Genomic DNA, 251,129 nt, shown 5'->3' with positions numbered 1-251,129 from the left:
TTTCCAGAAATAGAAGAAAAATACACAATCGCTCATAAGACTACTTAATATTAAAAAAAAATAATTCTCAACTAATGTATCACTTCACTACATGTTCTGAAGTCTCTGCAGACATCAGCTGACAGTTGCACTTTTCTTCTGACTTAATGAGACAGTGAAAGCTGTAATCATAGAATGGTTTGGGTTGGAAAGGACCTTAAGATCATTTAGTTCCAATCCCCCTGCCATGGTCAGGGACGCCTCACACTTACAACTCAAGTAACTATATCTACACAGTTACACAGCAAGAGATATGGTCACCACAACTAAAAGCAACTTTCCTGGCCCAGGCAACCTTTACTTGCTCTGAAATCACCATATTTCAGTTGCTCTATAGTACCACCTATACTGGAATGAAAGTTCTGCACCAGCAAAGAGTAGCCTGGCTCTTAAACTTGGAAAAAGTCTTTCCTCCTCCCACATTCAAAACCCAAACCCTGAAACACATGGAACATTCAGTATTTGCTGATAAATGAAACATCAGCTCTTTGCCCACAGCAGCCCGTGGTTTAGGTAAAAAGCAGCTGGGAAAAGAGCAGTCACCCAAGGCCCTTCCTTCCCTAGAAATACAAGAATTCATAGAGGCACAAGAGAAGATTTAATTTCATGAATCACTGAAGACCATCAACATTCATGCTGTTATCTCATTATACATCAATGTATTCAACAGGGTAAACATCCAGATTATTATAACTTCACAAATACTGATCTATTCCATCCTCTCAGAATCACTGTACCAACTGTTCGCACCCTCACTCCATACAGATGCTTATCTTGATTTTGCTTGAAAAACACCCACTAGTAATTACAGTGAAGGGATTAAGGAATTAGAGTACAAGTTCTATTACAGTCATCCAGACATCTCTCCTCAGATCTTTACTCAGTTTAATGAGCACCCCAGATAGCAATACCCACACATTAAAAAACCAAAACAAAACAACAACCACCAAAACACAAAAGCTAAGCAGACTTTAAAAAGGGCAGGCTCCATATGTCTGCAGTTATGGACTAGGTAGAGGATAGTTTGACTCAAGCTGTCCCAGACTATGAGAACATCTTCCTATGTGCCACAATATTGCAAAGTGGTAGGCTAAACACCCTTATAGATAACAGCTCCATCTCTCTACAAGGCGATGTGTAGCTTTGGAAAGCTCTAACATCATGTATTCACCCCTTTAGTGCTCATAAGGCCGTGTTCTTCTGACAGTTAAGCTATAGTCTAGAGGCAGAAGCCCAGCTGCATATACCAAAGTTTCACTGAAAGGGGAGCAGAGAAGCGATCCCGCTTGTGACACGTAGAGCATTTACTCACAACCTAGCTGATTTTGTTACCTTCTCCAGAAGAAAGTAGACTATCGTTCAGAGCACCTTGGAGGGTGTATCTAGCATCCTTAATCTGCTTTTGTTTTCAGCAAAAAGCATTTTAGATCCCTTCTGGACACTGATAGCAGATCAGACAGCTTTTATAAAAAACATGAGCAGCTTTATTGATATATGCTTTTCCTTTTCATCTTACAAATAGAGTCTCATATTAATTTTAAATCTTGTTAACATTATAAAACATTTAAAAGGTACTATAATAAAACCCCAAACTTTCAAATGCACAAAGTAAGACATAGGGATTAGACAGTAAGTGCTTTCTGTTTCCATCAAACTCTGTATTGCCAGCCTTCATCACACACCATAGCTCAATGTTTCAACAGTCTATAATAGGGCAACCACGGATCTACCGCTTGGGGTTGACCCAGTGGTACCTATCAACATACAGTCCTGTGAAAGCAGTTGTTGATCTGTAGAACTTGTGACCCCTGTGCTGGATATAGTTTGAGCCATCAGTCATATAGGTCTTCCTATGAAGATACTGGGACCAGGGCTGTATGGGTGTCCTGTAGTAGTCACTGAACTAAACAGCAAGAAATGAGATAATGTTAACATGTGTTTGCAAAAGGGCAAGGGGGGTTTAGTCTGGTCATCAAGTGTCAAGTCTATTGCATTTCTTCATGAGGGAACCTAGAGGACAGATGCTAGCTCTTACTTGAAAACTACATACCATTACTGTATGCTTACCTGGTAAACGCTGTTAGGATTGCTGACAGTAGGGATAGCTTTCGGCTCCCTGTTGAAGCTCTCCTCATCTGAAGAAATGCTGGAATCATAGTCTAGTGCTGCTCTCTCAACAGCACAGCTGATCTGCTGAGGAAGTTCTGGGTTCTCCTCTCCCTCAAAGTGTGCAATTGTGAAGGGCTGATTCTTCTCTCCATATCTGAAAGTGGTGTATTGGTATAACACAGCTGCACTAGCAGTAGGGACATCTATTGCCAGTCAGCTGACATCAGTAAGTACATATACCCTCAGAGGCAGACTGCACTAACAACCTTGGAGTTGATGAAGTGCTGTACAGGACACCTGGCATGCATTAGCCACAGCTTTTAACTCACCTGCAACACACCTCAAAAGGATCAACCCATACTGTCATCTCTTTTGGCAAACCAAGCTTATTGAAGTCCACATTACTCTGCACACAAGCTTGCTCCAGCAGTGGATCTCTTGTCTGATGCTTGTTTATTCTTATACACCTTGTAAGAACAAAATGCAGGGGGGCGTAAGGTTTGACCACAACTTGGCAAGTTCTGCACAACACAGTCAGGCTGCTGATACAAGTTCTCACTCATAGCACCAACCAGCAATTCAGTGCAATAAACTGATTGATACATCCAATGTTTAGTTTGTTTTGAATACTTAATGCAGCGACTCACTTCATGGGTAATTTCCTGGAGGATTAAAAGCAGTTGCAGTAACTCCACAAGTCAGTTTTAGACAACATGGATTTCTCATTTGAGAAGTCAAGAAGTCTGAGGACTACTTAAAACATTTTGTGTATGTTGTATTGAGATTTCTACCTCAGCTCTCTAGTCATACCTACACAGGCACACACTGAAGTGACTTTCAAATAACTGCATCTTACCAGTTTGATTCATTTCCTCAAGCTTAAGGGATAGCTAAGTGGTTCTCTTTCATTTTCATGGCACTGATTCCAATTTAAGGGCTCCAGCCACTGAAAGGGTACTCACTACATCTTGAACATCATGCAGAGACTTCATTCCCCCTCCCCTTCTACTAAGGGTCCTCTTACCTGAAAGCTTGCCCTCTGGATGGATTGTCCAAGTACCAGTGATTCTTATACTTTTCAAAGAGTACTGCTGTCAGCTTAGCTGCAAATTTCTCCATTTTATGCTTGCTCAGCTTATCTTCCTTTTTCACTAGCCTTGTGATGAAAAAGACTGTGGCAGCAATTTCATCTTTCATTTTAAATTTAAGCATACAAGGTGCTTCAGGTGTTGGATAGTCATCAGCAGAGATGAGACACTAAAAAGATTTAATAACATTAAGGTGCTATCAGTTTCCAGAGATATATATGGCATAACCTGCATAAGCCATGCCAGACAAAGACTAGGAAGCCCAATTGCCAAACAACTGACAAATTTAGCTTGGTTAATAAAACCAATTTAGGGTCTTACTAGAAAGTACTTACGCTAAAAATATTCACAGAGTACTAAAAAAAGAGTTTAAAAGATGCACTCATTATATATCATAACAACCAGCAGTTCTTACAGCTATATAGCTCTTTTGAAAACAATAAAGAACACAAACCTTACCTATGTCAGACCAGAGTTACTGAAAACCTGAAATACTTTATAAACAGCTTCAAAGAGCTATCAATAAAATACATCTAACACTACAAGAATCTATAGCACTTATACCAGAGCAAAAAGACCAATACCCAAACACTGCCCACTCACTTCTCCTCTACTATAGCTCATTTATGGTTTATATAGAATAGGAAATCATGTGGCTTTGGGGAATGTAACTATCTTCAGGTGTGCACCATTAGGTTAACTAGCATGCTGCTTTCAAAGCTATTTCCAGTTTACATGGTTGTATTCAAATAAGAGCTCCTTCTTTTAGGGTTTATTTAATTGATTTAGCACTGTTTTCTGTTGTGTCCATCAGCCTATTCCATAAGTATCTGTGAATATTTACGTGAAATGTTTACCATGCAAAAAATAGTACAAGGCTTGTTAATTACTTATTAAAATTGCATTTGACTAATTCTAGCAGATTTAACTCAACACAGTTCCCTTAGAAAGCCCTCAGATTTGGTATTCTTTATCTTAAAAATTGCACGACACTGTAATTATCATAACATTAATCTTTCTTGTTCCACAAGAACAGATTGTAACTCCTCTAGGGCTGATGCCGTCTTACTTGCCAAAGCTTAGGAAGTTGTTGTTTAGTCTGATTTCTTTGCTTTCACGTAATTTTTTCACAGTACCATATTCTAATCTAATAAAAGATATGACTTCTTCCTATAAACCTTGTTTTTCTTTTATTCTTGAAATATCAAGGCTAAAATAACATTTCCACTGCAAATCAGCATGAGGTATCAAGGGGAGTCCACGACTTGATCATAGTTTCTATGCGGGATCTGACCCTGACACAGTTCAGTCTCAGGAATTATTCAGTTACTGTCTTTTCCTCAATAAATGCCAAGCTGGTTTGGATCTACGGGATCGGTTCAAGGGACTTTGAACTGTCTCCTGCCTTCTTACTTTCTCCAACGTGTCCAGGCCTGCCCTGAGAATTCTCTGACAAAAGAGTGAAGTGACTTGGTTCCACAAAGGCCAGGCAAGGAGATGTCTGAATCCCTACAACACCTCCTTTTGTTGGGTTAACTTGTTCCCATAGTTAACACATAAACAGCAAATCAGCAGTAAACAAACTCTTCACCTGAGAAACCAGATCACAGCATTGCAATCAGTCAGGCAATAAGGTGCTAGTTCTTGAATGCTGGGAGGCAAAAACCAGGACAAACTGCACACATTTATACCAACAAACACAGGAAAATGTAAGCAAAGTTCTTAGCAATTGATCCAGTTGGCTCTAATTACTGGAGTTGTCATTGATACAGAAGTAAGGTTCTGAGAACTTTTTAACTTCATATTTTTACTATCACGCAGGAGTTCAAAAGTGTTTCTGTTAATGGCACTGAAGCCATAATAGCAGAGAGTATATTTCTGGCTTCCCATTTCAATGATGAGAAAAACTGTCTCTTTTAATCAGGTAGATTCATCAAACTCACGTCTTTCATAATGCTGTCAGTTGTCACTGACTTGAAGAAAATGTAGCCCTGGGTACTCTGGATAATAATCGGCTAAGAATCAAAATGCCAAAAGCAAACTTTGAACAGTCCATCCCAATGTGAGACCTGTTAAGTAACTGGTAACAAATTATGCTCCTATCCCAGCAGATTTTCAAAATGAAAAATAAACCCCAAAGCACTAAAAACCACTGCATTTACGGTATCTGAACATTCATGGGACTGATCTGGAGCTTACTGAAATCAATGGAAATCTATCCAAAGACTTCAGTGGGATTCAGATCAGGCCCCTAACTCCACACAAGCATTCTTAGCCAGATTAAATTATGGGTCTCCTGGGTCACCAGGCAAGCCTAGGCATGAACTGCAAAGGGAGAGAATCAGAGACAGTTTCTCTAGTAACTGCAGGCCAAACCAAGAGCAAACACTGTTTCCCTAAACACTACTGGCAAGGTCACTCCTGCAGAGGTTTTTGCAGTTTTCTTGCTTTAAAGGATTGAGTACATGGAACTAACAAAGTGCACCTTGCTAGTAGCAATCTTCCTTCTACAAGCCATTTGATTCTTGTGGATGATGGATAACAGGCAATATCTCCAGGTAAGCAGCTGAAGCTCTTAACTACTGCTATGTTATTTCCCTACGGCAAAGCAACCTAGATGAAAATCCTCTTAGAGAAAAGCACTTTGCATTTGTTTTGTCATGATACATACTGTCCTGATCAGATTTAATAGTATCACATAAGTGCAATGTACAAACAATAGTAGTGCTGCATGAACACATCACCAATTCAGTTTACCATGCCATTAAGATGGATGGAGAAGAAACCTCATACCTGTGTATTAAAAACTTGTACCTTTATTTAAATCATGCAGTCTCTGTGCAAAGAATTATTTTGGATTGAAGCAAGACAGAAAGTGATTCCAAGCAAAGCCACAAACTAAAATGTTAACATCTTGGCTGCTCTACAGTTTTTTTTCCCTTTCAGCTTTTATAAATAGACACTTTCTGGGCCTGATGTGAAGGCTTCAGAATAGGCATTTCAGAAATGAAGCATGTTATGACTAAGGTTTTCATCTTTACTTGATTACTTAGGTACTCAGTGGGTGTCCCATAAAAACCTAAGTAACAGGTACTTACAAATATTTTTTCTGGCTAAAGGTTTTACCATGGGTCCTGTATTTTATTATGCAAAGTACATATGACAGTATGACCATGCTAATTACACTGATCAGGAGGAGCCTCCTGCCCAAGGAAAACACTCACTTGGGTAGAAGCGAAATAAGGTCTGTGAGAACGCCCATATTGTGCAGGTAAGGCAGCAAACCGCAGTAGTGTGAAAACAGAGTCATGCAGGGCAGAAGGGATGTAACTGCTAAGGTGGCATATTCCACAACTATAGAAGATGCTCAGGCTCCTACTCCATCTGTAGCAGTTAACTTCAGGACCTGCTTTTATCCTCATTCTATAAACTGTTATCTTCCTTTGCAGAAGAGAAAAACTGGCTTATGGGGCTATGTAGCAATGTTTGGCACCTAATACTTTCAATTCATGTTACAATATGAATACAATATTGAATATGAGCAGGAACTGGGGAAAGCTTACATGTGCTTGAAGAAAATCTTAAGTGCTTGGGAAAAGCTTACATGTGCTTGAAGAAAATCTTAAGTGCTTGAGAACCTCATGTTGCTAGAGTTTAAGATCATCAGTCTTCAGCAATTTAAGCAATAAAGTAAACTTAAAAACTGCTGCTGGTAGCTGCTGATCTAGCATATTCTAAAATTAGGTAGCAAAGGAAAGACTGCAAAGCTACCTGAGCTAATTTTATGCAGTCTAAGAGCTATTGCAGTAGCCTTGTAAAGTTTTTTGCTAATGTAATCAAGGGTTGATTACTTTTGCCAGTTCATTCTTCCTCACTATTTGCATGACATGATTTTCAGAAATGACAAGGTATTTGAACCATGAAAAGACTAGTCTCCTGGTATGAATAAAACCAGGCTAATGCCTGAGTACCCATATGTCAGCCTGGCCAGCCAGTGTGATACTAAAGCCTGGATCACCTTCGGCATCTGTGACACAACTGCAGCCATTAGCCCACAGGAGCAGGGTGGAAACTCTGCCTGTGCTTCCTATTGACTCTGCCCATAGATAATTCTTTTGCAACAAAGCTTCCTATGGCAAGAGCCATCCGGACGTTTCAAAGCAACAGTCCAGCCTCCATGCACAAGCCCCAGCTGAGTGACCATGACGACAGAGTGTACACAAAGGTTACAGGCATGGGGCTGACCTGCAGCCTGGACTTGGGGACACTCCAACCCAGGAGTCCCAGGGGAAGAGATGGGGCACACAGAGGCCACCTAGGGAACCATCTGCAGAGGCATGTCTACCAGGGAAAGACTGCTGGATGATAAGTGAATAGGTTGCTGTGCTAGCCATGGAAAAGGGAAGGAAATGAAGAGTGAAGAAGCTGCCATTTTCCCCTTTTCATTAAATCTTTTTAAACATTTCATTATAAATGCAGTCTTTCTCAGGAGTATTCCAAGGTAAGCTTCTTGAGAGTAAGTCCTGAATCCTTTTTATGCATTTTAACAATAAGGTATTTATGGATGAAAGCTAGCAAAACTTTAATTTGCAGACAAACTCATCCTTGTAATCTCACAGACTCTGACACATTTCTAATTAAGGAACAGCCTGATAAATCTATACAAAGTGGGTTTATCTCATTATTAAATGCATACATATGTATTAGACACAAGGCATATTTGATTATAACTACTTATACACAGTCAGTTTTGTTCTGCAGAACGAATTTGCTAGTTTCTTTAGCTACCACAAATTACTGTAAAAGGTTTGAGCAGCCTGACATCTGACTACCAGCACTATCTGTCTGCCTATATTTTTCTGGGAAATAAGTAAAACGGTACCATTCTTCCTGCTGCTGTAGTTACATGCACTTTCTTTTGAAATGGAAATTGCACATAACCTGTGCAGTAGAACATTAACTCAAATGCCCCAACTGGAGAACAAGGATAAGTAGGATCACTGTGACATAAGCACTAACAGCTGACGTGCTGCAAACCAGTCAGAATGTTATTCATGTTGGACATTTTCTCCTGGCTGAAATTTGCAGCTGTATTTCTACTTACATCTCTGAACGCAGCTACTTATTCTACATTCACGCAGCAAGGACTCCATGCCAAAGCTTTACTCATTTCCCATTTCCATTGTGGTGTGTTATAATAATTTGTATTTTAATATTTCATTTCTTTGTCTTTGTACTCCTAACATTATCTTTGTGATACAGCCACTGCAGTTTTTAATTATTAAGACCAATTAATTTGTGCTAAAAAGACTTTGGATTTACTAGAAAAACACTAAGGATGGTATGGCCAATACCCTCCATTATTGTCAATTGCTTGTTACTATAAGAGCATTTGAGGGGATAGAGTATGTTAATGTAATTACTGGAAGTGCTTTCTTTTTCTTCTAGGTTTGAATGCCACGACCCCATGCTAAGAGTAGTGCTTGGTTTGTAGGCAGTGTAGTTAGCTGATTGTATCCATTACAATCACTAACTTCACTGCCATCAAAACAAGGCACAGGATTCCCTGCTACAACCTCAGTAAAGAAAACTGCATTACAAAACTTCCTTACAACGTCTTTATTCCTACTGCAAAATCATTAATAATGTGTATCCATTTACAGCTTTATTTCCAGAATTTCAGCTGTCCGAAGTGGATGGTATTTGTTGGCAATATCAAATGAAATCTTAGATCTCTTGAAGTTGGTGTTACAATCTTTAGGCACTTTCCTGCATCAAGAATGCTGTCTGTTGTGTTTAAATTGTTTAGCCACATGAAGACATTTTTTATGCACCAAGATTGAACTAAGAAGTTTTTTGGTTGCACCCTTCAGTTTATCTTTCAGGTATTAGGAAAATCATTTTCCCTTAGCTTTCATGTCTTTTAACAAGCTACGACGTGAAGGGAGCAATGATTTTCAATATTAAACTCACTGCATTCTATAAATGTTTTTTCCCCTGGCCACTTTGCTTACCGCTCAAGAATTTTAATAATGGAGAAAATACTTAACAGTGCTAGAACCTGCTCTAAGAGGGTTTGGGCAAAACCCCGGACTTTATCAAAGAAAGAGTTGAAAAGGAACTGTCCCTTCTATCAGCCTAGTTACTAGGCAGTGTAGTTAGCTGATTGCCAAAAGTAACAATCACTAGCCACACAGCCAGGTAAAAAGGTTTGGAAGATACCTCAGTGGAAAGCAGACACACAGGAATGTTGACGAGAGAAGGCAGACGGACTGCCCTCTTTGCAGAAGCATCTAATAGACAGTGAAACAAGTGAAATGTACTAGATTGCCTGTCGCACATGCAAGAGACATCAGAGCATTTGTCAAGCCAATTTAACTGCACCTTACTGTGTGACACACTTCATTCACAACTGGTTTGTGCTCAGGACACTAAGAAACATGAGAAAAAAAATGAACGGTTTCTTTCTTCTCCCATTCTGATTGTGCTCGTCTCAGCCTTACACTGCTCGAGTCCTGCCTAGGCCCTCAGCACTTGAGACATGAGGGGGCTGTGCCCAGAAAGGGACCATACCCAGTGGGGATACCCCACCAGGTGAGGGACCCTGCCTGAAGCCTTGCATCGTTTCTGTGGCTGCACGCCTCTCCCCAGGGTCCTGCAACATGCCAGGGCCTCACGCTCCTCACAGGGCCCCTCTCGAGAGCCTTCTCACACCTCTCCTTGCATCCCCACACCTTTTTCCTGAGCCCTGCACCCTCTGCAGACCCCCATACACCTCTTCAGGGACTTATTCCCTCCCTGCACCACCACTTCCCACCTTCCCAGGCACCCTAGTATGATTTTACTTTCCAGAGAGAAATGCTGCTCTCCAGGGGCCACAAGTTTCTACAAGTAAGTATGAAGCACTGCATGCCCACAGCTCGCAAAACCTTTGTTGCCTAGCTTTCTGGGAGGAATGAATTTTCAGGAATGAATAATGCCTCATACCAATAAGCTCTGGGTGGCAGAAGAGCCACAGCCCTTACTGTGCGCAAGTGAGATATTTCAGCCTCCTACCTTGGGATCCAGACACTGGGATCACTAACTTTCTAAACAGCCCCGAAGTATACCATGGTTCAGATGCTCTCTGTGAAGGACAGTGGTAGTAGGAGCATTTGCTTGTTCACCTCTCATTTGTCTTATTCAGAGTGAGAAAAATAGTGAGAAAGGTTTTCAGAACCTCAATGCATGAGGAAAGCTAAAGTAAAACAAAAATATCTCCAGCAGGTAAGAACTGCTGATCTTGACTCTTTTTCCATAAATGTTTCCATTCACTGTGTGTCATCTGGTGGAATACTGGAACTTTGAAATGAAATGATAATCAGCAATGTCACCTGGACCTGGTCTCCCGTGTGGTTTGAATGATGAAGCTCATTTTTGGATGGTTAGCTTAAACTTATTCCCAATCAGGGCATGCTGGCTTGGGGCAGGGCTGAAAGCAGTAAACTGAGTACTTAATTTCTTCATAGTAAGCACATGTCTGCTCTGATTTAGTATCTAAAAGCAGCCAACTGAGAGTGCCCAAATTCAAAAGTGGATAATTGTTTGGGGGAAAAAAAACCCACCAGTGCTGCATACACTTCGACACACAAAACCTGGCACAGAGATACTGAAGCACAGCTCAAAGCATAAGTTTCTTTATTAGTTGTTTTAGTTATTAATAGATCTTCTCCATTAGCCTGTGCCCAGCAGCAGCTAGTGCCAAGAGTTGATTGAGTGAGAGATGCGGGAAATTTGGGAGTGGGTGATTATTAAATCAGCTTCCATAGAAATGCTTCTGCCTTCCCCTGTCCTCAGGAACAGGTTTAGATGTTATTTTTAGAGAGGTATAATTCAAGAACTGCTAGACCAAGCCATTTCAGATTTTGAAGAAACTACTTAGCTGCAGACTAAACTGTAGATTTTAGCAGACAACATCAAAACTGAGTTTATAGATGATGCTGTCATTCCAAAGGAAGGCATAACTGAGTATTGGAGTGCCTTCTGGGCTGCACAGAGCTTTCTGATTTAGTGGAGTTTTACAAAAGCTAACAGCAATCTGACATTTATCTGCCCCTCAGCACTTTAGTTAACAGTTCCTGTAGTCTGTAATTGATGGACAGGATCAATAAGGTTTAGCATGCTATAAGGCATATATATGAATGTTTATGCAGTGACTCAAGCATTAAATTAGTCATGAAAAGAAGTAAAATAAGTGACATGGTATTGAGATTACTGAGGTTCATCTCCTGCAAAATGTCAGGATGGGACCAAATATATAGAGCTTGGAGTGTCTCCTACTATTTTACCAAGAAAAATAATATGCAGACAACAGTTGTGCTTGCTGTTGAGACAATAACATAAACTTCTACTAAAGCCCCTACTGATCTAACTGGTAAATTAGTGTTCCATGTATATATCGTGAACAAAATTACTACAAGTAATGGAAACTAAGAAAACTAGTATTAAATATTGTAATAGCATTGACTCTATAATTATTTTTTCCTCATTTTAGTAAAAAGTTCCACATTTTCACTGAAAAGCCTCTAGCCTGTATTTGGGAAGCAGGCCAGACAAAAGCAATTTGCAAGAAGTACAGAAAGGTGCTGAGGTCTGCAAATCTCTCCTGCAAGTCAGCAACCCTCCTTTTCCAATTAATAATTCCAAAATGCATCTCATCCATTACCATCCATTAGCCTTCTTTCTGAGTTCTGACTGAAGCTAGCAACAGTCCCCCGAATCTTCCATTTTCTTAAGTTCAGTAACAATAGATGATAGCAAGGTTTTGCAGCTTTGGGCATCTGGCAGCCATAAAGATGACTGATTAATTTCAACGAGTAAATTACTTTATACAGCTACAGGTCATGCTATAAGCCTCACATCAGTCTAAGAGAATTAAAATTAATGCACTGAATGAAATAAGAATAATGTTCAAATTATGATCAGTCATAGGAGTCATTCGAGAGTCGTTCAGGAGTTATAAGAGTTCAAATCCAGATTTCAGACTTGATTCAGGCAGTCTGTTCCTGCAGCATGGGAGAGCAAAACCTGGAAGCTCTGTGCGTAGATCTGGGAAGTGAATATTGTCTCCACAGTGGTATAGGGATAGGCTTTTTTAGAATGAAAGCTTATCTGCATTAACACTGTTATTTCACAAACTGACAGGGAATTCATTTATTAGAAATGCCCATTTTAATCAGTTAGCTCATTTTATATGAGATAGCAATGAGGCACATGGCAACAAAGCTGTTGTCTTCTGGATGTTCATTTCACTGGACTATTCTGTGATTCATTGATTCCCACAAGCTTTCCAGTATAGTTTGTCAACATTATAAAGGCTTCAAATCTGAGCTAATTGACATGCAGAAAAGGTTGCTTTATTCAACAAATTCCCTAAGCTAAGAGGATCCTGTAGCCTGTTCTGAAAGTCTCAGGCCAAACATCAGGAAGCAATAAACATAAAAGCTTAAGCAAGGAAGTTTAAGCGAGATAAATACAGCTATTGGACAATATCCAATCCGAAAACCACACAAAGACAATGATATTATAAATTCATTAAAGTGTTTGAAAGTATAACTGACTGTTTCTTGATGCTAACATTTTATTTTGTACGGGTATATCCCTAATTTAGTCAGCTACCACATGCTGGCCTTAATTTCCTTCTCCAAGCCAACAGAACAGAAAAGTCATAGAGAAAAGATCGTGTGTCTTGCAAATTATCTCAAGAGCATGACTTGGTACATCAACATTTTCACAGAAAATGTGGAGATGCTTGTGGGAGTAGGAGACAGGAACTGAAGTTGACCTCACTGGTGGAGGCAGGTAGGGAACCGGGCAAATATGAGGAAGTGTAGAAATCTTGCAATCTACAGGAACTTGGGACTGAGAAGTTCAGCAGAAGCAGTGACTATATTGCTGTCTGAATGACAGTAAGGACTGTGGCAGCACTTTGCTGAAGCACCTGTATTTTATAGAGAGATATATAATGCATGGATCTCAGTTACTTGAATTAAGCCTGTTTTAATACAACTATGTGTTTCTCAGTTTAATGTGCCAAATGAATCTTCATAGCCTGCCCACTGTTAATTGCTTTGATTATTTGTTTTTTCATTGTTGTGTCTATTTTTCTTCCACTGAAACACTAAAACTCAGTTTGTAACAAAGTTGTTAAACTGGATGTTGGTTTCACTTGCTCTGCTCCCTAAAAAGTCATCATAAACTAAATCTCAGCAATAAAAGGAAGAACTGCATTTAGGGATTTTTATTAGTAGTAGTGAACTTACTGATTTATAATGGTTTTACTTGGGCTGGCCGGATTCAAGAATAAGAGGTCTGTATTATATTAGGGCACTTCTTTCCTTCAGTTGCAATTTACAAGACATAAAGCAGAGATAGATGAGTTTTTACCCCATATAAGGTTAAGCATCTGTCCTTCTGAAGAACTACATATCCTAATTGATACAATTTCATTACTTAATAGTAAAGACTAGAGCAGAAATTCAAAAGCTGATAAGTGCAGTGGTTTGAGAAGTAACTTGGAAAACAAGATTTCAAACAATACTTTCAGAAATGATGTACTCAGACAAAAAAGCCTCCTTTTTCTTCCTACCCTTCTAAGCTTTTAAGTTGGTTCATATTAACTACTTCCTCTTCTCAGTTTATTAAAGTGCTGAACCAAGTATATCTGCTTTGTCCAACTCTATACATTAAAGCTAGGCCTGAAACAAAATATGAGTCTCCTTTTTTCTGACACAATTGTGAGTTCTATACTCAGGAGCCATATTAGCACATTAAAAAAAAAAAACAACAAACTCTTTAGTATTGCTAGTGTTTTTTATAACCTTCCTCTTTTCCTCTTCTTGGCTCAAAATCACTCTGAATTCTGCTCTTTGCTGACATCTTACACTAACGTACTGTGAGACAAAGAGGGGGCTCAGTTTGGTGCATTTTCAGTGTGCAGGAAATGAAGATGCTTGTTTCATTTATGTTTTTTTTCAGTTGTCAGCATAAAAGGAAAGGGCAATAAAGTGCAAGAGTGTCAATTAAGGATTTGGGATGCAAGGAATTCTAGAACAGGAAAGACATGCTTATATATTTCTACAGGAAGACGGCCTTGTATTTTCTTCACGTTTGTGCCAGGTATAGTCTATTCATATAATTTGCATCAGGAAAGCACATTTTCTATTCTGGTGCTCTGTCACACATGTGCACCCCTCTATCTCAATTAAAGTACCAGGTTTTCCTGGCTAACATTGGCATAAATATTTCTCAACAAAGTTGGCTTTTGAACTAATGATGTTAAAATATTTGGGAGGCAAAATGTGTACCTGGCCAGATTTGTATCCCATGGACAGCTGTGGTCCTGGGATGTTTGATTTGCAGGATCTGAAATCTTCTGAACTTACTGGACAGCTTTCAAACGCATTTCATAAGCACTAAATTTACCAGAATCATAAATGGACAGCAACAGCTTTGGCCATGTTGAGAAATGTCTTTGCAGAAGTAGAAACCATGTGAAAGGGAAGAGCCTGTGCCTCATAATATTAAGATTGCACAACAAAGACACTAACTTTTATAGTCCAGTGTTATACATGGTGTCTGAATGCTTGCAGTTGATCTCTTTTAAAAATAGATCAACAAAGACTTCTGTCAGCCACTGCCATTTTCATGTTGAAGGTAGCCAAATCTTTCGTAATCACTTTGCTGCTGTCACATGACGGTGCATTCCTCAGTTGTGCTTTTGGTATGGGAGAGGCTGCAAAACGCAAGTGGCAGAATGTTTACTTGCCAGTAATTCGAGAAAGCATCTTGACAGCGCTGCTGCTGTTAGACATACCGAAATGCTTTCCAGTGGATTTAGAATACAAATTATTTTCTGTCCTTTTAATTATTTTGGTTACTTTGGTCTATAAAACGGGGGGAAAAACTTTCACAAATAAATGTAATTCACAAACAGGATTTCCTTTGTCAAAAGTTCTCAAAAGAGTGAATGTACTAGTGGAGCTTCAGGATAATGAAGATTGGCTTGATAAAGTCTTGACTTCCGTCCTACAACTCAGGCTAGCCAGGTCAGATGCTTGGTTCTTGCATCCTTCCCTGTATTTGAAGCATTTCCAATTATATGACCTAACAGTTTGGAAATAGACACATATGTCACTTACATGGACATACCTCATTTCAAATTGTTTTGTTTTCAAAAATACAGGAAATTAAATATAAAATTGTCACATCAAAATATTAGTCCTCATTCAAGTTCATGAAACCAGTTTTAATTGCTCATGGCTGTTAAGTTGCTTCAGCACCTTGTTATTAACTATACTCAAACTCTGTTCACCAAGGACTTAGGGAATGTAAAAGTTCAGTTCTAAAATACCGCTGATGTCTGCATTTCACAGACATGCCACATGCTGCAAAGCCATAGCCTTAGTTCAGCTCCAGCACCTACCTCAGATTACTTTCTCCAGCTGGACTCCCAACAGCTGGTAGAGGTTTTAAGGCTTTCATCAAATCACTAACCTCCTCTTAAAATATCAACCCTAGCTACTATCTGTCTGAGAAAAACCCTACCCCCTAAAGCTCCTGTATTCACTCACTTTGGTGCTCTACCCCTTTCTGCAACCTGTAAAAAGCTCTTAGAGACTGAGCCATTAAAGTCTTAACTGGAGAGCTACCGGTCCCAGAAACAGGTACACAGCACCTCCCTAGCCACCGGGAATGAGGCTCAGCATTTATTTGTGTTTGGAAGTTCCCCTGTTCTGTCTGAAGGTCTGAAGCAGTTTCTTAAAGACAGCTGCCCATCTGCGTGGGGAGGGTCTGCAGGTTTGAGGGTCTGCAGGTTTGCTCTCTCTGACTCACACGTGGTGGAGAGTGGAGGTGTATCCTGCACTCACGCCCTATCATTTATGCGGTGGGAGAGAGAAATTATAAAGCTGGAGCGGGGGAAAACACGCAGAAGTAATGGGCTGTCTGAAGCGCGACTGGGAAAGGGGCAGTTTAAAGAGGTGCTGGCTTAGCATGTGCCCAGCAGCTGGACAGCCGGATGCCGCCGGAGGCGAGATGCGCCGCGAGGGAGGCGGGTCCCGTTGCTGGACTTTGGCCCGGAGCCCGGTGTGGGAGGGATGAGGCGGCGGCCTCTTCTCCGCCCTCCATCCCCTCTCTCCCGGCCGCCGGGCCGCGGGCCACTCGCATGGGGTGTCGCGGTGCAGCGCAGCGAGCCGGGCGTCCAGCGCTCGCCGACGGAGCCGGGGACGATGCTGGCGGCCGCGGCCCTGTGCGCCGCCGCGTTGGGCTGGGCTGCGGGAGCGCGGCTGCTCAGCGGTATGTACGGGGGGGCGGGCGGGCCCTCCGCTTGCCCGGCTCCGCTGAGTGGGGACGGCGCCGAGGGTCCGGGGAAGCGCTGGGTACCGGGCACGGGGCTGGCGGCCCGGCCGAGACTCGTCCCCTGGCCCGAGGTGGGCAAGGCAGCTCCGCTGGGTGGGGGGGATCGGCTGGCTGGTACCGCCGTGGCGACATAGGCGACGCTACCGAGAGCAGTGATTTTTTTCTCTCCTAACTCCCAGCGGCAGCTAGCCCTGCCCAAGAGAGATCTCCACATCCTCCGCTCTGGGTGGGAGCAGCCCTTCGTTCCTGGCTGTAAAAGGGGTACGCCGGTAGTCCAGTTTCATTTTCCTCTTCTGATAAGAAACCCTTCTCTGCTGTATTTTTGCCTCAGCCCTAGGAATTTCCAGTGACGCCCTGGCTAACGGAACTACTTTTGTCAGTGGTAACTACCAGCCTGGCTGAGTTTCCAGACAACACCAGATTGTCTTACTCTTCCTCTACAAAGTGTTCCTTGAGTCTCGTCTCCTGATTTTGTGCAAAGGAATGTTGCCTATTTAGATGCCTTTCATGGGAATAGATGACATACGGCAGCTCAAATTTCAACCAGCAGTACTTTTTGGATGTAGTACCCAAACTAGTTAAGTCTAGTCTGGTTTTAGGGTACAGAACAGCCAGTCTGGGGGAAGTTTCTGCCTGACATGATATTCAGCAGAAAGCCTGAACACTGTCACCCATGAGATGTTTATGTTAATCTAATATAAGGCAAATAGCTTTATTATATCTATAAATCCATTTTTAATTCTGCGAAGCTCTTGTCTGCAGTAGGACTTTTGTGGGAGTGATTTAGAGGACTCTGCTGCCAGCTGTGGGGTTCAGGATGTATTTCTATTCATGAAATTTATACTTCTCAGTATAATTGACTTATCCGTAGTCTTGAATTATCAAGGCTCAGCAGGCTTTGAGGCAGATCCCATCTAGGCAATGAGGAGACAGCGGGAAAACATGAGGAACCCTTTCAGCATTGGTTAGAGCTACACATCCATTTGACTTCTTACATAAATTATACTTGGGAACCTAACTAGCAGTGAAGTCTAGATAGTAATAAAGTACAATAGATTTTCCCCTAGTTGAAAGCAGTGGCAAGTTTGTCTGAGAAGACAGATTTTCTGCCAGTTAATGCAGAAAAAATATGTTTGTGTATCGGAAAAGAAACCAAGTGCAGTTTGTGACACTGTTTCTAGACAGTTGCTGCTGTTAACAACAATGTGATGTCTCAGTAACTTTCTTATGTCTCTCACAATAGCAGTGGACATATCCCTCAGAAGAGGTAAGCTCTTTTTTCTTTTTCAACAAGCCTGCGTAAGTGTTACGTTACGGAGGGAAACACAGGTTATGCCTAAAGATGTATTTTTAAATACTGCTTTTGCGGTACAGCCAGTTTTATGTGTAAAATGGCAGCAGATTCTGTGCTTCTTAGGACTGAACTGCTCGAAAATTCCAGTGAAAAGGTGTTTAAAGTCTCACTTTTAGAATGGCTGTAGAAGAATAAAGAAAAGGCAGCATATGGAGGGGTTCTTAATGACCTGTCCTCGCATCCCATTTGTTCAGAGTATGTTGCAAATGTTGCTAAATGTTTCTCTGCTATAAAAACATTTAGGTTAGCAGATTGTGCCTGCCCGGTGCTTGAATAGAAATATTTACTAAGTAAAACAAAACTGTTTGTTTGCACAGTCTAAATATTGGGACTCTTCTGCTGAGAAACATACAAGTGCATAATTTTAGATTATGTATCTTTTCACTTTGATCTTTCCTTTCTTTGTAATCAAAATAAGCCCCGCTGCTTCATGCATGAGAAAGTCCTTGGCTTACGACAGTCTGAAAGCAGACATTGTTTACTTCCTGGGCAGTCAGTAACATGACAGTGCAGAGCAATGCTGACAACTGTACTGTGTGAACACATCGTAATACACTGAGTGTACGCTCCATGAAAGTAGCACATAAACCCCAGAAGATAAATTATCTCTGCTTCTGTAAGGGGATCTCTAATTCTAGCCAATTTAAGTCCTTAAAAATAATATTAATTAAAAAAAGCCTTCTTGAACCCTTGTATAATATCTAAACTGTTATACAGTGTGAAACTCAACCAAATGGAAGTATTAGCATTCAGGTTTGCTACTAACAGCCGCAGTTTCTGTAACAGGTCTTTCCATTTCTGCAGGACAGACAATTTGTCGTCGTGGAACAGAGCCACCGTGCTACAAAATAGTTTATTTTCATGATGCTTCACGCAGGATCAGCTACGAAGAAGCACAGCATGCCTGCAGAACTGATGGTGGACATCTAGTCAGTATTGAAACAGAAGCAGAGCAAAGACTGATCGAAAGATTCATTGACAGTCTCTTAGCTTCTGATGGAGACTTTTGGATAGGGCTTAGGAGGAAAAAGGAGGTAGACAACAGTACAGACTGCCAGAACCTCTACTTCTGGTCAGATGGCAGCTCATCCAACTTCCGGTAGGTACCTACGGGCAATTCTGGGAAGCAAACTGGCTAGGGACTGTCAACTGCCTTTAGCAGTCAGAAAGGATTCTTTCAAGAGTCAACCACTGTTGTTCTAGCTGTCCTCTGTGTTCCTTCTGCAGTCACTGACAAGTGGTAGTATCTCTGGAGAGCAATTAATCCCACCCAGATGTAAGGGGTAGACAAATTACCCTTTGTAGACCCTGCTTTCTCTTTGCTGCATATGAAGCACCTAGAATGTCTAGCTTGGGGCTAGACTGGTAGTTTCTGATTGCTAAAAGGAGGTGGATGAACAAGTGATCTGGTCTTAAAAATCTCTGATTAGGCATGAAGAAAATGTATTTTGACCTGAAGGTCCCTCTGCTTCAGATTCCCTGAAGTTTTGTCCCTGGTGTCCTAAGCAATGGGCCTGTCTCTTTTTCCTTGCTGAGGGAATAGCGTTTTTTCCTGCTAGACAGTTAAGATTGGAGAGCTTCAGTATTTATTGTAGACATGAGTCTTACAGCATTTGCTGTAGTTAAACTATAAATGCAATAACCTTTAAAACCAATACAAGTTTACTGGAGTTGTTTTCACTACTTTCACATTTCTGTTCAGCATAGAACCAAAACGTGTTTAGCCTCAAAAGTTCTGCTTGATTTGACATGTGTGGAGTTTATTTCCATATTGAATACCTTGGTGTATCTGGAATTACTTCTGTTGTCTTGATCAGCTTTCATGAAGTGCTCAGCACTCCTACTTTTACACAGTGGAAGTGGGGGGTGAGGGTGGGGTGGGGTGTGCTGAGCTGTCATCCTCTTAGATTCTGCCCTTTGTGGTGCCCTGTATGCTGTATTTCTATGTGAGCTTCTGCAGTATCATGGAAAGTGATGTCAAGTCTTACTTGACATGTTTGCTGTATTTTCTTAGGAACTGGTATGTAGATGAGCCATCCTGTGGGAGTGAAATCTGTGTTGTGATGTACTACCAGCCATCTGCCCCACCAGGTGTTGGAGGTCCTTACATGTTTCAATGGAACGATGACAGATGCAACATGAAAAATAACTTCATTTGCAAATATTCCCTTGGTAATGAGTCATTCTGTAGCTTTAAAAACCCAACCTGCTCACAGTCCCCAAGAGGAAGTATGAGAAAATTGCTATAACTGATAGGGAAACCCTTTCTTAGATTTACTGGAAATATCTGGTGAGAGACAGATGTCTTTAGGTTCATGCAAGTCACGGGGAAAACAATCTCTGTAGCTACTTGCTTTGTGACTTCATGAATTCTCGGGGGATTTTTATAAAGCATTTGATACCTCAAACGTGGCCTGAGGGGCAGAGAATGCTGAAGAAGGGTGCTCATGCTATTAGACTATATTCAGTACACCTGGTCTCCCTAGTCAAGCTTATGACGAAACTGCATATATTTTTCTCTTTTAGAGAAGACAACGAGAGCTCCAATAGAGAATTCCCAGAAAGGTAAGTTACAGATATTTGAGCCTTTTTTTAATGACATGATAACTTTCAGTAAAAAATACCCTGTGACATTCATTGTTAAGAACAATCACACACTGAAAACTGCTACGCTAGAAGTATCCCTGCCGTTTCCTTGTGCTGTTCTATAACCCGTTCTGCAGGAACACGGTGTTGCTGTTTGTTGATGCAGTATCTGGGACCACTGGTCATGCTTGCAGAAATTTAAGCAGAATAGTACCAATATACCTTGCACGTCTTTGCAGCTGACAGTCTCTTCAATCTCCTCTCACCCTCACTTTTTGATTCTTAAACTCTTTCAAATAACATCTGAAATATTGCTTCTTTCCAGGTGTTGCAACAGAACCCTTAAACCCACTATTCCCAAAAGAGCACCATAGAAAAGATGCTAATGTAACACTTGTGAAAGCCCAAGGTATGTTGTGTTTATTGGCTTCCATAATCTTGAAGATTTGAGCTTATTTTACTTTAACCTGCTTAAGTAGATGATTGGACTCCTAGACTTGCTGCCTTTGAGAAGTACATACTGTTAGATTATTAGCAAAACTAGAAGCCCATTGAGCTGTGATGATGCTGCCTCTTGCAGCAGTTAAGTTTTCCATGAAGTTCTGGGCACGTCAAATGCAACTGGAAGTGAATAAAAGCTGGAATCTTATTTTCACCCCTAGAACCTGTTCAGAGTCTTGCCTACATCCTTATTCCCAGCATTCCTGTACTGCTGCTCCTCATAGTTGTTATAGGCATCTTCTGGTTTTGGCTTGTTGTGAAGAGGTAAGTGACATTTTTTGTGTAACTAGTGAATATATGATACCTTGTTCTGGAAATCATTTTATAGCTAGCATTAGAATTCTGCAAGATGCTCTGGAGAGGACTGTTTTCAGTCAAATATATGTTTAAACTGTGTCATATTTCAGCCAAATAAATGTTTAAAAGGTGTTAGCTCCAGGCTAAGTTACTTGTGAAGTAAAAATTCAAGTAAATCACATTAGGCCATTTTACTATTTTCACAGACCTATAGTAGTTAGGGAATAGTGTAAAACAAGATGATGATTTTGAATTGTTAGCACTGAAGTTTTCTTATTAAAGAAAATACTTGAAATATCAGATCCCCTTAAAAAGTGAAAAACATATTGGAAATAAAAGGACATACATTTGGAGCAAGTAACGTTTCCCAGTTCCCTCTCCTTGCTTTCCTTGTGTGTACAGTACCTCTGATGGTGATGCTGGCTGTAGTTTTGGGAGTGTCAGTGTAGAGTTTTGCTGCCTCAGCATCTCAGCTGGCACCAGAATGCAAGGGCTACCTCAGCAGGTCCTGCCATAGAACACACCTGGAAGCAAGCAATAACAAATGTCATCCAGAGTCCAGGCTCTAAGTGTCAGCTTTCCCCAAGGGCCATCATTACATTACTGAGAGGTGTGGTACTGTTTTGTATTTGCCTCTGTAAAAAATCATATGACTTGTCCCCTTTTCTCCATCCCTAAGGAGACAGGAGCAAATTGATGCAAGCCCAAAGGAGGAAGATGCATGGCTGTCTAACCACAGCAGAAACAGTCCAAATATGGATATTTACAAAGTCATCAAGAAGCAATCAGAAGCAGATCTGGCTGGAACCAGGCCTGACACTAAGAATTCTTCCTTTCGTAAACAGGAAGATAAGGTGCTTGACAGTTTCCCCAGTGATTACAGTGGTGCAGCAACAAATACATCGAGTGGCTTTGTGACATTGACCAGTACTGAAAGTGGCTTTGTGACCAATGATATCTATGAGATGTGTGGACATCATGTGGGGAGGAGCAAGGAATCGGCCTGGGTGGAGAACGAGATTTATGGATATTAAGGAAATGGAACAAAACAAATCCTGGGATATGGATGACAAAGTGAATGTTGATACAAGCTAACCTGCCTTCCCTATGCACTTGTTTTAATAATAGTATACGTGATGTTTATCCTGGTTTTGCATTGTCCCTATATTCTTCTCTTTTTCTGAAAGAATATGGGTTTTTAAAGATCCAGACTGAAAAGAATGTATATATTTTGCTCTGCATCAAGTCTCCTGTCCCCTGGGAATGGCTTGTTATTTCTCTTTATTCTTTTTTTGTACTCCAAAGATATGCCTTTGAAACTAAAGTGCAATCAAAAATCTGTATTTATTTAACTGACCTTCAAAGGTGTTAAAAGTCACTAGTGACTGGATATATATAGATATATATAAACCTATGGTTTCTCATAGGTACTGATTGCAGCACTGTGGCCTCTGGAGTCTTTTTTTTTTCAGTACAGAGCCAGTTTGAGTTTGTGAATGGAGTCCAGCTGTTAATAAAGAAGTCATGAATGTGGGGTTGCATTCAGAGCTGTACAGCTTTTTGCTAGCGATCTTGGCATGTTTGTAGCTGCATATGTGTAGAAAACACTGCAAAGTCAGACCATTAAGACTTGTTTGTCCTGCCTGATCTGGCATCTCAACTGCTTCATCCATTGATTTATAGATTCTCAAGGCAAATATGTTCAGCTTTGAGTAAACCAGCACTGTACTTGCTCTGTTTTCAATTATTCCACCAATGGAGTTGTTCTTTAAAAATGGAGTTTTGTTTGTATCCCATTGAACTAATAAGTGGGATTGCAACATAAAAAACCAAGTATGTTGAATGTTTGGAAGCTGGATATTTGCACTGAAGGAAAGCAAGCATTTTGGGCATTATCATGTATCTGGGGCCATTTGGTTTCAGCTCCGTACTCTGTCTCAGTCTCTTCTTAACTATGAGTGCCTCAGTCCCATGTGAAAAACAGAGAAAACAGCAATTCACAGGCTTACAGGGAAGCCTAAAATCTAATAATTGACTTTGAAGTGTTTTGGGGACTACAATAATGAGGCCTTGTAATAGATAAAATTGATGTTATTAACCAGCAGATCTGTGCAGCAATTTTGAAGCATGTCTAGAAGCTGTATAAAAATTTATTTGATTAAAATATACGGTTTGGTTAAGCAGCTCTGGCACCTAACCCTGTATGTAGCAAGTAATGTTTTTTACTTATTCAGTTAGATCACATTTGATCTTTTCACAAGCTAAATAAAAATAGTAGATGCTTGTTTATCTCTGCCCGCATTTAAAAGCTTCAGTTTTGACACTCTCTATTGGTTAGAGCTAAAACAAAGGTGCAGGTTGAGGCAATCTTGAGACCGTAAAATGCTTACTGAAGCCATAACTCCTCAGTATGCAGTTTTCAAATGACGGTTACATCTTTGTTGTCTGGCTTTACACTAGCGATTTGCTAAGCTCTGGGTTTTGGATCCATCTGGGTTTTGGGTTTTGGAGTTGTTTTTTCCTTTGATGAGAGACAAGGTAATGGAGGGAGAATGACCAAACGAATAAAGCATGTCAAACAGGAACACAAATATTACTCACCTATTGCTCTGCAGGTGAGTATTTCTGGCTCCAGGACAGCAACATTCTGCTGCCAAACAAGTCTATGAAGCACCTGAAACACATTCAGCTCTTGACAGGGTTCCATAAAAGTTTGATCTTCTCCATTGCACAGGAATAAATAAATAGGGAAATGAAGCAAAACCAATTTGCATAAGCCACTGGGAAACAAAGTTGTGGCAAAGGCTTTGGCAGAAGGTGTTTAATGTGTGACTGAAACAACAACAGAAAGGAGTGCATGACATGGCCATGATTTGTCCTGCCAATGCAAATATGCAGGAAGTCCTTTCTGGATCTGTGTGTTGTTGCTGTCTGCTATAAACCTGGAAATATTTTGGTTAGTTGCCACAGCTGCGTCTCTCATTTCCCAAACGCTACAGGTGAAGTTGATGTGCACAATGGCTGTCATGGGTACCTGTGGTGTCACAGAATGTCTGCCGATCTCACACTGTTCCTCCACAAGACTCAGTGGTGCAAGATGAAGCCCCTAAAAAAGTAGTCCCCTAAAAAGGAAATGAGATAAAAGTCTTCTGTTTTGAAAATGACACCACGTTTGCAACCATTTCTCCTGCAGAGCAAAAGCCTGGTTTAGGGGAATAGTCATTGCTGGATGCTTGCAGTGTCCGGGGTTTTGAATGCAGCAATTAGTGTTTTTATCAAGCAATTGTGTTTCTATCCAGTTTGAGTCTTGTACACTTGACCTCTTCCCTTTTTTTTTTTTTTTTTTCTTGTTTTGGCAGACACTAAGCATCTTTTAGGCATTGAAAAATAGGAAATGAGATGAAAATGCTTGAGCCAGATGTTGGGGATTAGGTATGTAAGCATGTAAAGCTATATTTTGGCAACTAAGTGTGGAACTGCTGGCTTATTGAACTCAGGCAGAGTTAGCTGCTTGTGCTCAGCTGGAACTTATTAGAAGGCAAGATAATTTTGTCATTTCTTTGCTATCTCCATTTAGTTGAGCACCACAGCCGTAGTATTCTGTGCAGGAACATTGACCACAAGAGGGCATGTTTGCTCCACAGTTTGTGTCACTCAATCGAGTCTTGGAAAGGGCCTGAAGAGCTCCTCTGTACGTACCACTGTGAGAAGCGCTTGGATCGCTTTCCTTGAAGCACAGCAAAAGCCATCAATGGCCGTTAAAGGCTGCTAGACAAAGAATGGTTTTGTGACTGCAGTTCTGCTAGCAGAGTTATTAAGAACTGTTTTTGTAACCTGAACTTTCAGGCCAAAAATGGCAGTGTGGTGACTAGCAGAATAAAGTTTCTACAGAAGTTTTCTATTGCAAACACAAAATCTGACTTAATAATTGATTTTACTCCAGTCTGGTGAGACTTTACAAGATAAAATTGGGCAGAAAGCAAGTAAATGTTTTATTACTATTTTTTTTCTACTTATAATAAAGTGACTGTGAATAAGGCAACATTTTTGAAGAGTGTTGCAAAAATTACTTTGAACACACCAAGTTTGCCTCATACTAGAATTCTTGACTGGTCAGTGCTTCAGGTTTCTGAAGAAAATGAAGCATCCTACAAGGTGAAACAGGGTGAAATCTCCTAAGTAGCAGTTTGGGATGACACCATTTTCTATTCAAGTAGGATTATGGTAAGCTTGCTCATGCACCTATCAATCATTTAAAAGGGTGGATGTCTGACTAACTCAAGTCATCAGTTAGTCATTGCTAGAGCTTCTTAAGGGGATAAATAGAACAGTAACAGCACAGTTATTATCCATAGCAGTCTAAGTCAGCAGCGTCATCTCAAAATGTCATTCCTTAGAGGAATCTCATGAACTGCAAGTGCAGTGAAGGACAAGCATTAACTTTTCACGGATGTCTTCAGTTCCCATTGCAGAACAGTCATTGCTGTTTTGACACGTAACAAATTTAACCAACTTTCCACATGTATGAGGCAGCTTTATCTGCAAGATGTGGATACAAAGGGAAAGCAAGAGGCAGAAGGTTGTTTCTTGCATTCTTCCACTCACTTTTTGCGGCCACACTGTTTTCTGCTATGTTTGCATGCACAGCACTCTGTGTTCATGAAAGGCCTGTGACTACTGCTGAAAGTGCAGTTGATTCAGACACGTGTGCTCTTGTATCATCAGCTTTTAGACATGCTTCGTTTAGTCAGTGGAACTGAGCAAAGCCCCCAGGCACGATTCCTGGTATCCACATGTCAAAACGTACCAGTTTTCCAGTGTGAGATGGGTCAGGGGAGAGGGAGCGATGAGAGAGGGACAGGCGTAAACCAGGAGGGGAAAGATTGCTGCAGAATTGAAATGAGCATGGCATTTTGAAGACAAAAGCAAGCTAATGTGTAAGTACTGCAAACATAAAGCAGACTAGGTGGATGTAGTACTGGAAAGGAAATTTAACATAAAACACCTTAACCTTTTTCACTCTTACATTGTCAGCTCTGAAAGGCATCTAACCATGTTATGTCAAAGGACCTAAAAAAGCTTCCAAATCTGTCTTTCCAGGTGTGTAGGAAATGAACAGATTATTTCAGTTGGAAGGGACCCACAACAATCATCTGGTCCAGCTGCCTGACCATATTAGTGTAAAAGTTAAAGCATGCTCTTAAGGGCATTGTCCAAATACCTGTTAAACACTGACAGGTGTGGGGCCTTGATCACCTCTCTAAGAAGACTGTTCCAGGGTTTGAGCACCTTCTCTGTTAAGAAATTCTTCCTAACATCCAGCCTCAACCTCCCCTGATGAGGGATTCCCACACAGTCTATCAGTGGATCCCAGGGAAAAGAGATTAGCACTTCCTTCTCCACATTCTCTCCTCAGGAAGCTGTAAGGTCACCCCTCAGCCTCCTTCTCTCCAAGCTAGACAAGTCCAGTGTCCTCAGCTGCTCCTCACAGGATGTGTCTTCCAGCCCTTTCACCAGCTCTGTTGCCGCCTCTGGATGCATTCCAATACCTTCACATTCTTCTTAAGTTGTGGGTCCTAGAACTGCACATAGTGCTCAACATGAGTACTGCATAACAATAACCAGGATTTCGGCAGGCTGATGTACTAACAAAAGGCATCGTTCTGATCTGGAATAGCCTGGCCCATTGAAAACGCTGCTCACTGGTAGAGAGAGGGCGTTTCCCTCAGGATAATATATACTCAAGGGTCCCTGACCCAGGTGCAGTAGCCCAAGGCTCTTACTGTACCCTGGGGCTAGGGAGACCCTGATTGAGGGCTCCATTGAGAGTCACCTGGGTCTGGCTCGTTCCTCCTCCTCCTGCTAACGATGCGCTCAAGGCGCCTCCACCCCTCTACAAAAAGCCTCGCTGGGGGCGCAGCGGAGAGCAGGAGGAGAGCTGGGACGAGGCTCAAATCGCACCGCACCGGGGTCGGGAGCTCCGGCGGGGGTGCCGGGGCCGCCGGGAAGGGGAGCGCATCCCAGCCCGGTGCGGTCCAGCCCCGCCGCGGTGGCCGCGGTTGCCATGGCGAGGCTCCTCCCGCGCTGACGCGCGCTGTGACGTGCGGTTGGTGGAGGAGGGCTCCGGGGCGCCGCAGACAGACTCGAGCTGCTGCCGCCGCTGCCCGCGCCGGAGCCGCCGCCGCCGCCCCCCGCGCCCAGCATGGTAATGGCCGAGCCCCGGCGGCCCCCCCCGCTGCTGCCCCGCGGGCTCGGGCCCGTCCGCGTCGGCTTCTACGACATCGAGGGCACGCTGGGCAAAGGCAACTTCGCGGTGGTCAAGCTGGCGCGGCACCGCATCACGCGCAGCGAGGTGAGCCCAAACCAGACGCGGCTGCGGGGGCCGCGGTCGCCTCCTGCCCCGGCCGGGCCCCTCCCGGGCTTCGCCGTGCCCGGCGCTGGGCGGCAGAGCGCGGGTGCCCGCCGGGGCTCCCGGGGTTTGGAACGAGGGGCGGCGGCCGTAGGGCTGCGGGGTGCTGGGGGAGCCGGGCGCGGAGCGGTGTGGTTCCGCGGCCGTGCTCTGGGATGGGGAGCGGGGGGCGGGCAGTTGGCCTCGGGGGTCTGCTCGGGAGCTAGGGATTTAGGGTGGGGGTGGCTCGGCGGAGCGCGCAGCGGCGTCTTTACAGGCTGCTTGCTCCTTTTGTCCCTTTCGGCACTGGAGCCTCCTTCTGTAAGGAGGGGGGGTATCTCTTACTTGAGGTGTTCGGCTGCGGGCAGGAGCCTTAGCCGCCGTTTATTGTTTGTTTTCTTGCTTTCATCTTCCTGGCAAGGGCAATGATAATGCTGCCTGGTCTAGCTCTAGGGGGATGCCCCAAGTGGCTCAGGCCACAGGCGGTGTGTTGCTGTCACAGTAAGGATGCTCGGGTTGGGAGGGTGCAGGGGTCAGGCGGCTGCTGGCTTAGTTCGTGAGTATAACCATCAGACAGTGATAACTTTCTGTTAACAAGGAAGGTTCAAACCTTGTGTTGTACTCACTTTCATGTCCTGAATGTTAGACGGTTTCCTGACCTGGCCAGTACTTGCAGATGAGCAGTCTTACGCCTCGGTAATCTGTTTTAGCAAAGGAATGTCTCTGTATGCGCATCCCCTGATTTCTTAAAGTCGTTCTTCATTCTTCAGTTCATAATCCTGCCAGTTAACCAAATTCAACCATTTTTAGTCTCTTTGTTTAACCACCACCCCTCTCCCCCCTGTGCCTGTGTTACCTGGTGATTACTAGTCAGTGGATTCTTAACATCTTATGCTTTGCCTAAAACAAATTACTGTAAGTCTGTATAGATAAAATGTAGTTATGGTCACTTTTAAAAACTGGTATCTGATGAGGGTAAGGGCTTTGAAAGATCAGCTTCCTCTTATATTTTCTTTTTAGGTGGTTTTAGTCACAACACCTAGTGTTAAGCTTTTCATAAGGCTGTAATGGTTGCTTTCATTGTTTACTGAAGAAGAGTTTATTGTGCTGCTCTGTACCAGGCAAAAGTAAATAAAATACATCTGAAGTGCAAGGTAGAAAACTGAAAAAAGACTGCAATTATTCAGCTTCTGTGGTCTTGTGTGGTAACATCATTCCTTGCAGGAATGAAAAATGCCTTTAGTTTGGGCTTCAGTTATGGAAAACAAACCTGCAATGCTAACATTGTTCTGGCCATGCAGTGATAGGTGAGGCTTGCATCCCCCAAGTACTAAAATAGATTTATCTTATTGTCTTATTTCTCAACTTTTAGAATAAACTATTATTGCTAACTCCTTCCTTGCTATTACTGAATAGCCAAGCAAAGCCCTTGCAACACTAGTGATCTGTACCCAAGTTTGATGCCATATGCCAAACTAATAAATGCTTCACTTGAAGTTAGTAAGTTGTTGTCTACTTTTTAGTTCTCGTTTCTGTGGCAGACTTTGTGACGGGGATGAAAACTTTAATTTTTGTCATTTTAGAAAGTGTATTTCTTTAGTATTGTTCAAAATAACAAAGGCTACAGAAAACAGAGCATAGCAGCTCCCAACTCTGGTATGATTTTTCCATCAGTGTCCTAAGAAATTGCTGAATTCTGGTGCATTCTAATACAGTCTTGAAATTTTTTAACCAGCTTTCTTATTCTGAGAAACTCTGTGCCCAGTTTGAACCCTTTTGATCTTCTGCATGATTTTTGCAGCAAATTTGCCTGTATTGAAGGCTGATATCAAAGTCCTTCATTTTTCAGTACAGCTACACTGATTTCTGCAGTAAGAGATCCAAGAACATTTATCTGGAACTTAATTGCTGAGTTAGTTGCTGAAAGTTCTTAGGTGGCCTCTGAGGAAGGGGAAACCTATTATGATTACTCCTAGTAATGTCAGGGGAAATTAATTCTAGCCAAATGCTACTTTGAATTAGCGCTTCAAGTTTGGACCACTTCATTTCATTTACTGTTAGTTCAGTGTACATCTAACGTGGAAATCCTGCTTATTGATGTTTGTCTCTCAGGCTTGTTCTAAACTGTTGCTTAAATTTCTTGAGTTGCTAATTTCTCACATTCATTTGTGCCTTTACAAAACTTGCAGCTAAAGAATATTCAGCTTACTAGCTTCTTGGAAGGCTGTACTTGTGTCCCATTACATCTGTACTGCAGACAGATCTGCGCTGTGTTGCTGTTGAGACTTGCTCAGAAAGCTCTTTTACAAAGGACTTTCCTTGTCTGAGTTTCTCGTGAATCTCTGTATTTAAACCCTTTACATTCAGTACCTGTCTGTTGTTGGGCTTTTTTTAGCATCAGTACGTTTGCTCGTGTAACTGACTAGCCAGTAACTCTCAAGAAAGATGGGCTCTTCTTGCCTGGAAAGGTCAGCACTTGGGGATTATGTAAGGAATCCATCCTTTTTAAGGAAAACTCACATTATCAGAGTATAGAGTTTTAACTTGAACTGCAAATAGTAAGCATAGTTCCATAAAATGTTAGCAAAGTGTCGGTGGAAATAAAAAGAAACTAGGCATGAAGCAGAAGATATACATAAGACAGGGTAGTAGATGGTTATGCAAACTCAGAAATAATAACTAGAATCCTGTATTACCGCAATACTAAAATTGCGTGACTTAATAGTCAAACAAAAAGAAGAAAAATGGGGGGTTGATTCCTATTTGTAGTAATAGAGGTAGTGCATGGCACTAATGACAGTCCATAAAGAGTGCCCCAGAAGGGGCTGCATGGTTGAATGTGGTCTTTGCTTTGCTGCTTGTTTGTGTTTGTTGCCATTCAGATTCACGTGCTTTCCTGCCCTGCCTATTTATCCTGTTGCCGAGAAATCCTGTGATCTCAGGGCAACTTTTGTTAATGAGGCATGCACAAATAAGCAAAATTTTTCCTCAGAAGGAGTCTAAAAGAGAGCAGAAGTATTTGCAAGCATAAAGTTCAAGAAGATGGATATTTTCATCCGCTGAAATACGATGACATGAAGCAGTGAACAGTAATGAAAAGCTCTTGCCATAGATGAAGGTACTACTTGGAAAGAAGCAATGCAATTTAAGGATGAAGAAAAGCCTTTGTGAATAGGCTGTGAGAGAGTCATGTTCCCCACCTCCCAAAACTCTAACTAATATCCCCTAAGGATTAGTCATCTACAGAAGAATACTAGCCATTGCTCCTCAGATGAAAATGAAACCTTTCTGACTAGTATGGCCTTATGGTTCACAGTTAGGCTTTTAAACTGCATGGTATGTTACACGTGGTTTGCACTTCTCTTTGAAAATTACCAGCTCCTGATACAAGATGTGACACTAGTTTAGATGTGAATGTGTGCTTAGGTCTGTGTAAAAATGAAAGATACAAGCAGAGACAGCTGCTCCCTTTGCTATGTAGCATGAAGTTTGGGTTAGTGGAGTAATTCAGCAGGAAAATGACATTACTGCAGAAAAAAACCCAAACATATATATATATATATATTGAGGGTGCTGATTTAACTGTTTCCAGCTCTCTGGATCTCTTGGCAAGGGGGAGAGGAGGAACATATATCTGGAGGCAGAGGGTGTGAGCTCACAGGTAGAGCATAACCCTAAAGGAGGTTAATGCCTTTATAAATCTGTGATAGCCAAGCACTTTGCTGTTGCAATTTGGAGTAGCTCCAGATTGCAGGAAGTTGTGTTGATTAATTTTAATGCAGTTTATCTACTATTAGGATGCATTGGGTTAACAAGGCAAATATGAATTTCTGTAACCTGCATGAAACCTTAAAGCTTGCACTGGCATGGACAAACCTCTCTTTTATGTCGACTTGTTAGGCCAGCTCTCTAGGCTGTTAGTAAAAGAGGGAAGGAAATGCATGCTCTTCCTAATATTTTTACATTAAAAGCAGTCATGAAAGTTCCAGTGATAGTTTGGAATACAAATTTAAGCACCAAAAACTAGTGATAGGGGAAGGAACAGGATCCCCTCTTTTATTTGAAGTATGTGCTAATACTATATATTGATGTTTGGTTGGGATTTTCCAGTTTGTTGTCTTTTATTATCCTTAGGAGAAGTGATAACTATTAAAAAGGCCAAAACTAGGGTCAGAAAACTTGTGTAATTGTCCTCAATTTGGTACGTGCCAGATTAGAGTTAGTTTGCATGTGCTGTGGCAATGCTTGACCATGCTAGAGAAATGAGAATTCATTTGTGTGTGCAGGCTGTCTCTCTGCACTGTCTTCAAAAGATCAAAGTGATGTTCCACCATCTGTGCAAGATGCTAGTAGTTGTTAGCGAGCTCTATATTCAAGGACAAAACACTTTTCAGACAGGAAACTCTTTCCCATCTTGAAGCAGTTTCTCCACCTCTAAGAATTACTTCCCTTTTTCCTGTCATCATGACACAGCTGAGATCATGGACAAAAGTGAGCCGTTGCTGTTGAATGCACTGTTCCTTCACATCATTATGAAGAAGTTGCTGGATTTTAAGTATTTCCAAGTGGGTTTTCTCTGTATCTTCTGTGGCCCTGGCAAGATGCATGAATGATGAAGATTCAGAATAAACTGAGATATCTAATCTGCATTTGACTGTGGAAGCAGTGGGAGCCAGCTGCTACTATGCTGTTTCTCCTACAGAAGCCTGCCACAGTATGCATGTATATAATATGCACATTAAGAGTTGTACAAGGACTGCAAATAGGAAATTCTTTTCCTTCAAGTAGGCACACGCTTTTACTCTGTTCAAAACCAACTGCTTAATAGTACCAAATAATTCCACATTGTGAGACAAAATATGGTTTGATGTAATATGGGTTTTTTAAATTGAAAACCTATTAAAAATAGAAATATAGCTTGTTCTTCATTAATTTATCTCTTCCTCTTGTATCTCAAATAAGATAATTAGTGGAGAGCTGTGCGTAGAATTATATCAGATATCTGAGAGGTTGTGAACTGATGTGGTTATACCGCACACTTTGACTATATTAGTGATAGCTGTTAACTGAATGATCCAACTAAAGAAGTCTTGTTTGTCTTTTTTTCTTGAACAGAGTACAGATGTAGCAGACCAAAAGGCATCTCAACGTGATGACAGAGGTAGCAAGTAGCCTGCTGAGACAGTGGCTCCTTTTGTAGTGTTCCAAACCAATTTGTTTTCCAATGTTTGCAAAGTCACATGTAACATCATTTTTCTAGCTCCATAGTTGCCTGTAGGAATTCAGTATTAATTGACTTAATAAAGAGCACTTTATCTCTGTCATTCGTGTCTGGTGGTATCTTCATAAAAACATTTTTATGTAAGTATCCAAGTCCTTGATACACTGTTGTACCTCGGTGTCCAGCGTCTAAGCAGAACAGGTCTTTTCAGACTCAAAAGCTGTAACTGCATAATACTTCCGTCAGTGGTACATGTTAGTGTTACCACTTTGTGAGTCTTTGTATAGACAATAAAGTATGTTACTGTGTGCTCCTGTGGAGCGTTAACCTTCTGTGGCTTGTACTAAATCTGTGATCGCTTTTCCCTTGTGGTATGGGGAGGTAAGGAAATGTTTCATGACTACTGAAAGAGGACTTTTCTGGAGTTATTCTGCTCCAAGAAACATGTGACTTGAAGACTTGTTTTCTTGCTCCTACATTTTCAGGAGAAGGATTTGGCTTCAGTCTTGCAACAGTCTTTGGGAATTGTATTTCTAAATACAAGAGAGATAGGGAAATTCTGGAAAGGGAAGAAAGTAGGACATATTGGAACACGAAGCACTGTTCTTGGCCAGAAAGTGGAGTGAAGGTTATAGGAGGATTTGTAGCCATGATTTCCAAATTTATGAGCCTTTTATATTTTTTTTTAAATGCTTCTTTTCTCTATGCGGTTTCACTGGTTGTTGCTTCTTAGGCAATAAAATCTGGTCAAAAATCTTAACCTTGTAAAGATGAAAAATGCCTTTTACATCCTTTTATGTAGAATTACTTTTTAGTAACTGAAATTATTATATAGCTGCATAGTCTTATTAACCTTGGAAAACGTAAAACTACACTAGGCACTGATTATTAAATTGAAGGGAAAATGGAAGTAGTTAATCTTTAAAACTGAAGAAGGACAAATGAAATACGTAGGTTTTCCTGGGGAACTGGATAATTTTGTTAGGTGGGAAAACAAAGTTAGAAGACTTTTTCTGTTGGAACTCTATGGATGTTAAAAGCTAGGAACTGCAGCATGCAGAACTATGTCTATCTCTGGAGGAAGCTGGCAGCACAGACACTTGTAGGTAGGCTTGGAAGTGGTCACAGGCTGCACCTTTGAACTTTCAGTAAAAGGAATACTCAAAGTTTAGGAGCAAACTGTGGAAGTGCCAAACTGTACTGGAAAAAAAACACCAAGAGTCAATGTACTTGTAAAGGTGGATTTTTCACTAGGAAAAAGTAGCTGTGCAGTTGCAGAATCCTCCCCTTCCCCAGTAGGAGGAGGTGAGAAGTACAGAAGAAGGAAGTATAAATATTAGTGCTAATCAATCTGATGGTAGTGTGATGGACAGATGAACAGAGGTTCAGAGCAAGCTGCTGTGGTGTGGGGTTTTTTTCCCCCAGATCGTCCACACCTCCCTTATTTAATCCTTTGCTGCAGTTTCACTTATTTTTCCTCTTCTAGGCTAGACTTAACCTCTTTTGTTTGAAATCATGCATAGCTTTGCTTTTACTAGTTTTTCTGTAATGCACACATTTCCTATATGAAAGATTAGTAAACAGGAGAAAGTTACTGTATCTTTTTTTTGCTTGGATTTGGAGAGCTTCCTAAAACACCTTACTATGGGGAAGAAATGCACGCAGCTGTAAGGTGAAATTCAATGAACCAGAGCCAGGGAAGGAGGCAGCTTTAAAAGTTGAAAGTGAGGCAGGTTTTAGGTAATGCTTATGCAATGTGTGGATTATGTGAAGTAAGAAAGAGGCGAAGAAAAAAGCTACTGGAAATACCTCAAGTTCCTGAGAAGCTGATGCTGTCTGTGTCAATTGCTGTTTTAATTAGGTTGCCATTAAACATGAAATAAAAAAAAAAAAAACAACAAAAAAACCACTCCAGCCTGATTTTTTTTTTTTTTTTGCACTACTCTGCATTGATGAAGGAGGCATTTAGGCTTTCCTGAACACCTGATCTGTCCAAGATTGGAGATACCTTGGTGCTTGACTGCAAGCTGTATTGCTGTTTTGTGATGGGAATGCAAGATTGCTACAGATTAATCTTCTCATTGATTTGTAAATAAGAGATGGTGAGCTCCATTCTTAATTCTGGAGGTCACCCTAATAATGGGGGTAAACTGGATTAGATGGGGAGAATGAAGGAGAAACCAGCTTGTGGGTCTGTTGATTCCAGAGAGACAGTATAAAATAGAGGAAGGGGAGAAATGTGACACATGGGTTGTTTTTAGTAAATGTTTTCCTGCTGTACAAGAATTTTGTCTGGCTTTAGTGCTTTGTTTTGATTACTTTGACGTTTTGTAACTTTCCTAGCGAAGTGATTTCTTCTTAGGCTACCAAATAGTGCCTGCAAAACCAGCATAAACAGTAACCAGAAGTCATTTCATTAGGTGTGATTTTAAATAAGGCCAGGGAGGATTAAAGGTATGGGTTTTGTGTGGTGTTTTTTCTTAAGCTGCACGAATGATTGTTTGCATCCTCTGCTGCCACATGGCATATAATCAGACCAAATAAGGAAGCAGCTTGCTGTTCTGCCTTTATAAGTGAGCGAAAGGGGACCTGCTGAGAGAATGAGCAATTGCTGGAGGGAGTAGTCAAAGGGAGTGCAGATCTGGCAAGACCAAGTGGGAAGTCCAGTCCTGTGCATATTACTGTTCTTTTTCCTGCCCTTTTTCCTTGCATATGTGAAGCCAGGCCTTTATTATCAAGTTTTATACATATGCCAAGTGTAAGATAGCAAATTAATATTGTAACTGGAAAGAATGGGAATAGGATGGGGGGGGGGGGGGGGAACAAATAGGAGCAGAAACATGTTTCATTTGCATGGTTTAGCGAATATCTTCATAGTCAAGTTAGAAACTTACAAAGGGAGACCTGTAATCTTTTAGGACCCTGCCATCCTAAGCTTCACTGTTCCCAAACACTTCTCAGTGCAGTGTAATTTGAAAGAGGGCAGAGCAGATGCGTTATGAAGAGAGCTGTAAATAAAAGCAAAAGACAACGGGGAAAGCATCTTCTGAAAAGATCAGGTATCAGGATCCCCTGAATTGCTGTATGTTACCTAGGATATTGAATGGTGCAGAGAGCTGGGGAGGACAGGAAGGCTGTGTGGAGTGGCAGAATGCCATTTTAGGTACCACTTCTTCCAAGGTACCCACTGTTACATTTTGAAGGATTAAGGCTATGGAGTTAACTCGTGATTAAGGGTGAAAATGTTACAGGATGCAAGTCTTTTTTTCTTGTTTTCTGCCTAATGGGTGTAATATCATTATTCTTATCAATGTGTACTGGCCTTTGATAAATCCAGCCTTAGTGAGTTCTACATTAACGGGACATTAGTTAAAAAAAAACAACAAGCAATATCCTATCTTTTGAAAAAAGTTTCAAAAAACTGTTTGCTTGCTTTGGAAAATAGCCCTGTTCTGCTTCAGCTCTGTAAGAGTGCATCCTGCATCTTAGAAATCAGAATGACTTTTCACTGATTACAAAGCTATACTAGTTTATTCACTCAGCCTTGTCTTATTTTTCTGGTGGTTGGGGAAGACAGTGACTTTTGAAAGGGTTATCAAGCAAAAGGGTACTGAAATGAAGTCAATAAATAGTTAATTCTGAATTCAGGTGGGTCCATAATCAGCCTTACTGCAGATAATGAGATTCACCTCCTGTGGATTTTTGTCTCCTGCATAGCAGCTGTCTCCCATAGTTCAATAGTTTGTGAAATGCAGTTATAATTGGAAGTGTTTGTGTGACTTATATATTGTTTGCTCCTGCTTCAGCATTAATAATGTGATATTCAGGATGAATAAACACCATTTATATATTGAATACTCCTTAGTGTTGTTACCTTTGCATGGTTTTTATGCATCTATATTTTGCACATTGAAATTTTTAGTTTCCAAAGCACGTGTAATTACTTGTAATTCATTTTGCAGGTATTGGCTAAAAACAAGGTCAGTAGGATCAAGATGTGTTTTCTAAACTAATCGAGATCTGTTTACAAGGTTTGACTGACAAACATCTGTACAGTTTTTTTCCCTGAACAGATGAGCTGCAGATGTCCTTCTGTAGTAGCATATTAATTAGTTAAAATGTTGAAACTGCACAGATCTATCATTCTTTGTGTTGAGCCAACAGGATCATTTTAAATATCATTTAGCATTTTGGGATTCAAATTGGTTACCTTGACTCCAGAAATGGATACCATTAAGCTTTTTAAGATGATCTTTGTCTTTACAACACTGCTTCATGAAGGGTCCTTGATTGTTCCCACCTGCTACCGGTAAGAGCATTCTGCACCCGGGCTCATTGGAGTACTGGCCTTCATCACCGGTCCTGTGTCTTCCATTTTATGTAAAACCCTCTTTCTGACATGCTGATGTAGGTGATAGTCCTGAAGCCACTTTAATGGGACTACTGACATGTTTAATGTGGTGCTGCTATAGTTTTAAGTGGGCGATGTGTATTTTTGAGCTAGAAGAAACCTCTGAGTTATCTGGGGTTGCATTATTCCCTTTGTAATGAGGGCAAACTAATGAGGAATACACTGGGGAGTCTTAATCTGACTTTTGTGATTTGTCTGCAGGTGGCAATAAAAATCATTGACAAATCTCAGCTGGATGCTGTGAATCTGGAGAAGATCTACCGAGAAGTGCAGATAATGAAAATGCTTGATCACCCACACATAATAAAGCTTTACCAGGTATGGTTAGTGGTGTCTCTTTTTTTCCTACTCCCCTCTCTCATTTGCTCCTGTATGAAAAGCTTGCTCTAGGCCAATGACTTTTGGCAAATCACCAGCCCATGACAAACTCTAGCTTTTCTGGAATTGATTTGCATTGGGGTAGCATTTAAATTCTTTGAAAGTACATCAGTTTTGGTCTTGTTCATTCTGTGGTACCAATTAGGCTGGCCATGTTAGATACTCCAATGTACCTGCAATCTGCTTAAAATACACAGAAGGTTGTTAATTTTACGTTAGTGAGAGAGCTGAGTTAGAAATACCTGGTGATGAAACTTTGCTGTCAGTTAGTAGATAAGGTACTGTGTAAACTAGAGCAGGATAGGGATATTCAGCCTTATGTGTCTACATTGAGTACTAGCTGGGAGGATCTGTATGGATATAGTGGTTTTCTCGAGCCATGTCTTGGCTCAGAATGCAGATTAAGGAGTACTTTCAGCCTTTTTTTCCTCATCCAAAGATAAGACACGAGGACACGTAAATTGAGATTCTGCAGACGTACTTGTGACGTAAATGCACGCACTAAGCAACAGCTTCCCAAACACTGTATCTTGAAGCGTGTTTACTGGGATGCAGATAACTAGTTCAACCTGGGATTTATTTTTGTGGAATCTTGCATTTCACTTCTGTTGTGGATGTGGACAATTGGATACTTCATCCTAAAGTGAATTATGTATGTGGTGGAATTGAATGCATCCCTTTTACATAAAGGATTGATAATTACAATATAACAATGTGTATTTACATAAGAGAAAAACCTTCACTTGTGATAAAGCAGACAATGAAAACTTTTGAATGTTTGTGACTTTTTTTAGTGTGCATAGTTTGTATAGTAGAATATAGGTTAGTTCTATATTGTTTCATTTTCTGTTCCTGTTAGCATATGGTAGAATGTTTGAGGCTGCTGGCATTTGTGCTTCAGTTAACCCTTGCTATTAAAGCTGATGTCTATAAAGACAATGTGAGCAGACGGATTTACCTGGACCTATAGTGTTGGAATTCTTCTGTTGAATAAAGGTGAAGATCCTGGTTTAGACTTGTTTAGCTTCCATCTTTTGGGAAAGAGACTGTTGCTTCCTCTTAAAAATGTCAATTTATTGAGTAGAGGTGGACCCTGGGGAGTTAAATCTGTAACTAGCTTCAGTAGTATCTGCCACAGTTCCTTCTGAACGAATGATAAATCACAGAAGTGGTAGAGTCTAGAGAGGGTAATTGTATGTAATGCTTACCCCTTTACTATCCCTTTTACTAAGGGATTGGCTTGTTAGAAATGCATTTGGTAGAGAGGTGAGTTTATTTTTACAAAACCCTTCAATCTAATTGTCTTAGTAGTTTGCTTGTATAATGTGCCTATTGCTGTACTGTGTCCACACTACAAGTTTCTGAATTGTCTCATGTCAAGGACTTACTGAGGATTGTCAAAGTCAGGTAATGAAGCTACTGATCTTGGCTTGATTAAGAATGATTCCATAAATATATATATGTGTGTAATCAATATATAATACAATGTTGCAGCTTCCTGTCTCCAGATGTTAATTTAAAACAGTCTTTCCAAAATGTTTTGCCTTCTTGATACAGACACTTCAGTCATTGCATGCTCAGCTGTTGTAGAATTAAACAAGGGTGCAGGAGGGACTGCAGAACTGCCATCTTGTTCTGTCAGCTGGCTTTTCAGTGATTTGCTAATTCTGCTTCTATCATAACAATGTTTGGGGTGTTTTGTTTTGTTTTTTTTTTAGCATTCCTCTAAAAAGAAGAAATTTTTGAGCCATGTTCGAGTACTTTAAAGCTTATGCATAAATAAAATACAAAAATCGAGTTCAAGGTCTTGTCCACAGGCAGTTCAGATTGAATGATTTCACTGTGATTCTTGAAATAGGCCCAAAGTGTGTTGGGTGTTGAAATTGTAGTAATATACTGAAGGGAAGTCCTAAAGGACTTACTGTTTGGAAGCAGAGGATTTTTTCACTTTGGGTGTATATCTTGATGATTCTATTTGTGCAATGCATTCCTGACTAGCTGCTTAAGCAATTGAGGAGTAGATCATTAGGAAGAAAGCTGCAAGGTAACTGACTTGGCTGGCTTTCCACAGCTGATATCATGAAGGATGGAATTTTGAATTGTTGGGTGATATCCTTCTCTTCAAGGCCATGAACACTAAGTTGGCTAATTCCTTACAGGAAAGGCTTTAAACTGAGGATATGATGATTTTGTTACTCACTTGTGGATAAGAATCCTATCCACCTCCTCTGTGTGCTGGCTTTATGCAGTATATAAAGCTTATCCTTGTTCTTAGCATACAAATGCTCCCCTTGAAATTGTTGAGGTAACTTGAAACATCCAAGTGAAAGATAGTGATAACTGTATGTGCAAGGCAAAGACTTTCATGTCCTTTACCAGAAGAAAACAATGAAAATATGTACCCATTTGGGTGCTTGCTTGCTTTTTGCTCTTCCCACAAATCCTCTCATGTGATTTCTCTGTCAACAGGTGATGGAGACCAAAAGCATGTTGTACCTTGTGACAGAATTTGCCAAAAATGGAGAAATTTTCGGTAAGCAAGAGAGTATTTTCATGTTCAACATTTTAATGTTAACTTCTGAAGTTTGTCAGTTATATTTGTCTTGCCCAAACATCCCTCTTACTGTAGTATGTCACTTTCCTTTATTTGTCAAGAATAAAGTCAGTGTTCCTTATTTCAGGACTAATAACTTCAGAAAAACTGCTACAATGTACACTAGTTAATTGTTAACTGATGTTCCTTCAGCAGAAGACAAAGGCTTGTTAAATAGAACAGTGCAGGGTAAACTCTCAGCTGTCAGAATTGCCAGGTTTTCAGCATTGAGTTAGATGAAAAACTATTACCAAAACATTTAGCCTGATAATGAACATTACCCAAACAATATTCACTTTAACAGGAGAATCTGTTTCTTGTGCAGTTGTGTACAAATTTATCAGATGTGATGTTTTAATGTTTTCAGGAAATACGTGCTGGGCAGGAGAGGATGTCAGGTTACATGTATAATAAACATTTTAGGTTGTCTGTATGGACTTGCATGGTCAAATCCATATTAATTCTTGTTCTTTTTCTCATAATTATCACTCAAGTAGAACTTCAGTGTTAAATTTGTGTGAAATTCAGTATTTCTTTTTAATTTTCTTTAGTTTTCTTTCTTTTCCTTTTTAGTATTTCTTTTCTTTATGCTTGATACCCAGGAACTTAAGACTTCTCACATGCATTTGAGTTCCAATAATAAAATTGGAGTTGCTGAGAAAGTTTCTCTGAAACAGTTAGGCCAAATGAACTTAGAGGGCAATGGAGTAGAGTTCAGCATGTAAAGGGCCCTGGTAATTGGAGCACAGAAGAGGTGGAGTCTGGCTGATCTTTATTTTTTACACTGGGGGGTGGGGGAATGGATTTCATGGAAACAGAACTCAAATGTTCAAAGTTCCTTCTTGTCTCAGTATTTGGTTTTGGTGGGGTTTTTTCCCCCTTTTAAGTCCTTATCATTGGACTGTTTGTGTCATAAGCAGGATACCATGTCCATGGCAACTTTGATGTAACTGTAAAAGTAGAGAAAAGTAGGGTAGTATCTTAAAGTAGAAAGATGACTACTCAAACTGTATGAGCTCTTCATCCTTCCTGTCTTGATTGTGCTTGTGGTGTACTGAATTTGCCATATCAAGTCTAACAATGTGTGGAATAAAGTCTCCCTTTTATGCCATTAGTTTTCAAACCACACAAGTAGTGGGATGCTTTTCTGGAGTCCTGTACCCAAGTGTCATGGACAGGATTATTTTTAACCCCTGTACTAACAGTCTTTATAGCTTCAGTGAAATTTTCTGTATTCACCAGCAAATCTGAATTTGCCTTTTGCCAGTTAAAGTCATTGCAGTCAATGGTGTGTTTAGCCTAGAGGCTTCAAATGCTGCTACAGTTTAGATTTGTTTTTTGAAAAGGTCTTCAGACTTAATAAAAACCTTTGAATTAAGAAGGTTTCAGTTGTGCTTAATGCTCTACAGATCTATGACATTTTTAACTAGCTGTTTCTGCTCTGTTTTTAAAAGTTCACAGCCACTGTCTTGTAACCTCCTTCAGCATCCCTCACCTGAAGTCTCTAAACCAGCTGAGAAGCAGATTATCTGTTAGCTGAACTAACTACAGTGAACCTGTTCTGAATAGCTAGTTCTCATCGGTGACTGTATGTATTACCAGAATCCAGGCTGCAGAGGGGAAAGAAAGTGAAGAATAAACTTCAAGTATATCCAGAAATGCTTCCACATGAGAGATATTCAAACATTTCTTTGATTTCTTAAAGTATTAGTATTTAATTATGTCTATACCTGTAAGAGCCTAGTCATACCTAGTAGTTTGTCCTGGGTAATTTCATACATGCTTTGAGCAGAGATGCAGAAAACTGAACTGGAATGGGCTTGAGCTGCTATCTGCCGTGTCCCAGCTTTGTCACAGCATCAGCTGCATCATTCTTGGAAATCTCCCTAGAGAGAGATTCAGTAACCTTCCTAGACAAAGCTATTTAGGATCTGAGTTCTTTTAATTATAAAGATTCTTTCTGATGTTAAATGTAGATTTCCCTAGCTGAAATTCTAACCAATTATTACTGCTTCTGTTAATAGGCATCCTTAAGACTAGAAATACAGTGTGTCCCCTAATAAGGGAATATTTGTTTGTTACTAAGCTTGAACCAGATGAGTTATGTCTTGAGTGCCTAACACTGAACGCAGATCTCAGGAGAGTTGAGGTCAAAAGGGATTTTATAGGGAATGTCTAATCCAGCCCTGCAGCTCAGAGCAGAGTCAACCAGAGCAGGTTGCTCAGGACCATGGATGGAGGCTACCATTTCTAGCCAACCTGTTCCAGCATTTGGCCACCTGCACAGAAACAGACTTTTTCATGGGTTTAAATTAAAGTTCCTGTTTCAGTTGGATACCTTTGCTGAGAAAAGTGGCTCAGTTGTCTTCCTCCTGTCAAGTATTTATGCACGCAATAAGATTCCCTTCTACACCTTGTCTTCCTACAGCTGTTTTAGACTCCCCTTGTATGACAATCTCTCCAATCCCTTAATCATTGTCCTGGGTTGTGCTTAAACCACAACAATCATCTTCATTATCTTTCATTGTGCTTGTTTTGGTATGTACTCTTTAAAAAAAGCCTTAACATACCAAACTTAAGATGTGTACCACTGTCTACCTAAATGAAGAACCATACTTAGCGTTGACCACTGGGTTTGCCAGACAATGTCTCAGAGTCATGTGTTCTGAAGTAAATACATCTTAAGCTTTTGATTGTCCAGTAAATTAATGTCCTTTGGACTACTGAGGAGGCTGAACAGGAAGCTGCCTTTTGACAAAAGTCCTGTCGCTTTCTGCTGTGGATGAAGCTGAGTCTAAGATAGTGTCTGGTTTCTATTTAATTATAGAAAAATGGCAGAAAAACCTACCATAGAAACACATAGCCAGAAGGTATGACATGAGCTTAAGATTTGTCAAAAGGTATCTTTATGAAAGCACAGGTAGCTTTGCTGCCTTTAAGTCTTTGCAAGGTATGAGGGTGTCTTTGCAAGGTACAGGGTGCTTTGCTCTAGGTACCTGCAGTAAAAACTAAAGAATTGTGGCTCTTGGCTTCACAAGTATATATACGCATATTCAAACAGTGTCCAGATTCCAGCTGTGTGGCAGAATGTCTCTGGCAAACTTCAGCTGGCTTAAAGTGGTTTCTGTCACCCAGAGGCTGCCATGATGCCTGTATCCCAGCCTTTCCTATTTGCAAGCTAGTTCATGTGCAAACAGTATCCTTGCACATAGTGTCACGTATTTAGATCGATTGTGGTATGCTCTAGTTCTCCAGGAGAGAAAGAGGTGTATTTCAGACTAAATGACCTATTCTGTGAAGACTACTAGATTTGGTGCAATACTTAAGGCCAAAGTGGTTTGGAGTCTTTAAATAAGTCCTGACAGACTGGATCCATAAAAGCAAATGATGAGTTTGGATTCATTAACTTGTTTGCTGCATTGCTAACAAACTACAGACTAACAGCTTAAAGAGCTGGCTTGCATGCATTGTAATTTAGTTTGTGCCTTTGATATCTGACTTCACCTTGCTATCATATGATTTATCAGTCACTTTGTGACTGAATGATATTTTGCTTGCAAATATTATGATCTCTCCTTACTGCCACGCTTTTGTTTATTCTTATGCTTTGCCAAGTTAAATCATCTGAAGTGTATTAAGACTTAGGTGAGTTAGAAGCTCTGAGGAGAGTTTTCAGATCTGCAGGATCCAGAGATCAGGTCTAATGTGCTTTGCTTAAAAATGTTTTTTAAGGGATGCTGAAATGAGTGTACTGCAACTGAGGTCCCTAGTCTGCCACTTCATATCGTTCAGGAGCCGCCACCTCTGTGCTTGCAAGGCAGTAGCAGCAGCACATGAAATCCTTTCAATCCTGCCACAAGTAAAACAAAGTTGTTTCCTTGGTAATGGAGTATAGAACTTTTTCCTAAATTACCCTTCCATTAAAAGCCTGTTTTACTGAACATGCTAGGAAGATGGTATGTTAATGATTGCATTTACTTATTTAAACTGCATGAGTGAAAAAATAATGCAGAATTCACTTTGATAATCAATATGACACTGTCTGGAGCACGTAATGGTAATGTAGTCTACTGACCCAAGTGGCAGCACAGAACTCAGGATGTATAATAATGCAAGGTCAGTAAAGTGGTTGGTTTTATATGATACAACAGAAAATACTTTCTTTTCCATGTTTTCCTGAATAACTACAGAAATCCTCAGGGTGTGCTGGTGGATCTGTGCCCCCTCCTCCTGAACAATGTATTTTTCTGTCTTTATCTGTAGTAACAATGAAGCAGAAGTGCACAATCAGCAAAGTTGTACTGGAAGCATATTTTCAGATTTGGAGTGTGTTTAAAGTACAGTTTAAAGCACAGGCCTTCTGTGCTTATTGTAAAGAAAGCAGAAAAGCTTAAATGAAAATATTGCAAAGCATCTATAAAGCCCGTAAATGATGTTTTATTAGCAGAACCCCTGCACCCTAACAAAGCCAGGATCACTGAGGTTAAATAACCAGTATAGAAGATAGGATTAATCATTTTACTTATGAAATTTTCAAGGATCCTTATAAACAGAAGGAGGCTCAAAACCTCCATAACATCATGTTCCCTTTTCACCTTGTGGAAGCAGCTGGTTTAACCTCTTAACTGAACTCAGAAATGTTGGTGTCAGCTGATCTGTAAATGGTGATTCCTGTTCGTGGGACCTTCTCTTTTATTGATAATTAGGCGGGGCTGGCAGCAGCTTTAGCAGTTTAGTTTTTGCTCACTGTTTATTGTTTAACTTTAGCGCTAGTTGTGATGCAGCAAGTGGTTGGAGAGTGCTATGTGTATATATGCTCAGCCCTTGCTTGTGGTTACTGGGTACAGCATCTATATTGTTGCATCTTGGCCATTAACTTCATTCCTTGCAGGACGTTGAAGACAATTCTGAAACCATCTTAACAGTTCATTCTTTGATTTCATGCCTTGTAAGAGAAAGAACAGAATTGGCTATAGAAGCTCTTTCTGTCAAGACTCTCACAGCTGCTGTTTTGCTTGGTTTTGTTCCTGAGGATAAATGAAGTCTTCAGTTTCAGAGCTATCGCTTGTTTCAGGGCTAACATTAGTTTTTACAACATAACTAAATATGAAAACAAAATGTTCTTTCTGCTTGTGATGCAGTGAAGACAAGAGAGAGGTCAGGATGGATACCTTATAGATACTTGATTTATTTCCAGAGAAAAAATAATTTTAGCCACCACACAGCCTCTGTTGAGGCTTTAGAGGGAGAAGTGTGGTGTGAAGCTTACATGAACTGACAGTGGCTAAAGCTTAAAGAACCTCATGATGGTAAAGCCGGTTATTCCAAGCATTCCCCGTTCCACAGGAGTACCATATATAACATAAATTTCGTATAACATTACTTACATGAAAATATTTATCGGAATAGTTGGGTAACTATAAAAGAAGGAACCGAGAATAGAGTTTCATTACACAGCAGATTTTGTTATCTCTTTTTCTACTCTTTTAGAGGGGAGGGTGAGAGAATAATGGCTTGGAAACTGGGACGGGCTGAGATAGTTTGTGAGTTTCCTGGTGCTGATTACTTTAAGAGAAATGATTTAATTTCAGGGTTGTTGCCTACTGTCTTTGCCATTTAAACCTGCTTTATTGTCACAGATTACCTCGCCAGCCATGGCCGTCTAAGCGAGTCTGAGGCCAGGCGCAAATTCTGGCAGATCCTCTCAGCGGTGGAGTATTGCCATGGCCGCAAGATTGTTCACCGTGACCTGAAGGCTGAAAATCTTCTGCTTGACAACAACATGAACATCAAAATAGCAGGTACTTAGAATGTAGATGATGTTGAATAACATCTTATTTTTATGAAGGCCGTGCCAGTAATATCTGGATAGCCCAAGATATCCTGCTGTGCTTCAGGTACAGAAAATTGGAGTGATTAACACATGCAATATTTTTGCATTATGGGTATCACAGTATATGTAGCTAAAATAATTCCTAGATTAGCTCTATTATACTTTCAGGAAAAAGGAAATAATTTTTAGAGTGATAGTCATTTATTGTGGGTGTCATAACATGTCTATAATGCTGCCAGATGTTCAGGTTAAAACAGAGTTAATCAAATAACTTCTTTCGACATTAGCAAAACTCAAAATGGAAGCTTATTGATTTTATTCTTTTTGCATGCATGATTTCATTTTAATTATAAATTTAGACACAGCAGATGTTGCTAGCAATGGAAATCATTTTGGTGTTGTCAACTCATTACAATTCCATGACTCTTTCCATACTGACTTTAGCCTAGCGACACTTGGAATGCGAAAGCTAGATAACAGCTCAATTTGGAGGACTGTTGAACTTCAGTCATCAGTAATATGGGAGCAGGAAAGGAAGGCTAACTACTATTAGAAGTTAGTTTGTATGGGAGTAAGCTTGCTAGTTCTGAGAAAGAAGTGTGAATATATAGCCAGTCAGGCTGAGAAGTCCCAACCCAAACTGTCCTATGATTTCTGAGTTGCAGATCGCTGCTGGATTATTTTACCCTTGAACTTTCTCTCTGGTATCTCTGAAAAGGATGAACTGAAAATGTATCTCAACCTCTACTGCTTTTTCTGTGAGGATAAAATTGCAGAAAAGCATTAAATGTGCCAGCAGCTCTCCAAAAGATTCATTCTTTTTTGTCTATGGATTATGTAGACAGTGTCCTTAAAGATTTTAAAGGAAAAGTTAACACCTGTTTAACTGTTTAACATCTCTGTCACAAAGATTCACCCCTTTCTCTGCAATACTACAGCAAACACTGGGAAGACTAGGCAATTAATTCTGGGGATTAACTTCACCCTCAGGAAAAATCTTTTAAATCCTTTCAAATCATCTTACCAGAATGTGAAATCTACAAAGTCTTTTACAATAAGCACTCACCTTTCAGATGAAAAGTACTGTATATGTTTGTTGCTTTTGTATTGACCTTTGATCTTGTATGTACATTTAACACATTCATCCTTGTTCCTTTACCACCACATTTCCACCTCTAGCATCTTTTTCACATGGTTTAATAGTTTACAGAAAGGTTAAGTAATGCATAAATTAAAGCAGAGGAGAAGGAAAATACAGCTTGGTGATTACCAGAATCATGATTTTCATAATGTTAGGCTACTGTGTGTTGTCAAATCTAAATGTAAGTTAGGCATTTTGGAGGGAGAAGGAAGAGTGTGGAAAACCGTCTCTAAAGCTAGAGAGGGAAGCCTACTAATCTGTTCTTTGGCACGTTCTCTGTATTTCATGGCTCTTTAGCATCTCAGAGTGGGAATTTTATAGCAGCTTCATAAAAGCTGTAAAAATTGTTATTTAATGCTTTATATAAATTAATAGCAGAGCCTTTGCAGTAGCCTCTTTCATTTCATTTGATATTAAACTGTTTATGGTTATCTTTTAATTTTCTCTATACTCTGCTGTAGGCTTTTGTATTAATGTTAAATTGTAAAAATACTAAAAGCTATCATCAGATGAAAAGGGTTTTGCAACTGTTGTAGTGAGAAGATGCAGTTCTGGTATAAGTTCTTATTTAGGGCACTTTGATACCTGAAGAAAGCTAAAGAAACAATTCGGGATGGAGATGATGTCTGGACTTTAAAACAAAGTGACCCAAGTATAATAACTAATAACAAAGACATTGAATTGGCGGTGATGTCTCAGAATTTTTGAGAACTAATAGGGCATTTAGGTACTTTGTTGAGATTTAATATAGCTGGTTCATCAGCACTGCCATTCATAGTGTATATTTACTTTTCTCATTTCTGATAAACTTGCATTTATTTCTAGCACCTACTGACAGTCATAGCACCTGCAATTTATGACTGACATACAACTGTATTTACCAGGACAATGGCTTCAGTAAATACCGTGTCTAAGGGCTGCAAGTCACATGGACCCCCTTACTATGAGTAACTGAACTAAAGGGAACTTTTGTGCTACTTTTCACCTATGTATTCTTTCCCCACCTTCTGATCTGCCACTCTTCACACTAGTTTCACCACCACATTCTATCCCTTCTAATTTCTCTTCCTCCACATCGGTGTTCTGCACCGTAGCTTGTCACGTTCAGCCTGGCTAGATTTCAGAACTCCTCAGGTCTCAACTGCACTGGAGCAGGGCCGTATTCAGAAGTTCCTTTCATGGATGTCTTTAGCACTGCAGGGATGCAGGTTCCCTGCCTCCCTGAACACTGCAGTGCAAGCATGACACAAGCTCACAAAAACACTACTTCAAAGGCATCTCAGGAGACTCATTAACTAAAGAAAGGTTAAAGACATGGACTATTCCATTGCAGGGAATTTCAATGCACAGGTTCTCCAGCGACAAAAAGCATTGATAACTGTTAGTCACTAGATTCCATCAGCTGCTGCAGTCTCTTTCCTTCTCTTAGGTTTTTTGTGCTCTACCTCTGTATTACAGAAAGTTAATTACAGGTGGACTACATGTAAATGATCACATTAACTGGCAGTGATTTATATGGTCTGATTCTTTTGTGTATGTTTGTCAAGCTGTCTCAGGTTGATACAATTCTTGTGCCCAGCTTTGGTGATAAAGTAGCTGGAGGACAGTTGTGACTGCTAGAAACTTCTGTAGTGATTTGTGCTGGGTCATTTGTTTTATTTGTCTATGTAAAGGAGACAGATGATGAATTCCACAGAACAGTTTATCTGTGATTTTGGAGTTACCTGGTGCTGTGTAGGTCCCTGAGAACAGTCTCTTCCAGTGGTTCATATTCCTCATGGTTCATTTATCAATCTGTGGAAGAACAAAGGGGAGCCAGGATCACAACTCTGAGAGCTAGAATTACACTCTAATTTGAATTAATGAAGCAATTGAAAACAACACAGTAACTGATGAATTCTTTTGATAGAAAGCTCTGGAGCGTCAGTGTTTGCATTGGGCTGCAGCACTATGCACAGGGCTGTCCTTTGCTGATCACTCCAAGCAGCTATAAAGTTCATATAGATATGCCTGGCCATTCCAGGCTCTTCCTAACGTCCAGTGGACCTCTTGATTCATTCTAATGCTTCTAAGGTTTTTCTTGAAGCTTTTACTGTTTAAAACATTTTTTTAAGTCAAATACAGAATAAAAAGTCTTCCTAAACCTGTCAGCTGATGAGACTACCACCTTTTATGCTTAAACAAGAGGAGGCTGGACTGAAATAGTTTTGTGTTAATACTGTCTTATAAGGAAGAGAATTAGACAGAATTCAAAGGATCTTTCTTTTCACTCTTAGTAAGAGGACAAGAAAGAGAAGATGCATAAAGATGTTGAGGTGAGAGCTTTGATAGACTTACTTTCTAGAAGATACCAGGTAGTTTAGAGCAAAAGCCTCTAACTTAAATTTTAGCATGTATAACATAAAAGAAGGTATTAATCAAATAAAGTGTCCACTGAGAAGGCTGCACATAAGGAATGCCCTACCAGACAGTCTCCATCAGGTTTGACATCAGATTTGGTTTTAGCACAAGCAAGGTAAACCTTCTTTGTTCTTCTCAAAGTTATTCCCTGTAGATAGCTGGAATTGTTCCTGTATCCTTTTGGGGGTTTTTTTAGAAGGGATCATATGGACTGGATTTCAGTTATCGGTCACTATTGTTCTATGCTGTCATCAAATAAAACTCGCTCGTTGTCTGCACAGTGAAGCTTCTGTGCACTTGGGAAAATTAAATCCAGCTTTGAACTGCGGATGGGACAGTGAGCTTCCCTATGCTTCCAGCCCCACAAAACTCCCAGATTAAAATGACTTTATAGATGTCTGCAGAAATCATGCCATCTTGACGGTAAAGCTACTGTGTTTGAACCAGATCAGGTAGGAGAGACTGTTATTTTGAAGTAGGTTGTAGTGCTGGTTTGTCTTGCTGGTGGACAGTAAAATATGCATTGACGTCAGAACTGGCTGATCAGCATTCAGTTCATGAAGTGGGTCAGGTTTGTTTCTAACACACTCGTACCTTTCCTTTATCAGTAACCTCTCTCCTGATAATGTCCTTTGCTCACTTTACTATTATAACAAAAGATCCCTAAGGCTCTATGAAGCCAGGCAGATTGAATTCTGTTGGTAATTTTAGAAGAATGGATTAATTACAGCTCTGAAGCTAGTATCCCTTCTAAAGGATTTTTAGAGGTACAAATTGGAGACTACCTCACATTGCTAGATGTACAGCAAAAGTTGTAGTAGCTCTGGCAGGGAGCTTCCATTTCTCAAATTGCAAACGGGTCTGAAATCTTAGTCTCTTTCCATTTTTAACGGGAAAGCAGATTCCATTTAAATGATGTATGTTCAAAAAATTATACCTTCTAAAATTAAGATTATTCTAAAGGGGGTAATGAGATTGAGAAAGAAAATACCACAAATGTTGAGAGCCAATATTTGCAGATTGCACAAACACAGAGTTTATTCAACTGAACACAATGCTGCAAATGGTCGTATTTTTTTAATGTGCAGATTCAGGCAAATGTTAAGATGATCACTGCATTATATAATCTCAGTCTTCTGGTAATGAGTCCAATTTTGGGCCTTTCAGAATTCTGTGGCTGGAGTATGGTTTTTTGAGGGCTGGCACATTTTTCCCTTAAACATCAGTAATGGTCTTAAAATCTGTTTCTCCGGAATGAGAAATCTTAACAGTGTTCTTAGGTTGAAAACAATTACCTTTGATCTAGAGTGATTACGGTAGATCACCAATTGCAAAGTAGAAACAAGGTGAAAGGGGGGAGAGAATGGGAGACTGGTGATTGTTTTGTGCTTAACTGAATCCTGGCCATTCTAACACCCCAAAAAGTGGGACAACTAAATTGACAGTGCGATAATTAAAGATTGAGGAAGCCCAATGGACCAAGCATCCTGTATCCTACCTAAATCCTGAACTTTTTCTTTGAAATGGTTTTTGTGGGTGTTACGAATTCTTGAGTTCTTAAAAAGTGATTTAATGTGCTTTGAAGGTTAAATTGTGGAAAACGTAATGGAAACAATAAAAGGTAACCGTAATAATTTATGTACCCTAACAAATAATGCTGATCTCCCAACACAGATAATTATTCCAACAATAGAATATACTTTGTTTTCTGAAGGTGAGAGCAGGTTGCTGAAATGTGCAACACTGTTTTTAAGTCCTATGTGACATGAAAAAGTCCAGTATCAATTAGGAGGTATCTGGCTCTTCCTGTGCTTTGTATCGTCAATGCATGCTATTTTTTTCCGCAGAAGTTCATAACTGAAAGATCCTGGTGTTCCTTACCCATATAAAAGGGAAAAAAATTAATGTTGTAGAATTGCAGATTAAAGGCAGAATAAAGGAATTGTTTTCCAAGTTTATAAGATACATACTCCTAGACAAGGCACACAGACTCATGAGGAATTCTGTACTGATCCACCTAGCAATGACAGGAAGAGTATACCATTTTCTGCAGTCTATCCCCTTCGTGCTTGTCCCTACCCCAAAACCCGAGCAGCTGATATTGTTGTATTAGTGCTTATGCAGAGTGCATCCTTGGCTGCTGCTTCTAGTATCAATGTAGAGGCCTTTCATTTGTGGATTTGCCTAATAAAACTTGATCATCTATGGTGTCACAAGACCATCAGATGCAAGCCAATTGCTGTTCCAGTCAAGCATTGTCTCAACAGTGTAAGTTCTGTAATTCTGTTGCTCAGATAGGGAACAGCCTTGCAGGGATGATGCCATTCAGTTCCAAAATGTCTTTGCTCTTGAGCTACTTTTGGTAACCATAATTAAAACTACTATGTGTTAGGAAATAAAGCCTGTAAAGATAATACTAAAAAATACACAAACAAAAAAAAAAAACCACAAATCCTAATTGTGGCATAAACCTGAACTTTCTACTACATTCATCAGTCATACTTCAAGACTGTTCTGTCTTGAAGTTCTGTTCAGATTTGTTCACATTTCTTTGTGAAGTGGTTTCCATGTGTTCATGCTCACCAAATCGCTAACTTTAGTCTGGATAGTTTCACTTTCTTAGGAATTGACATCTTGTGAACTTCCAAGCAGGTCATGCTTTCTATAGCTGTGCTTACAAATATATGCACATGGACTTGTGAATCTGAAACAAAGATTTATGTGGGTGGCACTTGAGTAGAAGCTGCTGTTCACAGATATTGATATTTATCTGCAGTACTAAGAGGATGTTGAAAATCTGACAAATTTAAACTAAACGAGAGATCAGATTTAATGATACCTACACAGATGGCAAAATGCTTCTGAGAGAAGTTGCTTCATGTCTCCTGAAGTATTGTCAGGGTTGCCAACCCAATTACATGTGAAGAAAAACCTCAAAGAGAACAAAAAATCCCTCACAACAAGTCCAGCTGTGATAGGAAAAAGGCAGGTGACATACAGTGATTGGGGGAGTTTTTGGTAGAAGATTTTGTTGTTTCCCCCCTCTGTTACTACAGCTGAAGGAGGATGGAAATGAAAGGATGGCACGAATGTGTTTTCTATGTTGACTTAAAATCTGAGCTGACCTTGGCCGTTTGCACCTCCAGAGTATGGTGACATGCCAGGATGCCATTGCGTAACTGTTCATGCAACTGTTGGGTATTGTGTGCTTGGAGAGCATGACACTGTTATGGTTGTCAGGTTTCTGACCTTCACATAGTCTTTCTGGCATTGGCGCCTTCTTACGCATAGGCAAATGGGGTTCCTCTTTATGAATGAACTCAAAAGTTCATTGCTCCGAGATGAGTTATCTGATTTTCTGACTTTGAGCTAACACGGAGACCTTGGGCTTATGTTGGACATTTAACTTGTTGAGCGTGCCATGTGTACCAGGTATCAGTGTTGCACTATATTAACGTGCTTCTGAGGTATTCAGTGCTTGATGGTACTAAATCAACGGCCTGATTACTGTTTATCAACACTATTGACTTTCACGATTCCTTGAGTCACACCAGCCTGCAGTACTACTCTTCAGGAGCCTGGTTAGCTACAAGGGCAAAATCATGATTATCTTAAGAAGAAACTCTCTCCTTGACAACTTCTTCATTGCTTTAGTATTACCAGCAGTTGTCACAGAGAATATACAGGGTGGCCTTCACTGCAAGTGGAATAGAGGTCTAAGCAGTACAAGGTGGTAATGCTGGGAGCAACAGGGAGAAATGCTGGTTTCATAGAATTCCATGAGAAAACATCAGACTTCAGCAGAGCGATTGTTTTGATTTATGGTATGAACAGGTGAATCCAAACACTGCTCCAAAGGCTTTATTCAAAGGCTGATGAATAAGAGCCTTGTGTATAAATACTGAGGACTGTCATGGAAGGAGTGTATTCAGAATGGGTATCCTGCAGTGGATGCCTGCAGGAAGAGTAAAGAATGCTGAAGAAAATGATGTATGAACCAAGCAAAGGGAGCAAGAATGATGACAGGATGTATGAGGCACTGGAGGATATGGGCACCAGGGAGTGGTAACAGCCACCTGAAACTCTCTGCATGTTGAAAATAGCTGGTTTCAGTTCAGTCATTAAGCCAGCTTCCTCAACATTAATGTTGTTTGCTGTATTGTTCTGTGGGAGGTGGAAAGGGCAACCTGGGGGAGCAGCAACAAGGGAAGTTAAAAAAAAGACTATCTGACTTTATGTCTCTATGCAACAGTGGCTGTCATTTTGCTTTTCACTATTGGATTATTGCAAATGGTGACTAATACCAAAGTCCTATGGGACCCATGTCTGGTCCCACATTAAGCCATAAAAAGAAACATTTAAAAGAACTGCTTAGTTGTGGGATGGTAAATTTCAGTTGTATATTGAAAGGGCTGAGACTATTCCAGTAGCAGAGTTTCCTTCCTAGCAAAAGGCTTTGTTTTCCATTCTTGTTGCTTTTGGCAGAGTTCCTTTCTCCCATCTCCAACATTGATGCTTTTGTTGTCAGAATTTGTTGTGTATTCAAGGCTAGAGAGCACCTAACAAAAACTCTGGATATCTCCAATTGAGTACTGAATCTCAGATATCTCTTGGCAAGTAAATAAGCTCATATGTATGCATGATTGTCAATTTGAGTTTTAGTGATAGCGGTTTATAAACTTGGATTTAGCAAACTGGTAGAAGTTTCCTCAAAACTCCTCCTCCAGGTTGTGCAGTTCTGCAGGGTGTTTTATGAATTACACAGCTGTTATGAAAATAGCAGTATGGGACATTCAGCATCCCAATAAATATTTCCAGGGGGAGTACAGGTAAAAGGAATTGTGATGGAGCCTTTCATGAATGAAAGTGGGCTTTAAGGCCTAGTGCATGTCATTATTCCTTGTCATGTAGCAGGAGTTTGGAATGACTTTCCCTTTAATTTCTCAACAGATTTTGGCTTTGGAAATTTCTATAAGAGTGGTGAGCCTCTGACGACATGGTGTGGAAGCCCGCCGTATGCAGCCCCAGAAGTCTTTGAAGGACAGCAATACGAGGGACCCCAGCTGGATATCTGGGTATCATTATTCTTTTTTTTAACCAAATTCACATAAACTTTTAGGAAACTGGAACAAAGGAATCATTCCTGATATTTCTTAAGCTGCAGACGAGCAGTTCCCTTCAGCTTTATTTCTTGGGTGTCATAAAATGCCTCTTAACATAGAATGGAAATGAAGTTACCTTTCCAGGTGTCTATTAAATGTACACTGTAGGTATATGTTAGACCACTAGATGAAAAGCTGTAACTCCTCCAAAAGGTCTCCTGACTTAATGCATGAACTTCACTTTTTTCAGTGCTCTTAGTATCTTCTGTGCTAAGTGGGAATTGAATTTGTAAGCTTGTAAGTTCTTCATGAGGTTAAAAGGATTCTGAGTCACTGAAACACAGGAGAGAGAACAACTGCTTTGCTCTTTGAGCTGGAAACAAGCATATTTGTGTCACAAACATTTCTGCTGAGGCAACTGCATGGTTTTGAATCAGTGTGTCTCCATGCATACTGCTCTAATGGAAGAGGACAGAGAGCACAACCCACATTCTTATGAAATGGAAAGGGACTGAAATGAACTGAAGAAATTGAAGAAATGCTGTGCACCTTTCATGCATTCTCAGAGACCTGCTTTCATTCCTAATCTGGTTTTGTTTGGGATTGATTTTTTTTTTTTTTTTTTTTGTTCGGGTGGACGGCGGGGAGGTTGTTGATTTTAGTATTCTGGTACTTGCAATGATAGGTTCATATCTGAAAGCAACCAGAGACGGTTCAATTTGGCAGTCCCTGCTCTGCCATCAGGTTTGCAGTGATAATATTGCACGCAGCATTACAACGCAGGCACTGAGATTTTGACCAGAGCCTGTTACACAAACATGGAAAGTCACCTTTCAGCTGCTAATCAGATTTAAATTAATCTAATTGTATTAACAGTATAAATAAGAACCGTGCTTTTAGGTACATATGATGGTGTGTAGGCATGAATCATATGCACACACATATATATGCAGCTAGATTTAAAAAATGCTACGGTCTTTCTGAACCTTTAGTAACTGGTAAATAAGCATACAGCAGACCTCAGCTACGCTGTTTCAAGTAGCACAGGCACTGTTTGAATCACAAGTGAATCTCTGATGTTCTTTTAAATATATAACATTCTCAACTGTTAACAGAATCTGCCTGCCCATGAAGGGAAGCACATGTGTGTTTAGCATAAAAATAATAGTCTACTTATCTTCTGAGATGACTTAAGGATTCTTTATCTCTTTACAACATGCAATCACAGAGTAAGTCTGCTGAAGGTACGAAGCTTGCAGGAAGAATGCAACAATCCACAGCGCAGTTTTTGGCAGGTTAAGGAAGGAAGAAAAATGACTTTTTAATTTTTTTTTTTATTTTAAAACTTCTCTGTATTTACGAAGTTTTAAGTTACCACTTTCTTTTTTCCCCTTGAGAAATCCAGTGCTGTGGCTACCTTATGCCACCTGATTGGCACGAGGGTCTGGTGCGGTTGTTTCATCTAGTGTACTGTATTTTTCTGGCATATACTTTAAGCCTATTTCCACTTGCAGTGCCAATTAACTTGCATACTTTCAAAAGTTAGTCTGGCAGTTGCAGGAGAGCTCTTGCCCAGATTGTCTCCTTTGGCTCATATTAAATAATCCCTCATGCTCAGCCCTGCACACTGCAGTGCAGAATTACTGTGCTCTCCTGAAGCTGACTGTTCAGTTACCTGTGGGGCTTGCCCAGGCTTTTGCAAGCTGGTAAATGTAAAAGGTTACAGTTTCTTATTTCAAGAAGCTCCTGTCTGAGGTTTGGTTTTGTTTGAGCAACACTGAGGTTAATAAAAAGTACCTCTCATTCTCACCTGAAGTTGGGACTCACTTTTCAGGTATCATTCAGTCATCTGAGTGGAGCTTCCTGCTAGCAGCCTGAGTCTCTAACCCATTACACTTCAGCTTACCTGCTTATCAGCACAAGGTACTGCAAGACCAGCCATTTGGGTTAGCTGGGGGTTCTTAATATTTAGGGAACCTTTGGAAATCCAACTCCTTTTTGTAGACTACAGTTGGATTTTTTTCTGTGACAGGATTTGGCTAGCCAACCTCAAACTTAACTTGTAGCTTGAAAAATGAAAGTCATATTCTCTTTCTTACAGAGCATGGGTGTAGTTCTTTATGTTTTGGTCTGTGGAGCGTTACCTTTTGATGGACCAACACTCCCCATACTGAGGCAGCGAGTTCTTGAAGGAAGGTTCAGGATCCCTTACTTTATGTCAGAAGGTAACAATGCTCTTGGTGTGGTAAATCTTGAGTAAATTCTAGAATAATCTCTGTTGCAATACAGCAAAAGATGGTGCATCTGCACACTAGATTATGGTATGGCAGACTGTTCCTGTTCAAAAGAAACACAAATAAGCCTAGGTGAGCCTTTGCAGTTAGCCTGCTAGCAGGCAAATCAACACATATTTCCCTGCTCAAGGTTTGGAGATTGCAGTGTGGCTGTACCCATGGGCAGAGAGAGTTTAAATGGAAGCTGGAGGAAATCTCATCCTACTGTGAACAGAAATACAGGGATGTGGGGGAAAGGCAGATCTGTGTGTAGCCATTAGCTTTTGTCCTACAATGCCATAGACTTTTCAACGTGGAAAGACAATATGCTGAGAGCAGGATTGCTGTAAAACCTCAGTTGTGTATTGGGTGTTTCCTGCTTTTTGACAGTGTCTGCTAAACAAAAGCAAAACGTGCACAACCAGTTCATATGCCAGGATCTCACTGTCATGTATCTGGCACTTTATATTTGACAGATCTCTCCCTCATTTAGTTGCCCTATCTATGGAGTTTCACTTTCTCTCATGCCTGTTCAGATAAGAACAAGTGGGGGCATTTTTCACCACTTTGATGGTGTCCTTCAGCTTCCCTGTATTAAAGGGTCTCTAAACTAAATTACTTCAAAACAGTCTCCCTGAATCAGATCCTCTTTTGATATGCTACTTCTGTGCTTTTCTTCAAAGTGAATTAAAAATATGTTTCTTCAGCCCTGTTGTTAAGGGTTCTGTAGTATAAAACATTACGGTCTTCCCTATTTTCTTTCTGGTGGCATGTACTCCTGCATACCACCTTGGAAAACAGCCACTGCTGTGTAGCTATAGTGCATTTGGTTGCTTTTAGCAATGCCGTTATGGAATCAAGGCAACCCTTCAGCATCCTAGGCACATTTGTGGCCAGTGCTGAACTGTATTGTGTTTCTGTGACTTTGCTGACATGGGTATGCAAGCTAGATCCAGGTATCTTTGTACGAGTTGCAGTCATTGCTGTGCCTGCAGTGTAGATCAGCTGTTTCACAGGCTGTCTGCCGTTCCCCTTGCTGATCACATGGTGATGCAGGGAGTGGGGAAGGGTGTGAAAACAGGAGAGAGAAACAGGAATAAATAGCCAGAAATCTCTCTGTAAACTACTTGTTATAACTACCTGAATGGACTGACTTGTAACTACTGTACTGTAGCAGTATCACTGTCAGCTAGAAATGCATGGCAGATTGATAAGCTCCCTTAAAGGAACTTACATTGACCTCCTATCACATACAAACTGCATGTTCATCTGTCGTGCCCTCATCTTCCAAAAAAACAACTGAGATCTGAAGAAAAATGTATGGTTTTAGTGCTGCCCAGCATGTGGTAGCAGAAAGCAGCAATGGTTTGGTGTGTTTAGAATTATTCTGGCGCCTAAAGCTACTGATTGTACTTTGGTCCTAGAATTAAAACAGATAAGCCTGAAGATCCACCAGCTATTATTCGCAGCCACAGGGACATTATTTTTACGTTTGCTTTTGTAACCACTAGGGTGGAATTAAATAAGTTCAGACACTAACCCTAGTTTTGCCAATCCCTTGTTTTATAAGCCTGGACAAGCTAGGTCAGACTGCTGGAGAAGGATGCTAAGTAGTCCCCACCACGCTTCACAGAGATTATTTGAAGCTTTATTGGTTTATGGTAGCTCTGTACTAAGAACAGCACAAGCAGCTTCAAAGAGGCATAAAATATTACCATTACTGTCACGTGGGAGCTGTGTAGGAGGAATGGCACTGTTAGCCATATCATGCATTTAAAGAAGTTGGGGTTTTGTCCTTCTTAATGTGACTTTTAACCTTGTTTTGAGAGGCTGTTTTAAGGAAATGTGTTTAGCAGAGAAGTCAGGCAGAAGTAAGGCAGTTTTCTCTTGTCATGCTGTTCTGGGAGCACGTTGGTAATTTTCTTTTTTTCCTAACAGAGTGTGAACATCTGATTAGAAGAATGTTGGTCCTAGACCCATCCAAACGGTTAACTATTGCTCAGATTAAGGAGCATAAGTGGATGCTTATAGAAGTTCCTGCACAAAGACCTATTCTTTATCCACCAGGAGAGGAGAACGAGCCTTCCGTTGGAGAGTATAATGAACAGGTCTTACGGCTAATGCACAGCCTTGGAATAGACCAACAGAAAACTGTTGAGGTAAAGTAGACTCAAACAGATACTTGTCCCTAGGTGGAAGGTTTCCTGGTTTGTTTTTGTCACTAGAATTTAGTACTTGAGTTGCTTGCAACATTCTTTGTTTCAACAGTTGGTGGTAAGGGGGGGACGACAAAACGCCAAAACCGGAGCTATATTTTACTTGGTGAGACTCTAGTAAGGGCAAACATTTTAAACATGCTGTGCTGCTGCCCTTCTGTCCTACTGCTGCCTGTGCCAGCAAGCTAATCAGAAAGAGGAGAGACATCCCTCCAGAAAGCTTCCTAAAAAATAATCCCTAGCAGAGAGGAGGCTTCTGTGTTATGCAAACATTGTGCAGTGGGCCCACAGACAACTTCACCTGTGTACCTTACGCTGGCCTGCCACTAAATGATGGTTGATGCTTTTCTTTGACATGGCACTCTGGTTTGAAACAACTTTCTCAGTTGAGAAGATTTGCTCACCCCACTGCCTCTTAAATAGCCTCTATTCCTCACACACCCCCCTGCAATTCTGTCTTCTGCCTGGTCTCATAGAATATAAATGATAATACATATTTGGCTGTACTCACACTTTTGTGCTTCTCTTTTTCAGTCTCTGCAGAACAAGAGTTATAACCACTTTGCTGCTATTTATTACTTGTTAGTGGAAAGACTCAAATCCCATCGGAGTAGCTTCCCTGTGGAACAGAGAGTTGATGCTCGTCAGCGTCGGCCAAGCACAATTGCTGAACAGACAGTAGCCAAGGTAAGGTCTCATTACTAGCAGAGATGGGTTTAAGGCTGTGCAAGACACCCTTCTTTTTCAAAAGGGTGTTTCTACATAGATTCACTTGGAATCCATTGCTGTTTTCTGGTTTCTATAGTATGCAGACTCACAGTATGGTTTTGTAAAGACTTTTTTGGATCTACCTCCTGTCAGAGCTGTTTGATGACAAATCATCATCAGTTGTTTGGCATGCCTCCTACAGCTGCTGCTGCAGCCTCCTCCCCACCCTGGGGTGGGGCAGGGAGCAGAAAGGAGGTCTGAGAGAACTGGTGAACTTTTAAATGAGAAATGGAACTTAACTGTATTTTTAAGTCCAGAATCAAACTATGGGTTTAGCTTTTTGGGTATCCACTTGGTTTAACCTTAATTCCCAGGTTCACTACTTGTGCTTGTGCTTCTAATTGGAACACTTCCATTTCTGAGAATTTTGAGCCTATTGCTGGGCAGTCATGGGTTAAAATGTTAGAGAAATACCATTTCTGGAGACTGTACAACACTTAGAGTATCGTCAGTGTGATTGACAAACAAGCTGTTGAATTTATGGAGAGCTGTGCTAGCATGGGGGCTAAAAGCATGCAGGCTCTACTTCGTGTTATAAACATAGTCGCTCTAAAGGGACCCATTGAAAATACAATTACTTTCTCCCCTGCTGTTCTCTAGATACACTGACTCCCATGAAATGAAGTGTGGCAAAGAATAAGAGGCATCCAAAAGAAAATATTACAAACAACCTATCGGGTTAAGATGCCAATTCACTGTAATATCTTAAGTACCTGATTAAAATATCATTATCATGAGAGTCTTAATGGCTCAAGTCTCAGATCTGTTCCTAAATGATGTACTTTCTCTTAAAGTTTGCACCACTTTTTCTCCTGTGACCCAGCAACAGTCCAATTTCATGGGAGGCTTCACAGCATGGCTGCAAAACCTCTATGTGCATAGAGCCAAGGCGATGACTCATGTATTTTAAGACTTAAGGATGTTACATTTATTTTATCCAGAGCAATTCTGGGTGCTCCTTACAGCTGGTACCAGCCCTTGTATTGCAGAAGACTGTCTATTTAGTATCCTCGCTGATTACACTGCCGGATTGAGCACAGGCTCCAGAGCTATTCAGTCTACTTTTCCCCTTCAGAAAGAAAGGTCATATACAGTTTATCATGTCTTACTCCAATAATTCTCAGATTATTTTTTTTCACATGTTCTTTTGTTTCATTAAGATACACAGAAAAATACAGCTTTTGATTTCTATTAATACATAGCTGGAAACATGAAAGACTTGGCCTAAGATGACTCAGATTTATTGTGGTCTCTAGTAAATAGTCTTTCAAGTTCACAGCCTGCTAGGTACTCTATTGCTGCTGTATAGAACAAGTGCCCAGATCACTGCCAGGAGAAATCACAACCATGCTGCTCCTTTTCACTTGAGATGGCAAGACACTATTTGGTTTTGGGTTCTGGTGAAATGAAAGCCAAATCGCTTCAGCTGTGAAAACACAGGTCCAGGAATAAAATGGCTGACAAAGATAAAAACCAGCTATTTTCTTAGATAGTAGTTCTAAGGATAGATTATTAATCATAAGGTTCATTAAAAGCAGGTGGAGACACATAAACAAGGAGGAAGAAAAACAACCTCCTAGAAGGTAGTTTCTTACTGTACTAAATTCCTGTATTTTATAGCCATATTACCACATTTTCCTTAGGACTGCAAGCAATCTTGCAGTTATCCTAACAAGATAATTTGCTTTCACACATGGTGGCACCACAGGCTCCTGTATAAGGCTACTTATTTCCTTTTGGACAGACAAGTTGCATGCATGCTGCACTTCAGGAAATTAAGGTTAAAAAACAGTGAAAGCCACTGTTTTCCTAACTGTGCAATGCTTGCCTTCCCTGAGGCACATCTCTCCCTTCAACAGTGCTCCCTCTTTTCAAGTATCTTCTTTCAGATCCAGTCTGCTCCATTCTTTCTCATACTTTTTCCTACAGGCATGTTAGAATAGTCACCGAAACTAGGTAATATTAACAGATTGTGTACTGAGTATAAGAAGCATTTCTAGTATTTCAGAAGTTGGAGGGCACCAGAGGATCCCTAACACTGTCTTTACTACTCATAACTGCTCAGCTTCAATAAGTAGCTCGCTTAATGACGTTTGGGGTTTGGCATTTGTGTGTTTTGCAGGGGGTGGTGCTTTTTCTAAAGTCTAAAGACTAAGAAGGTAATTCCTCAAGAACATGGAAATAAGCCTTATACTTCTCCTTCTTTGGAAACGGTCTACTTACTGTATATTTTTAATTTGTGACCTTGTATGCTGTTTTCTACCTAAAATCGTTCTGGTTTTGGATTTCTTAAAATCGTTTCCAGGCACAAGCTGTGGTACCCTCTGTTAACTTGCATTCACAAAACGCAAGGTTGTTGCAGTCTCCAGGCCTTCCCTCAGCTTCAGGAGCAGAAGCCTTTTCATTCCCTCCATCCAGCTGCCAGGGAGACACAGCGTTTATGGAGGAAGAAAGAGTTGAGACACCAAAGGTACAGCTTAAAATCACCCTAGTGTTTTGTCAGAAATCATTGAGACTAAAAAAGATTGTTGCCCTTTAAATTACTGCCCAGTAAAAGCACAGGTAGTAGTAGTAGCTGTAGCTTTTCAGTAACTGATGGAAGATCAGTTCCTTCTGACAGAGTTCAGAGTTCATCATCCTAGAACAAAGCACTGCAGAGTCAGGGCCAGAGCATTTGCTAATCCAAGCTAATGGCGCTTAATTGACCTTAGTATACCTCGAGTATCTTGACGGTTGTGGGCAGCTGAACTGGAGAACCCTGCTGCTTCTCTCCCTTTTCAGTAGCCTTTTCCTCAAAGACCCAATGTTCTCAATCTGCTCAAGGCACTTTCAAGCACTGGCTGTCCACAAAACTCTTGCTGGTTAATTCCTGGGTAAACTCTCAGGGTAGACAGCAAGTCACATACAAAGACCTTTCATATCTGCATACTTGACCGTACTAAACACATTTCTTGTACTAGCTGGACAGAACAGACTGTGCTGGTTTGCCTAAATTAAAATACTCTCTTAGTGTCAGAGTCCTAAGTATTCCAGATTCCTTTCCTATTTCTCTTTTGCATATAACTTTCAACAGCTGTGACTTTTTCTGATCATTAACCTGCCTATTGTATTCTTTGCTTACATTGCAATGTTACCACACTGTCATTTGCAAAAGAAGAATCAACCTAGTGGTTGGGTTTTATTTCTTCTCATGGATTTTTAAGAGCCCTGAAGATTCCTCATATACAGCTTCTAATACAAATGGTTCACTGCTGGTTATCTATACTAAATTATCCAAAAGTTCAGACAGATGAGAACAGGAAGGCATAATGGAACCTTAAGTGGAAGCTTCCATTGCTAATTAAAGCAGTTAAAATACCATGCACTTAAAATTCCATATCTCTGCCAATTCCATAATAAGCCAGCCAAAAGTGATACAGTTTTATTAATTTTTATGCTGAATAGTAAATAGCCAGCAGGACCTTCTGACTGTCAAACTATTAAAACTGCAGCATCTCAAATAGGCTGTAGGAGTTCTCAGCTAGGCCGTTTCTGTAACTAGAAGCGCCTGTAAAACCTTCACTGGAGACCACGTAAAATAGCAGCTCCATCTAATGGGTTTTGTTTCCTGTAATCAGACTGGAAGACTTTGTGTAGGCTTTCCACACCTCCACAGTTAACAGACTTAACTGAACTCTAATAGGATATGACGGCTTCACAGCCCTACAATGTAGGTTACAGCTCAAGTCTCTGAAGCGAGCTGTAGTCTGATCCATTTTGCCATTCAACTCTGAATACTCTGCAGGGTAGCTAAGACTAAGTGTAATACATGGGAGTTAGTAGTTAAGAGCTTTTGTGAGGAAGGGGAAATAGCTTAAAATAACTACGTTTGTGAACTACATTACTATTCGCATTAAACTTTTGGTATTTTCTCCCATATGACATGACATTATAACTCTTAATTTCAGCATATTATGGTTTGCTTGGTGCCAGCTAGGGGCTTGATTTCACACTTGCCACTTTGAAGCTTTTACTGCTCACTCACTGGTTAGTTACCAACACTAGGAGCATGGCTCTGGTTCTCATCGCTGTTTTAAGTAACTCCTTGTGTGGTCTCTTGGAGCTACAAAGCAAAAAGCCATTCAAAGACATTTGGAAATTAACATTTGAGACTTTATTTTACATCCCCTTTTACTTTTATAGATGCAGTTTGGCCAGAGTAATCAACAAATGGTTGCTACTGTAAGGTGTCAAAGTGACTCAGGAATATTCGGTGTCTTAAGTACTACAGAACAAAGGCTTCCAAGCTCTGATCCGTATGCCATGGTAAACTGCAGAGAGCCAACTGCTCACATGGTATTGCTTCTCTCTTGCCTTTCCAGCAGTTCACTAAAAATCCTTTCTGGTGCTTTTGCTGCTGGATCAGTAGAAGGCATCTGAATAGGAAAGTCACAAGTGGAAAGTAATGTGTACAAGAAATTAAGCTTAAAGATACAATCCATTAAATTAAAATAGAGGCAGGAGATCCAGAATTTTCCTGTGCAAACATCATCATTTTACTGATGCTCAAAAATTTTTATAGCTATTTTTTAATACTGCTTTAAATATTTTCCTAGAGTACTACCAGTAGCTGTAACAGTGTCAGGTTTTATGCTAAATGTGTTGTTTTGTCTGTATTTTACCCAACCTGATCCTACCAAAACCTTAGGAGTGACTTGTCCAATGAGAAACTAATTAGAGCTTCTAAGGTATTCCAGAAGACAATACCCACCCCAAAATGGCACCACATGCAGGCCACAGTCCTCAAAACCTCAAAACATATAGTTGTATATGGCAAATAAGTAATTAAAGTACAGAAACGGTCAGGACAAACTGAAGTATTTGGAGAATAAAAAGAGAATTAAAGTCCTAGAAGTATTTTAGGTTGGAGAGGTACCTCCTAAAGGACCTGTAATTCAACCTTCTGCTAAAAGCACATCTAACTTCAAAGCTAGGTGAGGTTGCTTAGTGCTGTATAAGTTTGACTGAATCCAAGGAGGGGGATTCCACATCCTTTCCAGGCAACTTCTGTTTGCAGAGGAGCGCCATGAACCAAATGGACTTTTGCTGGAAAGGGTGCATTTATTGTATTATTGTGAAACAAATCTTTGCAGCTCTGCAAGGATACTGCAGAATTAAATACACTACTATTTTTTCTTAGTGCTTATCTAAGCATGATAAAGGAGCGCATTAGGTATAGTAAGGGGAAACAGCAATATTGTGCACTCCATAAATATTACATGTTTGTGACTAAGCTGGCAAAGGTTTTTAATAACTCTTTAAGAAAGCCCCAAACAAACAAAACCACACAAACACCACAAAGAGAACATAATACTGTGGAAATGAAAGTGCTTACATTTAGGGAGTTGAGTACTAAGATGTCAGTGGTGAGCCTACCTGGAGGGAATTGCCTGTCACATTGAATTCTTAACAAGTCTTACTCAACTCAGTAGCTTATAGGGAGGTTTACACATTTTAAATACCCAGGCTGCCTTCAGTCTATATGACAGGCAGAGATTTCTAGCACTTGGAGGTAATGTTCTGTGTGTGTCATTGAAAATTGTACATCTTTTCCCTGTACCATTTAGGTAAATGGCTGCCTACTGGATCCTGTACCTCCCGTGACGATTAGGAAAGGATGCCAATCGTTACCTACCAGCATGATGGAAACTTCTATTGATGAAGGAATAGAGACAGAAGGCGAGTCGGAAGATGACCCTGCACAGTCATTTGCAGCCCTACAAGCAGCTCGCTGTGGGAAGCGACGTCACACTCTGGCAGAAGTTACCAACCAGCTGGTGATGATGCCAGGCACAGGTACAGAAGTTAGCACGGACATCTCAAACCTCATTTCCTGCTCCCAGCACTCAATCTAATAAGCCCAGGATGAAAGCCAGTAGGTTTTAAGAGTGACAAGCACAGATCAAAGCTTTTTGGTTTTGTTACTTAGTATTTGCTATAAAGGCCAAAGGGGGGGGGGGGAACCCACAAAAAAACACCCCAAAACCTGCTGTACAGACAGTATAAAACCAAAGCAGCAAATATACAGCTTGCTACAGTCACGTACAACCCCAATGGCAACTAGTAAAGTCTGGCAAATTGATTTAGTTTGTTGTTTTTTTTCACATAACTAAATGCCCCAAATCATTCATCCCCTAAAAGTGTGCTGGAAGAGGAGGACATGGGGGAAACCAAAACCTCTGAATTCTCGGGTATTCCAAAGTCAGCAACAAGACCAAGCCTTTCAGCTCAGGCTACAGTCTTACAAGAATTATCAGGGAGAGGCAGGCAAACACAAAAAAATGACCAAACCCAAAACTGGATGCTCTCCAAGCAAGCCAGTGATCATCATCTGCATGGCGTCTTACTGCTGCAGTAATGCAAAAACCAGTAGCAAATCCCCATTCTGGTACTGCAAATGTTAAATGACAATTGCCTTATGAACCTTGATTATCTGTTTTATTTCCTCTAAGACAGTCACTGTTGGCAGGAATAACTGGAGCCTGTAGCACTTCCTCTGCTTTGCTAAATTATTGCTGGACTTTCACTTTTATTCTGGCTTTTGGTTTTTGTCATAGGGAAAGTCTACTCACTGGATGAAAACTCCTCTCTGGGCAGTATTGATTCAGAGTATGACATGGGATCCGTTCAGAGAGATACTAAATTCCTGGAAGACACCCCTTCCTTGAAAGAAATGGTACTAACTAACCAACAAGCCCCCGGAATGACGAGACCTTTCTTGGGTCTGAGACCTGCCAATCCAGCCATGCAGGCACTTGCCTCTCAAAAGCGAGAGGCCCACAACCGCTCTCCTGTCAGTTTCCGAGAGGGGCGCAGAGCTTCAGACACATCCCTCACACAAGGTAATTATAACCATTGTCATGACACGTTATATCTAGACATGGTAGTACATGTACTCCATACACAAGAAGCACCAAGCCACCTTGTAACTTGGCTGTTACTCAGCTTATCTCACATTTGTTGTACTAACCAGGTCCGAATTAACTGATTTTCTGAGAAGGGTTTTTGCTCAACTGTTCCCCAGGAATTGTAGCATTTAGACAACACCTCCAGAATCTGGCACGAACCAAAGGAATCCTGGAATTAAACAAAGTCCAGTTGCTGTATGAACAGATGGGATCAGAAGAAGAACCTTCTCTCACATCAACTGCCACCCAGTTGCAGGATCTCATTAATAGTCCTTCACAGGTACAGAAATCAAGCTCCATCTTTCAGATGCTAATGCATTGTCCTTATGGCAACTGTGAAACCTCTGCCAGGGGAAATCCTTAAAGAAAGGATTGAGGGAGAAAAGCTTTTTCTGGGGATGAAACTTGTTCCTCTTCTCTCTGCAGGAGGAAGGATCTCAGCAGCAGCAGGAAGCTGCATCTGCTTTCCCTAATGGTGCACATCCCCCATTATTACGACAGAGCTTAGAAGCACAGTACTTACAACACAGGCTCCAGGTACCATACCTCCCCTCCACTGAATGAAACCCTCTGCTGTTACTAGACAGCAAACTAGCCTTTTAGATTTGCTACTCAAGAAAATCCATCAAAGGCTAAATTAGTGGAGAACAGCTGAATTTCCAATTACACTGAATTTCTGCCAGACATTAACCCTCATTATGCAAAAAGTATGTTACTGCTGTTTTCTTACTCAGTCTCTTAACTGTATAGTGTTATTAAAGCAATTTCAAGTTAACTGCTAGCGAATACCTATTATCAGTGTTGCACCTCATAAAGGTTATGCATCGGCATCTGAGGAGCCACTTCTGACCCCCTGGGGGGCTCTTACTCTCTGCCTCCCCCCCCTTTTCTTTTTAGACCAATTTTCATACGGCTTTAGTTTTAAAAGAAACTTCTTTTCCCCAGATTTCAGCTTCTCTTTCACTTGGGAAGAAATCCATCATTAAATTTTTATCATACCATCTATCAAGCAAAGAGATTCTTTGTCTAAGAGTTAGAAGCCAATAAACAGTAGGGCCTGTGGTTTTAGATAGTAGCTCTACTGACAGCTTCTGAAAAATGGAGCTTGGGCAGTTACACTGTCTTAAGGATTCTTTCACTTGCTTTCTGGACTAATGCATTAAAATCAAATGCAATTTACGACAGCATTGCTTTTCTTGCAGAAACCTACTCTACTGTCAAAAGCTCAGAATACTTGCCAGCTATACTGCAAAGAATTGCCCCGGAGTCTGGAACAGCAGTTACAAGAGCACAGGTAAGAGGCTTTCAGACTATGCAGATATGTTATTTATTCTAACTCTCAAGAGAAATAAGAGAACTGGAAAAATCTTTGTCCAATTATAAATTCCTTTCAGAAAGGAAAGCTTCACTTTAAAATGTGTAAGGACGCAGCCCCCCTTTTAAAAGAGGGGCAACAGTCCTGCCACATGCTTACAAATTTCTGTGCTAGGAGCTCTTTATGAGCTAACGCTGCTACGATGCAGGTAAACAGCAAATACCTGCCTACTTCAGTTAGTGCTAATGGGTGTATAGAAGCATAGGCAGAAGCTACCCTACTACTAACATGGTCATACTTAATTGCACCCTCATCCTCCAAACCACCCACTGTTTATAACCTACATATTGCAGTATATCTTGTAAGTCAGAACATGGATCATGTATTTCTGCCTGCTGGGAAGCCCTGCAGTCACCGAGGTATTTCCTGTCTCATACCCATGATGCAGTAATTTTACAGTGCAGGAAACCAGCTTTTTCTTGTTGTATAACATCAGTTTAGAAAAGAAACTCCTCTGAAAAACATGTATGGATTATAGCCAAGATTTTAATTGCCAGTTCACTAGGTGATTAAAAAACTTATCAAAAGGAGGTCTAAAAACTCACCCTGTGTGTATTTGCTGAAAGGTTCTGGCCTGCTGTAAAATTTAATAAACAAGATTGTCCAGAAATTGTCCAATTCTGCACTTCACTCCCTGCTACACTGTTTGAGTGACTAGCCTGCAGGACTCATGCTAGTGGCTTAACACTTCAAAAGGCAAAAATAATTGCTGTTTATGTCCTTGATTCAGGCTGCATCAGAAGCGACTCTTTCTCCAGAAGCAGTCCCAGCTGCAGGCCTATTTTAACCAGATGCAAATAGCTGAGAGCTCATACCCAAGGTCAAGTCAACTGCCACTTTCATGCCAGGAGGAGCAGCAGCAGCAGTCAACCCAGTTCAGCTTGCAGCAGCCTCTGAGCCCCGTGATGGAGCCCTCCTCGGAACAAATGCAATATGACCCTTTCCTCAGTCAATACCAGAAAGTACAGCTGGATCCACTGCCATCATCCCCAATCACCAGCTCATCACGGTTGTCGTCACCAGTTCAGGTGCAGCAGCCACCACAGTCCTTACCCTATTCATATCAGACTTGTGAATTGCCTGTTGTCACCTCTTCTGAGCCAGACTACCCAGACCAGTGCCAGTATTCCATGGACCCAGCACAACAGAGCAGTGTAGCATTGCCCGACAGCCAGAGCAGCTCTGCATCTCATGAGTCCCAGTCAAACTATGATGCATTAGCCCTATCGGAATTGCCTGGACTCTTTGATTGTGAAATGATGGAGACTGTAGATCCCCAGCACAGTGGCTATGTCCTGGTGAATTAATACCATGGGGTAACTAACATGAGTGGAAGACAGGACAAATGGAGAAGCATGTGAATTTTTTGGGTTTTTTTTTTTTTTTGGTTTTACCCCAAAATTCATGGTAATTTTCCAACCCTTGAATTAACAGGGGAACTAAAAATCCACCTGACTGGAAAACAAAAGCAGGAGGTGGCAAGAAGTGTTTGGCCACTGGCCCCTCTGGCTGATGGCAGGGGCTAGAGAACAGATAGTGCAGTTTCATCCCCCAAAGAACTAGTTTGCATAGGAGGAGGTAAAAAAGGTGAATTTTAGAGCCCCTTATGATTCTATGACATTCACTTGGAGAAATGAGAATGAGTGCACATTGTACTTCTTGGCAATAAAAAGCAATAGTTTTCATTGAAATTCAGGGTAGATTTGGGTCTGCACTGATGGCAACTGTAGTATTCTTGAAACAGTAGCGTGAGGTGGAATTAAAGGAGAGTTGCACTTCGGCATCCAACTGATGGTTAAGCTACTGATCTGGAACTACTCGATGGTAAGTCTCCAAGATCACCAGGCATCTCAGGCAGCCTCCACTTCCTCCTGCTAGCAAGTAAACAGTATTTTCCAAGCCTGCCAAGGAACTCTTAATTGCCCACTAAGGGAAGCTTCTGGATCTCTGCTAAGTGACATGTTGACTTTGTCAAAAGATACCTGGAACTGACACAGGGCACCACAGTGGTTTGTAGAGACCTCTGGGTAGGGAACAGAATACTGAAGTATAAAGGATTAGCTTAACAGGGAGATAGAAGGTAAGAAGTACCCTGACAAAAATCAAGAGCTCCAGCCAATGACATTTAAAACAAAAACAAAAATATCCACCTGGGTGGCTTTTGAAATCAACCCATTTTGCAGGCAGGCCTTTGTGGAAGGCTCTGTCTTGGAGAAGTTCTGATCACTGGAAAGGATCCATCTGTCCTTCGGTTGCATTTTAAAAGCAAGCAAACAAACTGTATTTTGAATTAGCGGTATGTGTTACTGGTGGTTTATTGAGCTTTGTATATTTGGACAATTATTTAGGGGTTTAGAATTTAAGGATAAAAACAATGAGCTTAAAAAAACAACCCTGTGAAGTGATAGTGCTGTGCCTTTTTCAGTTCTTTATCAGCCTATATGCTTTTTTCTGAAGAAAGTAGACAATGCCCCATTTATATCCTTGCTTTAGCCAAAGTCCCTTCAGAGCACACATTCCACCATGTGGAATGTGTTTAACTTTCTTAGTGTTTTGATTGCTCATGTATATATAACATTGAAAGTATTGCAGCAATATTTAGCATCACGAACTGTTGATGTATCAACCATTTCAAGAAATACTCGACAAGCAGTTGTGTCTTCAGAACTTTCAGTCCTGAAATGTAAGTCACAGGAGGAGCATAGATTAGGAATCTGCAGAAAGTTTAGATCTCTAATTTGAGTTTTATCTGTAGCCTTTAATTATTGTGGGACATTACAGGACTATAGACAAACAAGGCTGACAGCTGGACAGTTCAGCCCTTTTCTAAGCAAACATTAAGCACAACTGCAGATTCATTAAAGCACAAAGAATGGCAGAGAAACTGTGCTGATCGTGTAGGAAACATCCCTGTTTGCTGGAAAGTTTGGTGAGCTAAGATCTTTGATACTACAAATGAGAGCGTAGCAAGGTGGATAATCAGCCAGCATTTACAGCAATAAGACTGCATTTAAAAGTGGAACAGTAGGATTTAGTCACTGCATTGTAGGCTGTGTGAAGGAAGGGTTTAACAACTGACAGAAGCACCGGGCTTCATACATACTACAATTAGAGAGGCAATTCCTGTTGCTAGGTAGCCTGCTCTGGTATCGGTCCAGTTGTGCAGCTGGACTCAATCTGTAAGTGCTCAGCTTCTACCTCTGATATCACAGTGATTCTCAAGGCATCAGCAAAAGAGAATTTAAAGAACAGGGTTATACACTACTTCTGCAATGCAAGATAAAGAGGGCAAGAAAGCTTTACTTTAAATAGCCAAGATAAAAAAGGTTTTTGTTGTGTGGTTTCCCTTCAAAAGGAAACTTCTCTGACACAGCTATCCCACAGAAATCCCTATGACACCTTAAGTGACTAACAAAGGGAAGGGAAACAGCTTGACAAATACTGCAGCATAACAGACCAGGCATTTCACTACTGCAAAAAGAGGCAACAAAGAGTCCTGTCCTTTCATTCCTCCTTCCCTACCCACAGCATAATAAACACTTTCTGGAATTTTAATATCAGACCAACCACTCAAGGAGCTATATGGAGAGAACTGCTAACAGGACACACAACACCTATGGAGTCAGGCCCAGTTCTGCTCCAGGAGCCGGATTACTGCCATAACTGTAACCTCTTCCTTCCCCATCCAACTCCAGGACACTGAACATTTCAGTACTCAAATATAAAAATAATACTATTAGTGAGTTCTGTGATTCATTTATCAGGATGTGCCAATTAGTCTAAGCTCATTTGAGCTTTGCAGTGCTGGTAAGGGGAAAGCTACAGTATTTCTTTAATACAGTTTAGCCTGACTCTTCCCCTCAACCAAAAGCATATTTAACATTTCATGTAATTTCCTTCAAGCCAATTAGACTAAAAGGCTTCTAATAGAGCAGCGTATCCATTGGGCACCACTTTGTACTACTCTGAAGTGGCTTTTTTGTTCAAATCTGTTACATCTAACATTAGAGAACTGTGTACACTACTGTTAAAGTAATTACTAGCTTTATTATCTTGTATTACAGACTCCTTTGAAGAGACTTTGGTGTGATGTATATGGGGTAAAAATTTCATATGGAGAAAAGTGCAATATGTGTGTGTGTGGTACGTTCTTTAATGTATTTTTTTAAGGAGTTAGAGGGTTTAGTCTCGGCTTTGGGAAAAATGCACTAGTTTTGTGAGCTCCAGTTTGGCAAGTTCATCTGTAGTATTTACATGCAACTGAGATCCTGGACTCTGTAAAGCAGTTACAGTGTATTAATACAAAATAAAGAATATGTGCATTTCATTTTTAAATATGTAGTGAGCTAAAGCAGCCCCTACCCCTCCTCTGTTCTTAGCAGCCTCTATGTAGTATATTGAGGCTATTTTGTCTCTGGGGCACCAAGGTACAAATGGCAAAAAAAGAAAATTAATGTCCACTGCAAAGACTGGATTTTCTAGACTGAAGTTTGCTTCCTCCCATTTTGACGTACTTGGGGTAGTTGATACCACTCATTTCTGAAGGCACATGTGAATGGATAAAGCATTCTAATAGCTTCAACAACACTAACAAAAATCATAACTGCCTGCTATGCCAGGGAATGACAAAACACTTCAGGAGCTCGTCTCCAGCACAGGCAAGGTCATCTGTCAGTCTTGAAGACAGACCAAAGAATCATGGGTCACTGCAGTCTTCTGTAGAGACTGGAAAACTTTGTGCCACAAGATTTTTAAAGCATTTTCCACCTTCGTTAATAGCTGATTCCTTCAAAATTACTTCAGATTAAAAAAAAAATCTGGCAAAACTGGAAAAATTTTTTTTTCTGTAGAATCAGAAATGATTAGCCTTGGTTTCTGCTCTCCCCCTTCTCTGCTCAGATAGCAAGTTTGAACTGAACCCTCCTGAGATGCAAAGCCCCACTCCCAAGAATAGAATAAGATACAGATATTGATGAATTGCATCCTGATAAGTGCTTACAACCTTTTACCCTGATGTGGGATGTAATAGGCTTATTTTGCCTTTGCTCTTAGAAGAGAGGCTTCTTTCCTCTAGGACTGTAAGCAACACAGCAGTGAAAAACTCATCTTGCTGTGTTGCTTGAAGCACTACAGCACTCCTGTCCTATTGAGGGTGAATGTCAGAATCGTTTAGACCTAAAAGATCATCAACTCTACCTGATAGCCTAGCACTGCCAAGTCCACCACTCAACCATGTCCCTAAGTGGACCATGTCTGCTCTGGTAATTTAGGTAGAAAGCTTGCATTCAGAGAGAGAACAGGCAATTCCAGAAGAGGCTCTGTGGAGAAGCAAAATGCCATGCTGTTCACAGGGGGAGCATCATGAGAGACCAGAAGGCTGCTAACACAGGGAAACAGTTAAAGTTCTTTCATAGGGTTGCAACAATAGTTACATGGCACAAAAACTCATGATGCAAGCGTGTATGTGAAAAACCTCTCGATAGCTCTTTCCTCAGTATCACTAGCACCATTCCTGTGGCCCTCAGCCAGGTTGAGTAAAAATGAGCATAGTACCCAGGAGATTCACCTATACTGAAACTGCAATAGCATTTGTGTAGCAACCTCAGCTACGACTTGGACATGAGCAGCTGCAGCCCAGCAGTTTGTGTGACACACTGGGACACAAAACACTTTGCAACAGAGTTAGCAGCTTGGTTTGTAACAGTACTGACCGACTGACTGATCATCTTCCACTTTTCTATGAATCAGAAGTACCAAGAAGCCTTTGGACTATGCACCCGGACAGGACACCGGTAACACTGTGCCTTAACTCTACACCAAGCTTGACACGTTCAACAGATCCCTTACGGCTGCTTTCCCACATACCCTGCTCCTCTGCTGACTCCTAAAACTCCCATGTTGGGCAATGATCCAAGCGAGGGGTGAAGCGCAGTGTGTGCCTGCGTGCCCCGCTTCAGCAGAGACGTCAGCCAGAGATCACAGCATGACTCAAGCTGCACAGAGGCAGGGACTGTTAGTCACTCCTTCCCCAACAGCACCACAAACAGGCTACATAGGGACAGGAAAAAAAGAACTTTCCCATATAGACATAGCCGTTCACTGCTAGCGGTCAGCAGAACCAGAGAAGGTCACACATTGAGGGGTTGCCTCAACTAACCTTAAAAGCTGCCCGGAAGAGACCCCCCCCTCCCCATCCCCCAGTCCCAAAATGCAAAGGCTAAATCCTCCTTATTCCAGTAGAGACAGGATAAAGCCCTCCCCCTCACTGAGATAAATTCTGACTTACAGACTAGGTCAGAGCCTTTAAATCCCTTGCAGAGTTGCAGAACACAGCATTTCCCTGCTGGGCCTCAGGCCAGCAGAGCTTTCCTTTTCACTGTTATCTGGCTGACTGTGCTCATTTAAGTCCCTGGCAGATGGGTCAGCAGCAAAGCTGTCACAGGAACACAATACACATGAGGTAGCATCCAACCATCACCACAGTTTATGCATGGGGTGAAAGCAGACTGCATACACATCTCTTCTGCTGATTAGGCTTTTACAATCTGAGCGCAGCTTTAAAACTGCGTCTGCATTTGGTGCATAGCATCTGTACGAGTCTGTTCACCTTGCACCAGAGTCAAGGAAGACATAAGAAAGAAACTGGAGCAGGACAATCAGCAGGGAGGTAAAAAACATGTAGGGAGGAAGGAAGGGGAAAAAAAAAGAGAACAATGAGATTCAATTTGAAAGCTTCACCAATCAAGGGAAACACTCTCTCTCAGTGGGGATTGATATGCCTTTTAATGGCAACTGCAAAGCAAGGAATGTTTCTGCTTCCACTGCTTTAAGGTGGTGATTGCAAAGCACCTGGACTATTGCTTACACCTCAAGATACAGAGAATAACACAGCGACACTAAGGTTTCAGAGTCTAAAGAAATATACTCTGTGTGGACCAAACATTATATTCACCAGGTGTGGACAGGTTATTCTGATTCTCAGTGGCTGAAAATTAGTAGAACAAATAGTAATTATAACAGAGCATGGACATCCAGACAGACTAAGAGATTTTAGGTTAATCTGAGTGCAAAATCCAAATATAGAGTGGAAACTGAAACCAGGAAAGACATGTGTAGCTCACAATATGTTCTAATTTAAAAGGCTCCTAATGAAAAGTCACACTTACAGTTTCAGCAACAGAGAAAACCATTTAGTGCCAATAACTTACTATCCACAAGCTGACACCAAAGAGGAAAACTGCGTATTATATTAGAAAATCACCCAATACTACAAAGGATGAGCAGTTAATCCTAGGGCCTCACAGAGTAAGTGGTGGGGGCCAGAAGGGGGTAAATATTAAGAAACTGAACCTTTTCAGCTCCTAAAGGGGTCAAAAGGCATATCCAAAACCCGACCATCACCACCAATCTAAGAACAACCAGAGACACAAGCAGGATATCCTAGGGCACCATCCCTCTCCTCAGCATCATGGTAAGGAGTCCCAAACAGACCACATGGATATATACACATCACAGCAACGTGCTCATCAACATGTGGGTACAAGGGTGTAAGCAACTCAAGCCGGGTTTGTTTTAAAATACACTATTCTTCCCCTCCTATAAGAACCCACACTGTGGTTTGCTATATTGCCACATTATTAACCACAACCGTTTCTAAACAAAGTGTGGGATCTTCCCTCTCCCACCAGCCAGACTGCAGGAGTATGAAATAGGAACCTTCGTTAACCTCCCACCCAGCCTTACAAAGCTACAGACATACAAGGGGCAGTTCAGTACATGGCTCAGAGTGACTTCTTTCAAAAACTGCCTGCAAACCCAGGCAGACAGCTCTGCTCTGCTCCTGTTACACTCAGCTCACATCAAAGCAGCTTTTTCTAACCCAAACTGCTGAAGCCATACTTTTTAATCAAAGCTGAGACTGAAGCACCCAATAGCAGCACCAAACGATAATACCAGGATGGCCAAAACACTCTGACCAAGCACAACCTACTGCTAAAACGAAAATGAAATTATGATGAGACACATCTATTTCTCTTTGCCCCTCTACAAGCAGTGATATCAGTAAAAGGCTACTCAGGGAAAGGAGACTTGTACATCTGATCTTTGCACTTCATTTCAAAAGTCCTATCTGTCCATTTTTCTAGGGCTCTCCAGCAAGGATTATATACAATATTCCTAGTGGGACGGCTCCATTTCCCATAGAGCTGTCACTCACTGCTAGGAAAGAGTTTAAATATGGTGGTTTCAGAAGAGACCTCTTTGCTCAAAAAGGTACTTAAATGTGGTAATTTTCTGCAAGGAAAATGCTATAATATGGTTTTACATAAGTCCCTGCTGAACTGACTTATCAGCAAATAAAGGCTACAGTGTTTTAATAAGAATCCATGCGGTGTTGGTTTGCGGAATAGAAGCAAAATGGGTTGCACACGGAAAGCTAATAGGACATTTTCTTAGCTGAGAATTATATGCTGAGTTCTGGAAAGGTTAGGCACATTTAGGGAGTTCATAAGCTCTCTGCAGCTCGTCTCCTGCAGGCTGCTATAGTGAGAGAAGTCAAGAGCATGCAGCTGCTGACGTCAATAGGGTAAATAATACCATGTACTGAAGTCACCTGGGTATGCATTACCCTTTTCCACAGAGCCTGCTGAGCACACTGTGCTGCAAAGAGGTCTGGGAAGCCCAGGTATCGGCTTGCATGGAAAATGTTACATCAGATGGAGTAAGTATTCTCCAGGACCACCACCCCCAGCAAGAAATAAATACATTTTGCTTCTCAGGGGTATCTGTTTCTTTGAAAGCACAGTATTACAGCACCATTGCTAAGTTAATGTACCAGGAGACAGGTACAGTAATACATGGATGCCAAAAAGCAAAACCTCTCAGAAAGGCAACCTTTCCCTGTTCCAGGACAGCCTGTTCTGTTTACAATTAACAGCTCTACATCTTAGTCACTTGGAGAGGCCACTTCACTGCTGGTCTCAGGAATCAGATGCTTAAACACCTACAAAGCCATTAGAGCTCCTTCTTACAGCTCTGCAAGACCTGGGGTCCTTTCCTTCCACAAGCCAGTATACAGAGTCTGATCTGCATGAGGGATTCACAACTAAAGGGAACTGCACAGCAGTGTTGACCAGCAAATACTGTCAGAATGTCAAAGCACAGCACCCAGGAAATGGTAGGTACAGGAACAGCAGTGCTTAGGCAAGTAACTCTGTAAGTACCTATAAAGGCAGAATCCTGCACCTCCATCACTCCCCCAAAAACCCCCAAACACTGGCAAAGCTGGAAAATTGAGTGCTCAAACCCCAGCCACTAGGCCACACTGTTTCTCCAGCAAGCTGGGTCTGCTGCCTTCAGAGCAGGCAGAAGGGGAGCTAAACCCAGTGGTCGTGCCTGTCAGAGTTCAGGCATGCACTCCCACCCCAGGTTCCCAGCCTTGCAGACTGTAAGCTCTGAGGCTGCCTGGGGTGAAGAGGGGCACAACTGGAACCACTCCTGCAGAAAACCCAGCTATAACCTCCTTCCCTGGATATACTTGCTATGAGCAAAAGCAGGAGGACATTATTAATGCAGCAAATTAGCAGTTGAGTCTTGTTAGCGCTGCTCACGTCACTGCAGCTGCATTAAAGGCTGTTAGAGGGACATAAATTATTCACACTAATCAGAGCCCTGACAGCAAGATGTGGGGGCACAGCCAGGGCACTAGCTGCAGCCTCCTGCTTGCAGTACCTTGTCATGACTGGAGGCCAGCTGGTCTCCTTTCTTGACAAGACTTTCCTCGGAGCTGTTGCCATGTCAACACATCTGTCTAGGCCATCCTACTTGTCAAAAGTTTAAGGTAATTTAGCACAGAAAGCCAAGGAAGGTTCTGAAGTGCTTTAACCCTTTTTGTGCTCTGAGAAAGCTATTCCCCAGGAAGATGGCTGGAGTGGTGGCAAGACAGAGATTATTTGCAGAGCTGCTGATGGAAATAGAAATAACAGAAATAGCCAAATTTCACTGGCCAAGAGATAAAAAAAAACAAACACCCCCCCAAACCAACCAACAAACACAAAAAACACAAAACACACCAACAAAATCACCATCAGAAAAGCTCACACAACCTCCTTCAAAGGAACCACAAAGATAGTCTAGCTCCCTGAGCAAGCATTTCTTGAGCACCAACAAGCCCTGATAACTCCTTTCAGACCTGCTCAGATGACATGATCTGATCAAGATAAATCCACACATAAACACAGCAAGAGCAAGAAAACAAGGGTTCATAAGCAGCTCATACGTGTATTACCCCTGACTCAGAACTAGAGGCTGAGTGAGAAGTACAAAGTGCAAGAAATACCCATGCATTTTTGCTTTATTTTAAACATGTTGCCTAGAGCCCTGGCACAACCGACCCAGATTTTTGTCATTCCCTGGGGTATTCCTCCCAGAATATGAGTCTTTACAAGGGCTGATTTTTATATCAACAGTTCCTAGAAGCCACAATGGCTTTTTTTTTTTCCCTTCTCCGAAACAATTAATTGTAAACTGCCTAAAAATAAAGCCTGGAAAACCTCAAGAGGGGAAAGCAACGTCAGCTGCTGGCAGCTTTATTACAGCCCTCTTTGTACAGTGTGCCCTCCATTGCTCCTAGCTGGGTCGCAGGGGGATGGGGAAAACATACGTTTCAGGCCAAGAGACCTCCTATAGTCACTGAGCAGCTCAGAGATGTTCAGTTATAAAGCAACTAAGAAAACAGCTGCACATTTCACCTAGTAACAAAGATTATCTGTACTTAGCAGTTAGTTTTCCACCCTCACCTCTGAGATCAAGTCAACTACATAAACAAAGGCATCCTACTTAACAGAGAGCAGTGGCTATTGGTATATAGGCATAGGTTTTTCAGGAACCATCTCCTAGGAAAGACTAGAAGCCACGCAGGGCAGGGATTCTACAGTCTGTACAGGACCTAACACAGACATGCTACACGCAGGATACAGAAACTCAGCATCAGGTTGTGGTTATAGGGAGCCACTGGTGCTGTGGAACCACTATCCTTTTTGCCAAGCATAGCCACATCTCACACAGCACGTGCTCTGTACAGACTGAGAACAAACTGCTCCCTGCAGCCAGAGGTGCGGCTCTCACTGTCCTGCCACAGTACCAGCCTTCAATCCTATCAGGCAATGACTTGCTTCTATCACCAAAACACCCTTCTTTTTGGAGCTCTCAGACACCCTTCAGCTGCCCTCCCCAGCCCCTTTCCAGCCAGCCAGTGAGCTTCCCCCTCGCAGTACACCTCCACCCCACAATCAAATCCCCTTTACTCCTCCAGTCTTACCTCCATGCCGCCAGCTATCAGCAAGCCCATGCAGCAATCACTACACACTCTACCTACATCCCACTCCACCAGGGAGATGGTTCTGGAATGCTCACAGGTAATGGCAATCAGAGCTTGTTAGCAGCAGCCAGGCAGGCACAAATGCTCCAGCTGCACAGAATTAAGGTTGACGACTGTGCTGTCCATCTGCCTGGTGCCACACTTTGCAGGCTGTGCATGGTCTGGTGCTTGCATGCCTGCTCCAATCTACACATCCTAGCGGTGTTCTTGGTGCAAAAGCCACTGGGGTGAGGCTGATGTGATCCAAGCATCAATTTTAGCAAACAGAAAGGAGAGCTCCAGGAAGACAATGCAACACATAAAAAGCTCTTTTTTACTACCAAACACCTTGGTCTGTGGAAAACATCCTCAGTGTGATGTTGGCACCTAGGGTTTGATTCATAAAACAGAAAAAAAGTCAGTATGTTGCTCTTACAGGCACTGTCCCTCTGCAATGGCCTTCCCATAACCCACAAACACCCCACCGGTTTGCACAATCGTGCAGAACACACTCCTCTAGCTCTCTAGAAACATAGCATTTTTTTTCTGGACTGAAGGCAGCATGTGAGGGGTTATGGGGTGTATCTAAACAGAAAGAAAAATGGCCAAAAAATTTCCTAAGAGGAAAGGCAGCTGACAGCCACTAGCATCTGACCTCCTGAAGCAATAGGTAGTTTAAGCACTCAGGGTATTTGGAGCAAGGATCAGCTGCTGCATTCTGTTTTCAGCCCTTCTCCCTGTTTTTGAAGCAGGTCTCAGTCATAAGGCAGGCTAAGCTAAAAAGTTTGCTGGGGGGGATCTGTTCTGTCACAGGGGATTTTGGAGACAGTCCAGTCTTTATTGTGTCTTTACTGTGGCTCAGTAAACCAACGGCAAGAACAAGAGAACTGAAGCAAAATGAGCACAGGGGTGTTTGCAGCTTCCACTGTGTAAGGTAGCTGTCTCAGACACAGGCAGAGTCACATAGGAGGGGTTCGGGTAAATATTTCCCTTCTTGCACACCATAGGTTGTGGGACGCAAGAGCAGTTTTCTGAGGTGCCTTTCATACAAAACCAAAGAACTTCCATGAAGAATGTGAAATCCCACCAAAATCAAAGCATTTTCAGGCCTTGCGGCCACTCTCCTTTGGAAGAACCTCAGACATGGTTTCTCCCTGCCCTCGCTATTGGTCTCCTTCCTTCTCTATTGCTGCCTTCTCTGCTTAGGTAAAGCTGCTTGCATAGGGGGCTTGTCTTTCAAAGCAGGTAGAAATCCTGGAAGACCCATGATAAAATCCATAGATAAAGTTATTTTTACGTTTAATTGCAAAATCCATCCTACCCATCACGTGAAATGAGCAATATAACAGGGTGGGAAGATCTTGAGCTCTTCCCTCCATCTAGAGGTAAGAGAACAAGCAACTTAGCACTCACCACATTAAAGATTTTCTGCACTTACTAACCAGATTATTAACTGATGTCCTCTACCCATCACTTCACCCTTACTGTCTTGCTCCACTTTGGAACACAACATTTCAGACCAGTCTGCCATTACACACAGCACCTACTTTCAAGAGTATGTCCTAGACGCTATGAGCAAAGAGACTCTAAGACAACCTTTTGTGTCCACGCTGCCCTGTTATGAGGTCATCCTGCCTTTCTGTTTGGGAAGACAATGTACTCACAGAAAGAAACCATCATGAAAGCCAGGCACTTCTCAGCACGCTAACTAGGCTCCAGCCACTGAGATCATACATTGAGACCAATAGTGGTCTGGACAGCATTTTATTCCCTAGACACTGCTGCAATTAAACAGAGGAGCTGTCCCCTCCCCAAGAATATCAGTCAAGTTCTACAGAATTATAGAGAAACTTCATCATCTATAATTAAATATTAATAAATATTATAATAGAGTGTTTAATTATAGCATCTATACATACTTAAATCCACTATTATTTATATCTGCTCATAATTGCTCATTAATCACACAGCAAGTCAACCTAGCATCACCTGAAAAATTCCTTAAGCTTTGTAAATTACCATCGGTCAAAAGAATGTAACTATCCAAAAGTTTGCCTTCAAGAAAAACATGCCATGGCATTTCTTCAGTTATTACCTAACACTATACACCCACAAGAGCTGAAGAAGCCATTTCCATCCAACCAAGCTAATCTGCACCATGTTGCCAGGGAAGCTGGAGGGAAGCAGGCATTGGAGACTTCATTTTCTAGCTTGTGAAACTGTTCCCAGCGCCGTGGTGTACAAGCTCTCTGGAATAAAGCAGTCAAAGCAACACAAGTTGTGCAAGAGGAGAACTGTGTACTCCACAGCTGCACAAACAAGGCCTATTCCACTTTGCCCGACAGCTGCTGCAAATGGTCCTCATCATGTTCTTAGAATTCAGCCTAATTGGGGCTTTCATACTCTGATAGGTTTAGGGCAACATATTCCCAGTTGTGCTATTGAAAGACAACAACAACCTGTCTTTGGGGCTGGATGAGTTTTAATCCCCTTCCCTGCAAAGGTATAAACAGTACCTGAAAAGGTTCCATGATTTTCCACACAGTTTTTAGGTACCAGCAAGTCAATACCATTTTGACAAATTATTTCTGCTTTCACAGTTCTGAGGCAGGCCCAGCACAGAGCAGTTACCCCACACAGACACAGAACTAAGGCAGAGTTGTGCTAAGCTCACTCTCTGAGGCCAGAGACTGCAGCTGTATGAAGGACAAGGAGCTTTACTGGTTAGCACAACACTGGACAGGTTTTTTGACCAGGGAGGCAGAAACATCTCTGCTCAAGCTTTCATACTCTATCACAAGGAAGAATGCCATCGCTACAGTACATCCAGACAGATGGTAGGTGATGGTGTGGGCTTACACTCACAAGCAGTACCACAGAAGGAAAGCTGTATTTTCAACTCGAGACCTGAGTAAGCTTAGTGCCTTTAATCACAAGCTAGGGGCTTGTATCTAGCCATCAACACAAACATAATGCACACGAGTGAGATACGCTTTCCAGAACTGTCCAGACCAGGCTCTTCCACTCTCACAAAAACTCTTTCCAGTCTTTTCTACCTGGACTTTTAAACAAAGATAAACCAGATAATTACCCCAGTGGTTTTAAATCTCAAGAGAGACAAGCACTTGGAAGCAGACTCACTCAGCGAGGAGTTGCAAAGTATGAGGGACCAGTGGGGGGTATTTTCTTTTGGCTTCAGTTCCAAGGGCATAAAGATAGATTTCACTTGGCTAAGCTGCAGAATACAATTAAGGACCATGCTGCCTTCCCCTACTAGTGGAGAGGGAAAGTTTCTTCCTGGAGCCAAATAATTTAGACAAACTAAATAATTTGCACAGTGAAGATCTTCAAGCTTCTTGTTAGTGAAACCAGAAAGGCAGCAGCAACTACTCTGAAAGGCAGGGCAGCAAATGTAATTCCTCTCTCAAAAAAAATGCTTGGTAATTATAGGAAATTGCAGTAATAAGGAAATTAAGTGTCACAATAACTGAAAATAAAAAAGAGCAGGCTGCTAGACCAAGGACTTGCAGTGAAAAAGCTCCAACTAATGCTACACACAAGCTATACTGAAGTGGTACACACACACAAAAATCCATTAAGACAAGGCTTGGCCAAGATGTCTATCAGGACTCCCCAAAAAGCTATTGCTAAGGAGCATCCTTGTTACCTTTACACAGCAAGTAATGCAAGTGTGGACTGTCATCACCAGAGCCCAACTTAGCATGGTTTACAGTACACACGCAAATGGCTTGATGGCATAGAAAAACGCAGCTAGAAATGACTCCTCCAGTTCATGCACTGAGCTGGCTATTACAGAACTACCCTAACCACTCTGTCTCAGCAAACTACAGGTGTAAAACTTTGCTAACTTGATAAAAGTTTCCTATGTGGGAGCTGGCTTACATCCCAGCTTCAGAAACACAGTATCAGAGTGGAAATCCCTCTGCACTGATCTACTCAGACAGGTTCAAAGGAGTTTTTCTTAATTTAGGGCATCTCGCTTCCCTCTCCACACTAGGAAGAATCATGGTTATCTGGAAGTCCAAATACTCCTTCCATTTCTGTAAGGGAACTTTAACACACAAGCAGCTTTAATAAATGTCATTTAAAAACATGTGTACCCTGGGGTTTTGAAGAGTATCCTGTCAAGATCAGGCCAGTGTGGGAGAATCATGGATTTGTGCACAGAGCTTTAGGCTGACATTTACTGTTGTACATCGTTTTGATGCCATGTATCCTTACATGTAACAAATACAAAATCATGTCAAGACTATGATCAAAACCATGCTAAACTCTATGGGGGAAGGGGAGATGGAAGAGGTGTGCCAGCTTCATTTCTATCAGTCTAAGGTGGAACTAATTTTGAACTCAGCAAAAAGGCCTAAGGGACAGGCTACCCACACTCCAGCATCACTGTACTGAAGGTCTGATGAGACAGGGCTTTTCTGATGCCTCTGACATTCTCACCAGGGTAAATAGTATCCCACTTTTTATTATGTGTTCTGTCGTGGTTTCAGGGAGCTGCTGAGGAACACTAGGGTTGCAGCCCAGGCACACAGTGATGGAGGACAAAAAGGCAGACAGCAAACTGCGGAGGTGGGAATTGCCAAAACCAGACCTGGAATGCCTTTGTGCTGGTAACACAGAACATAAATAAACTCCACTGAAGTCAACAGGAGTTTTCTCATGAACTTCAGTGGAAGCAAGATTTCACCTTGGGATTGAACAAATGATCCTGTGGCTTTCTCTTCCCAAACTCCAGCCTTTCTTGAAGCAGATGGGCTGAAACATACTCCACACTCAGAACAGAAAATGAAAACATGACCTGGCAATCACTGGAAGGCTCCCACAACCTTGTCTTTTATGAACGCCCACATGTCATTGCTACACAAACAAGAGCTGCCAGTGTGGGAGACTTTGGGGCAATATTCCAGCAAGACAGGAGAAACAAATACCAAAACAAGAGAGCAACAGCATTTTAACAGCTTGCTTGGAAGAATAAATATTGACTGGTTAACTGGAAAAAGCCAGCTCATTCTCCTTTTAGTGAGGGCAGTTCTGGCACAGAAGAGAAGCCCTCCCAAGTTAGCAAGCACACTGGGCTTACAAAAAACTTCAAGGAAGCTTCTTAGCAAATATTTCTGGAAGGTGGTACTAAACAACTGGTCTGCACAATGGCTCTGTTCATGTACAAAGAAATCCCAGAGCCTGCCTGCAGCCTCTAGAGAGTAACCTAAAAACGTACAAGGAATTCACATACCACCACTAAGGGTAAACAGGCCTGGGGAGTGTGCACACCTCCTTGTCCCAGTGGAGGAGGATGGCCATGGGGTTAGAACAGACTGCCAGAAACTCCAGTGCTCCAGAAGAGGAAACTAAACCCAGCTCCTGCTGGGGAGATACTGGACACTGGTCTGCCCTCTTTTGTCAGAGTCCTTTCTACAGGTTGAACAACTCAGCTTTTGCCTGCACCAGCTTTCCTTAGCAGAATTTGCTCTCCAAACACCATCAGCATTTCAGTCAGCTGATCGAGAACTCACCAGAGCTATTTAGGGCATGAAGACCAAGCACAAAAGCACATCAACAATTTTCATCACCCCACTGTTAGATAAAAGTCCACAGGAATGCATCTGTGAACTCATGAGTAAAAAGCACTAAAATTCATGGACTGTCTCATGCACAGTCCTTTATCAGTGCAATCTGAGTGCCCTGTGTGGTGACTGCCCGACAGCCAAAGTTAAAAGAAGGCTTTTGGGGGTTGTAACACAGCTCTAATCATCTGACTCTCACAGACATCACAGCCATTCTCATAATGAAAGCTCAGATACACACACTGCTATTCTTGTAAATCATTAATGCAGCAGGCATGCTGGACCATAACTGACATTTAAGAGGTAGTTCCATTAACCCTGAGTCTGTTGGCAAGCACCTGTAATCTTTTCTTTCCCTGTGTTTAGGAGAAAATACCTCCCTGCCTGAATACCATGGAATATATGCTGTGGCCAAAATTCCATAGAGTTTTTATGATGTAAGAAAAAATAAAAGAACTCCTACAGTTAGCAGTTCTGCCTTGTTCTCCACATTGTCACAAAAAGTAGAAATCATACCACCCATTTCTTCTCGGCCTATGTTACTATTATTCCCTCTCATCTGTCTGTGGTCAAAAAGTGAATGAGGATTACATCTATTCCTTCACAGCAACTCTCATCCCCAGGCCTGCTATTGCTGGGAAAGACAAGTACAGCCTTGGATTCTGCACCAGCTCCACATGAGGATGACTATTTATTTTGGACAGACAGTAATATATTTGTTACAAATTCTATAAGGTAGAGGAAATAACTGAAATAATTTCCTAATTGAAAGGAAGCAGTTAATTGTCAGTTTTCCTTACAGACATGGATTATCTGTCAATAGGTGTCAACTCTACAGAAAATGAGATCCAAAAATAATCCCAATTAGGCAGGAAAGTCTTCTGGGTTGCTTTTTGAAAGGGAGGGGCCTTGCTCTGCCAGAAGGCCCTGGTTCAGCTTCTCAGTTCTTGTGCACAGTAGCAAAGGGTGCATCCCTGAGCAAGGGAGAATGGAAACTCTCGGCATGGTGGGGTGGCATCAAGTTTCCTCGCTCCCTACCTGTTCAGCACCTCCATCTTCCCACCCTGCCTGGTGTACTATCAATATTGCATAGCTTTAAATGCCTGCAGAAATCTGGAAAGCACACAGAGGACTCTCCCACAGCCAGGCAGCAGCCCAACTTGCACAGGAATTCAACATGAACAGGAATTCAACATGCACACACACATACAGTCAAAACTTTCCTACTGACAGCAGGATTTCAGGCAGGGCATACCGCTCTCACTAAGATAGGCAACCAGGAAGCTGAGACATCCGCAGCCCTCTTGTCTCACGCATGCCAGGAGCAGACGTGGTTCAGGCTGCCCCACACAACAGGCAGCACAGTGCTTACTTACCTTGACCAAGGCCAGAGATGCATTCCTGTGATAGACTAGGAGACTTGCATACCTGTCTGTACTCATGCCAAGCAACTGAAAGAGACAGAGCAGCAGCACACAGAGGTGGGAGAGTCAGGGCAATCTGCTGGGTAGAGCCAGCATGGGGAGAAGACTGCTATTTCATAAGGATGGGAAAGCTAACAAACTTGAATGAGACAGCAGTCCTGTTAGGTCAGACATATTCACATGTTACAAGATAGCCAGTGCAGTCCAGAGGCATGCTGCAAAGCTTTTTAAAATCAGCATTTCCACTGATTTCTGGAGGTCTTTAAATCTGTCCCTCCTCAAACAGGGCAGAGAAATGAAACGTTGTCATCCCTGTTTCAAGAAGCTTTGGGGCTTTCTCACAGGGGAGCGTTGGAGCTGAGTAGGGAACTAGACCCTGCACTTCTGCTTTAACCACCAAAGCAACTGGTTTGCGTTATCTACATGGCAAGTGCTCTCCCAGTTGCTTATTGTTTTCCTGTCCCGCTCCAAAATAGTTCACGTTTGCTACCCTGCTGATATTGAAGTGAATGTCTTATTAGCACAGCTAGAACTTGGGAGGCTGGAAGAGCTCAGGTGGAAAGAAGCAACAACAGCACGGGCAGGCAAATCCTGGAGATGCAGAGATTCTGTTTTCTTGCCAGCTTCCCTAGTGAAGAGCCAGAGAGAAAATAATGGATATTTATAAGCAAACCTGTCTCTAAGGCAGCAGTTTCCAAAGTCTAATAATAGGGTTTGGACTTTTTTATTGTGTGATTCAGACAGCACTGCATAAAGCTGCTGAAAAGCTCCTGCTTGTCCCCAGAGCATATTCCTGAGAAGTCGTGAGTTAAAGGAGGATCCAAGTCCAGCTGCAGTGGGCTCAAGCCAGCAGGGTACCAGCAGGTTCTGTCTCTTCAGAGATGCAGCGAGAGCCAGCAGAGATGCTGGAGCAGAAGTATAAAAGCCTCTTCCCATGAAAAGCCAAGCACCCACTCCTTGTCTAAAGAACAAGCTAAGAAGCCAAGTAGCCTAGTAACAGCAGTTCTTCCTTTGGCCCATGGGATTCTCACACCTGCACCAGCACTAAGCAGAGTCCAGGAATCCACAGCGCAACGCACTGTGAAATGCAGGCAAGGACTGCACCTGCCTCAAGTATTTTGCAGCAGTAGAAAGAATGTCAGGGATGAGGAAAGCTACCTGTCCCTAAAATAAGGTGACAAGCCCAGTCGGTGTATCGCTGCTACTATGCCTTGACCACTGAGCTGGTCTCAAACCAGACCTAGTAGCAGGGACACTGCTTATAAATTCACCACAAAACCCACATCCAGTGGCCCTGTTTTTGTTTCCTGCTGACTCAGATACAACATGTTGAAATTGCAGCTTCCCCAGCCAAGTAGGAGGGGAAGATTAAAAATGGGAAAGGTCAAAACAGCCTCCCCTTTGTATGAGGAAGAAAACAGGGCTGGGCTCTGCAGCACAGGGCAGCACCTGGACAGCATGTTCTGAGGCAGAATAATTGCGGGGATCAGCTCTCCACCCTGCTGTTCACTAGCTAGCCAGTCTTTCCAACCAGGCCACTTCAAGACAAGACAGAAGAAACTTCTGAGAGGACATCTCTTTGCCTTCTCCAGGTAGGAGTATTTACAACAGTGTCATGTGGATTATTAGAAACTAGAGAAGGCCAGAGCAGCCTTCTCTGTTGTAGGTGGAACACAGAGAAGCTTGCCTTTTTCTAGAAACAGCTGTTTGAAGCATGATGTTTTGTCAATCATATTTAAACACGTACCCAGTCATTCACCTCCCAAGCACGATTCATGGAGTTACAAGTGAGTGACAGTATTGCACAGGACCCAACTTCCTCGTTCTCTAGTCTAGTCTCTAGTGAGGCATCCAATCATATGCACTTGTTTGGAGGCAACAAGGGAAACTCCACCCCTGCATCCAGCCTCAGGCCCTGCCTCTTCACTGATCCTACAACAAAACTCTGTCCTGTCCTGGTTGCAGTTCTACAGTCTTGTACAGCAGTTCCCCTCTGGATGAAGAACAGGTAGGAAGGCAGCAGAAGACTGCATTGATCAGGAATCCTGCTAGGGTGATGCTCTCTCACCTTGTACGTCCAGCCTGACCTTTTTTTGCTGCTTAGCAGACACAGTTGGAGTTTGCAAAGCAGACAGATGGGGCCTCGTTAGTACCTCTCCAGGCAAGCAGCTAGAGACGTGCAGTTATTCACGGGGACATGCGCTGAATCTCAGCAAGGCTGGGATGATGCTCAGGTTCTGACAGTTGCTGGAGGAGAAAGAAATTCACAGCTCTTTCCTCCAGCAGTGCCTGGAGAGCTAGGCACTCAAACCACAGAGTTTTGTTACCAGGGCTTCTCTCCACTGCTACTTTAAGCCCTCTTACAGCAACAAAATAAACATATAACCCTCTAACTTGATACCTTTTGTTGGATGAAAGGTGAAGTCAAATGCTAAGACAGTCCCTGCCTCTGAGCTTAGTACGCGTACTTACCAGTAAAGCCACAACTAAGAACTGTCTAAGCATTAGGCTCCCTAGAAACAAGGCAGGGGATTAGGGGAGAAGAACAGCAGGTCTATTTGACCATATCTGACCACTGACCATCACTGTCCCAGGTACCAAACCCCAAGTCCAGTCCATTCACTATCACTCAGAGGATACACAGTCTGCTTTGGAAATCATGTTCCCCCACCATGCTTTACAGGAATCTCCTTTACATTGGCAATGCAACATGGAAGCGCTTCCCCATTCCTATGGAGAGAAGAGCTGCCAAACAGCAGCTGCGCTCTGACATGACAGACCAGCTGTCAATATGCCATGTACCTATCCTAGAACAACCAGCTCCTGTGAAGATCTGCCAGTCACACCTGATAGCTGGCCTGGGGCATCCTCAGCTAAGTCAGTCTGATGCCTTCCCCGTCTACACGCAGGCTTCAACATTTCATTAACTGTTACTCATGTCCAAGGTATCTGCCCCACATGCCTCAACTCCTTTGCCCCTACTTCTTCACACACATTCTCAGCTCCTGGCTTCTAAGAGTTTGTTATTTCAAGTAATTTTCTTAGAGAAAAAAAAAGACAAAAAACTTCAAACAGGAAAAAACCTTGAGTCAAGAAAAGCATAAGTATCATCCCTGTGGAGATGCAGTGTCCTTTTTATTCTCCTTTCAAAACAAGAGCAAATTTACATTGAACATCCTTGGAAACATGGTTGAGTCCAGGAGCGCCCTCTTCTGATGTTCCCCTGAGCCCAGACAAACCCGTAGGTGACGATGACTAGCTTACACATACACCTGCCTTTGGAGCAGGTTACAGTTCAACCCCAGAACAGGCAGAGAAAGCAGGAGCAAAACTGAAAGGGACCTTAAATCCTTCTGCAGCAGACAAGCAGAAAAAAATAGTTCTGTGGAAATCGTGACTTCCCTCAGCCTATTTCTGACAGTGTCAATCTGTTTCATTGCTGGTGCTCCTTGTTACAAAGGCTGGATGAGCTCAGACAAGATGAAATTTACTGGGTCCCGGTATTTCATAGCAGCACTTGTCCAACTTGCAGTGCTCTCTGCCTCAGTTTACAGAAATACTGCCAGCAAAGAGGAAGCCAGAAATACTGTAACCACTGTACATTCTCTGCTTCAGACACCTGATCAAGGCAGTCACGACCACGAGGTTGTGCCCATCTATTGATCTATCAAGAAACCAGCTTCTGTCAGTGTATCAGGTCGGACACTAGCATCACTGTAGAAAGCCATCTAGATACCTTCTTTTCCAGAACCAGCCCGAATAATACAAAGAGCCCTTTCTCCAAAGTCAGAAAGGAGACAAAGGTGGATTGCCTACACAGTCCTGATGTGCTACCAAACAGGTTTGGTCACAACACCCCTCTCTGCCTGAGGCAATTCTAGGCAGGGAATCCAGCTGAGACAGATCAGCAATTTGTGGTTTGACCCTTTACCCACAAGCTCACAAACCACAAGACTTGATTTATTTTCTAACAAAGATCATAAACTAGCTGTCCCAAACCTGCCTTCTCACCATGAGATCATACATTAGCTTCAATTAGGGTCAAAGCAAAAATAGAAGAAAAATAATAAAACAAGAAAGAAGCCCCTCCCTTGATCTTGCTAACAAAAGCAGAAAAGCAAACTACAAAATACCTTTTAAAATGTTTTGGTTTGGATACAGCTCCACCTTTTGGCACAAACTTCTTTGCATCCACATCCACATTCAAAAAGCAAGATCCTTTATTCAGCTAAATTTGAGTTGGGTAGGCAGTTCTTAGTCTCCTCCTCAGCTTCCAATGAAAATGCTCCTTGGACTTGTACTGCTCACTCCATCAAATGTGGTTATTTCCTAGCAATCTCCTTGCTACTGCTCTTTTTATTTGCTTAATCTTAGCACTGCACAGAGTGCAATAGTCCTGACCTGTGAATTATGAAAACATGATGGAGCATTTAATATTTCAGAAGTCTCACCTATGGCTCAATTGTTATGATAGAAACAAAAAATTAGCAGCAATTCCCAGTTGTCTCAGATGGGATTGATAGATTACCTATATGCTACATCCTGGCTGCCTGGTAGCACTACCCCTGACAATTATGCTTTAGCAGGGACTAAAGGAAGAGAGGCCCTGGCTCTTTCACCTGCTGCCAGGAAAGCTGGTTCTGTGCCAAAGACTCACTAGATGAGAAAGAACTCGTAGGCAGACTTCACGTGTGACCTTAAATGAGTTGCTGGGTCAAGTTCTTTGCAGAACTGAGACTTCCCCATGAAATCAGCATTAAAACATGACCTACTCCTGTCATCAAACAACAGCAACAACCTTCTCTTTCTCTGCCTCATCTCTTTAGCTTGCAGATTCTCCAGGACTGACTCCACCTGTCTGCATGGTAAGCAGCAAAACAGAGTCCCTGGCTTGATTTGAAAGTCTGGAATGCAAAGCTCTCCAGCTGTCCACTACCTGGAGCTGCACCTATGTTTACTACCATTAGCTGCACTCCTCTGGAAAACACTGATAACTCCTAATTATTGTCAAGTTACCAGTCTCCCACCACCACCACCCCAACCTGGAGAGGAAGGTGGAGCTGCCAGTAATTTGAAATGGTTGTTTACTGCACTGTCTTTTCACATTAAACATGAGGTTACGGGCTATGACAACATGGAACAGTCCACAAACAGCACCAGTGAGAGGTGCATTTGTTTCTTTATTTGATTTAAGGTCAGGATTAGCAAAGGGAGAGGCAACAAGCAGGGCAAGAGTTTTGGTTTTGATTTACAGGCACCATAAAGCCCTGTTCCACATATGTAAACTTTTATGAGGGGTAGAGACAGCTGGAGGTATGTGGGGGAATAGTATGAAGACAGACACTGCACCACTGATCTGCAATGTGACTCTGAGCTTCCAGACCAACTCAGCCAACACACCAGTTTCTTGGACGAAAACCTTGAAGCTCCACCTTTGACTCTTATGAAGGGTGATATTTTGTTTCATTTGATATATTCAACCCATGCCTTGCTCCTCATCCAGTTCCTCCTGCTTTGTCCCAGTAGTAGCCTGTTAGATCACTGCCTCATCGGTAGAGCCTGTCCTTCACATCCTGCTCAGCTGTTAACCTGCAGACAACCCAAGAAACCTCCCTAGCACTGCATTCTGCACCTGGACCAACACATGTATCTTCAGAGGCACATGCTCTACTGTTTGTATCCTAACAGCTTCCAAACATACAGATCTGCTTCTTGATCCATCTGCTCTGTCACTGCACACACACACCAATCTAATCACAGTGGAGCACTGAGGTTGTGCAGCATTTTGGGAAAAGGAACTTCCTCTCTGCTCCATCTCATGCCATCTCTTCCCCACAGAAATCCAAGGATGTGAGTGAAAACAACTCCATCTAGCTTCTGATACTGCATGTTTTAAAAATGGAGATATAATAAATACAGCATTGCTCTGAAGCATATTGTACTAATTTAACACACACTGTCTATTCTGGGAAACAGAACTGCAAAGAAAAGGTTTAATCCTTACTCTCCTCTCTGGATGTTTCCAGAAATTTTAAGATGCTGTAGTCTAGAATTCAGAGGATATTACAGGTATTGTTACAAAATCATTACAAATAGCAAACAAACCCTTGCTTTCACACATAAAACCCTCACCCTGGATTCCATTAAAGCAGATAACTGATTCAACTCCTAAGTTTGAGGGGTTTTATCCCAAAAGCACATCCTTGAAAGTGTCTCCTGGACAGAGCAACTTCAGGCTCTTTCTGTGGTGTGTGCTACTTCATTCCTTGAGGTTCAGTGCATGGCAGTTAATTGTCTCTCAGGTGTTTTCCTCTTCCCCTTGCTTTTGTTTTTTTAAGAAAAAAAATCCTAAATGTTGTTACCTGAAAATAATTCCACAGGAGAAGGTGACCGCTACTTAAGCAGATGAGGACAGTGGATGTGGGGCAGTGGGAGAGAGAGGCTGAGCTGGATTTTCCCAGTGCCCGATTGCAACCTAGAGTAGAACCTCACACTGTCATTCCTTTTTCTTTTCCATCTTTCTCTTCTCTGGTGTAATATATAATAACACAGGGAGCAGCAGGGATAATACGTTCGTAGGTGGCTGCTGGATTTTCAAATGGTTTCTTACCAATATGTTCCGTGTAGGCAGAGCTGAGACCTGACACCGAGAACTGAAAGCAGATGATGCACCCTTTTTACAGCTGGAAGCTTGCAGAGTGAAATCACTTCATGGGAAATCTTTGTTCATGAATCTTATAAGCACAGTCTTTCAAAAAGGGGACTGAAGATGGCTTAGGCAGTTGTCCAAGAGTGTCAGCAGATGCCCTTGATTTTGATGCCCAGGTGTGTTGCTAGCTTCCCATTTTTTTCCTGGTTTGCTTCAACCTCCGGGCTTTCAGGATAGTATAGTTTGCATACCATGTGTACTGTTCTGAGAGGAGAGGGACGTAGAATGCACGCAGCAGCTTTGAGGACCTGAAACCAGAGAGGAAAAAACAAATCATCCTTAGAGTGCTCATTTGCTTGTATGGTCAAAATGGTACAAATGAGGCTTTGCAAAAGATTTGGGCTGGTGAGTCAGTGACATGACGAATGCTAATGGTTCAGGCATACAAAGCCCAGTTCCATTTTCTCCTTGTCAATGGGACCGAAGCTGGTTAGTTCCAGCACCACCAGTTTAAGAGCAGCAGCCTGCCCAGTTTTTCAGCATGCTGACTCTCCATTCCAGTAGGGTCAGCAGGGAGAGAGAGCAGGAAGGTGGTGTAATTACTGAAATAAACTTAGATCCCAGATATCACCATCCAAAAAGCAGGCAATACAGCCCTTTGGTATCACACAGAGAGACAGGCCTCCTGTTCCTCAGGGCACACTATGAAGGTGAAAATAGCAAGGCTGCATTTAGCTCCTGGCATCTCCTCTTTTCTAGCCAATCTTTCTGGCTGCCTATTCCTCCACACGTCTGGAGGGCAGACAGCAGCTTTGATGGGCACTGGCATTTTGAAGTTTTGCTCTTGTGTTGAAGGTATTGAATTAAAGAGGGATGGACTGCTCTAAAGCCTACAAGGGAGTTGGCCGCAGGCTGCCAGCATTCACTCCATGCCCTGCTGGTGCTGGGAGCTGGCATTTCACAGCACTTTGCAACAACTGAACCACTGGAGTACTCAAGCATGGAGGGTTTAATGGCTCCATCAAATTAGTACTTTTTGTTTGGCTGCTAATTGCTGGAGCTGTGCTAGCTGAGTACATTTTAAATGCACGTATTCTCTACTGAGCAAACTAATAGTACAATCCAGGTTTAAATGTGAAGCAGACAAAATGTCCTTCAGCAGCAACACTGAACCTTGCTAGAGGCTTCAAAAATTGAGCAATTTATTGAAAACAGGGCTGGAGCGGAGTCTTGCTTACTCTGCATTGAGGTTTCTCTCTTCAAAATCAACTTGTTGGTAAACTATCCACCCTTCACAGACATAACTCTAACTCCATCCACATAAAGCTTGGAAAAGCAGCAGCAGCACTCAAATTTCATTTGCAGCATGCTAAGTGGTCAGGGATGGTACGGTGAGCACATACTTGCTAGTCACTGCAATTCACATGGCTTTGCTGGTAACACAGCCAACGTTCTGGACACCCAATTCAAGTCGCTTTTTCAGAAGAAAGCTGAAATGTGTTTTGTTTGCTTATTATAGGACAGCACTGGATATCTTTCAAAAATGCAGCCTAAAAAAAACAATGGCAGGAACTGCCACTGTGAACTGCATCTCCCTGGAGGCTTCTAGGGCTCTTAGACAGCCTTACTGTAATTAATCTCCTGCAACTTGGAGTAAAAGTCCAGGAAAAGACTGGTGATGCCTACTTGCATCGGCATAGCACCACTCAGCAGCAGGGTCCTGTTACGCAAGATGCCATACAAGCACAAAGCAAGGCATTTTTGTCAAATGAAATCTTCCCTCTTTAAACCAAGTGACAGACTAAACAGTATTCTTCCCACACTGGCGAGGAGAAACTGAGGCAGAAAGTATTATCTACCCTCAGCTGAACAAGTCTGAATTCCTAAAATTTACAAGTCCTCCTAACTGTGAGATTGCCTCCTTTCAAGATCCAGCATCTTGTAAGCCTGCCTTTTGCCAAACACTGGGCTTGTGCTTTAGGATATGAAAATGCTGATTGCTTCACTTGCAAGAACAAAAAGCTCAGTGATAATACTTAGGCTCTTTACAAATTGTAAAGCACCCAGCAAAGTTTCTAAATAAAAGAATCACTGGAAATGGCTGCTCTTTGTGAATTCCTGAGGTGCTGGAATCAGAACGTGTTCAAAGCAGAATCTCTTAGTAGCAAATAACTATGCAGAAGATGGTAATTTTGGTGTATTCTGAACAAGGAACAGTTTTTGCAGCTGTCATTTCCTTGTGCCTGGAAATTGGAGGTCAGCCCTCCTGCCAGTCACTAGAAGCAAAGGCATCCCTTTGAAAACAAATGCTTGATTTGCCTCCTCCATCTCTTGTGGCTAATGATCATCATGTCACTACTGAACTTATTCTGGCATCTCCTCCTCTGAGGCTGACAACCCGCCATTGCTACCATGGCTGTTATCTGTGACTGGTGTGGTTTCATTTCAATTCCCTTTAGCAAAGCAGAAGAAAAGAGAAACAAGAAAAAGCAACTGTGTTCCAGCTGCTTGGGATGCTGTTTACAAGAAGGAAAATGAAAAACAAGGTAGAGTACCAGCTTGCTGCTACATCCTAAGAAAGGTACAGAAACTAGCCAAAATCCCCAGAGCTCAGGATGTGTGTTTGGGTTAAAATGAAGTAATCTGTTCAAATAATCGTGTGTGGTTCAGCTCAGGGACAGAGACGAAGGCAGCACCTTCAGCTCATGCCTGAGGTCCCAAGTATACAGTCTGTAGCACTGAAAATGCTTTCAGTTGCTCAGTGAAGACACAGAGCTGACAGCCTCAGACAACAGCAGCCACTTCACATCCTCCCCTTGACCTGGATGCATCTACATACTGGCTGCTTGCCCAGGCCAGCACTGTACAGCACACTGGGCACCCAGTAATGGTGGGTCTAATTGCTGGATGAAATGAAACTAAGCACCTGTATTTACCCTCAGTGCTGGTATCCCTCACAGTTCTGCAGAAACACCACTATCCTGTCTGTAGTGCCTCTTCTTTACACTTTTTGTGAGAAGCACTCCTTATACCGTTTACTTCTTTAGCATTCTGAAAGACAGGCCCAATGCAGCTCACATGGTTGTGCTCCTGTGGTCTTTATGGCATATGTTGAGAATGTGCAGGATTCAGCTTTTGCTCTTTAGAACAAAAGGATATTCCAGGAGCTGATAGTAGCAAAACTATCCTCCCATATAAGCCAGCTCAGTGTAACTACCCCAAGGTTGCAGACGGCCTGAAACAACAGCTCTGAGCAACAAAAGCTCTAAACATGCTCTTAACTTTGCTGGTAACTCAGCCCTTACTAGCAGCAGTTTAAATGTCAGTGTTCACTGCTTCACAGTTTACATCAGCAGTAAAATGGGAGAACACTGTTTGTAAAAAGGAGAGGCAGGAATGACTGATGGGAAAAAATACTGAGGGTGGAAAATGATGAGAAACATAGAGCAAAAAGATAGGTGCTCTTCCCACCACTGGATGTCATACATAATGCCAAGGTACTCATGACAAATAACAATCCAGTGAATTAGTACATAAAGGCCACACCTGATCTACAATCCTGTACTCCTCCCCCCTCCCTCCTGTACGTGCTCCTGGAACAAAGAGCTGTAAAATTCATTTAGCCAGAAGAGACCCCAAAAGTGAAATGATGTATTACTCAAACTGTGAAGGAGTTCTTGGTTTCCACCAGGTGTTAGTCAGGCTGCTGGTGCCATAGAAAAATGACTCTTCACTAACGAGACTTACAAAAGTGAAAAGAGAACAGTTTACATTGGTTCCAATTACCCAGACTAAGGATACAAGATGAAAAGAGGCAACATAAAAAAGAAGCATCTGAAAAATAATAATATTCATGTGCTCAGAGAATAACATCTCAGAAAAAAAATATGAAACCCTGAATACGGCATGGTAAACAGGTAGCACCAACATCTGCTCCAGAGCTGTAAGGTCAGCCTTTGCATTTGTTCACCAGCAACTTTATCGCTGAAAAGAGATTCAGACTGGACACAAGCACAAGGCTGCTCTCTCTGCTGCTGGTAACTATAGAGTAGCAAAGCCCTGGATGCCTCCTTTCAGCAGCAGCCATATCAGAACCATAGCTGCTGATGCACCTACAGCTCACAAAGTCATGATTGAGCTTTATATTCAGACATGGAACCTTAACCTCCTGTCACCTTGCTTTGTCAGGCTCAGCAATCTCAAACAACAGATGGCACATGGAAGGGGTTGGGATGGCGGATGACAGTGAATATATATAATGTTCTATTTGCATTTGATTCTAAATTTGTCCCCCAGAGACTGTGAGGGTGCGTAGCCTTAATCAGCATAGAGCTCCAAAGCAGCATGTTGGTACCAAGATCAAGGCCACAATCACTCCAAGCTGGGTAGCCAAGAGCATCGTGCCATGCTACTGGAACAGAGATGCAGCAAGGCTCCTTCAGCAGTGGGTGTTAGGCTGGAGCTAATCAACAGGCGAACTCTGCCCAGCTCTTGCTGTGCTCCAGACACAGAAGGTATCCCACATTCCAGGGGAGGTCTGAATTCTTTCCCAGCTTTTTTGTTTCTAGCGGAGTGACTGCTGCAGCACCCAGAGAAGCTCCCAGTTAGGATAGAGGTGCTCATTCACCAGTAGGCTGAGAAGAGCTAGAACCACAGTGCCATTTAGTACTGAGGGTATTTCTGTCAGTTACCTATCGGACTTCAGGAGAAAGCAACTCAAAGTCCTGTTCTACTAATGTCAGTGTAGGCTCTTCTGGAATGGAAGCAAGGACTGCTAAGTGAGTATGCCAGACTGACATGGAATGGAAGCAGTTAGTTAGATAAATACAGTGGTGGGAGATTTTTCCAAACTGCATCTTGTAGCCTGAACTTCTTACCCCAGAAACAACAGAAATCAGAAAGAAGCATGAGAAGAACGAATAGAATGGAATGGCAAAAAGAAGAGGCAGGAGGATGCTGAACGTCTGACACATGGGCAGGACCTAGTACCTTTAACTATAGGCATACACAGGAAACTCATGCTCAAAGCTCTCTGAAACCTCATTAATGTCTGTATTTCCTCTATGCGTTAAACTTTGTACCAACAATATACCTAAGAAGTAATTTAGCCACTCATAAAACAAAAGTAGGGAAAACATGTCATGTAACATGGAATAAAGCACCATTAAAGGGAATGAAACAAAGCCTTTTATCAAACAAGGGTAATGATATGTTAGAACAACGTGACCGAATCATTAATTTTGCACTAAGAATATTTTTTTTCTATGGAAAACCCAAGCGTTTGGAGTAAGCAGACGGCTCAGCCTAAAGAGCTGGAAAATATGTACCCCTCAGTGGGGAGCTGTAATATATTTCCCCTTTTCTGTGCCAGATTCGGAGTGCTCAGCCAATATAGAATTAAATGGACCTTGGCAAAGCAGCTTCCTGAGGAGCATAATTAGCTGGTGGCTTGGAGTGCTCTCTAATTCAATTAGCAGCACCATTTATCAGAGCCAGCTGAGATTTACATTTGCACTTGCTGACGTCAATGTGAGACTAGCAGTGAGTCCCAGAAGCCTCCAGTTCAGCAGGAGTGAATTGAACTGCTGGGGTCATTTATTTTCAAAGAACAAGAGCTGGAGTTCAGGGTTGGGGGGGGGGAGGTGTGTGATGGGAATTTTTCCCCCAAATGCTCCTTTCTCTGCAGCCACTGAGCTACAGACCTGAAAACTACACTGGCAGCTCCCCTCACAGCAAGGTTCTGAAGTGACACTTGTGTTCCACCTTGCCTTTTGTTAAAAAGGCTGCATTTTCATAGTGTTTTGTACTTCATTTCATAAATAGCAGGGGACATTTCACAATTGTGTGGAAGCAGGTGCCAGATTTGAGATGTCATTCTGCTGAGCTGGGGAGAGGGGTGGTACATGCTCAGAAATGCAAACCCTCTGTATAGATGTTGCAGCAAAATGCCAATACTCAGATGCAAAACAACGGATAGGTATTTACCTGCCACCGCTGTTACAGAGTTGAAGCTCCCCACTCTTTCATTCATTGCCAACAAACTCCTGGAGATTAGTGGGAAGCTAATAAACTTTTAGTTCAAGTGGGAAACTGCAACATAGGGAAGGTTTAAGAGACCTGGACAGACACGAGGGAGCACCAAGTTTCAGCTGAACACCTGTATCACTCATCCACCCTACCTCTTCTCCAAAGGCCAAACTACAGAAAGAAATATAAAATACATGACCAAGTCAGACAGGCCATGGTTTCTGGCTTACTGTTCTTCTTCAGGGGAAAGAGAATCTGTCAGACAAGCAGGGTGACAAGATGAGGAGACACTGCTGGTTCTCTCAGCACCAGTGGTACCCGCCCCAGGTATGCACATGACCTTCTAGTCTTTCACTAGCACTGTGCCCTCAAGCTGCCCCACCTGCCGACTGCTGAAGGGACAGAGCCCAGCGCTCCAAATTGCAGGAGCTCTGAAGGTACTAACAGCAGGAATGGAAATCAGACCTGCTGCTATGGCAACCTGGCCTCCTCCACTGGTGAAGGCACCACACCTCCCCTCTCCTCCAGCTGTGAGCCGTTGGTAAGGAACATCATGTAGAATTTCCATGCAGAACAAGAGCAGGAGCAGAGGAGGCTGACAGGCGACACCAGCAGGGCTAAGGGTCTTACTGCCTGATCGCCTCCTGGGACACGTTCTGCAAACCCTCTTTTATTCCAAGTCTCCCACTAGCGCAACAGCATCTTTTGTTAAGGAGGACACAGCAGCTAGAAAGATCCTCTTTCCTCCCCATCACCTTTAGATGATCTGTTCTAAGGTCTTGCCAATTGCATAGCCAGTAAGTATGTTCTGCTTTCCCCACCGTCAGTATTCTCCTTTTACATCTCATCATTACAGAGTCAGAATGCTCTGAAGTTTCAGGATCTCCCTGCAACTCCCTGCTGCTCCATAGTGAGATGCTACCTTTATAACAAGCCAAGCTATTACTTCCAGTGGTAACAGTCACATGCACTCTCCCTTCACAAGCCAGACATGAAGGACCACACACAGAAATCAACATCCCTGTACTGAGTGGGTTAGCAGATTTTAGCTGTGGGCTTGCAGAGACAGTTAGCCAACAAGAAGCATACAGCTTAGGAATCTAGCTGGAGTTGAGATCTAAATGCAGCACACAGTATCATATACCAAATCAAAATGATTGCACAGGTTTGCAGTGCCAAGCTTAGGAATAAGTTACCAGCCTCAGTCTAGCAGGAAGTACTTTGACAGCATTTCCCCTAGAAGTACAGAGCTGCACCACCACATCTACCTATGTATTCAGCTAAATTCATAAGCAGCAAGACAGATGCGTGGCAGGATGCAGGGGTTTAGCTGTAAGTAGGGAAATTCCTTAGGGCTATCAATTTCCCAATAAGAAGGGGAAAAGAAGAAAGAAAAATGTCATGAGTGACTTGCAGAAACAGCATTAAAGCAGTGAAGAGAGTGACAAAGACTCAGCTCATTACTGAGCTGTGTGTTTAACTCCAGCTTAACTCCTTGCACTGAATCCAGCCAGCATTACAGCCCCATGGTTAAGCCAAGGTAGCTTAAAGGGTCACTTGGACATGACTCAGTACCTCTGATTGACTTCAAAGGACTTTAGATGCGGTCCAAACAATCAAAGCTTGGCTGTTTAGCAGAGGATAAACCAGCTTTAAAAACACATGAATGTGTCTTAAAAGCAGAAAGGCACATGCAGGAGTACATGCTTTGCACAAAGAGTCCTTTGTAAAACTCTTAACACAGATGCTTCTTTTGCCTCATTAACAAGACTCATTGGCCATCTCATTTTCCTTCCCTAAAGTCCTGCCCAAATGTAACAGCAGGTCTCTTGGAAAACATAGTTCATAAAAGAACTTGCCAAAAAAAACTTGTTTGTGTCAGCAAGCTGGGAACATAAGAGCACTCCTGGGAGCTGCTCTAACCTTATCACTCTTTCTCACTGTTCAACTGCTTTTACCAGCCCCCCTCTCTGGAGGGTCCTATTACTAGGAAGTAATAAGGTCTCACATAGAAAATAGGAGGGCACTGAACTCTCCGTTAGTTTTTTTTTTTTTACAGAGATTTTTTTTTTTTACAGAACTGTCCTGTTGTGACAGACACGTGACCAGAGCTTGAAATGACTTTATATGAAATAACCATCTCCTTACAGCTGAGAGTTTCTGTATTTTCAGGAATGTATTAACAGCATTACCACTCTGACAACCCTGATTCCACCCATTATTAGCCTGAAAAAGAGCAATTGCAATCTCTGCTTCTCACAGAAGTTCCTGTTCAAACACACAAGCAAGTTGTTCAGTGAGCAGCAGAACTAACAAAAAACATATTCTAACACAAGTCTCTCCCATGGATTCTCTGAAGCCTAATAAAGGTGTGATCCTGCTGACTTGACGAGACTGCCTCCTCTCTCTGCCTGCCACCTTTCATAAAGCTTTAAGACCTCATGCTCTTTGAGACTGACTTACACCTGCCTTGAATTTAGCTGGAACAAGTCAGCAGATTCAAAAGTCTGTTGGAGGAAACTACACCTCATCTCCTTAGAAAGCAAAACTAAAAACATTACTTCAGCAAGAATTGCACATGGAGGGTTCTTTTCAAAAATAATCCTTCTCAACACCCTTCCCAGCTTGCTTCACCCTTCAAAGCAACCTAAATCATCAATTTTGCAAGCAGAAGTTTGACAAAGGTTCCACTGTAGCCAGCAAGCCGCCTTTACTGGAAACTAGATTACAAGCTAGCATTTGCCAATGTATCTTTCCCCCCTATACACAACTACTTTTGCAAGTAGATAACCAAACAGAATTAGTTCAGAGACTTTCCAGTCTTTCTCCCTCCCTCTCAAATCTGTAAAGCATACCTGGAAGCATCTAGGAATGGCTTGTAGGCAACGGTTACCCAGTCTTCTTTGTTGGCAGAGTACCTTGGCTCCCTTGGGGTTTCAGCTGCTGTATCCAAGTCCACGAGATAGTGGCATTTGGAAATGTCAATCTGCAGAAAGACAGACATTTGTCTGTTTTATTCCCTGTAGCCTTCTGGTTGTATATGCTCATTCATACAGGCTGTTACTTATCAATGAGAAGGGGTTAAATTTCTAGCAATGGGTGAAATGCTTCATGCGGGACACATGGTAAAATATTCTGAACATTTTCAAGTAAAAACTTCCTGAGGGAACACAGACTACCGCTACTGGTGTGGTTAAGGAGGAGAGTTCTAGGGTCCCTCTCTGAGGAAGTACCACTTCAAGGAAGCAGCGTCACACGAATTATGCATGTGACTGCCCAGCTAAATGAGCTGTGGGCAATGTCCTCAGAAGATTCACATTATGCAACCTTCTCTTTCCTGCTGGGGAGAGTGCTCTTGGATACGATCAGGATGTACTATTCATTTATACAAATACCCTGTATACTTTCTGGCTAACAGCCCCCACCTCACAGGTACCCCCATAGTTGCTGAGGAATAACTGCCAAGACAATACAAACTTTCAGCTGCAAAGACAACTTGAGCTCCTACCAGGACAAACTTGATTAATATCCATTAGAGGCAAGTTTCATACAAGGTAGTCCAGCAAGAGGCTACATTGTGTAGAAACCTCTGCACTGAGTGCAAGACATCTAGAGGAGAGAACAAGTTGCAAATAAGGGCTGAAGTCCTCCTGTTGAAGATCTAGTTGTCTTTAAGTGATCTATGTCACATTTTCAGAAGTGAACTAATCCGAAGCCTAATACATATTTAAAGTGCACCGAGGTAGCTATATTATTACAATGCAGCAGACAGCAGCAAGGCTTTTGCTGGCATAATGATATTCAGCCACTGGAGCAAAGCAAGTTCTATCAGGTGGATACCAGATGGCTCTGTGGCATCAAAACTGAGTGGTAAATGAGATCACACCATGGGAAACTCAGCTGAGGAGAATGTTGAATCCACTTGCACTGTATGAGAGAACATTCCAGGCTCTGAGAGAGGTTCTGGCTCATTAGCAAAAAGACTCCCAAACCATTAATGAAGTTTTCCTCTAAGTGATGTAGAATCATTCAGGGAAAGACAAGTTACTGCCTCAAGCTCTAAGGCTGATCTCTCTTCTGTCGCTCTAAATGCTCCCTAAAGGGTTGGTACTTCCAATGCATAGGGATTTTCCGCCAGGTGAAAGAAAGATTTCCCTTCTACCACTGCCAGTAGAGCAGAGTGCATTCTTTCAAGTTACGCTGAAGCTAAGGATAATATTCATCCTAGTCAGAGAGCAAACAGAGCACGTATGTATTTATTTGGGCATTTACACAAGACTTTAGTGGTGTACAGACCTTGAAATGTTTCTTTGTAGAAACAAGTCAGCTTTAGTGAGCAGAACTGTAAGGAATTACATCCTGTCCTCTTCTGTTCTCCTTTCCTTTTCCTCCTCTCATTCTTCCTTTATTCAATGTAACTGCTAGGCTAAGTGGTGGAGAACTGAATTTGATCACATCCTGAATAACAGGAGTGGGCACAGTATAGCACAGAGATGAAGCTAAGGGCACAGCCTGCTGCTGTAGCCAAATGTGTCTCGGTGTCTGGATGGATGCTACCCTGGCCAGTCTGAGTACAGCTGGAGCTTGTCTGGTTTACCACAGCTAAAGTTCAACTGTTTTGAGCAAAACCGGAGACTTTTTACTGATCAAACACATATTTCAAAAAATAGGACCAAGCTTCAGGTGGTTTCTACCATTCAAAACAGTGCTAAAGGCAATTGGAAAAGAAGTGAAAATAGTGGCTCAACAAACAACTCTGAAGGGAGGAGTTTTTAACAGTTTCAGCTTTTAGGCCTTACGTACTATTTCTGCTTGGATACATCCTTGTAAGAAACAATGCTCCTTATCTCTTTCTTAGCAGTTTCAGAGACAAATGCATCTCCCAAATAGGACAAGTACAAGTAAAGTGCTGTTCAACATGATTAAAGAAGGAAGAATTGCAAAACAAGAAGATCAAATCACTCTTTTCCCCAGTGTCTCATGGCAACAGAAACACCAAGATTTACTCTTCAATTTTCAAGCAGAGCAGTAATAAAGACTTACACCTGAAACTGAGAGATCAGTCCTGTTTCTGTAGCCATTAATTGGTTTTAAGCTCTGTGGCTCAAATAATCCTTTTAAATTATTTGTTTTCTCCCCTTTAAATGACCAATAGACTCATGCTGTTTAGATTTATTTGCTATGATGGTCCTTTCCAGTGCTTGGTAACTTTTTATTTTTTAAAGCAATCTGGGTGTGTTTGCACTTACAAGCTCTCTAAGCTTGAAAAAAAGATCTTGTCCTCTTGGTGTCATTAGCAGGCCAGAAGAAAGAGTTTTAGGAGTCGATTTAAAATTCACATTTGGTAGCTAACTTCTAATGTCCTAGGCCCTTTTGCTTGCATAAGAAATAATAAAATTGTAGGGTGACATTAAGACACAACCATGAAACAAAAGTGTGTTTTGCTCCATTAGTCACAGGCTGTGCACCAGCCAGCTGTCTGTGCTAAAAATATGCCACAGTTAAAGATTTGGTAAATTAAATACACTGCAGCAGACAGCTTCTCTCAGGTGGGAACACGCCTCCTTCCCATTTCCAGTAACTACATAATGAGGCTCAAAATAAGAGTGTTTTAACCCAGAAGACTGATCCCTGCTTTTACCCACAAGATTTGCTCCTGTGTGACAGTACAGCATCCACTTTTATGAGCAGATCGCAAAGTGCTCGTACAATGTCTTAACAGACCAAAGACAGGAGCCACATAATGAAGTATATGTTTACCATCTTCAGCCAGATCATTCATGTAAACCAGAGACCTGGTCCATTACATGTGGGTGCTTCCTATATACTGACAGACGTATCAAAGGTACCCTCCAAGGTGCTAAGAGAATGAAGAAAATATGATGCATTTCTTGGCAGTTCCTCTCATTCAACCCTCTAGGCAAAAAAAGAAAGGATGACTAAATACTTACTGAACTGAAAAGAATATTTAGTGCACTGCTAAGATTTAACCTGCTCAATAATTTTAAAGAAGACAGCTGACAATAACTTTAACATTCGTATGTGTGCACTGGTTTTAGGTTACACAATACAAGCTAGCAAAGTAACAAATTCATAGCACCAGTGTATATTTACAGATTCCCACTGAAATCACTGATGGAATTGTTTCAGTAAAGTTCCAAATTAAGTCCTCCTTCTCAGTTGCAATTATGGTGTAAACATTTATATTTAAAAAGAAAGGAAAATACAAAGGAAAAATTAAATCCCTGCTTAGTGACAAACACTTTGAGGGATTTCAAATTACTCATTCAGTTCACTTTGCTGTGATCACAGTAACACATTATACTAAACCCAAAATTGCAATAAGTAAGAATTATTACTTCCACTTCTCCTTTTTTATTGTCTTTAAATGAAAAATAAGCAGATAAAACGCAAACAGAAACCACTCATAAATGGGGAAATTTCCAAGTACTGCAAAGAGCCCATCTTTTTCTGTGACTTGTACAGTCCCACAGAAATAAAATGGGGAGACCCAATCATATGCATTATATTAATACAAATTATACAGTAAGGTAAAGAAAACAGGAATATAATCCTTACATATCGAGATGGCTCTTCCTTGTTTTGGTCATTCATATCAGTGGGAATGATCCGTGTGGCCATTGGTCCCTTGGCAAATGGTTTTGGTAACTGGCCTCTGAATTCTGAGAGGATAAACTGGAGCTGCCAACTGCAGAGAACAGTGTCAGAAAGCCCAGCAGGAAAATGCAGGAGCTAGTAACATTTTGTATTGAGAAAACCAAAAGCATAACGAAGGACATTTCATTCCTGAAGATAGGCAGACCTGCTAGAGGAGCAGTCACACTACAAATTTTCAGTAGCTCGTGGCCAACATAGTCTGCTGACAACAAACTTCAGAACCCTTTGTTTTGGATAGACTGGTGTCATCAGATACACAAGGTCTTGAAGGTTACTCCCATAAATAATTCTTACAAGAAACACCCCTTCTTATGAATCTCACCAAATTGTACCGTTTACATTAAATGACTTACTTATCTGGCAGGAGAAAGCTGCTTGGAAATCTGTGCCACTCCTTTCCCACACACACATTAACCGGTCTCCCCTCTGGCACGGTGTGAATGCTTGGGTCAGAAGCAATCCTGTGAAATTCCGGGTAGAGATCCAGGGGCCCATGGTAGCCTATGGAAGGCAGAAAGTTTAAATAAAGGTAAAGAAATAGGTGACATTCACATTACTATTTTTGAAAGACTACAATAAATTGCTCACATGTAACCTTTTAACTGATAATTTCTTGAATAAATTAACTGCTCTATGCTAAAAAGTGGCTGAATTCCAAAGCTCCCCCTCAATTTAGCAGTGCTTGTACCCTACCACCCTTATTCATGTTCTCCTGTCCTGACTGAATAGCTACCATCAAGCAAAAAAATATTGATGAGATGAGAAGGTTCACTGCATGGCTTTGATTCAAGAAAGTACTTAAGGACCCTATCTAATCTATCTACATTAAGGACACATGCACCTAATCACAAGTTTTAAATGGAAAACTGCTTTTTCAAGTGGGATCGTGTTTGAAAATTACAGTATCTGCTCTGATACCGGTCTGGATACAGGTTTTATACCAGTATAGTTGCACTTGCTGAAGGTGAAAGGCGGCAGATTTTTCACTAATAAAATTCTAGTAATTCATTCATATGCACATAATACATACTTACATTCATACATACTTACAAATATATACATACAAATATGCATATACAAAGACACACATGCAATCATTCATTAATGGTGACCATTAAAACTCCCACCTTTCCCTCAATGACACCCAAGGTTACAAGGTTCCCTATCTCTACTGTGCTGCTACAAAGCAACACAACTTTGGCAGGCCTTAAGATTTGCCAAGACCAATACCCAAGAAAGCACAGAACAAATCTTATATACCAACCTCTGAATAAGGCAACAGAGCGTGACAAGGACAAAAGGCCAAAGAGAAAGACAGTCCCCAGAGCCAGCCAGTTGGAGGAGACTGTGTAGTGTTCCAGGCGGTAGCGCTGGAATATGAAGTGGTAACATTTCTGAGGAAGGATTAAACAGAGAGCACAAAATTACTTCAACTGTGATATCTTCAGCAAAATTCTGGTTTTTATAGGACCTTTCAGCAGTGCCTGCACCTCCCACGAGATCTTTAATCTTTTTTTTTTTCACTCAGACACATAAAAAAAGCACAGAACTTCACACAGCTCAATCATTTTTCTTAACGGATAATCTAAGGTATTTAAAGACATTCTCAGCTCTTTTCCCTAGGAAAGCCTCTACTCAGACTGTGAACTGTTCTCTACCAGGGCTCCAGCCTGCTTGTTCCCAGGTGAACCAGCAGCAACTGTCCCTTTCAGGCACTTCTGTAGTACTTCCCTACATAGACAGGCATCTTTTTCAATGCTGGACTGACTTCCTCTCTAACAGAAGTTCCATGACCCAGATTCACTGAGTGACCTATGGTTGTTTACCCTGTCTGCACAAAGTACAGCTTTGAAGTGGATAAAAATACACAGCACCTTCTGCATCCACCTTTAAACATGAGCCACTGAAATTATTAAAGGAAAGCCCTTTAGGTTTTACTATTTTAAAAGCCTTTCTTGGAATACCCAGAACTACATCCATACTTGGCTTAGTCCACCCCTCCTCCTCTGCCTTTCTGCAAGAGTGATTATTCACTTCCTATCCTAATCTTGTTTCTGTTCCTCTTGTCTTGTTTGCGTTTTTCTTGTAACAGCCAGATCCACATGGTTTAGAGGAGTAGACTCTGACAAGCCTGTACTGGTGGGCAATCAGTTCTAAGCTCTCAGCTGGATACTAAATACTGGACAACATGTTATCAAACTGTCAAAATATGCAGGACAGAAATACTACAGATTTTCCTAAAGCCATATTTGGCAAAGGTTCTAAATCACCTCCCTCAATGAATGTTTTGACAGCACATAGCAATTCTCAGAGCCATGAAGCTGCTGACATTACAGAGCTTGACCCTGTACGAATGTAAAGACTGAAACTCATCTGAAGTGCTCCAGCTTAGCTCTGCAAAGCATCAGCAGTGATGGAAGACCAATGTCAGAATAGCAACTGAACAGGGAAAGAGTTAGAGTGATTTGAGGGATGCAAGAAATGGTGATGGGGAGCCCAGCACAGAACAGCCATCAGTGGTGCACAGCAGGACAGAGGAGTAATAGCAGAATGAGGCCAAACAGCTGAAAGAAGCTCAAACAAACCAGTAACTGCATTCCTGGACCTCTCTAACAGAGGAAAGAAGAATACTTTTCAGCTTTGGAAAGATCTGTATCAATCTACATCAGTGCTTTACTCTGTGAAGTGTTTCAAGTGATATTTACTAAACATGCAATTTTTGGCTCTTTCAAATGTCCAGTGCATTTTCCAGATGCCTAAACACTTCTCCTTTTGTAAATTAACAAAGGATTCTTACTAGAATACAACAAAATGTATTTTCTACATACACACATTCCTACCCCTTAAAGTTTGCTTAATAGCAGACAAAGGAGGCACAATGCTATAACAAGTTAATAATCCTTATGACATCTCTTGGATGTTGTTTTGTGTTGACACTACAGCACTGCAACTTTTCCTCACCAGAAATTCCCACTTGGGATGAGAGAACAACTTGAACTCATCATGAAATAATTAGCGGCAAGGAAATCTTCAAAAAACATTTATGACTTCACTTCTGATCACCTTATAAAGCCAAGAAATCTGATCTTTTTTTGCTGGGCTGTTAAGCAGTCTGCACTGAAGTCCAAGATTATTAGATGAGTTCATTCTGTATGACACTCGGGATGGAAATCCCAAACATTTTTGCTTTTACATCACATCTTAAAGAGGGCTAATAGTTTTCCAGATACTCTCAATCAACCTGCAGAGGAAGATTATGGTTCAGCTTGTAAAATCAGCAAGACACACACAGTGTTAGAACAGCTGTGGCTTTTGCTTCCAGAGTCTCAGACCTATCCATAACACATGGTTCAAAAACAAAATTGTACCAGCTAACATACTAAAGACAATGATCAAAAGTTATGCATAGGACAGTCCTGAACTATGTAATCACTACAGACTGCGTCACAGACACAAATATTCTGCAGATGCTCCCTTACTTTGGGAAGCAATGTTAGCTGAGTGCTTTGACAGTTATGCTTCCTAAAGGGATGAGCTCATTAAAAAAAATGTTCCACTTAAACTTACCTGAAGAGCAGAGAGAGCGACAGCACCACAGAGGCAGATGAGGGGATAGATGGGAAAGAGAAACCTCTCTTCTTTGTGGGGCTGACTGAAGAAAATCATGATCCAAATGTACATAGGAGCTAGTGTCAGCCAGTAGGGACGGCCCAGATTCTGAACTGAAAGAAACAAACACTCAGCAAAGCAGTAATGTAAGAATAAGGGGTTTATCCTTATTCTCACAATCAAAATTCCCTTTTTTTCAGACCCAAACCATTGCCTTCAGACCCAAACACACCATGTTCCGAGCAGCTGTGTGCTAAAATCCAGGTGACATGTCCAAAGAGTCAGAGTACAGAATTTGATCTAAGGATTTTCGTAGATTGCTACAATGCTAACAATTTCAACAGACTTTAGAAGACCAAAAGCAGAAAATAAGGGACTGTGTTACTTAATTCAAGCAAAAGACACAACCCATCAAGAATTTACATGTCTAAACAGGCAGCCAGAAATACTAGATTTCCTGCTGTGTATTATGTTGCACATGAAAAGATCAGATAGGATCTTCTCTGAACCTACCCTTCCACTTACAAATGGCTGTTTAGTGACTGAAATTTCCACTACCTTCATTGCTTCATTACAAAAATGACAGCATGAGAGGTCTCAGAGGCACCTTCTGCTTAACAGAGGAAATAACCGATTCAAAAATAACAACAATTACCCTGAATTTTAGTCACACTGAGGAGGGTTCTACAGCGCCTGACAATTTTCAGTCCCTTCTCTGCCCCCTTGGTGCTCCCAACAAAAGAGTTAAACAATTAAGCTAATGGCATTTCACAGACAATAAGAACAAAGCAGTTGGCAGAATCGCTCCTGCTGTTAAGTACAAGAGCACCAAGTGAACAGCAGGAAATCTTGCGTTTACAGGATCTCCTATTGAGCTTTTACTGGTTTCTGACAGTATGTCCCTTATATAAAAGGAACAGATATAAGGAATAAACCCGTTAACGTACATTTTCAGCAAGGATTATGATGCTTTTGTTTCTTATATTCAGTAAAAAAAATGAGAGTGAAGCAGTAATTGGACCAATGAATCTGAAGGCTGCTGATGACACTTAATGAATCTTCCCTAGGAAAACAGTGAAGAAGAATTCACACTTCCTCAACACCTTTTTCTTCTCTAGAGTCAATTGCCAAATGTCATGTTTTAAAACTGATGGCATTTTATTTAAGAGAAAGCTCAACCTGATGTAGGGAATATTCTGGGTCCTCTTTTCTCTACTTCAGTATATCCACACCTATGGGGAAGGCTTCCCAAAGGACGTGATATCAAGACTGCCCTGCCAGAGCTTAAGTCCTGCAAGCTGAAGAGTGCTGCTCCCAACATGGGCAGGAGCAGCAGAGACCAGAGGATGCCCATTTGTTGTAGGCTCTGCCCCAACAATCAAAAAGGAAATAACAACTCTGTTCTCTCAGAACAACTGCTGCTAAATCATTATGACAGTGGTATAAAAAAGCAGCAATGGAAGAGGTAGTAAAAGGTTCTCCAAATAACTCTAAAGATTACCATTTTCAGTGGCAGATAAGATGGAAACAACAATGGGTACTTAGTTTCCTTCTCCCTTAAGATTTTTGATGGGGTTATTTCTAATGCACTTGCATGTATGGCTGACGGTTATGTACCATACAACTTGCTAAGCTTACTCTGGGTATGGATAGTTCAGCCTTGATAACACGCCGATCCTCCTGAGTTGAAAGCAGAGGACACAGGAATCATCCTTAAAAAGAGAAATGTTTCTGTCCTTTTGCACACAACACATAAGTAGACGCATCTCACTGTGCATTCTTTCTATAGAGCAACTCCAACTGGAGTCAATATTGGACTGAATAATAAACACTAGAACTTTCCTATTACTCCAAAGACTTTCTGTGAACCTAGTTTCACTTCCAAATAAAGCAAAGCTGCTCTTTGGCAGGAAAGCTCTCCCTTTAGCAACAAGGCTGAGATCTGGGCTGCCTGTGCTTGGCTCTCACAGCTGTCTTGCACTCACCATGAAATTTCTGAAGCAGACACTCCATGAGACAAGTCAATGGCAGCACAAGCAGCGCCAAAATAAATGCCACGTTGAAATTCAGAAAGCCATTGATGAAATAGAAGGACCAGGGTTCTGTTCCTAAAGGATGACAAAAGGAAACAAGAGTTTCTAGATACAAGCATGCACGAGATCTAGGTTTAACAACAGCTTCATTCCTTCTCTGCCTCACACAAGCTGAGATAATCAGCAGCAGACATCAATTCTCCCCATTGCAAGCATAGTGGAACCAAAGAAGAGAAAGGGTGTGGACAGAACATCTTGCAGTTGGACAGAGGATGCAGCCACATGGAATAAGCCTGAGACATCTCAAAGCAGTCTCATTGTTCTGCCCTTCACCCATAAAACTACCATAACAGTGGCATGAGAGTTAGTCAATAGCCATACAAAGGCACCAGAGTATCTCACGAGCGTGGCTGCCCATGAAAATTCATTGTCTTCCCTTTCAGAAATTACCATTCTTTTCCTTCCTTTTTCATTGGGTCACAGTCATTATCACACCTGCTGCTCATGAATCACAGGCCACTCTAACAGCCTTGCCCAGCAGAGTTCTGTGACACAGAACTCACCCTTACATTAAGAAAGACTCCACAGCAAGAAATTGGAGGCAGAAATCTGTAAAACTAGGAAATTCTGCTCCAAATTAATCCTTTCTAATTGCAGAGAAGTAACAGAGGAATAATACAAAAAAGCACAATGTTAATAAGGGATCATTATAATGCTGGAGTGATGACATATGCTCCATGCTGGCAGAATAGAAAATGTACTAAAAAGGAACAAGAAAGAGTTCACATTCATACTTCACCCCGGCGAAGACTCTGCCACTGAAGTTCATTCAGATGCTAGTTTTGGTGCCTCCTTAGAATCAACACTATTTAAAATATCCCTGCTTCAATTAGTTCTTACAGTGTAGCTTCAAACAGGAGCAAGCCAACTGTGCCTCCTAACATGACACACTTGACTATTTGTTGCAAGCTTCAAATGATATCAATTGAAAGAAATTCCACAGTCCAACTGTCATTTATTTGGACTCTTAAGTCGGGATGCTTAAAATCCTGAACAATAAGGAATGCCAGTTCCTCTCACACATTTTCCACTCTCTCTGTGTGATTAGCTCAATCAGTCAGTAAATGACACGCGGGGGCTTTAATCACTGCACTGTTGTGACATGCGTCACATGCCACAGCAATTTCCTGCAATCAGAGCCACTTAAATAGGGTCCATGTTGAAATTAATCAGACAACTGAAAAGCAGCAAGGAAAACCTGAAACCTCTCCAGCTCCTACATCTAAGTATGATTAGAAGCTGTACTAGTAATGTTAGAAACATGTCATTGGAGTTACTAAGGCCAAGTCCAAGCAACAGAGGTTCATTTAGGAAACCTAAACTATAAGCACTGAAAGCAAACAGCAATTACAGATTTGGATTTTGAGGATTAGGGGGTATTCCCTCCAACTGCCTCTTAATTCTTTCAAGTCCTACAAGAACAAAATCCTCAGCCTGTGAAAGGCTGAATATCGGGTACTGTAGATTGAAAGATCATGCCAAATGATGGACATGACAGTTATTTGTATGGCAACATTCTAATAGCAGCAACGACCCTTCCCCCTTCTCTAGACTTCGTTGGGCACTCTCCATATTTAAGGACTGCAATTCTAAATAATCACTGTGATAGAACTTGAACACATACACAAAGCATATCATTTTAGGACTAAAGCATACTACCCTTAATAGGATGAGGGCTGCTGACTGTGATATGTTTGTGAGGGAAAACCCAAGGCAGCGTGGGCTATCACACTGTAAATCTCTCACTGGACGTTTAGAAAACATGCGTGCAAAGGAGGTTTTGCTTTCTTCCCAGCCCTGCTGCCTCCACAGATTCTCTTCTGAGACAACAGTGCAGGTTTTCAAAGACTTACAGCAGGTTAACATGGTTCAGCCACTCTAGTAACTATTTCAGTAGAATGCCAAGGCCACTCCCTATATGGAAAAAAAAAGGACTAGATTTGGATTCTGTAGCCTGCTTCCCCACTCCCACTGCTATGAACCACAGCCACTTTATCACAGAAGATGCCGGAATGAGATACAAAGCTTCTTAAACTGACACAAACTGTTAACCCTCTGGTGTTTCCTGGCTGCAGTTAAACTGCACAGCCAAGTCCCAGATCTGTAAAGGATTATATCAAGGACCATGCTGTCACCTTTCCACCTGCCCTGGCTGCTATGGCAAGTAAAGGAAATTAACTATGGCTTTCTCTAGTTTGCTGGGACTCAGCAACGATGGACACTTGATGCAGCACACTTCCTCCGCAATCCAGATACAGCCTTAAAGGCCCTGAGGTGTCCTGAGGGGCTCTGCTAATAAAGAGGTCAGCTGTTCTGAAGAAGCACAGCTTTAACAAAAAGGCTACTTTCCCACTTTCTCAGGGTTCTTTTTTCAGTGAGACTGAACTGCCCTTAAGAATGAAGCACTGGAGCCTCCTTCTCCAATGAGGAATTTTCTTCTCTGGATGAGGAAAACAAACAAACAAACAAAGAGAACAGTGCACACAGGCAAATTAAATAATTCACAGACACCAGGCAGAAAGCAGTAGGCTTGGTCACTGTGATGACTCACCCATTCAGAGGCATTCAGTCTCAATGCCTCCCAGGGCAAAATGCTTTTATTCTTGTTACCCACAACGACCCAGAGTGATGGGAGAAAGAATGCAATGTAAAAAAAAAAGAGCAACCCCAGTGCAAGAAGTCCTGGGCCAGAACAATGTCCTTCAAGCGGGGAGGGACACTAAGGAACTTTCCATGCATAGTACTGTTGGGAACACGCTTCCACAGTATCACCCTCAGACCATGACAGAAGATTTAACTTCTTGCAAGTATGCCACATGCTAGAGCTGAGCAGATCACAATAATTTGATCAGGAGTCACAACTCTCTTTCTAAGCAAGCCTGATTCAGTGCACATATAATAAATAGTCTACATTCCGCATTTCACTTATTTTCACTCTGTTTAAGAACCAGGACTCAATAGAGCAAGATGTCATATAAATAAGCACCTTCCCACCCAAGCTGAACAAAGCTTTCCAAAGTTCCATCACACTGAAAGTCACAGCCAAGGCTGATTACAGGAAGTGGGACCAAACTTTTGTCATAAATTACACATTCTTAGAAGAAATGTACACAGAAACACCCCAAAGCCTCAGAATCAGGCTTAGGGATATAGGCTTATGAGCTACTTTCCATTAGCTGGAAAAATCTAATCACCCCAGGGAAGTATTTATTACACAGACTGTATTTATCCAGAAATGTGTTGCTAAAGAAAAAACAAACAAACAAAAAAATCTTGCCTGAAGAACTCCAGAACACAGGCAAAAGGGAAAATACTGTGGTGCTTACACTGAACATGATATGGGTTGATGACTCTACAACCTCCAGCAGCTCCTGCTCTCATGTGAAAGTTGGAAAATCCCAGCTCCAGAGCCAAAAGGGACTGGCCAGACGCTCATCTCCCCTGGTAGTGTTATTTCTCCCAAGTGTCTTGAAGCTCTCTAAACACACAGCGTTGTCCTGGCCGCATTACATTAAAGAGCAATTTCAAACAAGCTCTTTTACTAGCCTGAGGATGTTATATGAATGTCACTATGAATAAAACACTTCAGAATAGATTGGTCCCTGGAGGCTTCTGGAAGCAACTCACGAACCACTGTGGAAAAGGTCAAGCAGAAGCCCATGCCAAAACCTATCAGAGACAAAGCCTGGAGTTTACTTATAGAAAATTCACAGCAACTGACTTCAGAGCCTTCCTGCAGAGATGAAGAAACATGGCAAAGCAGCTGCTGCCCTGCTGTGTCACAGCACAAGTAACAAATCACCACTCAGCACCACCCAAAGCAGCCCTACAAATGAACCAGCAAACATGGCCTGGAGGGCACTGCAGCCTTGCTGCTTACCACTGTTGAATCCCTCCTAGAATATCTCAACAGGACGGAAACAGATGACAGATGACGCAAGGACCCTACACCCTAAGCTCCCTGAGGTCTCTGCCAGCCTCTCTGAAGCCCTGCTAGAAATGTAATACTTTTCTGCTTTTCAGCTCCAGAAATAAGATGATATGAACAACTTAGTGCAGTGGCAGCTCCCAGACAAACAACACAGCATTGCCATCAAGGTTTAGAAGGTACTGGCCATTTAGGATACTGGCACCTAAAGAGTTACGGACTCTGCACTGTTATCCACTTACCCAAGGTTCTGCACCATGACCGTGAGAAACAGACAAGAACTCAAAGCTGACAAACACACACACGTATTGCTTCCGCCCACAGCACTGGCGTAGCATCCAGACACGTTTGCTACTACAGTCCTCTGCTGTGACCCTTAGACATCTCACGACGGGTAACAGAACTTGAAAGCAAACAAAAGCATCTTTACAGCGTGGAGAAATCCGACAATGGCCGGCTTATTCCCGGCTCGAGAGAGACATCCTGTGGCAAAAAGCTGGAACTGCATCCCCTTGGAGCTTGGCAGCTGCTTTCGCTTTAAGAGTACACCAGAAAAAGGATTGGCAATCAAGACCTGATGGGTCACGGGAGCAAGACAGTAGCAAGAAAACCGCCGACTCCCTTTCTGTCTTGTTGTCTTAAACTCACCATAGAGATCAGGTCCGTGAGAGGTGAAGACATTGTATAAAACAATGTTGAGAGGCGCAACTACCAGCTTCCCATAGTAATAGCTGTCCACAACTACCAAGGGCACCTGAAAAAAAGCATCTATTACTTCAAGTGCCAAAAGCTTTTGGCCAGACTGCCCAAAACCTCCATGTGATTTTCTTAACAGAACCCACCCTTTCTATTGCAAGCCAAATCTACTCCTTCTCTGCATTGTTGCAGGCACTTACCAAAAACAGGATCAATGACACCACACACCAGTTGAGGAAACTTTTCCACCTCTGTTTCAGTATCAAGAAGTCAAAGGCAATAGGAAGCCTGAAAGAGAGACCAGCTATCAACTGGAGACGTTGTCTTCCCCCACTGCAGGTTCTTCTACCCCTTCAAAGCAAGTGGGACAGTAGCTGGAAAATAACCATAACTCCACTGTCTCTGCCTCTACTCCATATTCCAGTCATCCAACTGAGGTTTCACCCTCAGTATATTAGGGTAAGGAAATCATCCCAACCTAGGTCCTTCAGAAGCAAAGAAATCAGGCTATGGAAGCCTGTAGCAATGATCCTGGGCTAGGCTGACAGCTTGGTCCCTGCTAGTTTTTCCTCCAGCCCCTGCCTTCTCCCCAAGCAGGCCAGAAACATTTGGAAAGCACAAAACTTCTGAACCCTCCTCTCCTTACCCAAGAGCTGCACTGAAGGGCCAGCCCAGAAGGGCTCCAGCAGCCACCCCCAGCACAGCTACAGAGGTCTTGTCCATATACCAGCCAGTCATGGCAATCACCGTGGTGTACATGCAGAAACTGCTGGGGAGAAAAGCTGCCACACAAGGAAAAAATAGGGTTAGCACAGCTTTCCCGCAGTGGGAGAACTGCACAAGGCCAAGATAAGCCTAATAATCTCTCATTCACTCCATTGAAATAGGGATGCTGTACTGGACATGTTCATCTAAGTGAACACAAAAACAAAAGAGAATTCTTTTTCTTGTTCTGCCAAGACAAGAAATACTTCCTTTAAGTACAAAGGCCTCTCTCCTTGGTTGCACTCAGCAGGGGTAACCAACAGCATCCACAGTTACCACCTGTAACACTTGCTGTATCCTCCATATTCCGCTAGGTTAAAAAAAGAATGAAATGAACCTGCTCAAGTGACAGCAGGTATGAGCTGACTGGATACAGTCTCTGAAACAACTGAGCAGAGACTGGTGAGAAGCGAAGAACGAGACCCATGACACTGCAAAAACAAAGGGAAAGTCCTTTCTCCACTCACCATAAATAGAAAAAGGGTAAAATTAGAAAATCTCAACATTCATAACCTGTGGTACTTCCCTTTAAGTTTCTGTGTGCACACAATACAAAAAAACTTTGCTCAAAGTCTCCCTCTGCACCTTCCTCAATACCTTCAGCAGGTGTTTTCTATAAGTCTTATAGTGGTTGGCTAAGCAAATGTGTACAACCAGCCAGGGCGACAGGACACACAAGCAAACAACAATGCTAAAACATGACCCTCCAAAAACCTCTTTTAAAAAGCAAGCCCCATTCTAGAGAAACTGGAAGCAGCAATAAAAACAAACATGCCCCGGAAAACTGAAAGGTACAAGAACATGATAGAGGGAACATAATTTGAACCAACACCTATTCTGTCATCACACCTGCCAAAGAAATACATGCAGCAGAATACAACAAACAATTACTAAAGAGATATTTTAAGCACTGTGGATCTTCTCTCTGAACCTGGCTTTGTTTTCTATGGACAAAGTAATGGTCAGTGTTATTCCTAAGCAATCTTACCTGCAGATGAGCAAAACATCCCAGTGCTGAGTACTAAGAAGGCCAACATCAGCCGGCTCACATGTAACCCAAACTTCTTGCATACAGCCCTAAGGAAGCAACAGAGAATTAGAGGCCAAAAATATCCTCAGCACATAAACAAACAGTATCCAGTGCATGCAGAGCCACAAACAATCCATGGAGTATCCTGACACCTTTATGGTGGGGGAGCCTCATTAGTCAGCCACTGAAGGCCACCTGAAGAGCCACACAGCTGCCTCTGGCCTGGGATTTCAGATCCTCGTTAATTACACTAGTGCAAAACACTTGGCTTATAGCAGTGCCAGCTGTGTTTGCACAAATCTCAGGAACTTAGGGAGCCTGCATTGCTGTAACAGCATCAGTCTTAAGATTCTCACCCCTCACAAAAGCCCAATGTGCAAAACCCCACAGCTCACATTCTAAAAACCAGGCTATTGCAAACAAAAATCATGTAAGCTAATAGTCTGAAAGCCCCAAACGAAGAAGCAGCAGGTAAGACTAAAAATCCAGCATAGACAAGATAATTATATGTTCAGGCTACTGCTTTTAGTGGATGTAAATACCATTAGCAAATACGTTACAGACAGCAACAATCAAAACTAAAATTCACTATGGTAAGCAAACACAGTACCAGTGTCTCCTTCAGCACAGCTCAGTTTACAACACACCCACCCTGCTTGCTGGTATGAGAAAAAGAGTGTAGTCAACAAAATACTAGAATGGAGATGGAGGTGGCAGATCTAAGAATATAATTTTGTCCTAACAGTGGAATTTAGACCAATACTTCATTAAGTTATCATGAGAATACGTTTCAAATGTTCACTGTGAAGTAGCCCAATTTACCAGACATGAGCTTCACAATATATTTCCTGTTGCAGCAACTGAATGTGTTACCTGACTCCAAAGCATTCTCTATAGACAGCTTTTAACACTCACTTGTAGAAGTAGAGTTCACAAACACAGCTCAGGAAGGCCAGGAAGCATCGGAGAAAGTAGAAGACAAGAACCTAGGAAACATACTCAGAGTCTGAACAAGGTTTGCAATAAAGCTCATGCACCTGATTTTAACAAGTTTTTAGCAAGTGTGGCAGTTGTCAAAGAGCCTGTTCTTGGGAGACCTAAATCCCAACCCCAAGGGATGCTGAAGGTCCTGCCAGCTCAAGGCCTAGCTCTCTAACACTGAAGTCCTTTAAAACATGGAAAACGCACACAGTCCACTGAATGTACAGAACTGACCCCTTTTGTTTTCTGTTGTGCAGAAATATGCCAAGTATGGCACGGATACCCAAACAGAAGGCATCTGGTGCTTTTTTTACATTTCAATGAGTTCAGTTTGAAATATTCCTTGCAAAATAGTAACTTATTATAGCTTATTGGAAAAACAAGCAAACAAAGAGTCATTGATAATGGGCATAAAAAACAATTCAGGCTTCTAAAACATCAGGGTGAAAGTCTCAAGAGTGGATGAGAGCAAAGGGCTGCCAGCTAACTGTTGCCAGATTTGCTTACACTCAAAAGGCCAGCAACCAGCCCCAGGGAGACAGCTTCTGAGTCAAATTCTAGCCTTAAGGGATTTTTCTGCACCTTCCCAATCACTTCTCCTTGGATCCCATTGAGTCAGTTTACAAAGCCTGGCAAATTATTACAGGAAGGGAGGTATTTGTAAACAAAGGGGTGTTTTGTAAATACCAGTCCTTTTCACTCCAACAACAAACAGAGCACCTCTTTAACACAGGCTAAAGGCATGTTTATTCATCAGAAAAGAAACTTTCACACAGCTGGCTGATTTACCTTATTAGTTTGTAGAACTCTAGCATGGAACAAAGCTGGTAAGGCGTGAAGCCACAGGTAAGCATAGGAGCGGATGGCATAGGCTGGAGAGTATTCCCATGTCTGAAACCCCTTTCCATAAACGAGGTAGTGCGTCTACAATTCAGATTAAACAAACACGCATTACACAGAGCAGACAGGTTTGCATTCCTCACCCCTGAATCCCTAAGAAAATTTCTCTGAAACGCAGAGATTAGCGCAAGGTTCAAGATAAATCTGCATTTGCACAGCCAGCTACAAACTCTCAAGTATCTCGGAGGAGACAAAGCCACTTACCGGTTCCCAATAGTTAAAGGTCTCATCGCAGTCAGAGATGTTGCTTAAGAGAGCTGCACAGAACCTGGCTGAAATGAGACACTTAAAAGCCGTTGATCCTTCAGGAGCCCAAACTTGTCCTGCTTTGCTCCCAGGTGATCTAGTCCAAAGAGAAAAGTACAGATACACACCTAGAAGACCCGGCAACTAGCTCAAGACTAACAATGCGATGCAGAACTAACAAAGAGATGCAGAACAGACAAGCGTATCTGCATCTCTGTCACCTAAGTATCTTTCATTCACTCCTTTCTTTGGGGGTTACCGGTTCCGTGCCAAGGAAGAACCATCTTCCACCCCACACCATAACGGAACAAGGGCCCTGGGTGCTTAACCACGGCAGCAGGACAGCCCCCAGGGTCTGCCCTCCTCCCACCACCAAGGCCACGCAGAGCTACCACAGGCAGGGGAGGAACTCCACCGACAGGACGCCGGGGAGATCCCATTCCCCCGGCACACACGGAGCCGGCTGGGCACGCACCAGCCCCTGCAGGGGGCTCGCTCCGGGCCCTTTCAGGACGCAAAGACCAGGAAGTAGCTGGGCGGGAGCTCGCAGCCCCTCCTGAGGCAATTACAGACCCTTCCCCCCCAACGACGACGGCGGCACCAGCTCCCCTCTATCCTGAGAGAATTACAGATCCCTCCCCCCCAAGACGACGGCACCGGCTCCCCTCTATCCTGAGGCAATTACAGACCCTTCCCCACCAAGACGACGGCACCGGCTCCCATTTATCCTGAGGCAATTACAGACCCCTCCCCACCAAGACGACGGCACCGGCTCCCCTCTATCCTGAGGCAATTACAGACCCTTCCCCACCAAGACGACGGCACCGGCTCCCATTTATCCTGAGGCAATTACAGACCCCTCCCCACCAAGACGACGGCACCGGCTCCCCTCTATCCTGAGGCAATTACAGACCCCTCCCCACCAAGACATCAGCACCGGCTCCTATCCCTCCTGAGGCAATTACAGACCCTTCCCCCCCAAGACGACGGCACCGGCTCCCCTCTATCCTGAGGCAATTACAGACCCTTCCCCCCAAGACGACGGCACCGGCTCCCATCTATCCTGAGGCAATTACAGACCCCCTCCCCACCAAGACATCAGCACCGGCTCCCCTCTATCCTGAGGCGATTACAGACCCTTCCCCACCAAGACGACCGCACCGGCTCCCATTTATCCTGAGGCAATTACAGACCCCTCCCCACCAAGACGACGGCACCGGCTCCCCTCTATCCTGAGGCAATTACAGACCCTCCCCCACAAGACGACGGCACCGATTCCCTCCCATCCCGAGGCGATCACTACCCTTTCCCCGGCGGCACCGGCTCCCGTCCCGTCCCCCGGCGGGTCCCGCTCCCGTCTGCCTCAGACGCCCCCTCAGCCCCCTGAGGTAAATGCGCGCTCCCGCTCTTCCCGCCCACGCGCGAGGCGCCCCTGAGGTGAGGGGGCACGAGCCCGGCGCGTGCAGCATCCCCTCCACTTTCCCGCCTTCCCGCGAGGCGCCCGGGGCTGCAGCACGCGCTGGGCTCGTGGCTCACCGCACAGTACCACGACCCCGCCTACGCAGCACAAACCCACCCCTCTCCCCTTCCGGCCCCAGGGGCGGTCCTTTTAAACCCCTAAAAGCCCTGCAGCTGGGAGCGATGGGCGCTGCGGAGCACCTGGTGTCGAGGACCGCATTTCCCCATCAATACAAGGCACAGGCAGTGCTCAATCACCCGAAACCAACACACACCTCTCTATCGAACAGTAACACCCAAGTGCTGGTTTATCTCCTTCCGGAGGAGCAGCTGCATCTCCGCCACCAGCTGACGGCTCAGGGCCTTGTCGCAGGACTGAAAGGTCAGCCTGTAGCAGAAGCTCCTCCGTCCTGTCTCTGACTGCTGGAAACTGTCGATTAACTGGATGGACGTGACCGTTTCACACGACACCTGCCTGGCAATGGTGTGAAAAGCAACTTCATCGAACTGTTCCCCATCAGGAACCCAAAAGCTGACATCATGCACATAGGAAGGTGGATAGAGAGAAAAACTCTTGAATAGCCTTAATTCTCCTCTAGGAAATTGATGGAGGAACCGATTGTCTGATGTCCAGAGCATTCGCCAATCACATATTCCACAGATCAGCATGGCTAGGAGGTCAAGATTCAATGAAGCAAAGACAATAACCAGTTCACTGCCTACTAGTTCATAATGAGCTGTCCTTATAACTCCCACACAGGAGCCCTTGTCATGGGAGCCTGAAGTATCTGTCTCCACACAGATTAAGTACTGAATTTTACTAAGCTGAGTTTCAAAAGCAGCAAAGTCATTTAGCTCAGTTGTTTCAAAGCTCATTGCTTCCTGCAGGCTGATACTCAGTTTAAAGCTGGAAACGGTCTGGTGAAGAGAATGTATGCTAGTTTTAATGTTATCCACCAACATCTGGATATAGCTTTTCTCTGTGCCTCTGTTAATGGCGCTTACAAAAAACATCTCATGAAAAACAGGCATTGAGTGAGGAGTGATAAAACACCTCCTGAAAACCAGCCCAGAAAGAACATAAAGTGTCTCTGGGAGAAAAGCTCCTCTTTGTCCTACTGCCTGAGCATAAGGTAGAAGGGAAGGTCTAAGATAATACTGCTTTGAAATGTGGCATCCCTCTTGTACATCCACCCAGCCATTCTTATCTGCATCCCTGCAAAAATCAACATGGTGAAATGAAACTGCATTTGCCAGTCCATTAGACATTTCTTCAGTGCTTGGAGTCTCCTCTGGGTTCAGAATGATCCAAAAGATATTTGAGTCACAGACACCATTGAGTTGACCTTGGTGGAGCAGAGGAAGGCAGGAGTCAATGTTTTGTAACGGAAAGGCTTGGCAAAGCTCTGCAGTGAGCTTCTCCTTTACTGTCCGTACTGGATGATTTGAATTTGGTTCTAGGAAACCCCTGTGAAAAATAAAAGTGTGAATTACACACACCACTAAACAGATTTCCCTGAGATACCTTCCTGTGATCATAATTTGAGCCCAGCAACTTACCCAAAACAGTCTCAGATATAAAGGTTTCTAATAATTACCCAAACAAGCCAAGTCTTTCATCAGAAGTGTTGAAATGGCTCACACGTTTTCAGGACAGTGGTGGTTGTCTCCATGTTACAATCAAGAACTAATTCCACATTACCAGACTACGGCAGTGAATCAAATTTTGTTAGACTGGATAGCCTCTGAAGTACACAGTGGTTCATCTATGAAGTTGGTATGTTTTAATCCTCCTAGCCTTAGTATTGTGGTATTAGCCAACACCAAGTCAGCTCCTGAATGTCTTCCATAATATAGTAAAAAAGATTAAAGTTTTCATCTTTATTTGTGCATTCAAGTATGCAGCGGCTTGGTCTCATTCACAAAGTTGTTATTTGTTCTGTAGACTTATTTTTAAGTAGGCCATAACCACAAGCCAACAGGAAGCAGACTTAAAGAAATGGAACAAGAAATTCTGTAAGGAAAGGAGGGAAAGTGAACCAACTCCATTTTATCTGACACCTATCCTAGTCATTCCCACTGAGAGCAGGAGTGTGTGTTACTGCCAAACAGAAACTAATTATAAAACTTACCTATTGATTTTATCCACTAGTACTTGTGGTACTTGAAAAGAAACTTTTCTGTTTTCCAGTTCTATTTCGCAGCTCATAGGTTTGAAATATGAAAGTGGCATGCTTCGTTTGAAAACATGGTTTAATGCACCCTCTACACAGAAAGATTTATCTTGACTCCTGACAATACACAAAAGCAGAGCACAGTCATTGATCACTTCCCATGCTTAATGTGTCACAACAGCTAACTCTGTGCAACACTAACATGCTTCTTGTTGAATCCCAGGTCTTGTTAAAAGGTGCTAAAATGCAACATTGCCTGGGAGAGTGGTCCAGCACTGGAATAAGCTACACAGAAAAGTTGTGCAGTCACCATCTCTGGAGACGGAATGGGGCTCTCAGTGATTTGCTGTACCTGGCTCTGCTTTCAGCTGTGGGGTGGGACTAGATGATTGTTGGAGGTCCCTGCCGACATCAACCATGCTGTGATTCTCTGACTGTCTGCTAAGCAGATACACGTTCCACAGCCATCCTCCCATCTCGAGGCCGAGATTCACATTTGTTCTCAAATGGGCCATTTTGACCTTTAAAATGCTAGAATAAATTTATTTTTTAAAGGGTACTTTGGCAAGAAGCTTGCACTTTATCTTGGCTAGTCTGTTCAGAGGCAAAAAAGAACTGTAGCTATTTTAAAGAAAATTAGAGGAAGTTCCTCTCTCCAACAAACAAGATACTAAAAGACCATACTAGTGCTAGGTATTATAAGAGCACAAATATCTTTTCAGTTTTGCCACATTTACCTGTAGCCTGTACACTTATATCCATGGATCGTCTCTGCTTTAAAAGGATGAACATTACTCAAGATAAATCCAGCTCCTGCTGCCACAGCCACTATTTGCCAGCTGTTGTGCCATTCTCTCCTTGGCTGATCAGCAGGTGTCCCACCCTGTCCATTACAAAGAGCCACATGGACCTCTCCCTCCTCTGATAGCACTTCTGCAGAGCTGGAAGGAAAGCCAGGAAACGAAAAAAAATCCTGCTATTACACCCAGAAGTCTTATAGTGTGAGAAAAACACACATAACACAGCTAGAAATCTGTAGCATGGCACTTAATTAGCACAGAGCTATGTCTGCCTTACCTATGGAAGAAGTGCGCAAGAAGTTCTCTGTTCTTCACTACCCCAGCCTTTCTTCCACAGTGAGGGAAGTTGAAATGAATACAGTCAAATTCTCTTTTTCCTGGTAAAAAACAGTCCTTCAACTTGGTGCAGTCCACTGAGAACATAACTTCAGCTCCTTCAACAGTAATCGAAAAACAAGACTGATGTTAATCATTATGGAAAATGTTAAAAGAAGGTAGCAGTTAGCCCTCTAGTCCACTTTTAAGCATATCACAGCAGCAGCTACCAGGCGTCTTCCCACCCGCGTATTAGGAAAACCACAAAGGCTAGGTTCCCTTTCCTCGCTTGCAGAGTCTTCTGCTGGCTACTTGTTTCAGTTCTGTTTCAGCCTGATTAGATCTTAGGGCAAATCGATTTGGACAATTCAAATTCCTCGTGGCAAAAGCAGTCGTCTTAGGTGCGTGGAGCGGTGAAGGGCTATAGAGTGACGGCACAGCTCCTGAGGAAGCAATGGGAGCGCCGGATCCTCGTTCTAAGGGAGGGATGCCGCCGCTCCAGAGCCTTGTCACGACAACAGCGGTTAGAGCTAAGGGCTGAGCACTATCGACACCGTTCCTCTCCCCGTCTCCTAGGACGCTGTGAGAAAGGACCACCGCCACCACCCTCCCTCCACAACGACGGGGGTGCGAACCCACCTTTCTCCCGTAGACGCTGGATGTTCTCCGCTGCTCCTCCACACCCGGACACCTCCTCTTCACTCCCGTAGCAAGTGGCCACAACGTGGGTTCCCTCGGCCCCGCACAGCGAGGCCGCGAAGGAGAAGTTGCCCTCCCCGATGAGCAGGATGCGGCGCACCGGCTCCATACCCGCTCTCCGCCCGGAGCCCGGCGCTGCCTCATGACGTTTCCGCCGGTCGCCTGCCGGTGGCATCAGGCCGCACCGTCGCTGGCCCCGGCGCGGCTCCGCAGGATGCGCTGCGGAAGCGGCTTCGCCACTCGGGCGCAGCCGGAGCCTCTGCGGCCATCTCCGGTTGCTTTGTGTGCAGCCGCTCCCCGACACGGACCCTCTGCACAGAGCCCAGATAGCTGCCGGCGCCCCAGGGGAGGCCAGCAGCTATAACTGAGAAGACGGTGTAGCTTCAGGACTGCGAGTTAGGGCTTGAGAGAGAACAGCAGTGCTTTACTGGCGCCTGTTCTATTTGTGAGCCCGCAGCTGCTGCAGAGGCCAAGGACAGTGTTTCAGGAGTCACAGTGGAAGGCTTAAAATTGTTCAAAAAGCAAGCTCCAACAGAGATACCGCCTGCAATGAGGTCTGAGGTCAGTTTGCCCATTAGGTCCCTGTGGCCTTGGCTCAATCACTTCGTTTCAAAGGGTGGGTAAGTTATTCTGAGATGTGTTCGGTGCTGAGAAATGCAGGATCAAAGCTTAGGGAAATAGACACCATACCATCCCCTACCCCCCCCAAAAAAAAAAAAAAACAAAAAAAACAAACCAAACCCCACAAACAAACAAACCCCAACCACCCAAACAAAAATCAACCAATCAAAAAAGCTTTTTGTCCTCAAGGAGGAGCACAGCTCTTCTCTGGTGCCCTCTGTCACACAGACAAGTATAGGAAGTCTCTCTCCAGTGACTGTGGGAGTAGAAGGGACAATATTCCATGTCATGTTAACTGCTGTTGAGATCTAAGATGATCCTAGGGACTTGTTGATTTCTCTTGCCAGATCATGCCCAAGATCTCTATGTACAACTCCCTCCATGGTCCTTAATGTATGCTACTGGCCTTGGGGAGCTGTGGATGGACTTGGGCAGCACTTATAAACTTTCCCAGTGTGGCTGGAAATGCACCACCAATGAAATGATTTATCAACAAAACCCCCGTGGGGTGAGGTTTTCAGTATATTCACTGAAACAACATTCTCTTCAGATTACCACAAGTCAAAGCACTGGAGAATAAAAAGTCCATGCACAGAACTGAAATACAGTCTGTTGGATCAGTAGTGTAGCTAAAGAAGAACTTCTGAATGACATTTGTGCTTGGAGATGACAAGGTTGTTTTCTCATTGTTGAGTTGCACTCCTGTGCCATCACAGAACAGGTATTTCAAGTCATTCAGGGAGTGGTATTTGCATTTCAAGTATTCTTGTCTAGCTAACCTCATCACGTTTATCCCCAATGAACTTTCGCTCAAAAATCCTATTTCTTGCTCCCGAATTTGAGGCTAACAAAAGCCTACTCTATAGAAAAGATTTGTGTTTTGTACCGCTCAGCAATGTTTGCATAAGTCAGATTAATAGTGTAGACGTCAGATCCTGTTTCCTGCTTGAAGGGCACTGACAACATGGTTTCAAAGTGATGTGATTTGCATCACAAGAGCAGAATGTTCTCCTCTCTAGATATACCTGCGTTTACTGCAGCTCTGCAGTTTTAAACTGCAACTGCTCTGAATTGGTGGCAGCATTTGGATGCTTGTCCATAACATGAGTCATTCTAGAGATTTAAGATGCAGTTGTCTTCCAGTCAGTTGTTATCGAATACCCACACTTCAAAGGGGTTTGACTGTCATGAAGTTGTTTTACCAGTCTAGTCTCCACTGGAAAAACTTTTCTGTTGCTTGTGAAACACTCTGAAATCCTCTGGCAACATTGAAGGAGAAGGTTCATGCAATTAGATGTTTGCAAAACATCAGAGTACACCAAGTGAAACTAGCAAAGTGTTTGTGAACACGAAGACAAACTCTCCTTGACACACCTGCCACTCAAAGCTGTAAGCAAGAATAATGCCAGGTATGTTTCCCTGCACAGCAACCTCACACAGCTTTTCTGACCCACCACTTTCCTTGTGCTCAGTGCTAAAACAACAAAGTACAAGCTGCTTATTCATGTTTTATTTGTTAGTAAACTTTCTCAGCATAAATAATAAGAGTAGCCATTCAGCATAGCTGGTATCTGATGAAAAGTGCTCTCAAATGGCCCCCTCAGGGTGACTTGGAAGAGCAGCCTACTTCCTTTGGGCTCCTGCAATGGCAGGCTTCTCTTCACGGGTGATGGGGATAGTGCGCTCTGGGACATCACTTTGTTTCCTTGGTGCACTCACAGTCAGGACACCATCCAGAGAGAGTGATGAAGTTATGGTCAGAGGGTCCACATCATCTGGAATCCTGTATTTCCTGCTGAACTCCCTGGCAATAAAGCCATGCTCATCCTTCAAAACGAGAAGAGAAGGAACAGTCCCGGTTAGAAATGTTCACTCAGTTCCACCTAAACCATGGGCTCTTTGCATAAAGTCCGAGACTGGGAAGCTCCAGCTCTCACAGGAAAACTTTTCAGAAAATTAGAAGAATTTTCATTATGAGATACTCTTTTTAAAGAGACAAGACAGGCAGAAGTGAGGCACTGCCCTGCCTAGGCTGCAGGTGCCTGCAGATGCACTTTTTAAAGGAGCTATATGTGCCAGAGACTGGTCTCATTGCACAGTGGTGTGCTGTCATTCCTAAGATGCAGCAGCTAGACTCACGTGCAGTGCCATCTACCCCCATTCCTGAAGGTCCCCAGAACATTAGAGATACACAGCTTTCTAGTGAGCTGATCTCTGCCCTAGTACTTGATTATTTTCTTAGCCAAAAAAGTTTGCAGAAGCTATGTCAGGATTATAGGCTTCCACCAGCTACAAGTAATGCTGTATTTCCTGACTGACAGACCTTTGTGATCCCAGAAGCTCTTAAAGCTGACAATTCCAGTCACATAGCTATCTTATTACATGTATTCGTTTCCTTCTGGCAAGGAGGCAGTGGTAGGAGGGAGGTGGAGACTGGCAAACCCTGCTGCATACAGCTTTGGACATGGCTTTTGACTTCTGTCTGTCCAATTGCCACACAGGTCTCCTGAGCCAGCAAGCAATGCTGAAAGAACACAATCTTTAAAGATTACAAAGATGGGCCTTTTTCAGGAAGAGGTAGCCTCATGGCAACAGAACAGGGTAATGCACTGATTCATTATGTGGTTTAGTTATTACAGTTTGTTGTTAGCTTGTGGAATTCCTCCCTGCATTCCTGGCCTCTTCGCAGAACGAGGGAGGCCCAAAAATGCCCATTTCAAAGGTGATTTTCCAGTTCAGTTCACAGTTCATGTAACATCAGCAATAAATCTTCACCCTGTTGCTGCCCAGCCTGGGATCATCTGGGCAGGGTGGGGTGTTGCACAGAGCATCTTCCATTAGGATTGGTTAATAAAGAAACCAGAACTATTTGAGATGAGCACAGAGGATTATTTTGCAGTCTCCTTGTTTAACCATAGATGAGGAAGTTCACATTGACTCTATCAATCAGTCATACAATTAAAGTAGAAGTACCTGGCGCTCCTCGTGCTTCCCGTGAATTTCTATCATGTCCCCCTGCACCTTCACTTTTAGCTCTTCAGGGGAGAAATGTTTCACATCAAGATTTACAGAAAATTTGTCCTTCTCCAGTCGCATCTGCAAAACAAGTAGGTGGCTTCAGAAAAGAGCGGGTGAGGGCTTCAGCTTAAAAAGGCTCTCAGAATACAGCAGTTCAAGACTCTCTGTGGTATCTACACATGCAGTGTCTGACTTGGCATTCTGATCTGGGTGGCTTTGCCCTTTGCTGGCCTGTTACATTAATGCCCATCACTGCGGAATCTAAAATGTGAATGCTTTCTCTTGATAGATGTTTTCCTTGGAAGCAAGGAAGAGATTCTCAATCTGAATTTGTTAAAACTGACTCTTCTGTTGGCGTACGGGTTTTGCATCCAATTCTTTTTACAGAATGTCTGGAGATTTCCAGTTTCTGTGGCTGGATTTTGCCAAGTCTTAAAAGCAAAAGAAACCCTGCCTGTACAGCTGAGTGAAGCTCATATGAAGGCTCGCAGTCTTTCCCCTGTATCACTGCTCTTTAATAACCCAAATAATGTGTCACTGTGAGAAGCACAGCCTCACTGCTCACCTCCATAATCTGAGCAGCAGGACTTTTGCTGAAACTCAAAATCACCTGTTGCTAATCTCACCTCTTTCCCCTCCATTTTGCACTTTATCACCTCTATTAAACACTGCTTTTTGCTGCCTTCTGAGGTTGAATTTGCACATTCTGCCAGTCTTGGGCACATCTATGGAACTTTGCTGTAAGAGCTGGCTGTGTCAGCCTTCCTGCTGCATTCATGGTCAGGAACATGCAAGCCTCCTGGAGCTCTGCTCTGGGATGTGGAGGCAGCCTCTGTGCCAGCTCTGCTTACTGGTTTCTGCAGTTTGACCTGGGAGGCTAAGTGCTTCCTCCTCCTTCCAGAAGATTTCTCCACTGAGTGAGATGTTGTTACCTGTGGTGCTTTTTATGGCTGCTTCAGGAACAGCCAGATTCAGGTCACTAAATCAAGGGAAACATTATGCAGATTAAAACAATACTTTCAATCCTTTGTCTTAGAATAGCTCTAAAAGTTACTTGAAAATAAGACAGTTGACTCACAGAACAGGTAAGTTTATTGGAGCTACATGCTTCTTGGCTCAGCCCCTGAAGTAAGCAGCCAGCTGCTTCATGATCTTTTGGGTCCTGTATCTTAAAATGCTTCTCTTCTCAGCAGCGATTCTCTAAAACAGGCCCCTTTTTCCTCAGCGTGAGCTCCCACACTGCCTGACATGAGTATCTCATTACCCCTGCCAACTACCCCTGTTCTGTTTGCTTCTCAGGAGGGAGTGGGATTGAAAGTTTTGCACAGCAGACAGGGAGATAAGGCTTCTTCCTTTATTCCATCAGCTCGTTTGCCACAGTTTGCTTCTATTCCGAATGATATGGCAATACTTGCACTCAGTTACAAATGATTGGACAAGCATACAGAGGTTCTTAATGCAGAAGAGCAGAGACACAAACACAGCACCCTTTTCCTCGGCCTTTTCCTAATAACCACCTATAAGAAGCTTCCAAGATCTCAGCTCTCATGGGTCTCCAGCTCCAGACCCATCAGGATGTGCACACAGCAATAACAAATATCATTAAGAAGGGAAGATTACCTCAGAGAGTCCTGTCTCTAGCCAACTGGGCATCCGAAGAATGGGGGATCTCATCAAGAAGGGACTGAGGCTGGGGGAAGCAGGGAGTAGCTCTGACTCCTGCAGGTGCTCTCCGAATATCTGGTCAAAGATACGACTCGGTGCCAACCAAGACAAGAAGGGTCTGCGGATCAGGGGGTTATGAATGGTGATATCCATTGGAGTGCGCTGGAGGTGGCTGGCAAACAACTGTGCTGCAGTGCTGTGCCGGGAGCGCAGGACAGCTTTATACCCGTGCAGCTGGCCTGATCTTCCCCCCCCTTCAGGCCTCTTGAACAGTGGTGTCAGGGATTTTATTGTCCCACTCCTGGGCTGGTCCCTTCAGTGGTGCCCAGTAGCTGTCTGAGGGATTTGAACACATTGCTGAGGAGGAGGGGGAAGGGGAGAAGAAGAAAAGGAGCCTAATGGGGCAGCAAGAAGCCAAACTGCCCAGCCACCCGCCCTGCTCCCCACGTGCTGTTTATCTGCAGAGACCCAGGCAGGCTTGGCGGATGTTCCCAGCTGCTTTGGATGCCAGCAGGATCAATGCAACTCCTATCTTTGGCTTACAGGGAAAATGACAAGGGGCCATTGTTCCCACTGCCAGCACTGAGACTTCAGTCATACATCACCCGCCAGCCTAGGGAGAGCTCTGCCCCTCCTTAAGGCAAAAGAGGGCACAGGCCTGCTTTAGTTGGAGGGCAGGAAAGACTCCAGGAGGTCTTTGCCGAGGTACCCTTGGCAATGCAGTTCTCTGCAGCCCAGTAAGCCTTAGTGGATACCCATTGGTGTGTATGAACGAAAGATGGCTTTCCTCACAGTGCTTCAGCCCAACACCTCTCATCTTTTGCCCACTGCAGAAACCACTTGTCTGGAGTGAGCAGAAAAGCCCAACACTATGACCTCAGAGTAGTCCAGAGGGCTGTCAGCAGAGATAAACCAGGCATGATTGGGAGTTTCCCAGGGCATGTCTTCATTGACTATCATAGTTGTTTAGTCCATCTCATGCCCCATCCCTGGCAGTGTTCAAGGCCAGGTTGGACAGGGCTTGGAGCAATCTGGTCTAGTGGAAGGTGTCCCTGCGAGTGGCAGGAGGGGGCTGGAACTGGATGAGTTTTAAGGTCACTTCCAAACCAAACTACTCTGTGAGCCTCCAAGATGGTACACTGCGACATGCCTTCTCAGGGATCCAAGCTACCTCTATCTGCCTGTGCCCTTGCAGTAAGCTGATTTCCAGTAATTATGCTTCTAATACGCCTTCATTCACACATTTATTTTAATTCCTGCCTCATCTGTGAACCTAAATCATGGCAATAGCATCAGCCCAGCAACTGTCCTTAAAGGGCAAGAGTTATTCTCTGCCTGTGTTTGTTTGCAACTTAAACACAATTACTGGCCCAGAGGCACATCATTCTTACTGCTAGCACCACCAGTCTTTTGCAAAAGGTTCTGGCCCTCTTCATCTCAGCGTGGCTGCAAGAACAGGGAGCAGGGTTTGCTCTGTGCAGCAGCTCAGGCCATAAATACCTTCTCCAATTCCCCATTACATCAGCAGTAGTGCACCTGCTCTCAAACTGCAGGGACATGGACTCAGGGAAATCTCTGGTTTCAGGGTACACTATACTTCCCCCATCCATGTCCCATTCCTCCCTCCGCCTGACCACCCTCAGTTCAATAAAACTGGATCTGTGCCAGCTTCAGATCACTGTTAACTCTTGATCTCTGGCACAAACATTTCTCTGGGTCTCGTTACATTGTGCCAAAGCTCTGGACAGGGAACAGTCTGGGCAGGCAGCTTGCAGCAGCACCATTCAGGATGCAGAGCCATTAGTATCTGAATCCTGTTAACTACCTGCACCACTTCACCACTCATAGGAACAAAAGGCTTGAGCCATATGCTCAGCTGCTGGGTAAATGAACCTCCTGTGTGTAGGGCATGGGAAGGGCTGATTTGAGTCCTAAGCTCACAGTGGGGAAATGGGTGTGATAGTGACTTCATGTGATTGTGCATGACCTGATCAGGCACCAGCCATCAGTAGCTACTGCCCTATCCCCATGGGGTGCTGCCCAGCCAGCAGGAGCAGTGTTAGGGACTACTTGAGCCTACTTACAATGAACTTTCCTGCTTGCCCTTGCCTTTGTGAGCACCACAGGCAGCAGAGCCGGGGGTCTGTTCTGCTTTAGCCTCCCTTAGCTCACCTCTGTACCTCCCTGCTGTACTTGGCTGCCCATTTGCCTCCTGCACCCCTTGCTCGAGGAGGGGATCTCACAGGGTGGGAGGAGGTATGGCATTTTCCTGAGAGGTCCCTGACTGCAGACAGTGGAATGCAGTGAGAAGCTTCCGTCGTCACCCTGGCAAGGCATCCCGGGGCCTGTGCTTGTGGCTATTTTGGTCCATCTTTTTATCACACACTCCTCCCTGTGGAATTCACCCAATTAAAACCTTGCAATCTGCAGCCTTCACTCTCAGAGGCAGTGAGTGCTTGGAAAGACACACCATGGCTGCAAGGACTGTCCCCCATGCCTACCCCATGAGTTCGGAGTATGAGTTTGCCAACCCTAGCAAGATCTATGACCAGAACTTTGGAGAAGGTAAGCACCTTTCTCTCCTCTGCTGCAGGAGGGCTGGTGGAGTCTCCCTGGGGATATTGAGCTCCAGAGCAGGCTAGGTAAGGTGGAGCCAAGGAATTTTAAGTGCAAGAACCCAAATGGAGGTGGGGGATATCCAGGGAATGTCCAGGGTCTCTCTCTTTAGGTCCACTTCCTCCATCCATGCCTACTGCTGTCTCTCCTGTCCTCCCTCATGCCCCCAGTGGTCTGGCATTCATGCATATGCTGTGCAAACATGGAGCAAAATGCTCTGGGGGCAGAGGTGGGGGGGGTATTTTTGCAGCCGCGGGCTGTAGAGAAAAGCTGAGCTGTGCTGTTCAGCACAAAGCTGGGCAGTGGCTGGCAGAGGGGAAGGAATGTGGGCAGCAGCAGAACCATTCAGCACCAGCACAACAGCGTGAAAATGCAAAAAGCTCCAAGGAAAGCCTCTTGGACAATGGCACACAAAAGGCCTTTAGTTCTTCAGGGCAGTTTCTTCACCATCAGCATTTTCCATGCCCATCCCTGGCTGTGTGCTTTGCGCTGCAGGGCACCCAGTGCACCTACCAATCCCTCTCCTTTCATCCAGCAGACATGCAAAAGCTGGAACCAGTCCTTGTCTTGCTGGCAGTTCCTGGCTTTGTGGTGGGAGGCCGTGTCTGGCAGGCATCTGGCTGTGCATGTGCTTTAGGGATACAAAGGTAGGAACAAAGAGACTGCATCCATATTGTGCTGATGTGGTGGCAAAACCAAGGTGTTTGCCAGGCCCTAGCTTCCTCCTGTCAGCCTCCCCTGTCTGCTGCCAACCAGCCTTCGGCAACTCCTTCCCCTGGAAACCGCACACTCCTCACTGCATCTCATTTTCAGGTGTGTCCCCATGTGAGATCTTAGCACCTGCTCTGTACCATGGCTACTACATCAGGCCTCGGATCAATAAGCAGCTGGATCGAGGCACCTCTGAGATCAGCCTCAATGAGCACAAATTCGAAGTATTCCTGGATGTCTGTCACTTCCTGCCGGATGAGCTCACTGTCCGCACTGTGGACAACCTGCTGGAGGTGATGGGGCAGCACCCACAGAAGGCTGATCGCCACGGCTTCATCTCTCGAGAGTTCACCAGGACCTATATCCTTCCTCTGGATGTTGACCCCTTGCTGGTGAGAGCCACGTTGTCCCATGATGGCATTTTAAGCATTGTGGCTCCCCGGACAGGGAAGGAGATAAAGGCCAGAGTCAACGAGGTGAAGATAACTCAACAGGAGCAGCCAGTGGGGAAACAAAAACAGTCTGGGGAAGGAAAAGAGAAGAAAGAGTCCTAAAGGCCCCTAATCTGGGCTTTCATTGGGAAGGTGGGTGGGACAGGGAGGGGGAATCCATGGTGCCAGACCCCTATTTCCCATCATCAGTGTTTAGCAGGGCTGTGAGCAGCCATATATATGCCAGATTTTTGCTTCTTAAGGCTGATGGCTGGAAAAAGGGACTTGGAACCAAAAAAAAGAGGGGTGTGAGTTGGTGTGAGGGACTGTAATGCAAGTTTTCTCCTAGGTCTAGTGCTCATTGAGCACCATGCAGGGTGCTCTCCTCTCATCCCAGATGGCAAGGGTCACTCTTGCTCTAAACTGTGAGGCTGTGTCACAGTGGACTGTTAAACAGCTGCTTTGCTCTAGCCCAGAAGGGTACTGGGAAGAGGGAACAGATGATCTCAGAGTCTTGCTTCTGACCTTTATGGAGATGGAAGGTGCTTGTTGGTCTGTAAAAGTGCCTGCAGCTCTCAGGAGGAAAGAGGAATAAATCTGCCTCTGAGCTTCGCTTGTTTCCATTGGATTCATGTTCCTTCTGGCTAAGGTACTCTGCAGCAGAAGGATGGACAGAGCCTTAACTGCTCCAGATGTGGGGAGCAGAGCAGTAGATTATTCACACTGAGCTCATCTGTGGAAATGGCATCAGTGAGGACTTGGAGGACCTCTGGTCATGGGACACCAGGGGGACCTTTGTGATTGACTCTCCTGGCTCAGGTGCAGCTGGAGCTGCTTGCTGTTGTAGGGAGACCACAGTAGGCAACATCCTCAAGGAGAAAAGATGTAGAGTGATGAGCTCTTGGAGGCTCACTGTGCATTTCCAGACCTGCAGCTGATGTTAGCCCAATTAAACAAATGCCAACCCATGGCCTCTGCTTACTTCAGCCCTCTAGTTTATGGGACATAATGCTTGTTCACACATGCACCTTTTCAACCCTTATGAGGGAAATGAACCCCAAACTGCTGAGAGGAAAGGCTCTGCTCAGATCCCAAGTGCCTTGCTTACATGCCAGCACTCTCTGTAGAGTCACAGGGGGGATGAATTTGGTCCTTTTTGCAGACAGTGTGATGCTACCGGCTACATGAGAAATGTCTCAGTAGTCTTGTGATTTTGGGCCAGGGATCGTGTGTGCTGCTGTCAGTGGCAGCTGCTGCCTTGGGATGGCCCCAAGGGCTCAGCAGGTGCCAGTTGCAATCCTTTTTTGTCAGAGCCAATTAAAGAAGCCAAAATGCTGTGTCACTGGCCAAATATGGGGGCCCCTGTCATGCCTCAGTGCAGCCTTCTCACAGAAAGAGGAGGTACCAAGGTCCCTGTGGATAGAACTTCTCCCTCTCCCTGCTGGGATGTGACTTGCAGACTTCTGAACTCTTCCTCCATGAATAAATTGGGCCAGAAATGCTCTGCTCAGGAGTCTGTCCCGTGAAGCATACCTCCTCAGTTGCTGAAACAGTGATACAAGGCTACTTTTTCACACTTGCCAGGCAAAGTGAGATCCAGATCAGAGCAAACCACTGTGCAGCTATTTTCAACTTCTCAGGGCCCCTACCATTAGTGAAGATCAGAGCTAACTTAAGTGCAGCCCTGCCTGCAGGCTTTATGAGAGCAAGCAGGAAGATCGCTAAGACTCCTTCCCTGCAGTGCAGATCAGGTACCCCACACTCACAGTCTGTACTGCTGAGGGATGCCCTTCATTTTTTATAGGCAATGTCAGCTTGTTCTGTCCTTGAACCACACCTATCGCAGCATGGCTCTAGTTCCTCCATGGCTGAGGTACCTTGACGTTATGGCAATAGAAATGCACAGCATTAGTAGTCATTACACCGTTCTGTTTCCCCTCTGACTTTTATTAGCCCTCCCTTTGCTCTCCAATGAGTTCATTCTCTATTGCTGGGCACTTGCAGGCTCATGCTGTGTCAGTTGCACAGCTTGTTACCCAGACGCTGTCCCTGAGAGCATGAAGACAGATGCCTCAGCAGTGATGCAGTGAGAGGGGCTGGCACTGCCTGGTGTCAGCCACTGGGCTGCTCCTCTGCACCATGCAAGGCTTTGCACAAAATATCCTGATCGGTTTGCTGAGCAGGAGCGCTGGAAGCCATGCTGTCTTTCATCCCTGCAGACACAGACTGAGGAGGGAATGCAGAGTGGCAGCCAAGTGATCTCCAGCTCTGCCAATGTTTTTGATGCCTTTCTGTTTCTCTGGTGGAGCTCAAACCAGCAGCTCCAATATTTGTGAAAGGGGCTGATGGGAACAGTCTCCCAGCCTTTTCTTCTTGCTTGTCCACAGAGCAACAAAGCCCAAGTTATCCCAGAAATCAAAACAGATACTGGCTCTCTAAACCAACAGTGTCTGTGGCAAACCCAGAGACAGTCTGCAACTTTCGAAGCAGGGACAGACTCCTGAGATTACCAGATCTTTGCAGAACCCTGAGAACATGGTCCTGTTGGGACCAGGACTAAATCCCATTTACCCACATAAATCTGATTCTAAATTCTCCCTGGGCTGCTGTGGTGCAGACTAAACCAAACAGTTTCTCCAGCCATATGCTGACGAGCAGTTTCTGAGCAAGACTCAGGCTCTGAAGGTCACAGTGCAGCTCATCCAGGGTTCAGCTAAGAGAGCAGCTGTGCCCTGCAGTTCAGAACTCATCTCCTTCCACTTCTGGACAGATACAGGCTCTGCTCTGCACTTGGGCAGATGATAAATGATGCTTGTGAGCCTGGCTGAGAACATGGGTACAGCTGGAATAGGGGACTAGCACTGGTTCCTGAGATAGCCTGCCAGAAGCATGAATTAAAACTTACCCACTTGTCAGCACATCCCATGAAGCATTCAGACCTGCACAGAACTGGGGTTGTCTGCCAAATCAAAGCTGTGGAGCACAGTTTCTGCTCAAGGACTACACTGACAAGGTATTTTTCAGTATTGAGCATCAGCTCTTAGAGATGCCAGAGATCAGCTACCTGTCATTCAGTCTAGGAATGACCCAGCACAGTCTGAAGGGCTCTCAACAGGGGTAAAAAGGTAAAATACACATTAATGCTCCTGTTTAAGGCCCTAAGGGGTAAGCCTAACAGCTGTATTGCAGGTCCTTAATAATGCGAGGTCCCTTATGGGATTCTGTCATTCTCAAAAGCAAAAATCTATACACTTACATCTACGTAGGTAAGAAAAAAGATTCCCAATAATGTCCCTGAGTTTTCATATGCCTTTATGCCAGTGGCAGAAGCAGCAGCACTACAGTTCAGCTGAGGGTAGACCTGCAAGCCTGCTCCCACCTCTGCTGGGATACCACCTTCCCTCCCAAGAAAATACACTTTCTTTCCCAGATGATGCCAGCCTGTGCTGCACATTTTTCTGACATCCTGCTGTAGTTGCAATGATGAACAGCAGGAACACACTGAAAGCTCCCACCCTGGTGTTTGTCCTTTCGATCAGGAACATTTGAAGTCCCTCCTTCATTCTCTTTTGCATCACTGCTGGTATCAGCTGGTTGCGCTGGTGGGAGAGCGGGATAGCGGAGGGACATCCACTGCACAAATCACAAAGCAGCATTTTAGCCCCAGGGCAGAGGGATGCTGCTGCCTTGCCCTTTCCTACCTGGGTAGCAAGAGGTGAGCGCTGTCCCTGGGGCACGGAGAGCCCAGGGCAAGCGCTCCGGTAGATGGCACGCACGGGCCTATAGCAAAGCGTCATTACAGCATGGAGAGAAATCCGACACTGCCAGACACTCCCTTGGAATAGCCAGGGGCCGAGCAGGAACCAGGAAATACAAGCTCTCCCTGTCCAGAAAACACTTCTGTTTCATGGAGGAGGGAGCGACATGGGCAATCGCTGCAGCTGCGGTCGACCATGGTGAGTCCGGCATCCGCCAGATACGGGGATGGCAGCGCAAGCTCCAGGCAGCCTGAGCTGAAGTTTGGGTGGACTTTGCAAGCTTTGCTTCTTGGTGCTGGGTTTGAGGCGGCTCCTGCCCGGCTCTCGGCACTGCACCGTGCCAGCTCACACCGAAACCGAGAGCAAGTCAGCACGGACACTTGGGTCACTGCAGGTGCCGGGGCGGGGATGGCAGCCTGGGGCAGCCCCTGCTGCCAAAGGGAAAGGAGAAGGGGCTTTGTTGCTCACATCCCTCAGCCCTCATGGGACTGGTAGCTTGGGTTCGCACAACCATGCCAGCAGCTGAGAATAGCTCAGTTCTAGGAAGGATCTGGTTAAATCCCTGTCCTTGCCCCAGTGGTCTCTGGGCAGGTAGATGCCATACTTGTCCCTTTGGCATAGTGCAGGGAGGGGCCCTTGGGGCAGTGCTGGCATTAAAGGCTCATAGGGTCAGCTACGCCATCCTACTCTCAGCTTCTCCAGCCCTTCTCCCCGCCTGCCTCTGTCTGGGCTTTATTTGCACTTGGGAAATCCGGGCCACGTTTTTCAGATGATGTTGCTCTTTCTCCCTGGGAGCAGGATGACAGTTTAATCCCTCCTGGCTCATGTTGTGCCCTGGACCTCCTGCTTAGAGAAAAAGGGCACAGTGGAGCATCATTCAGTGCCAAGTGGAAATATTTTCAGCTCTGAGCATGGTACAAGGGGAGAGCCATGAATATCAGATGAAGCTCCGAGGGCATTCTCTCCAACACTGCATCTGTTAAAAGTATTAGAAATTCATCAGGGCTTTTTAATAATGACAAGAGGCAGAGCATCACCTAGTGGCTGAAGCAAAGGAGGAGGATCAGGGCACCGAGGTCCTTCCAAGGTAAATAGGAATGTGCTGTTGATGGCGTGGGACCACATAGACAGCAGAGGACCACAATTAAGAGAAGACTGGTTCTTTGAAGCCCCTCTGCAGAAGTCTGCATGATTCATAGCTTTACCTTGGTGACAGAGGGAAAATGGTATTTAATTTTAGTTCAGGTGTTTCGAGATTCCTGTACTTTTATTTCTGTGTATTTTCTCAGCACCACAGCTGTGTCAGCAAAGAGCTGAGCTTTCTAAATGGTGAGACTTAAGGGCTAAGGGGAGATAGGTAATCACCTTCTTTTGTATGGAAATCCTTGTCTTGATTACTACCAAAGCACAGGCCCTAAGGGAGACAGAGCAAGGAGTGACAGCCTGAGTTGCCTTTAAAGAAAAGTCATTACAGCAAGTTTATTCACACAAGAAAGATACCAGTGAAGGAAAGTGTGCCCTCAGGTCTGGGTAACTCTGCAAGTATGGCCCTGTGGGGGGCAGGCCCTGGGTATTCTCACCATTTTGTTTAGTACTCAGGGCCTTTGGTGTGCATGGAGAGTAAAAGACGCCAAAATTCAGGACCAACTGCAAAGCCGGCTTGTGTAGGACAGAAATCAGGCTGTCACTGACATGGGGAAAGGGGAATAAAATACAGGAGCAGGGACATATGTGTTGTCATGTAGAATGTACAATGTGCTTTTAGCTGGCTGTGAGTGAGTTACAACATGTTTGACCTGGTTTTGAGAAGGGGTGAGAGGTTTGCCCTGCTCTAGTTTCCCTTGCCATATCCGTTCTAAATACCACAGATCTAAGGCTGGGAGATGCTGTCTCCTGCCTGGCTGTGATTAGCCTGCAGACAGCCTCAGAATAGTTCCAGCCTACACACTGGCTGCTAATGTGCTCTCTACAAAGGAAAGCAACCAAAACAAGCAAAAGCAGCTTGAATACTGAGTGGCTGAATGCTGTAGAGAAGCAAAGTGCTTTAGCACACGAGCCTTGGCAAAGGAGGGCCCTGGAGTCTCTGCAAGCTCAGAGACAGTGGAGAAGGAAGCTACAAGAGCCAAGTGAGAAATGCCACAAGAAAAAGCAATGCTGCCTTGAGCTGGGGCCCTGACTCATGGGGACAGCCCCCCGGATTGTGCCTGTCGAGGACTGGAGGGCCATTGTTGCCTCTGTGGGGCTGCACGCAGCTAAGGCATGAGAAGGAGCATTGGATCCTTTTGCATCGGCGCATGGCCAGTCTGCTTTCCCCAAAGCTGCCTTTGACTTCCCTGATCTAGCAAGCCTGGTTAATCATTAGTGACCGTTTTGAAGGTCTCCAAGTGCTTTGCCTGCATTCATGGTTATTTTTGTTTTGCCATTAGTGCCAAAGACATTACAGCACACGCTCTCCTGCTTGCCCGCCCACAGGAACTGCCTCTAGAAGCTTGGAAAGGCAGAGCTCTGCCTCAGGAATGGCATTGTTCCTGCCTGTGGCAGGATTGTCTGGCAAATGCACACGATGTGGGACATAAAGTGTTTCTTGGGAACCATCTGGTAGCTCTGTAGCCCCATTATAAGTGCTGCAGCAGAGACACAGACCTGTGTGAGACCCTCAGCTGCATGCTGTGTTGGTCAGCGGCCAGCACCAGATGGATATGCATATGCAGGAGGAGCCACACAAGGGCTGGCTCCTGCTCTGCTCCAGCCAGCCCTCTGAGTGCGATGGAACGATAACATTGCCTTCATGCATCTGACCCAGAATGGGACACTTCTCTGCTCTGCCAGGCAGCCTATGCCCCTGCCAGCACCAGTGGGCTCAGCTCCTGGCTCTGTTGTTACAGCTGAAATGAATTCACCTCCTGTTCATTCTGTGGCTGGAACATAGCTGTATTTGCCTAGTCTCTTTCTGATCATGCAGGTACAGCCAAGATTAGGGTTTGGCTTGGATTGTACTAAGTGCTTGGTTGGTTTGGTTGTGTTTTAAGTGGAAATCTGACAACAGGAAAACTGTCTGAAACACTAAATTAGCACAAGGTCTGCACATAGCTGCTCCTTCAAGCAAAGTGGAGTGTGTGGGGCTATCAGAGCATCCAGCCCTAATAGAAGGGTTTTGTTCCAATTGAGGGCATGCTCAATATCCATGCATATATACTGCATCTTTGATCGTACAGCTGTGGAAATGTAGTTGCAAATCCACAGTGAAATCTGTTATCATCATCATCTGTTTGTCATCAAACAGCCAGGCAGGGCTGAAAGGCAAGGAGATTTGAGGGTGTCTGTGGGGCATGGTAGCTGTGCCAAAGGAGAAGGAAACACATCCCCACAACTCCCCTTTGGACCTTTACCTTGCAAGAGTCACTCATGTTCTGGTTTGGCTCAGTAGTTCTTCTGTGAGACACTTCTTGGGCCTTTCTCAGTACCCACAGATATGGTACCCTGGGGTGGCACATTTGGGTTTGCATGTTATGACAGCAGAGGCTGGGGCTTCTCAGTGCTGACATCTTTCTCTGATTTCAGGAATTGTCCTTCGCCTTTTAAAAGAAAGAAAGAAAAGCAAGGTAAGGATTTGTGGAAATGCTTTAGAGGTCAAGAAAGGGCGTAGTCACTGAGCCCCTGGTTAGATAACATTAGTCAGTGCCATGAATTGGATCTGTGAGGCTGAGGTCCCCTCCCGTACTGTAAGGGCTGTAAACATCCACCTGACATAAGTCCCCTGGAATAAAGTGCGTTCCCTTAATATCCCAGTTGTAGTCAGTGGCCTTTGGACCATGCTGGGCAAAATATGTTTACCAGGCAGCAAAGGAAATGAAGTCAAAACTGGATCTGTCATCTCCAAGGGCCTAACAAGGAAGCTCTCTGTGCTGTGTCTGTCCTAGGTTCTGCCAAGAACACTGCGGTCCACAGCATGTTGTCATCCCAGGAAACCTTATTTTTTCCAAAGAAATAAGCTCAGGCTTTCTTCTTGGAGGCGGCTCCCAGAGACAGCATTAGGAGTGAGGGTGTCAGATGAGATGGAAATTTGATTTTTGTCCAGTGAGGAGAGTCCATGGGACAGACACTGCATTTCTGCATTCAAAGGTGGAACAATGGTTTTGTTAATCTGAACTACTGGTATTTCTTTTTCAGGAACTAATGTGAGACATGAGAGCCAACAGCATCAGCCTGACAGGAAGGTAAACAGCTTCCCAGAGTTGTTTTCCTAACTATATTGAGAAGAGACAGAGCTGACCACCACATCCTAGGCAACATGGGTTGGGAGGACATGGGGCAGCTTATTCAGAGCCATGAATTGTCTCATTCTGTATAGGCTTTAATGGCTATGGGAGCAACATGCATTGCTGCACAGTGATGGGGGCCCTTTTTTTCCCCCTAAAGTGCAGGGGAAGCAGTAAGATGAAATCTCTTTCTGCTCCTGGGGTGTCAAAGGCTTGGATAATGCTGGGGAAGGTGTGAAGGGTGTCTTTGCTTGGTCTGGGGATGGTGTGTGTAGCAGTAGCCCAGGGAGCTGACCTTCCAGAGCTCTTTCTCCTCAAAGGCTCCGACGTATGAAGATGTCATTGAGTTTCCTGTCTATGCCACTGTGAGTAAACCCAGGAGCATGAAGCAGGATGACAGCATTCATTACGCAGACATCCAAGTGTTCACCAAGGTCCGGGAGCGCTCTGCAGCAGAGGTGAAGAACTTACAAATGCAGAATGCCACAGAGTATGCCACCCTCAACTTTCCCCGGCCCAGGCTGAAATATGATAGTAAGAATGGGACCCTGGTATAATGTCTTGATGGTCCTCTTCTTCTTCAGCAGCAAAAGGATTTCACAGACTTAAGGCTGTAGACACAAGCTAACCTCACAGACATGTCAGCTCTCCTTGAGAAAGTGTGGAGAGGCTGTGTCTTCCACCTGCATTTCTCTTTGGAGGATACAGACATATTTATTCTCATATGATGAGTAGCTTCCTATCTGATTCTGCTGGCAAAAATCACCTCTTCTTGGAAGAGTTGCCTCTGAAACTGGCAACCCATCTCCTCTCAGCACTGTGAGAAGACAGAGTTGTTCTTGGCTGATGAAGGCTAAAATTCACAGCTCAGAGCTACAGTGAGAAAGTTCCTGCTGTGGCACAGGACGAGCTGAGTGCTGCTCTGCAGATGGATTTGGGAACATGGCGTACAGGATTCAATACTGGGACAAGGGAGATGTCATCGGATTTTATGTCAACATTAAGAAAATTCTGCAGTGTGCAGAATGACATGTGGATGATGCTGTGAAGAAATGGCATGAAACTTGTAACAGTGTCTACTGCAATGTCTTCTCCCAACACCTGCCACTGTAACTGAAGTCATGTCCTATGTAAATCCTTCTTTTCTCAAAGAAAGAGCAGTGTCTATAACCATGCAGAGCACGCTAAAACCAAGGCCAGAAATGCAGAATTAACTGAGGGGTACAGAACAAATTCTTTCACTGAAGGGATGTACAGATACGCATCCTTATCCCAACAAGCCCAGAAAGGGAGTAGTGAGCTCTTGGCTCTGACTGGAAATGAAACAAGGAAAATTCACAATTTAACTGCAAGGCAGGCATTTAAAAGCCACCGCCTATATTTAGGGCAGTTATCAGTCCTTAGAGAACAGCAGCTGTCTGCATGCCTGAGATATTGGGGATGGATCCTGGTCAACTTTAAAGAGGGCTTTGCACTTTTCCTCCGCTTTCCTTATTTTGTACTGTCTACCTTAGGTAACCCCAGTAACACAGAGCACACACCATGTGGTGTTTTCTGCTGACCCTCCCAGATGCACCTTCGAGAAGTTGTTTATGGATTTAAAATAGTGTTAGTAATCCAGTATAGCAATCATCAGAAAGGCTTCTGCCACTGAGCTGCATTTGGCAGTTGCAGCACTGTCAGTTGATCAGGCCCCCCAAGCGGTATCTTCAGGCACTAAATCAATGGTTGCCACATTCTGTTCCTAAATAATGGTTTACATAGCTAAATGCACGTCATGGGACAACCTGTTTATTGCCAGCATTTAAAAATGGACACCCTGATACAATGTCTAAACAGACATAATTTTGCATATTATGGCTCAGCTAAATGCAAGGCATGAAGGAATTCCTGCCCATTACAAAAATAAAGCTGGCAAGGGCAGTGTTTGCTAAGATGGAAGTGTTTAGAGGACCAATCTTTTCTACCTTTTCACCCATCTCAGCAGGGCCACTATAAGGCCAGAGGAACATTTGAAGGAGAAGGCCCCTTTTTTTATAATGGATACAGTATATTTTTCTACCTGAAAAGGGTTATTTTGCCCATGCTATCCAGCTGACCTCAGGGGGGCTACTGTAAAGTCTGCAGTAGAAAGCCCTTCATTTACAATAGGTACAGGATTATATTCTTCTAAGGGCTGGTTCTTTTGAGTGCCAAGGATTCCTCTTTCTTCTCCATGTTCCTTTCTGTACTCCATGCCCAGCATGAAAACTTGCCCTTTGGACTGAGGAGGATTGAATGGGCACAGGATTTACTTACAAGAGTATTTCAGGGAGTCATGAGACACTTTAGCACTCAGTGCTGCTAGCTCTGGTTCATGCTGGGCACCAATTGTATACCTCCTTGCCGTGAATCGCTGGTACAAGAACTAGAAAGGGATGCTAGCTTCAATTCCTTTCAAGCCCTCCCTGTCATAGGAAGAAATTGGATTTTTTAGACACATTAAGTATGGACTCTTGTTTTCAGGAGATTGGAGGTTTTCTAGAAGGTACAGACTCCAACGGGTTATTTTTAAACACAATTTAAGTGAAACAGCCTGCTATTGCAGTGGCACACACAGCATGTGGTACTGAAGTTTTTCCTCACCCAGCAGAAGAACTGGGGCTGGGGACAGCAAGCTGCACAGACACTGAGGTCAAGCTCCTGAGCCCAGAGTGATGCAAGTTTGCACATCCATCAGGTTAAACCAGTTTTGCACTAGACCTAAGTAGGACTGGGTTTGGCTCAGAGGAACTTGCTTTTAGTTAGTCATGTCACTTAGTTCTGTTGATCTAGATCAGCCCTTTTGTATTCTGAATTAACTGGGAGCTACAGTAGTATCTTTTAATGAATGCCTCAGAGCCTGGAATGGTAGTTCATCTCTTCCTTAAGGAGCTCCAGCTTCCATATGTAGCTAGCACTTGTTGTTTCTGGAAGTACAGCATATCTTAGAGATAATCAGATGCTCTACACGGGAACAAGAGCACTAATTTTGCCTGTTTACCAGGCCTTGAATAGATAAAATGTGAAAGTCACATGCTCTGCAGTAAGGATTTTTTTCTAAAGGACTTGGTTTTGCACTGAATATTAAAAGCTTCCAACAGCGTATCTCCTGTGTTTCCCGAGGTTGTTATGTTTAGGTGTTAAACGAGTGTTAATGTATCAAATGTTCCTTGAACATTAAAGATGTAATTTTTAGTTTTAACTAATAAACGTGCACTTTGGGGGGAGGCTGTTGCTCACTTGATGCACTGGGACTCTGGGAGAGCGCACGCGGCCCCGGCTGAGCGCCTGCAGAGCGCCTGGACCCCCCCAGCCGGAGGCATCCTGACTCTTATCCCGCCCCATGCGAAGGGACCTGCCGCTGCTGCCGACGAACGCTACGGAGCAGAACGGCCCCATTCCGTCCCGTCCCGTCCCGTCCGGTCCCACCCCGTCCGGGCGTGGTCTACGTGGGTCCGCCCCGTCCCGCCTCCGTTCCCATGGCAAGCGGCGACGCGCCGCGGTCGGCCCGGGTGAAGGTAAGGGGGCCGGACGCGGGGCTCTGGTGGGGCGGGTTCAGCATCTCCCAGCACCCCTACCACACATCAAGGGGACCCTGGTTTTCCCTGTGCCACCCCTTCCCCGGGGGCTCCCCACCGCCCGGGACCCCAGGCCCCCATCCCGGTCCTGCCACTCCCCATACCCTGGTCTCCGCCAGCCAGCCCTGCTCCTGGGGACTCCTATGCTCCAGTCCCTCTGGGTCGACTCTGTTTCCAGAGAAACTGGCAGCCACACAGCCCCTCTGAGGCCTCACATCCTTGCCCCAAACCTAATGAAAGGAGGTGGGGGTTGGTCTCTTTTCCCAAGTAACAAATGATAAGACAAGAGGTAGCAGCCTCAAGCTGTACCAGGGGAGGTTTAGATTGCATATTAGGAAAAGTTTCTTCTTGGAGCAAGCATTCCAGGGAAATGGTGGAATCACTACGCCTGGAAATGTTCAAAAACCATGTAGAGGAGGCCCTTAGTGACATGGTTCAGTGTGGGCTTGACAGTCCTGGGGTAAAGGTAGGAATTGATGACCTTAAAGGTCTTTTCCAACTTAGTTGATGCTATGATTCTGATTCTATGGCCTCCCTGCTCATTCACTATGAGCCCCACTTTGCAGAATGGGCCCCGAAATACCTCCACCCTGAACAGATTCAGCACCCCCACCTGTGTTACCCATCCTCTCTTACCTTTGGTCCCTAGAGATGTATCAGGATGACACAACCAAGGTGAAAGTGATCATCTGCCTAAGGGTTATACTCCTGCCCACCTTTTAATTACTATTAAAAAGCAATTCCTACTGTTGTTCAGCCTTTCTCAAGGAATCCTTAAGCCATTCTGTTAACTCTTCCAAACTCCCACACTTCACCAGACCTCACTACGAACTTCTAAAGGAAGACTAAGCAAAAAAAAAAACAATCCAAATTACCAGAAAATCCCTGAATATAATTGTTGGTATGTGCAACTGTTGTATTTAATACATCTGCTTTTCACCCTCAGGCTTCAAGGGGGAAGGACTGCTGATACATTTTCACTGAGCTGAGCTGTAGCATCCAGCATGGGAACTCTGGTGGACACAGTGCCTCGATACACACCACAGCCTGCTGCATCCTCTGTGAGTTTACAGGAGTCCCTTTTTTGACTTCTGTTTTGGGTGCTTGATGGAGACATTGGGAGGGGACACTCGTTGACACACAGGCATTAGCTGCATTAGGCAGCTCTTTTTGCTGTTGCTGGAGTCCTGGTCTCACAAGCATCACAGCCTTTGCTTCTGAATCATCTTCACTTGCTTTTATTTCTCCAGATCAAATTTTATTCTCAAAAGCTGAACTGTGGGCATTGGTCTTTCTTTCTCAAGGGCTGATAAGAGAAACAATCAGATAATGTTGATAAAGTGTCTCAAAGTCCTTGGATGAAAGTCTTGAAAGAAAGCTTATGTGTTGATACTGGCGGTGCTGCTGTGACACGACCACAGTCTCATCACAGCAACAGGAAATGGAGCAGCAACGGTGCTTTGTAATGCTCCTTGCCTGGAATTAAACACGGGCAAGTACAAGGGTTATGCTGAAACTGGCCAGGAGAGGGCAATGACACCAACCAAACCGCCATCCTACTTGCTTGTCTGCTTCTTGCAAAGGTAACGTTCAAAGGCATCTATTATGGTGTTACCAAACTGAAAGAAAAAGATGATTCCTGCTACAAGAAGCTTGAACAGTTAGAATGAAACACACAAATGGGACAGCTAGCATTTAATTTTTAAAAGGCATTTTCACCACACGCATACACCTGGGATGCATTTGTGTTACCACAATAAACAGAAGAATGGCTCAGCATGCTCTGCCTCTCAGTCTAACCATCAGAAATAGCATTGTTTCTGTTCTCTGACATTCATATTGTTCAAGCAAGGGAGTTCTGTTTCAAAGATGAGAAACCCCATGTAGAAGCAAATCTTTGATGGCAAAATCTGTGGTGGAAAACATACTGTGAGCAAGTGTGTACTAAGCCTGGCACATATAATAAGAACACGTTGTCTTTTGCTGTGTTGGTGTTCTAGTATATAGAAGCTCTGTAATAGGGATATGGGACTGAAACTGTTCACCTGAATTTCAGACTTCAGTCACAGCTTTTCTTGGTTGATCCAAAAGGGCATGCAGGACAGGGCTTCTGGCTTGAATAGCCTCTCCAATCCAAGTCAGTTTCTTCACAGTTCCCCCAATACGTTCAGCTGAGATAGTAATTCTGTGTTTCTTAGTGATGGCACTACTGTACTATGGGTGACACATTTGACTTTAGGTCCCCTGATTTGTGCCAGAAAATAGGGGTACAAGGAATAGGGGTGACCAAAATGTTTCTCAGTACTAATAACAAATAACTGCATGGGAGGTTTTTTTTTTGTCATTTGCTGTGCTTGGTTGGCCTAGGAGAAAATGCCCTCGTCTGTACCATGTTTTAATTTTGTCTGTTATATAGATCCAGCACTATATTTCTAAAAGGAAGCCCAGGACTCTTTGTGCGGTTCATATGCAAAGCCAGCTGCTCAATCCATATGGCTGACAGCCCCCTCAGCGTCATGCTGTGTAATGTGTCCTGCCATGCAATGGCATGGGGAGCACTGTGATTGAAGGATGTGTTATGTATCTCATATCTCATTGCTGTAATTGAGGGTAGTGCATAGACAGCATGTACGTTGGAAGTGGTTTGAGTTTAGAGGGTAAAATAGCTGTGTCCCCGTTCTGAACAAAGCCAGGGTGCATCCCTGACAAACTAGATGCCCACCAAGACTTAACATACAAGCTCTATGGACAAATGCAGGTTGCACTGCAAGCCCTGACTTAATGGCAGTCTCTCTATATCCTGCTGTTGCTCAAAGGCATTGTAGTCCTTACCGGGTGGAGCACAAGTGTTAAAAGTGCTTCATTGCTGCCTAGCATTAATGCAAAAGGGCACCTACTAACTGCCACTGAGGTGGGCCAGGATAAATTAACTGGTGTTCTCAGTGTATCATCTTGACATGATTTAAACAGTAGATTTTACATTTACATCCTGTTTGTGCTTTGCATTTCTATGCTGTTTGAACAGATTATCTCTTTACTCTTATTTTTTAATCCTGTAATTTTGGGTTATGTCTTCAATGAGTCTGTGGCTAGGGACAGCCTACCTTTGGCTTCTCTGCTCCTCAAAGGACAAGGGTAAATATCTAAATCTTGCAGGGATTGTAAGCATTTAGTCCGCTATCAAATTCATAAAACAAGTTATAAAACCAATCAGAGAACACTAGCAGCCATCTGCAGCCTCTCCATGCATTCAGTGATTTTAGTTCAGTAGATCTGGAGTTAATTTTACTGCAACTGCAAAAGCATAAACTACTTTGCTGCGTCACAAAAAATGGGGGTAAATATTTATTGCTGTCATTTAATGGCATTTTGATACTCTAAAGTAAACTGGATCAAGCTACTGACCACCAGCACTGCGAATTACAAGGCTTTATGCAAAGCCTCACAGTAACCTACTGCTTTGTTTAACACATGTGATATTACAATTAATGAAAACATAAAAATCTCAAATCCCACTGAATTATGAAAAGTGGGGAACGCAAACATTAATAAATAATTTAAAATTTAAGTGAAGGAGGTGGGGGGGCTGACTCCATCAATGCCTTGGGTTCGTTACAGAGGGAAAATACCTGTTGCTCGACTTGCTGGATTTTAGCTGCATCTTCATACATGACAGGGTAAAAATGGTAAAACTATGCAATTGCTTTTTCCTCCAGGTGCTTCAATACTTAGGCAGAAAAACATGCTTGTTTTAAATATGCCTCCCACTTAGAAATGCTTGGGCAGATGTTCTGCTATCTGAAGGCACAGTCTGATACCACTGGGCAGTACTTACAGTGTTGCTTTGTGCACTGCAGCCAGAGTCCCTGGCAGAAGGGGTCTCCATCCATTCTAAGAGGTTTTCCATAGGTTCTCCATTTTCCTAGATTGCCTGCAGATAGCTGATTCTTGTTTCTGGAATGAATGCAGTTATGGTTAGAAAATCTGATGGGGCTTGTAATAAATTCTAGTTTGATGGTTTTCTGCCTTTTTTCTTCTTCTGACTTCATTGCCAGGGCAGCTAAAGCAGGGCTGGGTACCGTGCAAATGTTACCAGCTGCGTTGTGACCTGGTTTGCAGCTCTTTGTCTCTACCAGGTTGCTGACACCGCTGCTGTTTCTTTGGTGCTATAGAATGATTGCTGAAAGTTAAAACTGGCAGCTCTTACAACCTTCCCTTTCCCTTTTCTAGCTAGGCAAGGCATCTGCTATTTGCTATTCTCTGACTCTCTCCCTGTCCCCGTGCCATACAGGGCTCTCTGTGTTTGGTGGGTTTGAAAACCTCTTTTGCACAGCAGGTTTTGCGTGAGCACGGCTGCTGGAAATGGGTTTCAGATGTTTTCCCCAACTCAGTCCTGGGCCTGCATCTTGTAAGATGAAGCGTTTCTATAGGAACCGTGTGACATCTCTCCTGCTACTCCCCCAGCAGCTCCCTCTCGAGCATGCCCAGTGCGAGCCTTGACTTTGGCTCAACTATCTGCGTGCAGTAACGGGCTGCACATATGGGACTATGAATGCGGTTCCTGATGAGCTCCAACTCTTTGTCTTTGGGAGGAGGAAGAAGAGGTTGTGACCAGAGCTGGAAGATCTGCCCTGTGTACTCTGAGACCCTCGCCTGTCAGTGGGCTCTTGGAGAATGCTCGCTTGTTTGGCCAGGGGGAATTTACTGGATATTCTTCAGGAGGGCTTCACGGAGGTAAATGCATGTCCCAGGTCTCGCACAGACTTTGCCGGGGGAAGGCAGCATGCTTTTGTGCAGGAGTCGTTGTGTCTCCCAGGGCTTTGAGGAGCAGAGAAGGAGAAAAATGAGCAAGGTTTCAGGGTGGGAGGGTTACTTACTAACAGGAGGACATACTGGGCAGCTCAGCCAGGGCGCTGGAAGTAAGCAGCAGTTTTCTGAAGAGTTTGTGGTTGGTTTGCAGCTGGTGTTTTTATTCTCTTCTCACTGCTTTACCATTGTTCCAGTAAATCATACAAACTGCAGCTAGGTTATGGAGCACGGTTTGTTTTATGGAATTAACTCTTCTCATGAGTGTATGAAATCTCCACGTCTGAAGGCTGTTGGAAGCCTGTAAATCTGCTTTGTTTCTTGGGAGAGGCTGACAAAGAAAAGGCTGGCTGGTTTTTACCCATCTTGTTCTCTAGGTTTAATCTTTAAGGGACTGAAATTCATCTTAGTCAGGAAAGGGTAATTTAAAGGGGTTTTTATTTGCTTATTCTGCTGTTATTGAGACTAATAAATCATAAAATAAGGAGTGAGAAGCACCAGGCAATCCCAGAGATGGGGATCCTGTAGCTGCATGGGGAATGCAGATTTTTGTCAGTTTCCCTCTTTAGGTTGCACAGAAAATCAGTTTTGTTGGTCTCTCTATGGACACTGCCTGGCTGTGAATTGTGCAGACCATGCGGGAGTATGATTTCCTGCTGCTGAAAAGGAAGGAAAATTGTGGGGGCTTGTGTTAAAACCAAGCAGTTCCTGCTATTTGCTTTCTCACCTAGTGGCACGGATAGTCTTACGGTGTGTTTTATTCTTCCTTGTTTTTGTTTGTGATTGGTCATTCCTCATCTTTGCCAAGCTCAGCCCCCACCCGACTGTTCTGCCCCATATTCCATACATGAACATCCCTTCTGGGCTTAAGCCATCAGAGGGAAAATAAACTGGGTATGAAACTTGAGCCTCACAGCTTCACGCCAGCCACAGGCCTCCTTTGATTGCTCTGTGTAAATACTCCATCCCCTCCTCCACAGAGTATCTCACTCTCATTTTTAGCTATTAAAGATACTGCTTTAGCTCACGCTTACACTACCTGTGCTATAGGGCAGCAGATCCCTCTCTGGCATAAGCTAATAGTGACCTGTATATTAATAATATTTTTAATAATGGGAGCATTATTATTTACATTCAGTGCTAGCCCCACCCTAACTGTCTGGTTTTACCCACACACTTCTCAGTTGTGGGAAAAGAGTTCCTCTCTCACCATAAAAGCAGATTCACTGGCATGTCTCCCACTTGGGATCTCTCTGTCACATCTCACACTTCACATTATAACTGAAGGAAAACTGAAATCAACTTTGCAAGTGCAGGACCCATGGTACAGAGAGGTTAAGTGACTCGGCAAGGACATGCAACACATCACAGATACAGTTGGAAATGTGGAATTCTGTGCCTTCTGCTTAGATCCACCAACTGTACTTCCCCCCCTTCTCCTTGTAACTTAGGTGCTTATTTATACAAATTCCTGAGTATGAAAGAGTGTCCCAAGGTATCTGATGGCAGCACACCACTCTGATGTTAGAAAGCTGGAAGGGAGTGGCTCCTAAACTAATGTTTAGGTTTAGCAGTCTCTAGTGTAGTGACTTTAGCAGGTTAATGTCAAGATTAAAAGTCAGACTTAAATTAACACTATCAATGAATTGGGGTTCTGCAGGAATTGCCTCACTAATTCAGCATCTTGGTCAACAATCCATCCCTGAAAAGTTACCTAACACAGCCACAAGCAAGTTTCTTTTGTTCCTTTGCATTCTTTTCTGTTGCTATGCTTTGTAAAAATAAATAATTTGAAATAGTTATGTTTTCCCTCTGAGATTAAGTAGAACAACAGGCCTGGGATTGGCACCTCTCCAGAGAGTGAAGTGGCAGTGATTTTTAAGAGCCCAGGCACAGGTTGTTTTGAAACCAGCGTGTCCAAACAGCAGCAAAGTGAAATGCAGAGTTACCACACAAGGCTCTGTCTGCGTGGGGAAATACCCACACATCCTTCTATGTGAGAACTGCTACTCCCAGCAGTATGCATGCAAGAAGTAGCGCAGTGCAGGTTTGTTCTGCGTTTTCTCCCTAGTAGGCTGCTTGTTGCCTGCCCCATCACCAAGTGCTTCATGTAATATTCTCCCCCGGTAGCGGGTTCTTAGCTGAATGGCACATGAAGTAGGTATTTCCTGGATTTCCCACCCATACACTCTCTCAATCTTCAAGGTTTGCTGTGTCTGTTAGTGGACTTGATGTGATTAGATGGCATCTGATCCATGAGATCTGAAATCCTTGCTGTGGGAAATGACCTGGGTTTCATTTTGGTTTGCTTTTCTGGTTGAAGTAATTTTCGGGCAGTATAGACTTGCTACTGTCTTGTTCTGGTAGCCCTTCTATTTCCCTTGGTGTAACATGCATGATCTATGATTAAAATGTCTCTGCAACTGCAGTCTTAGCAGGAGAAACTTGCACTCACCCTCTGCTTGCAATGAGTGCTATTTATAGCTAATAGGATTCACTCTGAAGAGAGCTGTTCTGACTCCTTGTCCAGTTCAGTCCATTAGGACCAGCCCATAACTAAAAGCTCCCTGTAGTAGTGAATCCCTCAGAGACTGGGTTTCACTAAATACATGAATACGGCATGAATACATACTAAATACAGCATCTCTTTAGAGATGCTGTTGTTTTCCACATAGTAGGGCCAAGTGTCATTTCACATCAGATTTGTTTTGCTGTGAGTCTTTGGTGTTGTATTTTACATGTGCTCTACACTGTTATAGCCAGGGGATGGTCAGGCACACTTGTTTAAGGTTTGGCCCAAGTGGGAAAGGCTGGGATCTGAAGAACCACATGAACCTTGCCAGGTTACCTGTCTGGTCTGCAAGAGATGGGCAGCTGCTGCATTGTTATTCTGTTAAGCCTCAAGTACAGCCATCAGAAAGCACAGCTTGGCCTTCCCACACCTGGATATACATGGCAGCGTACTTCAGCAGACTATTGCTTGCTCTAGTGGGAATTCTTGTCAATTTTTCCCAAAGCTCTTGTCCCTGGCCAGCAATAGGACTATCAGCAAGGGAAGGATGTATTTGTCATTATACAGGATTAGGGGCTGAGCAGTTAGGATTCAATCCCTGCGTGAGGTTCACTGTATGTCTAACCCAGGCATTACTTGGTTGCGTAGCAGTGACTGCCCTTTGGCAGTGTGTATTACAGTGCGTTTGCACAGTAACAGTAAAAGATTTATTGTTATCAAAGCATTTTACAGGGAGCATTAAAATTAGTACCGCTGCTTACAGGTAGAAATTGAGGCACATAGAGGTAAAGGGTGCTGCCAAATTTACAGCAAGTCATTGTCAGAGTGAGGAACAGAGCCTGTGTCCTAAATGTGCCTTCAATGCCCTTCATCCTGGACCAGGGAACCTCACTGAGTGTTCCTTTCCTTTTTCTTCATATGAAAGGTTCTTGCCTGCAAAAAGCACTGCTCAGTCATACTGTGTGCTCAGTCTCTTCACAAAGCTTTTTTTGCCTGTCTGTTCAGGGGTAGTGACTGAGTGACTGCATTCTGCTAAATAAGGAACAATGGTCCTTTTCTTTCCTGAAGCATCAGGGAATGTCTCAGTACAACTTGTTTTGACAGACCTTGGACTTTGTTTGGGTGTACTGGAACCATCTGACAATTTAGGGTGAATCGTGTGCTCCAAAATACTTGCAGTTTACAGTAAAAGATCTCTTGCAGCTCAGCTTTTTGCCTGTATGCTTGCATAGAAACTTGGCTTGTGTGAGGAAATGGCTTCAAAAAGCCAGATTGAGGAAAATGCAGAGGCACTAAAACATCTTGTGAAAGTACCAGAGATTATCCCTAAAGCAACCTAGCTTTGAATGGCAGCAACATTTTGGGGCATGGATATCTGACTGTTGATTCAAAGGATTACATCCTAACAAGATTAAATTTACATGACTTTCTATCTAGTAGACTCCTGGAGTAGTTGCTGCCTGCAGTGGTAGGGAATTTGTTTAAGGAATGGATACCGTCTTCAGATTTCTGAACGTAGAAAGGGTCCACAGAACTCCCAAAGCTTTTTGCTGCTTGAGTCTTTGAAGTTACAGAAAACATTCATCAAATGAATGCAGAAAAGTAATCTCTTCCTAGCAGAGACTGATATGGGAATCTACTGTAACATGATAGGAAGGCGGTCAGGCCCTCTGAACGTGTCTCCATCTTCAAAATGTGCAATACCCTAATCTCAGAGGAGATGAAAATTAACCTTATACAGTGTAATGTAGATAGCACTGATAATAAAGGATGGAGTAGCATATCAAGGCATTGTGATCTACCTATATTTACTGTGAGGCAGACTGGACTCATTGATGGTTGAGAGAGAGAAACATGAGCCCTAAGCAGCAGGTGGTGAATTGCACTGGTTAAATGAGAATAGCAAGGACACCTACAACTGAGAGGAGATTTGCAGTAGCGCTGCTGCTTTTCTTCCATCTGTAGAAAATACTAGATGACACTTAATTGTAATTAACAATAAGGGAATACTGAGAAAAATGTGCTGACTCTGGAAGGGCATTTTCCTCCTTCATATCACTGGCTGTAAATCAGAAGCACAAAGATATAGGCTACTCATCTCCATCATTGTCTTCCTATAGGCAGTAGGTCTGAGGCACTTCTTCAGGGTATGTACCGAATATACGTTCCAAAGTAAAATCCTACTCTGTGTTGTGCTAACCTATAATTTCCCAGCAGAAGTGCCTGAAAGTTGGGGAAACTCCTTACAGCTGTGGTTAGCCCCTAGTACCTTGCTTTAAAGATGTTCTCCTGCCCTGTAAGGTCTTTTAAGTCTTCCAGAGTGATTTGCATAAACACCCTACAGTGATGTGCCTAGGAGGTGAACAATCAGGGCTTCAACTTCCTTCAGGTAAGGGAGCTCCTTTGGCTATTGCAAGGTACAGGTAAACCTGGCCTTTTTTTGGAATGCAAAGCTGTGTTAACATAAACAGGATTAAGCTTAACTCCACCATAATCCTAATAACATGTGCTCTGCATAGTAGATCTTAGACTAGGCTGTATGTTTTTCTTCTGAAAAATCCTTGTTTTGAAAGAAATACTGGTGCAGGAGTGTGAACCCTGTCAGCTCTGAGATTTGTCTGATCAGAAGCTCAAACCAAAATGCAAGAAGAAGCAGAAACTCCTGAGTGGTCAGTGGGCTTTGTCCCTTCATACATTTAACACCACTTTGCCATTTTGAGGTCACTAAACTTTTCTATCTTATTTTCTTGGCAAGTTCAGTGACCCACTCATCTCTGCCAGAAGTGACAGCTTATTCCCTGGACTTTGCAGCAGTCTCTTGCTAAAGTCATCAGATCCTCTAGTTTTTGGATACCAAATCAGGAAATATTGAGCAGTCCAAACTGTCTGAACTTCTGCAGGAAAATCTTATGCTTTACTTGGGTGGAAAAAGAAGCCAAACTAACCAAACAACAAAGTGAGTCTGCTGATGAAATGAAAGTCCGCAGCATCACAGCAGCTATTAGTATGAATGCATGAAGAATATTCAGTGAAAAGAAATAGAAGACAAGCTGCTTAGTGAAGGGTCTGTCTTTCCCTCAAGTGAAAAAGAAGTGTCTGAAAGGAAGAACCATATGGATTGCTATATGAATTGCAAATGTTCTGTAGGCTGGAAGGGGCTGTGCCCTTGTGGGATTAGAACAATACAACAGTTTAGAACTTTGTGAAATTATTTGGAAAATGACAGCAAGGTGTTAAACACAATTGTGGTAAGATTATTTCCCTAAATCACACAGACTTCAGATGCAGTTTTCACGCTGCATTCCTGTTTGATACATCTTTAATCTATATATTCCTATAATGATGCTGTATTACTATAGACAAATTTACCTCTTTTCTCTGGTACTTGCTTGGATAAATTAATTTTGGATAGGCAGAACTGACACACATCATTGGTTTTATTGCAAAGAAGAGCATGTAGATCCAATTCATGTGACAGGCCACGTCTGCTCCAGCAAGCATGCATCAGATCTGCCACTTCTGCTTCCTTTTTTTTCCAAAAGCTACTGGGCAGTCCCCCAGGCTCATCTCCTCTGTTCCGCTCTCCAGTTCTCTGCTGAGTGAGCAGAACTGATTGAATGCAGGTCCAGTCTCCTTTCTGAACCAGCAGACCGAACCATGGTGTGATTAAAGTTGGATTTCCTGTGCCAGGATAATTAAGAGCCAAGCTGTGATCAGATTGTGACTTTGATGGGCTGTAAAAGCATAAACTCTGACTGACATTGCTGAGATAATACAGAATGAAGCCGTAAAACGTGCTGCATCAGCAGAATAAGGGGAAGATTAGTGAAAAGGGAGGTAATCCCATAAATGGATCAGTTTGTTTACCCTCCATGTACCAGCCCAGCCCAGCCCAAATGGCTTTCAGTATTACCAGTGTTTCTACTAGCCATGGAAGTGTTACTGAGAGGGGGATGGAAAGGAAAAGGTCATGTGAACCTGTTCTTTGCCTTATGCTAGAAGGATCCTAACACCGACCAGAAGCCTGAGGTTTTCTCTGTCTTCCCTTTGTGGCAACATGCACAGCTGCATGATGCAGTACTCAGCATGACCGGCTGGAAGGACAGTGCTCCTTGCTCTCAGGTCTTGCAGGTGCGGCTTGGAGTGCTGTGGCGAGCCCCTTTCCATAGGTACAGAAATAGAAATAGTTCCATTAGAAATGTTAGCACAGCTCCAAGGAAATGGAGGAAGGGGACACTACAACAGTACAAACGAGCCATGCTGGGAGTGTTAAGGAGAGAGGCTGTTGTCTCTTCCAGGAAATCTGTCCTGGTTGTTTCTTTTGGTAGATGGCATATTTCAATGGGAAATAGCCCAGGGTTTCTTGTTTCTGTATTGTGGGTTGTTCTACTTTCTTGATTAGTGTCGTATCCACACTGTTTCTTCCACACAATACTGTGAGTGAACCAGTTCTGGCACCAAAACTGAAGGGATGACAGCACTTGTTTGGCACCTACCTAGATTAAATGTAATATAAATCTCTCTTCTCAGCTGTGCTTAGGCCATGAGTCCTGTCCTCCTGCCTACTTGTGCTTCCTGGCTTGACATGGACTGAGCTGCACCATAGTTTGCAGTGATGTCAGTTAGTGCTCAGCAGGCTTTGGAATGATACCACTGGTGTTTGTTTTCAAGGGCAAAAGACAATGAGATCTGTGAGCATGAAAAAGAGAGAGCTATGCAGCTTCCCCCTGAAATGGCAATGACGTGCAAACATGTTGTTTTCTATTTTCAGCAACAACTACAGGCATATGTGGCCTGGGTGAATTCCCAGCTGAAGAAGAAGCCAGCAATAAAGCCAGTCCAAGACCTCAGACAGGATCTCCGAGATGGAGTCATTCTTGCTTTGCTCATTGAGATTGTAGGTCAGTAACACCATATGCCACTATTTTTCATCTTGCAGTTTTAGAGCCTGTGTAGAAGGGGCTGGCCTTGGCTCTGACATCTGTCAGGCATACGGGCAGATGTTAACAACAGTGTCAGAGCTTGCAGAGGGGGAAGGAGTGACTTCAGAAGAAAACAATCGTAAAGCAAATCATAAATGCAGTTCCATCAAAATCCTTATTTTTAGCAGACAGTTACAGCTGAAGTGCTAAATCTGCCAGGGACCATATTAACTCCCACAAGGCTGGAATGGAGTTATGAAAGGATTTACCTTGTAGAGGAATGGTGTTAGTGTGTGGCATGTTTGGAAGAGTGACCTGCTTGCTAGCATCCTCCCTTCTTCCTGGGTTCAACTTTGCTCCTGAATTCTCTACCTCCTCCCCATGAGCAGTGCAGGGGAATGGGGAATGGGGGTTGTGATCAGTTCATTGCACATTATCTCTGCTGCCTCTTCCTCTTCACACTCTTCCTCTGCTGAAGTGGGGTTCCTGTGCTGGAGCATGGACATTCTCCAATGTGAGTCATTCCTGTGGGTTCCAGTTTTTCACCAGGCCCTACACCTATAGCAATTCCTGTGACAGCACTAAGTGTTTCGGTTCTTGTCTAACAAAGTTCTTTCACTCCTTTAGCTGGTGAGAAGTTGAATGGCATTCAGGCCAACCCCACCAGCCAGCAGCAGATGAGGGAAAATGTGGAGAAAGTATTACAGTTCGTGGCATCAAAAAAAATCCGCATGCATCAGACATCAGCAAAAGGTATGTGCCCTGGTGGTCAACACAGATGATTCTGTCTTGTGGAGGTCTGTTTCTGTCCTTTCATATCAAACAGATAATGTATTGGTTTGTGGGGGAGGCTTTGGGTTTTCTTTCCTCCTGTGGTTTTTTTAACAGTTCTGATTGTGGTCCTTCAGATGAGACAGAGGGGAAAAATTCGGTGACAGACTAAATGGAGTGCGTGACCCTTGTTTTTTGCAGATATTTTTGCGGTGAACTTGAGATCAACGTGTTTGAGCTAGTTTGTATGCTGGGGAAAATGCCTAGTGTGATATCATTAAAACTGATTATTTAACATTTGCAGCATGCTACAGATTATGGTACGAGACACTATTGCTGAAGAAAATATTGCTATTCTCTGGTCTTTAGTATTAAAAAAATGCAAATTCCATGTGCAGATTGAAGTGACTGCTGGCACAATGGTAGCCTTCAGTAACTGCTGCACTTTTCTAGTGAGCATTCAGTAATTATCATGTGCTGTCACATAACCCACTGGATTGTGAGCTGGAAATGGGCATAGAGGTAAGATTCAGATGTGTTCTGAGTATTTGAACATGGGATCTATAGGTGGCAGTCAGTTTGCTGCTCTGTACAAAGCAGTCAGAGCTACGTATCAATGCTGTAATGCAGTCTTTTTTGCACAGTCCTCATTTACTGGCATGGTCCCATTGGATTTAATTATTTTCATGCTTGTTGGTCAGATACAGCTCTGATGGGACTTCATGTTAATGGCATTGTCCTTGGCTTTATTTGCATTTTGCAGATATTGTTGATGGGAACTTGAAATCTATCATGAGGTTGATCCTGGCCTTAGCTGCTCATTTCAAACCAGGCTCCGGTAGAGCAATGAATCACAGCCCTGCTGGCACAATGGGGAAAAACTTGTCAGCATCGTCTGCGGGTCACAGGCCTCGTTCAGCTGCTGCAGTGGCCCAGGGAGCAGTGGCTGCTCTGGCAGATGTTCGTCAAGATGTCTTGCAATCCGGCCGGGATGTTTTCCGGCGCAGACAGAGGTAATGAGTTTTCCCTGGTTGTGAGGTTGAATCGTGGCAGCAGATGAACACAACTTCATCTAAAGTAGATCCGTCTGTATCCTGACAGTTCCTGGTGTAAGGTAGCTCTGTTACTGTGCAAACAAATAGAGGCAAACCACTGCAGGCTCACTAAAACCTAAATAGATAGTGGCCTAACAAAGGGGAGTACTGACCTAGCCTGGGTGCCTCTTGAGGAAGACTACAGGTATCCCAGGTTCATTTCAGGTTTTACAGCAAAATAACTGCTACATCTCTTTTATCTCACTGCAAAAGAGAACAGTTTGTTATGGCCAAGCCAGAGGGAAGTCTGCTGCCTCATTTTCCTCATTTCATACTGAGCACATGGCCCTTTTTGGTGCTACTTGGAGATGTTCTCATTTCAAGTGAAACAACAGTAACGTTTTAACTATAGGTACTGGTTACAGATCTGGGAGCAGCAGCTTCCAGAATTGAGTTCTGAGCCTGTTGTACAAGTCCATTCTGTCTTCTTACATTTTTGTTCATCCCAGTGTTACACTTGCTGCTATATAGGCAGTATGTTGTATACTGTTGATCAGCTGATACAGCCTACCATATAAGCATGGGAGTTCAGGTGATAATGAACAGAGGTGATCCATATACAGAAGGAATGCTTCTGTATATAATGGAAGTAATTCTGAAAAGGACATTTAACACTTGCAAAAGGTGCCATGTGGATTATGATAATAATAATAGTAATGACATTTAAATGGCAGCCAGATGGTGGTCTACTGAGGGTTTAATTTATACAACTGAAGGTCATTTGCCCATATTACATTGGCCCAAGGGAAGCAGTTTGGAAATCAGGTTGAAATGCTATATCTTGTTGAAAAATTAAATGTTAAAGGTTTCTATTGCAAACGCCTTGAGCCAAGAGTTTCTCAGAAAAGGAAGTCCTTGTGCTATTTGCAAATTCTGTTCTGTTCTTTGTCTTCCCACAGCTTTTGTAGTTTTCTAATCACAGAATTAGGGATGAGTTTAAAAGGGGAGGGCCTGTTTGCCTGCGTTTCCTTCACACCAAGAAGATGGAATGGAGCTCTCTGATAGGAGAATTTTCTTGATCAGCCGTTTTCTAGCTGTCTCCTCCTTACCTTCCTTTCATTAGCTTTCTTACCCTCCTTCTTGGAGACAAGAATTTCTGCTCCCATCAGGTGAGGCTTCCCTCATTCTATGATTATTGTCTCCAGAAATAGCAACATGGATGAGGAGATTGAAAACCCTTACTGGAGTGTCCGGGCACTGGTGCAGCAGTATGAAGGGCAGCAGAACATGCCATTGGAGTCCCACTCTTCCAGGTAAGGACCTCTGTTGTCATGATCTGTCCTTCGTGGACCTTTGTCTGACATTGCCTAAGGTGCCCTCTCTCATCACTGTGGTCTAGTTAGCTCTGATAGAAAAGAAGATTCCCAGCATGTAGTCTGCTGCCTGATCTGGAGAATGAAGCCCCAGGAAACAACATGAAGCAGTGGCTTACTGCTGTTTCTCCCACAGATAAAATTTATCTCATTCATTATATGATTGCATAGCTAAGTGCTAAGAATTTCTGAGTTCCAATTTTCTAAAGCTCTGGAGTGTTCCTCAAGGACACCAGAGGAATAGGATTAGGAGGGATGCAGCTGAAGATTTTACTGGCAACCTGAATGCACAGGTGGAGTCTTTGGAAGGAAGTGAGGACAGATAGTCACTGACAATTTCTCAGTAGACAGGATGTCTCCATATGATTTCTCAGGCCACTTTTGATGCTCCACAGTACAAAAGGCATCTGCGTACCTGAGAAGTGAGGTTGCTTGGCCCAATAGAGAAGAGAAGAAAAGAAATATACATTTTATTTATTCCCCCAAATTTAATGTGCATCATTGTGATCTTGTATTTGTAAATCCAGACATACACATTTGAGGAGCGTGGCAACTCCAGGTATGCCAGGACCACTGCCTCCACGTGATGGCAGTAGAGTGTACTTTCGAAGCTGTCACTGCAGGGGAGATGTAAATATTCTGGTCTTTGCAACAAGATTTCATGGCTAGTATCAGAGGACTTTGGTGTTGACTCTTCAAACGTAATCTCAGTAGGACAGAGAGTGAAACGTGCTGCTCCCTCCACTCATTCTTCAGTTTAAGGTCTCTCATATTTTACGTGTGCTCTTCTACCCTATCTGTCTGGATTGTCAGCTGCTGTTTGATCTTATATGGCTGTATTTTGGGGGTGAGTGAAAATTTCTCTGCACATCCTAATCACTCTGTTGTGTTTTCTGTTTTTTCCCATCATATCATGAGTTCTTTTACCATATTTAATGGTAATATTACTAACAGGACAAACTATGGTGAGCATCTTCACATAAGCAATCAGTGATCTATCCAAATAAATTTGGAGCAGTCTGATCTCCAGCTCCTGAAGGTGTCTTCTGCTGATAGCAGGCTTCGTGATGAGAACAAGATGCTTGCTTCTCTTTCCTTTCAGAGGGAAATGTACCAGTTTAGTTACGAGAATTGGTGGGAGAAACAAACCACTTCTTTTATTATTGTTATTCTTTAATTTGAGTGATATGGTTATTAACTGCAGCCAGCCCCCTCCATCTAATTGTGCTGCTGTCGCGTCTGTCCCAGGGCAGCATCCCCTGCCTAGCATCAGCTCATTTCTGCATTAACTCTTCAGTAAGAGAGCTCACAGCCTGAATAAGAGAATTCCCAGAGACAAAAGCTCTAATAAGCAAAGGCAATTGAAATGATTCATGGAAAAATTGCCAAAATCAGATGGATTCCCAGGCCACTGAGCCCCTCACCCACCCATCTCCCTTTCCCCTCCCCTTCCACCAGCCTTCCCTCCCCCACTCTGAGCCAGGCATCTCAGAGAAAAGGCTCTGCCTTGCACAGCCTGTGTGACAGCAGGAGGGAGAGGGAGCTGGAGATACCGAGGAAGAGGAAGCCGTGCACAAGGCTGGGAAGTACTGCATGCTGTCTTCCGACGCTGCATCCGACCGAGCCTGGAGGAGAGGGAACCTACTGCTTGCAGGAGCACCTTCTCTCGGCTGTTCGTTGGCATCTGCAGCAGGTGCTTGGAGTCTAAAGAGGGCAGAATGGGATGAGAAACACCACTGGCAATTCCGATCACGGTCCTTGTGATGAAAACAGCTGGGTGTCCAGGTGGCCGAAATGCAGCAGCAAGAGATGAATAACCCGAGAGGAAAACCAGCAAAAGCAAAACCTGGGCTTCAGAATCCCTGACTCTGGAATCAGATCCATGTGTGTGGGCTGCTGATCTGCCATCTGACGGCTTCTTGCAAAGACCCTGAGGGTTTTGGTTGTTTTTTCCTTTCTGCTGTGAATCTTTCGGCTAACGTGGAGCGGCTTGAAAATATTTCTCCAGTAGTTTGACAGGACCTAGCATCTTCTGCACTGAATTCCAAGCATGTGAAGGGACAAGGCATGTCTGTAGCCAGAATCCTGAGGCTCCCCGGGAAACGGATTCTGTGAGGCGAAAGGTTAAAGTGGGATCATGGGAGGGAAGCAGGTCAAATGGTGAGCGATTGTTGCCATTGTCATTTGAAACGGCAGGGATGAGGTGTTTATTAAAATGATGAGGATTCAGACTTATCGCTGGGGATGCTGCCCTAAAGCCTTTACTGTGCAGGCACTGGCAGCTCTGGGAATCGGTGGAGAAAGGATATGGGTTAGTAAACCAATCAGTAAAAGGAATAAAGTGGAACACTTTGCATTCATGAATCTGTCTTGAATAGCTTTAATTCCCAGCACTTCCTTCTGCATGCTTTAATCGTGGATTGTATGTACTTTAAAGAACAAATTACATCAGTGGATATTTCATAATCTGTTGATTTGGTGATCAATAAAGAAACTGTAGAAATGTTTCCAGCATTAACTTGAAGGCATAATGTAAGAGGCAACCTGATCAGTGCTACTGCTTCATCTGAGTGCATCTCAGTAGTTCTTGGACTTTTTGGCATGGTTTGAGAGGTAGGGAACCTGCCTGGAAAGGAGACTGTGGACAAAGGAATCCCTAAGCAATTATCTGCCAAACTCTATGCTGTGGAGACCTGTAAGGACCACTTAACCCCACCCTCCTGGACCCTTTTAACAGTCATGTGCCCGCTGTTTGAGCAGGAAAGAGCAGTACTGTAGCTGTTAGAAATCCCCATTAGAAGATGGTTACTCTTTCACTTAGTAAGTTGCATTCATCTCTTCCTTTAACATGGTGAAAGTCCATTTAGTCTGGACCATTACCACTAGACTGCTTGAAGGGCTGTAATATAAAGGAGAAGTAGGCCAGCACTGGCTGTGGGAGTAGACCAGACGGGAGCTGCTAGCAAGTCATTTCCATCTCTATTGCAGGCCTTTTCTGATTCTGTGAGAGAGCTGTGGAATATGTAGCAGCAGTGCTGGGAAGATGCGGAAGACGAGCTGTTGAAGCTTCTTATTTTTCTAAACCTATTCTGTTATTTCCATACTGTTTTCTTTTTGTTCTCTGTCCTTTGTTTCTGTGTTGGGGAGAATGAAAAATTAACTCCTGCTCACACTTGCAAGGATTAGTTCCTGTGACTTTAGAGGTACACTGAATGGGTCAGTGAGCTTCAGCTACCTTTTGATGTTGTCTGGGTGATGCATTTAGGAAGAATGTCTGAAAAAAAGATTGCTTGAACCTCAGTCAGCTGAGATGGCTTCAGTGACAAGATGTGGGTACTTTCAAGAAGTTTTAACCCAAGAACATGAGTGACTGGTATCTGACTTATAAAATGTTTTGCCCTTGGGTTTTCAAGTTAGTTAAGTGGTGCTTCTGAAAGCTGCAACAAGAGATGAAGCGAGCCAGGGTGGCTTTTTGTTCTGCTTGCAGTATGAATCTAAGGCTCACACTAAGTAATTTCTGAGCTGACCTTCAGTAGAGTGTGGTCTCACCCCTGTATGAGTGTATGTGAATTCTCTTATGACAGTCTCAAACTTGCATTCGGTTAAGGAAAATGAAGAGGCACGTTGTGCTACTTATCAGTTAGAGTACTATAACACTGATGTGGAGTGATGGAAAAGTTACATGCCCAGTTTGGTTTGTTAATGGCTTCTCTAGCAGGCAGATAATTCTTAGTTTCAAGAAGCCTGCCTGCATGTTCACTTTTATCTTAGATGAGGACAATGCTGATCAGCACTAAAGTAGCTGTTTCTCCACTCCTCTGCAGTCTTACATCACCTAGTCCTACCCACAGTGTGAAGAGCGAGTCCACTGTAGCCCCGTCAGAGGAGAAGGAAAGACTTGTGATCATCCATACTGAAGAAACAGAAACTAAAACAGGTACCTTGCAAATAATGCTTTACAGCTCACATTTTCATGAGCATTTGTGTTGTAAACTTGCTGAAAAGTTCCCTGGTGACTGAAATGAATGTAGAGAATCTGTACACATAAAACTGAATCCCAAAACTTTTAACCCTCCAATCTTGCCATAATGTGGCCGTGTCTGTGAGGCTTGCAAATGATGTTGGGAAATAAGAAACGCTGGAGATAGGGTTATATATAACTGTCACTGTAGGGTGAATGTTTTCAGCACAGCCTCATTAGGCCATGTTGAAAAAGCCTTCAAAATTCCCTTAAAGAGTCCATGTGAGCTTGTCAAGCCCATGATGTGTAACTTGTCTTTGTGTGTCTGTATTTACAGCACATCTGTACATAGGTCAAGTACCTCTTTGCAAAGACTGAAACCGTTTAGTATTGTCATGATGTTTGCATTGAGGAGTCCATTGCTGAATTGCCACAAATGCCCTGTGATATGGTCAGTTTGCACTTAAAATTTTCAGGCAGATTGAAAGAGGTTTTTAAAGAAGTTTTCAAATCCATTTTTGTTGTTTGTTTGTTTGTTTCTTTTCCTTCTCAGAAATGCTGTCTAATAATAACTCTTTCTGGTTAGCATCCAAGAGCAAGTGACAGAGCAGCTCTCCTAGGAAATGCTTGGCCTAGCCAGTGGATGATAGTTAACCAGTTATCCAGCTTATGCTGTAGGGATCAGGAAAGCCATGCAAGGCTATTAAACTTTGCTATTAAGAGGAAAGTCTGGTTTAGAATTAGGTGTGTTGTCCACCTAGGGAAAGCCATGTTATTTGACAAGTAGAAATACTGTTTATGTTGCCTTCAGTGGGTCCTTGATGCACCCTCTAAAGCTAGGATATGCTCTTCAAATCCCACAGTTGCTCTTCTCTCCTTAGGTAATTTCTGCCACATGTGGTGCAGGGTATTGTCCCCTGTGATGTGCTTTGAAATCTCCAGTACTGGGGAATTAGATGCAGCAAAGATAACAAAGGGGAAGGATGCTTATCTTTGATACAGGTGTATTCAGGAAAGCATTCTTTGCATGTAAAATGAGACATAAATCCTTTAGATTAGACAAGATGTCACACCTGTAGCAACTTCCTTGGTACAGGCTAGAAGACGTGCTGGTTTGTTAGTGATAGTGCAGACAGCTGGCAATTGCTGTGTGATGCAAGTCTTTTCTGGACTCCTCTGTCTGCCATGACCACATTCAGCTGTTTTCTCTTCCAGAAGAGACAGAATCTCATTTCCAGCCTGAGTGGCAAGCCGGGAACCCTGGGTCATATTTGGAGAATTCATGGGAGGAGCAGCTTTTGGAACAACAGGACCATTTGGAAAAGGAAATGGAGGAAGCAAAGAAGATGATTTCAGGCTTGCAGGTAATAGATTTCCTTCTCAACCAGCATTCCCTCCCACATACATTTCTTTTCTCATTGGAATGAGGAGGTATTAGTGCGGTATATTGGCTGCAGCCAGTGGAAACCTTATGCAGCAACAGAATGGCTACTGACTTAGCATTTTCCCATCTTTCTTGCACTGTTTAGGCCCTCTTGGCTCCTGCAATTGTGATTTGGTGCTGGTCACATTTTCCAGAATGGAGAATACCAAACCTGCCCTTTCCAATGTCCCAGATGTATTTTAGAAGACAGGTGGATCCAGCCACAGCCTTGCCTGAGGCAGGGTATGCTTGTCCCCCATCACTATGTAGCATGCTTAACCAAAAGAGCCCAGGGAAGGAAGAAAGATAGCTGCAACTTCCCCAGCCCCAGTATATTTACCAGGGTTTCAAAGAAAGGATGTTTAACACCAGTCAGACACAATCGTTTCTTTTTCTTGGCTCAGACTTCTCCAAAACTTGAACTTAACATGATTTGAGGCTCTTATTTGGTAGGGAGAGAGAAGGGTGTGGAGAGAGGAAGAATATGTCGCTATAAGGACCTACAATCAGTGATACTCACTGGTGGTAATTTAAGTGGACTGTGAGGGGGCAAAGGGCACACTGAATACAGGTAAGAATGGAACAACTATAGAGAATCTAAAACAAAGCTTGTGTTGAGAAGGTGATTATGTCTGTGTTCTCTTTTGGTTGGAGTCCAGATCCTAAGGTGAGTTCATTGGCTTGGTGCCCTGTCCTGTGATGCTAACTCCTCTGCGTGCTGGCACTATGCAAAGCACGTTTGTTACTATGCCAGATGTAAAGATGCAGCAGTGTTTTCCCATGTGCTGGGGCAGGGACTCCCCTTCTTCACCAGGGCACTTACCAGCCTGCAGGTTTTGTTAGCAGCCTGAGAGAATAGAGCAGCCTTTCTGTGATTTGTGATCGGAAGTAATGCAGAGAGACAAGGAATGTCAGGAAATCAATCAAGATTCACAGAGCTGATGAGGGATCACAGAGGCTTGCATCAGTCTTTCAGTGAGCTGGGCACATTCTCTACAAAACTATTTGTGGGACCTTTTCCTCGCTGCCCTGTTCCAGTCCCCCCAACCAATGACCCTCATCCCAATGTGTTTGACTCTGCCTGGGGAGTAGAGCCCCTGATCCATATGGTAAAGACCCTGAACTCTCTCAGGGATATTCCTTTCTATTTGTGCTGGGAACCATACTGGCTTTGAATTGTAAATATTTATGTGCCAGTAAACAAAGCAGAGATTGTGTGAGAAGCACAGGCAGCGGGGACAGAGGGTGGGGTGCAGATCAGAGGCCATTTTCCCTTTGGACAATGGGCAGGAAACAAAAGACTCAACACAAAAAAAAACCCCAACAACCCTGGCTTGGTTCACCAGTAAAATCCAGTTGCATTATGTGCCCAGTGGGAGCAGGGAGGGGCAGCACTGGAGGGACTGGCATGTTCTGTTCCTCCAGCCCTAGCCCCCTGTTCCAGGAGTGAAGGTGAGCAGCTGGCATTTGCTGCCCCCTCATCCCCTGGGAGTAAGAAGAGGCAGCTGATGCTGCTAGCCAAGAAATTGGATTTGATTAATTGATTTTCCTGCTCTTACTCAATACTTAAGAGCCTCCAGTTCACGAGAGTTTGATCGAAATATCAAGGATCTGATGTATGTATACCCCATAGGGCACTAAAACTGTGGTAACTTCTTATGTTCGCTGTAGCTGCTGAAGGAGGTAACGCTGTGCTTCTAGTAGCCTTCCTGAAGCACAGGGCATAGCTTGGTTTTCACTGTCCGGGTGGGCAAGGATTGGACAACAGTTCTGAATGCATCTCAGCCTTGTCTAGTGTAGAACAGAATGAGGCTTCCCTGAACAGCCTGTTTCTAAAGTCTTTTATAGACATGTGGTGAGGAGAATGGCTTCTTTCAGCAGGGGATACTTCAGTCTCATTCCAGAAAAGAAGCCTTACAACGTAAAGATGGTTCAGTGGGCTTTAGGCTTCAAATCTGTTACTGTAGTGAATGCTACCCTGAGACACTCTCAAAAAATCTGAGTAGTTGTCCGTGTTTGGTGTCTTTCTGTGGGCAAGATTATTGGCTGACAGAGATCTCTGAGAGAGCTTTCTCAGGGGATAAATCTTCTTGTTCATTCCTGAACAAGGTGCTGTTTTTTGAAGGGAATAAGTCAGCAGAAATAGAAAATGAAACTGTTGAGAGACTATTGCTATCCATGACTGTTGCCAGAGCTGCAGGTTGCCTATTCTCCTTTGAAACCCCTGAGAAGGAGATTTTTTCCTTCATCTTCCCAGGCTTTGCTGCTCAATGGGTCTTTACCTGAGGATGAGCAGGAAGGGTCCTTTGAACTTTGCGAACGTGGAGCCTGCCCTGAAGAGCAGCTGGTAAGCACACTGCTCTACCTACATTTCTCTGATTAAGCTGCCCTTTGCACTTTCCTGCCACAGGCAAGTGTCATGCACAATAACAACCATGGTATTTTACATTCAGATCATAATCCGAAGTCGCCTGGACCAGAGTGTGGAAGAAAACCAAGACTTAAAGGTTAGAGGGGAAAGAGAGATTTTGGGTCAAGAGCTCTTTGCTGACTCTACCGTGCTTGATTTGAAGCAGGGGGTTGGTGGACAACAGAACGGATGACATGGGGGATGTATTGTGTTAGGGCTCTAATTCTGTTCCCATATTCTCCTGCGTGGGAACTCCACCCCTCCAGGAATGTAGGCACCTGCTTCTCCCAATAGATGGCTGTGAAGTGTTTATTGTATTCATATTAGCAGTTAATAAGTTTGTGGGATAGCACCCGTTAAATGTATTACTTATTAAAATGTATGGAGTATTACTCATTAAAATGACTCAGGGCCTGACACACTTTTTGATCTGTGGGAAAAGGTGGGATGTGCTTTCTTCTGGAGCAGATGCCTGGGGACAGAGAACAGTGACTTTGGTTGATTCTGAAGGGGTGACAAGATGCCATTTAATCAGATTGTATTGCATTTACAGAAGGAGCTACTGAAATACAAACAAGAAGCTCGAAACCTACAGGGAATAAAGGTGAGGAAAGGGGCCCTTCCTAAATGCTAGAGTCTGCAGTGCGCAAGTAAGGCCAGAAGCACCCATACACTTCTGAGGGAGGTGTATTTAGGGGACTTTGAGGTGTGGGATCTTATGGTCTGTTTCAAGCTCCAGGAAGAGACTACAGTTAAGGCAGGCCCAAGGAGTTAGGTCTCCTGAGTTGTGTTTCTGTCTGTAGGATTGTGGTCAAATGTCCTCTCTTTTGCCTGTTCCCCTAAGGAAAACATGAGGTGTAGGATGTTCGTGTGGTTCTCACAGCTCCACCCCCCCTCCGCCCCCATCTTGTGGTATGCACAGTAGAATTGGCCCAGTGAACTTATTCTTGACAGTAGAGGAAGAAGAGCACAGGGGAATCTTTGTCCTCTTCAGCTGCAGCATTGTTCACAATTCTGGCTCCTGTTTGCTCAGTTCTTCCCCCTGGAGTTCTGCACACTAACAGTGTATTCCTGAGCAGAGGTATTTTTAGAGCTGCCTGTCAGGCTCCTGTGAAGGAAGCAAACAGCAGTAGCTATCCAAGGTAGAGCTCTTGGCTTCTGGATAACAATGAGTGAAAGGTGCAGAATTAGTCCTGACATTGGCCTCTTAAGAGAGACTAGGTCACACTGAGTTTCCTTGCGTCCTTAGCTGACATTGGCCTTTTTTTGCCCCCTAGATGTTGCAGTTGTATGGCTGCAGACAGTAGCTGTAGGCCACTGAAAGGACCCTCTAAGGACACTGCTGTTTTCTTTCATAAGAGTAAATTATCAGGGCACTTCTGGAGCTGAAAATCCAGGTAGAAGCACAGAAATCCCTCTGTCTCCTATGGCTAGAATGTTGGCAGGGAAATTACTTTTACCTAAGACAAAGGCAGAAGGACTGAGGGCCCATTGGGCGGGCTCTTTGGAGCCCTGTGAGTGGCCCCACTGTGTTACAGCCACTCATGTTTCCCAGGGAAGGGTTTCTCTCTCTGTCTTGCACCTACTTACAGATAACGTATTTTCCTAGGATGCTTTACAGCAGAGGCTGATTCAACAGGATGCGTCAGTTCTTCAGCTAAAGCAGGAACTGCTGAGAGCAAACATGGACAAGGAGGAATTGCACAACCAGAATGTGAGTCACTGCTGCTGAGATGTTAGATTAGGACAAGGGGTAATGGGTTAAAACTTAAACAGGGGAAGTTTAGATTGGATATAAGAAGGAAATTCTTTCCTGTTAGGGTGGTGAGGCACTGGAATGGGTTGCCCACAGATGTTGTGAATGCTCCATCCCTGGCAGTGTTCAAGACCAGGTTGGACAGAGCCTTGGGTGTCATGGTTTAGTGTGAGGTGTCCCTGCCCATGGCAGGGGGGTTGGAACTTGATGATCTTATGGTCCTTTCCAACCCTAACTATTCTATGATTCTATTTTAGGAGGCTGGTGGCCCTGAGGGCTCCAGCAGTCACAGGGTGTGGAGTTGGTGGTTGCAGCATAGTTCATGGGGTCGTGGGATAGTGAACGACCAGTCAAAGGTCTCTGCAGAGTGAAAAATGCACACAGTCTATTTGCCAGCTGTGGGACTCGCTGGAGTTGCTTATTCTTCACTTTCATTTCCTGTCCTCCAAGACCTTCAGCTGAAACAGGGTGGTGCTTTCCATGATGTTTTCAGTACAGCTGCAGTCTTCCTTCCTCACTGTGCTCCCTGGATTAGCAAGTGGCACTTTGGCAGGTGGAGCCACCATGTACAGTCTCCCTCTGGAGAGAGAAGGGCAAGGAAGGAAGTGTCCTGTCCAAAAGGCAGCATCCTGAGACACCAGCTCCCTTGAACTCTGCAGATAGTTGGTCCCAGGTCACCCTTTAGAGCAAGGGGCAAAGAGGTTGTCACTAACTCTAGGAGTACCTACCTCACATCTCTGTGTTATTTCTGCAGGTTGACCTTCAGAGGAAGGTTGACGAGAGAAACCGGCTACTGGCAGAATACAAGGTAATGGAGCCTCTCGGCACTGGAGGCTTTGCTGGGGGCAGCATCTGGTGTTTCTTCAGTTTTGTGAATGTGACTGCTGTCTCCCTGGCACTCAGTCACCTCTGGGAATGGCACCCTGGATAATTAGTAAGTTGCAATAGCCTGGATGTTTGTAACGAGAGGGAGGGATCAGATGTTCTTTGTGTTCTGCCCACAGCTTTTTATAGATCTCTTATTGTCATGGCTTTGCTGTGGTGGCTTGCTGAGTATCTCACACTTGTGCAGAAGCCTACAGGTTAGGTTGGGCCACCTGATTGTCCACTGATCCCTCAGGAATCTGTTTTCTCTGGGACAGTTGTCTGGCCTCAGTTGTAAATCTTTGCTGGACAAGGGGACTCCAGGCTACTACTACCTGACTGATCTTTTCAAAGCAAGCTTTGACACATAGTTCTAACATGTAGGTGGAAGTATACACATTGTGTAAGTCAGCCTGTAGAGAAACCTGATCCTGGCAGGTGGCATAACCTTCCCTGCCACGGTAAGATGACTGTGAGCCCTACTTGCTGTCCTGATCATACAGTCATGGAATGGTTTCATAGAGTGGTTTCGGTTGGAAGCAACCTTAAAGCTCATCTAGTTCCAAAACCCCTACCATGGGTAGGGACACCTTCCACTAGACCAAGTTTCTCAAAGCCCCATCCAACCTGGCCTTGAAAACTGCCAAGGATGGGCCATCCCCAGCTTCTCTGATGTTTCTCTTGATGACTGTGTTGCAGAAAGAACTGTGCCAGAAGGACCGGCATTTACAGCAGCATCAGACCAAACTGGATGAAATGCTTAGGCAGCTTTCTGAGGCCAGCTACCAACAGGTATGGACCACGTGATGCCCTGAGAGCTGGCACTTACTTTGGTGGCTCGGTTTGTGCTGACTCTTCTACTCCCCTCAGGTGGATTTGGAGAGGGAGCTGGAACACAAAGAGGCCCTGCTAGTTCACTGCATGAAGAGAGAGGCTGAAGAGGTATGGGAAGACTTGGTCTACACATCAGACTGTTGGAATGATGTTTCTTTCTAACAGCGCTGTCCAGCACCCTTTAGCTACCTATCTCCAGAAATCACATCCACTTCATCCCAGAATGGCCTGGCTCTGTGATCTCATTGTCAGTGCCAAAACCAAGACAGCCAGACTACACAAAGCATCCATCTTAGCAAGGCTCTCAGCATGAGCACTCTGGCTTAGTGTCTTCTGTTAAAATCCTAAGAGATGAAACAGGGAGGGGAGCACAGGAGTGGAAGCCAGAGGTTCTTGGCTTCTAGCTTCAGCTCAAACCGTAGCTAATGGTTAAGCTTCTTATCTCCTCCTTTTCCTACTGACCCTGCTATTGAGCACTTGGAACTGTCTTGTTGGAAAGAGTGCCAGCCCCAGTATCAGTCCCTGCACAGTGCCACTTGAACACTCACTACAACTTCTAGAGCCCTCTGATGTAGCAGCAAGCTCCTTCCTGACTCTGCCTCTTCTTCTCCACTTGTATGAGAGGAATCATGTCCTATAGGACAGCCTGCACTCTCCTTAATGAGTGTATTTACCTGGTAGAAGATGGGATATCACTAATGTGGGAAGTTTTCATGCTCTTTCATCATCTTGATGTTCACGAACTGGAATCTTTGGGAAGGTCCTAACACTTGCATTCCTAATGGCACATGCATGTTCCCCTCAACAGGTGATGGCTTGCAGTGGTCACAGTACTCAGAGCAATGGCTTCCTTCAGACAGCAGGGAAAGGAGCTGCTCCCACAGCACACCGAGGGGTAAGTGTACCTATGGGCAGTTTTCCCAGCCAGATGCAGATGAAGGCTCCAGAGATATTTCCCATTTCTAAGATCTGTGGCTTTACACGGAAAGAGAGCAGCCTGGAGTTAGTCTGACTGACTTATGGTCTCTTGTGCAGACAAATGACTTGCAACTGGTTCGAGATGCTCTTCGCAGCCTCAGGAACAGTTTCAGTGGCCACGATCCACAGCATCACACGATTGACAGCCTGGAGCAAGGCATCTCCAGCCTAATGGAACGCCTGTACCGTGTGGAAACACAGAAGAGGCAAGAGAGAAGGGTAAAGGCTTCCTAGGGCACTTTGCTCTTAACTTCCTCCCCTCACACACAACCCAGAGCTAAGCAGCAATGGGAGCTCCAACTGGTGACACCTTGCTCTCACTCTTTTGGCTTTGCACCCTAGGCCCGGGGGAAATCACCAGCAAGCCGAGCAACAAATGAGTGTAGAGACTCCTGGCCTCCCAAATCCAGTAAGTGTCTTTGACCTCCAGCCTTCCGACTGCCAAATTCACTGCTTAGGTTTGCTGGCCAAAGTCCAAGGTGTAGTATCTCCTTGGGAATCTGCCACCTCCAGCATCTTGTTCCCTTTACCAGAGCTGACTTTCCTCCTTTTAGTCATTTGCTGTACAGATTAGACTTTGCTGCAAAGGAAGTGGGGCAGAGGCAGTCTATGGCTGCTTGTTTGTAAAGCACCGTCACAGTGGGAGTCTGTTTGGGCCACTTCAGTAGTACTGCAGTATAAATAACTATGACAAACAATTTTCCTTGAGATGAGTGGGAAATGCGACGCTGTTTCAGCTTTCCTGCTGGTTTGCACCATCTAGTGGACACAGATAACTATAGTTGCCTCTTCCTCTCTTCTGCTATCAGTCTAGCACTGATACATTCTCATTTCATACAAGCATAACAGCACAGCCCGTTCTGACACCACGTTTCACATTTGCTTTTCATCATTATGAATGTTGTATTTTCCAGTATGGGTTGTAAACGTTACCTAGAAAGTCTGTGAGGCTGTAGGAGACTGTAGGTGCTGGGAAAAGACAGAGCCACCCTTTTGTTTCCTGTTGTAGGAGACAGGCTGTTCCCCCATGACTGTGGTCTTTTCTTTGCAGAGCTGCCTCATTCTCACAGCACACCCGTGATGAGCACCAGTGCCTGCACCAAAGTGTTGTACTTCACTGACCGCTCCCTCACACCTTTCATGGTCAACATACCAAAGAGGTGAGGTCTGGCTTCGCCTTGCTGACACTGATGTGGGAGGTGCTTGTTTCCCTTAATGCATTAGTCTGATCTCTTCTGGGTACGGTCACAACTAGCACAGATTTGCTGTGTGTTAACCTGGGCATTGGATTTCATACCATTGTCTGGGGAAAACTGCCTAAAGCAGTCCCCTAGATGATGCAATTGTCTTAGAGCTGTAAGAGATCCACCTCTCTTTTCAATAACTTCCAAGAGCAGGAGAAAGCAGCCAAGCAGTTCTACTGTGGCATATAGTACAGGATAAGTATGGTTGTCAATGGAAAAGAGAAAGTGAAAAAGGCTATTCTTTGTGAATCAGGAGGCAATTGTTCCTCTGAAGACAACCTTGGGGTTGACAGTTGTGTTCCTGGAGGGGACACACTTTTCACATCCCTGTGATCAGTGTCCCACATGCCTAGCTAGACTTGTGCTGTGGCTCTGCATGCCGTGTTACTACACTTGAGCTAAATCTGGTAACAGTGTACCATACGATAGTGCCACACTCTTCCCTTGCAGGTTAGGGGAAGTGACTCTGAAGGATTTTAAGGTAGCTATTGATCGTGAAGGAACTCACCGGTACCATTTCAAAGCCCTGGATCCAGAGTTTGGCACAGTCAAGGAGGAGGTAAGTGGAATTAAGCTATCAGCCACTTTGGGTGTTACCGGACAACCCTGGGGTCACCTCACTTCTAAGTTAATGAAATCTTTGATTTTGCCCCCAAACAAGCTGTGTTTTCTGCAGATTAAGGTGCTAAAGTGGGATGTTTTCATCCCCAGACAAAGCAATTACATGAATGCGATTGCAGTTGCCTGGGGATTGCAGAGCCTCTTGGGCAGAGCTGGCTATTGACAAAGACAGTCTGCAGCACACCACTGCTCAGGGGACACTGGGCAAGAACCCAGGCTACACTTCTAGCCCTTTAAGTGCCTTTATAAAACCTGTTGCAGTGACAGACACTTTAGGCAAATGTGGTTTATTAAAAAAAAAAACCACAAAACCAACAACATTCTCATACATCCTTTTAAAGGCTTTCCAGCCATAACTCCGTTTGTGACATCTTTTCCTTCATAGAGTCATAGAATCATAGAATAGTTAGAGATGGAAAGGACCTTAAGATCATCAAGTTCCAACCCCCCTGCCGTGGGCAGGGACACCTCACACTAAACCATCTCACCCAAGGCTCTGTCCAACCTGGCCTTGAGCACTGCCAGGGATGGAGCATCCCCAACCTCCATGGGCAACCCATTCCAGTGCCTCACCACCCTAACAGGAAAGCATTTCCGCCTGATATCCAACCTAAACTTCCCCTGTTTAAGTTTTAACCCGTTACCCCTTGTCCTGTCACTACAAGTCCCTAATGAAGAGTCCCTCCCCAGCATCCCTGGAAGGATGCTATGAGTGTACTGCATTACAGCCCTCTTTATGCTCAGGCTGGTTTCACTGTGGATTGGATTCATTAAAGGTTATTGCGATAGTTCCTGTTTCACAAATTGATTAAGACAAGCGTACAGGGTTATCCTCTCTGAAAGCAGTCAGCTGACTATGCAGCCATTCTGCAAGATTGCAGTCTGGATCAGAACAGGCATGTTTCCTCTCTTCATTTTGCCTTTCTTGTCAAATACATGCCAATAATAATCTTGAGAGTTGCTGGTTAAAGAAGGGGCCTAATCTGTTGGTTTGGTTTGGCTTGACTTTTTTTTTACCTAAACCCCAAAAAGATGACTCAAGACCTCTGAATGATGGATGAGGTACATGTTCTTTGGGATGTGCAGTCAAATCTGAACCAGGATTTCTGACTTAATGCATCCACACACACTGTACCAGAGTGGTGTCCAGACTGCAGACATGGCTGAACTCCCTTTTTTATCTTCTGTAGGTATTCCATGATGATGACATCATTCCTGGTTGGGAGGGGAAAATTGTGGCCTGGGTGGAAGAAGACCATGGAGAGAATTAATCAAGCTTTTAAGTCTTGTCACTATGGAAACCTGTAACTGGCTGCTGAACTCAAAGAATGGCCAACAGCCTGTGTGCTGGAAAGAGTCCAAATCAAGCTGCCAAAAAAAGAGGGCTTCTCTGCAAACAACAGGCAATGCATGCTGTGTGCATGGACACCCAGCATCTGACTTTCAGTACCCAAATGCAGCGTTCTGAGACTGAAATGACAGGTTCATGGGAAAGAAACACCTTGCTTTGTCTTGTCAGCTAAACCCTGAAGGCCTTAATGATGCATTGCTCCCTTCCTCTGCTTCTCCATTCCTGCAATACGTGCTGCAGACTGTGATCGGAGCATTACAAGTCTGTTTCTTGTATGTGCGATTACACAGATCTGCATCAATGGCAAAAATGTGAACCTCTGCCTTCAAGAGTCAGAAGCAGCCTCTAAATTACGCGAGCTGAAGGTTTTACCAACTTTGGTTCTAGATTTGCATGTGCTGCAGGAGCAGACTGAACTTCCTGGATGTTCTGGACTAACAGTATAGAAAAGTGATCTGAGGAAGGAAAAGAGTCTTCAGGAGGTTTTACACAAGGTCTAAAGCAAAGATCACCAGCTTGGCAAAGCTCCCTTTCTCCCAAACTCAGGCTTCCACTTCCTAGCTCTGCTTTTCCCACTTGCTCTCCAAAGCTGTACCCACCTCTGAGGCATTCTGGGTTTGTTTTGTTGCCATGGGGACTGTGGGATCCTGATACTTGCTTATTTGCTGAAGGATTTAATTTGTGGGGGGAGCTGGAATCGGCTGCTTCCCCAGGGTACTCCAGCCCCTCTCCTTGTTGAGCCTCTTTCCCTGCTTTCCTGCCCTCTCCTCTTTCAGCAAGGCAGACAGTTTGTCACGACCTGTGCACAGACATCACTGTGTGCTGCTGTCCACTCGTTGCCAGAGGCACCAAATACTTACCTACACCAGCAGGATAAACCCCATCGCTTACACCACCAGTTCCCTGGTATGCCTGCTCCTAGGGTGCCTGAATGATCAGGAAATAAATGACTACCTGGGGAAGGACAAGCCCTATGGTTTTGTGGGGGTTGGTTTTGTTTGCTCTTGCATTGCCTGTCTCTGACCCTCTGCTGGCAGTCAGTTGAATTTCCAGAGTGCTGGCTGCGATGTACCACAGGCACTGTTGACTTAACAGCAAGTCAAGGTTCTGTTCATTCTTGGTACATGTGGCCCTTCTGTGGACTGCCTGTGTGTCTGTGCTGCGCATGAGTCTGGGAGAAGCTGATCCTGGTTTTATATTAACATGTCCTTTTGTAAACACGTTCCTGTTCTTGGAATTATTTTGTACCAGTTTACATTTGTCTGAGGACTGTGGATATTTTTATACTAGTGCAAGTGCGTTCTGTATATTTCTGCACGCATTATCCTGTGTTTTGCTCATTCTCTCATGGTTGCTGAGATGTTTCATATTGTCTTCTGTTAACACAACACTGGCTCATAACTTTTATTTTATTATGGAAATCCAACCAGTTCCTGCTGGGTTTTATATTTTGACAGCTTTAATAGGCATCAACAACACTATTTATCTTCTCACTGCTTCACTGTTCAGGAAGAAGTTCGAGGCTGTTACATGGCTCTGTGCCACATTGGCACAACACAACATGCCTCCTGTTCTGGACAATTTGTTATGGTGACATTCTTCTTACAGACAGCAGTAGGAAAGTTCATCAGTAACCAAGTTCATCAATGGTCTGCAGGGGGGAATACATCTGTTTGGAAAAGAAACAAAGATTTTCTTCCTCCCTGGATACAGTTTCTTTGTTGCATGATCTCTAGTGTGTTCATAAAGAGAGCATGGGGTTGCTATACTGAAATCAATTGTATTTGAACAGCAAATTTTTCTCAAGTGTTTGTTGCTTCAGATTTTACACACCAATCTTATTTTGGCGAAAGCCATGCACCCAGGCTACAATTTTATGGAGAAAAGGAAGACCATTTTCAAGGCCTGTAGTTGCCACTTCCGTATCTCTCTGCTACTCAAAGGTGAGCAGTTTGGTTTTAGAGCACTGAAGACACAGGAGGCTGTTAATATGATCAGAGCTTCTAATGGATAAGTCTTCAATCCTTGCCCCTAGCTACTCAGTTTTCCCATGAAGAAAAAAGTTGTTATCTGATACAGTAGACAACCTGTTCTTGTTCTTAGATCAACTCAGATAACTAACCATGGTCACATGTAATATGCTTACTCCCACTAGAGAGCCAAGGACTGAATCTTATTTGGAAATACATGTTCTCCAGAGCAACAAAGGGCTCTATTTGAGAAAGAGCAAGACTGGGCAAAAGGCTTGCTTTTTAAGTGTGGCAATCATGTGCCTTTCATCCATGCTAACGCCACATGTAAGCTAGGACAAAAGAAGACAAGAAGATGCTATCAGTATCTGCTGAGACAGAACTGATAGCAAGGCTCTGTTCTTGGGTTCCTATATGCAGCTCACCTCTCTGACAGTGAAGATGGAATTGCTGTCACTGAAGCTGAAAGACTGCTGCTCTGAAACACTATATCCCATGCACAGTCTGGGTTCACCTTTATTTCTGTATTGATGCTGCAGCCTCCTTCAGACATTTTGCCTTTGCATTGATTGAGAGAAAGGGGTCTGGAGGAGGTAAGAAATGTTAGGCATAGGGATAAGAAGTATCAGGTGGGAAAGCTGTTGGCTATGTATTTCTCTCTGATAAAGGCAGAAGATGTTGCGTTTTAAGTCAGTTTGGCACTAAATCAATTCACTATAACACTGACTTCAATTGTTTTATTCTGGGGCTGTGTTCTTAATATCATACCCAAGACTCATATTTTTCACTGGTTTTAATCTTTTTTTTGGTCCAGGCTTTCTTCAAATTTACTTTCCTTGCTTATGTAACATACATGCTCTGTGTAAGATTATGTTCTCATTGAAACTCCGATGTTTGCATTCATCACTTAGGGCAGCTATTCTAAAGCCTGTTCTCTAGGAGAGTGAAGTTTTAGCTGTACATCTGAACCAGACATACCTGCCTGGGTAATCCTTGGATTAATGAACCAGTTATCTCAATAAAACAGGGTTTGCAAACTGAGGCTGTTCAGTGCTTGTGAAGATGGCTTTGAAATGAGAAGGCAGAGGTAGGGAATAAAATCAGTGCATAAATCAGAGCGTGCTTAAGGTTAGCACCCCCTTGGTACCGGAGGAAACGTTTTTAATCACTTTTCCACAATAGTTTAGGAAAGTGTGTATTTTTTCTGAGACACGGGAGATGAACAGCCTTACAATGGCATTTACGTTACTTTTAAAACTGTCATGAACAACACAGAATGCACAAGCTTTGCTTGGCTGCCTTGGTGATAGCAAATCTCACTGCTTCTCCACCTAAGGTTGTGTAAACTGCTGCAAGCGGCTGCGCTCAGCTAAGACAAGTCCTATACACTTAGGAGCAGCCACTCCTAATCATTTAACATGTTAAACCAGCAGCGATGTACGTGATGGGATTTTACCGTGTATGCTGCTAGCCAGCTAAGCCCTTTGCCCTTGCGCGTTCCAACCCCTTGTACAACACTCTTTGCTTTCAAAGGGGCAGTCTCTGGTTGGGGAAACCTGTGCTGCCGGATGCCGGGCACAGAACACGTTCTGGCTTCACGTGGCTACAGCCAGACCTGGGCTCTGGCTAAACCCGAGCCCATGTGATAGCGACCGGGACAATCCAGGAGGGGCTGTTGCAATTGTGGGTGCGTCTTGCGCAAAGACACGGGGTGCAGGTTCGCTTACGGCCCCGCTTTCTCACTGCTGGGCAGGCTCCTGTCACCGACCTGAGCCATGAAGCTCCCCCTTCACCCACCGCTCGCTGCAGCCCCCGTGTAACCGCCCCCAGGCCGCTGCGCACTGCGAGTGCCCCCCCCCCCCAACCCCATCACGGCCGTTACACAGTTAACTCGCCCCGCCGTGCTTTACGGCAGCGTCGCGCTGGGCTGTACGGCACCGTGCCCGGACGGAGGTCACCGAGCGGCGGCGGCGGCGGCGGCAGCGCCGCGGTTCCGGCTCCAGCTGCAGCATGTGGCGGGTGTTGGCACGACGGGTGGCCCGGGGCGCGGCGGGGGCTCCTCGGGGACACTGCCGAGCGCTCAGTGGTGCTGGAGCCGGCCGCGGGCCAACGGTTGGGGCTGGACCGCTGAGCCGCGGCCCGGTGTGGGGCGGCTCCGTGCAGCGGCCCGGCGGGCTCCTGCTGCCTCTTGCCTGGCCTCGGCTCATCCCGTGCCGGTGCTGCAGCCTCCCGGCACACCAGAAGGTAAGAGGTTCCTGTGCCCCCCATCCGAGGCAGTCTGGCAGCCCCCTCTCCTCCCTCCCACCCCATAACGTCTGTGTTCAGAGAGCTGTTGGGTCCCCCCACAGAGTCCTGTGCCCCTCTGTTTCGGGGGCAGCCCTTTCATTTTCTATGTCTCGTTTCCTGTCACTGGGCAGCTCGGTTTGCCCCGGGGAAACTGCAGTTCTCTTCCCCTCTCCTGCGGTTCACATCTCCTTGCCACTACCTTGAGTCTTTCTGCCATCAATGGGTACCACCCTCATTGCCACTAGTTCTTTTTCCATGTACCTTTCTTTGTCCCCTGGCATAGCTTCTCCTTTTCTTGGTCAACCCCATCTCAGCATCCCAGTATTGGTTTGCCCTGAGGTCTTACCTGGAAGTTGGAGACAGTCATGACCTGCTGGGAATTTGCAGAGTCTCCTTTGTGCCCCCAGTTCCAGCCTGTGCTGAGGACCTATCTCTGCTCTATGCTTGGGATTCCTGTTATCAGGATTGTATGGGTTGTAACACTGCCCTATTCCTCACAGGTGGCCTTGCCAGCTCTGTCCCCCACCATGCAGATGGGCACCATTGCACGCTGGGAAAAGAAGGAGGGTGACAAGATCAATGAAGGAGACCTCATAGCAGAGGTATTCTGGGGGCACAGGCTGTGCTGCATTTCTAATGAGTTATGTGTGCATCCTGGGTTCTGTCCCTGGTTGCACTCATTTGAACAGATCTCTTGGGTTCAAGATCACAGATGCTGTTGGGAACGAGTGACCGACAGCCTTTCAAAACTGGTTGCTGCTTTTCTTTCTGAGCAGGAGCAGCATTTAACCTGTTTGAGAGCAAACTTGCCTAGGATTGGTGCCACAGGGTGATTTTTTTCCAGAACTGTGTGTGTCATGGCCATATGCTATCAGACTGGAAAGCTTTGAGAACACTGGTCTTTTCTGCTGCCATAATGATACCCTGTTTTCTCTCAAAGGTGGAGACAGACAAAGCAACAGTTGGCTTTGAGAGCTTAGATGAATGCTACTTGGCCAAGATCCTGGTGCCAGAAGGAACGAGAGATGTTCCTATTGGGGCCATAATATGTATCACCGTAGAAAAGTATGTATTTCGCTAACCTTTGAGTTGAATTTTCTCTCTCGGGGCTTCTTGGCTGTCTGTGTGAAAGGCTAAAGAGACAATCATCTGACTGCTTTTGCGGTTCTGTATTTTCTTCTAGGCCTGAACATGTTGATGCCTTTAAAAATTATACTCTAGATTCTGCAGCATCTGCCCCCGCTCCAGCCTCAGTGCCTCCCCCTCAAGCTGCAGCTCCCTCACCACCACCTCAGCCTTCTCCTCAGGCTCCTGGCAGCTCTTACCCTCCTCATATGCAGGTAAGAGAACATTGCTTGTGATTTAAGGCTTGTTGCACTCATTTTCTGTCTTTGGCATTGCTAGCTCCACAGCATTTTATCATAACTACTCTTTGGAGTGGGAAGTTATTAGCTACAGTTGCAGGAGTCTGTGCCATGCTTAAAGCAGGCTTTAGGGGAGGTCCCAGTGAGCCTTTTCAGAAACGTTAGCATCCCAGCTGCTGGTCGAGGAGGTTCTTGTCTCTCCAGGATTGTTTTGCAGTCTAGAAAAAATATACCTGCTGTATTTGCAGTATTTGGATAGTGCTGGTATAAAAAGACCTTGTGCTAAGTGTGAATAAGCTCAGAAGACCCTGTTTACATCTCGGGGCAGAACTCAAGTCTCTGATACTCTGATGAGAACACACCAGATGGGTTTGTAGGTGACTAATAATGAGTTGTATTTGTGGGTAATCTGTTTACTTTGCTTGGATATTGAAGCGTACACCTACCATTGTTGTATTTGAGCAGTTTGTAGCGGGGTATTTCTGTGACATTCATTTGAAAAAGAACATTTGAAATAGTAAACCTCGTTCCGCAGATGATACATGTAGGAACTGATTTCTTTGAGATGTTATGAAAATCAGTAATTGAACAAAGAATTAATTAAAGGCTTCTTAATCTGACTTGTGTTTTAGCTACTAAATTTGTTTATTTCACACTGCTTGCCTTATCTGTCCAATTTTGCTCTGAACCTGTACTCACCTGTGCTGTATTTGTCGCACAGCAATATGTATGTGCAAACTTACAACATCTTTGAGTGCTTATTGGAAGCTTTTGTATAGCTTTTAAAGGGGCCAAACCTGTTTTTCACAAAGTGACTTGCTTCGGTCTTCCTTTTTGCTTTGCGTATAGCAGCTGCAAGACATTCCCAGTGTGACAGCAGTAATAATTATTTTGACATACAGATTACTTGCTCTTTGCTTTTGCTTGCTTTCTTGCTTAGGCTTTGATGAAAGGAGCCAGCTAGCAATATAAGATAGCCCTTTGCTGTAATGGAGCCAGATGCATTAAAGGCTGGCTACTTCTTTAGGTTGGCATCATTTAGTCAGGAGTTAAAACTGTGTTCCTGTTCCTTCTGTATGACCAGAACCTGATCCTCTTGTATCCTCTGACTTCACAGATCACTCTCCCTGCCCTGTCACCTACCATGACAATGGGCACGGTGCAGAGATGGGAGAAGAAGGTTGGGGAGAAATTGAGTGAGGGAGACTTACTGGCAGAAATTGAGACAGATAAAGCCACAATAGGTGAGTCAACTCCAAAGCCAAGAATGGATGAGGTGCCCTTTAAAGAGGGGAATCTAGAGTGCACTCTGTGCTAACTGTTCTCCTAGCTGCTCAGGACTTGAAGCTATGGGGCAACCAAAACAAGTTTTTTTAACTTCTCATTCCATTGGAGAGCTAACTATCAGAGCTCCTAAAACCACTTCCTATTTCTTCATCAATCCTTCTTAGTAATGTGCAGTGCATGGAGATTTTTTCCTAGTAGTTGCACTGAAAAGGATTCTCTTGCCTACTAAATATAGGACATGGTTTTAGTTACTGAAGTCCTCAGGAGCATCAGGCACTTAACCAGTTTTGTTTCTTTCCCTTAAGGCTTTGAAGTGCAGGAGGAAGGCTACTTGGCAAAAATCTTAGTGCCTGAAGGAACAAGAGATGTGCCATTAGGAGCAGCTCTCTGCATAATTGTGGAGAAAGAGTCTGATATTCCAGCCTTTGCTGACTACCAACCCACTGCGGTAACAGACATCAAGGCACAAGCTCCTCCTCCCCCTCCTCCTCCAGTAAGGACAATTCTTAGAATGTGAGAGAAGTTATGGGGACCACGAAGTTGTCTGATCTAACCTGTTCTGGGGGTTTGACAGTGCGAGGCACTGGCTCCAACAATATTATTTATGAATTTAAGGCCAACTCGTGTTGGTGATAGGTGACCTAAGAAGTAATTGCTAATTTGCCATCCAAAAATGGGAGCAGGTAGTTACTCATTACAGTGTCCTCCAGCCTGTTGCTTGTGCCACTTCTAATGCCTTATCCTTGAAAACCAGGAGCATAAATTGCTTGCTTGACCCTTTTTTTTCAGATGTATACTTCAGCAGCTTAGTTGGCCTCCTTCCCAGGAAGCTTCTGATTTAATTTCTGGCCCTGAGAAACTTCTCTGAATCTGAAAATCCTTTCAGATCAGTGACTATTTTTGTTATTCTCTAGACTGGTAATTAGATGGTCGTGTTCTCTTACTGTACCTTCAAAGCTTTTGCTGAGTGATCCCGAAGCTAATGGCTTTGATTCTTTTCTTAAGGTTGTGGCAACTCCTGCTGCTGCTCCTCCTCCTCAGCCTTCTGTTCCTTCTGCTCCAGCAGTCCCTACAGCTGGGCTGCCTCCCCAGAAAGGAAGGATCCTGGCTAGTCCCCTGGCAAAGAAAATTGCAGCAGAAAAAGGAATTGACCTTGCTCAAGTGAAAGGTAGGTTGTCTTTCTGCTTCCTTACTTTCACTGTCTAGTGTCTGTCTTTCTCCATACATACTTGCCTATTCTTCTCTTTCCTCCTTATTAGGAACATCCTGACTATGCAGCTGTCCTTGCCAGAGGTTGTGTTAAGCGACTTCTCTCTGTTGAATAAAACTGGTACCTTTAGAAACAATGCCCTGTTGCAAATATTTGAAATCCTCTTATGTTTTTCTTTGACTCTTTAAGGTACTGGACCAGATGGTAGAATCACAAAGAAAGATGTGGAGTCATTTGTGCCATCAAAGGTTGCTCCAGTGAGTAGGCATGAGATCTGTAAGAGTAGATACTTGATTATAGTGATGGAAATGCTCTATAGAAATGCAATTACTATATGGAGATGTTATCGCTGGATTGGTTGGACTATGATGCTATGTGGGCTATGGTGACTGTTAGGTTGTAAAGTTTAATCTGTCAGATACATGGGTGAAGTTTTCTTCCTTTGTCCTATGGTATTTCACTGAGATGAAAGAAAACTTGTGTACTCCCAACCCGTCATCTCGTTGCTACGTTGTAGGGATTGAGGTAAACTCAGTCCCAACAGATTGCTGAAAGTGGCAATTAGAATGAAAGCCATGCTTACGAACAAAGAACCTGCTGTCATTATTGTCACAAATCGGTTGTTACTCAATTGCTTGTCTTTTATATGAGATGATGAAAGTGTTGCTTTGTGTGCTGCTGGAGGGGATGCGGCTGAGTGCAGTTTGTGAGTGCCTTCTAGGGTACATCTGCTGTACACAGAACAACCATCTAACAGGACTTAATGTTCTGGGAGCTTCATAGCAGTGTATATCAGTTGCATTTCTAAATGATTGAAGTTCTACATTTAATAATCAAATACAGGACTTAGAAAGAACCTAGTGGATACTGGAGAGGTGAAGCTAGAGAGTAGAAACATCTGCTGCTCTAAAGCAAGAGGCAGCTTAGCCTCAGCACTTGTCCCACATAGTGAATTACTCTGCAGAATTGATATTTGGATAGTACTATGAATTATGCTGTCTTTCTCTGATTGCAGGCTCCAGCAGTAGCGGCAGTTCCTGCAGCTGCTGCAGTTGCAGCAGCACCAGTGGGGACCTTCACAGATATCCCTATCAGCAACATTCGGAAGGTAAGATTTTATTCCTAAGAATTCTTTGCAGTATAGAATTTTCCAAATTAATTTATTTTGATTGCTTCTGTTGTATACCCTCAGGTCATTGCTCAGCGGTTGATGCAGTCTAAACAAACAATACCTCACTATTACCTTTCTATTGATATAAATATGGGAGAAGTACTGGTGCTAAGGAAAGAACTCAATGAGGTAAAGCCTTTAGGCATGGTGAGAGTGTGTGCGTGGGGAAAGCTGCATTCTTTCACAGGTTTACCCACCTGGCTTTTTGGTGATATGCCATTTTGTCTTGGAAAAAATAGTCTTTTCAGTGCCTTTTCTACCTGTTGTGCCTTAGTTCTGGACTGTCTGTGATAGAATGAGACTTTTTACCCAGGCACTGTGCACTGATTTCTGTCTTCCCCAACAGGGCCACTTTACTCTGCTTGGTGTTGTTCAATTCTTCCAGCTGGGAAGTTGGACAAAATGGTACAAAGGTTCTAAGAATAAAAAGGGTAGAAAATTTAAGCGAAAGAATAATTCTATGTCAAGTTTGGGGAAAAAAATCAGACATTAAAAAAGGTTGTACCTTTTTAAATTATAAGAGGTACCTCCTAAACTATCTTGGCACTTCAAATATTAATGTTTACAAGTAGTGAGTTTGTTTTCTAAGTTTCTTTAAACAAGCCTGCATGGCAGTGACTATCCACGTTAACTGATGTAATGTGTAAGAGGCAAACTGACACTTCCGTATCTCTTTATTTACAGATGGTCTCAGGTAACACTAAGCTTTCTGTCAATGACTTCATAATTAAAGCTTCTGCTCTGGCTTGCTTGAAGGTGCCTGAGGCAAATTCTTCATGGATGGACACAGTTATCAGGCAGTAAGTTAATGGTACAGTCAAAGCCAGAAATTTTGTTCGGTAGGCTCATGGCAAACCAGCTAGGATTTAGAGGCAGGGGAACAGATATAATGCAAAGGTTGAGAGGCTTTTGTTGAAGTGCTAAGAACTTTGCATCCAAGGCCAGTGTGCAAGATAAAATAATTGTTGCAAAATTAATATTAATTTAGAGTTGTCCAAACAGTTCTGAAAATTACTGTCCTTGTTACCGTGCTAGAGTAACTAGCATCTCCTTTGTGTCTTGCAGAAATCATGTGGTGGATGTTAGCGTTGCAGTTAATACTCCTGCAGGGCTTATAACCCCTATTGTGTTTAATGCACATATAAAGGGCCTGGCTTCCATTAGTAAGGATGTGGTTTCTTTGGCAGCTAAAGCCCGAGAAGGTAAACTTCAACCTCATGAATTCCAGGTGAGAAACTCAAATTGCTGTTAAACATTACTGCCCTTGACTTCTGTTCAGAAGTCCTGTTTAGAATGAGCAGAACCTATTCTCTGATGTTTTAGCCATGTTTGTTAATATTCCACATGAAATAGCTTTTTTGAGTTTGACTACGAATGTGTTTTTCTTGTAGGGTGGTACATTCACAATTTCCAATTTAGGAATGTATGGGATTAAGAATTTCTCTGCTATAATCAATCCACCTCAAGCCTGCATCCTTGCCGTTGGCTCCTCAGAGAAAAGGCTAGTGCCAGCTGATAATGAGAAAGGGTAGGTGTGCATCTGATTCTGCATATAGTGAGCTTCTGATTTCAAAAAGTTGATATACTGCTTTCATGACCTTCTGAAGTACAGTGAGATCTTCTATAAAGGGGTCACACAAGTTGAAGAGAAATGCAGTGACTGATGAATGACCTGCCATACGTTTTTTTTGCAACTTCTTTCAAGTTAAGGAGAAGCTGTTTCTTTCTTTGAGGCCTAGTCTGCCATCCACAATAGTTGAGGCACCTGTTCCTCTTTTAACAACTTGTTAAAATTTGCATTTAAGGAAAACCTAAGGGAGGGATTATAATCCAAGTATTTTGTATATAACATTGCCTTGGTTGAAGATTGAATTTGTGTAGATCCAGGAGAATGTTTTGGATTATTTAAACGTGTTAACAGTCTGTCACTGACACATGGGGAAGCTCAAGGTTATTTGGTAAAATGGCTGTTTGTTTTCGATTGTGTGAGGCTGTTCTTGTGATTCAAGGATAGATGAGCTTCCTGTCCTAAAGGGAACATACAAATGTGTTTCTTAATTGTAGGAAAGGAATTAATACAATTCTGCTGTATGATTGTAATCTTTTTCAGAAGTCCAAAGAGAGAAACGTCTGCTGCCAAGCACCAACTACTGCTGGTTCCCTGATAAAAGCTATTTTTGCCTTGTTACTGGCAGTGACTTCCAGAGGATTGTATTAACCTTTTCTTTCTTCCGTCTTTCAGATTTGATGTGGCCAGTATGATGTCCGTTACACTTAGCTGTGACCATCGTGTTGTAGACGGAGCAGTTGGAGCACAGTGGCTTGCTGAATTCAAGAATTTCCTTGAAAAGCCAGTAACCATGCTGCTATAATTTAACCATGCAAGCAAAGTTTTTCTGGATCACACTGTTTTATTTTAAACAAGCTATTTAGACGTGAGTGTTAAGACTTATTAAAAGAGTTCCTTTTTTATTTTAAATATGTATTATATTATCTGGTAATGTTATTACCAGTCTGTACAGAAAAAGTTTGCAAAAGTGCTTTTCAGAGCAATATTACAGCTATACTGTATTTTTATACAGTTAACTTGCAAACTCTTCCAAAACAGAGTTAAGCATCCCAGATTTAAAAGTTATCCAGGCAGTATGCATACTGCCATCTGCTTCTAAACTAGGGTGAACGGGGAGGTGGGGAGTGCACACCAAGCAATTTCATCACCTCTGTTGTTATTAATTTGAGTTATAAACATCTCTTCACAGGAGTTCAGGTGAGATGGTAACTGAAACGTACAAGTTAGTAAAAGGTGGATTCCCTTACTGTCCTGTTCTGCTGGGATGGGTAGTATGACATGCACTAAGGGACTGAAGCGCCTGGGAATAGTTTCTCAAAGGCCAAGTGCTAGCATTCCAAATCTCTCTTTGGAATCTGGCACTGGTCTGGACCTTCTCAGCTATGTGATCCCTTTTGAGCACTTTAAGGTGAAAGAGCACTGATATCTGTGGGGTCACAGCTCTCAGATACCACAGGGAGTGCTTATCTCCTTGCGGACTTATACTTACATGTGCTTTCTGTATGAAAACTCTAATTGCTTTTCCTCTTGTTAATATCAGACTAGGACACCATGGAAAGTAACCATTTTGCAGAATGTTTAAGAGAAACTGTGTGCTGGAACCTAATATAGGCAAATCACACACACTTAATAATCCCATCAGTGGATATTAGTCCTGTGATGACTCAAATGTTTGGAATTTTTTTCCAGGCATTCTGACATAGGAATCTCTGAGTTAGTCACTGGTACTGTGGTTCTGCCCTGAATTGTCTATGTTGTTCCAGCCTCAGTAGGCTGCAAAATGTGCTACCATATGTATATTGTATGTAAAATGCTTCAATAGTTTGTTGGACTTGTGTCCAGTTACCCCAGTCATTGTATCCTGAAAGGGGTGCAGTGCTGAACATTCTTAAGCTCCATTTTCCACATGGAAATCTTAATGTGAAAAGGATGGCTGTATAGCAATTACAAAGTGTCCAGGAGAATTACAAGGGGGTAGAAGTCTAAAAAAAGAAAAGAAAAAGTTAAAGCTGTTCTGTTTTTCTGTATATTGCATTAAGTACTGTCTCCTGTAAAGTTCTACAGCGTTCACTAAAGATACTGGAAGAAAATACTATGGAAATTAAATATTTTTGTGGGAACTGTTTAATGTCTGGTTGCCGTGATACCTGGTTTTCATGCCTGGCTTAAGCAAAAAGGTGCATTAAAGGTTTAGCTTTTCTTTAATGTTCTAAAATATCTTGGTTCCAGACTTGCTCTAGTGAACCTGTGTTCTATTAAATGTTTGGAATTGACAACTACTAAAACCTCTTCCAGTGCTTTTGTATTCAGTTGTGTGTAGCTTACTGTACTGCTATAGCAGAATCAGAGCTGTTTAGCCTCTCAGTCTGATCATGAAACTCACCCTATTAACTTTAAATTGTAATTACAAATGTTCCAAAACAATACATGCTCTGTTAGTATCATGTAGCAGTGAACTTGAATCTTTCTGGCTTCCTTGCTGCAGCACACCTCAAATTCTGGTTACAGAGACCTTTCACTCTGGAACATTTGCAACTCAAAAAATCCTGCCCAGTGCTTGTGCACTGAGTGCTGATAGTGATTTCTGGTCCTGCTTCCATCCCGCAACAGGCCAGCTCAGCTCATGCAGTGGTGGAATTTCATCTTGAACTTGCAACTATAACCACTGAAGAGTGTCTCAATGCAGCCAGAAGTCTCTTTGAAACAGAGAATGGGGAAAGCTAGGAGTTAACTGCACTTTCATCAGTTTGTATTTTAAAGTTGCAGCCCAAAACCAATTTGCCTGTTTCCATTTCTGATCTGATGAGTATCAGTACAGAAGCATGGTTGTAATGCACGTGTTGTAAGCCATAAGAATGACATACTACCAAATCAATCATGGAAATAAGATCACTTAAACTTTTGTTTGTCCCTGTGCCAATTCTAGTCATGCTTAGTAATCCTTGAAGCTGTTTTGTGTTGCTTTTTGTTGCTTTGTATTACTTTGTATTTTGTGTATTACTGTAAAATAATGCAGGTGGTCTTTCCTAATTGAAATGCTGCAAGATTGTTTTTGGTTGCTAGCTTCACTCCAAGCATTCCTGAGCTTTGAATCTGTAGATGTTGTTTTGAATGGTACAGAATAGGTCTGGTTTTTGTGGTCTCATTCAGAGATTACGAAACCAGTAAGAACTGAGGTCAAGCATATTCAGTGACTACAAAGCCTGTTCCTGTTAAAATCAGCAGGGATTGTCCTAGAGACTGAGAACACCATGCAGGACAACTTGTAGAACTGTGTATGACACACCTCTACAGGTTGCAGTATTAAACACATGTGAGACCTGCAATAACCGTGTTTATCCAGTAATCAATTTATTCTGCAAAAACACTTCACAACTGTTACTGCTGTACCTTAAGGCAAAATGAATGTATGCATTTATGGTCTTTTACTACAGCTGTTAACATATTCAAGTCAATCCTTGAATATTTGCAATCTTTAAACTTATATTTGTCCTAACTTTTGTGGTGTTAATGTTCCTTCAGACTTCCTTTTCTACATACATTTGAGGTATTCACCCCTGAAGATCAGAAGGTCAATTTAAAGAAACCCAACTCATCACCTTCTAAAAGTTAGGATTCTCATTCTGAGCTTTTTTTTTCTTCTGGCATCTGTGAACATGAACTGGACAGAATGCTGCCTTTAAGGATCTGGCTTGGCAACCAGCACTGTGATAAACAGTATCTGTTTTCCTTTGTTAAATACCGCTGTAGTTGTTTCTTCATCCACCAATTCTGGCAGCTCTAGTTGCAATTTGTATTTTCCAGGGACTTCAATCACTATGTCATCCTGAACCAAGAAAATTAAAATACTTGATTAACTATTTGACAGTGAATTAGCAGTGAGTGTTTCTAGGAATTGGATACTAGACAGAAAACATAGGATTGTTATTTCTGCTAGCTTACCTTTGACATTCTCAGATCACACTCAGAAACCGAGCTAACCTTAGGCAATTCAATTCTGAGTTCAATTTTGAGTGATTTCTTGTTCGCATCCTTTACAGTGATCATTTCATAGGCAGGGGTACTGAGCTTCTCTGGCGTTTCAGTGCTAGCAATTTCCTCTATCAGATGCCCTTTCGGCTGCCTCACATGTTCTTCCTTCAGCAGGACCGAAGCATTGCTGCAGTCCCCAGCTTTCATAGTGTGTAGCATCTCGTCAAGTGTTAGTTCTTTCAAGAAAAGGAGATTTTTCACACATATCACTCAGTTACTGAAGTGTAATGTTACGACACTTGACAAATACATCATGAAAGTTTTATCTGTAACTAATTGGCATTAACAGTTTTGTCAGCTGAAGGCTGTTACTGGCAGTTTTCCTTCGCCCACAATTATGTTATATTGCCAGTGGGTTAAAGTTACTGTTTTCAGACTACTAGTTAACAGCCGCAATCCCTTTTACTCAGGTTAGGGCAGAAGAAACTTGAGCACCTAAAAGGATTAAATGGCAAGAGTTCCCGTGTTTACTGGATATAAAAAAAGGGAATATGCAGTTCCAGTGTCACTATGTTTTCTCAGTTGTAAAACACCAAAGATAAATGCAAATAGGCCAGCAGGGGTAAACTACTGTCTGGTATGAATACTTCTGACTTGGAAGCTTTTGGTTTTTGCTTAAGGCAAGAACTGGGTTACAGATGAGGCTTGAGTAAATTTGTTGGAGAATCTAATAGGTCAAAGAAAAGCGACTGCGTTATGTCTGCATACCCTTCTTTGTGTTCTGACTGTGATGTGGAGTTGGCCTCTGCCTTCCTCTCAGACGCTGCTGCATCGTTTCCAGGCTTCCCTTCAGTTTGAATGATTCAATGGTGTACAAATGAGAAAGAGTAAGGTCGCATCGTTCCTCAACAAATTTAAGTGTCAAATGGATCAAGTGCTCCATTTTCTCTGGGTTTTCTTGTCTCCTCTGAAGAACATCTGGGTTATAGGCAATATCTATAATGCTGTAAAGGTCTATAAAAGTAAATTATGTGTCAGAATTATTTTGCCAGTGTTCTTTATAGCCACTTGATTTTTTTAAGAGCAAAGGAAACTAATTCGTGGCTTCTGGGCAGAGCTGACTCTTTTCAGCCTCATCTAGAGAAACACCCCGAGCCAAGAGCTGGCGACGGCACAGCACCACCCCCTGTTACAGCGACAATCTGCGTGTGATCGCCACGCAATGCAGTAGTGCAGGAAGAAATGCATCCGGGGCGAGGCGCAACTCTTGCGGGACATACCTCCTTCGCCAGATACCTCTTGTAGCGGCCCCGCACTGACAGGTGTGGGGTCAGCGGGACCTTTAGGTGCCGGGACCCTTTTCCAGCTGCAGACATTGATGAACAGCGGCCTCCCGACACCACCCTGCAAGAGACCGACCCGCGGCTGAGCGCCCGCGTCCCGCAGCACCCGGGCGGGAGGCCGCGACCCCGACCCCGCGCACCCACCGCGGGACGCGCCCGCAGGCACAGGTGAGGCTCCGGGGGAGCGCAGAACAGCTCTGCCTCGGCGCGCTGCTGCTGCAGGAGCCGGCGGTAGGCCTGGGGCTCGTTCTCTGCCATCTCGTCCAGCAGCGACCAGAGTTGCGCGGCCCGCGTTAGCGCCGCGCCCGCCATGGCTGCCTCCGGTCGCCTAGCAACGGCCGCCGGAAGGGCGGGCCTCGGCGGGTCCGTTGCTTTCCCCGTCCGCCCGCTGCTTCCGCGTATTCTGGCCCTGCGGCCGCTCTCGCCCTGAGACCTCCGGCCCCGCGGCGGAGCTGGGGGCTGCCCTCTTCCCCCCCGGAGCCGCCGCGAGATAGCTGCGCCCCGGGGCCCCGGCGTGTGCTGCCAGGAGGAGGCACTGTGCGGGGACCACGTCCGGTCGGGAGCCGAGAGCAGGCCCTGCCGCTCCCCGGCTGCGGGGGTGCCCCGGTGAGCGGGCCCGGGGGTGCCGGTGGGGCCGGCGTCTGCGGGGCCGTGTAGGGCGAGAGGATGTCCCGGGTGCCGGTGGGGAAGGTGCTGTTGAGGAACGTCATCCGGCACACGGGCGCGCACAACAAGGTACGGCCGGGGCCGGTGGGGGCTGCCGTCCTCGGCGGCCTCTTGTCCCCCCTCTCTGCGGTGACTCTTCCGCCTGGCTCTGCCCCGTGGCCGCTTCTGCGGCCGGCTTTTGTCCGCGGGTGCGAGTGCAGACGCCCTGGGCATCACGTGGGGGTTGCTCCGAGATTCGGGACCGCTGGTACTTCCCCGGTAGTGCGGAGCGGGCAGTGGGGCAGGCGGAATGCCTGGGTTGTGATCGGGAGAGCAGAGAGGAAAGAAACTTGTTGAAATCAGCCGCGTAAGCACCGTTAGTCTCGATTTCAGTTTAATCTGGTTTTGAGTTCTTATCCTGGGAACGTGCATATTTAGATAGACCGATGTGTGTATATATATATATATTCACCTATAAAAATTGTGCCATGGAACATATTTTCTCAGGAGTTTAATGAAAACTGTGGTTTGCTTTGCTTTTTTAAAAGTAGTAAATCTTTCTTTTTTCTTGTACTGTGTATGTATTGTTAATTGCATCAAAGAATTTCAACGTTGTGGTAATGTGCACAGGCAGTATTTTAGTGCCAGATTAAGAAACTCCGTTAACTTTAGCAAACTCTCTAATGAATTCTTGACATAATTCAGCAGGTCTAACTCATTTGTTTCATATGTTTATAAAGTTACTTATTTACTGTCAACGTCCATAAACACAAGTATGTGTTAAACCATGCAGTATCTGCATGCTGTGTTTTATTAGCTTGTCATGTAACTTCTCATTTCATCTTGGTCCTTCCAGATTATGTTTATATACTGCATTCTCTAACAGTATGTATATTTAGGGTGGTAATGAATAACAAGGTAGGGTAGCCAGAACAGATGAGATAGCAAAATCAGGCAAACCCACCATTTCTGATGCTGTTACCCTCATGTGCTTTGTTATATTACTATCAAGAGGTTCTCCTTTTGGTTACAGCTAATAGAAAATAATCTGTTTCAGTATGGTAGGAAAGCTTGCTGTGAATTTTGTTGCAGGAGAGTTGAGCTGATGTTACATGCTACGTGTCTGTAAAGTTTCCCTAATGTTCCTCTGGTTTTCCTTCTGTGACTTTCAGATTCAGGAAGAGACAGAAATGTGGAAAATAAGGGAGTGGGAGAAGCAAACCGAAGAGACTTACTGGAAAAGGCAGAGCAGAATGCTGTCAGACACCTCCAGGTGGGTTTTAGTTGTTTAGAGGAGTTAATTGTCTTGACTTAATTGCTAAGTTGCTGAACTCTTGTTTGTTATAACACTTTAGGAGCATTCTGTGATGAATGTGTGTTGATAGTGTATGAAGTCAGACTACAGATACATTTATTTTCTCCTTAATGAGTAAGTGTCCTGGGTTCAGCAGCAGTCATTTTTCTCCTTCTTAGTAGCTGGTGCAGTGCTGTGTTTTCAACTTTAGTCTGAGAACAATGCTGATAACACACCAATGTTTTTCATTGTTGCTAAGTAATGCTTAATCCGACCAAGGACTTGTTCAGTCTCATGGTCTGCCAAGTGAGGAGGGGCATGGGAAGCCAGGAGGGAGCAGAGGCAGGACACCTGACCCAAACTAGCCAAAAGGGTATTCCATACCACAGCACATCATGCCCAGTATAGAAACCAGGGTGAGTTACCCAGAAGGCCCACATTGCTGCTCCGGTTGAGCTGGGTATCTGTCAGCGGTAGCTGAGCAATTGTATTGTACATCACTTGTGTTTATTGTTTTCTTTTCCTTTCCCCTTTTAATTTTATATTCTCTCCCCTTGTTATTTCCCTTATCATCATTATTATTGGCGGTAGCAGTAGTGGTTTTGAATTATATCTTAGTTACTGGACTGTTCTTATCTCAACCCATGGGATTTACATTCTTTCAGTTCTCCTCCCCATCCCTCTGGGAGCTGGGGAGGGAAGAAAAAGAGGGGGAGTGAGCAAGCAGCTGCTTGGTTCTGAGTTAACAGCTGGGCTTAAACCATGACAGTAAGGTTTTGTGTGAGCTGTTAGTGGTGACTGTGTTAAAATGATAGCTGGTCTTCTTGCATAGATGGACATTCAAGGCTTGCTGCATTTTTGTTCCTCTCACTGGACTAACCCCTTGTTCAGAAGTTTTCTGCATCACAGCTGAAGAACAACTGTTCTCTTTCCACAGCAGCCGAATGCGCAGTGATGGCTTTGATGAGGATGGCCACAGGCCTGACTGGAAAGCAAAGAACTCACAATTTCTGGACCTAGTTGAAGATGATCTCCTTAGGGCCCGATCCTGGAACAAAAAGCTGTATGAATGTGAAGCCAACATGCCAGACAGGTCTGTGGGGGAATTACATTCTGTGATTATAATTAATTAAAACACCTTTTGGGGGTGATGTACCAAGAAGTTAGTACATTTGTATTTCCAGTACATATTCCTATAAAATAATGCTTGGTTTTATTTTGAGAATAAGTAACATGTACGAACTTACTTAGTGTCACAGGGTAAGTGACACAAGTTGAATTATAGAGTCCCTCAGTCACAGTTAGCAGCAAAAGCTCAGCCTTAAGCTTAGCAGCTAAGCTTAGTATTTATTACTTTGCCCAAAGAACTTAAAAAGTTAGTGCTGTCCAGGGTTATTTTAAAGAAACTTGGATTGAAATTATTCCTGATTAGAAATGGAAAGGAGGCTGAGAACATTGGGTATATTTAAATAGTATAAACTAAATCAGTTATATTTCCTTCCTTTTTTTTGGTTGTGAAGGTTCTGATGGCCCTTCTTTGCTGTTGAAACTCATGTTCATTCTGTGGCTCTGTCGTTTCAGTTATATTTTTTTCCTTAAATACCTTATCAGTTTCTAATACCTGGTTCTGCTTTCTTACAGATGGGGTCACAGTGGCTATAAAGAGTTATATCCTGAAGAATTCGATACAGATAGGTAAGGCAACTAGATGTACTAACGTGTCTGAAATCTTGCTCTGTCAGGTTATGCAAGAAATTTGTTAAACTGAATTTTAAGTTCTCAGTATGGATCAGCCTTGACTGTAAGGCAACATTGTTTATTTACAGATACCTGCTGAAAATTATCTAGTCCATTAATGCAGTCCCCCCTTGTCTGAGTCTTAGGAGAGATTTGCATCTTTTATAGTAATTAGACTTGCAGCTTGAGCTCGAGTTACTAAAATGCTGTGAATCTGGAAGGTCTGTCTGGGCCAACAGGGAGCCAGAGTAGTAGGCTTAATCCTAATCAGCTCAGTATATTCCCTCTCAAAACGCTCCAGGTTCCCCTTTCCCCTTGTAATGCACCTGTATTTTCTATGTTTCTCCTTACTTGAAGAATATAAAATCTTTGAGGAATATAAAATCTTTGAAGAATATAAAATATAAAAACAGCATCCTGAGGAGTGGAGACTTAACTGTAAAATAAGATCTAAATACATCAGAATTAATTATTTTTAAACTATACTTAGCAGAATCATCACATACAATATTTGTCACGCTTACAGATTTGAACTAACCTGCTGTAAATAAGCTTTCATCACTCAGTGGCTTTCAGTACATACTCTCCTTGGTTGTGGCTCATATACCTTAAACAGAGGTATTAATAAGGTGTGAACCCAAGCTGTTACTAAGTACTTGAAACAAAAGTGCAGCTACCTTGTCTGTCAAAGCATCTGTTTTCCTGCCCTTGCCAAATGATGGGCTTGCTTAAAGCCTTGAGACAGAAGAGGCTTAACTGCTGTGTGGCTGCCTCTCTGCTTCCTTTTGACGATCCTGTGCTCTTTCTACAGTGACCAGCAAGAAGGAGATGACCAAAGTGCTATCAATGGTAAGAAGAAATCTCATCTAGAAAAGCAAACTGCCCGGGAATCGCACAAACGGAAAAAAACAAAGAAATCGCACAAGAAGAAGCAAAAAAAGCGATCACACAAAAAGCGAAAGAAAAAGAAAAAGGAGCAGGGGAGAACATCATCAGATTCTTCCCAGGAGAGCGAGTGCTCAGAAGAGGAGACTTCAAGCACTCGAAAAGGGAAACACAAGCGCAAGAAAAAGACCAGGAAAGTGCCTGCCAGGGAACCTACCTCCTCTTCTGGGCAGGAAAGTGACTTTTCCCATGCAAGCAGCTCAACCACCAGCAGCTCTGAGGACAGTGAATCTGAGGAGAAAAAAGAGAAACGGCCCCCCAAAAAGAGAAAGAAACGTCACAATTCTGTTTCAGAGAGGCACAGTGAAGTACCAGAGAAGAGGAGCAAGAGGAAGAACTGGAAAGTGGCTGCTGATGAAAAATCAGAGGATAGCTCAGATGAGGACTGATGAGTCTAGGCTGCAGATCAAACAATAACGTAGAGGACAGAGGCAGGTATTTGTCTTTCAGCACTGCCCCATGGTACAAGTCGTTTCAACACTGTGGTTTATATACATCCTGCCAGCCCACGGGGGAGAAAATGAGCCTTGGCAGCCTGCAGTAGGTGCCCCCTTGCTTTTCATTGACTTGACATTCAGAAAACCAGGGGAGCAGTTGTGTGCCTAACGGGTTGGCTAGTCCTGACAACTTTGGATTCTTTTTGTGTGACCTCTGATGCAAGAAAATGTTACAGGCTGTCTGCAGGGGAAAAAGGGGCATGTTTGCACCAAGGTCTTTTTGTGTTTTTTTTTTTCCTTAAGTTTTAACAGATTGCTTTTTTGGGTTACCAAATCAATGACCAAGACTTGCAATAGGAGAAGGGGAGAGACAAATGTCTGATAACAGAGGAAATGTCACTGGGTTTAACCCTACAGTAGCTTTGTTTTCCCATCTTCTAACAAAAGCAGGCCTTTATGTTGGCATATACATGGTCAGCTGGGCACAGAAGGGACATTCCAACTGAAGGTGCAATGACTCGTTCCATGATGATGAACAGACACCAGTGCATTTGTGTGTGTTAGAGTACTCTCCAAATCCTGGCCTTGGCTGGCCATTGTGTCTACCTTCCCTTCATTCTCTCTGGGGGGATGCTGAAACTATTTGTGCTGACAGAGGAGCCTTGGTGGCTGTTGTGATCTGTTTCTGGTCTGCCCAATGTATTACTGGAGAAATCGGTACTGGGCCGTTCTCCCTGCAGCTGAACAGCCAAGCCTTTTAACAAAATAAACAAATCTAGACATGTTTGATGCTTTTGTCATTGTTTTGGAGTAAATCCTGGGGACCAAGCACAGGCCTGAGAAGTGTAGGTGGTACTTGTGTCTTCCCTGTGCCGTGTTTCTGCTTCAGCAGACCAAGTGGCTGTGGAAGACTTGGAGGAAGTAAAGTAAGGAAGGCTGGACTGGAAATTAGCCATCTGGGAAAATGTACAGCGCTGATGTGATTGTTGTGTCAGTGACCAAGCACAGCTCCAGCTTTAGTCTACACCTAAACAAGTACAAAATAGGGTCAGTGCCCCTAGGTCCTGCTTGCTGTTCCCCTTTTTCACTTCCAAGTGACGAGACAGTCTCTGCATGTCACTGCCTGCTAGTTAACACCGAAGACTTGGAGAAAGCAGTACTGCAGAGTCAGTTTGCTTTCAATTCTTTTATCGTAGTCACTTTCTGGTCAGTCACGCAATACCAGTGCAGGAGCTTTCTGTACATCATGGGCGATGTCCCAGAAGGTGTTTATTTCGCGTAGCTTCCCTCGTACGAGTATTTTCCATTAGCCAGCCTGCAGGTGAGGAGCGCCTCGGTTCGCTGTGGCCACTGCTGTGGGTGTGAAGGTACAACCAAGCATCTCCGCAGCGCGCCCGCTGCCCAGGCCGCGGATGCCCGGAGGCCAAAGGCGCGACTCCCGTCCCGGCTGTTGGAGGGACGTGGTTTCCGCACCTCTGACCGCGCGGTGTTCACCATCCGCCCGCCCGGAAGCGGAAGTGTCGCGGCCACGGAGCGGCTTCCGTCTCCGGAGCGCGGTGCCCTTGGGCTGGCTGGGGACGATGGCGGCTCTGGTGCTGCTGCGGGCGGGGCTGGCGGGGCCCCGCGGCTCCCACATGGGTGAGTGCCGGCCCGCGGGCCCGCGCCTGCCGCCCCTGCGCCCCGCCTGACCCTCCCCGTCCCCGTTGTCTCCGTAGCTCTCCTCGGGAGGACCCTTGCCCGCCGCCCCGCCGTCCTAGCGGCCGTCACCGATCGGAGCGTTCCGGCCCGGCAGAGCCACACTTCCCCCCAGCAGGGCCACGGTACGTCAGGTGTGTGGGTTTGTCCGCGGGGGAAGGGGGGGAGGGTGTCACATCTTCTCCGCGGCCGTTATTCACCAGTCCTCAGTTCAGCAGTTCTCATGTGCCCGTTACACCCATGTCTGGGCTTGCCGGTTCTTTGAGTCAGGTCGGAGATTTTAAATGGCAAGTGTGAGTAACCAAGGGCAGAAAAACCCGACCCATGGCGCAGTTTTCCTTGGGTCAGGTAGGGTTACTGGTGTTACCAGAATGTGTTGGCATCGCCTCCGACAGTACTGTTTTCAGTCTGTTGATTTGCTCTCTGCCCAGGTCTGATTTAAAACAAGGTATATGTGACGCTGTAGTGCTTGGACTTGAAACTGACCTATGCAGTGTCAGTATCAAGCACGTGAATGCTGCAAGTTCTTAAGCAGGAGATACTAACTGAATGTTAAAAGTAAATCTCTGCTTATAACAAAGATGACTTTTTTTTTTTTTTTTTGAGTGTGGAAAAAAAAGATTGAAAGATTTTAAAAGAAAACAGAAGGTTTAACATTTACTGTTCAGTAGCAGCAATAATGTGTAAACCCTGCAATTGTGACTTCTCTTTTGAACAGCAGAGTTTCTGATCCACTGAGGTTAATTCTGAGAAGTATAATGTGCAGGCAGAGAGTAGTTCTTACTTTGTTTTTTTCTCTCTCCATGTGTTAAGACACCACAGAGATGGTGAAAGATAACTGTGCCAAGACTAGCTTCCGGTCTGCCAGCTGCGCAGTTAAGCATGAGAAATGTTATGAGCAGAGGTTAAGGATATTTTGTAGCCTTTATAATGCAACTTGGAAGTGGAAGAGATGAAGAAACGCTTGTAATTGGCTTAAACAGAACTAAGCCATTTCCTTTATTTCTATTCTGGACTTCATATTAACCACAGACTTCCTGCATGTGCTGTGAAGTGTTTTCAGCCAAAAGCTTGCAGGCTGCCTAGGTCCCTTTCATGTTTTGTTTCAGGTCCTTTGCTTTCCTTTTCTTGTCACTTTTCTAAATACCCTGTCTTTGCAAAACCCAAGAAAGGCATTTGCATTTTGGTTTAGATGGATAGGTAATATCTGTGTGTTAGGTAAGCACCTGGGGGGGTATTTTGTTATAAGGGTAATTTCACAGAGTCAGTTCTTGATGTTTTTAGCCTGGGCTGATGGTTCATTCTGGTTCTAAGTATTGCTTCTGATGCTGGGGTTTTGGTTTGCCCTAGAAACTTGTAGATGTTTTGGGTTTTATTTATCTTCCCCCCCCCCGTAGTATCTGCATGCTTCTGAAAATTAAGAGTTGATCACAGAGCTCCCTAACTGGCATTTCTATTTCTGGAGTTATCTATTACATGGTTCGAATTGTAGCTAGTGTCATTGGAGGACTGAAATCCTTCAGGCTACTTCTAGGCCATATATCACTGTGATGGTCCCAGAAGTTTAATCTGCTGTTTACAGTTTAAAATAGCACTATTGGTTCTTGGGCGGACCTGTTGCACAGAGCTATCATGATATGCCTTTCACTGGAATTTGCAGTTGTGTCTGTCAGGTTCTGAAAGCTATTTCTCAAAGAGTGAGAGCAGTAAATAGTGTGTAATAGTAAGGAAATTCACTAGACAAAAAGGCGTTGTCTTCAGAGATGCTTCTTTCCTGTGATGGTAGACTTGAACTTAGTCCTGAACTGCAGGTTGTGAAACTAGGACTGGTGCTTGTTTTGACTTTCCATGTTGACCTTCTATTCTTTTGTACTAAAAGAAGCTTCTGTTTTTTAACAGCAGCCAAGAGAGGAGTGTTTGACCTTTTTGACATGCTAAAAGATATATATACATCCTATAGCAGTAATTCAAAGTCACCTAGGTGTTGCTTGGATGAAAGGTTAGTAATCAGATGAGAGAAGATGCCTAGTTGTGTGGTGCTGATCAGGATGAGGAGTCTGGTTTTAAGGTTACAGCACTTTGAACAGGAGCTCTGCACTGAAAAATACCTCTTCTTGCAGGCAGTTCCAAGGCTGCGTCTTTGCACTGGACAGGTGAGCGAGCTGTCAGTGTCCTCTTGCTGGGTCTCCTTCCTGCAGCCTACCTGTATCCTGGACCAGCCATGGACTATTCACTGGCTGCAGCCCTTACTCTCCATGGCCACTGGTAAGCACAATAGGTTCTTCAGAATTAAGAGTAAAGTCTGATAGTCAGGATGACTCCTTAAATCTTAAATCTGTATATGACAGTAGGTCTACTGGCTCATTTCCTGATCTAGTGTAAAATACCTTACTCTCCAAAGTTCTGCGACAGTCATGGTCTTTGACAAGACTAGTCATACCTTGGTCTTCCTTTGCCACTCTTCCTCTCAGTCAGAAGGGAGGATAGACATTACTAAAAAGAAATCCATAAATATTCTTTAGTGTTCTGCACAGCGTCTTACTTAAGAGGGCTTCCTTGCCACTGGCTCTGTAGAATCTTGACGTTTTTATCTTGTAGAAGCTCACCTAAAGGTGTTACTATGTAGGAAAATTCTCTTCTCCTTTCATAGGGCTAGAATATCTTTAAAAGGTAATGCGTGCCATGAATGTTATTGCCTTACAGGTCAGATAATCCTTATAGCTGAACAGAAACTGCAGAGGAGTATTGTGTATATTTCTGAGGTGTCTTCTTTCACCTGTTGCTACCTTTTTGCTTAGGAAATCTTGTCCTAAATTATTGTCCTGGGTTGGAAATAGTGCTTTAGGTATTTAGGTGGTTATCAGTCCAAACACTAACCTATGAGTAGACTTACTCAAGATACCTGAGCCATATTTATCTTGTACCATTTTTTGTAAAGCCTCACTTATTGTGTGTCTACTGCACATCAGCTGTTTCTCACTAATTCTCTTCCTTGTCCTTGGGGACACTGGTCTTTTCCCATGAGGGCTTTTGTGAATTAATGAGTGTGTTGTAAAGTCACAGACCACTTTTTCTGAAAAGTCTTAGCATGGCTCAGTCTTATTCTGCCATATAAAGAACTTATGAAAATCCCTTATCAACAGTACAGTTGAAGGGCAGCTTGTGAATCCTGAGTTGACTGTGATGTATTTATCCACCCTTTTGAATGCTTGAAGTGTGGGTAAGGGCTGGTCACTCATGACCTTATTCTACTGTCCAGTTGTAAAAATAGCTGTAGTAGTTTGGGAGTAGTTGCCTTTCTACCGCTTCCACATCAGGCTTCTGTTCTGTGTATCTAGGGGTTCCTTGTGACTCTTTTCTTGCTTTTGACTGTTTATGGTCTTAGAACCCCATCTAAGTGAAACTGAACTCAGTGTTCACTTGCACTGACATCTGCTGCAGCAGGACTTTGAATTTTACTACATCACTAGTGTGTTTTCTTTATCTGTGGGACACAAGTCCTTCACCTTCAGGTCAGACCAAGGCAAAATCTTAGGAAAAAAATTGTTGCATTAGATATGGATCTCTTTTTAACCAGGTTGACATCTGTCATTGCACAAAGCAAACAGAATTGTCATTTTGTACAATAGAACTTGTACAAAATTGTACAAGAGAGCTACTGTGTTAGTTTAATAGCATCCTCTGTCTTCCTGTTGCTGGATAGCCTAAACCTGGATGAGAGTTCACTTGTAGTCCGTCAGATGTCGAAAAAAAAGTCAAAGTATCCTGATTTTTTTGGTTGCAACTATTTTTTAATCTAAATACACATCCTGGAGTCTTCTGTGTATTTGTGACAATGGCTGGTCCTAGAAGAACACCTTGCTGATGAAGAGGGATGTTTCCTTTGGTTTCTTTTCTTCAGTCCTTGGAAGTCTGATAATGTTCCCAGTGTTTCTTGGAGGCAAATTCTACAGATTCTGTTATCTGAAAGAGCTGTGTTTCCTCAGTATCATTAAGAAACCTCTGAGCCAACATGTATATTTTTTAAAGTAGAATAATGGAGTGAATTTCATTAAGGAATGTGCTTTCCTGATTTCATCTTTTTTCTTCTTATTGTTCTGTAGGGGTCTTGGACAGGTTATAACTGACTACGTCCATGGAGATACACCTATTAAACTGGCCAATACGGGTCTGTATGTACTGTCGGCCATTACCTTTGCTGGCCTCTGCTACTTTAACTATCATGATGTTGGTATCTGCAAGGCTGTTGCTATGCTGTGGAGCCTCTAAGAAGTGATGAAGTCCCTGACAGACATGATTGTTCACTGCTGCCTCTGCTTCATCATATTTCTATCAACGTGTTTAATGCGAAACAAGTCGATAACCAGGGATCCATAGTATGTACATACTGCAGTAAGTTCAGAACTAGACTTTTAGAAATAAATATCCAACAGCAGTAAAGATGTTAGAAAAGAAAAAGTAAATTTAAAGTGGATGAACTCCAGGCGAGAGCGAGTTGATTTAAGCTGCACTGTAGATTGGGAGGGATCAGTGGCAGACTTACATAGCTGAAGCTAACTTTCCTTGTAATGGCAGTTCTAATGAGTGTTTTTCTAAAACAACTCTTGTTTGGTTTCCTACTTTGTAAAATTAACTTGGCTTGTGGAAAATTAAACTGTTATTTCTGACATCACAACTGAACTGTATGTAAGGCACACTGTAACTCTTTGGACCCTGAGAGTTCATACAGAAAAGGGAATATTTTTTTCTTAATCCATACAATAAAAAATTTACAGAAATTGTGTCTGCTTCTGAACGTTTTTTGCTACTTTTGGGTTACTTAAAATGTTTTCTCTGCAGATAGTTATTTCCTTTCTTTCTCCTAAAATCAATTTCAAATACTAAATCATATTGTTACCTTACTGCTCATACTGCCACTCCGAATTACTTCATTTCGATGTTATAAAACAAAACACAGGTGACTTAGTACAACCTTAATGTCCATTAGAAAATACAAAATTGACTTAGAAAAAAATACTTTTGCAGATTAATGTTACGAGGTATAAAACAGCTTGGGGCTTTCATAGTTTCCCAGGAATGTGTGTGTTCATCTACAGCAGTTGGAGGAGGTTTATTTTCTAGATAAACACTGGTACACATTTTCCTGTGTGACTGAAAAGACACCTTTCTGCTTGACCTGAAACTGACAAAGTGTTCTTTTCTATGTCTTTATGTTTTAGAGAATTTAAGGGGGGGAAATGGTATTCTGGGTTTTAACTTCTCAATCTTTTTTGACTTTCGCAGTAGTAAGAAGAGATTAACTGTTTCCACATTCTCATGGGACTTCTGTGGTTCTCTGAATAGTAAGAGGAAATGTGGTGTTACTGTCAGTCTGATTATGCAATAAACAGAATTAATTACTGTTTGGATTCTGCAAGACTTTCTGATTTGAGTTTTTTTTGTTTTCGTTTAATTTGGTTTGGAATTGTTATTTATGTGTTTTCTTAGGTAACCATGGGAAATAGCATGCAGGTGGCCACTTTTGCTAATCTTGTGATCAGAATTGAGGTGGTTGCTTCTGTTTGATGTGGTCTGATTTAGATAGCAATGGTAACACTCTTTTGTCATAGGAAGATGCACATGTATGAGTCACGGGTAAGTAGCTCTGTACAGTCTGAGCATGTATTGTAGAAAGCATTTGACATTTACTCTTTTGAGACCAAATACAAGATGCATCTGTATGTGGTATTGTGGACAATGTCTGTTTCATGTCATTTCATCACTAACCTATAATTCATTGTTAACTTTTATGTAAGTCCCCTTACATAAATGCATTTTTTCCTTTGCCCCTCTGAGGACATCCTTATTAGAACTTTAATTGTTCAGGTAAGTATTTTTAAGCAAAGACTTCCAGTAAGTTAAAAGTTGTTTCTGCTTCAGTTGAAGGTGAGAATGTCACCACTGTGTAACTGGGATTGATGAAGATGCTCAGGAAATAATCTGGATATAAAAGAGTGTTCATTGGCCAGGTGCATGTTCTTCATATGAAATCTTATTTTAAGTGGTTTTCTCTCCCTCCCCAAAATAGGTTTACCTCATCTATGAGTCACCTAATTAAAAAGCTGTTTGGTCAACAAGTGGTTAAGGGTTGAGGGATCAAACCATACAGGACTATACAGGCATGCATATTCTTGTTTCCTCCATGTGTAATACTCTTCTGACTGGAAAACATTCTGCTGCTTTTTGCAAGTATTTGAGTCTGTTTTGCTTTGCAAGATACTTGTTTTTGTACTGACTTATGGTAGGGAAAAACATAAAACTGGCTTGCCTCAGATAAGGAAATAATATTTCTTTAATAAAAAGCCAGAATATATTTTAAGACTGTTACAGTATGTCATAGGTTATGACTTTCATTCTGATTGAAGTTAGAAACTTATCTTCATGGTTTCATCCACTTCATCTTCTCTTGACAGCTTTTTCAGAATTAATTTTCTTAAGTAGCCTTCTTTCTCAAAGGCCAAGAACATTCCTTGTTCTAATGAGTATTCAAACTTAAATGCTCTGGAGCTGCAAGATGTAAATGTCTTTTTGAAAAAGATTATGTTACTTTCACCAGGAATGTCTTTGGGAACTTCTCCTTCCTGAGGAAGAAAAAGGGAATGGGTTAGTCCCAGCACAAGACCTGAGCAGTTTTGTTTCAGTTCACTGATGTTTGAATTCTTCATTTTGCCTACCTACGTGTACAGAATGTATGGAAAGATGATACTTACTCTAAATCGAATTGTCATTTTTCCACATTCCTTCTCACAACACATGTAATAACTTTTATCTTCTACCTGGATGCTGAATGCAACAGGCATCCCTGCTGAAGGTGTAGTAGTTTTGTAATAGTGAATGTTGAAGTGCATTCCCTTGCCTAAATAGAAATTGTTTATTATTAACAGTTTGCTCAGGAGAGAGTGGCAACAACTTAACTGTGTTATGTCTTACCGTTTCACTGTCAACTGGTGTCTTCTCAGGATACTTTTCTGTCAGGAGAGCCAAAACTGAATTTTTTACACTGCTGGTAGCATATATTTGAGTTTCTGCAGTCATTCAATAACCGAGATTTTGGATTTGTAAGAAGGCATGTGAACTTGCCAGCCAGCACGGCTAGGATGTTCAGACCCTCTTACGTGCATGCATAAAGTGAAAATTAGATTTGTAAATAGTCATCTGTAAATCAGATTATATCTGTATATGTATGTTCAGCAAATACAGTTCTGAATTGCTGAGCTTCCTCCCCACCCCGAAGTCAAAGCCAAAACCACAAGTATTGTGTTTACTGTAAGAAGAAAGTAAGAGCTTTCAGTGCTCTACTTAGTCTGTTTAAACCTAAAATTGTTTCTGGATTATTTTTTTTTTTTTTGTTATCCAACATATACCTCCCCGCCAAAAAAAAAAAAGACATTAAAAGCTTAGTTTGTGATCACACTTAACCAAAAAATCAGCTCTCTTAGCTTTATTCTTTGAAATGACTTTTAAGTCTTTACTCTCTCACCATTGAGTTAGTGAGCGCTAAGAACAAAAGCACATCTAGAATAAAGCCGCAGTGCAACAGTTATAGTAAGTATTTGAAAAATAGTCTACCAGATTTCATCTCCTGATCTGTCACGTCTTCAAAAGCTGCCATGTTTAAATCTGGTCGAACCACAAGCAACTGGCTATTTACATTTCGAAGGACTCGGTGGAGAGTTTTTTCCTTACAGAGGGCATCGCACTCCAGCCCTGTACAAATGTTAAGGGAAGAGGGTCAAATATTTTATCTGAGGAGACTACCTCAGTTCTTAACAGTGTGCTATAGGCTTAATCTTGTCATTAAAATACGAGGTGAAACAAGTTCTTAGAATGGCAATCTCAAACAAAACTGAGGCCATGTCATTCTTCCTACCTCTGGCTTTTCAGAAGGATTTCCCAGAATACAGCAGACTGTATATATATATATATATATATATATTTACAAGCAAGAGAAGCTACCATATCTGTTAATGAGAGTTCAGAAGCAACAGTTCTCTCACCCCACAATTAGAATTGCATTATAAAGGTCCTTCTGTACCTTAGGAAGAAATAAAGGAACTTTGGCTTCAAAAGGAGACTGCGAGCTGTAGTGCTCACTTTTACAGTAGCCATTATCAGTTTGAAAACTTGCTCTCTCAGGCACAGTAAACATTTATGGGTTAGTAAGTGTAAGCAGGTTAGTTCACATAAAATTGATAAGTTAATAAAAGCTTTCATCTTACCATCATCATCTTGGTTCCAAGTGAGCAATGAAAAAAAGGAAAGAAAAAACACCATTAACTTCTGCCCCCACAAAAGAAACCGTTCTACCCAGTTTTGTTCTGCAAGACTGGCAGCCAGCCACCTACACATTTCCAGTTGTACTCCCCATTATCACTAACTCACCAAGCTGAGCTGTTCTAACTACAGAGTGCATTTAATTTGTGAGTGTAACAAACAGGGTGATGAAACCACCAGTCATTTGAGAACTGGAGTTACCACCAACCAAGAGGTATGCAGAATGTTTTAGGGTTACTTAAGGGTGAGCAGCTCAGGTCAGTTTAAGCCTATAACCAAGGAATAAATGGTATATAAATTTTTGGTTTTGTCAGCACCTTTAAGTGAGCAAAAGGACAAGAAACAATCATTGCAAATGGCTTTTAAAGAAGAGACTGTTTTCTAACTAACTGTATCGTATGAGATAGGAAGTCACCACTTCTTCCAGGTCCACCCCACAGTATTGCAACCCTTCTGAGTGTCCTTTACAGGAACTTACTCTATGAAGCACCAGATATTCCGCTGACTCAGGTACTTGGCTAGGAGTATTTCAGACGGACCTGTTAACACACTGGGACAACTGTCTGAAACTCAAATTCTTTTTGAAGTGAACAACCTGGCTCCATAATCTAAGAATTCTTCTTCTAAGTGGGTGGGGATTGAAAGTGCTTTGAGGATCGCTTGGGTAACAAGGGGGGAAAAAACAGGATTCCACAAAAACAGGGATGCCACCCCAAGGAAAGGACTGAATTGTGTATCAGGTTTTAATCTTCCATGCAGAAAGAAGACAGCGTGTCCCTCCCAGCAGTGGGTAGTAATTACCTGCAAAATAAAGGCAGAAATTTTCTCCAAGTTGTACTGCACACACAGTCTCTTCGTTCATCTTCACTCTACAAAAACATATGGAGAGGATTCAGTTAAGACAATGCTTCTTAATCTATAAAGCAAGGGACTTCTTGAGCCAGTTCTCTTCTAGTGCACAATACTACAATAGAGCTGGCATGTTTCACTGCCTGTTAAATTGCTTTTTCAAATAATTGGTCTCCTGTTGCTTTTGCCATTTTTCAGAATAACCTAGAGCATCCTTCAGGTTCTGTTATTTTACAACACTTTTAATTCTTACACGATGTTACACAGGAGTAAATAATAACTCACTACCATTTTCTCTTTCTATGAGAATGATAATGTGTAGCTCCATGAACATACTTTGTCAAATCAGTTATTTTCTCTTGTGTCTGGAGAAGTTGTCTTACTATTGCACAGTCATTTGATTTTCTGTTTCTAATTTTCAAATGGGAAAGTAACTAAAACTGGATTAAGCACCCTGTTACTGACCATTAAGCAATAAAAGTTGTATTAAACTTATACAGACTCATCTTTACGGGTTCCCTCCATAAAACACAGAACTTCCAAAAAACCCCTAACTTAGTCCACCTTAGACTGCTCCTTGGAAAGGCCTGTGTTTTTTGTATCTGGAACTGGAATTCTTCCTATAGAAGAATACCTGTATTGACTAGAATTGAACAGTAAAGTCTGGTATTTCAGCAACTGTATTGCCGTTGGGATGGTTGCCACTGGAAGGAGTAATTCTAAGAAATAAGCACTCAATTAGTTTTATTTTAAAACTGATAGTGATTGTGATGATGTAATCTTCAACATTAAAAATAGCATCTCCTACCTGTAAAGAAAAATTATAAGAATTATAATATGAAAGAGAAAGATGCAGCAAAGAATTTAGTTCTTCTCTGGCGGTAAACAGTTCTAAAATGTCCTATGCCACTAATTTTGTGAAATGCAGGTTGCACTTCCTGTTTCCTTTAGTCTGTATCTTAGTAAGTTTTTTGTTCGTTTTCCTAAAATGCTTTCTGCGTATGGGTGTTCTTCCCTGGTTTATTTATGTTTTTAGAAATAAAGGCATTTTCGTAAGTAGTCTAGACTAGGAAGTACTTCATTCAGTCCTACTAACTGGCAAGGCGTTCTTTCCCCTTGTACTAGCCACAGAAATAATAACTGTAATAGCTCTTAAACTGTTAAAGCTAGCTAAACAATGGGAAGATCTGTGTCCAGCACTGGGATATTATTGTGCAAAGCTTACTTCCAAGGCTCTTTTTCACTATTTGGAAAAGACTTACTGTACAGAACAAGGAACAATGCCAACTTAAATAAAAAAGCACTCTTCAACCTTAGGGACTGGGGTAGGGAATCACAGTGATTTGTTTCCTTGTCCCTCTAGTAGAGCACTTTGAAGAATGTATTGAGAGTGCTTTTTTCTCATCCTATTTTTATATGGTCTATAGTTCTAGATGGTCTGTGCAGAACAGGTTCATAGCAGAGGACTGCATCTTTGTTTCCAAACATGCATACTGAAGCCTTTGAAATTAAATATAGCATTATCATAACAGTGCATGCCTCATATCTAGTGAAGTGAACCAATTAGTGTAGGATTACTTTGTCCTAGACTGCAGAGGAGAAGACATAGGCAGGACTTACCAATGCATGATTAAAGGAGAAGGTGGCCCTTGGTTTAAGTGCGGGAAACATAAACCGACCAAACTTCTTCCCCCGATGTGTAGTAAAAGACGGTTACATCTTTTACCAAGCGCGTTTGTAAGCTAAACAGGAGCTTTTAGCTGACTGTTCGAGGGACTCTGTAATAACTTGCCCCGCAGGGAAGAAAAGGAGCCGGGCCGCCCTCCGCTCGGCGCCTGTGTTGGAGCGGAGCCCATCAGGGGTGCCAGCCCAAGGGGAGGGTCAAGGCTCTGCCGCTTGCTGCAGCCACAAGAAAGGAACAGTTGCCGATCCCACACAGTAGTGTTGTTCATTAGTAGCAAGTGATTTAGGATTATCTCCTCCCTCGCTGAGCGGCGCACCCTGCACAGGGAGGCAGCAGCGCACAACCCTCTCCGCCCGATGCGCTTAATCGCGGGATGCGGCGCTCTGCCCGGGCGGGGCTGCTCCCAGAGTTTTGAGCTGAGGGCTAGGAGCCGGCTCCCGAACAGAGTTCCCCCTTCCTACCCCTGCCGCTGCACCGCTGGGGCGAAGGCAGAGGAGCAGCGGTGATCCTTACCTCGCTCCTCGGCGGGCTGCGGCTGAAGGATGCGAGACGGAAGGGAGAGCGCTGCCGGAGGAGGGGCGGGGACCGCCGGCGCCTGCTCCCGCAGCCGGAGCCCACCCTTTTGGCGATCCCGGCCCGTTCCTCCCTCTCGTTCCCTCGGGCGACAGAGCCAAAAGCCGCTCGGCTGGGTGTCCCGCACGGTCGGGACAGTAAGGCTTTGCCCAGGCAAGCGTCGCTGCCGTGTCACCTTCACGAGTTCATACGAACGGGGAGGAAACAGATCTCTGCTCTGTTAGAGCGGTCTAGTGAGGGGGATTTTGTGGCGGCTTGCAACACGATGCGACAAAATAAGCCGACCGAACAAACTGCAGGGAAAATTTTGGACTCTTTCCCCAGATATCTGTCTACGTCTGCAGTTATTCTGCAGCACTTCCCCTGCTGGGTGGAGAAAGCAAATCATGCACATCGTGAGGTTACGAAGGAAGCTTTTTGCGACTTTTAGCTCACACAGATGTCGACAGAGGACACGTTTCTACACCAGCGGATTGCAGCCGGCTCGCTTGGTCCATAAAGTCTCTGGGAGCCAGACAACCGGGTACTAGCCGTCAGGACATAGACTTCCTCTTTTCCCCGCACTTGCAAACTGCTCGTAAACATTGGGTCCCGTTGGGGGAAACCCGTTTAGCATTGAAAACACATAGCGTATATCTAGCTCTCCATAAGAACACCACCAAAGAATATACCATTGGTATCTGCTGGAAGACCCTCAAATTGTTTTCCCTCCCTTTATATGTAAGTAGCTGCAAGGGAGGAATTTAGGTTCCTCTCAGGGAAACAGACAACCAAAATCTGTGCCACGTAGTTGAAACACCATTAATAGATAGGTCCTATTTTATCAGCTGTAAGTTGTTTCCCAGACATATATTAATTGCAAATAAATAAAACGGCAATAGGTGTTGCTCTCAATTGCTGCAGCTCTGTGATGTTTTTTGGAAGTAAGTCCTGCAGTTGGTGTTTGTGGAGTGCTTAATGCAGTAAATATTGCTGTAATGGCAAACTGTGTAGTGATGGGACAACTAGGGCCATGAAGTACCAGGTAGATCAACTCGGGAATGAATAACCGACCAATGTTTTGTATCATTTGTAAACCTTGGCAGTGTTAACTAGAAGCTTGGTGCATCCATTTTCTGTTTATCATGTTGATTAGCAAGGCATTAGGGCATTCAACCGTGTAGCTCAATGGGCAAATTGAAGAGTCTCAAGTTTTAATACTGGGCTGTGGGAAAAAAAAAATCAAACAAAAAACAACCCCTCTCAAACTGCTCAACCAAGATAAAACCTAAGACCATAAGATGTTTTCTCACCTGTCTGCGCACCTACTACTGTCGCTGGGGACAGAGGGGAGGTTTAATACATACCTGTAGGGAATGTATTACTGTCAGTAGGATAAATCCAGGGAGGTAATTTTGAGGTCTAAGGTACGTCTTTCAAGGTCACCTGAACTAATAATCTTCCATATAAAAGTACTGTACATTGTACTAATAACTGGATTTAAGGCTGCTCTAACCACAAGGAGCATTGTATTTCACTGACATGTTCAGACAAAAAATGTGTGCTGCAGAAATTTGTCTTCTTTCTTTAAAGCTCCTGAGAGAAACTAATGAAAATTATTCAGAAGAATGAAAAACCAAAAACCAAAACACCCCAGAGAAATCCAGGAACAGAGTAAAACCTCCTGTTTATGAGAGATAAGCAAAGAACAGTACATTTATGGCAGCTATTGCTTCCAGATAAGAAATCTATATTGCTATTTACAGACACCCACTTACACTGAATTTCAGCCAGCAATATTACATCATCCCCTTTCAGCTTCCTGTTTTGTTACATGGCATTCAGTACACGTGTGGAGTTGTGTTTACTTAAACCTGTATACCAGAGAGATATAAAAATCTGATTTAAACACCTAGATCTAGCTGATTTCAATATGCAACAACTGTAATCCTACCATTCCTTTTGGCACTTTATTTTAATGGTTAGTTCTGATGGGGAAGTGTGGGGGGAAATCCTTCTAAATTTAACTGGCCTCTGGCTCTGGTCTCCCATTTCTGTGCTTTTTCTTGAGAGCTGTTTCGTAACAAATAGTTCCTTCCTGTGAAGTACAATCAAATTGCCTCTTGGTCTTTCTGAACTAAAAAAGCGGCCTCAGACCTAATATAACATACGGTATTAACATAAATATCTATACAATTGTTGAGAATGAAATGAACTTGGCCATGGCAGCATACTGTTTCTACTCTGGGGAAGTATTTAGGTCTTGTTCTTTTAGTGGTTTAATTTCTTGTCCTGAGTTTTGACTTTCAGAGCCTGTCTGGGTAGCGTATGTAACGTTAAGGCCCTTTCTGCTCTTAAAACCAGAAATTAAAGTTGAAAAACAAAACCGAGAGGATTTTGGAAAAGTAATAACTTGATATAGCATTTACTATTTTTGGCTGACAACATGAAGTGTAATACTGGAAGAGCTCACCAGAATCACTGGGTTTAGTTTCTTCCTGTTGTAAGCAAGCCACCTCATCGTGTAATCTGACTCAGTCATTTCTTGGAGAAACCAAATACAGTTTACTTACAGAAGTGAAGCACGGCATAAGGAAAACAAAGTCTTATTTTCCATTGCTTAGAGAAAAAAAAAAAGTAGATCTTGGCAGTTGTCTAATTTTAGTGACAGTAGTCTTTCATATTTTGCTAATTGATGGCTTGCCTTTTGAAACGGAGCCATTCACTGTCATCCCGAAACGTTCCAGTGATTCACATTGTGAACCGGGCACAGATGCTTTAAAGACGATATACGACTGGAACTGAGTGGACAGGGCAACACTTTAGCCACAGGCAGTCTCATGCTTTAACGTCTAGCTGGGGATGGAAAGCTTCTTCCTGGGACCTCTGCATCAGGAAGCGTTTTAGCGGGGGAGCCTTGTTCTCCTCCGCTGGCCTTCCCGGCTGCCCGACCCCCTGCAGAAGCAGCCTACGCGGCCTGCACCCACCCTCCCCGGCAGCCGCCCCGAGCACAGCGGGGCCGCAGGCGGCCGGGGCCCGGCGCCAGGGCGGGCTCCAGTTGCCTCAGCGGCCGGGGCAGCGCCGCGGGACGCGTGGGGAAGGCATCGCCCGCAACTGGCCCGCCGCGGCCGCCCTGCCGCGCGCCGGCCTTTAACGGCCGCGAGGACCGTTAACCGTGAGGAGAGAGGTCCGGGGAGGGGGGGGAGGCTTCCGCGGCGGAGGGGGTGCCCCCATGTACTTAAGGGCGGCGGGTACTGAGGAAGCATAGGGAGAACAGGGAAGGAGGGACGGGCTGCTTTTAAACTAGGCAGAATCGGCCTTCGCAGCCCGAGGCCGACCTTGAGCACCCTTCAGCACCCTTGGGAGCGCCTTGGCCCAGGCCAGCCTGGTGCTCGGACCCGCTTGTCTTCGGCGCTGATCGGTTCTCTCGCCATGCTTGGAGGCTCTACCTGCCTCCAGTGAGGAGGATAGCTCTGTTGCAGAGGAGCTTAAAGAGGTGCTGGTTACAGGTTTTATGCATTTTTATGTAGATATGATTTCCAGACGCACAACATAACCACTTACCAAATACAACGTTGTACTTCTGACGAGGCAACGATGACAAGCAACACTCAAAAGCCTGATGAGAGTAGAAGTAAACGTAAAAAAGAGATGGAGGTGAGCCGTGCTGTGTGAGGGAGGGAGGATCTGGACCACTTTCTGGCCCCAGGGCAGCAGTACAACATCCCCAGTACCATGGCCTTCACTGGCATTACAATGGGTTCCTCTCACCGTGAGAGAGGGCAAAGAGCTCCATGTCCGTTTATGTAGGTCAGCAGAAACACATACGACTTTCTTGTGTAAGGAAGCCATACAGTTTCTCTTAGTGTTTGAAGAGCAGTGAAATCGGGCATGCAGTGCAACACTGCTATGCAGGACTTAATGGAGAATAAACTTCTGAAGTACAGCAGCTTTTACTGCCCAAGCTGGCACTTCCCACCCACTCCCACAGACGCTGTGCCTCTTCATGATGCACGGTGTCTGAAAACAGCCTTTCAGGGTCCTTTTATTTTAACTCAGTTAAACTCTACCTGTGCTGATCTTGTTTTAAATCCTAGAACCTGTATTTTATTTTATTTTTTTTGTGCTCTATTATTAGAATGAAGTTTCAGAAAATCCTGAGTTGTCTTCCCTTGACAAAACAGATTTGGCTCTTTCGGAGGGCTCACAGTCCCTTTGCAAACCTGAACAACTGGAGAAAGTTTTAAATGGTGACGTATAAAATATGCTGAAAGTAACTATGTGGTTACCTTATTTAATGCTGAGATGAGAATTCATGCAAAGGTTTAAATAAAATTACTTTTTTTCTTTTAACAGAGATGAACAAGGAAATTACAAACTTGTTATCAAAATATGCTCACATTTTAAGGCAAGTTGACTGTCCTATTTGTACAGCACTTTTCTAATTTCTCTAGATAAGATTGATTACTGTGGCTGCAGTTTAGAGAAATTAGCACTGAAAACCATCAAACAGATTTTGACAGAAAAATGCTGGTTTCTGTTACAACTGAGAACTAATTTGGATGGAAACCGAGTATTGATCGGCAACGCATTTTTAAGAAAAGCATAAAAGCACTTCTAGGAATTGAGAATGTTAATGGCATTAACTGATTTTAACTACAGATTTTTTCAATTAAGTGAGAGAGCAGCGATGGATGCTTCTTATGTGCAAGAACTTGATGGAATCTTAAAAGAAGCGAGGACCATAGAAAACCACTTAAAACAGAAACGGGAGAGTCTGAAACAGAGATTCACTGTGATTGCAAATACTCTGCAAAGCTAAATGGAGTTTGTCAGACAGCAGAAATGCAGAGCAAAATTTGTAGTATATTTTATGTATTAAAATATAAACTATGATGAGTGCTGTGATGTGTGTTTCGTAAATGTCTTAGGTAAATATTTCCAGCAGTTCAGGAAACTTTCAACAACTTGAACAGCAATTTAAATAAGTAGATTCAACACATAGGGTAATGGTAATGAGTATAAGACAATACTAAATATCCATTTTAAATCCTATGGCTCCAAGGGATTCTACACATTAAACCATCTTTCCTTACTTGTTGATCCTTTGCTTAGGTTGTCCCTGTGATTCTATTACTAGACAATAGTGGAAGCATTTGAAAATGAAAGCAGAATAAATTTTGCATCGCTTGGCTTTAAGGCTGTGGAATTTCAATACACCTGAATTCGGGAGCAGCCATGGTATTTCTAATGTCACTACTAAGGATGTTTTTTTCTTTTATTGTCACAACCACTCTTGCTCTAGAATATAGTGTAGAAACACTTCTACGAAACATATAATTTTGTGATGTAAGCAGAACAGGACTTCAGATTATTTTATATTAGCAATTTTCTGTGGGTTTTTTGTTTGCTTTTTTTTTGTGTTTGGTTTTATCTTTCTACTTTAGAAACTGTTTTGGTGCTAAAATCTTAGTAGAATGTACTTGCAGCCTTATTTCCATTTTGTCTCCATATATAAATAAATTCCAAAAAATCATCTAGAAATAGGGAAACTCTATTAAGAATACTACTCTGGGAAATGTATAAAGAAGTATAAAGTCTTAATGTGAAAATATATTTTAATACTTCTAGAGATTTCAACTGAAATCAAAGCACATCAACAAAACTTTGCTGGTAATGTCAATAAATAACTAGATAATCTTAAAATAATCTCAAATTACACTGCCCTTTTATTTTGTTATTTAAATACATCAGTATTGTTTGCAGTATATCCAATTTATTTAAGGAGGCTTCTGGAGTTTTTGTGAGCACTTTTTCTTTCTTGTCATTTGACTCTGTTAATAAAGATGAAACATAAAATGTACAAAGCATAATTAGTACAAATTTTGAGGCTAATGTAATAAAGAAAAGTGCTGGATAGTCCTGTTGCTAGCATAAGATATATTTATATCTTTACCCCAGTACTGTGTATTAATTTTCTGTTTAAATTATTTCAGACTTAATCCTTCATTCCCCCTTTTTATTACATAAAAGCCACAAACAAATGTGCTACCTGACAAACTGATAGTATTTAAAGCAATTAAGGAGAGAAACTGACATCTAGGGTGAGATTTTCCTAGGTATTTAGATGCCTAAAGATGCAGATATGTACTTAGTAGGATTTTCAAAGTGCCTAAGCATGTAAGCGCCTTAGATGCTTAGGAATTTTTGAAAATCCTGTAAGGTGCCTATCTGCATCTTTAGCATCTAAAGACTTTCAGAAAAATCACCTCACTAATCTACACCATATTTTCCAGTCTCTTCCTTTTTCCTAATAATCACATCTCATCTTGTAATCAGTCTTGGTAATGCTCTTTAAAAGCAGAAAGTGGGAGAAAAATATTTTGGAAGTTAAATTTTCTAGAATATTTTGCTAAGTTTTTCTAAAATCTGTGATCATCTATAATGATGACAAAAAGCCATTTTAAATTGTTATCTATGAAGTGTCTCAATTTAGAAATTTACCTGTAATTATTTACATAAGTCTTTAAAGGAAAAATACATGAATTTCATGACCATTAAATGTCTGCCTGTTGTCAGAGTCAGAAGCCGGCTACATTTTATCTGTTTGTGCTTGTGAAAATTATGCAATATATCACCAGTATTTAGATAACTTAGATTTAGTTTATTACCTACTATATCCCAGTTGAAAACCTTCAGTTCTTGTATGAAGTATTATTAAGAAGCAGAACTTAGAAAACTAGTGGGTGACATAAACTAAGTTTCTTCCCTTAGGGCATCAAGACGGTACAGACATACAGGGTTACTCTTGCAGCAGTTTGCTCCATTTAAAAACTTCATAAAATGCAATAAAATTTACTAAAACTATACTTCCTAGAAGAATGAAGAACTGCTTAGTCTGGCATGCAAGTTGTTGACCGTTTGTCTACCCTGCTAATGATGTTTCTGCACTGATTGCTTCTCTTGGGTATTTTGATATGTCTTGGGAGAAACATACCGAATTTTGTACTCTCTCCTGATGTGAAACTAGAAGTTCGTTCTGAGGAATGAGTACACATGAAATCAAACTGTCACCAATGCCATCAGTATCCGCTTTCCAGTTTTACTGAAGGAGGTTTGAACAGAAAATTAATTGGCTTTAAAGCTGCCAAATCTGATCAGCAAAGCTCAGCTGGTCACTATGTTTTCTTTAAGCCTTTCCTCTGGGTCTTTAAGCTGCAGTGCCTTAGTAAGTTAACAAGAACGTCTAAGATGACAGATCAGTAGCAGAATATAAACGGATTTTTCTAAAAAAAATGTGGAAACACCTTAAACAAAGTTCTGACCCTCTTGAAGTCAAGGGAACTTTTGGCAGTGAGTCTTCTGCATGTCTGACCTTGCTGTCAATACTTCCACAGCGTGGAAAGTGTAAATTATGAAAGCCCAATACTCAGTTCCTCTCATTGCTCTTCTATTATTTAAAAGCTAGAAATTGAAAATAGCAGATAATGCAGAGACTGCTTAGGTACGCAGCAAAGAGAATTCTTCCATGAGAAAATGCTAATTGTGACTTTTTTACTTAAGGCAAAACTGCCTTTTGGCATAGATATAGGAATGTGGGTCATAACAGAAAAAGACCAAACTGAGTAGGTAATAGATATGTTTAAGGCTCATGACCTTCTGTCTAGAACTCAGGAGAGTTCAATTTTGCTACTTGCAGCATCTTTCTCTTTCAATGGTATTTGAAAACCTTGATGATGAAGGAAGCATTTGAAAAGGGCAGAGTGGGTGTTTTACATCATGATGGTGAATAACCAGAAAAAAAAGGAGGGCAAAGAATCATGGATCAATCAGCCTATCTCCCAGTAGAGACTCTGAAGTAAATTTCTTAACGATGACTTTATAATCACCTGCCTTGAAGCCTTGTTACCTCAGTACAAGAATACATCACCTCTTCTCACCTTTCTTCCAAATTCTCAAGTTACAGCTGGCAAATAGCATTATTTTTCCAGCAATGGTAATGCCTTTGCACTTCATCAACACACCTGGGCCAGCTGCTGAGAGGGTCTAGGGCTGCTGAGCTGCTTCGGCTGGAGGCAGGTCTCCCCTATGCCCTGCGACTGCCTCGCCCAGCTGTAGCAGTGCAGTGCGGTCAGACTTGTTCATCCTGCCCTGCTAGGGAAGCTATTCCCGGCTTTTATTCTGAAATGATGATGTCAGGAAGCTCTTCAACCGATCCATCAGTGCTGGCTGCACACTATCATCCTGGCGCGGTACCCTTGCATGACCATCTCCGATCGATGCTTTCTTCTGAGCGGAATATGTTTTCCAAAATCCTTTTGTCTGCCACCAGCCTCCTGCTTGCTATATTGCGGCATTTCCTCTGCTCTTTGATGCAATTCATTCCAGGTAAAATGCATTAATAAACAAATTGTTCTATTCCATCATCTTGGGAAGGGGGTTTCCGATGCTGTTGAGACCTGCTGCTGACACAGGTTGTTTAGAGCAATTTAATTTCTATTGATCAGAAATGCAAAGGAAGCAATTTGAAGTGTTAGGTAAGAACTAGGATTTCTCTGTTATTTGTCGAAAAGATAAGCAGGAGAGGAGGAGCAAGTATATTGCACAGATTTTTTCGGATTACTAGCAGATTTTGATGGTTTAGAGCTGGAAAACCAGTAAGCAGCAGATTCTCTCTGCAAGGGAGCGTGCTGTGAGACATGTAGGCGGAGACATGTGAAAGGGAGAGGATTGTTTAGAGCATCAGCATTACTGAAGCTTTGATCTGAACATACAAGTGGGAAACTTCTCCAAGGGATTTTGTGTCACCATTAAACTCTGAAGTTTCTGCCGTCATTGTATCATTGCACAAATCGAGCAGTCTTTTTTTGTTTGTTTGTCTAATAGTGATACCTACTATCATAAAATAGAAATCAATAGAGATCATGACTTAATTCACCAGAATCTCTGCTTTTTGATGGTGGGCATATTGTTTTCCACCCCTAGAGAATCAAAAGGATTGCTCTGGGGTATCCAAAGAGCTGAAAGGGTCTTAAATCTGCCTTGCTCTGAACACAGAATACATCCATAGACACACAAAAAAAAAAACAACAAAAAACCCCAAAACACCTGCAAAAAAGGTTCACAGCACGTTTCTAGGACAATTGTCCCAAGGACTTGATGGTGTAAATCAATATTTAACAAAAAACCTACACTTTTTCATGTCAGCAAAACAGAACACCCTGGAAGTGTAGAACCTATTTCTATAGGTGTCTCTGGAAAATCAACAGATATTTTGTATGCAAGAGTATGCACAGTTCACAGTTGCTTTTCTCTCTTCGCTCCCTTTGACAAGTCTTTCTCCATTCCTTTTCTCCATTTCTTTCCCGTGTTTTCTGTCACTTCTTTCATGTGCTGCTTTGCCTGTTAGCAAGGAACTGGGTGGCTGACTCCCTGACACTGGGAAATCAACAAGCTACATGGAACAAGGAGTCAGGTACGGAGACTTCCCAGCAGACACAAGGCAAGTGCAATAACTTCAGTTCAGAAATCAGTGTGGGACACTCAGGTAAGCTGAGGGGTTCAAGTCTGGTGAAGGCAAAGGATGAAGGCTAGAGTCTGAGATGGCAGGTTGTAATATTGTGCTGATTTTCAGGTATTATGCTCAAGCAAATACAGTAAGCCCCATTGGGACTGCAGTGCCTTTGATTTATTGCTTACTTACTTCTTCTCTTTTGGAGTGCAGCCAGAACAGTCAGTATTTTATTTTCTCTAATTAAATGTTAATTTAAATGCAGCTCAAGATGAAAAATCAGTCTGTCTTCTGTCTTTTGCAGAGACTTGTGTCTTCTTCTACTGATCAGACAAGGGGTAATGGCTTTAAAGAGGGTAGGTTTAGATTAGACATTAGGAAGAAGCTCTTCCCTGTGAGGGTGGTGGGGCCCTGGCAAAGGCTGCCCAGAGAAGCTGTGGTGCCCCATGCCTGGCAGTGTTCAAGGCCAGGTTGGACACAGGGGCTTGGAGCAAGCTGCTCTAGTGGAAGGTGTCCCTGCCCATGGCAGGCAGGTTGGAACAGGAAGAACTTTCAGGTCCCTTCCAACACAAACCATTGTATGATCCTATGATTTTGGGGTAGGTGGATATTAAAATAAGCTAAGCTTTACAGCTGCGCTCTTATCTGAAGGTGGTACACGTATTACAATTGCTCGTGAACAGTGCAATCCAGTTGGAAGTATTTGTGTTCCATCTGCTCAGTGCATTTTGAAGTAGATGCAGTTAAATGTAGCAGGTTTTAGTATTAAGATATGATTGAATTTCGAGTGTAAACTTTGTTCAGGTTTTTTTCTGATAGGGAAGAAGTGTAGGATGTGCAGCTGTGATGTTTGGGTGGCTTTTTTCCTTTTCTTTTAAACACAGCTATGATGACTCACAGACTAGCACCAAAATTCTTTCCTTTGATGTGCTTATTCTGTATTGTATAATCCTGCATATGTATTGCAGCAGCTTGATTTTTTGAAATGAATGCAAGACTTTTCTGTGCTGTCAGGGGAATGTGTGTTGTCCAGCCCTTCTGCTCTTGCCTCCACATGCCTGAGTTGTTTGCTGCTGCTGATCAAGTCTCAGTATGTTGCAGAGATAATGATTCCTCAAAGAAAAAAAGGCCAGGTTGCATAAAGTCCCTGCAAAGGACCTGTCTGACCACGTCTGCCCAACCAGCCTTGTAGCTGGTCTAATTGGAGATGATGGTCACTAAGGAACTTCCTGACAACACCTTGTTTCCAGATCGGATAAAGTGATCTACAGTACTGAGGCATTTTTTATGTAATGCAAGTAAAAGACACATTTTTTGTGTTGTGTCAGGTTTAGAGGAGGTCATTGCTTACTTTTGCCTTCTGTTTCTTGTCCTGAATCTCTTCAGAACAAACTCACCAGAGCAAACGTGGAGTTTTTTTCCCCTTGCACCCCTCTCCTCCTGGCTTTTCAAAATTGTCCTAGAAAAATTGGTTTGACTCATGTGATTTGATTACATCAAATCATCACGATTTGATTACATTTTGTATGCATTACTGTCAGGATCTTCAGCTGATTTGAGTTCCCAGAAGGAAAGCTAGAAAGATATGTGTGTTTCTTTCTCTCTGGTCTGATAGGACAGGATATTAACTTACACATTCTTGTTGTATACAGCCTGTTCTCAGACATTTTCTTGACTATGTCTTGAATGGAATTCTAAGTAGATAAATTCTAACTAGATCAGATTTCAGGAAGGATTACTAAGTTGATCATGTGAATGGCAAGGTGATCACAGGAGAAGAAAATGAAAAGAACTTAGCTTGCTTAGCTTAGGAAGTGATATGATTCCTTACTCTAAGTACATGTGGTAAACACCACATGAGAGGGAGAACTACTACCACAGCCATATAACAGTGCTGACAGAAGAACAAGGGGGACAAATTGTCTTATAAATAAAGTCCATATGTAAAATCAAAGGATTTTTCTAGTAATCTGGGCAATAAACAGCCTTCCCAAGAGGGGATAAGTGTGAGGAAACATAGTAACTTTTAAGATAGAATTCATATATATGGCTTTCTGGGACAGCAACTGGGATGAGATGACCCATTTCTGTTCAGGCTCTTCTCTGAAGTGTATCTTTCTAAATTCCCACATATAATCACACTGCTTTCCAGAAGTTTCAGTGCAGTACTGTCCTTGGTCACGCCACCTTTGTTTCTGCTTGGATGCAAAAATACCTCCTTAGGGATACATTGCTTTCTTTTTTTCCCCTGAATATTTTACATCCTTACAAACTGGAGCTTGGAATAGTAAAGCTGCATTTCTGCAAATACTGATGGCAGTCACTAAACCTGCCAGGTGCTTGTTGCTATGAAAAGCTTCCTTATGTCTAAGGAAAAACTCTGAAGTACTAATGGTGGGATCAGATTGAGTGCTTCATATAGGATTTAATCAGAACTTAATTGAATTTTAAGAGGGAGAGGATGTTGGTGGTTTGAGGTTAATTGCGTTAAGCCCTGCAGTCTGAATTCCTTATCTAGCTGACTTACAATATTAGAGACCTAAAGAAGGATTTGAGGATTGGCAAGCCAGAGAACTACATTGAAGGGATCTTGCAATTTACCCTCCTGCATGCCTAACACCCATTCTGTCTGTGGCTGTTCTAAAGAAGCACCCTTAGAAAAATGCTGTCTGCCAACTCAGTTCTTTTGCAGATATTCTCCTGTCTGAAATAACTATTTCCCTCTGTACATGCGAAAGTATCATTTCAGAGGCTCACAGGTAAATTGTACAGCAGCTTCACTTAATCATGTGGATTAAAGAACGCAGGCTAGAAGGAGTGGTGAAAGTGACTAGTGTAACCAAAAGAAATTGCTACATCAAAAAATCAGAATGAAGTTCAGTATCGGTCTGGACTCTGTTTAATGTGTGGTGTTGTCTGCACTAGACCTGGTTCAGGAATGGATTTCTTTATGCCATACTGTCTTTTTTCATCAGTGTTTCATTTACACCTGTATCTTCATAAGTTCTAGGTTAGTTCAGGGCTCAGCAGCCTTACAGTGAGGATGGAGCAGTGTAGCAAAGCCACACCACTGACCTGTGGACATGAAACCTGTGTTAGGTGAGGAGGTGATAGCATTGGGAGGGAAGTCAACAACCTGCGTATTTTCTAGGTAAATCCACCTCTGCAGCTAAATGGATTGCTAAAACAATCCTTGTGTTGATGAGGCTTTGCAAGCCAGGCTACTGGAGCCAATAACTAACTGTGTGCTGTTAGCACACAGCATTCCAATCAGTTCATGCTTTCCTGATGCTTTTGTCCTGTAACTATGCCTAATAAGGGGGATATTGCATTCAAACAAAAGGCTCCATCAGAAGTTGTCCTTTTCTCATGACAGCTTTTACTTACCAAGGAAAGCTGTTTAATCTGTTTTCTCCTGTCCTATAAATGTATTTCAGCTCAGTTTCATTTGTGTTCTTCCTGACCTCCTTTGTAATACCAAGGTGAAGTTAGAAGGTGTTTTAGAATGCAGATTTTTTTATCTGAGGTGTGCGCAGCTCTGCCTTGCTTTTGGCAGCATTGTGAACATGCACTGCTTTACAGGATGGCCACTTACACCAGTCCTCTTGTGGCTTTGGTCTGCAAGGGTAAGACTAGCTCCTTTCTGTCACTTCTTTCAGCAGACTGCTTGTCAGAAATCATTGGGAGATTACTTTTAGGGCTCCCCCTCAACATTACTCTGTGTATTATCCTAGCTTGGAACAGATTTCTTTTTGAAACCTCACAGATTCTTATAATAAATCTTCATTTATTACTTCCTCTCAGTTACTTATTGAAATAATTTCAGAATAGAAGCTTCGTTAATTAAAAGAAAAGTTCTCTTTCCTATCATTCTCATGTGTTTTATTACCTCCTCTGGACTACAGAACAGGTGTTTCTAATGGATTAATTACAGTAAAGATAAATCCACTGGATTTTCAGCTTTCTGTGGGATGCTGTGGGGTATTATGGGAACACAGCTTTAGTTTGAATATCAGCTACAGCTTGGCTGCTTGCAGCCAAGAATAGCTAAATGCTATTCTTCTAGACATCCAAACTTAAGCTCTAGCAGCTGACTGTTTATTCAAGCGAGAATCTCAGTCACCTGCATTTTGTTCTCACTGCTTGCTTTGCAGGTTTAAAGAATTTCCTGCCCAACCCATCAAAAGAGGAAATCACCTTCCACAGCCCCAAGGGTTTGCAATGCATCTCACCCTTAATGCAGACGGTAGAGGAGACCCCTCAACCCATCCCAGCGAAGATTAAAGGACATATTCCCAAATGGATAAATGGCAATCTTCTGAGGAATGGTCCTGGAAAGTTTGAGTTTGGCAAGGAGAAGTAAGTCCATGTTTGGTGAATTTGTCAAATGATTCTGGCCTGAGCTCTGCCTAAAACTAAAGGGGACCCGCTCAAATGTCTCACCACTGGTAGGAGCACATTGTAGTTTCTTTTTGAGTAAGACGAGGAAGAAATGCTTGTGTTACCATATTTTTAGAGAACAGTTGCTCCCTCATCTGGAATGTCCCAGTGAGCTCTCTGAAATAGGAGCATGGTTAACTTATTAAGGTTAGAGAAGCTGAGTCACAGAGAGGCTGTGACCTACTGAGAACGGTATAATGAGGGAACGGATCTGGGGATTAAAACATTCACACGCTTAGTCCTTTGTCATTAACAAAGTCCATCCTATGAACACTCTGAAATCTGGGACAGAATTTGTAAAATCGATTGTGCAAAATGACTTGCTTTAGAAACAAATGCCTCTCATTTTAAAAATAATGTCTTAAAATATTCCAAGAAGGCAGCTACTGCCTTTGACTCGGAATCTGCCATTCTAGCTAACTGACAAACATAGCTCTTCCTCCACTGAATCTGGTGGCAGCAACTGGCCCAAAGGTGATCTTCTCATTACAGTTGTAGAGATAAACCATAAGGTTTTCTCAGTGTCTCAGAGATACGTCATTTCAGAGGGAATACAATCCTGAAACCAGCTGAGAGCTACAGGCTCCTTCTTGTGCGCTTGGACTTCCAGTAATAATTTGTATTCCTGTTGTATAGTACAATTTCTGTTCCCTGTGCGGGAGTTTGCAAAGTTTACCAGTGGAGATTACTTCCCCCAAAAGCTTATACATAGCATTTTCAGAAGTCCCTGAGGTCACTTTCAAAAGTAATACAGGGAGCCTAAATCTCACTGAAAGTCAGAATCTAACTTCAGGTCCCACAGCTGCAATTACAAATTGTTTCACTCAATTCAAATGTTCTCCCAGATGAGGCTATGCATGTTCACGTGTTCATGGGATCTGGGCTTTGGCTTTTTACAAACAATGCTAAACCTAAAGGCAGGAGGGAACAGTATGGCAGAACAACATATTGTGCCCAACTCTTGTTCTCTTATTTATCTCTTCTTGAAGATTTAACCATTGGTTTGATGGCATGGCCCTGTTGCATCAATTCCAGTTGGAAAATGGCACAGTGACATATCGGAGCAAGTTTCTGCAGAGCAGTTCCTACCTGACTAACAGCCAGCATAACCGCATCATGGTCTCAGAATTTGGGACGCTGGCAATGCCAGACCCATGCAAGAGTGTCTTTGGGCGCTTCATGTCACGCTTTGAGATGCCACGTAAGAGGGATTCTAAGAAGTAAAAGATATTCTGAGATTTGGGGAACTTGTAGTTAGGTTTAAAGGGAGATGTAAGGAAGTCCGGTAGGCCTATTCCGAGCCCATGTTCTTTGAAGATTACCCCTTAGAACAAAACCAGCAAACCTGCAAGCTGGTGCCAGGCTTAGCTGCAATAGGCACATTCAGTTTAATGTTTTAGTGCTGCTTTGGCTCACCTCGATTCCCGAATTTGTTGCAAATTTCCAACAGAAATCATTCCACAAAGGACACCCTGTGCAGTCCTGATTATGAGCATTACAATGTGCTGTTCTACCTGAGGTACAGCTTTGCCCTTTAAACACCTTGCCTTGCTAAGCTTGTAGGGTAAGTGGGCTAATCCCTTCCTGTACTAAGATGCATGAGATTATATTAGTAGGGTAAGAGACAATATTGCACAGGAATGGAAGAAGCATTACCTATAGGATTCTATGTATGTCAGGAAAGAAACAGGCTTAAATGCAAGCAAAGTACTTTCCACTAAAAGCAGAACAGACCTGAACTTTCCAACTTGTTGCTCACATGCGTGACTATCTTCTGCTTCTTATTTTCCCTGAGGAGGTGAACCCTGTCCTGTCATGCTTCTGTTCTCTTCAGAGGTGCTCATACCTTCACTCACTAGTTCCCCAGCCTAGTTCCCCAGCTCCCCACCCCAGTAATAAATCTCTCAATAAATTTCAAAGCTATCTACATCTCCCATCTTCTTTTCCAAACTCCAGCAGGCTGTTACTGCACACCTGTGCCTATTTGGCCCTTTACACACTTGTAGGCTATGTCTGTCCTCCAGGCTTTCTGTGTAGCAACTCCAGGTTCTGTGTTGCTCCCACCAGTGTTCAACTGGGGGATTTGCTTTTTCCTCAGCTCTTCTCGGCTACCTGTCTAGTGAGTCTCAGCTCCCCTAGCTGTAGCAAGAACACCCCTAGCTGTTGTGTGTGTATAGCTCTTGAAAGGCATCTACCTGATTCAGTATTATAGAGAAAGAGAAGAGGGAAGAAGCATTCCCCGTCCAAGCCGTGTCACAGAAATAGCGTCTCTGCCTTCTCCTCACCCCAAGTTGTAGCTTGAAGTCTTGCCTCTTTTGTTTCCAATGCTGTAAATCAAACAAGGCACTCTTCATATGGCTGTCAGAAGAGAGGGCTTTGGCTAAGGAGGAAAGGGAGAGTAATAAGAGGTCTGAAACAAACGGTGTGTGGCAGTATGAAGATTATCTTGGCTTTGGTTCAGTGACTTCTTCCAGAACCAGTCCTTGTCCTTTTGTTCTGAGCTCAGTTGTGCAGACAGTTTCCTGAGTGCCTTTTGTAGATTAGTGAGGTATCAGTCACAAGGATTAGTTCATTGCAAATGGGTTTATTTGTTTAAACATGTCTAACTTGCTGTAATATGATGTATACTTAAACAGAGCTGTGTACAAACACAGGATTTTGTTTCAGAGCCAAGTGACAATGCCAGTGTGAACTACGTTGTGTATAAAGGAGACTATTATGCCACCAGTGAGAACATCTTCATGTACAAAGTGGACCCGGAAACGCTTGAAACGAAGGAAAAGGTGTGGGCAGGTGGGATAAGGGAATTAGTTTATGATACAGGAGGTATTCCTTGCTGTTTCTAGGAGCAGCAAGGTGGAAGGCAGATTCCAAAAGAAATTACCAGTGCAGCTCTGGGCCATAGCAATAAGCATCTCTTCGTGATGTGATTGAGTCCCTGAAAAATCTCTTAGCAAAAAGGCGGCTTTCGTGAGTGAAGATTCAGTCACTGCCCACTGTAGCAAGCAAGGGGGAGACAGATATAGTCTAATTTCCGTTTGGGTACAGCTGGCATTTTTACAGTGCAGTCGCTACTTGTCTGGACTTGCCTGTATCTACCAGTGTGTGAAGGATACAAGTGCATACAGGAATAAGTTCACATCACTGATCTCATCTCTCATTCTTCCTGTCTATTCCCTTTACCTCCTTCTTACACTCCCAGTTTTAAACACTCCAAAACTGCCCTTCAGAGTCTCCGCTAAGCCCTCTGTTGTGAACAGGTGGTAAAATCAATGTAAAGCCAAGTCAGAGTTCATTTTTGCCACTTTAGTTAACAAGTGAATTGAAAAGTCAGAGCAGAAGTCTTCCCATATGTTCTGTGCATCATCTCACAGGAGGGTGGCTGTATTTGAGGGAAGAATGACTTGTGAAATGCAATCATAAGCTATATGTCCCCCTGCCTGCACCCTTACAGTGAATTTGGGTATTAGGTGGGCTAGAGGAATGTGAGAAGATCTGAGGAAGGATTCTGTCATTCTTAAATCAGTTTTAACTACTGTGCCTGTATGTTATGACAGGCTATTTAATACCACAAAATACCAGGCTTAGCACACCTTCAGATCTTGAGGGAGGCATTCCAGGGGTCTTTCCCTTCATACAGGATCAGTTATGAGTCATGAAAAAACTCTGTTTATGAAGTATAGCATGCTCTATACTTGAGTTTGACAATCTGCCGTTTTATCTGTTTTGTAAACCATAATGCAGTAATGAAAAGATGTGTGAGTACTTTTAGTTTGAACGTTCAGCTCTGAGCCATCTCATTAAAATAAAATCCCATTTAAGCTGCTTCTTAGATGCATTGATTGATCTTCCTCCAACCTTTTCCTTCAGCCTTTCTTCCCAACACAGCCCCTGCATTGTCTGAGACAAAATGATACCCTAACCCAGGAACTAGGAATACGTGTTAACAGTACTCACAACTGTACCTTTGTCCTAACTTTCCCTTCTAGCTGTACACATCGAAGCTGAACTGATTTTTCTGTGAGGAGAGTAAACTCTGTCAATTAGCTATAGGTACTTTCAAAAACTGTGATTTTTTGGGGCAGTGACTGTCTCTTCATGCATATCTCTGTGGTTATCCCACGGGCTCCTAGCTGCACTGCTCATAAGGGCAACATTCCCACCGTGTCAACTCTTCTTGCCATTAGTAACCTTCATGTCTCTCAGAGAAATGGCTGGTGCTATTAGTCACATTTTACTGGTAGGACTAACACGCAGAGAAAAATTGTTAATTTTCAAGGATTTCAGGAAGATTCCAGATAAAATGAAGGCTTAAGTCCAGATCCCACACTAGAGCCATAATCATTATGCTGTTTTTCCTCAGACGTTCATGAAACTGACATTTAGAAGGGCTGTGGCTTGCTACACAGTAACAGGAAGCTTCTATACTGACTGACATTCTCTGGCATTTGCAGGTAGACTGGAGCAAATTTGTTGCAGTGAATGGGGCCACTGCTCATCCTCATTATGAGTCTGATGGCACAACATACAACATGGGAAATTCGTACGGGAAACATGGTAAGACTGGGCGTGAACAGGCCTGGCTTGTAGACAGGATGTACAGGCTGCTTCTTGCTGCTGCTTCAAAGAGCAGTTCTTGAAGAAACTTCAGTGTCTAAAGAGACCTTGAAGATGCTGTTTCTCTTTGTGCCAAAATGATGGCAAACCAGATTAGTTCTTATTTCAGAATGTCAGGCAGTCCCATAACAATGGCTTCTATCAGCAATTAGTTTGCTTCTAACTTTGGCCTGTGTATATTCAACAGGTACCCAGCTGCCCAGAGCTAGCTTTCCCTATTAGTTACATGAAAGCCTTTTCTTTTTCCACATGCCTGAGGCCTGTGCAAACAGCCACTGCTCTTTGTTGTGGTACCTCAGGCTGGTTCCAGTTCACTGAAGAGTTGCCCAATTTAGATCATTTTTCATTTGTGCTGTTTTCATTTCCTTTTGGCTTTAGCAATATCCATCTTTGCAGCACATGCTCCTTTCAGCTGGAGAGACCAAACTACAGATTAATATTCCAAATATGCCATTCTTTCCTGCCCATGTGGTCAGATTTATGAAATGAGTATAAGTAATCACCAAGGCTCAAGTATTCATTTCCTTTGATGCACAAGCTATGAACTTGGTTTTCTTCTGATCCTGTTCTTACAGGATCATCTAAATTAACATAAGGAATGCATTGCAGATAATAAAGTTAGGTGGCAGTCTATCAGGCTGAGAAGATCCTTCTACTTCCTTTCATGTTGCTTTTTTTATTTGCTAGGTAATCCTCCATAGATTGTTTTATTGACTTTACAACTGACTTTTTGTTTTCTGCTCAGTTTAGCTATGACCGTGGTTCCTAGTATCCTAGGGAAACAAAGGAACAGAGCCTGACTTTGGTTTCATGAATGTGGGCAGTCTCTCGTCTCAGTGGTGTTGAAGACCCTTCCTCCTTTCCAGGGTCTAGGTATAACATCATTCAGGTCCCTCCACAGAAGTCAAACTGCAGTGACACGTTAGAAGGAGCGAAAGTACTGTGCTCCATTGCTCCAATGGATAGGATGAAACCCTCCTACTATCACAGCTTTGGTAAGAATACTATCTATCTCAAACTTTCCAGATTTAGCCTACTGCGAGGCAGATAGGGCTGTTCTGCCCTCTGCCCCTACATTGCCTAGTGCTCAGACGATATCTCCTTCCTTCTCTTTTCAGGAATGAGTGAAAACTACATCATTTTCATTGAGCAACCCATCAAGCTGAATCTGTTACAGATTATCACTTCCAAGCTCCATGGGAAAGCAATTTCTGAAGGGATAAGCTGGGAGCCTCAGTACAATACTTGCTTCCATGTGGTGAATAAGTACACTGGGGAGGTACATGGATCTTTGTCCTCTCCAGCAGGCTATGCAGCTGTAGCTGGAATGTTAGATCCCACCAGAACAGTGCTGGGTAGCAGTCAGAGATAGCTGTATGAATCAGTCCAGAAGTTACTGTAATATAGGCTTTATATGAGTATGTGTAGTTTTATTAGAAGTGGGATTACCTCATGCATTTTCCTCTCTATTGATGCATTTCTTTGCCAGCCCTAAAAGAACAGGGAGAAATAAGCAATTTGAGGATTCCAGCTCAGGGACTGAAATGCAGTTCACAAGTACTACACAGAGTATAAAAAAGCCAGTCATGGAAATGGTGCTGTAGGGATGGAGTCATGAAAGCAAGGGGCCTATCCTGGGCTGCTTTACATTTTTGCTTTTCTTCATCTGGTTTTGCTTACTTACTGGCTTAAAGTAGCCATTCTGTAGTATCACAGACACAAGTCAAATACCAAGGAATGAGTGGGGAATGAAATGGGAGAGAAAAAAGGAAACTTTGAGGTGCTATGATCTTTCGAGAGGAAATTTAACCTCACTTATGGTCACTGTAGGTGCTGCCAGGGCAGTGGTACAGTAAGCCCTTTGCTTCTTTTCATCAAATCAATGCCTTTGAAGATCATGGCTGCGTGGTCCTTGATCTGTGCTGCCAGGATGATGGAACAACTCTGAGTACTTACAAACTTCAGAATCTGCGGAGGAGCGGAGAAGGTCTAGATCAGGTAAGATCTCTGCATTTGTGTTGTGTAAGATCTGATGGGGCCCCATGCTGGTTGAGTTACTTTTCTGAAGCAAGGGACAAGTTAGTAGAATGGAGAACACTATGTTTGGGAGACCACAGGATGAAGGATGTGAACGGGGAAAGGAAACTACAAGGAAAAACTAAAATAATGATCTATTGATCTGTTGGTATTTTTCTTTCAAGTCTCCTAGGAGATAATTTCCATGCAGCATTTTCTTGAAAAGTTTAAAACTGGTGTATGACAGAACTCCATCAGCCTGGCAGAATGTACTTGTTTTAAAATGTCATTTTTAATGATACTCATTTTCCATACCCATGTGTAATAAAATGTTTCCCCCAAGAAAGTATGCAAAATAAGTTTATGCATGACTCTTAAGTAAATTTTTGATGACTTTTCATGCAAAAGAAAGAAAACCCTGTTTAAAGGCATTGCTTCAGAAAACCTGCCTTTATTATGTCATTCACAGAAACACAATCATCACAGGAACTCTTACTTTGTTCCTCACATTCACCTCACAATAGCATGTAATCATAAATAACTTGTTTTGTCCAACTCTTCAAAAGCACCATTTAATGCCATGTAAGAGGCATTATTTTGCATAGGTCAGACAATGGAAAAGTGGGGGTGCTTTCAATTTCTTGTACTGCAGGTGTGTTTATTGGAAGCACATCATATTGTGGGTGAAGGGCAGGCATTTGAGCAACATGTTCATACAAATCTGAACTTCCTCTGTCTTTGTTCTGACCTGTTTAGAAGCAAATCAGTTCTAATCTGAAAAGTACAGTTGTGTCCCCATAGGGTCATTTTGTTCTGCTTTCCTTTACTGTGGTGAACATTAAATCAAGTATAGTTTGAGTATTTGTTTACAAACTGATTCCAGCTCTTGTTCAGCCTTCTCTGAGCACAGAAGCTATAATTTGATCTGTCTGAAAGTGCCCATATGTCCTTATGATGCATGTGTTTCCAACAACCACTTTCTTTAACTGACAAACAGCACAGCCATTAAACTGCACCCAGGACACATACACACACATCAGTACAAGTCATTTCAGAATGGAATCTTAAACTGACACTGCACTGACAGACTCAGGGCATGCCTAAACATGATTTGTCTGGTTTCCCCGACTCATGCTTAGTGCTTTTGCTTGCTGACTAACCATATGTTGTTTGGCAGAGTTCCTCAACCAGTTTAATATGGTTACACAGAACCTAAAAGGTTTGAAAATAGGGTTTCAAGATTAACACATATGTTTAAAGTGAAACTGAACTGGTGAGTTAGAGATTGAAGTAACTGAAAACCACCAGAACAGGGTCCTTGCCACCTATTTTGTTTGGAAGGCTTAATATTTGAAAGTATTATGGGTTCTAAACTTGGCTTGAAGAGTGGAATTATTCTTCTCATACAACCCACAGGATGTCTCCCACACTGAGGCTGCTAGGTTGCTCCCCCTATTAGCTCATGGTGTTGGTTGGTCAAGAAGGACTAAAGTCACACAGTCAGCGGGGCATATGTGGACAAGCTGTAAAAAGGATCAATGCAACTCTGCTCCAAATGAATAAAATATAGTGCAGCACATGTCCCTGTGCTGGATTTGGATGCTGAGTGATTTGCATACACAAGTCAGCATTAATTACTGTGAAAGCAATGCTGAACCATTTAATTGATTTTCTTTTTTGTTTTCTTCTGTAAAGTACTGGAACAAAAAAAAACCCTAATCAGCACTTGGTAAAAAACATAATAGAAGTTTTCAGGGGTGGGAGGAATGTCTAAAACTTCAGAATTGTTCTCAAAAAAAGGCACTTAGCCTGCAGTGCCACTCTGCTATTTCCATCACTGTTTCTGTCTCTGCAATAGATTTATGACTCAATATCCCGAGCTTTCCCTCGTCGTTTTGTTCTCCCACTGAATGTGAATTCAGACACACCTGTGGGGAAGAATCTGAACCCACTGTCTTATACATTAGCAAGAGCTGTGAAAGATGCAGATGGCAAGGTATGTATTAAAGACTTACATAACTGCATTTATGGCACCGGTGAGGTTGCCTGCAACAGTTACCAATCTGTACTATTATCTTCCCAGATCTTGTCCACCAAGCAAGCAAGGTTTGGTCATTACTAAGGTGGGACTTAGTGTTTTAGTACCAAGGCTACCAAATTGCTTTAAACGAGGGAGCAAAGACAGATTGTGACTTTCTAAAAATGCCCAAGAGTATCATGAGCCTTTATGATAATTAGCTAAACTTCATTGACAAAATAGTCTCTGCTTTCACCTGGGTACAGAACTGCTCTTTGCTTCCAGCCTGAACAGCCCTACAGAGTGGCATTCGGTGGTGTAGAGCATGTGTTGTCCACTATGAGTGGAGTCATCTCTGTATGTACTTTGTACATCAGACTGTTGAGTGCTGGATGTGGGATTTTTTTGAGTTAAGTGCAGTGGTTTAACCCCAGCTAGCAACTAAACACTATTCAGCTGCTTGCTCACTCCTGCCCCAGTGGGATGGGAGAGAGAATCAGAAGAATAAAAGTGAAAAAAATTGTGGGTTAAGATAAAGACAGTTTAATAGATAAAGCAAAAGCCATGCATGCAAGCAAAGCAAACCACGGAATTAATTAACTACTTCCTGCAGTATGGCAGTTGTTGAGCCATCTCCAGAAAAGCAGGGCTCATGTGTAATAGTTACTTGGGAAGGCAAAATTACATCTCTCGGAATGGTCTTTCTTCTTTCTCCAGCTTTATACACTGAGCATGATGTCATATGGTATTTTGGCCAGTTGGGATTACTTGTCCCAGCTGTGTCCCCTCCCAATTTCTTGTGCACCTCCAGCCTACTCAATTCTGGGATGGTGTGAGAAGCAGAAAAGGCCTTGACACTGTATAAGCACTGCTCGGCAGTAACGAAAACATCCATGAATTATCAACACTGTTTTCAGCACAAATCCAAACCATAGCCCCATGCTAGCTACAATGAAGAAAATTAACTCTACCCTAGCCAAAACGAGTACAGCTAGCAGTGCAGGAGTATGTAGACTTCTGCTTTTCACATCAGACTGATTCTTGAAGTTTCCAACATCTGTGATGATGAGTTGGTTCTTTGGGTGAAACAGACAAGAGAGATGGAACTGGTGCATCTACCTGCCTAAGTTCAGTGTCAGGCTCATCTTTAAACATTTCTTCTCCACAGTGGTTGTGCAGTGGGTAGGTGGGATCAGTCGGGTCTTCTGCCCCGTCAAAGCTAAACTGACAGTTGTGTAATGCATACTTCTAGGTCTGGTGCACACATGAAAATCTCCACCCTGAAGGCTTTGAAAAGGTTGGGGGCTTGGAGTTCCCCCAGATCAACTACTCTAAGTACAATGGTAGGAAGTACCGTTACTTCTATGGATGTGGTTTTGGGCATTTGGTTGGAGATTCCTTGATCAAGGTTGATGTGGAGACCAAGGATTTTAAGGTGAGGCGAAGCAAGATTATCTTTTTTCAGCAGTGGGATTCACTCCACTGAACTGACCTGGGAACAACATGGTCTGCACTAGGGTGGTGTGAAGATGGCTGTGCCAGCTAGGATGGTGGTGCTTTCTGAGCTTGTATCTTGTATCTGTGCCAGTGCAAGCTGTTAGATGAAATGAGTTATAGAAACCCTTTTCACTCCCTGTTTGCATGATGCCTGGCACAATACGCATGCTGTCACAACAATGGCATCATCACACTGTAGAATCAAAAGAATTAATTAAAAGGTGGAACTGCAGGTTTCTTGGAGGACAGAGTGTGCCTGGGCATCTTTGTGGGGAGCACGCCAACTTGCAACTCTGCTAACTGTAGTAGACAAGTATTAATGATATGAAACAAATCCATATGTTACTGCGCTTGCTAGATTTGGCAGGAGGATGGATCATACCCATCAGAGCCTGTGTTTGTGCCAGTGCCTAATGCCACAGCAGAAGACAGTGGAGTCATCTTGTCTGTTGTGGTCTGCCCAGCTGAGGTAATTTTACTGCTACTAGTTTGTCAAAGTCACATAGTTAGGTTTACTTTCTATACCACAAAACTGACACTGGAATGAAGTTCAGCCTGGCTATTCATTCTGGCTTTCTTTTCACCCTGCAGAACCATAGTGCTTTCCTGCTTGTCTTGGATGCAGAAACCTTTAGAGAATTGGGGCGAGCAGAAGTTGCAGTGCCAATGCCTTATGGATTCCATGGTGTCTTTACTTCTCACTGACTGAAGACCTTGTCATCTCCTCTAACTCAGGACCACATCAGATTCAGAAAGAAACCACTGCTTTCTTTTATCTCCTACCTTTGCATTATACGCTGGATGAAGTAACTGCTTTTTCTTTATTATAACCTCTGAGTTACTGCTATGTTCCTAACAGTAAACAGCAGAGGGTCAGAGGAAGGCAGAAGCCTCTTCACTCAAACAGCCCACTGCTTTTTCTTGATAGACCAGTTAGCAGCAGTTTGCAAAAGCTGCCATGCATAAGGCTTGCAATGCAGAAAATGGAAACTAAGATGATCATGCCTTCCCTTGGTAGCAATGTGCTCTGAAGGGAAGAGAATATTGGTGCTTAGGGCTGTGACTTTGGCTGAAATGTGTAAAGCAGAAGAGAGGAGTAAAACCAACTAGTAACAGGTAGGCCAAATGAAGGCATGCAGTTTCACCCCGTTGCATAAAGACTGCCTTCCGTGAACTCCAGAAGGCAAGTGCAAATGCTCACAGAAGCTGTACTTGTAGTGCTTTTCACTGTACACTGATGGTGCCCTCAAATAAAAACTTGTGAAGTTTCTTCCTTCTTTTCCCTGCCCTCAACAGACCCATGGCCAACTTTGTGCTGTGCCACAAGAGGCAACAGCTGCAACCATGACACAAATTTTATGTTATATGGTCTTGTGGATATGCACAACACATCTTCACCATGCCCCTGCTTAAACAGCATATACCTGGATACAGCTCTGGTGGCTAACATTTGCTGCCCTTCTCCTAATTCAACCAGTGTGAAACACGTAGAACTCCATCGTGGCTTTGATATCCCTTTGCTCTTAAGCACAGCAGATCAAACTCAAACACACTCTCATAAGCTTGCTTCCCCGTCCAGGCTCCTATATTTGAACTCCGAAGTGTAGGTGGATAGGTGTGTTGAAGGAAGCCCTCTATAGCACTTCACTTCTGATATTCTGGAGGCCAGCCCGGACAGAACTGAATCAAATCAGAGCTGAGTCGCTCTACCCAAACGACCCAGGTTTGTCTCCCCTCTGACCCTTCTCCACCTTCCTTACAGGCCTTGGGGAAAAAACAAGGGAGAGAAACCAGGGTCGTACACCAGGCTGCGGCACTGTGAGCAGACTGTCTCCCGTCAAAGCTGATCTCACAAAGCCACTAGATGGCAAACGCCTCCCGTTGCTGGCTCTCCAGCCCTGCCAGCCGACTGCTTTCCTGCAATAGCATGTAATCCTAGCCCCTGGCTGCGCTGCGCACACGTTGTACTCCGCTACCTTAAGAGCTGTTTTTCCTCCTGTTCTTGTTATACACTGATCCTGCCCCGAGGCTTGGAGCTTTACTATGAAAAACGGACTGGAAAATGCAATGCATGTTCTTCGGCTTCACGTTTCTTCTTTCAGAGGCGATCCTTCCCTCCCCTGGAAGCCCACTTAGAAATGTTTTAAACAGCCCCGTCTTGTCCTCTTACTGATTCCCATAATTTCGATTGCTGTTCGCAGAGCGCTTCCAGTTTTCTGCATCACTCAGTGATTTAGTGAAAAGTGAGCTAGTAAACAGCTGGTGTAGGAAAGCATTTGCTACAGCGAATGACACCGATGGTCCTTCCGTTGGCGCTGTTGTCATACTCCCGCATTTGCGGGGTTGACACCGGGGCTCTTTACAGCCTTTTTTACTTTCTTCCCGTATCACTGGCTCATACACGATCGCAGGCTGTGTGCAAGGAGACACTAGCTGCGGACAAGGACAAGCAGCCCAGCCGCGGCCCCGAACAATGTAAACATCAGGGGAAGGGCGAGAGCCGCCTCCTGCCCCCCCCCCCCGGCGATGGGGAAGCGCAAACAGGGCATTCGCCGACGTTTCGGCGAGCACCTCCCGCGGGCGGTGCTGCCGAGGCCCGGCCCCGGTACGCGCTGGGGCCCGGATGGAGCCGCCTGCGCCAGCGCGCACGCAGCGCTCTCCGCGGTCCAGCCATGGCGCCGCCCGCAGCGCGGCTGGCGCGGATCTCCCGCGCCGTCACCTTCAGCGCTTGCCACCGGCTGCACAGGTGAGCGGCCCCGGGACGCGGAAACACCCGCGGGGCGGCAGCGGTTCCCCCCCTTCCCGACCGGCCTCGGCGGAAAGGCACAAAGGTCTCGCCGAGCTGCGCGCGCGTGTGTGTATGTGCGTGCTGTTGCCCCGTGCTTCCCGGTTCTGCTCCGTGCAGCCTGTACTAGTCAGTCCGGGCTTCAGACATCGGTGCTGCTAAACTGGGTTTAACGTGAGCTGAAGTTTTGTTTCTGAATGGGGCAAATTACGCTTGCGGTTTGTGTACAACTCACTGTGCCCCTCATCTGTCAGCTTTTCCTCAGAACTTAAATATCCCTAAAGAGTGCCCTGACGTGAAGTATGCCTGGGAATAGGTACTTGAATTCCTGCAAAAGAAAGACTTGGAAGTCATCTTCTGCACTTCTTGGAGAAGTTCCTCAAGCTTTGTCAATTAATAATAAGCATTGTTTGCTCCAGGTGCTTCGTCCTAGGAGCCCAAGTGATTTTGCCATATTCATGTGTGAATAGCTGTTAGAGTTTATACAGCAGCACCGTTAGGCAGTTGTTACGACACTTGCACGTATAAATACAAAACTACATCAAAAGAAGCTCCATTCTCAGCAACATCTTTTGCCAGCCAAATGCTTCTCGGGTTCTGTTTGTGCCTTCTAAGTAGAAAAGAGGTAGTGGGTTAAATCTGGGAGAGTGAACAGACAGAAGAGCTAAAAAGCAATCACAGCTGAAGTGAAGCCAGGATCATTTCTGATGCATCTTGAAATGCCATGTCTGTATTTCTCACAGTAAATCACTGAGTAATGAGGAAAATCGGAAGCTGTTTGGGAAATGCAACAATCCAAATGGCCATGGACACAACTATAAAGGTAATTACACGTGTAGTCATGGACAGAGGCTGCTCGTGCAGGCTGAGTTGAATGCGGAATAACCCATGGAAGAAATGGGCCAGTGATGTGTCTCAGCAGTCTGGTATGGCTTTTAGTGGCTGATTTGGGTTTTATTTTTTTATAATTAGAAGGAATCTTCAGCGGAGGGAGGTTGAACCAAGGCATGGATTTGTAAGCTATTAAGTTAAATAGATAATAAATAGCTCAAAATCATAGAATCACAGAATAGTTTGGGTTGGAAGGGACCTTAAATATCACCTAGTTCCACCACCCCTGCCACCACATCTTCCACTAACCAGGTTACTCAAAGCTCTACCCAACCTGGCCTTGAAACTCCTTTCAGTCGTGAAATCTACTTATTTATAATCTGTAAAATCACTGAGTTTTGAATGAAGATTTTTCTAAGCAAAAGACATATGATTTACACAGCCCATGAACTTCATTTGAATGTTGTTTTCACAAGTTCTTTTACCATCTATGTGCAACCTGTGCACATAGAACCACATCTCTCCAGTTATTAGGCTGGCTCCTTGTTAGCGCTATAAAACCTCTGCTACAGAGCTGCTAGTTTTGTCAGGGAGAACAAGTTGACAAATTGCTGGACTGCACATTTGGCCCTCTTAAAGCTGGTGTTTGTATGGGTTGTATATCTGCATTGTCCAGAAGACTTTGCTGATCTGAAGACTCTGATCTTGAGTGTGCTGGGCAGAGGCTGTCATAGGGAGTAGGTACTTTGGAAGTCACGTAGCCTTATCTCTGCCTGCAGTGAGCACTTTGGGGATAGTGGTGTGTCTCTGGGCATTAGACCTTGGTGAACGACTTTTTCGATGAGCTGGGTGACTCTGAGTCATTATTCTTTATGGAGTGGATAACCATGTTGTAAAAACAGTCCCACTTTTAAATGCTGGGAAGCAATGCACCAGTCCTTGTGGATATGTGATGAATGGGTTTTCTGTCCCTATCCGTAGTGTATTTGTTGTTAGTGTCGTGGTCTCATGGTGTCACCGTGACCCGATACTTTCTTTTTTCTTTTTTCCAGTTATAGTCACTGTGCGTGGAGAGGTAAGTGTGATGAGCATTTCTTTTTTCCAGTCCTTAGGGTGGCAGGACAGATGGGTCCCCATCTTCCACAGTACTGAAGTTCTAGCTCAATTAGTAGAGTTCCTAGGTCGTTTCTCACCCCTCATCCCGAATTGTTCTGTGTATTCTGCAGTGTTATTTTGATATTACTTTGGTGTATGTTTTCCAAACAACTTTATGAGGATTTCCAGTTCCTAGGAACTGAAACTAAACTGAACTGAAACTAAAATTTTAAAACCTCTTCCTTCTGCATTTCCCACATATGCTGTAAATTGCACAGCTGATTTTGGCCCTCGAGCTGTGCCTTCTCCAGATGGGAGGATGTCCTGAACTCAGGCTCGTCTCATTTGTCCCTGCATGTTCAACACAGAAGTTTAATGCCAGTTTTTCTGGTTATGCTCAAGCTGGAGCATTGCTTGAAGATTATTTCAGTGAGTTTTTCTTCCCTGGTGTCAGCTTTTAAGAGAGAGTAGAACCACTGGAGGTTTTTTATAGGCTGTATGTACTTTGGGAATATCACAGGAGTGGAACTGGAACTCTGTGAAGGTGGAAAGAGGTGCGCACAGATACTCTGATTTGTACAGGCTCATGGCAGCATTGGTAATAAGGACGTAGGTGTACCTAGGCTGTTAATCTCCTTTTTGTTTTCCCTGCAGATTGACCCAGTCTCAGGAATGGTTATAAACCTGACAGACCTGAAAAAATATATGCAGGTAATGGCACTATTTTCCTACACATCCCTTGGGAGGTTTGGTTAGAGCTTAGCAATTTGTGTAGTACCAGGGTGGAGACATGGTGAGTTGATGATGGTAGGAAATAAAGAAGAAATCAAGGAATGATTTAAGACTAAAGTGCTTTAACTCTGTGGTATGAGGCATATAATGTCTCCAGTTGGGAAGTTAACAGGTAGGTGTGGGGCTCTTACTGTTTTTTTGCATACTGTTGCCTTGCTGTAGTTCCATGTGCATGGTAACTTAAACCTCAAGTCCACTGATAAACTGTGACAAGACTGTCACTGTTTTCTTTCTGTAGGTTGCGATCATGGAACCCCTTGACCACAAAAACCTGGATAAGGATGTGCCATATTTTGCCGAGGTTGTGAGGTGGGTGATGGGGACTTTGCTTACAAGGAACAGTCTTCAAGGCTTAGTCCTACATCTGAAAGAGCAGCCTTGATACCTGTGTGTGTTGCGCACTTGTTACACAGGCCTGTGCATCTCAGGTGCTGGGTGCCCTGCCTGCCTTCGAGCCCTGCTGCTATGCCTTTACTGTGCTGGGCTGGGTGAAGGCCTGCATACATACCAAGATAGGCACCACTTGCTTCTGCCTAGGGAGCCTTTTACAATCTAGCACTCATCACATTAGACTGTCTGTGGACACCTTGGGAAACAGATATGACCTGTTAATTAGACCTCCTTTCATCCATGTTTGCTGTCAATGGTTCTAGCCCCACTTAAGTTCAAGGTGCCATCATGTAAAAGGTGCCTGCATGGCTCCCTGTGGCCGTTAGCATCCTCCCTGTTCCGTTCTGGGTACAGCCTCCTCAAATACCTTTGCTGTCAGTTCTGAATCTGCTCATATTTTGTTTTTAGCACCACAGAGAACCTTGCTGTGTTCATCTGGGAAAACCTCAAGAAGCTCCTGCCTGTGGGAACTCTTTATAAAGTCAAAGTATATGAAACAGACCAGAACATTGTTGTTTATAAAGGAGAATAAATAATGTGAGAGGAGTGATCTGAAGTTCAGTTGATCAGGAACTCTGCTGCACAATGGATTACTTCAGCCCTGCTCGCTATATTTCCTACACCTGGACAATGATTACATATTACCTAAGGACAAATACAGATGTTTCACAAGAATTCTTGCAGCAACCCTAACGATTTGGGTTCTTGGTATTGATAATGTCTGTTTATCTCAAGACATTACTGTTTTGCAAATCCAAATGACCAAGCTAATAGAAAATTTGCAGTTGTGCCATGTTAAATAAAGCTGATGAGTCATCCCTGCTATAGGACACTTTTCATTCTGCATCTGATCATGGACAGCTGAAATAGTATGGGATACCTTGAGTCCATATCCACTGAAGACCCCTGAAAGCTTGTTGGCACAAGCAGCCAGATCAAGCATGTTTTTCTTAGGGAGGTTTTTATAAATTCTGTAGGAACGGGATCAGATGTTCTCCTTTAATCTCTCTGAAGAAAGCACTCAGCTCATACTCCTCCTGCAATGATCTACAGTTAGTTGGTATTTTCATTATCAGAATCCCATGTTGGGAAGGTCTAACCGGAAGAAGCACTTGGTACCAGTCATCATGGCTGCAGGTTCCTGCTGTCACTTCTAGTCAGAAGATGCAACACTGTTCAGCATAGGTTGTTACAAAAGGACGAGGCTGAGCAATGAGTTTAAATGGACATTAGCCGAATTATTCTGAAGGTTACTGAATTGTAGATATACTCTGAAAACTAAGTGCTGGAAGAGGAATGCATGTTAAAACCAGTTAGGGAACAATTACTGTAGAATTCTTATGGTTAAAAGCCGTAGGATCAATGTGTCTCTCTAGAGGTGGAAATAATAGTACTTCCACTCTGTGGAGTAGTTATAGTGGAGTGTGTGGTTCTGTTTATCACATGAGCAACATCCTGAAGAGTAATTAGGTACGGCCATGAAGAATAACTTCATGCATATAGCTTAAAAAGTGATTTCCAGGGTATTAATTCTCATGCTTTACAAGGAAATTATTCATCTGAATAATGGTAGCAAACAGCACCATTTAGAAAGGCTTAATGAAGCTTGCCTAATAGTTGACCTTGGCTGCACTCTGCTAGAGGCTGAGGATAAAGTAGCCTTGTGTAGCTACCAGTTGTGCTAGAAAGTAGTTTGTACAGTTCCAAAAAATACTTTTGACTGCTTTCTTTTAAACTGTGACAGCTTTATGTGAGGACAGTTCTGTGCTGTCTCTTGCTGTGATCCATCTTTGCTCAAACTTCCTGGATGAGCTTCTAAAGTGGAATGGTAAGACAAGGGTGGAGAAGAGGGATATTCCATCCTCCCTGCTTTGCAGAGCAAAATCTTTGTCATGGGACCCCCAGCGTTGTTGTGGGTTTGGTTGTTTTGGTTTTTTTTTTCTCCTCTCTCAGTGGCATTGCTTTGGTGAATTGTTGGCTGAAGGCTCATTCCGGTGTCACTCAAGTAGAGAGTGCTCTGTGTATCAGAAGAAGGCAACACTTGGCAGACCGTTGGACCTTCTTCCTTTTTCTTTTCCCCATATAGGAACTAGTCAGGTGTTTTCAGTGTGGGCTCTAGCCAGGGAGGTTTTGCAGCTTTCCTGAACGCTCCTGCTGGTCTGTAGTTCACCAGTGTGCTATGTCATTATGGTTTGCTAAAACCACTTAAGTCATGCTGGATGATAGCTGCCTCTGATAATGATTCACAAAGCATTTGGCGTCTTCAGTGAGTCATGGAGACTTAAGATGTATCATTTCATCTATTTATCAGAAGGGTAATTTAGCTGTTGACATTGTTAACAAAACCAAAACCACAAGCAAACAAATGGTTATATGGATAGAGAACAGCCCATTACTATTATTGGATAGAAGTCAGATGCTAGGCCAAGAAAAACTAGCCCAATTCCTGTTCTTTTACTGCAGTGCAACATAGCCTTGATAAAGTCCCACAATAGCTCGAGTTTTTATACTTATTGCAGTGTTGCATGATGGAGATCTACTCATATCCTTTATTCTGATCTTTCCAGTTTAAATGGCAGCAGATCTGGAGAGATGGAAATAAACTGGTTGATTTGTTAGTGCCTTGTGTGAAGGGGGTCAGCAGTATCAGAGCTGGGATTGTAATTGCCTAGGTCACAGGAAATTACAGTGAATTCTGTCCTTTATCCTGCTTAGAGGGGCCTTGATATTTGCAGCCCTCTGTGAGCTCCATGTACAGAAGTCTCTGTAGGAATCAGCCTCCAAATTCACAGGTTAGGGAAGGAGAGTTATATAAGGAGAGGATTAGCTAACATAATTAAACATTAAGCATCTCTCTGCTATAACTTAGTTACTGAGTGATTAAATTGTTTGAAAGAGAACTATTTGGGTGACGGTAGGGTCTGATACAGCAATTCAAATGTCAAAGCTGATCCCAGGAAAGCTACTGTAGGACCAAGACTCCCAGCTTTCATGCACGTAAATGTAAATAGCAGTATAATGAGAGCATGATCAGAAATATGCTGAGCTGTGGTTAGGGACTGAAGAGGAAGACCCAGTTCTGCCTTCATGTCACACGGAAAGATGAATCAGCAGGTTATATAGAAGAGGAATAGTGCCATGGCAGAAACTGAGTGGGGGAATTGCCAGCTAGAAGGAAAGTTTGAGGCTGCCCAGTTTCAAAGGAAGGCTGTTCAGCAAGAGCTGGTTTTTATTAATTGCTTCTAGGGAATGGTTTTTTATTCTGCCTTACTGCAAGGATGAGAAGTCTTACTCTCTTTTCTGTAATTGAAAGACAGTGACCACAGGAGGACCGTGGCTTCAGCCAAGGGCTGTGCAGTGTGGGGAGAGGGAATTGATCGTTTTCCCATGATGTCTGAAATTATGAAACAGCACAGAGCAAAAGGGGGCACCATTATGAAAGGATCAAAGCAAAAAACAGCAGCTAGGAATGATCTGAGTCCTGTCACTCACTTTGAAGTGCCACTCCCTGGGCTATTATTTATAGTTCATTGTCAGCCCAACAATAACAAGTTAATAAATAATCCAGGCATCACTTCTGATAAAGGATTATGCGTGGGACACGGAGTCCGTACCAGGAGCTTTTCCTCCAAGTTCAGACATCTTGGAGCATTGTGCACTTCCTGAATTGAAGTTTCCTCTGTAACACGGTTTATTTGTATGTGCGCAGTGCCTGGAAGGCAATGAAGGCTGCGGGTGCGTTCATAGGACTTCTGCCTGCTTTGGTGCCCAAGACTAGCAGTGCCTTGGGAGGGAGTGAGAGGTTCAATGAAGCAACATCTCAGTTCTGCAAAAATGTTGGTAAGGTCACTGTGAACAGAGCTGCTGACTTGCCAAGAGACAGGGCCCATCCCTGTCTCTGCCCCAGAGTAAACTCAATGAGGCCAGAGCTTGAGGAAAAGCAGGTGTGATCATAACTGCATATATACAAGGGGAGTTGTTTTATGGCAAAGCCATGGTTTGGGCTTTCTCAGATGCTTGCGTGCTTGGCCCACACCAGTGTTTTTTTATTGGTGTGGGTGTGGGTGTCCGTAAGTCCAATAGAGTCATTAAGATGGGAGGGAGAGCAAACTTTTGCTTGTAGCAGGGGTAGGATTTGTTAATTCAGACACTGGGGAAGTACTGGTTTGGAAAAACCAATGGTTGCTCTAAAAGTTATGTAGAAATATCTGTGGACATGGCAAAGGGCTAAACAAGACAAGGCACCCCTGAGCCAAATGTTTCTGCTTCAGGTGGGTAGGTGTTGCCTGACTATCTCCTGTTATCCCTATCTCACCCCAGTAGGCTGCTGAGAGAGTGAACATTGCCATATTTCCACCAGAAAGGGATGGGTGCAGCCCACAAGAGACCCAGGGTTAAGCCTACATCTTCTGCAGCAGTGGGATTTTGGAATGATGTAAATTAAGAAAGTAATGCTTGATCCTGATTGTTGGGTTACTCCAGAATGAGTGATGCCCTTCCTCCTGTGATAGGTAGGGTAACCTGTATTAATGAAAAGTGAAATCTGCGGTCCACGAAGTTGAGTTTGTTCTACTGATTTTTTTGAGGCAGGGTGCATCACCCAGGTTAGCACCTACATTTAATAGCTTTTAAAGCTGTTAAAAGTTCAGGAACTACAGGAAGTCAGTGGAAGGGTGGGAAAAATTTTAATGGAGCTTTATCCATTTGTGGTAATCCATTTGCTGTAATCACTCTGTTAATTATTAATCAATGTTTTAAAGCTTAGTACTTCCAGTAGCAGATTGGGCTTCAGGGCTCATCTGGTATACCCTCAGAGCCACTTCTCTGGCTCTGTAGACAGTGACGTCCCTGTCAGATGCCATGTCATGACTTTTGTACCAGAGAAATTAGACAAGTATATAAAAGGAAGTGCTAGTATTTGCTACAGAATAGTGTAAAAGTTAATGAGAACGGCACTGATGAGTTGTATCAGTGGGACAAAGCCATCAGGAGTTCACCTCTGGAGGTAAACTGCATTGCTCTGAATGCCCTGTGCCTGTAGATAATACAGTAAATGGGAGTTGCCACAAGGATATTTAAAAGGAATTTCATATCTGTTATCCTAGGCTAGAGCTGTAATTTTATGAGATGGGGATATCAACAGTGAGATTAAAATTGTACAGTAGTTTACAGAACTAATTAGAATTTTATTGTGTGTTGTGCACTGCAGTATCAGAAGATAAAACACATTCAGATCCCTGCTAATTACCCTGCCTGTGGAACAGATGTCAGTTAGAATAGCTGGACCCTAAAAATGTATTCCTATTAAATTCTGCAGAAGCATTCCATTAGCGCATCACTTCAGGTACAGGCGTCAGACCAAGGCATCCGTTGCCTCCATGGAGGTCTGAGTACAGGCCTTGTCCCAGCAGCTGCTCTGGCATCTGCAAAGTGCTGAGAAAATGGGGCAGTGCTGAAGAAAGGATCAGATTCCCAACCAAGGCAGGAGAAAGCAGGTCTTGCAGTGATTGTATTTAGTATTTCCAAGTAATTTCTGATAAGCATGAAAGATAACACAGTTTTGAGTCCTTTCTCCTTCTTCCCTTTGAATTGTATGTGTGGGAGGGGGATGCGTTTCCCAGTATGAAGAAATGCATGGGCAAATTGTCTTTGGGGGAGGATTCTGAATGCAAACCCCACAGGCTTGTTTGTACGATGAGTTGGTCTTTGTCATCCCTGCTGGGTACATATGCTTAATCTGGGCCCAGAGAGTCTGCATGTGGTCATAAAGCAGGAGCTTTCATTTTAAAGCTTCCTGTTATTCCCATAAGCTTTAAAAGACAGATAATTTATTGGCCTGGAGCTGGGACCAGGAGAGGTCTTGGCAAGGCCACCACCCATAAGGGCTAATTGTAGTACACCACAAACTCTGGACTAGTAAGGCCGGTTAAGGCCAGTTCTCTGATCCATGACCATTGAAGGACTGTTACGATCTGGGGCTCAGTCTTCTGAAGAGGAAACAGCAAGAGGATTAGTGGGGCAGGGCTTGCCTTTCTAACTCTGCCTTCCAAAAGATCCTTCTGGCTCACCCCATAAAGGCTTGCAGTTACAGGGGTCACCTATATTTGTGTCTTTATGTGCTCATCTGTGGGGTCAAAGCCAATTACTTCACATTATTGAGGATCATTTCATCCCCACCACCACATCACAATGAAGCCAGGAAGTAATGTTATATACAAGAGCCAACTTTCATTCCTTTATTTAGATTAGTTTAAGAAAAAATTACTTTCCAGAAGTTTGAAATTTTCTAAATAAACGTCATCCATATAAAAATACAAACAATAGTAATAACAATAAAAGCAAGACATTCAGTGGCCCGTACAATCTTGCCCTACAGCAAAATCAGTTGTTGATCAAAAAATGAGGATAAAAAATACCCACTCTGCCATTCCAGAAAGCCAGAGGAAAACCAGAGAAACCTGATAAGGCATCCACTGAAACAACAAAATTTAGGGGATGCTGAATCAATAATAATAATGCGGAGCATAAATTCCCAAGGCCTGGGCCTTTATGGGGGATACCCTGCCAGCAGGATCTCCAGTTTGTCGCTGCCGAGATTGTCCAAGTGGAGGGCACACTTACTTTCTCTGTGCTTGCACTGGAGGTTTTGAACTGGCTGAGTCATGTGAATCCTAATTCCGTAATTTCCCTTCCCAAGATCAATTCTGCTTCCAGCAGTTTTGGTGAATATACTGGGGGGGGGGGGGGGGGGGGGGGCTGTGTCATTGAGGCACGTACATGCACACACACCCATGCTGTGAGAGCAGGTCCCACACAGTGAAAAGCAGACCTCTCCTTGAGCTTCTCAGCAGACTCTGGTACCTTGATGAGGGCCTTTACCCTCTTCAATCATTTTTGTACCTTTTGTATGCTTCACAGAACCCCAGGTGATGAGGAAGGAATTGATTCTGGTATAGTTCCGTTGTTAGACAGGGTCTGCTCTTGACCATGCTATGCTTTTCTAGCTGAAAAGCTGTAACAGAGTGATCTCTGACTTGCTATGAAGCATTTCATGTTGTTGAGATTGCTGGCCCTGGGTGAGGGGATTAGAGGACGATCAGCTCTCTGGCCAAATAGACCTTTATAATTTAATGTAGAAGTGCAGTTATCATCCTAATACACAGAAGTGAATAGTTTTCCTGAGTAGATCAGCTGCCTGCCCTCCCATGTGTACCACAAGCAAGGAGGAAAGGTGTACCACAGTTGGGTCATCTTCTCTTCCCGACTCCTAGGAGAGCAGTTTGCTTGTGACAAGGAGCAGTGGCAACTGGATGACAGCTATGAAGAAGGAGCTGCTCTGAACCATGGAGACAGAGTTGATGGTGGAGTTGGTGAGTGGTTGTGCTGTGGTTGTTTCTGATTCTGAAATGGAAGGAAAGCCCCAGGGCTGATTAGAAGTACAGAGGACCAGCTGAGCTACAGATCTACTCCAAGAGGCTGCACGTAACTGATTTGACATCAACTGATTTCTTAGAAATGAGGGGGTCAATGGTGGGGTGTCAAACTATATCCACTGACATCAATGGACCATCAGCAGCATAGGCTCAATGCTCCTGGTGGTAGGGGATTCTCTGGATTATCAGAAACATTATCTGTGATGGCAAAGTCACGATTTCCACTTTGTATCTGCATGACAGAGTGAGTAGGGGGATGAAGCCTCTGCCAATACCTGCAGAAAGCCTGTCCTCTCATTTGTAGCTCTTTAATGTCCCATAAAGCAAAAAGGAAACTTGAAAAGGTTTTCAGTCCAACATTATAACCTGAAAATCTCTAAGTAGCTCTGTCACTCTAGTGTCTTTGCCTTTTCCTGACTGTTGGAAACATGAGCTATTCTTCAGCTGGTGGTACACTGAGTTCAACTTTCCCCTTTCCCAAAACACCCGAGTACAAGTGAAGCCCTTGCTGGGTGTGTCATTCACCCTGCTGTTTGAATTGCCCAGCTGAAGTTTATTTACCTCTGTTCAGTGTCACAGTCCTGAACTTGACAGATTTATCAGTGAAGACTATATATGCCCTGTGGAAGAAAGGAAGGAAGAAAAAATACATTCAAAGAAGAGCAGCTGACTGTCTCGTGTAGCCTCATTAATGTAGACATTAAAAGCAGAGGAAGAGACAGGAAGTACGAAGTCATCTTGAGTCACTTCTGTTTCCCTCCAACTATATTGCACTTTTTTATTTAACATCTGAAACAGCTTCCTCATTACACTTTGCCTGCTTTACTGCCCTTCTGCGGATGGGATGGGAATGCCTTGTAAAAGGGTGGCAATTTACTGTGACCATCTGCTCCTTCTAATTAGAACCACTATTGTTGTGAACTGTTGCGTTCTTCCTTCCTGCAGATAAGGCCAATCAGGCTAATGGCTATGGTTTTCTTTGACAAATATTTCCCACTGATGCAACTCCATTAGTGTTAATGGAAGCAAGAGGGGTGTTCAATCAACTCATATCCATAGGACTAATTTACATCCCTACTAATATGAGCCGGTCTTTAACTATGAGACCGTCTCTGGGGTGACCTCTAGACAGGGCTTTTCAGAAAACGTTTCCTTGGTATTTTCAAGGAAAAATCTGGAGAAGGCTCAAGAGGTTTCTCTCAGCCCCTGCTCTAGAGGTGGGCTCTTGATTCTGGGTATTGCCAAGAGCTTATGCAGACAAGTACTGTCCTAACTGAATACTTAAAGGTGGAGTACAGTCTTACCTTATTTCCACAGAAGAAATGTTACTGTCTGGAGATGTCCAGTTTGCAGTTTTCGCAGTGGCATTTAATACCGCCATCTCAATGGAACTGCAGTTGTCCATGTCTGCCGCATTCCATGCTCCCACAGAGTGATTTTGGGGGGAGAAGGCTTGCAGTAAATACTCTTTTACATTGTTGCTGTCAGTGAGGTTTGTGTTGTCACTAATCGTAACTGGAAACAGAGCAAGTTAGACTAAGTTGTCTGCTCTGAAAGACAGCCATCTTCAGACTTCATGCCTTCAGGGTTTTCAGCCAAGGAAGTATTTGCTTGCACAGTGCTCACTATGTAACCCGAGTGCACCAGAAGCATACAAAGAGAAGGTGATGTGCTATAGTCTTCCCTGAATGACAGGAACCCCTTATCTGCCCTTTCCCCACTTAGGAAATAGACTAGGTGGAACTCCTCAGTCACCAGATTCAGCCCCTGCTGTTGAGGGTACTGTATATGTAAATGAAACCAGCGCTCCTTGTGAGTAAATCTCTTCTGGATCCCATACAAATGGCAGGGATGGAAAAGCTAAGGGGGACAAGATTTTGGGCTGTCAGTTCCTCCCGTCACCCCATAGCTATGAGTGTGCCAGACCCCACCCTTTCTTTGCCACATCTCTGCTCGGGGTTGCTGTTTCACAGCTGTGATTGCTGTGTATCATGCTTTTGTTGCAA

At 43.3% G+C, this 251,129-nt stretch overlaps 16 protein-coding genes across 31 annotated transcripts; 10 read left to right on the top strand and 6 right to left on the bottom strand.

The window, feature by feature from the left end:
* Positions 1 to 1,726: 1,726 nt before the first annotated feature.
* BTG4 (BTG anti-proliferation factor 4) lies at positions 1,727 to 3,419 on the bottom strand. The gene is made up of 4 exons (XM_057432016.1): positions 3,173 to 3,419; positions 2,478 to 2,615; positions 2,107 to 2,302; positions 1,727 to 1,942 (listed from the first exon to the last, which is right to left on the bottom strand). The coding sequence occupies exons 1-4, from the start codon at positions 3,358 to 3,360 to the stop codon at positions 1,766 to 1,768; spliced, it is 699 nt and encodes a 232-aa protein (XP_057287999.1). The 5' UTR covers positions 3,361 to 3,419; the 3' UTR covers positions 1,727 to 1,765.
* A 12,938-nt stretch (positions 3,420 to 16,357) lies between these two features.
* LAYN (layilin) lies at positions 16,358 to 23,099 on the top strand. Of its 3 annotated transcripts, none has more exons than XM_057432022.1 (8): positions 16,358 to 16,571; positions 17,878 to 17,901; positions 18,793 to 19,087; positions 20,003 to 20,160; positions 20,515 to 20,553; positions 20,900 to 20,983; positions 21,237 to 21,339; positions 22,055 to 23,099. In XM_057432022.1, the coding sequence occupies exons 1-8, from the start codon at positions 16,373 to 16,375 to the stop codon at positions 22,404 to 22,406; spliced, it is 1,254 nt and encodes a 417-aa protein (XP_057288005.1). In that variant the 5' UTR covers positions 16,358 to 16,372; the 3' UTR covers positions 22,407 to 23,099. The 3 variants fall into 3 exon arrangements, with proteins under 3 accessions (XP_057288005.1, XP_057288004.1, XP_057288006.1); XM_057432021.1 differs by having other exon boundaries at positions 22,052 to 23,099; XM_057432023.1 differs by lacking the exon at positions 17,878 to 17,901 and having other exon boundaries at positions 22,052 to 23,099.
* Positions 23,100 to 27,459: 4,360 nt separating this feature from the next.
* Positions 27,460 to 72,745, top strand: SIK2 (salt inducible kinase 2). Its single transcript, XM_057432050.1, has 15 exons — positions 27,460 to 27,724; positions 37,594 to 37,710; positions 40,240 to 40,303; positions 46,003 to 46,164; positions 54,688 to 54,812; positions 56,941 to 57,064; positions 59,051 to 59,271; positions 59,863 to 60,015; positions 62,402 to 62,566; positions 65,703 to 65,931; positions 66,693 to 66,977; positions 67,160 to 67,323; positions 67,470 to 67,580; positions 68,246 to 68,337; positions 69,149 to 72,745. Exons 1-15 carry the CDS (start codon positions 27,575 to 27,577, stop codon positions 69,723 to 69,725), a joined length of 2,739 nt encoding a protein of 912 aa, XP_057288033.1. The 5' UTR covers positions 27,460 to 27,574; the 3' UTR covers positions 69,726 to 72,745.
* On the bottom strand, positions 44,326 to 120,086 carry ALG9 (ALG9 alpha-1,2-mannosyltransferase). 3 transcript variants are annotated; one of them, XM_057432061.1, is made up of 16 exons: positions 120,035 to 120,086; positions 119,180 to 119,250; positions 118,223 to 118,311; positions 117,116 to 117,251; positions 116,670 to 116,757; positions 116,422 to 116,527; positions 111,738 to 111,860; positions 109,711 to 109,865; positions 107,408 to 107,537; positions 106,497 to 106,644; positions 106,045 to 106,174; positions 102,321 to 102,451; positions 93,400 to 93,746; positions 56,984 to 57,176; positions 49,062 to 49,131; positions 44,326 to 44,620 (listed from the first exon to the last, which is right to left on the bottom strand). In XM_057432061.1, the coding sequence occupies exons 3-13, from the start codon at positions 118,269 to 118,271 to the stop codon at positions 93,623 to 93,625; spliced, it is 1,320 nt and encodes a 439-aa protein (XP_057288044.1). In that variant the 5' UTR covers positions 118,272 to 118,311; positions 119,180 to 119,250; positions 120,035 to 120,086; the 3' UTR covers positions 44,326 to 44,620; positions 49,062 to 49,131; positions 56,984 to 57,176; positions 93,400 to 93,622. The 3 variants fall into 3 exon arrangements, with proteins under 3 accessions (XP_057288044.1, XP_057288046.1, XP_057288045.1); XM_057432063.1 differs by lacking the exons at positions 44,326 to 44,620; positions 49,062 to 49,131; positions 56,984 to 57,176 and adding exons at positions 88,639 to 89,036; positions 89,370 to 89,519; positions 90,923 to 91,190; XM_057432062.1 differs by lacking the exons at positions 44,326 to 44,620; positions 49,062 to 49,131; positions 56,984 to 57,176 and adding an exon at positions 90,353 to 91,190.
* Positions 120,087 to 122,127: 2,041 nt separating this feature from the next.
* On the bottom strand, positions 122,128 to 126,012 carry FDXACB1 (ferredoxin-fold anticodon binding domain containing 1). Of its 2 annotated transcripts, none has more exons than XM_057432058.1 (5): positions 125,778 to 126,012; positions 125,101 to 125,257; positions 124,761 to 124,964; positions 123,982 to 124,140; positions 122,128 to 123,317 (listed from the first exon to the last, which is right to left on the bottom strand). In XM_057432058.1, the coding sequence occupies exons 1-5, from the start codon at positions 126,010 to 126,012 to the stop codon at positions 122,129 to 122,131; spliced, it is 1,944 nt and encodes a 647-aa protein (XP_057288041.1). In that variant the 3' UTR covers position 122,128. The 2 variants fall into 2 exon arrangements, with proteins under 2 accessions (XP_057288041.1, XP_057288042.1); XM_057432059.1 differs by having other exon boundaries at positions 125,101 to 125,200.
* Positions 126,013 to 127,953: 1,941 nt separating this feature from the next.
* CRYAB (crystallin alpha B) lies at positions 127,954 to 131,712 on the bottom strand. Its single transcript, XM_057432072.1, has 3 exons — positions 131,097 to 131,712; positions 129,432 to 129,554; positions 127,954 to 128,285 (listed from the first exon to the last, which is right to left on the bottom strand). The coding sequence occupies exons 1-3, from the start codon at positions 131,292 to 131,294 to the stop codon at positions 128,082 to 128,084; spliced, it is 525 nt and encodes a 174-aa protein (XP_057288055.1). The 5' UTR covers positions 131,295 to 131,712; the 3' UTR covers positions 127,954 to 128,081.
* Positions 131,713 to 132,287: 575 nt separating this feature from the next.
* Positions 132,288 to 135,511, top strand: HSPB2 (heat shock protein family B (small) member 2). The gene is made up of 3 exons (XM_057432071.1): positions 132,288 to 132,335; positions 133,572 to 133,706; positions 134,571 to 135,511. Exons 2-3 carry the CDS (start codon positions 133,613 to 133,615, stop codon positions 135,020 to 135,022), a joined length of 546 nt encoding a protein of 181 aa, XP_057288054.1. The 5' UTR covers positions 132,288 to 132,335; positions 133,572 to 133,612; the 3' UTR covers positions 135,023 to 135,511.
* Positions 135,512 to 138,092: 2,581 nt separating this feature from the next.
* On the top strand, positions 138,093 to 146,042 carry CUNH11orf52 (chromosome unknown C11orf52 homolog). Of its 2 annotated transcripts, XM_057432075.1 has the most exons (4): positions 138,104 to 138,855; positions 142,219 to 142,259; positions 142,828 to 142,874; positions 143,237 to 146,042. In XM_057432075.1, the coding sequence occupies exons 1-4, from the start codon at positions 138,824 to 138,826 to the stop codon at positions 143,471 to 143,473; spliced, it is 357 nt and encodes a 118-aa protein (XP_057288058.1). In that variant the 5' UTR covers positions 138,104 to 138,823; the 3' UTR covers positions 143,474 to 146,042. The 2 variants fall into 2 exon arrangements, with proteins under 2 accessions (XP_057288059.1, XP_057288058.1); XM_057432076.1 differs by lacking the exon at positions 142,219 to 142,259 and having other exon boundaries at positions 138,093 to 138,855.
* A 4,770-nt stretch (positions 146,043 to 150,812) lies between these two features.
* Positions 150,813 to 178,343, top strand: DIXDC1 (DIX domain containing 1). Of its 2 annotated transcripts, XM_057432051.1 has the most exons (20): positions 150,813 to 151,249; positions 158,605 to 158,734; positions 159,383 to 159,508; positions 160,290 to 160,539; positions 161,766 to 161,873; positions 165,758 to 165,870; positions 167,110 to 167,258; positions 169,575 to 169,664; positions 169,771 to 169,824; positions 170,281 to 170,331; positions 171,337 to 171,441; positions 172,238 to 172,291; positions 173,047 to 173,139; positions 173,218 to 173,289; positions 173,990 to 174,076; positions 174,217 to 174,378; positions 174,502 to 174,568; positions 175,211 to 175,319; positions 175,854 to 175,962; positions 177,215 to 178,343. In XM_057432051.1, exons 1-20 carry the CDS (start codon positions 151,190 to 151,192, stop codon positions 177,293 to 177,295), a joined length of 2,070 nt encoding a protein of 689 aa, XP_057288034.1. In that variant the 5' UTR covers positions 150,813 to 151,189; the 3' UTR covers positions 177,296 to 178,343. The 2 variants fall into 2 exon arrangements, with proteins under 2 accessions (XP_057288034.1, XP_057288035.1); XM_057432052.1 differs by lacking the exons at positions 150,813 to 151,249; positions 158,605 to 158,734; positions 159,383 to 159,508; positions 160,290 to 160,539; positions 161,766 to 161,873 and adding an exon at positions 163,127 to 164,093.
* A 2,990-nt stretch (positions 178,344 to 181,333) lies between these two features.
* On the top strand, positions 181,334 to 190,681 carry DLAT (dihydrolipoamide S-acetyltransferase). Its single transcript, XM_057432060.1, has 14 exons — positions 181,334 to 181,589; positions 182,132 to 182,233; positions 182,572 to 182,696; positions 182,815 to 182,971; positions 184,113 to 184,239; positions 184,588 to 184,775; positions 185,288 to 185,450; positions 185,682 to 185,749; positions 186,508 to 186,600; positions 186,685 to 186,792; positions 187,348 to 187,463; positions 187,729 to 187,891; positions 188,055 to 188,191; positions 188,906 to 190,681. The coding sequence occupies exons 1-14, from the start codon at positions 181,356 to 181,358 to the stop codon at positions 189,033 to 189,035; spliced, it is 1,911 nt and encodes a 636-aa protein (XP_057288043.1). The 5' UTR covers positions 181,334 to 181,355; the 3' UTR covers positions 189,036 to 190,681.
* A 958-nt stretch (positions 190,682 to 191,639) lies between these two features.
* On the bottom strand, positions 191,640 to 193,910 carry PIH1D2 (PIH1 domain containing 2). 2 transcript variants are annotated; one of them, XM_057432064.1, is made up of 5 exons: positions 193,693 to 193,909; positions 193,486 to 193,609; positions 192,974 to 193,219; positions 192,176 to 192,441; positions 191,640 to 192,059 (listed from the first exon to the last, which is right to left on the bottom strand). In XM_057432064.1, the coding sequence occupies exons 1-5, from the start codon at positions 193,858 to 193,860 to the stop codon at positions 191,913 to 191,915; spliced, it is 951 nt and encodes a 316-aa protein (XP_057288047.1). In that variant the 5' UTR covers positions 193,861 to 193,909; the 3' UTR covers positions 191,640 to 191,912. The 2 variants fall into 2 exon arrangements, with proteins under 2 accessions (XP_057288047.1, XP_057288048.1); XM_057432065.1 differs by having other exon boundaries at positions 192,974 to 193,052; positions 193,486 to 193,910.
* On the top strand, positions 193,561 to 198,710 carry NKAPD1 (NKAP domain containing 1). Of its 3 annotated transcripts, none has more exons than XM_057432067.1 (5): positions 193,561 to 193,716; positions 195,366 to 195,466; positions 196,425 to 196,580; positions 197,129 to 197,182; positions 198,036 to 198,710. In XM_057432067.1, the coding sequence occupies exons 2-5, from the start codon at positions 195,384 to 195,386 to the stop codon at positions 198,556 to 198,558; spliced, it is 816 nt and encodes a 271-aa protein (XP_057288050.1). In that variant the 5' UTR covers positions 193,561 to 193,716; positions 195,366 to 195,383; the 3' UTR covers positions 198,559 to 198,710. The 3 variants fall into 3 exon arrangements, with proteins under 3 accessions (XP_057288050.1, XP_057288049.1, XP_057288051.1); XM_057432066.1 differs by lacking the exon at positions 193,561 to 193,716 and adding an exon at positions 194,044 to 194,283; XM_057432068.1 differs by lacking the exon at positions 193,561 to 193,716 and adding an exon at positions 194,050 to 194,154.
* Positions 198,711 to 200,113: 1,403 nt separating this feature from the next.
* Positions 200,114 to 237,067, top strand: BCO2 (beta-carotene oxygenase 2). Of its 4 annotated transcripts, none has more exons than XM_057432055.1 (13): positions 200,114 to 200,244; positions 200,322 to 200,426; positions 225,365 to 225,569; positions 226,640 to 226,851; positions 228,318 to 228,433; positions 230,105 to 230,207; positions 231,134 to 231,262; positions 231,386 to 231,546; positions 232,098 to 232,265; positions 234,142 to 234,279; positions 235,553 to 235,735; positions 236,156 to 236,266; positions 236,389 to 237,067. In XM_057432055.1, the coding sequence occupies exons 1-13, from the start codon at positions 200,187 to 200,189 to the stop codon at positions 236,500 to 236,502; spliced, it is 1,803 nt and encodes a 600-aa protein (XP_057288038.1). In that variant the 5' UTR covers positions 200,114 to 200,186; the 3' UTR covers positions 236,503 to 237,067. The 4 variants fall into 4 exon arrangements, with proteins under 4 accessions (XP_057288038.1, XP_057288040.1, XP_057288036.1 ...); XM_057432053.1 differs by lacking the exons at positions 200,114 to 200,244; positions 200,322 to 200,426 and adding exons at positions 219,810 to 220,087; positions 221,109 to 221,246; XM_057432054.1 differs by lacking the exons at positions 200,114 to 200,244; positions 200,322 to 200,426 and adding an exon at positions 219,817 to 220,087.
* IL18 (interleukin 18) lies at positions 206,526 to 215,133 on the bottom strand. The gene is made up of 9 exons (XM_057431989.1): positions 215,098 to 215,133; positions 214,687 to 214,847; positions 212,156 to 212,291; positions 211,661 to 211,895; positions 209,416 to 209,493; positions 208,560 to 208,568; positions 207,910 to 208,047; positions 207,051 to 207,196; positions 206,526 to 206,921 (listed from the first exon to the last, which is right to left on the bottom strand). Exons 1-9 carry the CDS (start codon positions 215,131 to 215,133, stop codon positions 206,706 to 206,708), a joined length of 1,155 nt encoding a protein of 384 aa, XP_057287972.1. The 3' UTR covers positions 206,526 to 206,705.
* On the top strand, positions 215,075 to 216,603 carry TEX12 (testis expressed 12). 2 transcript variants are annotated; one of them, XM_057432073.1, is made up of 5 exons: positions 215,075 to 215,195; positions 215,291 to 215,356; positions 215,838 to 215,949; positions 216,056 to 216,107; positions 216,362 to 216,603. In XM_057432073.1, exons 2-5 carry the CDS (start codon positions 215,297 to 215,299, stop codon positions 216,519 to 216,521), a joined length of 384 nt encoding a protein of 127 aa, XP_057288056.1. In that variant the 5' UTR covers positions 215,075 to 215,195; positions 215,291 to 215,296; the 3' UTR covers positions 216,522 to 216,603. The 2 variants fall into 2 exon arrangements, with proteins under 2 accessions (XP_057288056.1, XP_057288057.1); XM_057432074.1 differs by having other exon boundaries at positions 215,184 to 215,208; positions 216,377 to 216,603.
* Positions 237,068 to 238,420: 1,353 nt separating the features above from the next.
* PTS (6-pyruvoyltetrahydropterin synthase) lies at positions 238,421 to 242,515 on the top strand. Of its 2 annotated transcripts, none has more exons than XM_057432014.1 (6): positions 238,421 to 238,543; positions 239,326 to 239,405; positions 240,466 to 240,488; positions 241,163 to 241,219; positions 241,539 to 241,609; positions 242,099 to 242,515. In XM_057432014.1, exons 1-6 carry the CDS (start codon positions 238,470 to 238,472, stop codon positions 242,220 to 242,222), a joined length of 429 nt encoding a protein of 142 aa, XP_057287997.1. In that variant the 5' UTR covers positions 238,421 to 238,469; the 3' UTR covers positions 242,223 to 242,515. The 2 variants fall into 2 exon arrangements, with proteins under 2 accessions (XP_057287997.1, XP_057287998.1); XM_057432015.1 differs by lacking the exon at positions 238,421 to 238,543 and adding an exon at positions 238,870 to 238,898.
* The last annotated feature ends 8,614 nt before the right edge of the window (positions 242,516 to 251,129 follow it).

The sequence above is a fragment of the Pezoporus wallicus genome, unplaced genomic scaffold (assembly GCF_028554395.1).
Source record: "Pezoporus wallicus isolate ANWC-B61680 ecotype Strahan unplaced genomic scaffold, APGP_CSIRO_Pwel_v1 scaffold_8769, whole genome shotgun sequence".
NCBI classification, from domain to species: domain Eukaryota; kingdom Metazoa; phylum Chordata; class Aves; order Psittaciformes; family Psittacidae; genus Pezoporus; species Pezoporus wallicus.
The sequence above is the reverse complement of the archived record's forward strand: the minus strand, read 5'-3'. Positions and strand labels throughout refer to the sequence as shown.

Coding starts and splice junctions, on each gene's coding strand:
- BTG4 (XM_057432016.1), bottom strand. CDS start 3,360: ATGCTTAAATTTAAAATGAAAGATGAAATTGCTGCCACAGTCTTTTTC. Junction 2,303..2,477: donor CCTTTTGAGGTGTGTTGCAG/GTGAGTTAAAAG, acceptor CACCACTTTCAG/ATATGGAGAGAAGAATCAGC. Junction 1,943..2,106: donor ATCCTAACAGCGTTTACCAG/GTAAGCATACAG, acceptor CTTGCTGTTTAG/TTCAGTGACTACTACAGGAC.
- LAYN (XM_057432021.1), top strand. CDS start 16,373: ATGAGGCGGCGGCCTCTTCTCCGCCCTCCATCCCCTCTCTCCCGGCCG. Junction 19,088..20,002: donor GGCAGCTCATCCAACTTCCG/GTAGGTACCTAC, acceptor GTATTTTCTTAG/GAACTGGTATGTAGATGAGC. Junction 21,340..22,051: donor TTTTGGCTTGTTGTGAAGAG/GTAAGTGACATT, acceptor TCCATCCCTAAG/GAGACAGGAGCAAATTGATG.
- SIK2 (XM_057432050.1), top strand. CDS start 27,575: ATGGTAATGGCCGAGCCCCGGCGGCCCCCCCCGCTGCTGCCCCGCGGG. Junction 27,725..37,593: donor ACCGCATCACGCGCAGCGAG/GTGAGCCCAAAC, acceptor ATTTGTCTGCAG/GTGGCAATAAAAATCATTGA. Junction 67,324..67,469: donor TCATTAATAGTCCTTCACAG/GTACAGAAATCA, acceptor TTCTCTCTGCAG/GAGGAAGGATCTCAGCAGCA.
- ALG9 (XM_057432061.1), bottom strand. CDS start 118,271: ATGTTGGCCTTCTTAGTACTCAGCACTGGGATGTTTTGCTCATCTGCA. Junction 116,758..117,115: donor CCCTTCAGTGCAGCTCTTGG/GTAAGGAGAGGA, acceptor TCTCTCTTTCAG/GCTTCCTATTGCCTTTGACT. Junction 93,747..102,320: donor CCATTCCTAGATGCTTCCAG/GTATGCTTTACA, acceptor CTCTGGTTTCAG/GTCCTCAAAGCTGCTGCGTG.
- FDXACB1 (XM_057432058.1), bottom strand. CDS start 126,012: ATGCCACCGGCAGGCGACCGGCGGAAACGTCATGAGGCAGCGCCGGGC. Junction 124,965..125,100: donor CTTGCGCACTTCTTCCATAG/GTAAGGCAGACA, acceptor CTTTCCTTCCAG/CTCTGCAGAAGTGCTATCAG. Junction 124,141..124,760: donor TATAAGTGTACAGGCTACAG/GTAAATGTGGCA, acceptor GTGTATTGTCAG/GAGTCAAGATAAATCTTTCT.
- CRYAB (XM_057432072.1), bottom strand. CDS start 131,294: ATGGATATCACCATTCATAACCCCCTGATCCGCAGACCCTTCTTGTCT. Junction 129,555..131,096: donor TAGAGACAGGACTCTCTGAG/GTAATCTTCCCT, acceptor CTTGTTTTGCAG/ATGCGACTGGAGAAGGACAA. Junction 128,286..129,431: donor GGAAGCACGAGGAGCGCCAG/GTACTTCTACTT, acceptor CTCGTTTTGAAG/GATGAGCATGGCTTTATTGC.
- HSPB2 (XM_057432071.1), top strand. CDS start 133,613: ATGGCTGCAAGGACTGTCCCCCATGCCTACCCCATGAGTTCGGAGTAT. Junction 133,707..134,570: donor TGACCAGAACTTTGGAGAAG/GTAAGCACCTTT, acceptor TCTCATTTTCAG/GTGTGTCCCCATGTGAGATC.
- CUNH11orf52 (XM_057432075.1), top strand. CDS start 138,824: ATGGGCAATCGCTGCAGCTGCGGTCGACCATG. Junction 138,856..142,218: donor TGCAGCTGCGGTCGACCATG/GTGAGTCCGGCA, acceptor CTCTGATTTCAG/GAATTGTCCTTCGCCTTTTA. Junction 142,875..143,236: donor AGCATCAGCCTGACAGGAAG/GTAAACAGCTTC, acceptor TTCTCCTCAAAG/GCTCCGACGTATGAAGATGT.
- DIXDC1 (XM_057432051.1), top strand. CDS start 151,190: ATGCTCGCTTGTTTGGCCAGGGGGAATTTACTGGATATTCTTCAGGAG. Junction 151,250..158,604: donor TTCAGGAGGGCTTCACGGAG/GTAAATGCATGT, acceptor TTCTATTTTCAG/CAACAACTACAGGCATATGT. Junction 174,379..174,501: donor AGAAGAGGCAAGAGAGAAGG/GTAAAGGCTTCC, acceptor TTTGCACCCTAG/GCCCGGGGGAAATCACCAGC.
- DLAT (XM_057432060.1), top strand. CDS start 181,356: ATGTGGCGGGTGTTGGCACGACGGGTGGCCCGGGGCGCGGCGGGGGCT. Junction 181,590..182,131: donor GCCTCCCGGCACACCAGAAG/GTAAGAGGTTCC, acceptor TATTCCTCACAG/GTGGCCTTGCCAGCTCTGTC. Junction 185,750..186,507: donor TGCCATCAAAGGTTGCTCCA/GTGAGTAGGCAT, acceptor CTCTGATTGCAG/GCTCCAGCAGTAGCGGCAGT.
- PIH1D2 (XM_057432064.1), bottom strand. CDS start 193,860: ATGGCGGGCGCGGCGCTAACGCGGGCCGCGCAACTCTGGTCGCTGCTG. Junction 193,610..193,692: donor GCCTGCGGGCGCGTCCCGCG/GTGGGTGCGCGG, acceptor GGTCTCTTGCAG/GGTGGTGTCGGGAGGCCGCT. Junction 192,060..192,175: donor GTGATCTGAGAATGTCAAAG/GTAAGCTAGCAG, acceptor TTCTTGGTTCAG/GATGACATAGTGATTGAAGT.
- NKAPD1 (XM_057432066.1), top strand. CDS start 194,215: ATGTCCCGGGTGCCGGTGGGGAAGGTGCTGTTGAGGAACGTCATCCGG. Junction 194,284..195,365: donor ACACGGGCGCGCACAACAAG/GTACGGCCGGGG, acceptor TGTGACTTTCAG/ATTCAGGAAGAGACAGAAAT. Junction 196,581..197,128: donor GAAGCCAACATGCCAGACAG/GTCTGTGGGGGA, acceptor GCTTTCTTACAG/ATGGGGTCACAGTGGCTATA.
- IL18 (XM_057431989.1), bottom strand. CDS start 215,133: ATGGCGAGAGAACCGATCAGCGCCGAAGACAAGCGG. Junction 214,848..215,097: donor TCAGCGCCGAAGACAAGCGG/GTCCGAGCACCA, acceptor CGGCCGTTAAAG/GCCGGCGCGCGGCAGGGCGG. Junction 209,494..211,660: donor GCAGCCCGCCGAGGAGCGAG/GTAAGGATCACC, acceptor TCCTCTCCATAT/GTTTTTGTAGAGTGAAGATG.
- TEX12 (XM_057432073.1), top strand. CDS start 215,297: ATGACAAGCAACACTCAAAAGCCTGATGAGAGTAGAAGTAAACGTAAA. Junction 215,357..215,837: donor AACGTAAAAAAGAGATGGAG/GTGAGCCGTGCT, acceptor CTCTATTATTAG/AATGAAGTTTCAGAAAATCC. Junction 215,950..216,055: donor ACTGGAGAAAGTTTTAAATG/GTGACGTATAAA, acceptor TTCTTTTAACAG/AGATGAACAAGGAAATTACA.
- BCO2 (XM_057432053.1), top strand. CDS start 219,886: ATGATGATGTCAGGAAGCTCTTCAACCGATCCATCAGTGCTGGCTGCA. Junction 230,208..231,133: donor AAATTCGTACGGGAAACATG/GTAAGACTGGGC, acceptor CCTCCTTTCCAG/GGTCTAGGTATAACATCATT. Junction 232,266..234,141: donor GCGGAGAAGGTCTAGATCAG/GTAAGATCTCTG, acceptor TCTCTGCAATAG/ATTTATGACTCAATATCCCG.
- PTS (XM_057432014.1), top strand. CDS start 238,470: ATGGCGCCGCCCGCAGCGCGGCTGGCGCGGATCTCCCGCGCCGTCACC. Junction 239,406..240,465: donor CCATGGACACAACTATAAAG/GTAATTACACGT, acceptor TCTTTTTTCCAG/TTATAGTCACTGTGCGTGGA. Junction 241,220..241,538: donor ACCTGAAAAAATATATGCAG/GTAATGGCACTA, acceptor TTCTTTCTGTAG/GTTGCGATCATGGAACCCCT.